This window comes from Lonchura striata, chromosome 6, assembly GCF_046129695.1.
Source record: "Lonchura striata isolate bLonStr1 chromosome 6, bLonStr1.mat, whole genome shotgun sequence".
NCBI classification, from domain to species: Eukaryota; Metazoa; Chordata; class Aves; order Passeriformes; family Estrildidae; genus Lonchura; species Lonchura striata.
In genome coordinates, this window is record NC_134608.1 from 49,001,035 (window position 1) to 49,289,392 (window position 288,358).

The 288,358-nt window shown below is 39.1% G+C and overlaps 5 protein-coding genes and 2 long non-coding RNA genes across 23 annotated transcripts in view; 5 read left to right on the forward strand and 2 right to left on the reverse strand.

Moving 5' to 3' along the window:
• Nucleotides 1–205: 205 nt before the first annotated feature.
• On the forward strand, nucleotides 206–49,230 carry PIK3C2A (phosphatidylinositol-4-phosphate 3-kinase catalytic subunit type 2 alpha). Of its 4 annotated transcripts, none has more exons than XM_021525613.2 (33): nucleotides 206–318; nucleotides 11,146–12,320; nucleotides 17,810–17,916; nucleotides 19,529–19,686; nucleotides 22,568–22,688; nucleotides 23,323–23,434; nucleotides 23,993–24,072; nucleotides 24,182–24,245; nucleotides 26,505–26,648; nucleotides 28,644–28,686; nucleotides 28,774–28,987; nucleotides 29,082–29,204; nucleotides 30,610–30,777; nucleotides 32,972–33,080; nucleotides 33,834–33,976; nucleotides 34,618–34,806; nucleotides 35,271–35,364; nucleotides 35,621–35,715; nucleotides 36,030–36,210; nucleotides 36,738–36,842; nucleotides 37,855–37,947; nucleotides 38,194–38,323; nucleotides 39,780–39,916; nucleotides 40,607–40,776; nucleotides 41,044–41,200; nucleotides 41,617–41,726; nucleotides 42,154–42,361; nucleotides 44,001–44,125; nucleotides 44,513–44,630; nucleotides 44,723–44,804; nucleotides 45,226–45,335; nucleotides 45,569–45,694; nucleotides 46,249–49,230. In XM_021525613.2, the coding sequence occupies exons 2-33, from the start codon at nucleotides 11,211–11,213 to the stop codon at nucleotides 46,429–46,431; spliced, it is 5,109 nt and encodes a 1,702-aa protein (XP_021381288.2). In that variant the 5' UTR covers nucleotides 206–318; nucleotides 11,146–11,210; the 3' UTR covers nucleotides 46,432–49,230. The 4 variants fall into 4 exon arrangements, with proteins under 4 accessions (XP_021381288.2, XP_021381291.2, XP_021381290.2 ...); XM_021525616.2 differs by having other exon boundaries at nucleotides 17,816–17,916; XM_021525615.2 differs by lacking the exon at nucleotides 206–318 and adding an exon at nucleotides 865–984.
• Nucleotides 49,231–49,356: 126 nt separating this feature from the next.
• RPS13 (ribosomal protein S13) lies at nucleotides 49,357–53,622 on the forward strand. Its single transcript, XM_021525611.3, has 6 exons — nucleotides 49,357–49,442; nucleotides 49,668–49,716; nucleotides 51,338–51,416; nucleotides 52,291–52,460; nucleotides 52,805–52,905; nucleotides 53,545–53,622. Exons 1-6 carry the CDS (start codon nucleotides 49,420–49,422, stop codon nucleotides 53,576–53,578), a joined length of 456 nt encoding a protein of 151 aa, XP_021381286.1. The 5' UTR covers nucleotides 49,357–49,419; the 3' UTR covers nucleotides 53,579–53,622.
• Nucleotides 53,623–96,584: 42,962 nt separating this feature from the next.
• Nucleotides 96,585–241,711, forward strand: PLEKHA7 (pleckstrin homology domain containing A7). 10 transcript variants are annotated; one of them, XM_021525582.2, is made up of 30 exons: nucleotides 96,585–96,698; nucleotides 96,791–96,867; nucleotides 96,978–97,035; nucleotides 180,622–180,705; nucleotides 187,258–187,369; nucleotides 193,027–193,131; nucleotides 194,912–194,984; nucleotides 196,204–196,304; nucleotides 202,539–202,717; nucleotides 204,564–205,049; nucleotides 210,297–210,813; nucleotides 212,820–212,906; nucleotides 213,268–213,387; nucleotides 215,179–215,232; nucleotides 217,414–217,494; nucleotides 219,401–219,469; nucleotides 219,636–219,716; nucleotides 220,545–220,694; nucleotides 221,574–221,675; nucleotides 225,120–225,228; nucleotides 226,077–226,315; nucleotides 226,718–226,906; nucleotides 227,213–227,330; nucleotides 228,173–228,252; nucleotides 228,647–228,847; nucleotides 231,986–232,138; nucleotides 234,619–234,752; nucleotides 235,579–235,721; nucleotides 238,860–238,968; nucleotides 240,179–241,711. In XM_021525582.2, the coding sequence occupies exons 1-29, from the start codon at nucleotides 96,616–96,618 to the stop codon at nucleotides 238,955–238,957; spliced, it is 4,083 nt and encodes a 1,360-aa protein (XP_021381257.2). In that variant the 5' UTR covers nucleotides 96,585–96,615; the 3' UTR covers nucleotides 238,958–238,968; nucleotides 240,179–241,711. The 10 variants fall into 10 exon arrangements, with proteins under 10 accessions (XP_021381257.2, XP_021381258.2, XP_021381259.2 ...); XM_021525583.2 differs by having other exon boundaries at nucleotides 226,077–226,312; XM_021525584.2 differs by having other exon boundaries at nucleotides 202,599–202,717.
• A 5,014-nt stretch (nucleotides 241,712–246,725) lies between these two features.
• C6H11orf58 (chromosome 6 C11orf58 homolog) lies at nucleotides 246,726–252,870 on the reverse strand. 2 transcript variants are annotated; one of them, XM_021525610.3, is made up of 5 exons: nucleotides 252,739–252,870; nucleotides 252,465–252,545; nucleotides 251,246–251,306; nucleotides 249,616–249,725; nucleotides 246,726–246,958 (listed from the first exon to the last, which is right to left on the reverse strand). In XM_021525610.3, exons 1-5 carry the CDS (start codon nucleotides 252,796–252,798, stop codon nucleotides 246,845–246,847), a joined length of 426 nt encoding a protein of 141 aa, XP_021381285.2. In that variant the 5' UTR covers nucleotides 252,799–252,870; the 3' UTR covers nucleotides 246,726–246,844. The 2 variants fall into 2 exon arrangements, with proteins under 2 accessions (XP_021381285.2, XP_021381284.1); XM_021525609.3 differs by lacking the exon at nucleotides 246,726–246,958 and adding an exon at nucleotides 247,362–248,870.
• A 1,920-nt stretch (nucleotides 252,871–254,790) lies between these two features.
• LOC144246494 (uncharacterized) lies at nucleotides 254,791–270,058 on the forward strand. The gene is made up of 3 exons (XR_013340192.1): nucleotides 254,791–254,806; nucleotides 254,901–255,017; nucleotides 270,007–270,058. It is a non-coding gene; the product is annotated as an uncharacterized LOC144246494 (long non-coding RNA).
• An 8,309-nt stretch (nucleotides 270,059–278,367) lies between these two features.
• Nucleotides 278,368–283,070, reverse strand: LOC116183758 (uncharacterized). The gene is made up of 2 exons (XR_004148451.2): nucleotides 282,964–283,070; nucleotides 278,368–280,274 (listed from the first exon to the last, which is right to left on the reverse strand). It is a non-coding gene; the product is annotated as an uncharacterized LOC116183758 (long non-coding RNA).
• Nucleotides 283,071–283,148: 78 nt separating this feature from the next.
• SOX6 (SRY-box transcription factor 6) overlaps nucleotides 283,149–288,358 on the forward strand; it is a 371,444-nt gene continuing 366,234 nt past the window's right edge. For 2 of the 4 annotated variants that reach the window (XM_021525597.3, XM_077784278.1), the window contains exon 1: nucleotides 287,723–288,358. This exon is cut by the window's right edge and continues 139 nt beyond it. The gene's annotated coding sequence lies outside the window, so the exon portion shown is untranslated. Of the gene's footprint in view, nucleotides 283,278–283,763; nucleotides 283,944–287,722 lie in introns of those variants that run through there. The other 2 variants (XM_077784277.1, XM_021525593.3) reach the window with 2 other exon arrangements.

A 288,358-nucleotide genomic window follows, 5' to 3' on the forward strand; every position in this document is an offset into this window, starting at 1 on the left:
CCGGGCAAGCTCCCAGTCATGCCGAGCATTCTTGGGAAGATCGGGCGATAAGGGGAGGAAATGACGGCGAGTCGCCCCAGCCCCGCGGCCCCCCCACGGCCGCCCCGGCGGGACGGGCTCCGTGCGCGGCCGGGGGCGGCGGCCCGGGCGGGCTCAGGTGAGGCGGCGCCGGGGCCGGGCCCGGCGCAGCGCCCGCCCCGCCCCGCCCCGCCCCGCGCGGCCGGGCGGAAGTGAGCGCAGCGCGGCGGAGCGGGGGGAGCTGCCCGCAGCCTGGAGCGCTCCCGCCGGGAGCAGCAGGGACGAGGGGAAATGGCCGAGGTAGGCACGGGGAGCTGCGGGGGTCGGGGCGAGCTGCGGGCCCCGCGCCGGCCCGGCCCTGCCCTGCCGGGGGGGCCGCTCGCTCCGCTCCCCTCCGTGCCCCGCTTCGCCCGCCCGCCCCGCGGGTCGCCGCGACCCTCGGCCTCGGGGCGCTGCCCGCCGCCGGCGCGGCCTCGGCGCGGCCCCGCGGCTGCCCCGGTGCTGCGGGCGGCGGGCCCGGGCAGCGCCGTCCGCACGGCCCGTCCGCTCCCCGAGCCGGGCGGCGGCGGCGCTGCCAGCCGGGAGCTGCGTGTCCGGAGCCGCTGCCGCGCTCCGCAGGTGCCGGAGGTGCTTTTTGCACCGGGGATGAAGTCTCCGCGGCGGCGGGGAGCTGTCACCCGCTCGGGAGGTGCCCGGCGTAGGGGGCACCTTGGCGGTCGCTGCAGAGACCCACCAGGTTTACGTTTCCTTTTTGTTCATCACCTTGTTGGCTTTGGACGGGGTTCCTTCGCCCCGCGTTGCTGTGGATCCAGAAAAGTAGGATGTTTACAAAGCTGATCCCTAAACAGCTCTGCTGTTTCCTCCGGGAGCTTTGCCGGTATTTCTAGTGATGCATGGAAGTTTGTGACCGCCCTGCTGTTCTTGACTCGATCTAGTTTATCATTCTGTATCAACGCAATAAAAAAGGTATTCCTGCACCTTTGTTAGCACAAGTAACCTGCCACTTCAGCTATGCTGTTGTCGGGGGAAGGATGTGGTAGCAAGATGTAGTCAAAAGAAAAACATTTGTAAGAAAAGGAGATTCTGGTAGTCTTTTTGCTTATTGTATTACTTATTACATGCCTGATACTTGTAGTACTGCAGAGCATAGCACAGTTAAACTGATTTGGGGTAGAGGAGAGATGCAGAGGTTTTAACTGATAACATTGCATGCTTAATGCAGATCTCTTCCCAAAGGGAACTGAAAATGTAAGAAAGAATGTCTAATGTTTGTACAAGGTGTTGTGCAATACTTGCTTTGAATATAAGCTGTATTCTGGAGTAGTAGTGATGGATGATTTATGAAGAATCCAAAGGGGAAGCAGAAATGGGGCAGGGGAAATGAAATCAGACAGACAAAAGTATTTTTTTATATGGCTTTGTTTGCTTTGAAGGCAGTTGTGTGCTTCGTTCTCCCAACACTGAGAGTGGGCCTGTAAAAAACTTTATGTATCTGGGATAGAAGTGCTTAAATTGGCCTCACTTAGCACATTTATGGGAGGGGGAGAAAGGGATTATAATTCCCACCAAGTTCTGTTTGTTTTTTGGGATTGTGTTCTTTTGTAAAAGCAAGTTGGAGCAAAATTAGTAAGAGTAAGGGGACAACGAAAGAAAGCTGCATAGAAGATAAAGGCAGAGGGAGAGAACACAGGCAGAAATGGCAAATACTGGAAGTTAAATGATCTTTTGGGGAGAGGATCTCAAATCGGAAAAGTAATAGGTTATTTAGAGTCTCATCTTCTTAAATGGTCTGCTGTATTTGAATATTATTTTATGTTTCTTAGAGATGCTTATTTATGAAAAATAGAAAGGAGATCTCAGGAAATATTTAATATTTTGATTGATTTAATAAAATAGATTTGTTTTTATTTCAGTGCATTAGTAACCCTGATTTATGTACTTGAGGTTTCTCTTTCCTGTGGGTTGTTGCTGTCATCCCTTAGAACTCAAAGGTTCATCAGGACATATAATCATTGTATTGAAATTGATGAATTAGTGATTTTTATCCAATTTGAGTAGCTCTCTGTGTACTAACAAAGAAAATTGAATGCCTTAAATGGAAAGTGATGCATTTCAAAATGTCAAGTAAAAAAAAAATTACTTTCTGATTCTGTGTTCCTTTGTTTCTTGCTTTTCAAACTAAATTGAAACTGGTGATATTTCTTACTCAGTGTTGCTGTTGTATTTGCTGCCTAGCTGGAGACACTTGGATTAGAATGTTGTTTAAGGAATAAAAATGCTGAGGTGATGTTTTGGAGGGCTTTTTATTTTGTTGTCTTAGGCTTTGATGTGGGACCAAAACCCGACGGCATGGTGTTATTTAGAAAAATGAATGCTAGATTTGAATTTTATTAGAGCAGGATTGCATGTTGTTTGTCTTCTAAACTCTTGAACAGCTCTTAAGGCTGCCTTATGAGAGCTTCAAAAATTGCAGTGAAGTAGCACCGGTGGGTAGGCCAGTTTAAGTCCAAAACTGACATGACTAAAATTCATAAAATAGAACATCAAGCCTTAAAGACATTCAGGTAAAGATCTTCCCTTATTTCCTTTTTTTTTTTTTTTTTTTGGTTTGTTTTCTTTTTTTTTTTTTTGTTTTTTTTTTTTTTGTTTAGAAGTATTGCCTTTTAGTGACTGCAATCAGTACAGAAATTATTTGGTGTTTATTTGTTTTTAGGAGAATACAACAAGCTTAAAAATGAGGGAGTGCTACACAAATGTAAGTTGTTTGCTTTCTGGATGTGTGACTGTGTAAACATATCATTCTATTTTAAGTAGAAGATGTGGATGTATAATTACCAGAACCAGGGTTCAGTCTTTATCATCAATAAAATTAGTCATCTAATACAGCCCCTTAGTAGGTGAGGAGGTTGGTGTGATGTAAGTTTGTGAGAAGAATGGTGAAGTTATTTCCAGATTGGACAGGGAAGGGAAGAAGGAAATGTTCCGAAGCATGCCAGTAATGATAAACCTCACTTAAGCTATAAAAGTTTTAGAATGAAATGCTTTCGTCAATGCTCACATAAAAAGAAGTTATGAGAAGTATTACTTCAATCTGTAACTTTGTAGAAATGCAGCCTGAAAGTATTTCCTTAGATTAAGCTGTCCAAGTGATGGTCACTTCAGAGGGAAGAAATGGAAGTGAGAAGGAGAAGGTATGTGTGCATGTTTCATGTAACTTGTAATTTGGAGTTACAAACAAAACATCAGTTACCAAAACCCAACCGGAACTTACAGTGTGTAGTGTGTGAGGACCTTGTGGTGTTTGTGCTAAGGGAATGTCAGTGGTTCAGATCTGGAGGTTGTTTAGTGCATCATGACCCAGAGGAAATAAGCATCAGTGTTGTAGTTGATGTTTGTAAGGGACTGATCAAGAACAGGTCATCAGTAACTGATCTCATCTTCTGATCTGATCTTAGGTTGTAGTCACAGCAGAGGAGCAGAGCGTGGTGACAGTGTTGTTACAAGGCAAGAGCTGGAAGTTTACCTGAGTTTAGCATCCACCTGAACAAATTCCTGATAAAAAAGTTCATCAAGAGTCTTAATCTTAGAGAAGTTACCTCAGGATTCAGGAAGTACTTGAGTGCCAAATTAGTGGAGACTAGAAGTGTATTTTGAGGAAGTATTTGTGTTGGTTTAGCTTTTTCCTATTTGCATTTCCAAAGCCACCTTTAGAGACAAGATAAGGGTGAGATGAACCTTTGGTCTGAGGGTAGCCACCGTGTTCAGTTCTCTACCTGTGTACTGTAAGAAAACCAAACCCAAACAAACTCCACAATTGTTGAATCAATATGTATGATAAGCATTAATATTTTCTAATGGATAAAGCACAGAGGTACATGTGAACGGTGCATTTCTTCTGTCAATTAGTAATAAGCAATTCTGCTCGATCTCCTATGAATATGAAGTGTGTGACTAAGAGGCATCTGCTGGTTATATCTGAAACTGTGCAAGTTTCCTGCCTGAGGGGAAACTCAGCTGCTGAAGCAAGTGGTGGAAATAATTTGGCTACTGCAGCAGAATTGCATTAGGTTAGACTGGTAGGGTGATACTAATACAGTGATAGAGAGTTAAGTGTGGGCCAGAGCTGAGGTGTCAGTGTTTCCTCCTCATGCATGTTTTTGATGATGCTTTGTAGAAGGTGTATGTTGTGCACTACTGCACAGGGAGTAAAATAGGATCTCTGTGGGGGAGGGTTGTTTTCATCTCCCTGTGCTAACAGCCTCTGTACCTTACATCATGAGCCTCCTGCATTTTGCTGTGTTTTCAATGTTTTGTGACATCTTCAGGGCTTACTTCAGGCACATAATTTAGGAAAAGCTGGGATTTTAATATGGTTCTCTATCTATGCTGCAGAATATTATAGAACTATATGGAAGGTGTTTGGGCATCTCTGTTGTGGTAATTAAAGCAGACAGCACAGATGTTTCTTTCCTCTTTGTTCTACCTACACTAAACACTTTATATGGTTTAGATAAAATTGGATATGTAGTTTAAAATGTTGTCTGTCTTCTGTTTAGTACTACTGGGATTGGGATTAATGCAAGTACTAGTTTAGCTACATGCTTCAGGTAATTTGTCATGCTCTGCTGGGGTCAGGCCCCACACTGCATGAATAACTAAGGTCCCTTCCAGCCTTAATTGTTCCATGAAAGTGGTATTCCAGAATAAAATTACTTTGCAAGTCAGGAATTACTGCACCAATTATTCAGCTGGGAAATCAAAATATTTGGGACAATGACGTCACTTAAAGAATAGGAAAAAGGCTCCCCTTAAGCCAGCAGCTAATGGTGATTCTGTGTGAAAGTTTGTGTTGCCTGAGTGTTTTCAAGTAGCCATTGAAAAGTGGGATTGGTGGAGGGACTGTGCACGTCAGGCTGACCTGGAGAAAAGCACCACTTAACTAAGAGGTGTCTGTAGAGCAAAGGAGGTTTTAAAAGCAAACTTTAGAAACAGGAGGATAGGAATTGAAAGGATTATTCTGTAAGGAGAAACATTGCAACAGAACTAGAATTCCTAGCCTTTGTCAAACAATGAGGGTCATAAGTTTGGCTGTAAAGCATGAAAAAAAACTATCTTGGCCAAGTGCATCGGAGGGAAACAGCCTGGGATGCCATCAGTTTCATTCTTGCTCTTTTCTGGTACCTGCATCCAGAAAATACTGGGCAGGGACAGAATGCTGTTAGAGAGCTGAGAACAGGCTGGGAGAAACACAGGGGTGCAAAGTGTGGTGAGTAGTTCTGCAGCTGATGAAACGGATGCCAAGCTTCCTGTTGATTTGTGTCTTCCACTGATGGGGCTTTAAGGACTTCTTGCCATGATTCAATAATTTGTAAAGTTTATCCTGATGGTAAATCTGCTGTGTCCAGTTGTAGGAGCTCATGCTACAGTTTTCTTCTAGCCGTGACACCCAGTTTTCTTGGCAGGGTCAGGGTTTTTGTTTTTATGAAACTTAAATGGAATTCAATTATCTTCATGACCCCCAACTCTTTACAGACCTAAATGGAGTGGTGGCTAGGTTCAAAATTCGAGGGGGAGGAGTATAATAGCAGAAATGTGCTGAGTAAGCTTGCAAACCTGCTGTACCCAATCTGCATGTACCCACATCTACTGATGGATGGGCTTGCAGTGGCCAGTGGTGCAGACCATTGCAGGGAAGATCATGGGAAACACATGATCTGTAGGTATCTGTAGCTGCCCTCACTGAGATCTGAGTGGAACATCTTGACAGATGCATCCTTGCTTTGTCTCTCTTGAAACATTGATCAAAACCTGAAAATTCAAATTTAACAACAGCTACAAAGTGTGCCATGTCTACTAATGATCTTCTGCACAGTGTCCTGGGTGAAAATTGATTTCAGTAGTTCATAAATTTTTATAAGCACCGAAACAGCTGAGTTTGGATTTTTCAAGGGATTTGTTGCTGATGTTGAAAGATGTTAAAGGCTGAGACTTCCTGTTCTAGTGCTAGAAATGTCCTATTCTTGTCTAGCCCTTGAGATCAAAGGTTTTGTGATGAAATTGTACTTTTTAGGCATAAATGAAATTTCAAAATCAGAGTGAAGAGATGCAGTTCCTGCTTAGGTATTTATGATCTGAATTATTTGAGCAAAACAGATGAAGTTCTGGTTCAGGTTCTGGTTCACCAGCAGATGAGTGTTGGTTCAGGGTTTGTGCCCAGTTAAAAATTGCAGCTGTATTTGAGCTAGAGAAATTGTCTTTGAAGGTTCTGTAGATACAAGCTGAAACAAAATGGATTCACTTTTCTGGCTAACTGTCTTTATCTCATTTGTAAGGAGGCACTTGCTAATTTTAATAAAATTACTGGATTAGAGAAGCTACTAAGTTTTTAGTGGAAAGATAGTGTGATAGAACTGTATAGCTTTAACACTGACTTTTCAGAACTATTTGTTTTTGAGAAAACCTCCACTTTAAACCTAACATTATTTAAAAAGAATAACATGTCATGAGTATGTACTCAGTTTTTTTTTCTCAGTTTGTAGCAATCTGAATGCATCTGGCAGAGAGGGCTTCTGAACATCAAAGTTCTTGTGACTTTTTTCTTTCTTTTTTTGCTAAGGAGTTTTCCTGCTGTGGCAAATGTCTGGCTATGAATTCCTTTGCAGATGATTAGTATTTTCCACAGTATATTACTGCTATATTTTGCTAAGTTTTCCCTGGTTTCCCATAAAACTGCAACTGTCTCTGGTATGCAGGCAAGATTTGTTAATTCATAAGTTAGCTATGATCCAATGTGAGGCAAATACTTAGAGTATTTTCATTTTTGTTTTCTTTAATGGCAAAATAACCTCAAAGTTGCTTTGAAAATTGCACTTGTTTTGAGGAAGCACTGGCTACTGTATGCCAGGGCCTTGCTTTATAAGGAATGCAGGAAATGGCCTGACTTGTTATCATTGCTTCTGTATTTAGTGCTTGGACTCCAGGGAGTTCATGTGCACTGATTTCTGATAGCTATTAAGTACTTCTTGTAAAGAAATTACCAAATAATATGTTCTGTGCTTACGTAGAACAAATTATAAATAGGGTATTACAATCCTTGGGTGTTTTTGAAAAGAAAGCTGTGCAACTCATCTGAAATAGAGAAGAACGTTAACATGGACGTGAGCAGATGGTGAGAGTACCTCTGTTTAAGGTAAAACAATCTACGTCTGATGCAGTCATCCCTTGCTCATTAAGATAGGAAACTAATTTGGATTTTGGGAGTCTTTGTCCTGGTGGAGATGTTATTATGTCCTTTATTGGTTCCTTAAAGCTTCTTACCAGAAAACTATAAATTCCTTATTGGAAAGAAATTTTTTTCCTGGTTCCATTTTATGTATTTGCTAGGCTAGTTATAATTTTTTTTAATTAAGGCTGTCTAAGTGAAAAGCTGATTTAAAATTAATTTCCATTCCATGTAGAGGCTTTGATCTGAAGGAGATGGTCAGGCATCTTGAAGTGTCTTGGTTCTTGATTATTAAGACGTTTTCTTGCTGGTTTTTTTTTTTTTTTTTTAAGAGTATTTTACCAATCTGAAAGAATGAATGATGTGCAAGACTCAAAATTATATAACAATGCACAGGTACTTGAGTGGTCATATTAACTTTAGACTCTAAACACATTTATGTATGATTGTTACCAAGGCTAGACCAGAGCCAAAGAGGTCTGCATACTCCTGTCTGATCACAGCTGGTTGAGAAGGAAAATACTGCAAAATCTGACTGCAAGAGACACATTTCCCTTGGTGAGGGATGTAGATAAATGTTGTGCTTAAGACCCACTTTTAAAGGAAGCAGGTGAGGTTCTGCTGGAGCAGTGGAAATATGGTGACTTCACCCAAATATGAATGTGTCTGTTTAATTTCAGAATTAGGGGACAAGTAAGTGGTGTAGGGGATTGTTTTATCACTTCTGAATTTCTGTTACGATCTCTTCAATTGCTTCTGGCTTTCCTTTAAAAATAAAATAAAATGTTTTTTGAGTGCTTGGCAAGAGGAGCACTCTTGAAGGTGAACAGATTGACAGCTGAAAACTGATTATTACTGTTACTTAAAATAGTGTGCAGCAGTTCAGATGAGAGCAGTCCTAGCTCTGTAAAGATCACTTCTGGGTCTTCAATGACCTCCAGTTGTTACAAACTTCTGGTGAGTTCCTATAGCTTGGTCACTAATGGTTCAGGATTCTAGGATTTGAATTGAAACTTGTTTTTCTGAGTGTTTGAGGAGTTTTCTACTAATAAATGATCCTTATGGAATTTGCTCTTCTCTTTGTAAACGTTGGAGAAGTTTAAATTCTGCTCACTCTCTGCCTTTGAACTTAAATGGCTGCAAAGTGAGAGATTCAAAGAGAAGCAAAACTTAAGTGAAAAAGTTAACTGATGCTGTATGGTTAACATTTAAAAGAAGGTCTATCAGTATTTTAATCATGCTTGTGCCTAGGGAGCTTTTCTTCTGATGTGTTATATGAATGTACTGCTTAGAACTGGCATGCAGTATAAAGTTTCATCAAAACTATTGCAATTTCAAAATATATTTTGTATCACTTTTTTTTACATCAAACTGTTTAAAAAACCAGCAGTCTGCTTTTGAAATTTGATAGAAGTTTGTACACTGACTTTAGAAGTTTCCCAAGGACAGGACTTTAATACAGCAATCATATTACATGTATGGATGCTGTTGAGGCTGTCTTACAAAGAATAAGGCTGAAATTCAATTTTTCAGATAATCACTAACCTTCTATCTTGAATGCTGGAAGTCACTGGATTTGTCAGTGCAAGTGTGCTGTCATAAACTGACCAAAATGCAGTACTGTAATGTGAAATTGTGAAATAAGCAGTTACGGCGTGTCTGGGATTCTCTAGATGTTGTGAATGGAGGTGCTGTGGTAGCTGTGTACCGTGTTTCTGAGAGCTGAGCAATGTGTGTTTGTCTGCAGTTGTGACTTCGTGGAACAGTGGCTCTCCTTGTCAACAGGAGACTACTTGGTGATAGGGAGATCAAGGCCGTCGATTTCAGCAGACAAATAAGGCTTTTTTTTTTTTTTTTTAAGAGCTGGATGTTGTTATATATAAATACTTTGAAGACCATATAAATTTTTTTTTCATCTGCTAAAGAAAAAATAACTTGCAATTATCAAGCAGCACCTGAATGGATTCATAATCTTGTAAGTTGTAGCCCAAGCAGTTCTGAATAGTCTCAGAAAGCATGATTCTATTTTATTTTTTTTTTAATAAAGTTCAGAAAATGCCCAACTGCTCTTTAGAATTCTTAGGCAACAGCAAGACTCTGAAAACTGCACTTACCTCAGGCTGCTGCTTCTTGGAAAAGCTAAGTAAGAATTCTTGATAGGACTTTGTAAGTCAGGGTGTTCTTGCATCTAAAAATCTGACATAGCAGTTTAAACCAGCTGTAAATTAATGAAGAGATTAAAGCCAGCTTAGCTTTCTAGACAGTCTGAGAAGGTGGTGTCAAATATATGAGACTTCTCATTAGGATGTTATCTGTGGCTGGTAGGCTTAGGCTGTCTACAAAATACTCAGTACATCTTCAGCAGAAGTTTTAATATGGTTGTCCTGCTAACAGAGCACAGTAAATAATTGAAGGCATCCTCTTTTGTTTAAATCTTGTCTTGGTAACTGTAACATCATTTCTGATTTAATTTTGCTTTGTGAAGGGTTTCACTTGGATTTGTCTTCAGACTGAGCTGAAATGTATAGAACCACTTATAAAGATGTCTGTCCTTCACACTATAGGCCATTGAAATGAAGTAGATAAAACAAGAGCTTGGCCAGACTTAAAGAATTTAAAGAATCTGTTATAAATCTACTAAGAGTCTTGCTGTCTATGTGAGGAGTCCAGAGAAATACAATCACTTTGTTTGAAGCACATCTCGCTGGTTTGATTCAAGGAGGGGAAAAAAAAAAAGCCTGTCTAAAATCCAAACCCTTCCAATGGGTATGAATTGAAAGAGAGTATAAATAATTTTGAATTACCTGCCTTATTTGCTGCAGAGAATTCTTACTTTGTAGATATTTGCATTACTTAAACTCAGAATGATTTCCATTTATAAGGCTCATCTAGTTCAGTGAAACTGGGTTTTAATGAGGATTGCTGATTATGTAACCCTCCTAGCAGAAACTCATTATTCCTGATTTTTATCTTGCTGCTGGGGTGTGCATACTGGCTGTTGCTGGAAGACATCTTATCTCCTGGGCTCAGACCCAGCTGTGTGCAAAAAGCTGCAGAATAAAGTAGAAGTAATGCTGAAAAATAACACAGTTCTTGTAGTAATCTCTTGAAAGATTATTTTAATAAAGAGTCTGCATAGAGATTGTGGTGAATATGGGAAGTTGTATCATAGTCCTAAACACAAGACTGGAATTGGAGAAAGTGCAAAATACCATTTTCTTGGTGGTGGCCTTAAGCAGAAATGCCCTTTTGGAGTTTCTTTTCTTACCTAGTAGTGACTGACACATCCTGTAAAGGGCTGTTAAAGAGATTAGTCAATGAGCAGCTGTATTTAAATAGCTTATTTTGCTTGTCCAAGAAATATCATTTCATAAGCATTATTTATCTTGTTAAGAAGGTTAAGTACAATATTTTCCAAAGGAAGAGAGGTCCTTCAGTGTCATTATGGCCTTTACAATCATGGTACAGCAGTTTGAAAGGTCTGGTTTTGTAATCTAGTGAGGTAAGATGGAAGTCCTCTTGATAATGTGCTTTATCAATGCTATATTTGTATAGTCTTTAGAATGACTTCTACTCCCAAGATTGTACCTGTGTAGTTGCTCAAGTCTGAAAACCGATATGAACCTGAAGGTGTCTTTTGTGTGTCTTGGGTCTAGTGGTGCAAAAAGAAACCAAGTGCTTACTAGCACCAGTGGGCAGAGTAATTCAAAAGCCGTGAATTTGTGTGGCTTCTTTTTAAGTTTGACACTCCCTCCCCCCAAATAAACAAAAATTGGCCTCTTCAGAATTTAACATCCTGGGTTTCTGAAGGACACGTGCAACTTTGTCAGCCGGTGGTGTGGGACTTAGTAGTTGTCCACATGTGATTTGTTGTGTGTGTTTCTAATGTTTCGTTTCCTTTTCAGGTCTGCTAAATCCACTCTGAAGCCAAGGGGAGATAACCAGTCCAAGGGAAGTGTTGCTGCTTTACATGGACATCTGCTCTTGCGGCATGGCCCAGATATCCAGCAGCAATGGATTCAAACAGCGCTCCTCACCTTCTCTGTCAGCCCCAAGGTCAAAAGATGTGGACAAAGAGGAGGCACTGCAGATGGAAGCTGCGGCATTAGCCAAGATGCAGAAAGAAAGAGGTGTAGCTGGTAATAAACAAACCTTTCATTCTTTAAGCAGCCCCAGACAAAAAGCACAGGTTCATAACAAGCAGGACCATGATCTCATGGTGTTTCCAGAGTCTGATGCCAAGAGCATGGAAGATAAACTAAGTACCATTGACATCGAGAAGCTTACTCATGCTGAACTAGAGAAACTGCTGCTGGATGACAATTTTGAATCTAGTAAAGTACCTGTGTTACCAGCAAGTCCTATTTTGAGCCCATCTGTGTCTTCACAATTTTATCTTGGGCCCGCGGGTCAGAGGAGACAGTGGACACCTGGAATACCAGCACCTGTGACATGCACTTTACCTCCTATTTACACCTCAGCTTCTTACACAAAACAGACTGGTGTATTTCAGATTGGATTCCATCCAAGTATGTCATCCTATCCCCCTAGAGAGCCTATTTATCTTGGTCTTCCTAGACAGTCACAATACATTTCCTACCCTGTGGCAGCTACCACACCTTTCCATCCACATGGTGCCCTACCTTTATACCCTCCAATACTCACACCTGAAATGGCAAAAGTATTTGACAAAATTGCAAGCACTTCAGAATTCCTGAGAAACGGGAAGTCGAGCACGGACCTAGAAATGACTTCCATAAAGTCTGCAGTGTCCAACCTGCCGGCCTCAGGGAGCTGTGGGGATGTCAGTAAATTCGACTGGCTGGATTTGGATCCTCTGAGTAAACCAAAAGTGGACACTGTGGAGACTCTAAACAAGGCAGAGGATGATGGAGAGAGGGCTTCAAGTATGACTGCTGAAGATCCGTGGGATGCTGTTCTGTTAGAAGAAAAGCTGTTACTAACTTGTCATCTAGAAAGAAAGGTTAATGGGAAATCTTCTGGAGCCACAGTCACAAGGAGTCAGTCCTTAAACATGAGAACAACTCAGATTGCAAAGTTACAGGGCCAAACATCACAGGTATGTAAATCAGTATCTTGAAATTGCAGTATAACAGAAAAGATTAATGACAGTATTTAAAGACACTTTAAGGTCTGTTATTTATTTTGTATTACTTGGCTCGAGCAGTGTCCAGATAATGTGATGTTATGGCATATGTATTAGTGCTATTCAGAAAATTGAACATTACTACTGAATTATCTCCCAAAATACCTCTGCCTCTGTGTAATCCTTCCACATTTACTGAGGAAATTGCTGGTTTTCCACTCAACACTCCAGTAAGAAATCGCAGTAATACTCAGCTTATTTGTCTAAATCATATTGATAAATATTTCAATTTTATGAGCAATTCACATGATACTGTGAAATAAAAAAGTGTCAAGCTAAGCACTGAAAGTTTTATCTTGCCTTTTACAAGACCACAGTAATTCTCTTTTGTGGGTAGAAAGCTTTTCTTCTGTGTAGGAATGCAAGACAGAACTTTTGGTTTTGTGCTGGGTGGTGTAGTGGTTGTTGGGTCAGAAACACTGTACTTCTGCTCTAGAAGAAGGCAGAACATCTTTGTGTGGTGTTACTTTTATCAGACAGGGCAAAAACATGTTTGAGAGGTTCTTCTCTAGGATCACTTTAACAAAACATTCAAGACCAAACTCTCAACAGGGGCTTTATTTATGGCACTCCTATCTTTGAACATGGAGCACATGCAGTTTGTGTCAAAAGCAAACTGTGCAGCAGGTGATCAATAGTGTCATAGTCTCACCTGCTTAATTATGCCCCATTAGGGCATCCTACTTTCTCCCAAGCCCAGTAAAAGAACTGTAGGTTATTTAACTTTTTCTATATTTTTAGTTCTTTCTGTGATAATTCCACCACAAGAAAACCCACATTGTGTTTTAAAATATTAGTCAGCTCACTAGAAAGTGGATATGAATACTTCTGGGTTTTGGGGTTTTTTGGAGGAGTACAAAGACTAAAAGAGAAGTGGAGAAGTTTTCAGTGGAAAAGCCACTATCACCCTGGCAAGGGTGATAATAGCCAAAAAAAAATTGTATTTGTAGGAACCGGTTGGAGAATGGAAAGTAAACTATTTGTTTGCTTTGGAGGCTTTGGTTTACAGATGTTTTAAATCTTAGGTGTTGTCTTTCTAGGTGTTTTTAATAGGCTAGGACATGCCATAAAAACCCAACTGTTATCACTCAAGGATATTTTCTAAATAATTCCTTATATCTTCCCTCTCCACCCCCAAACTGGAGGATGGCTTTTTCCTCATAAATAGGAATATTTACTAGACTGTGGCCTAAAAGGCTGTCTAAATTTCCACTGAAGTGAATTTTTTGGCCCCTCATTTGAAGGATTTCCTGTTTTTTCTGGGTTAGGTGTCAGTATTCTGGCAAAAGTTCAATAGAAGGCAAAAACCACCCTGAAACCCAAAAAATCCATTTATCTCTGGTTTTGTGCCGTGTGCAGATCTTGGGTCTGATTTAACATTTTTTTCCCTACTTGCTGTTGAGCTGTGATACATTAGCTCTGTTATTTCCTAGTATTTGGAGAGACATGTAAATTTGGGCTCTACAGCAATTTGCTGCTCGGTTTGCTATGTCACCTGGTGATGTGTTTGTCGGTTTTTGAATGGTGCTTGGTTGGCTGTAATTAACTTCTGACTAATTACTGGGCTACACAGGATCAGTGCTTCTCAGGTGGTGTCTGTAGGAAGTAATGTTTGACTGTTACTGAATCGAATCTGGCTTTATACATTCCAGGTTTTTCAAGAATGTAGGATTTCAAAGGGTCTTTCCTGTTGATAAGGTCCAGTCTCCTGCTGTTTGCATGTCATGTACTGACTACTGATTCATAAATTAAGTTCAAGCTCTGCCTTCACATGTGGTCTCTTCTTCCTGCCACTTTTGATTTCAAGGCTGCTCTAGCTCCTCCTCATCAGTGATCTGATTTTCAGCAGAACACATTTGTAACTAGTTCTTAGGAAATGTTCTTCTTTCAGGATGGAACAGCAGGTGCTTAAGATGAAAGAATAATTTTGATATTTACTTCAACATGTTACAAGAGATGGTGACTTTCTGTCAGCTTTCATTGCAAGCTCTGTGTGAGAGCTTCTCTTTCCTTTTTTATTTTTTTTTTGAAGATGACTTACGAGAATTTTAGCTCTCTGTGTGAGAGCACAGTGCACCACATACCTTGTACATCAGCATGAATAAACCCTCATTACAGGCAGGACCATCCTGCTTAGTACTCTTTTATTGCATTTGCTCTATGTGTGATAGCATCACAACATCAATTCTGTAGGCAATTAATTTTTATTAAGTCACCATCTTTTTCAAACAAGTTCTTAATTTGTAGCCAACTTCTGCAGTGAATGCCCAATTGCAGGTTTGAGATTTACTTTCCACTTGTGCTCCTGCAGAGTTGTTTTGGCAGAACACTCCAGTTCTAGCCTGTGTTACGAAGGTAGGTGATGATTGAGTTAGCAGGGTTGTTTCTGCTGAGTTATTAAAGGAGAAAATAAATAGATTTAAAGACGAATCTCTCAATTGGATGTCCTTTAAATATAACCTGGATAGTCTCTCTTTTGCCTGTCCCGTGCCTCTACTTTATTTTCTACTTTAAATAATTTTCCACTCAGTATGATAGGAAGCTGAGTTACGTAGCCTCTATTTTTGGCAGTTCTCTTGCATTTTACCCAATTTACCCAGGTTTATATGTTCTTCAAAGTATACTTTTAAGTCTTGCATCTTAACAAGTCAGGATCATTCCCCCCAAACCCTTCTTGAAAAACTCGGTCTTGCTGCCCTTTAGAAAAAATACTAATATTTTGATTCTGTCAAAAGTTATGACTATCTGTTTAATCCCTGAATCAATAGATTGCTTTGTTTTGGTGAAGTATCTATTTGTATCTATTCTTATGATTGCCTATTTTGTGTATATATTAATATTTGAAGTAATACTAAGTTTAGTATTCTCCTTTAAATAATTGTGTTTGTCACTCATTTCTTAAAGCAGAAGCATAAGGCATAATTTTGTCCTCTTTTATGTGTTGTTTTCTCTTGCTTTCCAGAGCTTCTGAGTATTTGTATACTCATGGAAATTGATTTAACTTTACTTTTGTTAATTTATTGGGGTTTGGTTTTGTGTTTCATTGTTCAGATTAATTGTATTTACAGATCACTTCTATTTTTGCAGCCTGTGATGACATGAACTATTTATCTCATTTGGCCTGAAGTCCTTTCTTTTGAGTTATTTCCTGTTTGACTGATAGCTTTTGCACCTCCTAGATTGACCCAAGTGGAAGTTAAAGGAAAATTCTACTTGTTGCACAAAACCCATCTGAATCCAGTGGGTTTAAATAGAATTCTTAATAGAATTCTTAGTTTTTCAGAGCTTATTGTCCTGACATTATTTTCCCAAAAGTGATCAAAAATTAATATTGAAGTTCAGCTAAAAATAAAGAGGTGATTGTTCTTAATTTTCCACCAGGAGGTCTTTTCAATTATTACGTATTTGTAATAACATGAGGTTTCTTTCCTTAGCCTAGTGTGACCCCGAGGTGAACCATGGATAACCAAATCTTTTTTCTTTGCTCATTAGATTAGAATTTGTTATTTACCCTGGCTAAGCTTGCATGTGTTGACATGCCTTGTTAGTTTCCCAAACTTTGAATTTAACAGTAGAACAACCTGCAAATTTTTCTGTAAAGAATTCAAAAGTGTCACATAGTGGCATAAAGTGGTGTTTCATCATTGGTGTGACTTTACTTGAAGGAGGCCCCTTGTTTAGTGCTTTTATCCTATGGTTGCATAGTGCTTTGTGTACTTATTTGTAGCATTCCTTAAAGAGTTTTTAAATTGAATTTAGCATTTGTAGAGGAGCTTCTTGATTTGCAGTGGCTGAGTCTTGTGTTGAGTGCCAACCAGCAGGTGATGAACCTTCATCAGAGGTGCTTGCCTTCCCTGGGTGTGTTCCCTGCCTTCTTCCTTGGGATTTTTGGTGGTGGTGTTCTGCAATTGCTTAGAGAGTGTGTTTACTAGACACAGTTGCACAGGTTGGCAGGTCTTGTGAGGTTGCCCAGTATTTTTATGTAATAAAACTTGTCTGAGATGTTATAATAGAAGAACCTATTTAAATTTAAGATATTATGCATGCTCCTGCAGCTCATTTTCTAGGTTTGTGGCTTTTTTGTCTCCTGTAGTATGGCTAATCCCCAATTACACAGAATTTGTCCTTTTGACTGATCAGTGTTCATGCAACCAATATTTCAGCTGAAATAATTAGGTTTAAGTACAAATCAAGCGGCAATTATAGGTTGTATCTCTTCCAAGTTTATGCTGTACTACTTAAAGAAGTTAATTTGAAGGGAAAAAAGTGCTTAAAAGAAATGATAGTATGTGGCTCTGAGATTTGACCCCTTTTCTGAGAGTCTAATTGAACTATATTGTTTGATACACTCTAATGAAATTAGGTGACTGCTTTGGCTAATAATAAATAACCCACATACTTGTTAAGTGGTTACTCACTACTTCAAATATTAATAAATTGTGGTGATTTTCAGAAAAACTGTAGTGCAGTCTGCTTTGTTCCTGGCCTTGTGGTTGGATTAAAGATTTCTATAAGCATTGGAAAAGCTTTGGATGAAAACTGGTCATGTAACTTATTCCAGGGAGGATCTGGTAGGAGCTTCATGAATCCTTCAGGCTAGTGGTGGCTATTATACTATGGTCAACTGAGTTCCACTGGTTATTCCAACTTTTCTCTGCTTTTTGCTCACTCCAGCATTTGCATGGATGTATTGTGAATTGGATCAGAAAACAGATATGAATTTAAAATCTGCTGCAGTTCTGTGTTTATTATTTTGATTTTGCTGTTTTTTAAAGTTTATTAGATTTTGCTGTTTGAAACTACAGGTCTCTTTTAGCAGTTGTTCTTTGATTTGGATTGTGGTTTACAGTTTTGGGACATGATGGGAACATTTGGCATAAGGAATTAAAATTAAGTTGATTCCATGGGGTTAGTTGTAAGTTTCATGTTCTGAATGCTATTTCCTTCCAGTGTTCAACTTGTATTTTCGTGCTTTGTAGGAAGAGATAATTGTGGGCACCAGTGATATGTAGTGGATGTTTCTGGAACTACACTGAATTTGAATTGCAGAACTGGAGAAAAAGTACATTTTTCTTCCATCTGTGGTTCAGCTGAATTTAGTCAAATCCGAATACAACAGGTCACTGCTGAGAGCTCAGGAACTGCTTGCAACTTAATATTAACTGATAATATTGATAATAACTGATAGTATTGATAATAACTGATACTGGCAAATGAATGACCTGCTCTCAAGTAGTCACTGCTCCAGTGAATCTATACTTTTCAAGTTAGTACTGATACATGGTTATCTCCATGTAGCAGTAGATGTAAAACTTGAACTCATGAAAATCTGTCAGCTGCATGTGGCTTTGCTGGCATTAGGAATATGTTTGCAGCTATTTAAATCCTGTGTTATCTTTGAGTTGCAGAAAGACAATGGGACCACTGGCACGCTGACAGAAAACGTGCTTCTCCAAGCAATTGAAGGGCAGAATCAAGAGCTCTCAGCTTTTTCTGAAGCAGTTACAAAGTAAGGAATGACTAAATATTAATTAACTTTCAGAAGAGAAAAAAAAAAGCTAAATGATTCATTTTCAGTTAGCTTGACAGGAACAGTCCTATATTTTTTTTGCTTGATGGGACAAATTTCAGTATGTATCCTTTTTCCTTTTCTTATCTCAGATTTTCCTGGTTTTGTCCTGGTTTGTTTATTTTTTTTCAAGAATGCAACAGAATTGTTAAGATCTTCAGTACTAAGATTATTGTTATCTTATGTCCTCCTTCTTATTTTGGTTCTGTGGCTTTCACTTTTCCTTGTTTTTGTGATAACCTTTTTATCCTCAAAGTATTTTTCTTTGTCTCAATTTTTTATTGCAATTTCTGTAGAAAGAGTTGTAAGTCTTTTTTTTTCTTGTTAGCTGAGACACCTCACGAAGTCCTACACTCTGTGGATTTCCAGCCTTTAAATGCTTTTTATTTTGTTGCTTCCACAACTGGAATTCTGTAGCATAAAGTCTTTAAACTTGTCTCTCTCCTTTGATGCCTAAAGATCAAGTAAAGTTTCTTAAAGATCATGTGGGATTTTTTTCTTACTGCCACAATTTAATGAGAGATTATTTTTTTGTGCTCTTAGAGGAAACAAACTACTGTTGCCTTTTTTCCATTTGAGATCAAAATTCAAGAAATAATGGAGTAAATACAGATCTTTGAATCTCAATGATAGCATCTGTTTTTTTAAAGCAGGAATGTTTGTGAAAGGAAAAGGAAACTCCACAAAAATAGTGAAAATTCATATATATGGGAAACTTACTGATGATGATTAGTACAAAGCTCATATAGGATAGGCTTGTTGAAACACTTTCTGGTTAAATCTAATTGTTACCCTTTCTTTCAAGACCCAGTGTTTAAAATACTGATATGCTTTCAACTGGATAACTCTTGCTGGAGGATCTTGCTATTGTCCAGAATCAAGATGATGAAATAAATGATCTTTACAGAGTAGTTATGTTCTTAATCTCCTATAATATTACTTTAATATTAGCAGAATTTTAAGGTTAAATTATTTTATACATGTTAAATAGCAGGAGATTAAAAGCAGCTTTCCAAGTATGGTTTATTCACTTGTAGGTAAACAGTTCTATACTGCTTATGTCCTAAATAAAAGCCTTTACCTCAATTAAGGCCTCTTCCTCAACTTCCATAGCTTGGAATAGCTTACCTTCTGAATGGTATCTAAATTCAGATTAGAGATTAGACTTCTAAAAGTTGAAACATGTGAAGAGGCTTGTTGGTTTCTGGTTTCTTTGGTTTTTGTTTTTTTTTTTTTTTTTCTTTTTAGAGCTTTACTTCTGCAGAAGTTGTATATGTCCTGTAAGAATTGACCTATTAAATATTTTAAGCTATGTGGAAAACCTGCCTAATTATACACTTAAGATTTTTCTCCTGTCTAACTACTGGTTGGGTAATTATTGTGGGCAATGTTCTGTTGAGAGTAGAAAAATTAAATGGTGCTTTGCACATGCAATTTAGGTAGAGAGCCAAAGGTAGTCTTTACTGTTCTGCCTTGTGGTTATTACCATGTTATTTTGCTTTCATCTTGTTCTTCTCCATTGCAATGTTTCATAAACCTTCTCTTCTTCCAGATTGAGGACCAAGTTTCCTTATACTGATCAGCAAACAAACCCAGGTTTTGTGCTGAGTCCAATCATGCTGCAGAGAAATATAAGTGGGGAGAGTGCCAGTATCAAAGTTTCAATAGAAATCGAAGAATTCCAGCAACCAGTAACTTTCACATGTGATGGTATGTTCCTGCTTCTTGAGTTGGAGTTTGCTTTTGAAAGACTGTACACTCAGCCCTGGAAAATTTCAGTTTTTGTAATTCCTGGGTCTCTGGGGCATGAGTTGTTTATGGGAAATGTGGAAGAGGTAACTGAGGAAAGGACTAGTTCTGGGTCAGTGCCTCCATCAGAAAATATTTAGAAGTTGACAAATTGAAATATTGTCTGTAAAAAAAGAAAAGTCCAGCAAACCAGAAGCACTATTCTGTCCATAGCTGGATAGAATAAAACAGTTTTCCAAGACTTTTTACTTCATAGTTATTGAGGGGATAATGACACCAGGACTGAGATTTTTAGTGTTTAATTTTTAATTTCAACAGTCTAACATATTTTAAAATAAATTTTTGTAGGCTATCTAAAAATTCAGGCAAACTGCTGCTGGAGAATAGGAATAAACACTAAAACTATGTATTACTTGCCTTAATACATGCTTATGAACACAAACACTAAAATAATACTGTCGGATGTGCCACAACTGGCTGTCCCAGTTTTGTGGGTAACCAAGGATATTGGTTTGGGGTGGACCTTTGAGGTTTGCCTGGCTGTACTACATACATTCATATTCTCTGTGCAGTCTTGACTGCACAGTGGTTGTATTTGTAACTGCATGCTGTCAACTTCTGGCAGTTCTGGCTGATGAAGTCACTGGTAATAAATTTTTTTGCCTCTATACTTCTGTAGTCTCTTGTCACTTGTGAGGGTTATTATTTGGATCTTAACTTCTAACAGCATAGATGCTTCAGAGCTGGTTCTCCAAAGATCTGGAGTTATTCTGTTGCTCACATGAACTTGCTGCTCTCTTGGAAAAACAAGCTCTCAGTGCATCAGTGTTTTCATTCTATATTAAGTAGCTGGGCCTTACATTTTATTCTGTGGTAACTGAATCTTTTTGTTAAGAAATGAGGTGGATTGTAAATATAGCCTAGGAAGGGTTTCTGCACTTAATCCTTAAGACTATACTTTGCTAGTATTACAGGCTTAATCCTTTCCTACAGAAGGCTTTGGCAGGGTAACTAAAATGCTAGGGCTTCAGCCCTTTATTTCTGGTATTTTTTGTGACTCGTTTGGAATGCATTTTGCATTCTAACCCGACATACTTTCTCCTTTGCACTTTCTACTCCCTTCCTTTTTTATGAGGCTGAAACTGATCTTAGTTAAAACTACTTGTCTTCCATAGCTGGTGAAAGGTGGGTATGTGACTTGTAATGGAGGTATTGAAAGTTATTCTCTACCTTTAATTCCTTCTCTTCTTGGTCAGATTGTTACATTCCTTGGCATCCTGATGTTAGAGCTGCTGTGGCTTTCAGTCTTGCTCGGAAGGAGCTGCAGGCTTTCAGTGCTCTGACAACTGTTTGTAGAAAGGGCCCAGGAGGGAAATGGATGAACTTTAGGGCTTATTTGGATTAATTCTGCATTCATTTATTAGACTTTGCATCGAAGTTTGCTCTATCTGAGCAAACATTGTTTGTCAGCAAGAAATTAATGTCTTTGAATAAGATGTAGGGCAGGGAAAAGGTGGTAACATCTTTGCAGGGCTGGCAGACCTTTGGCAAGGCAGCCTGTGGCTACAGCACAGAAACTATCCCTGTGTGAAATATCACTACATCTTTTCTCTTCATCAACTGCCACATATATTCTCTGCTGAAGGTAGTACAGTCTTTCCACCCAATAATAAGTTAAACAGTCTTAATGACTTAAAGTGTTTCTGAATTAATACTTCCCATCATTCCCTGTTCTTGAATTTCACACAGTCATTCTTCACATGTGCTTGTATACATCTCTGCTTGTAATAATTAATCATTTGTTAAGGTGAAGCACATGTGTTATCTTTTGGAAAATATTGTGGCATTACCTCTGTATCTGCCATAGAGGTAATATTTCTTTCTTAAAAAAAAAAGGATAAAATCAGGAAGGTCCCTGGAGTGGGGAAAAACCCCACTCTGAAGGTAATGACAAAATATAAAATTGCTTTTATATAGTAGCTTTTTTACAAATTTTTGAGGCACTTGGATATTATTTGCAAATGATTTGAAGGAGATCACCTGAAACTAGGTAGGGAGGGCTAAGAGAGCATTTTGTATTTAAACATTTGTGTCATTCAAACTTATCTGTATTTTTAGACAGTGACAGCTGGTGGCTCTGGGGGAATGGATTTTGGGTTTGACTGGGATTATATTTTTGGTCTGTAGATACAGGATGGAAGAGAGACTATTTTCCAAAAAGCATTGAGAGCCTGATGCAGAAGTACTGCTAGCTAAGAGTTGCATTTTGCAAAGGCTTGGTGATGCTTACTGAGATCACTGAGATCTGCTCTGTACTAAGTACAAACTTCCCTAAGTGGAAAAAAAAAGGGGAAAAGGGCTTTCAGCAGGATTTATCTCAGCAACAGCTGATACTCAGTTCCTCAAAAGCCAAACAAATAGAGTAGTTCAATCTCCAACTCTTCAGATGGTGTTTTTTAAACTGAAAGTGCTTCTGGGATCACTTACCTGTTTGAAGTCCTTGTTAAATAGGGCAAATTTGTAATAAAATAAAAAAAAAAAGAAAAATGCTATTTTCAGTCCTGCAGACAGTGTTTGTACTTCTGGTTCAGTGACTCCACTGTATCCTAATTTTTAATTTTTTGGAGCTTTTTATAATGGCAGTCAGGTTTCATGAGATACCTTTCTTCATGAGAGAAGTGAAGATCTCAAACAATAAAATTTAGGTGATAATAGAAGTGTAAAAGTCTCTACAAGTACAAAAATCAATTTCATTAAATACCTACAATTTGTAAGTGAGCAGTAGTTAATATCACTCGCTATAGATTTGTATTTAACTTTGAGATATAATTTCTTTAAACAGTGAGTTCCCCTGTTGAGCTTATAATAATGCAGGCGCTTTGCTGGGTGCATGATGACTTGAATGAAGTGGACAGTGGCAGCTATATACTCAAAGTCTGTGGCCAAGAAGAAGTTTTACAGAAGTAAGCAAACTCTTTTTCATTAATACTTAATTTCATGTTTTTTTGTGACACAGTTACTGGAAAGTGCATCTCTAGTGATTAAATGTGTGAAAGAAACCTTTAAAATGTAAGGGAGTCACTCTTTGCACAAAGATCAGAAGTATTTGGAATTGGCTCTGGGACATAGCAAAGTATGTTGTCATCACCTCTGTTCTAATATAGATGCATATTTTCTAGAGCATTTCCATATTGTAGCTTTTGAGCACTCTTCAAATCTCAGAAACTGAAAAAAAATAAAGATCAACTGTTTTCTAATAAACTGAGGGAGTTGTGGTTTGGTAGGGTTTTGTTTGTTTCTTGGTTTGATTTTTGATCTGGTTTTTTTTGTTGTAATTTTTTTCCTAAACCAGAGGTTAAAAAAGTCCCATTCTGGGTTAGAATATTTGGTTGCAGTGTTAACCACTGTGGTTAAGAGCTTTAGCACAAGTACAGGTGTCTGCAGCAGTGTATAAAAACTTGTGCAGAAGTAAAAAATCAGATCAAGGTTGGCGTGGAGGTTGATTCACCATTTCCTTACTTCATGGCAACAGGTTGCCTGGAATATTTGGTGTGAGTTTTTGGGCAAGTTGTGACCGTGCTTGCTTTTGTTTCTCAGCAAGCACTGCATAGGAAGTCACGAGTACATCCAGAGCTGCCGGAAGTGGGACACGGACATCAGCCTGCAGCTGCTGACCCACAGCGGGATGTGCAGCGACCTGGCTCGGACAGTGAGTACTGCTGGGCTGCAGGAGAGGGCTGGGCCCAGGCTGTGACCTCCTTGTGTGACTGACACATGAGCATGCCTGCCTGCTGTTGGGAGTGCTATCCTCTTATCCTGCGAGGAAGTGAAATACCTAACTGATCTTTTCAAAGCAAATTACATAAATGTGGATAATGCCTCTTACTAGAACCAAGCATTTTATACCTAGAAAAGGTATGCTAGCAGTTGGACTAAACTTGAGGCTTGAAAAAGAAGGAACAAATTTCAGAGTTAAACAGAAGTTGGGAACAGTTTTTGAGTTTAATTAAATATGTATCAGACCATCAAGGAAGAAGGAAGGAGTATCTGGTATCTGCATAGTTGGGCACTTGATGGCTGTTTCTTCTCTCTGTCCCCATGTGTACACATTTCACAGGCTATTAAATAGTAGTTTCTTTTCCCCTCTGAAGAGATCACATTATATGTTTCCCCTTCAACACCCCAGGTGTTAGTAATTAATTTTCTAAACGTTATGCATATTACATAAAAATGAGAACTGGATTTAGTACCTAATATTTTATTGCAGGAAGATGATGACAGGACACCTGTACATCTAACCAAACACCTCTACAAAGTAGAAAAGCCTTTCAGAGAACCTATCATAAGGTAATATTTTGTGCTTATTTTAATAATCAAGTGCTGATCACTGCTGAATTCCTGACCAAGGTTCTGTTCTGTTCTTGTTCTTGTGTTCAAGAGCTTTTATTTCTTGCAGGTCTTCCATTGAAGAGCTTCTTGAGGTGTATCACAAGCAAGTTAACATAGCCCTTAAGAATGAGGTAAGGTTTATTGCTGAACCAAAAGTAGCATGACCAAAGTCACTGGTAAGGTAGCTGGCAAAAAGACTTGCAGGTTTTCTCAGGGAAACTGAGAATCTGAGCAAGCTGTCAAATGGGAAATTATAATCATGGGTATTTAGATTGATGTTCTTCTTCCTGGATTTTCTTGCAAACCAGTTATTACCTGATTATCACAACTAGAAATGTATCTTCCAAGTCCTGGGGTGCAAAATAGCCTCTACCTCATACATTCAGGAGAACAGGGAAGAAGTCTGAATTCTGACTATGGCTGTTGTTGACAGCCATGACCAATGGCTAGCAGAAAAATACTAGCAGAAATAAATCTGCATAATAAAAAGCAGGAAAAGTTGTGTACAATGGAAATTGGAACTGAAGCGTGTTTGGAACATGCAAGTAAGTTCTACAAAAGCATAATAATGTTTTATTCTGCATTATTTAATTAATTTAAAATACCCTGTCAAAAAAATTGTCTCTTTCAGTGTATGATAGGTAGCTTAAAGCAGCTTGAATGTTGAATAGTTATGAGTAATATTCCATCTGCAAAAGCTTAAGGATATAATCTGCATTGCTCATTTCTCAAAGGAGAAGCTGCATTTAACTGCTGATAGTAATGTAACTTGGAGTCTTAAATGTATCAACATTAGATAACTGTTTTTCTTAACCAGTCTCAAAATTAATTACTTAATTGCAATACTTTGCATTTCCACTATGTTTGTTTGCCTCTTCAGGAATGCAGGTCTGAACAAGCTGCTGTCTACTATTTCCATACTCCCTTAATATTATTTAATTCCCTTGGTGGTGATTCACCATGTTCTCAAGGGTAGTTTTGAACACAACCTTTTTGTAGAAGATTGAGCTGTTACTGCTCCCTGCCATGGTGGTGGAGTTGTTGATTTCCTCTTGCAGCTGCTTCAACTTCTTTGTTGAGCAGTGATTTCACAGACTGAGATGAGGAATGCAAAACATCTCGATTCAGATTTGTGTTCTAGTCTTTGTTGAGCTTGTAGGAAATTAAGCTTTTTGAGATTGGGAGATGTAGTTCTTAGATGGTGATTATTAGGTCCAAATAGCAGCAGTTCTGCATCTGAATTTTTTTACTTCATGAAGTGAATTTCTTTACATATTCAGTAGTTGAAGATTGCTAATCCAAGTGAAGAACGATAATCCATAAATCATTTGTACTTAGGCTTTGATTTCACATTGTTCACACTTTGGAAGTTATCAATTGTCTTTTTATTGGGATTTGAGAGCCTGTGAGGAAAATAGCAGTGGAAATGTCTGTTTCCATGTCAGAAAGAAGCTGTTACTTTCAATTTGTTAGCTTTGGAAGAATGGCTTAAATATTTACAGTGTCTTCTGATTTCTGTGGTTATTTTGTTACCAGAATAGTTAATTGTTGCCAGGTAAATCTCAATTTAAAAACCTGATTTAAATGGCTTCTTTGCTACCATTTGTAGGAAGACCATGAGTATAAGTCTGGGAGAGTGGTGGTTGGGAATCAATTTACATCTTAGTGAGAGAATATTGCAGTAATTATTCCTCTTATTTAGTTGTAAGTACTCAGAAGTTATTGTGAAAGAAACCTATACATTAGACATTTAAAAAGTAAACTTATTTTTAAGAAGATATTTTAATTTTCTACATATGCTCTTTAAAATTGGGTGAAGACTTTCCTTATATTAAAAAACAAACCCCAGGAAACCTAGGATAATTCAGATTTCACTTGAGTGGCTTTTCTTCTGTTGGAAGAGTAGAGAGAAAAGAATATTAGGAGCAGCTCAAGTTTGTCTTAAGTAGCCTACGAAAGTAAATTAAAGTGAAATAAAAAAGATTAGTTCCATCATGGAAGCAGTACTGTAGTGTAAGTAATAGAAGTGTCAGTGTAATTCACAGTTCTTCTTTGAACTGCATTTACTTTTTAGGCCATGAGGGAAACTGAGCTTAGTATCTCATCAGAAAATAATTATTTGTCAACAGTTTAATAGAAAAATGGTTGGGAACATCCTAATGTTTCCTGGCACCCCATTCTAGGATCTGTACTACTGTTTTTGGCATTCATAAGGAAGTTTTCAATATTGAGGTTTTTCTTTATTCCTGTCATTAGACCACAGTTTCATGTAAAGGAGATGTGCATCTAATAGTGACAATTTCTTGGCAATTCATTAAAAAACATTAAAGCAATACTGGTTTTCACAATTGTGATTGGATCAATCTGTTCTCTCATACATTCCTTATTAGAACCAGCATAAAGCAGTAGATCATGTAATTAAGACTGTCAGAAAAATCTGTTCCACATTGGATTGTGTAGAGACTCCTGCGGTAACGGAATCAGTGAAGAGGCTCAGGAGGGCTGTTAATCTCCCAAGGATTAAACATGCTGAGGTAAACTTTCACTCTATAAATTGCATGTTTTAACTGATAAATCTTCTTTCATTCTTTAGTAGCTGGAAATACCAGCAACAGTTTCGTCAGGGTTCTGTTGGGATTTTTTTGGTTGCGTTTTACTTATTTATTTTACTTGACACCTTCCATTTATTTTGACATCTCTCTGCTGTTAATGCATTAATCGCTTGCTTTGGGAATATTTTCCTTTTCTAAATAGTCACTGTTTAAAAACTGGTTTTAAAGTACTGTTTTCTGGTTCTGTAACTAGAAAGTTGTGTCACAGCAGATGCCACTAAATCTGACTGAGGGGAACTGACAGGAGCTCATGCTGTCTAAAATTAATGCAGTTATGTTTTAAAGGAGGAATTGACATCATGTATTTTCCCAGTAGTGTTTGTGACTAGCAATAGCATCTTAAAACTCTTAACTGTTCATGCTCCTGCATTCCTGAGCATAAGGACAAACCCAAAATCTCTCAAACAGCACAGAATTTCATGATGCAACTGCCTTATAATAAATGGTTCACTTGAGCAGGACAGTCTCAAGTCATGTTGTCGAAAACAGTCATTAAGTGGAGAAGTGTGCAAATAAAAAAGCTAAATAACATGCTATTTTCGTTGTCCTTATTACAGTGGCAACTCACGTGATGGTCTCTTTGCTTTTAGCTTCATCAGTTCAGTGATATATTTGTAATACTGAGCAGAAGACAGATAAATGTAGTTGTCACAAGTACTAAAATTCTACAGGGAAGTGCAGAAGACATTAAGACAACATCATGAAATACAGCATATAAATATTTTTTTCAGTGTTTGTTTTTGATAGGAGAAAGCTGTAGAAATAACTAGATTACAGTCTACAAATAGCTCCCAAAAATAACATTGCTCCAGCAGAATTTGAAAAAGGTGGGATTTTATGAATAAAACCCTCTGATTATTTTATGATGGACATTGGCTTACACAGTATTGTGTATGAAGACATGTAGGACTGCTTTCAGAAACAAAAATGCTGTAAATATTGGAGACTGTTGCATTGTAATCTTTGGTAAGACATTATTTGATTTTATTTTTTTCCAAAGTAATTCTTTGTGGTTGGACAAAGTGGGCGTGTTTTTGTAAGAATGTGAAATTTCTTAATATTCAAACTTTTAAGTTGAAGATGCTCAATTAGTACACTAAAAGTGTAAGGAGAGCTTTCATTCTTCTGCAGCACTTGTGGCAAATTTCTTAAGAAGTTACAAATTCACTGGGGTTTGATTTTAAGCCACAAGCTTACTTTTCTTTAAAAATTTTAGTTTTATCAGGACTTGAATTTGGCATGAAACCCTTCCTGATTAGAAGGGAGTAAATTTCCATGATTTGTTTGTCACCTCTTGGTTTCAACATTGTCTTTGTTGAGACTAGACATTGCTGTGATGTTGCAACATGTTGAGACTTCCATTTTAGCAGACCAAGAAGCAAACAAAGATAGTACAAAGTAACAGTCCTTACTGTTCATTTTCTCAGTTGTTTAATGTTTTTTTATTCAGTAAATTTATAACTGCCAGCAAAAGGTATCTTACCAAATGCCACAAACAAAAGAAAAAAAAAAAAAAAAAAAAAAAAAAAGCAGCTGTTTAGATTTAGATTACTGGCCAAAAAGCTAATGACCTCTGCTTTCATCTATAACAGCCCTGAGCAAGTTTTGTCTCTACCTAGAGAAGTTAGATTATTCTGAGCAATATTCCAACGTACTGTGTCTTTCTGGACTTCATATAAAGAACGTCAAAGCAGTTGACTTGACAAAAAATGAGCTTTTGAACATGGTGAATAGTTGCTGCATTATATGGAAATTGTGATACTGTTAACTCTTGAGGAACTTTGAGAGAAAATGTGTTTACATAAACTTAAATATAAGCCTCATTCAGATAGATGATAATTTCTGTAGAAGATACTTAATAGCCATGAAAAATTAATACGGATTTTCAGTATTGAAATTTCCTCTTTCTTTCTGTAGGTATCCTTAAAATGTGGTGATGATAATAGCAAGAGCCCCTCTGGTGAGTAAAGTTCTTAAATTTTTATTCAAAAACTGTTTTGAGGTGGCTAATTTAGAAAGAAATGCATTAAAATAAATTATCATTTAGGTTCACTGAAGCCTTTAAACCCTCTGAAAGTGAGTATAGACCAGTTAACAAGAGCAGTTGAGGCCCTTCTGCAGCTCCACACGAATTCCTGTAGCAGTTCAGCAGCAATTTCTCCAGAAGACAGTAAGAGTACCAAGGAAGCTTGGACTGCCACAGAACATCTCCAATTCACAATATTTGCTGCTCATGGAATTTCTTCTGGTTGGGTGTCAAAGTAAGTGACTTATTGTAAAATTCCCCCTTTTATATATTTTTTAAAATATTTTAATGGTTTTTTTTATGTTTTTTTGTTTAACTTCCTTGTCCAGTTATGAAAAATACTACTTGATTTGTTCTCTGACTCATAATGGAAAAGATCTCTTCAAACCTGTTCAGTCCAAGAAGGTTGGCACATACAAGAACTTCTTCTACTTGATCAAATGGGATGAACTGTAAGTGACTTTAGTCTGTTAAAACTCAATAAAATGCTGTGTTTCATCTAGCTGCTGAATGCAGTCATTCAAGCAACTTGTGGTTCTAATTCCATTTCAAGCATCCAAAAAACAATTTACTGATCAAAATCAGAAATATTTTTCCAAATGGAATTTCAGTACTCATTGTAAAAAGGGGAATGAAAATGCTGGACAAGTGCCCTGTGCTAATGTGTTTGTAGCATACAATTACTGGGACTTGGGAAGGTCATAACATTGCTTGCAATGGGAATGGCTTGTGCTGCTGTAAGAGGGATTAAAGAATAAAGCTTGCTTGTATGTACTGCTAAATTGATGTAAATGGAGAGGAAAAGCAGTGTCTCACTTTTACTAACATGAGTGTTTAATCAGTTTTTATCCCAAATATAGAGGATAGAAAGGAAGAGCATACAGAGAAAAGACAGGGAGATAATGGCAGGTGGTATCTGCTAGCTGAAAGGGGAACATTTTTCAGTATCCCTGCACAGCTTAAGCTCTGCCACTTGAGTTATCAGGCAGCCTGTCATAGCTAAAGCATCATCTGAGCTCCATGGTGCCCTATATCTATTCTCCTGACTGTTTTTAAAGGTCAGAGATAGACCCGAAAGAATTCCCTGAAAGTTTCCGGTGAACAAATTATTTCAGATCAGCATTGAGAGTTTTTAGAACACCTGCCTTCAGAGAGTACTCCAGCTACCTTTTTTTTTCTGGTGATGCATGGGATTAATTGTTAGATCTTTTGCTGGCAAGTACTAGTGTATTACAGTGAAAAGTCTGCTAAAAGCTGCTGTCAACAGTGTGGTCCTTTATAGTGCAATTGTTTTAAAGATAAATCAAACTAAAAGAACATTTTTAAGCAGTAAAAACAGTGTAAACAAAAGTGGAAGCTTGAATAGCTCAGTGAAGTGTATACTCCTCAGCTGCTTCCTTTATAGATTTTGTACCATTTAGAATTCAACTTGCAGTATTACTTAATAGATTCTTTCATTTGGATGGGGAACTATTGTCTGCTGACCCTTTCAATCTGAAAAATTAGGAGGTGGCTAACATGGAACATTCTGTGTGCCCTTCCTAGTGAGTGGAGTGGGAAAACTGGTTATGCTGGACAGTCAATTCTGTGCAAGGAATGTGATTTATAGACAGAGATTAAAAGGGTTGTTCCACATCTGACTGTAGTACAGAAGTGTAATTAGCAGGTTTTACAAACCATTGGTGTGGGAGATGAAGTAGAGTGAAATATGATTGCATGGATATTTAACACTTGTTCTTCAATGTTAATTGACTTTTTGAAAGCAAAAGGCATAAATGGATTACATGGATAAGCCTGTAACTTACTAACTGCTGCCTTTTTTCTAACTGACTTATTTTTAATACTTTTATTTTATAGAATAATTTTCCCCATCCAGATTTCACAGTTGCCTTTGGAATCAGTCTTACGTCTGACTTTGTTTGGAATCCTAAATCAAAGTAGTGGGAGTTCTCCTGACTCAAATAAGCAGAGAAAGGGCCCAGAAAATTTGGGTCAGGTTTCTCTACCTCTATTTGATTTTAGGAGGTAAGTGTCCAAAACATGGGTAAGATTATCAATATGATTTGCTCTGTCTAGAGCTTCCTCCACACCCATAACTATAGAAATTGCCTCTCTGATACTGAATACAGTAGGCCATGATAAAGGTAGGAACTGTAAACTCTTCTGATACAGAAAAAAATACATTTCATTAAATAGAGGATAAAATGTGATCTTGTGTTGTAAGATTTCTATCTAACTGGCTAAAAAAACTTCACTGCTGGAGGAAGTTGAATATTGTTTGAATTATTATACCCTAGAATATTCTAAAATTATTCCTTTTGATTCAGAGATGGGTTTATTTAAAACAATTACAATAAAGAGATAATTAGCCAGTGTGTTAAACTTGAGGCATGTTTCTAGTGTGAACTGGCTTTCCTTCAAATACAGCTTCTGGATGCTATTATATGTTTTTCACAAAGAATGAAAAGCCTGCTGTAAGTTCCCTAAGCTGAGTGTTTCTGGATTGGTTCAAGTTGCTTTGTTCTTCCAAGTTTGATTACGAAGCTCATTCCAAAACACTTATCACTGGGGCAGCTACTCAGTGAGACATTAACCAGTAGGCTTGACCCACAGTGCTCAAATTAGACATCATGCTGCAGAAGTGATCACACCACTGTGAAACAGTTTTTGTATTCATGCTTAAGGTTTCCTCTTTATGTGTGCTGCTGATTTCTAGGTCTTACTGGGAGTTTAAATTGTCAAGCAAGGCTGCAAAAAGGCAGCCAGATCTTTCCTGGCCAGTTACTGCTGTGTGTTGCTTGTGGCTGTTTCTTATGCTTTGTGTCCTCTGGTTCTGGATTTGACTTTTAATTGTTCTTGTTTCTCTGTTGTCTGGTGATGATTCCAACAGCTTGAGGATGTCACAGAGTTTAGGATTTCCTGCATTGCAAAGGTGGCCTGCAGCTGCTTTCAGTCTCTACCAAAGCCTGGATTTCTTTTCATAAACGATGATTATTTTAGCCTTCTATTTAAATGCTGCATTTCAGTCTCCTATCTAAATACCACATTTCACAGTATTTGAAAATACAGCTTCTGATTTGAATTGCAAATTTATCTTGTTTTCATGGTGTTCTCACAGGAGTTTGGGGTGAAAACTGTGTTTTCTGTTCATGCAGAGCACTACAATGGTATGTGCTGTGCCAGAGCTTACTGAGTGGCCTGTATGTAGAAGCTCTAGAGATGCTTAGTGGTCTAACCCACTTGCAGTCCACACAAATTAAATCCAGACCTAGGTAATTAAAGCTGCTAGTCAAATACTCCAGTTACGATTGAAAATAGCATCAATGGCAGGCAGGAGCTACAACCTGAAACGAACTGAAATATAGGGAGAACAAAACTGGTCATGAATGTGTTTTGGAAGAGAGTCCATGACAAAGTTAGAACTCCTTTTGTTGAAGTGCATGTGGAGTGGCTTAAATCATCATTACATGTGGATGGGACAGAAGGCTGTGGCAACTGTATTAAATGGAGAATTATTAAAAAGAATGAGCTTTTCAGGTGTGCTTTAGTGATACGATATGGTAATCTTTATTGGCATGACAAGCTCCTAGTTAATCAATATTTACATATAACAACCTGTTCTTTATTTGAAATACTTATAAACCCTAAAATGTCTTTCAAAATATACTTAAGGCTTGGACTTCAAGCAGCCTTTTGAGCAACATTTTGATTCCAAAAGACTGATGGAAGTTTTCTGTACCTAACATTCAACACTTTATTGATTTATGAAGTGTCTTCAGTTGTGCCTTACTACAGCTGGAAATGGTATTAATATTGGGAATACACCGGCAAATGGAAATGTCATTTGATATGCCCTTGCAGAATCTGGTAATGGGAGAAGTCCAAGCAAATGGTGATGCCTGTAAGATTCATATGCCTGGGCCTTTTTTCTAGAAGCTAAGAAGAATGTGCATGTGTGTTTGTGTTCAGTTTTTTTCTCAGAGGCAAAAGTACTCCTTTTCTGACTTAAAGAACAGGGAGCACCTAATTAATCTGTATCAACTAAATGAACACTGAACTTTTTCTTTTGCCTTTTCCACCTAAAAGTTGTGTGCATCACTTTAAAGCACTTAAAGAACAGACAACAGCCAGTGAAAATCAGCAAATTAATTTGACAACTAATATCTTGGTGAAGTAATCAGACTGTGATATTAATAACCTGTACGTGTTCTTTTCTCAGATTGTTAACTTGTGGGACGAAACTTTTGCAACTGTGGACATCATCACATCCACATCATGTGTCAGGGGTGGCCAGTAAGAAAGGAAATATGGAAAGAATAGTATTGCAGGTTATACATAGTTCTGTTTTACTCTGTGCTTTGTTTGAATGTTGTGATTTGTAAGTCATATTAGGTGAATGTTTTGGAGAGGGGAAAAGTACAGCTAAGTAATATTTGAAAGTCATTATAGAATAGTGATTACTAAACTGTAAGGGCAAAGAATGGGAAGCTCCTGGAAATGTCTACAAATCTGTTATTAAATAACTGTCTGGAAGTAAGAGAAATCAGAAGTGCTTTGCATGACATGTGGTCAGTACTGGGAGAGAATGTTTTTGAAAGCAATCCTTAGAAATGTGCTGAGATGGGAGTTGTCTGGACACAAGCAGTAGCAACTCCAGCTCCTTTACAGAACATAAGTACCTCTCTTTCTCAATTCAGTTTTCTCTCCAATGAGAGGATGCCTTACTAGGCATGGCTCAGCAGTCCCAAAACATAGCCTGAGTGGGTGGCTGGGTGGAAACCACTGGTGTGGGTTTGAACAGCTCTGTGATTATCTTTGCTCCAAGCATTCTCACTTCTCTGCTGAGGAGTGCTCCAGCCACTGCATTGTGCAATAACACAGCTGTACATTTAGGAGCTGTCGTCATGTAGAAGAATTGAGATGGAAAAAAATACTCAGCAAGCAGTATCTGGGGACTGTTGCACTTATAGAACTGAAGAGTTCAGATTCCTAAACATCTGAGATTGCTGGAAGGGTGAGAGCTGTCTCTACTTAAGGACTTACATCATCTTTTATCTTTTTTCTTTTTTTTTTTTTTTCAGATTGACTTCCCATCCCATGCTTTTGATATTGAATATAAAATTCCTCAAGCTGCAAAGACTACTGTGCATCATTCTGTAGAAACATTAGAAAAACCAGTGAGAGAACGTCTCCTTGCCATTCTCTCCAAGGATAGCACCATTGGGTACGTCCATCTTTCCAGCTGGGCTCTTTTTGCATGTGACAATTTTGTAACTAGGGCATGGAATGCTTACATACTCTTAAGTTTCTGTAATTCTTTTAAAAATGTATCTTGAAGACCTATAGGGACTTAAACAAGAGATTGAATTAAGCATGTGAAATCATTATACTTAATGAGTTTCCTTCTGTTTTATTTGGCTGGTGCTATTAGTTTCTTGCTACAAGATTGCTGTCCCTTTGCCTGCCTGTTATATTCACCTGTTCCTGCTTGGCAGTTTTTCAGTTCTAGGGAGTTCCAGCAGTGGAGGTTCATGTGCCATGGGAGCTTTTCTGGCAGCCTCTCGTACTCATCTGCACCAAACAAACATTGATGATTTTGGTTTATTTCAGATTATACTTAAACTTAATTTTGTCCTGCCCAAATTATAAATTTGAACAAATGTTTCCTTAATGTTTGAGGCTTTATTTGGCTTTTCGTTTTGACTTTCCTGGAGGAAAGAGTAATTTCAATGTCATTCTATTCTATGTGTTAAATTATATGTCTGAATACAACAATCAGTGCACTGGAGTTATTCAGGTGATGGTTTGTCATGTATAAACTGAATGTATAAACAGCATTATAAACTGAAATGCTTTTGTCTGCAGGCTGTCAAAAGAAGATAAAGAATTTTTGTGGGAGAAGAGACATTATTGTCATAGCCATCCTAATAGCCTACCAAAAATACTGGTTAGTGCCCCTCACTGGGACTGGGCAAGTCTTCCAGAAATATATTCATTACTTCAGAGCTGGCCTCCTTTATCACCCTTAGCTGCCCTGGAACTACTTGATTCAAAGTAAGAAAACTGCAAATAGACTCTCTTGTGTTTTGTTCAACATTAAATTGTTCTTCTTTGGTAGAAGATTCTGGAATGGTGTTCTGTGGGAAAGTACTGCTGAATTTCTGCAGAAAAAATTAAATGTTTTAAAAATTTTAAAGAACCCCATGCTTACTTTATTGATGTAGGCTTAACCAAGTCATGTAGCAAAAGCACAGCAACTGTGGTTAGGGTTCTGAAGTTTAACATGCAGCAGGACAGGAATTAATACAGCCAGAGTTTTGAGAGGTTTTGAATGTGCTTGTCCTAAACATGCACATGTGGTTGCATCTTATGTGATGAAGGGACTTGTTAGGTCCCTTATTGAGCTTTTAAAGACTTTGTATGGTTGCTTTTCTATCTAGCTGATCTCAAAAAAAGAATAAGAAAAAAATCCTACATGAACAGAGAAAACTTAATGTGGATTTGTGGTGATTTTCTAGGTTTGCTGATCAGGAAGTACGAAATACAGCTGTGAACTGGATAGAGACATTGAGTGATGATGAGTTAACAGATTTCCTCCCTCAGTTTGTACAGGTAAGACTTTCAGCCTACACAGAAGTTGGAATTTTTCTGGCTCTTGAAAACCCAGAGGAATTGCTTCTGACTAGTAGCAAAAATGCAGTTGTGTGCCTCTAACTGTAAGGCACAGTAGGGGAAACAATTTGAATAAATAACCACTTTGTGACCATCAGAAGTATTCATGGTAACTCTGTGTGTGCATTAGTCACAAAATATATCTTCATCAAGAATTAAATGCAGACCTGATTTATGTAATTTCCATTTTATTTAGGCATTGAAGTATGAAACCTACCTTGACAGTGCTCTTGTGAAATTTCTTTTGGCTCGGGCACTGGGAAGCATTCGGATTGCACACTACCTGTACTGGTGAGGGTTTCTTTGTTCCATTTCTTATATACTGTGTGCGCCACCAGATTAATATTTCAGATAAAAAAAATCCTCCTTAACATCACCATTCAATAACATAACAATGACTGGGATGAATGGTGATTATACAGAGTGTAGATCCTGGTTGTTGGTTAGGTTATTTTAATGAAAGATAGTGCCTCTACAAAGCACAAATTTCTTGTCTTTTCTATTCTGTCTATCAGTAACTTCAGACATATGTATTTTAACATCTTAATATTGCATTGTTTGCTGTATTTTCCATAGGAAAATTTAACTTATATCTTTTATTTCAGGCTTCTTAAGGATACACTGTATGATACAAAGTTTGGTGTAAGGTATGAGCAAATTCTTGGAGCTTTTCTTTCAGTCTGTGGAAAAAGGCTCAGGGAAGAACTGGAGAAGCAGACCCGGCTAGTGCAGCTCTTTGGAATGGTAGCAGAAAGAGTAAAGCAAACAAGTGGATCTGCTCGGCAGGTGTGTATATTACTTTAATTTAAAACTAATCCACTTAATTGTCTTTTTAGTCTAAATTCAAAAGGTTATGTAAATGTATAGGAAGTTTTATGAACCCATTGCTTTGCAAAGTTTAATGAAGCTGATGCTTTTGTCAAGTTTGTCACCTGAAACATGTGGTGGTGAGGTGATAGGGCAAGAAGGTATAGGATGGTTTCTGTATATGATCAACTGGAAATTAATTTAAACCTATTACTGCTGAAGAATTATCTCATCATGCAAAAGAATGGGATATCTGTTTTTGTGCTGATGATAGAACTTGATGGAGTGGGATGCTGTCATCAGGTTCAGTCAAAAAAAACCCCACAAACATGTGTGATGAGTGTTACATTGCTAGGCTTAGGTATTTTTCATAGCTTAGCCAGCAGCTCTAGTTTCTAGCATTCCTTTGACATTGAGGAGTTAAAATAGTGCCTTAAGGGTAACTTTGTCCAGAAGCTTTCTGTAGATGCTTCAAAATGTCAGCTGAATTTTCTTTTTGTCTGCAGGTTGCCTTGACAAATGGCATGGAGCGTGTGCAGTTATTCTTCTTGAAGAACAAATGCCGTTTGCCTCTCAATCCCAGTCTTGTGGCAAAGGAGCTAAATATTAAGGTACTACACATGAAGGGTTTCAAAACCTTTTTGTAAAACTTACGTCTAGGTAAAGCTTTTACAAATGGAAAAAAAAACCACTTCAAGTGCTTGAAAGCTCTTCATACTGTGGAGATGGGGATTAATCAAAAATGCTAATGGAATAAGGCAGCAAAATTCAGTGAGCAAAGATAAAATGTGTACAAATACAGTGTAAAACCAAGGGCGCTTGTGTTAAAAAATAGATATATATCTGTAATAACTTACTACATCATCAGACCCTGTCTCCCGAGACCAGCAATCCTGAAAGTGCATGAAAAAGTCCTGTGTGCTTTAGTAATCAAAAGAGGAAATTGACCAAGAATATAAAGTTCAAGCAGTGAGTAAATACTGTCAAACACTTGAAACTACCTGATACTGATTGTGTCCAGATACGCTGGGGAGGTAGGCAGTAGCTTTATTTTACTGTGAAGTTCCGGCAAGTAATAATGTAGGAGAAGCAGGTTCATTATTTTTCCAGAACTTTGCAAGGTTTGACAATATCTGCTCAACCACGGTCTTGATTATATAATCATGCATGACTGAAAACCTAAAGGTTTGTTAATGCTTGAACTAATCCTGTGTTTGAGAGCTCATCTCACTTTCCTTCACTATTGTAACTGTTATATCATGAGCAGGGACTTGAAAGCAGATAAATGAGAAGATACTGTGAAACACACAAATACACATTTTTAATACATCTTCTAGGTTTCAAGAAAAAGCTGCTGATAAAATATTTATTAATGTTTTATTCACTCTTCCCTTCAGAATGTTTGAAACATCACTGTGCAGCACTGTTGGCTTTTGTACAAGAATTCAACAAATAACAGCCAAAGGGCTTGTTATTCAAAGGAAGCACGTATTCACCACAATTGAAATGTTTAAAGTCTGAATAGACACATTGTGTGTCAAACCTGCTTGCTGTCAGAATGTCTTGTTTTCTGGGCTAGCAGGAATAGTCCTTTCTGCCCATTGACACTAAATCTACTTGCAGGCCTGTTCTTTCTTCAGCTCCAATGCAGTACCACTGAAAGTTGCACTGATAAATGCAGACCCCCTGGGAGAAGAAATTAATGTGATGTTTAAGGTAGGCCTTACATGTGTTTTGGAGAAAAGAAGTTGAATGATAATCACTGTTTCATTGGTATAAATTAATTTTAGCATAGACCAATAAGCTTAGTTATTCCGTGAGTTTGCTCCTTTGTATCTGGAAAGCAACATGTAAAACATAAAAATAAAATATAAAAATCCACCACATGTGAAAATTGAATTGTAGTCTGTTTCTCTTTGAAGTTTACTGTGTCACTGGTTAACTTTTATTTTTCTATTTAAGGTTGGAGAAGATCTGAGGCAAGATATGTTGGCTTTACAAATGATTAAGATCATGGACAAGATCTGGCTGCAGGAGGGACTGGATCTAAGGATGGTTATCTTCAAGTGTCTCTCAACAGGAAAAGACCGAGGTGCTAAACCAGATGCTGCCTTTAATCTTTGCTTCCCCTCTTCAATTTCTTGTCACACTGATGTTGAAAAACCTCTGGGCAGATGGTGCCAAGGAACAGTTCCACTGCAAGGCACTTCAGTACTTGACAGTATAATAAGTTAGATTGTTCTGAATTTCCTGATGGCTGAGTGGCATCCAAATGTGTTTGTTCTCTTGAGTGTTCTGTTGTCAGTGAACAATGGGACAAATACAGTGATAAAAATCAAGGTTGATTTTCATGCTCGTAGTGCAACACAGGAAAATAATGTTGCTACAGCAATTCTTATTCTGAAAGTTTAATTATGGTGAAAGTATTCCAATGCAAACCGAAATGGTGAAGTATTTGGAATCTGCTGCAGTTGAGTCAGGGAGTATCATAATGGTACTGAAACATGTGAAAATAAGAAAAATTTGAACCAGCCCTTGACATACACACACACTGTCCCCCAGAATTTGTGTCATATTCTGGTGAAAGTTCCTTGGCAATATGAAGCTGTCTCTGGGGTTTGAAAGTAGGTCACAGAGCGCTGAGTGCAAATACTGTGCCCTGCACCTTGAGCATGCTTTTTGCTAGTTTTAGCTAATTCTGTAGAGGTTGCCAATGGAACCCAAATATATTTAAGAGGATAAACAATAACTGAAATATATCTTTAGTCAGATGAACAGCATGACCAAAACTCTTAAATACATGGAAAAGATGGACATTTAGTTTGGCAAAACTAGGCAAAAAGCTTCTATTTATGTAAGACTGGCTTTTTAGAGAAACAGATGGCTTTTCCTCCTACTCTGAATGATGACTTGATTTATGTAGCTTTTTTTTTCTTGCTGCTAATATTAGTGTCCTTAAAGATTGAAGGGGAAAAGTCAAATGGATGTAAATTACAGATGCACCTTTATTAGCTCTTGCCAAAATAGAAGTAAAACTCAGTTAATCAACTAAATGTTTTCCTTCTATGATTTAGCTGTACAAATATTTTTAGTAAATTATATCTCCAAAGTAAGGCCACATATAAAGCCCACTGTCTGGTCTGTCTCAACACTGACAGCAGATAAAGTTACTAGATTAATTCACTGTTAGTGTGTGGGAATTGTCAGCATCAAAGTATTTTGCCAAATTTAGAGTAAAAGAAGTTTATGAGGTAGAAACTAACTATTCAAAGTTTAACTTAAGTGTGCATTCTAGCAACTGTAACAAGTTGTAGTAAAGTAAGCTAAGTTGCATTGGTACTTGTTTTATGATTTACTTTGTAATACAGAAATGGAAAGTGGAAATGGAAGAGGAAATGCTTAGAGGACTAAAAGAATTATTTTTACACCTGACCAGGTTTTCAAGGAGGTTGATCTAATACTGTAAGATTCACCATTGATAGGAATGAATAAGAAAAATGCAGCATAACTTAAAGGAGGTGGCTAAATACACTTTATTCTATATCCAGGCATGGTAGAGCTTGTTCCTGCTTCAGACACACTTAGGAAAATTCAAGTGGAATATGGAGTGACAGGTTCTTTTAAAGACAAGCCTCTGGCTGAATGGTTGCGGAAGTATAATCCTACAGAGGAAGAGTATGAAAAGGTAACTTTTCAGCACTGTTTTTTTGGGGGGTTTTTTTTGGTTTTTTTTTTTTTTTTTAGATCTTTTAAAAGGGCTAAGTACAATCTGATGAAAGAATGAAATCATATTCCAGGTCTTCCACTGAAATTTTTGGTTTGTGTATTTAAGAAACTTAATTTTTTTTCTATACTTGAAAAAGAGCAAATTAAAATCTCCCTATAAAAAGGAGCCAGATGGATTCTCAAGATTCTCATTAAGAGTTTTTATTGGATATAGAAAAAATGTACTTTAAGACAGGGGAATAGTGGTTGCTCTTAATTGTAGTTTAGGAGCAGTGGCCTTTTCTTGTACGCATGCAATTCAAAAATTAAAATGTTTCTTTGGGCTTTAATGCCATTACAATACATTGCAAATACAAGTCTTGTATTTTTCTTCGCTAACATTGTTTTGTGATATGTTTTCAACTCCTCTTTTCTCTTTGATTTATGTAAAAAACAAAATAACCATTTTTGCTGGAAAGTGGGATGCCAAGAGATTTTGGCAAAGCCTAACTGTTTGAAGAACACTATTTGAGAAAAAAAAAAGCAAATTTAGGGTCTGCTTTTTTGCCTGGGTTGGATTTTGCACTCATAGAAACCTACTGTTGAATACATGAATTATGTTTTTCCTCTGATATTTGATCTCAATTCACTTCTTTTCTCTCCCTCCCAGGCTTCAGAAAACTTCATCTACTCTTGTGCAGGATGCTGTGTAGCCACTTATGTCCTGGGAATCTGTGACCGCCACAATGATAACATAATGCTCCGGAACACCGGGCATATGTTCCACATTGACTTTGGAAAGTTTTTGGGACATGCACAAATGTTTGGTAGCTTTAAAAGGTATTTTCTGTACCTAAGCAGTGTAGAGAATTAAGTGATTTTCTTTCCAAGTGTTGCTCTGGGAGATCTGCTGTAGGTCCGGTACCATGTGAATGTGCTGTGTAACCTGGGCCAGCACCTGGGAGAGGAACCCATCCCAAACATGTGAAATGACATTAATGGAATATTTAATATCATGACCTTAGGGTGGGGATGGAGGGCAGCAGGAAGCACATGACAACGAAGAGACCTTGTAATGAACTCGTGAATTCTGTGCTTTTTGAACAGGGATCGAGCCCCTTTTGTGCTGACATCAGATATGGCTTATGTCATTAATGGTGGAGAAAAGCCCACAATTCGCTTTCAGCTGTTTGTGGATCTCTGTTGCCAAGCTTACAACTTGATAAGGAAACATGCCAGCCTCTTCCTTAACCTGCTTTCATTGGTAATCATTTTTCACATTCAGTTGAAACTTGATAGATCTGTCATGCTGGGTTGTATTAAAAACTATGCTTTTTATGCTGCAGAAATTCATAATGCAGGCTTTTTTTAAAAGCCAGAAACATATTGTCTACTTTTTGGGAAAGCTTCATTTGGAAACTTTTACGCTTTTTTACCGCCTACCTCTTCCTTGAAAATTTAAAACTAATATACTACCACAAATGGCACTGCAAAGAGTTTTTAGCCGCTTTTAATTCAGCAGAAATAGTGAATAACAGCTGCTTATATTGGTGTCTATTGCTGTTAGTATTAAGCAAATTAGTGCAGCTACAAATTAATTTGAAGGTCAAAGTCTTAATCATTTCAGTATAAAATCATATTTGGTTTATTGAATTAAAATTCAATTTCAATTTCTTGTAGATGCTTTCTTCTGGGCTACCAGAACTAAGTGGAGTTCAGGACTTGAAGTATGTCCAGGATGCTCTCCAGCCCCAAACAACAGATGCAGAAGCCACCATTTTCTTTACGAGGTACTGGATTAGGGAAAACTAAAATATCTGCCAGTATCATCCTCTTAATGGGAGATTTCTGTTAGGAAAAAACATACTAGGGATGGTCACAAACGTGTCTGTACAAGTTGAACAGTTGCACCTCACAGGAGAGGTGTTCATCCTTCTGATAATTTCTGTGGCCCTCCTCTGGACCTGCTCCAACAGGTCCATGTCTTTCTAGGGCTCCAGAGTTGGATGCATGCCTTCATGACTTCACTAAAAACCTATTCCACATTTGGATGCTGAGTCTTCTATTAAATGTTGGTATGATACTATTTATATACCCCAGTGATCACTCTTAGAAATCTTTTCTTTGTCAGTAAGAAATAGGGTTTAATTTTCTTCAGCTTGAGTCTGATGCATTGACAGAACCACTTTTGTGTGTTTTGATGTTTTCTTTTCCTAGGCTGATCGAATCCAGTCTGGGGAGTGTTGCCACAAAGTTCAATTTCTTCATTCACAACTTGGCTCAGCTGCGTTTCTCAGGTCTGCCTTCTAATGATGAGCCCATCCTGTCGTTTTCTGCTAAAACGTATTCTCTCAAACAAGACGGCCGAATCAAACAAGTGTCTGTGTTTACGTATCAGAAAAGATACAACCCAGATAAACACTACGTAAGTACGTGGGAGCTGCTTCCACTCAGGGAGGATAATGGTGTATTTTTCTTCCAACAAGACACAGGGAAGGGACAGGGCCAGCTGATCAAAACCAGCCACGGGGGTATTCCACAGTGTGTAATATCACTGTCAGCAATAAAAAGCGGGCGTAGAGGAAGAAAGCAGGAGATGGAAGAGCCTTGTCTTCCAAGGTGGCTGTTTGGGAGCTGGCTGAGCATGGATCTGATCTGCCTGTGGGCTGTGGTGATTGCCTTGCATCACCTTCTCTCCCCAGAAGTGTCTTTGTCTCAGCCCACAGATCTTCTCACTCCTGCTCTTGTTCTCCCCACCGTCCCACTGGCGAGGGGGTGGGACTGAGCAAGCAGCTGTGTGGGTGCTGAGCTGCTGGCCAGGGTAAACCAGCAACAGCACTGCTAGAGTACAGACTGGCATTTCTAGCATCCCATAATATCCTTCAAAATGAAAACACATCTTGAAAAGCATCTAGAAGGAAGTAGAAAGGGCAGAAGTAGTGTTGGTGGAGATTATTTTAAAATACAGAAATTTGAGTCATGTTGATGGGCTTTTATATAGCTGCCTTCTGTAAAATGGCTCCTTCCTGAGTAGGAGTTGTAAAATCAGACACTCTGGTGTTAGTCTGACCTTCTACTGAAGTTTGATTTGTTCCTCCTAAGTAAAGGCATTGTTTCCTGTACTAATGCAGTTACACTCTTAGCCTTACTAGATACACCAACCATTGCAATTTTGCCCTCAGGATTTTAGTAGACCTAGTTTACACTTTGAGATGTAAATGTACATATCTTTCCATGCTGTGTTTGCTGTAAATGTCTTAATCTGGAAAGACACCAGCAAGGGAAGACAGAACAATTCTGACTAATGCTGGAGGTGATGAGCTTTGTACTGAATCACTGTATAATTAAATGTATTTGAGTATTCTAGTCTAAGTCAAAACAGCCTCGCTTCTTCCAGGAAACTGTTAGGATGGTCTAGATTCTGTCTAGATTAAGTTAAATTATATGTTAAAAGTTTAACTTCTCTACCCATAAAATGAGGACACTGAACTGAATTTTTTGTGAAGCTCTCAAACTTCATTTCCCTTGAATAATGTGAATGTATCCTGTGACTGTACTCGCAATACTTTGAAAAATTATTTTTGTATAATCCAGTGCACTTGCATCCTCCCACCAAATTATCACTTTAAAAGTGGAATCCTTTAGAATCAGGAGGAATTAATTTGTAAAAAATACACCTGAAAGGTTCTGTGGTAGTTCTGGCCCCACAAATCCATGTCTCAATGTAATCCTGCACCAGTGTTAACATTTTATATACCTGGTATGAGCTGCCAATGAGGCTTCAAAGGGAGAGTGTGCACAGCTCAGCCTTCATCATCATCCTTCATCTGTCAGCTTTGGATCTACCTTATGGGAAGAGCATGTGATGTTCCTTTGCATTAAGGGCTACTTATAATTCTAACTACAATGAAATGCCAGTGTTGGAATAAGGGATATAATAATGGGATATGTATTCAGGAGAAGGATTACTATAGGAGAAAGAGTTGATTGTAAAGAAAATTATATTGTAAAGTCATTTTATAATGTTTTTATATCAACTACTTTTATTTTTGTGTTTTGGGCAGATCTATGTAGTGAGAGTTTTGAGAGAAGGGCAAGTTGAGCCAACATTTGTCTTCCGAACATTTGATGAGTTCCAGGAGCTCCACAACAAACTTGGCATTCTCTTTCCTCTTTGGAAGTTACCAGGGTATGTTCCTCACTCATCCCTATTACCAAAGCAACAAAACTGCTCCCAGCTGGGTGGAGACGAAACTGCTGAGGGGCAAACTAGACCTCAAATTTGGCAATTAAGGGAGAAAACAGTTGTCTCTCAGTTTTAAGGAGGAGATCCAGAGGAGCATCTCAGTGTTGTGATCTGTGTGTCATATCACATATAATAATATACCTATAAATATTTCCTTGCCTTTCTGGAGTGTCATAGCTATTGGCATGCTGTGTTTGTACTCTGGATTGATAATAATAAAACAAAAAAACCAACAGATGTCAGCACTTCAGGATGGAAATTACAATGGAATCCTACTGTACGTGCTTCTGATAAAGTAACTGAAAACTCTGTGTTGTTCTTCTCATGTAGCTTTCCTAATAAGATGGTTCTGGGAAGAACACATATCAAAGATGTAGCAGCCAAAAGAAAAGTGGAGCTCAACAGCTACATACAGAGCCTGATGAACAGTTCTCCAGAGGTGGCAGAAGTGAGTACACATAATTTAAATCAAATGCAAGTTTCCAAGTTTTGGCACTTTTTAATGCTTAAACTAACATGTAACATTTCTTCCAAATTTAGTGTGATCTTGTTTATACTTTTTTCCATCCATTACTTCGTGATGACAAAGTGGAAGGAATAGATGGAATAGCCAGACCTGCAGGTAAGGGATGTTTGTGAATTGGATGATATAGTATGACACATTTACAGTGTGAATTTTTGAAATGTTTTTTACTCACCTGGAGTTTTCTCTCATTGAAAACTGCATCACTGTCTTTCCAACTGTGCCTACATACAATTTCAAGGACATATATACCAAAAATTGCAAAAATGTGTGTGATGACTTGGGCTTGTTTATGTCTTGACTGAATTATTCATGTTTTCACTCCAAACCTCCAAGCTGGTTCTTGCAAGAGAATGCAAAAACCTTTAAAGCCTGTAGCCTTTCCCCTGTTAGAGAACTTGAAATAAAATCAGGAAGTGAACTTGGTCTAAGGCTTGTATTTTTTCCCATATGATAAGTCAGTGTAGTAGTGATAAAAACGTACCAGTATCACAGAAGCAATAATTGTCTGTTATTTCAGATACAAGTCCATCAAGTCCTACCTCAGGCAAAGTGGGAGGAGAAGTGAAGCTCTCCATATCCTATCGAAATAGCACTCTGTTTGTCATGGTGATGCACATCAAAGACCTGGTAAGTGGAGATACTGCACTTACTGCCAAAAACTTGCCATTTTCTCAATTACCATCTTGTCTTAGATTGATGCAGAAATGGTGAAACTCTCTCTTTTCTTCTAAATTTTCCAACTGCCTGCTTAATTAACTGCTGCTTTTGATTAGCTTGATTGCAGAGTCTGCACACTTGAAAATAAATATGCAGTTATGCACTAATTAGTTTTCTGACTTGTCTTGTTTCTTTGGCTGTAGGTTACAGAAGATGGTGCAGATCCAAATCCCTATGTGAAAACCTATTTACTTCCAGACACGCACAAAACATCCAAACGCAAAACCAAAATCTCCCGGAAGACAAGAAACCCCACTTTCAATGAAATGGCAAGTTAAAATTTATGTGATAACTTCCTATAGCTTACTATAATCTCTTATTCTAAGCAGTAATTAAAATGTTGTCTAAAAAAAATATGTGAGTATGTATAAATGTATGTATAAAGTATGTATGTAAAAGTATGTATAAAAACTGTTTCCAAAAACCTTGTGCCCTGTTTAAATATAAAGCAACTTAGTGGTTCAGTGTACTATTACAAGGAAGCAGAAATGTCTCACAGACTGAGTGTGAGGAGGGATGGGGAGAAGGTAAGGAATCTTAAACTAAAACTGCCCTTGCCCTGGATTTACTGACTGATGTTGTGGAGAAAAATGAATTCAGAAGTCCTGGTGTGTAAATAGGACTTCACTAGTTTTAAACAGTTAACATTTGGAGCCCAAAATAAAACAGGGATGTCCTTCAGCCCATTCTGTGAGAAAGGGATGTGCTGAATGGTCACAGTGTGTAGTTCAGACATCTGTCAGTGGCTGGGCAGGCAGAAGAAAGGGCAGTCTGGGTAATTTCTTCTGGCTAACCAGAAAATTCTTGACTTCTCGCTTCCTAGCTGGTGTACAGCGGATACAGCATGGAGACTCTGAAACAGAGGGAGCTCCAGTTAAGCGTGCTGAGCGCAGAATCGTTACGTGAGAACTTCTTCCTAGGTGGAATTACACTCCCACTAAAGGACTTCAACTTGAGCAAGGAGACTGTTAACTGGTATCGACTGACTGCTGTACCCTATCTGTGAACTCAGTAGACCAGAACAGTTGTATTCACTTGTGCTTTGTGCATCTTCCTACTTGAAGATAACCTGTACATCCTAAAACAAGAGACTCCATTTCAACAGATATGTTGGACCAATGTTCAGGTAGCCTAATTTGGAGGATTGCAAAAAAAACTGGTTTATACCCATGTGATGTTATCAAAGGCTTGTTTGTAAACCTTTAAGTGTTGTGGGTAAAGGAAGGGGTTTTTAAACCATCAGTGAAAGTGAGATGAGCAGTTTGACCATACTGGTTGGTTGAACCATAACTCAATCATTAGGCCTGTGGATGCAGTGCATTTTTGCTTTTAATTTGTTGCCTATGTTGTGTCATCCATGACACAGTGCTGGAGAACATCAAAGAAATTGCATATTTTAAGATTACATTCCCACTGCTAACGAGACATCACAGAAACAGTGACAGGTAAAATATTGGTGTCTGCAAACACACCTGTAGAAATGAAGGTTGAAGGGCTGGAAAAATTCCTTAAACACATTTAATTCCAGATTCATACTTCTCTGAGACTTATTGGAGTGAGTGCCAATAGTGAAGTTGTAAATAATGGTGCCTTATAATTCAAATGCTTCTCTTTTACCTCATTTCTGGTATTTAAATATGTATACATATTAACTTTCAGCTCCTTATAAGGGGGGAACATTCTCATATTTGATACCTTGCAGGTCCTACTGGAAGCCTTTCCCCAGAATGTGTTATTTACAAATAGCATGACTTTAACTGATCTTCACAATTTGTTCAACTGAAATAATTTTTCCTATTCTCATCTTCTACCCATGGTCTCCAAAAATTGAACGAAGACTGGCTGTATGTGGTACTGTAGGAAATGTACCCAGCTTCTCAGTGGGGATTTTTGTTGTACTTTCTAGAACTTTTCAATACTGCAGTGATTAAGTGTGGAACAGATTTAAACACTAATCCTAAGTGGCATTTGCATCTGTGCTTCCAGGGAAAGGGTGGCCTCTAGTTGAAAAGCACCACTGCTGGCTGATTGCAGGCTGGAAATTAGTTCATATCAATAGCTTTGAGAGAGGAGCATGGCTGGTTTTTATTTTTCCTTCAGCAGTTCACAGCAGTACTGTTTCTCACTCCCAATAAGAGCTATTCCCACTAAAATTCTTCATTCCAAGGAACATTAGATTTGAATATATTGTGACAGTGGAGTGCAAATGTCACTATCTCCCGTTAATACCACTGGTAACTTAAATTAGACCTTTCTGCACTACAGGTGTCACCTTTTTATTCACCTTATTTGGGATTTAGGATGCTCATGTTCTGTGTAAACAAAGCTCTAAAGTTGCACACTTCTTTAGTACAAAATCGTGAAGCAAACTTTTAAAGTGAAATATGCAACTATGAATGAGGACACAATACAGGGAAAGCCTTCTATCTACCCAACACTAAAACCCATTTTATAATCCAATTGTCCTTCCCCTGCTACTGACCAATCTCCCTTCAATACAGAAGAGAGAAGTAAACTTGAATCTCCTGGTGCCTAAACGATTCACGGTCCAATTTCATAGGAATTACTGCAATTAAAAAGCTAATGATACCTTGAATGTTAGAAACTGGGCCAATACTAATGGGCGCTAATAAATCACAGTTGTAGTAGGCATCCTCTGCATATTTTTCATTTAGTATATAGCCTGTAAATAATAAACAATATAACTAACTAGATATATTTCCTGCTCACTTGTTGCTTTTGAGACTTACTCCATTCCATCATTAGAATCACAAGTCACTTAAACACAGGAAAGTAGACTACTGTTTTTGTGAAACGTTCCATTGTGAAATAAAATGAAAGCAATATGGACTGCCTTTTTTGCAGTTTGCTATTAAAGCACAGTGTCTTACAGCACAAAATACAATTAAACTAAGATCATTTAAAAATTATTTGCAGTTTTAGCAGTTGTCTGGACTGAAGAAAAAAAAAGTATAGTACTGTATTATTGTTAGCACATGTCCTGACTTCTGATTTAATCTTCTTCATAGCTTAACTCATTTTGTGCCTTTCCCTTCCTTTTCAAAATTGTCACTGGCTGGAGCTTTTTTTATGGTCATGGATTTTATGTTGTCTATGGGATCTATCCTTGGCCTCTCCTCACGTGTAGAGGACCAGCACCAAGTTTGCACCTCTTTGCACTATTCTCAGTTACAAAAAAGCTGATTGTTGCAATAAGAATTTTACTGTGCTACATAGAAAAACCAAGATGGATGTGAAAGAGGGAAATAAATTTGATTGGGACAGAATTTACCAGTATGCTAAGTAGCTTGAAAATGTAGTTTTAACAGCTTTTTATATCTTGTTTAATGAAAAAGAAAAAAAAATTCTTTTATGCACCGTTTGACCTGCAGCCAGAAGTGTAATTGTCCCTCCAGACCTTGTGTTGGTATCCGAGAGCAGCAGCTTGCGCTAGGACTTCTTCCTCTACTAACCTCCAACTTTGCACTGAACTTTTTATTACTGCCTTTCTACGACAGCTGCCTGGACGCATGTGCGATCTTTGGTAAACGCTCTTTTCTCTATTTTTACAACTGTCGGGTTGTGTAGAACCGCCGGCACCCGCCTTAAGGCCGGGGCTCCCCCGGGGCCCGCCGGGCGCTCGCTGGGGCGGCCGGCGGGCAGCGAGAGCGGGGCGCCTCCCTGAGAACCAAATACTTTCATTAAACCACAATAAAGATGTACAATGTGGCCCCGCGTCGGGCGCGTTCGCTGTGACTCCGTAACCCCTGTACGTGCATTAAACACTATTCTGGAATAAACCCCACGCCTGGCGGCTCTGTGAGGGAAAGGGCCGGGGGGGGGGGGGGGGTGGCTGAGGGGAGCGCGCGCGCGCGGCGCGGGCGCCGTTGATTGGCTGCCGCGGGCAGGGGGCGGGGCCGGGGCGGGGCCGGCGCTTCCTGCGGAAGCGCGCGGGCGGGGCCGCTCCTTCTGGGCGCTCCGCCGTGCCGCCATCATGGGCCGCATGCACGCTCCGGGGTGAGCGCCGGGGCCGCGCCGGGGGGCGGCCCGGGGCTGCCGAGCGGGGGCCGGGAGGCACCGCCAGCCGGGCCGGGCCGGGAGCCATGCTGCGGGAGCGCCGCTGCGGGAGCGCTCCGGCGCGCGGGGGGTGGCGGGGGAGGCGGCCGGCCGTGTGGACATGGCGGCGGGGCGGGGAAGGCGCGGCCGAGGGGCGCTGAGTGTCTGATGTGCTTCTCCCCGCAGAAAGGGCCTGTCCCAGTCGGCCTTGCCCTACAGGCGCAGCGTGCCCACGGTGAGTACCTTCCCCAGAGCCTTCCTCAGAATCCTCCCCAAAACTTTCCCCAGAACCTTCCCCAGAACCCTCCGCAGAGCCTTCCCTTGCCCGGGACCCGCAGCGCAGCTCGCAGTGCCCACGGAGGCGAACAAAACGAGATCTGGAGTGTTTCGCGTCATCGCTTTCAAATTGTGGCCTGTGAAAATGGTTCCTTGGCATGTGATGGAGCAGGCTTCCTGCAGAGGTCGTGGCGTCTGCCTCTGTGGAAGCATTCGAAACCCACCTGGCTGCGCTCCTCTATAATTTGCTCTAGATAACCCTGCCCTGGGGAGGGGTTGGATTCTCCAGAAGTCCCTCGACCCTAAAAATTCCGTAATTCTGATATGATCCTTAGGATACTAAGGAAGCAAGCGTCTTTTCCTAGCCAGATGGTTCATTTGGCAAAGAAGTCCCTTTTCATCTTCTATTTAAGTATTTCTTCCGATACTTTGAGTCTGTAGGCTGGGTAATTCCTGGAGATTAAATTATTGTTTTCAGACTTGAGTTTGCAGTTACGGAATAAATAGATTGCCTTCAAAAATACAACCAGTTTGTAGGTCAGGGGACTAAAAGGTAGTTCCGGTGGGCTCTTAGTTCTTTCAAGGGTACTTCCACTTTAAAAGGCTGTCTCTGTCCTCCTTTGCAAGATTATTTCTTGGAAGATCTCTTTGTTGGCAGAAAGAACAATTTGTGGTGCATGTGGAAAACCATGGAGTAAAAAATAGTGATATGAGAACGTAAACACAAAATCTGTAATTAAATAGATGCAATTAAAAATAAAGTAATATGAACTTGCTTTCAGTCCTACTAATGGTTAAACGTACCTGTTAGGATGATAAAATACTATATTGGTTTTAAAAAAATCCTGTGGGGATTTTTTTGCTTAGTTTTATTTATATTTTGTCTTAAATGGTAATCTTTTGAGCACTTTCATGTTATTTTTGCTGTGCTTTTCTATTTCATACTCTGACAGTAGTAAAATAAAAAAAACCAGGAGCTTCTGTAGCTCATGGCAAGTCAGGATAACATAGCTTGTTGGTGTTGTTTTCTCATTAATAATCATGGTAGCAGTGGTTTTGTCTGTACTCTTTAACATGAAATTAATAGAAAAGGCACAGTCCTATCTTGGAAGGTTAATTTAATTTTTTAATTAATTAGTGTACTTTAAGTCTGATTTTTTTACTTATCTCTGTAGGTCCTTTACAGAGAGGTGGCTAGATTGGTCTCAATTTTGTATTTATGAAAGGACCTAGGTGAAGAATTCCTTCCTAAGGACAGTTATATATTTTTTGTCTGTAACATTGGATTTGTGCTTCTGGTGTGGCAGTTGAAGTGAAATGATGACAAAGCAGTTAATTGGAGGCTTTATGGAGATTTTTAAATGGAGACTCCTCTTTACCTCTGCCTTCCCCAGAGACATTTCACTAGCACTATGGGTTTATTACATGCTGAAAACTGTCAGTGCAATTTCAGTTCTTGATTGTTTTTTCAAGCATTACAAAGCATCTATTTCTACCATCTATTATAAGTTTTCCTGTAGCTTGCCTCTGTATTAAGCAGCTGTTAAATAGTTTGGCTTTTTTTTTCTAATTTTCTTTAGTGGCTGAAACTTACTTCTGATGATGTAAAGGAACAGATCTACAAGTTGGCTAAAAAAGGCCTGACTCCCTCTCAAATTGGTAAGGATTATAAACCACTCCTGAATGGGGACAAACCCACATTTTTTCTGACTGTAATACTGTAATTGTTCCTTCAACCTATATTAAATAAGGTGGTAAGAGAACACAGCATTTCTGGTGTACCTGTTCACTGTGGATACCACAGAGAGTCCTAGGATAATAGCCTGCCACAAGGATCAGCAAGTCCAACATTGAGATGTTTTGTGTGTTGTTCTTGCAGGGAGCATATATACTGAGGCAGTGGGGTTTTTTGTTTTATTTTGGTTTGTTTCTTTTCCAAGTGGAAAACTGTTTCATCTTATAGCCTGTCCTTAGGAATGGCCACTAATAGGTGTTATAGGAAAGTAGGGTGTGCCCAGATTCCTGGAGGAAATTTTCCAATACACTCAGCTCTATGGGGTTTGCTAAGACAGGCATTGCAGCTGCACCATGGACTGGTTCTGGGGTTTGAACCCTTCCAGAGCTGAAGTGTTTGCAAGACACTGGACATGAGCTATGTATGCAGTGTAAGTAGGCGCTGTGTAAATGAGGTTTTTTTAGTTATTGTAATCCTGAAAGCAGTATTAGATCCTTCTAGAGGGATCCATAGAATGATTGAATACGTTGCTTTAATGAGTCCTGTTGAAAATTTTCCAGTAGTATTGGAAAAAGTGAGCACCTCATGTGTTACTTTAAGTTTCCCAAAGTGATTCAGTTCTATAATCTGTGTTTTGCTCACTCATTGTCTGCTATTTCTTCAGTTGCCACTAGAAAGGCTTTTAACTTGGAGAAGATTTTTTTTTTTTTTTGATAGCTTGTAACTGTAGGGTCAGTTTCACAGGGTTGTTGGTGTATGTTTCTTCTTTTTATTGAAAGATGTACATATTTGTTTCAGGTGTGATCCTGAGGGATTCCCATGGTGTTGCCCAGGTGCGCTTTGTTACTGGCAACAAGATTCTGAGAATCCTGAAATCGAAGGGACTGGCTCCAGACCTCCCAGAGGATCTTTATCACTTGATCAAGAAAGCAGTTGCTGTTCGCAAGCATCTTGAGAGAAACAGAAAGGTGAATTCGATAACTCAGTGTCTGTGATTTTCAATTACAGAGTGGTTTGTGTACAGCTTAACAAAGCAAAGACTCTGTGATGTTAGCCCCGCTTTGAGTAAACTCCTGAGGTTGGGGAGTCATTTTGATCAAGGACAATGGTCTTTGAAAAGGATTTTAACAGCAGTGTTTAAACCATGTGTTTCTGGTCCTGCTTTGACTTACACTGAAGGTTTGGTAATGGAAATGTGAAGTTTTTAGCAGTAGCTGTGGATTATTTGCTTTGCTAAAACTCATCTGAATTCTGTATTGAGAAGTGCCAAGTAGTTGTAATGTTGGGGCTGTAATGTAACTTTGTTTTCCAGGACAAAGATGCCAAGTTCCGCCTGATTCTGATTGAGAGCAGGATCCACAGGTTGGCTCGCTACTACAAAACCAAGAGAGTGCTGCCACCCAACTGGAAGTAGTAAGTCTTCTGCATTCCTCTTGGCACTGAATACTGCAAGGTCTTGTAAACTGTGCTGGGGCTGTTACTCAGAGGGTGAGGAGTGCCTTGTGATAGGTATGTACACACAATGGGCAGCAGAGAACAAGTATTTTCATAAATAATCAACAGAAAAATCCATGAAAATCCATTGCACTTGGGTTAAATGACTGTTGTAAATGACTCTTGGATAAAAATCATGTGTTATATGAAATCACTACCAGGTGATTGTGTTCTGGGTTCTCAGGTACCTTTATAGTTCATGTCACTTTCAAAGTTAGTGAGCTTTGTAGCTGTGACAAAAAGGAAAGTAATTTGTAGCTTTTCTCTAGGAGAGGTAGCCACCATAGAATTCCCACAGACGTTAGGATTAGCCTTTTTTATCTAAGGAGACCAAGTGCAGCTGGCCTGGTTTTTAAATACATGGGTTTATGCTGTCATCCTAGGATTTTTATTGTAAAAGGAAGAGTGAAGTCTTAGGCCATGAACATTTTTTAATAGTGATTTAGCTGCTGGTAGTAGTTGACTGATAGTTAAAACTTTTAAGTGAAGCTTTGTTTTTGATAACTAGTTTGAAAAACTGCCTCTGCAATTATTTTTTTTTCTCTCCTCTCTTTTTAGTGAATCATCGACAGCTTCTGCCCTGGTCGCATAAGAGCTGGCTGTGACTAACTGAAAGAATAAATTTTCGTTACCTGAGTTTGTGTGGTCTCTTAAATGGTGCGTTAGAAGCCTCTGCTTGTTTTAGGAGCAGGACCTTTTCCAGGTGGAGCAGGCATGTGGCTGTGGTTTCTGTATTGCTGTCCTGCACTATCAAATCTGGGTCATGCTTGTTGCAGTTGTACACCAGCTGGATGTTGGTGTCTGTGCTTGAACTGGTTTGGTTTTCTATTACCCGAGAGCCTCAAGTTGGTGAAGTGCCCTACTCATTCACTGCAAATGCATTTTATTCACACGGGGCTGTGCCTCTGGTGTCCTGCAGAACTGGTGGAGAAAGCAGTGACAGCAGAAAGACGAAGAAATACAAAAATTGCAGAAGGGGTTATGCAGGAGGTGAGGGGTTTAAACAGAATTGGAGAGGTTAATTAATTCATCACAGGTCATGTGGAGTTCTTGCTTATGCAGAGAGCTTAAGCAAGAGCCAGGAGCTGGCTGAGGTCCTGGCATTAACTTGCTGTCATTTCTGTGTAATTTTAAGAGTAATCTGAGATTTGAGAGTAAATGTGGACAGCAGTTTTAGCTGCTTTCAGATGTTGTGTCTTCACTGAAAGAGTTTTTCCTAACCCAAAGAGCAGGAGCTATTATATCATCATTGTTGCCAATGTTGTGCCTCCAGATTTCTAATAGCTTTAACCTGAAGTCATTTTTCTGTTGAAGAAACACTTAAAACAGACTAACAGCTTCTTTCTTTTCTAGGAAAAATTATAAATGGAGTTACTGTGAGTTGTTTTGACTTGTTTCTAAGTGGGGGTGCATTACTTGAGAAGTTTACTAAATTGATCCAAGCCATGTCATTTTTGTACAATGTCGTGGCTACTTCCTAGATCATAATTACTGTGACCTGGATTTCACAGAAGAACGGGATTCCTCCGGCCGGTTGCGAGGCTGAATACGGAGGTGCGGTGAGGAGGGGCCGGCGCAGCGCTCGGGGTGCAGCTGCGTGGTGAAGTGACCGTGCGCCCCGAGCAGCCGCTGTGCGCCGAGCGGAGCGGCCGGCAGGCGGCGCCCGCGGCCGGCCCCGGGCGGGCGGGAAGGAATTGGGAGCTGCTCCTGCGGCTCTGGGAGCCTGTGGAACTCACTGGAGCTGAAGGTGTTTCCTGAGGATGGGCATGTACGCCAGTTCTCTTGTTGAGGAATGGTGATGGTGTTGCAGTTTTGCCGTAATGCTCAGAGTTCTAGTGCTTATGGTGCTAAAGATTCTCTACTTCCTATAAATTATACAGGCTATTTTAGGTAAATTGTCCTCAGTCGGATTAATCATAAAATCAGGATGGCCTGTGTTGAGAGGGACATTAAAGATTACCCAGTTCTAACCCCCTGCCTTGGGCAGGGACACCTCAGAGCCCCATCCAATCTGGTCTTGAACACTTCCAGTTATGGGGCAGCCAAAACCTCCCTGGGGAGCCTGTTCCAGTGCCTCACCACTCTCACAGCAAAGAAGTTGTTTCTAATACCTAACCTAAACTCACCATCTCTGTTTGCACCCATTCTTGTCCTATCACTACAGCTCCTGGCAAAGTGTCCCTCTCCAGCTTCCCTGGAGGCCCCCTTCAGTACTGGAAGGCTGCTGTGAGGTTTGCATGCAGCCTCTTCTCCAGACTGAAAAACCCCAACTCTCCCGTCCTGTCCATAGGGGAGCTGCTCCAGTCCTCTTCACCTGCTTCATGACCGTCCTCTGGATCTGGTCCAGCAGTTCCACATTCATTTTATGTTGGGCACCCCCAGGGCTGCAGTGCTGCAGGTGGGATCTCACTGGAGCAGAGGAGAGGGGCAGAATCCCCTGCCTTGACCTGCTGGTGCTGTTGCTGCAGCCCAGGGATTGCCCATCCCTCACCCTTTGGATTGCCATAGCCACAGCGGGAGTTGGACTCCCTTGCCCCAGGGCAACCCCAGGACCATGTGCTCACTGCTCCCACTGCTGTGGGAACAGTGGGGCCAAGCACTGGCAGGGTAAATCCCCCCTGGAACCTGTGAAACTGAGCGAGGTGTCAGAGGGATGTGCTCCAGGAGGAAAAGGGTCACTTGGAAGCATCAGGTGAGTTCATTTGTGGTACAGGGCTGTGAAGCTCTCTCAGGAAGTCTGCTAACTTTTTTACCATGTTCTGAGCCCCAGGACTGTCCCAGACAGCTCAGGACTGGTGATCCAGCTGCCCAGGAGACTTAAGTGGAGTCTTTCTTCCACTCTCTCTAAAGGTACAGTAGCTTCTCTTGTCTGGAGAGATGTGAGAATGGGGATGAACCCAGACATGCATATAGTTGCTCAAAATTGACTTTTTTTTTTTTAAGGACAAGCAGAAGCTGTCTGGCTTTCCCTTAGCACTATGGGTGTTCTCAGACTTCGGGTCCCACTGCCCTTTTGCTTTCTCCTGTCACTGTCATGTGTCTTTATGGCTTCCCTTGCCTTGATTTAACCCTCAGAATATACTGCTTTTGCCTTATTTCCAGCAGCAATGTACAAATTTCCAGTATTGTCATTTCCTCCAGCAGCACTTTTTGCTCTCCCAGCAGGTACAAATCTGAATGATGATTATTTTATTTTTTACCTGTCCCAGTGTGAGCTTTTTCCTGCTTTTTGCTGGGGCACACATCAGAAAGGAGCTCTCAGCTTCTGTCACTTCCATCTCTCTTGGCCCTTCCTTCTCCAGAGAGGAGCAGCCCCCTTTTTTGCAAATCAGTCAAGCCAATTTTCTTCTTTTCCTTTAGGTAACATGAGTTTAGCCGACCCTGATTTGGGTCAGCTAGGGCAGTGCTCAAATGTATGAACACACCTTCATGTTTTCTTCACTCCAGCCTGGAGTGATAAAGTCCACCAAGGTCTTTGGTTGAATCAATACTTGGCATGTGCAGTTTCTACCTCTATTTCTAGGAGAGCATTTGAAAGGTGACTGTTAAGTAGGAAAAGGATTAACCTTGACAGGGATTTAAGGGAAAGCTTTGATTCAGTCATGGCCAGAGGACTCTCTTAGTACTCTGTATCTCTTTATTCTGAAGGCCTTGGTGGTGTGCGACTGGTTCTGTTGTGGAGACAAATAAACCATCTTTTACCCCTGAATTTTTCTGATTGACATTTCCTGTTTACAGGTACCTCTGTGGGGAAAAAAAAAAAAACAAAAAACAAAAAAAAACCAAAAAAAAAACACCTTAGTAATTTATTTCAAGTCAGGAAGCTTGAACACCAGCTATTCTGCTGTTAAGTCATTGCCACTGCTGGAAACCATTTCTTTAAAAAGTAAACCAAGCTGCAGCAGTGGCAATCAGAAAAGGCAAGAAATTATGTGGATTTATAAAGGTAGAGCTGCAAATGTTGCTTTGTTTTTTCTTAAAACCAGTTTGTTTCCAGTTGCATTTTCAACTACTGTGGATTTTAATGTTCAGCTCAAAAAATCATTGCTTGCAAGTAATACCAAACAACAAAAAGTGACTGAAAAGTGCACTGTGGTTTTTCCGGAGTGATGCCGTGTGTGTCACTTTCTTGCACCGTTTTCAGTGTCACTTACAGACCATGAAGCACATCGTAGTTAAAAAGCACCTCACGTGTTCCTCGGGGCTCACAGGCCGGTTTCTTTCCCCGTTCCCATTTCAATAAAGAGCAGTAGAGCCTGTGGAATTCACCAAAGGCAGGTTCGGTGCACGCCGGGCTCTGGGCTAGCTGGCGATTCTGGCTTAAGCTAATGCTGCTTCACGTTCGTGCAGTTGTTTTGTTCTCCTTTCAATGCTGGGATCAAACTGGTGAAAAAACGCGGCTGTTGCTGGGAAGTGCCTTCAACAACTCGGCACATTTGCATGACAATAGGTGGCTGTGCCCCGGTAGCCTCCCTCCTTGGCCAGCGCGTATGTTGGCAGCAGGAAACGCTTCCAGTGGTTGCTGCGCTAATGGTGCGGCCGTCAATGTCCTTTCCTTGCTCCCAAGGATAGTTGCATAGTTGCAGTTGGATAAATGAAGGCTTCCCTCTTTCTCTCCCCCCTCTCCTGCCCGCTTTCAGGATAGATTTTACCTCTGGTTAGAAGTCTGTAATTCGTAATGAGCAGTGGTGCTGATTAGCCGGGATGCTTTCCCCTTGCCACGGGATTTATTAGCGATGCTACCCAGCACAGATGCAGCCGTAACTGGAGCTGAATCGATAGGAAAGGATAATGTTGATGGCACGGCAATGTGTATGGAGGGTGAGGCTGAAGTGTGCGTTGTGCTACAGGGCCTGGAGACTACAGAAGGACTGGCAGTCCCTTTCTGGAGGCTCCCTCCGTGTTTGGGGCAAAGGAGTGAAGCACAGCCCGGTACCTCAAGGCCTGAGCTGAAATCCAGGTAATTATTTCGGCTGTGCCTGAGGCTAGAGGTGTACCTACATTAAAAGATCACCTGAGTTTTCTAGTGGCTGCTGGCTTTACAGGCTGATATTTTATTCCCTTTGAGGCTGCTCACTCAAGACCCCTTTTCAGGTCAGAATTCTTCTTCAGAGCCAGCAAGGGGCTTTCAAGTTTAGTGCAGCTGTCAGGGATCAATCTCTTTTACTGCTCCTTCAAGTTCTTTCTGATGCAGATGAATAATTTCCGTAGATCCCGAGTCCTGTGTTATGCTGAGTGGGAAGAGGGTGACTGGTGTTTTGAACTGTAGAAGCTGTTGACTGACTGGGTGAAGAAACCAGTGACGGCCATTAAACATTAATCAGGTTAAATGAACTTGGGAAGGATGCGAATCTAAGGGGAGCCGTTCTGATGGTGAAGGCATTTGAGATTTGCAAGGAAGGGGATGGAAATCTCTTTCAGTACAGTATATTTTAGTGGACACATTTTAGTGCACTGCACACTGAAAGCTGCTGTGAAATACAGGCTATAAAAGAAATTGTTTCCTAATAATGTCTCTTTTCCTTTGTTGCTTTGTTATTACAGAAAAAAAAAAACCAGCATCTGACTTATTTTTTTTCCTTTTCTTGGAAGTCCATCCCGTCCTGCTCAGCTCTGCTGGCCTTGGCAAAACTAGGACTATAAATTGATAAATTCTCAGAAACTGCTGATGGAGCAATATCTATCTATTATATTGGGTATTCCATTTACACCTCAAACTTATGCTACAGATTTCTCCTTACACATCACTTAGGTCATTGTTCCTGATAACTTTCTTCAGAAGTAGATTCAGGTCTGGATTCTCTTTTGGTTTAGCATTCTGTTATTTTCAATACTGTATCTGACAAGCAATACGAGAATAATATTTTAAAATAGTATTTAGGTAGTCTCAATCAAGCTAGGATCTCAAAACCATATATGATTAATAAATGAAGCCCTTACTAACAAATAACATTTCTGGAATGTGCAAGAATGATGCACTGGAAATGCATGGATTCAGTGGTCCCAAATTCTTTGTACGTTGAGTAATGATCTGGGAATAGTCAGTTTCTGGAGAGTGTTTAGTTTTCTGGAATTCACCCAATGTGAGTGTTGCAGAAACACCATTTCACTGATATCCAGCTCTTATGTAGTAGCTTTGACCCATAAATTCAGTGTTTTGTGTGAAAATAGAGTAGCTATCCCCTGGCTTTGCAGGGTGACAGAGGCATGAAGCAGTGAAAGGGTTTGCCTGGGGCAGCAGGAGAGCTCAGCACCAGCAGAGCTCCTGGATCCCAGCCTGTGTCCTGTGTCCTGCCTGTGAGAGCTGCACTTTAACCAGAGCTGGGTGTTTATATGGAAATGGCTTGTGTGGGGATGGTGCAGAGCAGAGCATGGAGGCAGCTCCCAGAGGCTTTTGGGGACACAGACCATGGCACTGACTCCTGGCACAGGATCCCAGTGTGGCTCTTGGTGGACAGCAGTGGGCACTTACAATAATCCCTCTTTGCACCAATGGAGGCTCAAGGCTTAGAGTGGGGGGAACCCCAACCTCTTCCTGCCCAGGACCTTCCTTCCTTAAAGGAGCACCAGGGAAATGGAGCCAGCTTTGTTTCTGAGGCTTGTCTACCTGATTGTGCTCCTGGGCACAATAACTCAATTCTTCTGTCAGCACAAAGCAGATCGTGATCTGGTCTCCTGCTGTCAGCTTGTCTATCTGTGTATGTATTGGATGTAGGGAAGGAGGACATAAAAAGCAGGAAAATTAAGGAGCTTGGCCCTGTTGTACAGTTGAGACACTGTCACTGCTCAGATGTGAAACTACTTCGCTTACAAGTTCTGTGGTAAATTCCTACACAATAATCACCTCAATTAGGCTGCCAGATATAGAGGGTTTTCCTTAAAGTATGGGTAAATTCCATGTTTGTGATCTCTGGAAATTGTGTCTCCTCTTCTTCACAAAGATCAGTCCCTTCTGCAGCTGTTTAATAAAACTGAGAGCTGCAATTCAGCCAAGTAAAAAAATTCTGTTTCATGGAATGATTCCTGTCAGCTTTGTTTCTGATTCAGAAATCCAACTAATAGGGTTAAATCTGGGCAGTTTAATGGAACAATGTTATTAAAGCAAAGCAATCATGTCCTGCCGCAGCGTTGTGTGGTATTAAACAGCAATTAGATTTGTCTGCCCAACAAAATTGCAAAGCTCCTCTGAAAGCAGCTGTAATCGGAAATGTCACACTGCAGATACCAATGATAGATATGGTCTAACAAAACACAGGCTTTGGCTGCAGTTCCTCACATTGATGGGTAATCCCATGGCATGTAGCAGTTTAGGACTGTTTATGTAGCTTGCAGTTTAGGTTGGGATAATTCCTTCCACTGTCCTGTCCAAGCTTGTGGTTTTTGCTCCAGCATGGCACTGACAGCCAGGTTAAACTGGAGGGTTCTGCCCCCTCACTTACTCTGCAGTGAAGGTCAAGTGAAATGGCACTTTGGATGGTGAACCTGAGGCTCACCCAGCAGTGCTGGATATAACAGTGCATGCATTGGACTCCACTCTGATGTCTTGGCTCACTCTGGAAGCACAAGGAACTGAGCAGCAGTTTTGGGAAGCTGCAGAGGTGGGTCATGCAAGAGTCAGCACCAACAGTAAAGCAGATGTCCTGAAGTGCTGATTTAGAGGGGTGTTTCCACAGACACTTCACTGGATTTGCTTCAGCAGCCTGCATGGGAACTTCCACAAGGGACACTTTGTTGATTGCACAAATCTCTACCTCCCAGACTCATTCAAGTTTTTGAATGAGAATTTTTGCTCAAATACACCCCTAGAACATGTTGAATGTGTGTCAGCCAGTGTTAAAAAGCAGAACTTTTATTAGTCACAATACCCTAATAAGCCTTCCTCTAAGCATCCTGACTTGTAATCCTTTAACATTTGTGTTAGAAATGTGTTAGAAGTGAAAGAAAGCTGTATTAGCATAAGGGTAGGTTAGAAGCACATTATGTGTGTAAAACAGCTGGTCATGGGTATATTTTTAGTCTTAACATTTCCCCTCCTGTGAGCTGGGAGATAGTAGGAAATTGCCTCTTGCTCTGTGTTTTTCATGGGAAAATGCAGGTGCTGTGAAGAACTGTTAAGGTGTAGTTGTCCTGGAGGTCTGCAGCAGTGGCACTGCTATGTGTTTTTATGGCCACAAAAACCAGCAACAGACCATGGATTAGATTGTGCTGGGCATTTCAAGCAGTGAGTTTTTTTTTTTTTTCTGCTTCCTAGTCCCTGTGTACTGCTGCACTTATCAAAGCACTGAAACTCATCAGGGAGTGTGTTCAAATGCCTGGAGTCCTGATGTGTGTTATTTGTAACTTCCTCTGATCTCTGCCAGCTAGATATACCTGGGGTAGTCTGAGTGCTGTCTCTTCCATCACTTTTCCTCCAAGATGGTGTATCCTGGTGATCTGCTAAAGATTCCCCACTTCCATGTCTGGAAAAAGTGCCAAGCCTCATTTGTGTTCATTTAGGCTTCAATTTGCTTTAGGGATGAGGATTTTAGGAAGAACAATGACTCTGTGCACTGTGGATATAGTCCCTGTTCATCAGGTGTGTGTTGTTATCTGACTCTTTCCCTCTCCTGCCACGGCCACTTTTGGCATCACTGTTTGCCACCACGCAGCCAAGGGGACCCAGAAGTTCTCTCAGTGGCAGGGTGCAGTTTACCCTTGGAGCAATGCTGGTGTAGCAGCCTGCTGCTGCTGCAATTGCAACCCAGTCTGGAGCTGCAGGTGCAGCTCGGCGTGCAGGCAGCAGATGTGACACAGGGATGGAGGTGGAGCAGAAAGGGGAGGCAGAAGAGAATCCCAGCAGCACATGTGTCTGCTAAATGCTCTTTGCTGCCATGCTGACTGCAGCTTCAGCTCTGCTGGCAGCTGCCTCAGGGCAGCACAGAAGTGAGTGGGTGTGTGGGTCACGCAGTGCTTGGCCCTTCAGCAGCTTTCCCTCCATGCCTGGCTGGTGCCACCAACCCAGCAAATCTGGGAAACTGTGTGTGAGATGGGTTGGTGTGGCCCCAGTAGCAGGAGGCTGCTGCCACCAATGCCTTTTCTGGGAGACTCTCTTCCCCTCCCTGCTATGTGACCCACATAGGTCTGGAGAAAAAGGGGGACAGCCAAGAGAAAGAAAGAGGCTTTGGCACAGAGACATTGCCCAGCATGGATACAGGCCACAGCCCAGGCAGCCTAGTGAGGGGCAAGTCAAACAGAAAATGAGGATAATTAGTTTTATATGTGGCAGTGTAGTAGTTTCTCTCAGAGGGACCCCAAACTTCTTAGTAGAGTAGTTTTTTTCCCTTTAAATTATTGTTTAAATGTTTCTTCCCTCAGTCTTGAATTACTCTGAGTGCTTTTCATAGGTTAATCTGCCTCTTTACCCTTGAGGGTAATTGAGCAGTCACTGGGTTTGCATAATTTTTTTCTCTTTATCTTTCAAATGTCTGTAAGCCATTGTCTTTTTAAAAAAATTAATTAAACCCCCCCCCCCCCCAATAGTTCTTTTACTGTTCAAATTTGCTACAAAGGAAAGATTCAAATTGCACCGTTCTCCATGGAGAATGATGAGTGTGTTATGTAGGGGTGCAGGTCCTGTTCTTGATGCAATAACTCCCGTAACAAAGACACCTTTCTTCAGGGTACCTTCCTTCAATTACCCTTTTCTTTTTCTTTCTTTACTGATGTTAATAATTCAGTATGTGGAAGCCAAGTCTTAAAGGTAGATCAATGCTTTTCGTCCCGACATTCTGAATTTCAGTTCCTTTGGTAAATGCAGTCCCTGGTGTGTGTTTGGGCTCAGTAACCCTGGAGCATTAAGCCAGGAGAGGACAGTGCTGTGAGTCAAGGCGTTGGAACAGTTTACCTTCACCTTTTAGAATCATTTATGCAATCTCCTGGGAAAGCCTTTTAGTACTGCACTGTATTTGATAGTGCCTGCTTTTCCTGTTAAGTAAGGACTACTTAGGGTAAGGCAAGGGGAGCACTGGGTTTTGCACAACAGTAATTACTTCAGGCTTCAATAGCAGGGACCTTTTGACCTAATGCCACTCAGGCTGATTCTGTCATGTTTAATCCCTCATGCCCCATCGTCCCTGTGAGCCTGCAGAGATGTCCTGTTCTTACATGTAAACAACGCCTTAAAGGTAAAATTCATGTGCTATTTCACTTCAGATTATGCACTGAAGCCTTCAGGAATTGCTCTCAAGCTTTGAGGAGAAGCTATGCTTTTGTTGGGAGGCTGAGATGGCTGGTGGCTGTTAAAGCCTGAGAAAGGCTGAGATTATGGATTGTTTCTGTTCTGTTCCTCCCCTGCAGATTTGCCCGGAGCTGGTTGCTAATTGCTGAGCCTTTGGAATCAGTTTAACATTTTGCTTGCATGTTTTTGTTTTCTCAGGGCTGGCTCTGTCCAGATAGCACCATTTAGTCATTTAGTCTTCAAACTGAATGCTCCATGCAGGTGTGGGTAGCCAATGGCTTCTTTTCTGGTTGTTAAAATCAGGCAGTTTTGTTAGCCACTGTTTTTAGTTTCTTCATAAATTCTGGGTGTAGAAGTACAGGCACAAACAAGCGGAGTGTTAATTAAGAGCCTTTTGGCCTTATTACTTAGTTTGTCCTTGGATTGGCCCACTCTTAATTACTACCCAGTTATTATTGCTATTATTCTTGTTTAATGAGATAATCCAAATAATCTCATTCCAGTTTCACAGATCATTAGATCCAACACACTTATTAATAAGGCATTTGTGAGCTCTTTATGCCCACTCAGCTGTTTTCAGTCCTTCTCTTATCCTCTACGATGGAGGGAAGGGATGTGCTGAACATTTTGTAGTAGGATATGTTTCCTCAAAGCATTAGTGCGTTGTTTGAACAGCTGCTTCTTTTTGTCAACTGCAGTAATAAAAACGATGTACATCTTGGACAGAGGTGTTGACTGTGCCAGTGAGGAGCAGCTCTGGCCAAGAGGGAGCTGCTGCCTCTTCTTTCCTGCCAGGAAGGGTCACCTTTCCCAGGCAGGCAGGAGCGTGCAGCAGGTGTGAGGCTCCTCTGCTCTGCTGGCAGCAGGGTGACAGCGAGCAGGGGCGTTCCATGCCAGCTTCCCACTGACAGCCAAAGGCCAGGAAGCACTAGGGGGACCCTCTGGTCCATTGCTTCTCGATTTTTTCAGCAGCACGCTCACCATGCGGCCAATTACCTGTTCTTCGGGTGTCCCCAAGGCAGAGTGGCAGCCACAGAGGCGTGTCCCATGCCTCACTGGCTGTCTTAAGATCCTCTCTGGTGAGATGTGCCTCTGGAGCAGGGCATGCGGGTCAGGGGTGCCTGCAGGGGTGCAGGGGTGCCTGCAGGGATGGCAGGGGTGCAGCTGTGCCCGTGGCTGAAGCATGGTGGTGTCCTGTCACCCGTGCATCTCCCGCTGACACCGATACCTACAGCTGCCCTCTAACGCTGTGACTCAAATGGAGCCTTTGATTAGGGCTCCTAGAGGGGTGCTTGGATATCTGTTTGCTTGCTGGGATCATGATACTTAAAATTCTTTAAAATTTAGAGAATTCTTTAAAATTCTCTGAAGAATTGAAATGAACAGGTGTGTGTGGCTGTGCTTTTGTGCCAACAGTAGAAAAACCCCAGTTTTTGCACGCTCACACGTGAATAAAATGCAAAGAGTTACACTTCACTGCTTTGGGTAGAGGGAAGCTCTGGCTCTGGAGGATGTGTGCTCTCCTGGTCAAGTCAGTGGGCTTCTCAGGGGTTCAGAACCAGGCACACATTGCTGACTCTGAACAGTGATCCAACAGTGAAATAGCAACAGGAAAAGGGTTGAAATAATCAATTTTGTTTCGTTGTTGGACAAGCTGGCACGGGCTGTCTGAGCAGTTGCAGTTCCAGCTATGCTGTGAGACTCTTCTCCCTGCTGTGTCACCCACGTGTGGCCTGGCAGAGATGGAAGGAGAGCTGCTAGAAAGGACTGGCCCATGGTGACAAGTTCCACAAGCCTGGAATTCGCTGTAAAGGCAAGACCCAAAGGCCACTGCTCTGAGCAGCTGGTGATTTCTCAGTGCCCAGTGAAGCTGTTCTTTGCAGGAGGGAGAATTCCTGTCTGCTCCACTCCTGGTCACTGTGGGCCTGTCTTCACCCCTGCAGCCAGGCCACTGATTTAGCTGCACTCACATGCAAAAGTCTTTAGCCTGATTAAGCCTTAACTCTTTGTAAGGAAATGTGCCTTAAGGCTACAGGGGGATAACCCAGGCTGTGGATTTCTCATGTGATACCAGCCCTGCTTAAGCAGGATTTAGCAGTCTCCTCCTCAAGCCCCTCTTCCTACCCCTCTGCCCTTCTCTGGGTGTCAGCAAGGCTGAGCAGGGTGCAGCAGGGTGCTGAGCTGGACTGAGAGACAATAGAGTTTGAGAAGGCAAAAACCAAATCATAAAGCAAGTAGAGGGCTTGTTTGGTTGATTTTTTTAAAAAGAGAGATTCCAAGTCTTTTCTCTGATCTGTTTTCCCGTGTTGCTGCACAAACAGCTCTGTCAGGAAGTGGAGAAAAGGCTGGAGCAGCTCTCTGCCTCCAAAGCGACAGGGATTGCATAAGGTTTGTTTTGTGTCTGATGGCAGGGCCAGCAGCAGCGCTGAGCTAATGCCATCTGCAGTGCTGTCACCAGGGCCGTGCCAAGGCAGCTGGCTGTGCCCTGTGCCAGCCGCCTGTGCCCGCTGCAGCCTGAGCACACCTTCTGCCTCTCCTTACGTACCCTTGGAGAGCAGGGAATGAGCTTAAGCACGGATAATCCAGGCTAACTCCACAGTGAAAACAAGTCCCTTGCCTCAAATATCACCCAAGTCTCTCCTGCCTTCCCAAACCTCCGCCTTGCCCGTCCTTCAGCAGCAGCCGATGTTCTCCTGGCACAGACTAGAGCAGGGAAAATTAATTGTGCTGTAATGACAACTCCCCTCTCAGAACCTGGCCTTCTGCTCGGTGTAAATGAAGGGCAATCTATGGCCTATCAACAGACTGTTTCCTTTGGGGAAACAGCCTCACACTTCTCAGACTTGCCTTTACACTACTGACTGTTGGCATATTTTCCTACCTCAAGATCTGCTACACTGCTGCAAAGGGTTTTTTTTTCTCTTTAATTAATTTCTTTCAGCTCTGTCAGGATAGAGGGTAATTAAATGCTTCAGTATCTTGTCATAAAAATGCCACTTTTCAGAGGAATTGTCTTAATGAGCCTGTTTTTCAGTATAGCAGAGGCTCATCTATTAGTCCGGTGTATATTTTTAGAGCATGGCATTAGCCAGAAAAGCCCATTAGATCGTTATACAAGTGGCTGAATCAGCAAACTGTATCTGCTGCTATTCTGTCACAGCAATAACGTTAACATTATCAAAGTGATTAAAAGCCATTCATTCATTTCGCATCTGGGTTGACAAGTTCATTCCTGCAGAGGCATACAGTGCGGAGCTGGGAGAAAGGAAAACTAAAAGCTCATCATCTCCCTCAACCTGAAGCTCTACCAGTGTGTGACAGATGCAATCAAAACATGACAATTGAGTGGAACACCGGACGCCTGTGCTCTGTCACACGGTGGGTTGTCACTGACAAAGCAAAATCAGCCTTAGCCTGGGACTCTTTTTAAGGATTTGCATCTTTCTGCGGCAAAAAAAGCTGTGTGTGCTGGAACAGGGCAGGGTTTCCACCACAAACCCTTGTCCTTCAGCTCTGGGTGATCCTCCTGGAATTTCAGAGCAGCACTGCTGCTGCTGGCCTTTCCTCTGGGCTTGTTGCAGGTGTGTTGGGCCAGTGGCTTCCCTGCATCTCCCCCCCAAGAGCCATGAGGGCTGGCTACTCCAGCTGCAGTTCTTGGCCTTGGCAGGGCTGTTTGTCCAGTGTTTATACAGACAGCAGAAGCAATGGGAGGGATGAACAAGCATTGGCATCACTGTCATGACCTTTCTGGAAAAGCTGAATAGACAGAAGGCTTTGATTCCTGGGGGCTGCCTGGGGAAGCTGCTCAATTAACTTGCTTGCAAAAGGTGCAGCATATCCAAATCCTTCCCATGGATAGGGCACGATCCAGTGGTAAAGGGCGTGGGAGTTGTGAGAGCAGTCCCTGAGGCTGAATTGAGCTCTTGGCCAGGGTGAGAGATTTGCATTTGGAGGCCTCTGGTTTCTGCTAACAAATATAAAACAGCTTTGAGTTCTGCAGGTCAAATGGTGCATCCAGAAAGGAAAAAGCAGAGGAGAAGAAGGGCAAGCTGTCACTTGGGAAAAATCCAGCACCTGCTTCCATCAGTGATCCCACCTACTCAGCTCTGGTCAGTGCCTGAATGTGTTGCATTGCATTAAAAAACAAACCAATGAGTTATCACACTGGGGTACAGAAATGTAGCTGATTTTTTTTTTTTTCCCATGTTGTGGATTGTCTAAATTCTGCTTGTGTCAGTGTGACCCTTTATTAGGAATTCATTGTAATGCCATGAGCCTGTTGTGGCAAAGTGTCACTAACACTTTGAGTCTGTTTTAGATGAGTGTCTTGTGATAGCAGCTGTATCACTGCGAGTGTCAGACTTGTGTGCTCTGTGTGCTGTTGCATGCCTGTCCAGGGGGCATTTGCCTTTTTGATGGTTGATATCCATGCTACACACAAATTAATATTTCCTACCATTGTGAAAAAAACAACGGTTTTTTTTTCATTTTTAATCTGCAAATAATAAAAAAGTAGCAAATCTGATGGCTGATGCTTAGCCAGGGATTAATTGATCCAATAGGGTATCGGTGATATTCTCAGAGCCATGAAGATGAAAAAAATCCATTAAAACTCTGGATGATTTAGGCACTTTAGTTTTCTAATTGAACTACAGTTTTGGTTTCCCATTTCTAGGCAACCTTGTAGACACTTGGTCTCCTTCTCATTGAATTTGTGCCTTCATCGCACTCTTCAAATCAAGAAAATGAATGCATTTAGCAGTTTGTCTTACATAGCCTGCTAATATGAATCATGCCTGGGAAACAGTAATTTTAAAATAGATGGTGAATTCAAATTGTCAGGTAATGGTGAGAGTTGATAGAAACAATGGTGTTTCATATTGAGGAGTAGATTTGAATTTCTGAAAGACATTTAAAACTGCACAGAATGGTTGTTAGGTTCAGTCTGACAGAAAAGTTCAGAAAAGAGAATTGCAAAAGCAGTGCAAAGTCCTGGCAGTGACAGAGACATGAGGATGAACACCTGAGTATTTTATATCCAGTAAGACAAACTTAATGATCTGCTGTTGCTTTTTGTCTGTTTTATCTATCGAAATGGGCATCGGTTTTTACGGGTGGGTGCTTTGTAAATACCCTTATCCCTCTGGATTGTATTGGCTGAGTGTAGAGCATTCCCTTTAAGCATCTGCCACAAGAGAGCAGTGTTGGTGTAATAAGCTGGCAGAGTATGCCTCGGGTAGTGGAACTCTTCCATCAAAATACTGCACGCTGAAATGCTGCAAGAAAAATTCAAATGCAGCACAACAAATCTTCTGGGAGCTCAGCAGGATTAAGGGATAAAAATAATGAATGGGGCCTAATTTCTGGTATTGAGATCTGAGTTTCTTAAAGGCATCATTGATATGACTGTGGGCTCTGGAAAATTTCAAGGAGCTGAGAATTTCATCATACAGCTGATAATCTAAATATGTTTTTTTCCTTTTTTTCTTTTCCTCCTGTGCGACTCCATTGAAAACAGTGATGTTTAGTTGGTCTCTCTGAGAGAGTAATCTGGTCATGTGTGTTTATTTGGGCAGGGTGGCCTACAGGGCAGATGGAGAGGAATTATTTACAAGGGCATCTAGTGACAGGACAGGGAATAATGGCTTTAAACTGAAAGAGAGTAGGTTTAGATTAGATATTAAGAAAAAATTCTTTACTGTGAGGGTGGTGAGGCGCTGGCACAGGCTGCCCAGAGAAGTTGTGCATGCCCCATCCCTGGCAGTGTTCAAGGCCAGGTTGGATGGAGCTCTGATCATCCTGGGATAGTGGGAGGTGTCCCTGCCCATGGCAGGGGATTGGATTGGGATCATCTTTAAGGTTTCCCTTCCAACCCAGGTCATTCCATGATTTTCAGAGCTGACTCCAAGCTCTGTAGAGCCACAGACTGGGAATTCTCTGTGGATATTGAATGCTGGGTAAGGCTTGTTAGCACCCAGCTTCATTTTTAAACACATAACACAGACTGCTGAGCTCTGGGCTTTTGGAGAAGCACAAATCTACTGCTCTGCTGCAGATGCCAAAATCCCAGTTATATGAAACGATTAATAGATTCACTGCACCTATACTTTCCTGGTTGGAGACCAGAGCTGCAGCAGTACTTGAAACAGATGACTGTAAATTTCTCCTCAAAAGAAGAAAAAAAATTAAACTTTTTTGTTGAGAAGTTGGTATGGATTAGTCTGGAAATAATTAACCTTAATTTGTGTCCAGCTTGTTGATGAAAATCTGTCTCAATATTACAAATTATAACAGCTTTCAGTCTTGATCAAATTACTGAATTTCACTGAAATGTATTAAAAACATTTTTCTGCCAGTAAAAGCCAATACTAAATTTTTGAAAGCATGTGCCTGATAGCTTCTGACTTGAAAGCCTGGACTCTGATCTTAAAACTGCCACTTTGCTGTGTAGCTGTCAGTGATCTGTTTCCATGTGATGGAGAACTTGCTATCTAAAAATGACACGGCAAGTATGTGTCAAATCGAGATCCTACAGAAGCCAGGCTCGGGCTTAAGAAAGCAGGATTGGATTACTCTGAAGACAAGATGTGCTTAAAGGAGAAAAGGATATAAATGGGGAGAAGTTGCTGGGGGGTTAAAAAAAAAGAGGTGAAAAATGATCTAGTCATAGGGCAATATTTTAAGCTTGAAGTAAGTGGAAGAGTGATAGTAGACTGCACTCTCTGTTGGTGGAATAAAATCTTGAACTTAACAGAAATGGATGAGCAGATAATTTGCTCCATTTGGAGGAGACCAACAAAAGCAGTTGGGTGAGAGGAGAGCATGGCTGTACTACATCAGAGTATAGTGGTCTAGACAGGTCGCTGGCCCTTCTCCAAGTATCTGCCACTGGATGCTTGGGAAGGGGTAGCAGAAATGCATGTGACAAGTTTATGATTACTATTCTCCTCCTTTACCCATCATTTTTTAAAAGACAAACAAGGAGAAGGAGTCACAGTGTGCAGTACCTTGTAGGTGAGAATGGGAGCTGGGATAAAGTCTATCTGAACTGATTAGCCAAATTAGTGCACTTGCTAAAGTAGCCAAAACTGAGCTTCATTTTGACTAAAAATAGTTCTCTTATCTAAATATGTCGTGTACCCACTATGCCTTCCACTTCCGAAATGCTATCACAGCTGCAGTGTCCTGCAACCTAAATTTAGAACCATTCATGCCACTGAATTTTCCAGTACAGTAGATGGATGCAGCAGCTTTTTTAGAAATTGAGAAATAGAAAAGGTTAAGAATAACATAATGCAGAGCCACCATACTGAAATATCTGCGCTTCATCTTTGGTAGCCATAAGTGTCTTCAGTGCTTTAAGTACTGATGATACCAAGTGCGTGGGGATTTTAGTGTCTGAAACTGCAGAGATGGTTCTGGTTTTTTTTTTCTAGAATGCTGACGAGTGTCCTTGACATCCCTTTTGTGAAACAGTGTATTTGACTACAATCTGTGAGTCACACAGGGCATGAACTGTACTGGCTGTTTACTGCTCTAAGTCAAATGTGAATGTGAAATATATCTCTAATATGCAGCAAGTTGAGACAAAGGACTGTCAGAGCTTTATAGATCTATAGCTTTTCATGAGCCCTCACAAATAAAGGTTATTTGGGATTTATTTGTTTTTTTTTTTTTTTTTTTTTCACAGGTACATGCAGAAAAAAGGTCACAAAATCTTTTTTTTATCCTGCTCATATACAGTTGTCAGCACAACAGCCCACATTATATCTGATAGCCAGGTATTTTCATACTTCAGGACTTTCCAGAATACCTTTCACTAAATCACTAAATCTGAATGAAAAGTGTATGCTATTTAATAGTTTCTGTTGTTAAATGGTTTGAAACTCTTTCTTTATGTGCTGTCTAATCAAAATTTGAGAGATACAAAACCCCACTCTCTTGACAGCAGGTGAGCAAGCTTTTATGTTTAGATTAAGCCTTTCTATTTAGATTAATTGTAAGGCTGCTCATCAGCTGATAAACTGAACAGAGTTCTTGAAACAGCCTGAATCGCTGTTAGATCTAGTAAAATGCATACGAAATGTTGTGTTGTTTGTTTGCTTGTGTTCTGCCAGTTCCTGCCAGGTTATCACCTTAAAAATTTGTCAGTGTTATGCTTGAGTGTAAATTATGACTTCACAAAAGAAAGTTGCTTTTTTTGTGTCTGGCCAAAGATGCAGAACTCTTGGAGGACCAGTAGATTAACAGTAAATATTCTGATTTTCTATAATCTTTACAGCTTTTTCCCTTTTGGAAACTATAAATTCTAGATATTGAGAATGAAGTTCTTAAGCTGGATTCCTAAAATGACTTAGAACATAAAAATCCAACGAATGGTAGAGGAGGAGGGGAGAAAAAAGGTATTTTCTGACAGTGTGAACATCAAAATGCAGCTCCTCATGGTGGCCAGGCCAAAGCAGTCTTTAGACTCAACTCTGTGAGCAGTGCTCAAAGTGGATTTCATGCTCACACGTCCTCCTTTGTGTTGGTGAAAAGAGAGGCTCCTGCCCAATGCGGGGCTCGGATGCCATTCCCAAAATGGGCTGGCTGCAAGTCTGCTGCTCTCCCTGCACTGCCTGCTCTCCGAGAGGCACAATTTTGTTGTCATCTGCAATTTCAGTGCTTTTCAGAGAGCTGCAATTCCCTCAAAGGGAAGTTGTTGTCATAAAGGTAATCCTTACAGGGAGCAGCAGTAAGAGCTTGCAGGTGGGTTGCTGTTTCAATCACCTAGGATTGCATGGGGCTCTTGCAACAGCTGGTTAGTTTGTAAGCTTTTTTAAAAAAGCAGACTTTTATACATACATACATATATATATATATATATATATATATATATATATAAAAAATATTTCTTCCACTTCTTCATTTAAGAAGGGAGAGCTAGGGTGAGCATCTTCCTTAGGAAGTAATGAATTTTGCATCTTAAGCCAAGCTGTTCTTTTCAGAACTGGACTTCATGACAATTTGCTTTCTGAGGGACCAGATGGGTTTGATGCCTGTCTGAACTCTGTCATTATCTTCTAAATCTCCAGGTGTAACCTCTGACCCTTCTCTGAGGCATCTCTTTGCTGACAAACCTGAAATCCCAGTTGTTAGCTACCTCACCCGGCTTGTTTTCAATTCCAATTCCTCAGCTTTCGGGTGAGCCAGTAAAACCTAGGTGCCTTTGGCTGTTTTCAGTTGAGGAGGGCACACTGCCATTTTCCAGCAAGTTGGCATTCCCAGCAAGTTCTGTTTTGTAATCACCCAGGCTCACACTCTGGAAAACAGATTTGACCATTTCTTTCTTAACAAATAACTCCATTTCTCACCACAATTACCTCAAACAGTTCTGTGGCAGTTTCACAGCTATGGCAATCATTAGGAATGTTCATTATTGCCTTCTTTATCGTGCTTGCCTTTAGTCACACATTAAATACACGTTGCTCTCTGAAACTCTGCAGCTCTCTTTGTGCATTGTGTGACCCCATACCTGGACCTTTAATCAGGCTGTGGGAGTGCTCCTGTATCACACTTCCTGAGGTGAAAAACAGGGCTCTGTAAGAGAAAGTGACTCAGGATCAAAGATTAATAATCACCCTTTCATTGTTGCTTTTGCCATTTTTCCATTTCAGAATAAAAGGCCTAAAATTTGAGGGGCGGGAAAGCAGAATTTTAGGCAGCGTGATTTATTTCGCACTGTATTTTTAGATTCTTAAAGTATTTTAGTCAAAAAGCTAAAGGCTAGAATAAGAACTAAGAATATGAAGAAGAACTGCAGGATGTCTGCTCACAACTGGCTCAGAGGCTGTTTACAGCAGAATGTTCCTGCTCCTAAAGGCAGATCCAGAGCTGAACTTTTTGCAAAGGTTTGAGGTGGGATTTGGTTCAGATTTGCTGTTACAGCAGCTACAGGCCCCTGCTAAAATCAGAGCTTCCTTTTGCTAAGTAGCAATTAAGAGGCAGATTCACAATATGAAGAAAAAGGACAAGAGTGCAAGAAAGGAAATATTCTTTTCCTTTGTGTATTTGTAATATGACAACTGAGTCTGAAACTTTATGAAATATTTGGGAACTGAACTCAGATGTTCCAGGCCAGTGTTCAATCATAAGATGTCCTTCCTCTGGTTTGTTGCATGGCTGGGATGAGAGTAGAGTGACATAAATTCTGGAGCTACTCTGCTTGTGTTTGGCAGCCCTTCCACGAGCTTCTGTCTGTATGTGCTTCCCTTTGCCCTTGCTTCCCATTCTCATACACTGAAATTTCACTCCTGCAAAATTTCAGTCCTTCAGTAACAAAGATGTTCCAAAAAAGGTGAAGTAAAGGTCTCTGCCTGGCCTTTCACCCTGCCAGAGTGTCTGCAAGTAAAATGCAAGCCTAAGGAATTTTATTAAACTTTGCTTTCTACTGTGTTTGAATAGTTCTTAGAAATACAGTAATTTTGGCTGCTACCTTTGTAGAATACAATTCTGAATTGGATATTGGTATCTTTCATGCTTTATTATGTATTTAATACTCTTCTCCATACTCCCTTCATCCCCTTTTTCTTTTAGCAGCCTTGAGTCATGGGATTAGGCCAGGCTGCCAGATTTGGTCTGAAAATGAAATGCTTACAGTTCTCCTGAGAGTGATTAGGGTCTCAGGAGTGTGAACCTAAGGCTGGAAAACACCAAGGATCAGAAAACAAACTTTGTAAAAATCAAAATATTTCTAAGCTGCTACTGTTAGTTTTAGGGACTGACCCAGGTCTGAAGATGCAGGTTGGTAATACTGTGCTGCATACCTCATCTCAAAACAATGCCCAAAAGGCAGGGATGTGTGCTGGGCTGTCACTCCTTTATTTCATAACACCAGAGGCTTGAAGCAAGCATTGGGCTTTGCTGGCAAATGCCTCCAACACGGAGTTCTCCGTGCTGAGCCTGCCCTGGCTGTTTGTCCTTTGTGCAGCAGCTCCAGGCAGGGTGGGAGAAGGAGCAGGAGAGGTGCAAGGAGCAGCCTGGGTGTGGTGTCTTCACTTTCCCACGCAGAACTGATAAAGCCAAACTGCAAATTGTGCCAGCCACAGGGGGGGAGGTTTGGCTAGACCAGCCCCTGGTGTTTGTAGAAAAATGAGCGTGTTTAGGGAGCAAATGCAGGCTGTGCCTTGTGCCAAAGCAGTGGAAATATCTTTTTCCTAGATATCTTCTTCCTGGATATCTTTTTAGTTGAGTAATAAAGGCAACCTCAGGTGAATGGTTTCTGTGTCCATTCATCTAACATACATATTTTAAGATTTACTCTTGTGGGAAGTTTTACCTGCCTTAATAATGTCCCTTTTATTGTTGTCTTCTGTCATTTGTCACTGAGAGCGTGTGCAAGGATAATGGGAATTGGGGCTTGAATTGTATTGTAGATATCAGTGGGAATTATGAGTATGCATCAGAGGGAAAACTTCAAAATGCTGGAAACAAAGGTATTCTTGATCTCCAGTGCATAAAAATTGCATTGTGTTTAATTTAGGCAGTCATCTCACACTGTCCTCACATCCTCACGGTATCAGTGAGGGACAAGCTTTTCTTTCAAATTTCCTAGCCTAAATCCACAGTAGCTGTGCTGGAAGTGTGTGAAACTTGACCTAGAATCTGTGCTAGTGTTGCATCTCCATTAGCACAGTGTGTGCTGTGTATGACAGGAGCCATAGGGTAACAACCTTGCTACAGGAGAGCTTTGCTTAGAAAGGTTTTAGAAGGTATTAGTCTTATCTCCTGCTGCTGTTTTTCCCAGAGACTAATATAATGGATTGTTGAGGAATACCCTGAATGCATTTCACAGAGGTCAGCAGGTAAACTAACTTAATTTCAATAAATTAGCTTAAACAAGCAAGAACAGCAGGCAGTATTCTTTGTTAACCTTCGAGCTGATTAGTATGGAAACTATGTATTCATTGTAACCCCAAATGAATTATCACCATCACCACTAAGGAAAAGTAAGATGTTGGAAAGACATTTTGGGGTAGTCAGAGGTAGGCATAATGATAGACATGGTTGCCCTTGTCAGTGTCCCTATAGATTTATATACACGCCCCAAAAGCAGGCTTTGTTTTACGTGTCCCCTTAAGTTGGTGACAGTCTCTTCAGTTTGAGGACATGACAAGTACATCTTCTCCCCAGGAGCCCTCAGCAAGGCCTGCTCCTTTTGCCAGGGGTTTCAAGGAGATGCAAGGAGTGCATGTGCTGGTAGGACACTCAGCCCTGCATGGGTTTCCACTTCAGCAGAGGGGGAGCTGGGGATTTTGCAGCATTAGCATAGCTACACCAGGGCAGTGTCCTCCCAAACCCAGGTGCCAGGACTCTTCACTTCCAAGGGAAGCAGACAAATCAGAAGTATGCAAGGAGACTTGACGGTGTGTCACAATCTGTGGTATTGATGATTCTGAGGTTGTAGAAAGCCTCTGTCTTTCAGCCCCGCTGCCAAAGAAGAAGCCATAATTTGTCTGTGCTGTTTTCAAGGTTGTTTATTCTGCTTATCTCTAACATGTTCTGCTGCCCTGCCGCAGCTCTGTCCTGCAGGGCAGCGTGTGGGGCTCTGCCCTCAGTGGGATGTTACAGACATTAAATACCAGAAACTCCCTGTGCTGGATTTACAATAATGTGCCAATATCTGTCATCTACATTGAACAGTGTGTCCCCAACCTAAACCAACAGAAAAATGCAACACCACAGTGAAACATGGAAGGCATGAAGAAGAAGAAAAAGGACAAGACACACCCAATTTCCTCCATCTTGTTCCCTTTGGACCCCTTATCTAGAATCCTAAAATTTTACTTTTGCACCCGTGCCACACTTAATTATTACTTCTATCAAACACTCAGAGCTTGTAATTCATCCTGTAAGATTGAAAGCTGTTTTCCATGGCCAGAGATCAGAGACAGTGTCTCTGGGGGCTCTGTACAGGGGGGTTCCTGACCCCCTGCCAGGGTCCCAGGACTTCCAGGGCAGCCAGAGGGAAGCCCTGGATTCCCACAATGGTGTGTTCATGTTCTGCTGAGAAGAGGGGTGAACTCCAGGTTCTTAAAGTCTTGGTAGAGATCCACATGTGGAACAGGTACCATGGCAACTTGTGAAACAGGTACCATGGCTGTTACCTTGTCTCACCAAGAGGGAGGGTGTTTTTCTGATGGCTACATGAGCCCTGTTTTGCCAGTCTGCATATCCACTAGAAGTGTTTTGCTGTGGCAGTTTCCTGGAAGAGTGAAGTGCTTCTGCTGCACAGAAATCCTTGAACCTCTTTGTCTCACAGCATGCAGTACTTTATTTTTCCAGGAACTTCTTTATGAGTGTGTCTGCTCTGTAGCTATCAATCAGCTGCTTGGCTCTGATCTCGCCTCCCCCTTCCTTACTCAAAGGGGGTGCGTGGAGTTTAAAATTTGCTTCACAAAGGCAAAATCACTGCTGCCCGTGGCAAGGAGTTTGCAGACTGAAAACTTTATTGAGATTTTCACTGGGCCCACTCCTGCATAGCTGCTCAGAGCCCATGGCAAAGAGCTTTGGCCAGTGCTGGTCCATGTTAGTGACACTGGACCATGAGCTGTAGCTCCATGGAATACTGCTACTTTATTCTCTCTCCATAAAGGCCAGTGGTGTTATCAAACCACATTCCTTAGTCATCAGATTTGCATGCCAAATTTTTCCACGTTAAGGCTGTTTTCTGTTGGCTCATTAGAAGCTGCGCTTCAGAATCTACTTGTTTTAGGAAAAGAGGATATAAAAATTAAAAGTAGTAGCAAATCAGATTTTCTGGGCTCTTCTCTATAAGGGTCAGTGTGTTCCTTTGGAAACAGACATTGTGAACTTTGGGCATAGGAAACTGGGAAAGATGCCAGTGCAGGATAGAATGAAGATTAATGCAGGCAGCTCCGAGGCAAGTTTCCATATTTCCTTTCCAGGATGTCAATATGCTAAGATTATTTATGAATTTATATAGGATATTGTTATAAAGGCTGCCAATAAAGACTCTCCCTCTTAACCTAAACTGTAGCAGTTCTAATGTTCCATTGTGAGGCTTCTCCTGCACAGAGCTGCTACTGTGCTGAGCAGTGCTCCTGCGAAGAGAATACATTTCTGAAAGGATTACGCTGAAATCACCCAACTTGTTTCCCTTTAGGCTTAAGTGAGATTTAAATTTTGGCTTGTGGATGTGAAAAACAAACACATTGATTTGCTGAATTGCTTCCTGTTCCCAGGAAGCACTTTCAAATAAAGATAAAATTCTTTTAACGTTCTTTTGCTCACACACCTGAGTGCATGGGGGTGAACTCCTGTGAACTGAGACAAAGCTGCCAAATTAGGATAAATATTAGCACCTCACACGTACCATGGCCCAGTTTTCTACGGATGCTCCAGTTTTTCCATTGTAGCCAATTATGTTTGAAACTAGCAGTTTGTCCCAGTTTCACTAAAATAACACCTGACGTTTATGAAGTGCCTATTATCACGAGTTTCCCCAGCATTTTACAAATGACAAAAATATCCCTTAGTACCTGTGCAAGCCGGTGGGAGATGGAGGTGGCAATTGGAAATGAAATTACAAAGACAATAATAGCGATAAGAAAAGATAAAGTGCAGCACTTTGAATTGTTAGAATTAATGAATTAGTTTGAATCTACTTGCATTTTACTCTGCCTGAGATCAAATATTGAGTCAAAATCTGTAAGACCAGAAAACTTAAAGATTCATTCTTTTTTCTGTCAGAAATACCTTTGATTTCAGGAGAAAAAAACCCAGTGAGCATTGCCAGGATTCCCTGTGGATTTCTATTACATCTCCTAGTAAAAACACATTGTTCTAATGCCTTTGACTATGGGATTTCTTCACTTTTGGTTGATTTTATCAGCTTAATAAGAAAGCTACTGTTCTGTCTTTATTTGGCAGACTGTGTCTGCCAAATGAAAGTTCCTCACAAATTAATTAAAGATTATTTCCTGCTTTGTCTGGCATTCCTCAGTAATAATGCCATTTTTTTCAGGATTCATGCATGACCTTCTCACTGAAGCTCTGTCGTGCACAAAACCCACCAAAAACTTGTCATAAGTGTATCTTAGTGCTATTCAACACTACATAGTTCCATTTCTTATTTTCTTTATTCATTGGTGAGACAGGATAATGCTTAATCCTATCAACAGCCTCAAATTTGTGATGTGCTGGCATCTTTTCTAGGTATTGTGCCCTGTCAATTATTACAGAGGCTATTAGAGAGATGTGTATAGGACATTTCAAACTGTTGAGCTGGCAAATGTTTACTCCAAGTGGCTTTTGATTCCAAAGAAAATCCCAGGGGAATTTGAATTGGTCTTTGGCTGTTTGTCTTGTATGTTAATTTTCTGTTGTGTTTTTTTTGGCAGGGGTATACTAAACACTTATGCCAATAATATTCTTGAAAAATGCCACCAAATGTAAATCAGGCTGTTTTGCAAAGCAATTTTAGTAAAGCACAAACAAACTTCACAAATAATCCACAGTGTGCCCATTCTTTTACAGCTAAATTTTTCTTCTACACACAGAGGAATAGTGTTACCCCTCTTCAGAGATACTGGCAATTGTAGGTGGCCTTAATTCAGCTATAAAAGTTGCATGTAATTCTTTTCAGCCTGAGATTTGAAATCTCATTCAGTGGAAGTAATAAGGCAGGTTGCAGAAGGCTGTCAAGCAGGTGGGTTCCCTTTCCAGGTAAACAGCAGATATTGCAAGCAAGAAGCTCTTCCCCACTTCACAGAATTTCCCAAATCTGAAGCACATTTTTTGGATGTGGAAGACTGCTACTTCTTAGAATGAATCCATTATTCTCTTCCCTTTCCCACCTGCAGGCCTCTGAAATACATTGCTGTGCAATTCTTTGCTGGGGATCTGTGAGCCTCCCCTGCCTAGAAAGGCTGGTTGATGTTGCACCCTGTGCAGAATGAGCTGAGTATTGATCTGAGCTCCTTGGCTCAGAGGCTCTGCGCTGTTCTGCATCTACCCCTGGGTCCTGAGACTACCAAAACCTGACTGGACAGTTTTTGTTGGAAGAGTTGGAGGTGGAAGGCAGTGAAGGCAGACAGAAAGGTTCCCCAGGCAGGAAGGTCAGGGCATTGACATTATGCACACACAGGAGGCTGCTTGTGCTCTGAATGTTGACTCACCCTTTGGACAAGTTACTTTTTCCCTTCTCACTCTTTTTCAAAGATTGCTGGGTATCTGGGAAACAGAGAGTGGATGGAGAAAGGCTGCTTTTTAAAACCTTTTTTGCCTTTTCCTTTCTTGCTTGGTAATGTATTTTTATTCTGTGTGGCAAAGGAGCTCTCACGGCAGTGGCTGCTGTGGCCCTGCTGCCTCATGCTCTTTCGGGCAGCTCCAGCAATCCAGCCACGGAAGCCACACAGGAGCACGTGTGCTGGCTAATGTGTAACTATCTTTGTTCTGCTGTTGTTCTTTCTGAGGCTTGGCTCTTTTTATTTCCCAGGACTTCATTTGGTTGTTTCTTTTTTTATTTTTTTTCCTTTGAAATGTAGGTCCTGTTGGATCATTGCATCCAGCCTTCTGCTGTCACAGGTGCAACGGCGCTCGGTCTCTTTCCCAAACTTGACAAGTTCTGTCCTAAAACTGCTTACAATGACTCCCACTGGAATGCTGTTATGAAAGCTGCACATCTCACACTTGTAAGTATTATTAGTTTGCCTGTGCTGGTGCAGCCAGGATAGCAGAGGGCCATATGGAAGATGCAGCCTGTCACACGGGGAAGTTTTTCCACTGGGCTTATTTCCCCGCTTCCCTGAAAGCCACCAAGTAAGCCAACAAAATATTCTGTCATTTTGCCAATGTGGCCACGTAAGATAGGGGTTTCTTTTCACATTCTTATCTGGCAAACTATGTTATCAAAGCTTGGTAGAACAGACTGCATATAGCAATTGTACATTTTGCAACTGCAGTGGTCAAGTCTGGAGGCAGGATTTACTTCAGGTCAGGTTAGGAGAGGAAGGAAGGGGATAACAGGTGGGAAGAGAGAAATGTTTGAGGGCTTCATGTCACCTGCAAGGATTGAGAAAAGCCAAACTAGAGGCTTGGGGAAAGAACAGCAGCTTTTTTTTTTTTTTTTTTTGGTTGCAGATAACGAAGAGATGCTGTTTAGCTCCTCGGATCTTTTCACTGCTGCTGTGCTGCTGGCAAGGGCACTTTGGCCATGTGGGACTGGTAACAAGCTGGAGCTGTGCCCTCAGCTTGCCTCAGCTGCACGTTGCACAGATCCTCCTCTGTCGTGTGCCCTTGCTCTTGGTCAAAACAACACATCTGGGTTTTGAGGCTGTCTGAATAAACTGACATGCCCTCACAGCAGGAGTGTAGCCCTTCACCAAGCAAGTTGCTAAATTAATTTAGTTACATAGAGATTTCTTTATGTGAACAAAACCTTAGTAGATGCTCAAAATTAAAATTTTCTAGAAAACACTGCCTGTGACTGTTGGTATGCAACAATTTTCCTTGTTCCTTGAAGAAGTCTTTCAGAACTAATTTCCTAAGGGAACAGGAGTGCAGGAAGTTGATCAACAAGTTTTCTGACACTGATCTGCTGCCTCTTTAGCTGACAGCTACTTTTACTGAGAGACTTTCCTGCAGGAACTCAAAAGCAGGTGCTAGGAATGATGTTCTTCCTTAGGCAAATGTCAAAACAAGAGAATTTTTAAATTGTAGAACAAATTCAGGACATGTAAAACTAGCAAAATCCAAAGAATGCTGGAGATCTGTCCTGATCCTTATTGTGTTAGGGAGGAGCTGCATTTCTCCTGTTCCCCCTTACCTGTCTGAAAGCCCTTTCCTCAGTTTTCATGGTGTATACCTGCTCTTTGCTCATCAGGCACCCCAGGTGAGACCTGATTATTTGCACTTCTTGTGCCAATATATTACATTAATCACCAGGGACTGCTAAGCTTGTGTCTGAGCATGAGGAGGCTGCATCTTTAAAACCACCCACAAGAATGAACCCTGAACACAGAACCACAGCATGTGTGAGTTCCAAAAGATGTTTTCCATCACTATATTCAATCATAAACGCTCACATTGCCCAAAAGTCAGAGAAATTGAACTGAGCAATCTTTAGGATGTGCAAAATAAGTGTGAAGTTCCAAAATTCCTCCCCCATTTTCCACAGCACTGACCACTCATGTTTAATTGGTTAACTGCCTTCAGTTCAATCCATCTGTGAACTCAGGTCAGTAATGTGATGAATTAATATTACTTAGAAGGGTTTGAACTTATATTAATATTACTTAGAAGGGTGAAATGTGCTGTGTGTCATGTGCTAGTGCTTGTAGTGATGTTAGACACTGGTGTATTCTGGACAGATTCAGGACAAACCACTGCCTTTTATTGAAACAAATAAATTGGTCACATTTCTTTGTGCCTCTGCCTGTCCATCTAACCACTCTGATGTTCTCTCCAGAACTTCTGCATGCTTACAAAATGCTTTAAAATATATGGTTTCAACATACTCTTTGCCAGTGGTCAAGATGTTCCCAAGTGAAGGTAGGGGTTATTTTTTAATTCATCAGGAGAACTTTGCATACATGATTTTCTGTAAAATGTCATGAATACTTAAATATGCATTTACAGTGTAATTCAATGTTAATTATTCACAAGGAATTGTGTATTTGTGCCAGCTGTAAAGCACAATTGCAATTGTGCATTGAATGCAGTGATATTGCAATTGTGCATTGAATGCAGTGATAATGCAATTGAGAACAGTATTGGCCTGTTACAGTAATTTATCCTGAGTATTTGGGATGCTGGAGTATCCTGGTTATCTGAACACATGGCTTTTATTATGGACTGAGGCAAAACTAATTAGAATTCCTAATGTTGTATGTGCAGCTGTTTTCCCTCAAGAAGAAGAAAATCCCACTGGGGCAAAAACTTTAAAAGAACACCAAAAGATCAGAGAATTGGCACTTGTGTTTGCAAGAATCTGAGTAATTTCACAAGTAGAACAAAAATCCAAATCTTTAATGGTCTGATTGCTAAAACCAGTAACTCCAAGAGGAAATCATTAGACATGACCTTCTTCCAAACAGGAATTAATAAAATGTAATCTTAAGCTACAACACATTTTAATTAACATGATGCCTATTTCTGAGAGATGCTGGTTTCTATAAATATTATCTGCATATACAGTACTGCTGAGGAAATTGGTATAATCTGGGATTTCAGTCATGTTTCTTCTGGGCAATTTTTTTTGCTTTCAAATTTTTTCCTTCAGTCCCCACACCAAGCCCTTATTAGAATATATTTCAGCCAAACTAGTTACTATGCCTGGCTAATAAGGAAAACTGACATTAAACTTCCAAGCTGGCTAATTAATAAAAAGAAGGTAACAACAATGTGTGTTCTTTTCTGCCCAGGAGGCTGCCATGAACCACTGACAGCTTGATTTTTTTTTTTTACATTGGCATTGATGTATATAAACATAAACTACACCTCTCCTGTGTCCCAAAATGCAGTAGAGGGTGTGTATGAGGAAAATAAGAAATTAGAAATAACCACCATTGACAGGTGTAGGAAATATGAACTAATGGGCAGAAAGGTATGAGATATTAAAAGCCAAGTTTTTGCCTTTTCTGACTTCTCATTTATTGTGCACAGCATGATGTAGAATTAAAGTGTCTGGGCAACAATTAGTTAATGTGAAAAGAAGGATTACTTCATTCCAGAATCTTTATTTTGCCTGATCTTTCTCTTTTCCTACTAAAATCTGGTCTTATCAAGTCTTGGATTTTGTTTAGAATTACTGGGACTACTCTTTACCATGAGTGTTACATGAGATTTTATTAACAGCGATAAAGCAACTATCACAGTGTACAAAGAAGATAAATAAATATAGTTTAAGAAAATTAACATTTGAAAATTTTTGTTTTTTTTCTATAGTCATTTATCTAGTTTAAAGAGCATACAGCATCTGTAACAGCTGCAACGGCACTGCAGTGATGGGCAGGAGAATCCCATAAGCAGATAGCACATGAAAGTATGAGGTTATCCTGTTTTTCAGCTGTCTGGTCTAGTGGGAGGTGTCCCTGCTTATGGTGGGAGGCTGTGGGAATCCAGAGCTTCCCTCTGGCTGTCCTGGAAGTCCTGGGACCCTGGCAGGGGGTCAGGAACCCCCCTGTACAGAGCCCCCAGAGACACTGTCTCTGATCTCTGGCCATGGAAGACAGTTTTCAATCTTACAGGATGAATTACAAGCTCTGAGTGTTTGATAGAAGTAATAATTAAGTGTGGCACGGGTGCAAAAGTAAAATTTTAGGATTCTAGATAAGGGGTCCAAAGGGAACAAGATGGAAGAAATTGGGTGTGTCTTGTCCTTTTTCTCCTTCTTCATGCCCTCCATGTTTCACTGTGGTGTTGGCATTTTTCTGTTGGTTTAGGCTGGGGACACACTGTTCAACGTAGGTGACAGATATTGGCACATTATTGTAAATCCAGCCCAGGGAGTTTCTGGTATTTAATGTTTGTAACATCCCACTGAGGGCAGAGCCCCACATGCTGCCCTGCAGGATAGAGCTGCGGCAGGGCAGCAGAACATGTTAGAGATAAACAGAATAAACAACCTTGAAAACAGCACAGACAAATTATGATTTCTTCTTTGGCAGTGGGGCAGAAAGACAGAGACTTTCTATAATCTCAGAATCATCAACACCACAGATTCCGACAGGAGGCTTGGAAGGAGATGGTCTTTAAGGTCCCTTCCAACCCAGACCATTCTATTGCTATTTAATATTGTTTATTCTCCAAGTAGTTCTTTGAGATGTGATGTGCGACTGCCTCATATGGGGAAAATATGGGTGACATGGGGTGAAACAAGAGAAGAGAGGAAGTTCCTCAACTGTTACTTTGTCCCTGGACATCAGGGTAGATTCAGTGGGAAGGAAGCACACTTAGCCTTTCAGCTGCACAGGAGTGTGAACAGGGGCCTGGTGAAGTAAAACACTCTTCAAATGCACATGTTGATGAGCTGCAGTGGCTATTCTGAACCAGTAATCTACACTGCTTCATTCATTGTAAATGGTCTAATGTTTTGCATTTTGAGAGTGCATTTCAGTCACAGCTTTACAAATACTCATTTAGCCCTGAAACACTGCTCTGGAATAGATGAATGAATTATATGGGGAAAGTAATCATTAGAAACCTTGTTGTTTTGTTGAATGGTGTACAGTTTTCATGTAACCCAGGACTTAAGTGCAGCAAGTCCTTGACACCTATTTTCACTTTCCTATATGAATATTCATTTGGTTTAAGTTAGGATTTCATCCCCACATTTTATCAGAATTAAAATTCATCCTCTTCTAATGAAAACTGTGCTGTTTCCCTACCACAGACAGTGGTTGGCATCAAATAAAATTGTTCTTTGTTCCCAAACTATGCTTAGAATTCAGTGGTTAATCAGATGCTGATAGCAAACACTCCCGGTTTCCTTTACATCCATGTGACAATACAAAAGACAATTGATCTGTGGCTAGTGTAAGATTCACTCTGGGCATTCCAGGCACACAGGATTTTGTTAATACTCCAATTTACAGCTTGACAATATGTTACTTTGAGTCGTATTTCTTTCCTAGTGTAAAAATTGTTCTATTCTTGAATTGTATCATAGATTTATTTTAAATACATTTATCTATGGATTTTACATTTTGTTAGTGCTACATTTTGTTCTTAAAATCCCTTTAGAGTGTTAAAATGAAAAGAAAGGATGCTCTCAGGGACATATGGTGGGTTATTAAATGGTTCCTTCTAAAAATCCAGCCTGAATCTGGTCGACTTCATTAATCTCCAGATGTTTCTCATTGCATTAGTATCAACTTAAATGAAACAAGTTTAGTCTGGGTGCTCATAATAGGAAAAAAAATAAACATAAGGTATCATTTTTGCCACTTTTCTCAGTGAAGCTTATATTTGAAAGGCTGGAATTGTAGGTGCACTTGATCCTGCTATCAGGTCTTATTACATCAGAACTTAGATGTTCACAGAGCCAAGGGTAAAACCTGCAATATCCTAACTCATCTTGTAACTGCTTTATGAACTGTCTGTACAATAGTTATTCTTCTTGGTTCACAAGCCATAAAATAATCTTAGAGAAGTAAATATTCTCAAAACAGTTAAAACTGAAAATTGCAAAGCTGGTTTCCCATGTAGCAAAATAACTATGTACCAGAGTTTATAGGACAAAATCATCAATACCACCAGCTGTTTTTTTGCAGCACTCCAGACAGAATTCTGATAAAATGTGGAATTTTAGCGTGATTTTATCTGATTTACCTTAGCAGCAACAACCTCAAAGGCAGGGTTAAGTGGAATAATGCCTTTTGGTTGAGGTATTCCTTGTGGAATTCACCGAGGGTGGAGAGAATGGCCAGGAGTGCAAAAGCTGGAAATGCCTCGGGCCACTTCTGCCACTACTGCAGCAAAGCTGCCACTCGGGAATTAGCACATTCCCTCCAGATTTGCATATAATAGAAGTAGTTGTGATAGTTCCTCAAAAAAGTCTTTGTTTTCACCGTGCCTTCGCCAAACCTGAATGAAGCCAGAAATGTGTCATCATTTATGTATTTAAAAACGAGCGCTGTTTTCACAGTGTTGCCATGGGACAGCTATGGCAGGAAATGAGCAGAACACATAATTATTGTTGACAGAATACAGTTTCAATTTTATCAAGTGTAGCCCCTATGTGATATGCTGTTAAGGCAGCCTTCAACATCTCAGTGAGTGAAACGCTGATTTGAGGAGTATGCAGTGCCCAAAAGAAACGTGCAATTGTTATGCTTGGAAACCAGAACATGTTAAAGATGTCTGCCTCACTGATATGATATGGGAGTAATTATTGCTAAGTCTCCGAGGAGCAATTAGAGTTGTTTTTTATTAAATGTTCATGTCTTGATTGACATTGAAACTGAATGAATCAATATGTAAATCCAGATTACAGTGAACTAATAAGATATTGAGAAGGATGATACTTTACAAAACATTCTGTGGCAAAACTCTATGGCACTGAGAGAAAAACCCCATAAATTTATCATTTTGCAAACTGCCTTGCTGTTATTCTTGCTTTTGAATTTAATCTGCTTAGCTACTATTTAAATTAGATTTCAGAGGATGCTGTAATTAAGAAGGGGGATATAATTCATCATTTGTAGAGATCACATCCATTATGTATCTAAATAATATAAGTTATTTATAACAGTGTTGTATAACAACCTTAGAGAGCTTTAACCATTAATCAATAACAATAGAGAGATGTCAATGTGTAAAATTGAATCAGGTATAATAATATTCCAGTTTGACAAGTATCAGGCTATTCCTTGCTGAAATGCATAATTCTCTCTCCTGATTTGCATGGCTGCTTACTTCACTGATTAAAAGGAAATGTATTTCAGGTGGGCTTTATTGAGAAGAGCAACACATTTGTATGTATTTAAAAGATATATAGAATAGTCCTACTCCCTCAAGAAAGGGTCAAATAAGAAAGAATAGTTTTTGGGAAGGTAATACTGCAGTAAATGAAGATAGTTTAGTTTCTTTAAATCTACATAAAATAATGAAGTTTTTAAATGAATTAACTCTGTCCTTTTCATTCTAAGGAATGAAAAATATATGACTGTTAGAAAAAAAGCATTTTCTCTATTACCTTGACTCAGCCCAGTTAGACTCAAGAACCTGCAGGAGGTTCTTTTTCTTGTACCTGTGTTTTTAAAGTTACTTGTGCTGCTCTCACTGTCAGAAATGGCTCTTCAACTCCGTGTGACAGTGAGGTGGGTGACAGGTATTAACACGTGGCTTACTGCTGGGATAGTGACAATTCTACCTTGGATTTGCAACTTACAGATATATTTTTCTTTTTTTTTTTTTGTGGGGGGGAGTGGGAAGAGACAACCTTTTCCTAGTTTTGTTGTGTGTGATTATTTCTTTATTTTTCCTCCTTAAGCCAAGCAAAATAAAGTTTTGTTTTCATCTCATTATGTTTTGGGCTAGGTGGAGACACAATCAGGCAAAGGAACACAGGAGGACATTTATGGAACTGTGCAAAATTTGGGGATGGAGGAACAGTTGAGTGATATCCCTCAGATTATTTATTTTTCCAGTTTTGTTTAAAGCCTTCCTGTTACTATAGCTACGGGTTTTGTCATGGTCACATATAGATGGTTTATCACATTGCCTTTGGAAACTGATTGCTGTTGCAAATCCTTGAAGCAAAAAGTGGAAGGGGTACAGGTGTGTAGCAGGAGACTATGGAATAAAAAACCATGGAAGGACCTGGGCCCAAGCATAGGAAGAGACAAAAATAGATGTGCAGGATTGTGAAGAAGGCACACGTGCTAGGATTGTAACAAAAAGCAGGAAGAAACTGGAAAGAAGTGGGATATTGGAAAGCTGTGATGAGGTATGCACACTCCATGTTGCCAGAAAAATGAGGGAGAATGATTAACCCTCAGCTACCTCCTTCTGGAGCCAAGCAGAAAATCAATATCTTAGATTCCTTTGCAAAGAGGTCTTTGAAAAAGGTTTCGGGAGACCACAATGGGAAGAGATTGTTCTGCCTGGCAAAAGCTTATTTAGGAAGAGTACTGAGACCTTGGCAAGTTCCAAGCCTGCTGGGAAAGTACCATCTCTGGAAAGGTAGGGCAGAAGATGCTAAAATGGAATCTTGTCTGGCTCTTGTGAGGGGATTGCTCTTAGTATGCATGGTGGTAAGTGATCCACAGAGTAGCAGCAAACTCTTCATGGGTGTATTAAGAAAAATGAGGTGAAAATCTGTTTTATCTTTGACATACTCAATTTTGAAAAGATCCTGTTGAACAGGTTACTTTCTATTACTACTGTGGGGACTCCAGGGTGAAGTTTTGGGTCTTCCAAAGCAAATGGAGAGCAAACTTAGGGAGGAGCTTGGAAAGTGAATTTAGAGGTCCTAAATTTCTTTAGAAAAAATGTCCTACTGAATAGTCCTAGTGGGAATATATGACTCTCTGCTTGCCCTATGATATGTAGTTGCAATAAATGGCACTTGCCAAAAGAGCTGGAAAAAAAAAGGGTAATACCAGTCATGGAATGGTGGACTCAAAACTGAGGAAAAAAGCTTTGATGGGAATAAAATGAGGTATCTCATATTAGGGAAAGAAATCAAATGCATAATTCCTGAGGAAACATCATAAAATTGAACAGTTTGATTTAAAATTTTGAAGATTTTAGTCTTAAGGATCAGTGATGTTTCTCTTTGCATTTGTCCCGTTTCTTAAAAAAGGATCTCTTCATACTCAGATGTCATGGAATGACAGGGAGTCTGTTTCTGTTCATAAATATGGAATTGGCTTCAAGTGTCTGCTTTAAAACAAACCAAATGTTGATAGTCACAGGTACATCACTATTGAAGAACTGAGGGTTTCTCAGTGCTGCCAGGCTTACAGTGTCGTTTGCCAAGAAACAAAAAATTACTGTGAAGTGTTCATTATAAAATGTAAGTTAAATTTCTGGAAATGATCCCGTGATTTTGGCACATAATTGTTCTTTTGTATTTCTCCCTTCCACAAATAACTTGAGCACTGTGCAGACATTTAACTATTGCCACCTCTGTTTAGGATGATAAGACTTGTCATGACAAAATTATGAGTATTTGTTATTTAGTTTAAGTTTTGATTACCAAATCAAGGTCCTAGTGTGTGGATTCTAGGTGCTGGGTATGTAAATTATTGAGACTTTGTGAAATGCAAAAGAGAGAAAATGAAGAGATGGGACTATGTTAAATATAGTAATCATAAAGCTTGTGTGAGAGGAAATTGTAAATTGACAGTAATTAGGGAATGCATTTATTCATTTTTGCTTTTGTGTGCATTTTTGTGCATTTCAGGGGACATGCATAACTTGATTCTATGAATATAATTCTTTTGGGCAAATGGATATTCAGGTGAGAGAGAGGTAATTAGATACACTCAGATGTTTGCATCTAGAAGGTAAATCAGTAGGATGTCTTTAAACACGAACGGCATTTGTAAGGAAAACAGAATTATTTTGAAGACATCTTCTGGATGTCACAAAGGCTACTTTCAGTGAGAACATACTTTTGAAAACCGATGGTGGTTTGGAAAAGAAAACCTTTTAACTAAAGATAATGACCTTTTTTTCAGCTGTAGCAGAGTTGAGCATGTTTTGGATGAAGTTTGGATTTGTTATGCAGCACCAGTGCTGCCTTCTCAATGTCATTTTCCCATCTGTCTTGCTCAGCAGTGTCACGGTCTGGGCTGGTGCCTGTGTGCAGTCTCCAGTCAGATCCTGCTGCACAGGGAGACAGTGAGCCTCCAAACTATTCTTGTACAATGTCATGCTCCATATCTTCCTCAAAGGAACTGTGGATACAGTTTGAACTTGTTTATATTCTTTCCAGTGGCCAGGAAAATGAATAATTCCTTTTTCCGTATTTGGAATTCCTTCAACAATAGATTTACCATTATTTAATCTTTCTTATTTTATGAACTATATTTATCTTTTGGGTCTCTTAGAATTCTGTTGCCTGACACAAGTACCATGGAAATTTAGGGCAACTTCTCAGTCTACTGCAAGAAAAATAGGCTGCAAAAAATCTTACTTTGTCTAAAATTTGCCATCACTTTCCCCACAGCACAAACTGCCCAGTATATAAAGTGTTAAAAGATATTTCATTTAATGTCATCACTCATAAAAAGGTAAAACTCAATCTATTGGTGAAAATACTTTTTTTCTTCTGCTCAAGATTTATTTGGCATTGATTAATATTTATATTAATTCTGTCCTGGAAAGTGCTTAGGCTGGAAATGAGTGATGTCTTGCAGATGGTGTGCCAAATTTTTGTACATATCTTGTGCCTCTTGCAGCCCTTCCTTCTGTCTAGCTCTCCTGACTTCTGTAGGTTGTGTGGTTCAACAGAAAGCACTCCAGATCAGGAACAAGTATGTGCTCTATATTTAGTCATGTCACCAGTAGTACCATTGTGCAAGTTGATTATCTTTCTTAACTGTATCAGGGATTGTCCTTCTTCTCCTTGTAAATAACAGAAATCTTGACATTCAAGAGGTTGCCGTGAGTTCTTCCTGCCAACTAGATACCCACTAAATAAAAGTGCTCTTTAGTATCTATCAGCTGACGACAATTTTTGATGTCCATCTATTTCTAAAAATAAAAAATAGATAATTTCATAGCTCCTGACCTGAGACAAAATAAGCATACTTAGAATTTCCCTGACTGAGATTTTGTATGAGCCAGCCTTAAGAAATTGGTGATAAGGTAATACCATGATATTCCTACTTAGGCTGCTTTACTGCTCATTACATTTGGGAAAACTTCTATGTATCATCTATCTTCAAATTTATCTTGGCATAAAACAAGCTGTTTTCTACTCACTCTGACATGGATAAGCAAGGAACAAATTGGTATGTATTAAAGGAATTGGTATGTATTAAATCTAATCAACTATATTTTAGTTTCAAAATAATACAATACTAATCCTTTTATTATCTTGTTTGCTTTCCCTATCCACTAAGGTAATGTGTAGTCTTGGACTTGAATATTTTTAATTTGTCCTTTTCAGGTTTTAAACAGTCTTAAGACTTCAGACTGGAAAAAAAATCTTTCTGCATGTTCAATCTATTTCATTAACTGCTTCTTCAACCCACAGCCGGACACTGGCTCTAGCTGTGCGTGCCTATTTTTTTTTTCAAATTGAAGAGTTCTGTTGCTACTGCTCTCCTGAGACGGCTTTTCCCCATGCTGTCTGAGAATCCAATAGCTGAAGTTGTTTTCCCCAGTTTGAACAAATATACCACAGTGATTCCTTGGTGTAGTTCTTCCATAATCTGAAAAAGTGTTGCAGTTTTAAAATAACGGCATTGGAAATTTTCCAGAAATGTGGATTTGCCTAAAGTCTCCAAGATCTCTTCCCTATTTCCCCTATTGTCTGATTAATACATTCTTCTACCTCTAAGAATCAGTATATTAATTTCTGGTGTCTTAAGCACTTACCACTGCTAAAAGGGAATCACGCTGCACAATCCTGAAGAACAATGTGGTTGCACAGCCTATATTTCAGTATAATCAGACAATGAACTGCTCTGAAATTGTCTTGCAAATTAATCTGTCTCACCATGAAACCTTTCATAATTTTAATTCTCAGCTGTTCCAAGCAGAGCTGGAAAATCATGCTAAAAGGCATAATACATGTTTTGCAGCTAAAGGGCATAATACATTATTTGCATTATGGCTTATAAGCTTTCTTAACCAGGATTTAATAATTCAGATTCATTACTCTTCCAATGCTCTGCCTCTGTCTGGCCTCACACCTTTTATAAGTCGTGCTTATGCTTTATAAAATATACAGCTCATGATGAAAAAGTCATAACTAGCAGGCTTTCCTATGCATTGTACCTCATTTGAGCTTCCTGAAATAGCAGCAGCTTTTGCCCTCTAAGATGATCAGATTCAATTGTATTGAATTCTCTGAAAAATAGGAAATAGATCATTAGAGTACACACCATGCTGAAATCCAGCTGTGATTCTCTAACCTTCTAGTCACTGGATCTAATTGTGAGTGAAGGAAATGATACCTTTTTTTTTTGTGATTCCCATATAGTATCTCTAGCAATATTTGCAGGTTCCTACTCAATGTTTTGCTGAAAAGTTATAGCATATGGAGGGTTGAAAAAATGCAGGGAAACATGTAGACCTGATGGTGCAGGGGGTGGGGGTGTGTGTAATGGAAGTGGAATAAAAGAGGAAATGAGAGTACTCAGATGTTGCCACTGCCAGGGTGAAGCTGGGTTGTCAGGGGAAGGGTTGAAAAGAAAGGGATGAGGTAGAAAGGATGTCCATATTCATGGAGTTTATTCTGGAAATAGCAAGGGCATGTAGTGGTAGGAAAAGGGCAATGGTTTTATACTGAAAGAGAACAAGTTTAGAATATAAATTAGGACTAAATTCTTTATGGTGAGGGTGGTGAGGCCCTGGCACAGGTTGCCCAGAGAAGCTGTGGGTGCCCCATCCCTGGCAGTGTTCAAGGCCAGGCTGGATGGGCTCTGAGCAGCCTGGGATAGTGGGAGGTGTCCCTGTCCCCCAGAGGACTTGGAATGAGGTGATATTTAAGATCCCCTTCCAACCCAAACCATTCTGTGATTCTCTGTTTCAATGAAAGTGCAGATACAGATTTTGGTGTACTTTAAAATGTATCACTGCTCTCCCAATTTAATGAAGTCAGCAAAAAAGTGTTCCCAGAGGATGCAGACAGAGCAAGTAACATTAGTGACACATTCCTATAGAGCTGTCAAATGTGGGTTCAAACTTCCAGTATTCAGGGACCTCATGATGTCTCCTTGAATTACCCAGTTATCAACAAAAGGAGCCACAAATATCCTAGGTTTTATTAGACCCCTGTTGAAGAACATAATTCACTTTCTTTAGCTGAGTTCCTGATATTGTGGCCTTAAAGTCCTAATTTTACCCCAAATAGTTTCTTCCAGACAGTGCCTCTAGAGTGTAATGAATGATAGATAATAGAAAAATGTCTGATATCAGCCAGAGAAGACTGGAACTAGAGCCTGAAAACAAAACAAAACAAAAAAAATAACAGAAGAACCAGAAGAATCTGGTAATGATGCCTGGAGGCATTCTTCCTCCAAGGTTTTAAATCACAAACCTACATCCTGATGAGGCCAACACAAGTCAGCTTGTGAACTTTTATGAATCTAGACTAAGTTTTCATCTTGATCTTAATTTTGGAATAGAGCTCTGCAAATTACAGTAAGAAAATGTGCTTTTCCAGTAATGCATTTCTCTGCAATTTGCAAGAGTATGTGATAATGTGCTAATGCCTTAGGCACCATGATGCATCAACTCCAGATTTGGTCATATGACAATGGTGACAAATTGAAACAGGGAGTTTCTAGCTTGATATGGTGAAAGTATTTTCACCACGGGCACAAGGGAACTAGTTGCTAAGAGATTATGTTGAATTTCTGTCCTTGGAGAATTTTCACATCCTTACCTGGACAAAGGCCTGGGTCACCTGGTCTAAAATCAATGCTGACACTGCAGGAGGCTGCACTGGTAACCCCAGTCTCTTTCATTGCAAGAATGGAAGAAAATCAATGAAATGGGGTCTGGGTTCACAACAAAAAAAAAGAAGGTGATTTTTCACTCGGGTAAGCTCAGGTAAGGTGAGCATTAGGAACACTTTGCTGCTGCTGGGTGACAGAAGTTGTGTGGCCTCTAGTCTGGACAGGTTCACAGAAAAGATCCATTAAGAGTTACACATGGTAATAACACCTTGAGCAAGATCTTTCTGAGCTCACAGCTTCTGCAGGCAAGCACTGGATGTAGGTACTGGAGCTAAGGAAAGAAGCTGGGCAGTTGCCTATGACTGCCTGGCTCCTGCACTCTTTCCTGGCACCTGCTCCTGTTGGGACATGAGACAGAATACTAGGCTAAACAGACATTTAGCTTGACCCAGTACAGATACCTTTAGGAGCTGAAATCCAAACCACAATAATGTTTTGTCAATGAAGTTACTATTCATTTGAGGTAGACAAGCCTATTTTGTCAAGATGGAGTTACAAGCTAAATGCAATGAGTTGATGCAGCTGATGGAGCACAGACTTGCTTCAGAGCATCATGGCAATGAGGGACTCCAGAGCAAGAGCTGGTCTTAATCTCTTCTGCACAGACCTAAACATGCAGTGACACTAAGTAACTTGTATTTGACTTTGGAATTGCACAGGGACTGACTTTATTGCAAGGTATGTGATAACTCACACCTGACCAGAATGACTCAGAATTGTTAGGGCTTGTGTGGTGGGTTGACACTGACATCAGGTGCTCACCAAAGCCACTCTGTTATTCCCCCTGCTCAAATAGGGGAGAGAAATTATAATCACAGGCTTGTGGGAGATCCCTCACCAGTTACTGTCACACGCAAAAGAGACACAGCTGGGGGAAATTAATTTAGTTTATTACCCATCTAAGCAGAATAGTATATTGAGAAATAAAATCAAATCTTAAAAACATCTTCCTCTACCCCCCATTCTTCCAATTTTATTCCTCATTCTCAGTACCACTGATGGGGAATGGAGGCTGTGGTCAGTTCATCACATGTTGCCTCTGCCACTCCTCCTCCTCCTCCCCTGGAAGACAGTTCTCCATCAACTTCTCCAACTAAGTCCCTTCCCATGGGCTGCAGCTGTGCATGTGCTGCTCCTGTGTGGGTCCCTTCCACGGGGTGTGCTCCTTCCTTCAGGAACAGGCTGCTCCAGCGTGGGTCCCCCCAGGGGTCACGGCCCCTGCCAGCAATCGTCCTCCACCACAGGCTCCTCTGTCCCTGGGGCCGCAGGCTCCAGCACAGGCTTCCCAGGGGGTCACAGCCTCCCTCAGGCTTTGGAGTGGAGTCCTCCACGGGCTGCAGGTGGATCTGTGCATCCCCGTGGTCCTCCACGGGCTGCAGGGGCACAGCTGCCTCACCATGGGCTGCAGGGGAATCTCGGCTCCTGTGCATCCTTCTGCACTGACCCTGGTGCCTGCAGGGCTGTTCCTCTCACATCTTCTCACTCATTCTCTGGCCCTATTCCCCCTTCCTGCTAACTTTTCTCCCTTTTTAAATCCCTTATCCAATACACTGGCCAACACTGAGTCCATCCTGGAGCTGGATGGCATTGCCTCTGTTGGATGTAAGGGAAGCTTCTGGCAGCTTCTGACAGAAGCCACTCCTGCAGCCTGCCTCCCTCCTCCCCCCCAGACTTTGCCATGGAAACCCAATAAGGTTAAAAAAATAAAGGCAGCACGGGAGTTTTAGTATTAGAAGTTTTAATCAAAATTCTGACTTAGGATAAAGGGCTACAAGATACTCTCTCCTGCTTTATAACTGTGGATAAACTAAAATTCTGTGGATTGTTAATGACCATTCCTGGTTATTAGCTGTCACTGTACAGTTTGTATATTTACTGTATATATACAGAATAGTATCTTCTCCAACAGTGGTCAAAAAGGGAAGTCTACACAAAGCTATCCTGATGCACCAGACCTGCAATGTTGTCTGAAACTGGCGTGAAATAAAGCAAAATCCTCTCTCTCCTGTCTAATGCTGCTTTTCTCGCCTCCTACTTTCTTCTGATGATTTATTTTGGTTATTTAGAAGGAAAAGCAAACGTTATCATTTTCCCTGTACTGCAGCACTCTGCCCTCTTACACTCTCCTACTGCATGCTGGCGTTCTCCCTCTCCCCCACAGCCGTGTCCTCAGTTGTCTCCTCTGTTTTTCTTCACTAACCTGACCCTAGTCAGACTCACCTACCCTTTCCCACCCCTTTTCGCAACCTGTCTTTCCCGTTTAACACTCTCCTTTCACGCCAAGCCTGCAGATGTCCCATTTCCTGCCTTTTTGACCCTCTCTCTTCCCCAGTATCAGAACATCAAGAGCCCTACAGAGCCATGCTTGGCTCCACCACTGCTGCCCTGATTGAAAGAGGCATTTCTGCTCCCTGAACCCCTTGGCTCTGTCAATCCTGCTGCAACTAGCGCTACCGCCAAGCCAGGGCACTGGCCAGGACTCCGCACCTGGCACCCATCCTCGCTCTGCTGCCTGGCGCTAGGATGAGAGTAGGAAACCTACGGGCTCTGCTGTAGGGCACACCACTCACTCCTTGCTTGTCCCACCCACTTTGTCCCTAAGCCACATTCTGAGTGACTGGAGCACTTAACTCTAGCTGGAGCATCCCCGCTCACCACACCAGCACCAGGAAGGGTTCTGGTCTGACAGGGAGCCAGCCCAGCCCCACTGAAGTTACCCTCCTGCCTCCTCCAGCTCAGGGACGAACACAGGGGCTGGCACAGGTCCCTCCCGATGCCGGCGACCGCTCTGCTTTGCCGGCCGGCTGCTGCTGCTGCCTCCGTGCGATGTTTTAACCTCGGTGCCCCCGCGGTTCAAAGTCCCCGCGGCCCGTCTGTCCCTCCTCACCTGGCGCCGCTGGCGAGCGCGTCCCCGGGGCACGGCGGCAGCCAGGTGCGCTCACACCTGTACATCCGCAGGGCTGCGGGAGCGGGGCGCGGGACAGTCCCGGTGCCTCCGCCGGGCGGAGCGCGCTGCGGGGATGCGCGGCTCCCGCCCGCGGCGGTGCCCACGGGAAGCCGCTGCGCCCCGCCAGCCCGGGCGGGGCCGGGGGGCGGGCGCGGGGCAGCGGCGGACAAAGCCGGGCAGCGCCGCGGGCCCCCGAGGGGCGGGAGGTGCCGCCCCCCGCCCGCGCCGCGGTGGCGCTGCCGAGCAGAGCCGGGCGCTGGGCGCCGAGCGCCGGCCGCCCGCCCGCCCGCACCCCCGCCCGGCCGGCCGCGCGCGCGGCGAACATGGCGGCGGCGGTGGGGCGGGACACTCTACCTGAGCACTGGTCCTACGGCGTCTGCAGGGACGGGCGCGTCTTCTTCATCGAGTAAGGGGGAGCCGCGGGAGGGGCGCGGGGGGCGGCGCGGCCCCGCCGCCGCCCTCACTAACAGGTGCACGTTTCCCGCTTCTCCCTCGCAGCGACCTGGCCCGCCGCACCACTTGGCTGCATCCGCGCACCGGCGAGCCCGTCAACTCCGGCCACATGATCCGCTCAGGTGGGTGCCCGCGGCGCGGCGCCCCCGCCGCGGCCGGGAGCCTCCGCGGGCGAAGTTCTCACCCCTCCTTCCCGCTCTCTCTCTCTTTCCCCGTCCCCCGTGCCTTGCAGACCTGCCCCGCGGATGGGAGGAGGGCTTCTCGGAGGAGGGCGCCAGCTACTTCATCGAGTGAGTACCGGCTCCCGGCCCCGCGCCGCCCGCCCAGGGCCGGGGGGCGCTGGCGGCGCGGCCCCGGCTCAGCCCGGCCCCGGCTCAGCCCGGCCGCCCCCGCTCCGACCCCGCACGTCGCCGGCTCCATCGTGATCCACGCCGGCCACAGCGGCACCGGGCTGCGCCGTGCCAGCGGCGAAGTTGGCTCCGGGCGCGGCGGGATGCGGCTCCCCCCGGCCGCGCTCTGGCGGTGGTCAGCAACAGGTTTCCTTGGAGGCGGCACTTCAGTTTTGCCTGTTTGTTCGGGGTTTTTTTTTTTGCGTGTGTTTGTTTGCGGGCTGGCTGCTCCCCCCTCTCCCCGCTATTTACGGTGAGGTTTGCGGCAGGTGGAGCGTCGCCTTGCTGAGCGCCGGCCGAGGTGGAAGGTGAATGGTGGTTTCGTTGTTTTAAATGGCTCGTGGCTGCGGACGCAGCCCCGGGAAGTTTTGCAAGTGAAAGGCGTCCAGTGTCTCTTCCCGGAGACGGGGCTGAACGGATGAAGTTGCCTTGCCAGGGCTGGTGGTGGATGTCGGGATCTTTCATGTGGCGTTTCTTGTTCGGAGAGCAATTACGAGCAGGGATGTGCTGCTTATTGAGACGCTTTTATTCTGAGATGCAAGCGTGTTGCAGCAAAGAGAGCTAAGAGAGCTTCTTTCAAACATTGCAGATATAAGGCTTTTGCAAAAACAAACGCCGATGTAAAAGTAGAGATTCAATCAAATGAGTAAAACTTTGGTACGTTTTGCATGTGGAGTCACGTGTGATGCCTTGGCGTTTCCCTTTGCAAAGCCGAATGCCTGACAAATTTAACGGAACGGGACTGGGAAATGCTCAGACTATCTCATTGCTCCGGTGCAGAACTCCCAGGCTGTTAAGTATAGCCCCAATAACTGCTGACAGCAGTGTCTCAGTTGTCCAGTATCGAAATGCCTGCAGAGCAAGGCATTTGAGTAACTTGAGGTTTTAGTAAATATCAAACTTCCAAACCATACTGGGCTCGGTGAAGAAGCAATTGACTGAAGGTGTAACAAATGCCTCACATGTAGGATGTTTGTTAAATAAAATTCCACATGATTATAAAATGTCCTTTTTTCACCTGCAGAGGAGAAAAAAGGCATTCAATCTTCATTTGTCTGAGCCAGAGAATTCCTTGCAGTACTGGGCTGGGCACTTAGTTTAGCCCTTGACTCTTGAGGAGGTGGTAGCAAAGCACTGGAGAGCAGCTCAATAACACTTGGAGCTGCCACCCTTTATCTATGGCTAGAGCACTGAAAAGAAGGAATAAAGTTCTGCTGGTTGCACAGGCCAGAGATGGAATTCTAAAATGTCCAGTCTGTGAATGTACTGTAAACAGATCCTTTACATGGGTAAACTTCTAGGTGTAGGAATACATCTATTTGTTTTTCTCTCTTTTCCAGAAACTTACTAGTGCAATTTTAGAACGGCTTAAATTCCTCTTCCCAACTGCTGTGTTTGGAACACCATCTCTTGTTTGTCAGGCACTTATAAAACTTTTAATTCGTGATCCATTGAATTAAGAGTTCTGTGTAATGCATTTTCATAACTTGTGCTAATAGTGCACTTTACCTTGGGCTGGAACTGCTGCAGGAAATGAAATGAGGAATGGAGTGTGTATTTTACTGAGCAGTTTAATAAACTCAATCATCTTTAGCCAAGCAGTTTTGTGAGGAGACAAAACAATGTTTTAACATAAATCTGTTCAGTTGAACTGCTTGAGACCCAAGATCCTCCTGATATGGAATGCAATATTTAATTCTTCAGCAGTGATACTTCACCCAGCACTGCTCTGACCTCTCTGATTTCAGCTCAGAGGCTCCTGAGCCCAATGGAATTTTTCATTTTTTCTACCATGAGCATACTGAGCTCTTGTTGGGCTCATGTAAACATCAGTGTCCTTAGATGATGATTTCTATACCTCACTGCTCTGTTCATTCCTCCTGTGTTGCTTCCACGTGATGAGTTCTCAGCTTACAGAAAAGGTTACTGGTCCCTAAACGCATGATTTCACATGCTGCTCTATTAAATTCCATTTTCTGGCATTCCAGCTCTCAAAAACCATGAACTTTCCTGGATAACTACCCAGTCCTCTTTGTACTGGTGACAGTTCCAGTCTGGTGCTGTCTACAGAAATTTGACAAACACATTGTTACTCCTTGGATACTAATATACTGAAGGGTGTCAGGAGGAACATTCCAAGTAACCCCTCCCCTTTGTGGTAATTTCCACAATTAATATAGCCTATTGTAGTTTTACCACACTGGCCACTTGATGGATCTTGTAAGTCTTATTCTTTCACTAATGAAATGAAAAGTATTATTACTAAGTATTATTGCTGTTTTAAATAACTTCAATCAAACATTTAAATATATATAGGCTAACTCCACTTACGTAACTGATTTCTGGTATAAAGGTCATGAAAATATTAGGTAAAACTTTGGATGTGAGTTGTCTCTTATGTAAAAAAAAAACCAAACTTAACTAGTCTTATGTCCATTTACTTCTGTGTCTTTATTGCTTCTTTCAATACTATGGACAAACTTGAAACATCATAAAATAAAACAAAGATCTGAAACATCACAGAATGAAACAAAGGTTTATAATATGGTCAAGCTGCATATCAAAACCAGGTAAGTTTTTCTCCCCTTTCCATGTAACAGGAGTTTGAAAATTTCCAAAACTCCACTTCTATTGGATAGAAGCTTTCCAAATGAACGTGCTGTGGTTTAGAATGTTTTTTGCTGTTCTGTGGTTGGGCAGCTGTCCTGTAGTTGAAGGGGTGCTGTTTTCCCTTTGGTTATTTGCATGAGATGCTTGTCTGAAATCACATTCCCTCTTAGCCTTATTTTGCTCAGCTGAGTGAGCCAAGTTCTTTGTGCAGCCCTTTAAGAAGGGCTCTCTGTCTGTTTGGTTGTCCTCTAGTTCTTCTCTGCACCTCTTGCAATACGAAGTCATCTTTGTTGCATGTGAGTGAACAGAGTCCTCTGCTGGAGTGAGCTTTTGTGAGGCTCTCAAACAACAAAAGTCCTTTCTTGGCTTCAAAAATTTCTCAGTTTTCTGCATTTTATGTTGCTTGCCTATTTAGGGAAGACGCCCACACTGGCAGCACATGCGAATGCTGCCAATTGACTGAAACATGCAGGTCTTTCTTTTTCTTTACTGCTTTAAATTTTAAGAACCGTAATTTAGGAAGCTACATTTCAGTTCTTCCCATTTATGCTTATCCTTATCTTTGTAAATTATTTTCTCTGTTCCAAATATTCCTCAGGTTTTCTTGATAGTGGCAAACCCTGTTAGGGCAGTGCTGTCTCTTATCCTAAAATCACTAAATAAAACATTAAATAAGTGATGTATAAATCAATTCTTCTGGATCTCCATGTAGTAGTCTTTGAAAATATCATGGTTGCTACATTTTTGGAGTGCTGAATACAGCTTGCACCACACTTTTCCATCTCTTTTTTTGTTTGTTTAATGATGTTTTTGAAATACCTTGTGTTTGTGGGGCAAGTGCTTTATGGGAGAGTCCCTGCAGAAAGGTTGTTGCTGAGCACATGTGGAGCTGAATGAACACTGGCTCTGGTTTGTTTCTGGTGGTTGGGTTGCTGATGTGAAATGTTAATTGTGGTTGGCAAACTCCTTGTGGGGAAGGAGATGGGCCATGCAGGGAGGGCAATGATGGTGGTAAAGCAGTGCATGTATGCATTAATTACAGTGCAGGTTTTTCTTTACGTTTGCTTCTCTTTTTCTGATTGTCCAAAAGACTTGGGGAAGTTGGAAAGCTTGGAAAGTGTGGAATGCTTTTTTATTCCCTTCCTACAGCTTTCAAAGGTTGAGGTGGCTGTTGGTGTGGAAGGATCTGTTCTTGCAGTGTTAGATAGCTAGCTGGCTTGTATTTAAATATGTTACAAATGTGTACTGCTGCTACAGAGGTTCTTTTTGAAAGCTGCCATGATATTGCACAGATGAAATGCAATCATGCATTCAAACTGTGGCCTAGAATTAGGAGCAAAAAAAGTAGAAACCAGCACTTAAATATCTGAAGTTAACATTTTATTAGTTTCTGAAGTCAGTTTCCACTTCAACTTGGCCTCTTCTTTGGGAAACAAAGTGGATGTACAAGAAACAAGCCTGTGAAATTGGCATAGCAATAGTCAGTAACTGTTTACAACTCTCACTTAATTCTTGTATTTAGCCTGTACTGTGTGTAGGAAATATGCATGGTATGTGTTTCAAGTGTTTGGAAATAGCAAAAGAGCAAAGAACACTATACAGAAGTCTGCCTTTTTAACTTTGTTTCTGCTGTGCCAGGTGTGTAGGTTCAGGTGCAATGTCACTGAAAACCATACAGGAGCTCAGATTCACCCACAGTGGGCTGCAGATGATACCCACTTAATGATTATTTAATCACAGAAACCCAAAGGGGAAGAGACCAGCTGGATTATTGAGTTCAGTTTTTTTGATTATCTGAGAAGATTGTTTTATAATCTCATTAATAAATTTAATTAACAGGTTTCTTCTGCCCTGCTGAAATTCCTGTCTTATTCACTCCTAATAGGATGTTGAAAACTATATAATTTTTTTGTTTAGGTGTGCTAAAACACTGTTTACTGTAGGTGTTCTTTGACCTGCTGTAAGCAAATTATTATTTCTTGCTTTGTTTCCCATGATGGTTATTGCTGTAGAAGTAAAAGATACTGGAAGCACTTAGCTGCTGTAAGGAATAGTGATGACCCTCATAATGAGGTCTTCTGTCTAGATGATGTCCTTTGTGATTCTTGACCCTGTGCTTAAATAAAAGGTGTAAGTACATGAACTGATATGAAATCCACCTGTGAGGTTGGGTTCACTTCAGTGTGTGACTGCTGTGTGTGGCCAGTTCGAGCTAGGGAGTGGAATAAACCATTCCTGGAGTGGAATAAAAATTGGGTAGCTGGAACCACGTGAGAACGTCACCAAAAGTGATGCGTTCACAGCATCTCCAGAAAATGTGAGGGTAGTCTGGTGAAATGAATAGGTTTTGCGTGCCGTAGAGTGTTGTGGGGAAAGTTTTAGGGAAATAAACCTGGAGTGGTTCTCAGCAAGGGGCAGAAGACCTAGTTTGGATAAACTGGAGAGCACCATGTGCAGCACTGTGGATTCTGGCCACCAGTGATAGCCTCCTAGAGAGTCAGGAGTTGCCCTTGAGGTGGACTAGACTTCAGGGAGGTAATTTGTAGGGGTGGAAAAGCGGGTGTGGAATGGAGAAGTGGAAGAAGAATGCCAGAAGTTGTGCTGAGAGGCTGAGGTGAGGAAGCTGCTGTCCCATGCCGCAGTTCTGCCGGAGTGATCCATGGTCTTGGGCGGCCTCTGCTGGCTCCTGGCAGCCGGAGGAAAGCTGGGTGAAGCCCTCTTCGTTCTTCCTCTTCTCCTTTTAAATTTTCTTGGAAGAAAGTGTTCCATTTGGAAATGGGAAATTGCTGTGGGGAAGCAGAACTATACACAGTAAAAATAAATCTCCCTTCTTGTAGGCGTTTCTCTGCATCTCTCCCTCTTGTCCTTTGTTCTCCCTCTTTGGGTTTGCTCAGACAACCTGTTTAATGCATTTTGTTGTCCTGCACTGTGAGCAGAATTGAGCTGGGAATATTGGAGCTGCTGGTTGGATGCAGTAGCTGTGTTTCATTCCAGCTGGGGACACAATTCATTGTCCCTTTTGATGACAATTAAAATGGGAGATCACTCATTAAAGAGTGCAGTAAATGCTGATGGATTTGTGCTGGGTTAGGGATGGCTGACAGTTGCAGAGAGCAAAGTAGCTTTGTAGTTCAGCTCCCAGAAAGGGGGAAAAGGGCACATTGTTTGTGGTGCCCGAATTTCAGAGTGCCCTCTGGAAGCAAGCTTGAAGATGTGTGTAAGGAAAATGCCACGTGTGGTTTGGTTCAGCAGGGTATGTGGATGAAGAGGGATGTCGTGTGCATTCCTTAGGGGAGGGAGGAGCAGGGAAGGGAAGGTGCTGGAGTTTGTTTTTAAAGCAAGGCTGCACCACAAAGTACTTAGCTTGGCTCATTAATCTGTGTTTGCCTTTATTCCAAGATACACACATGTTAGAAAACTGAATTTTGACTACCTGAAGAGGCCAGCAAGGATAACACACACAGTGAGATGCTTTTATAGGTGTTGAACGCTTCTGGAAATCAAAGTTTTCTGGGAAACAAAGCAACATGCTTTTGTTCTGGTTGGGGTTATGTGGCTTCCTTGTGTTGTAGCTCAGGAAAACAGGCATTAACTGGTTATTCAAAGCTGCTAGCCTCCACATTTTGTTTACTATACATTCCAGCTTTCTGAACATTAATGTGTAAGAAAAACTTCATTCAGCCTCTTTCCTAAAACAGTGCCCACTTTTGCATTCCTTGGATCTGTGCAGGTGAATGTGTGTGCCTTTTTAAAGAAGGTATATATGGCAGTGAGAGTTTCAATATTCCTGAAAGTCTGTCTAAAGATTAAGCATAAATACAGTCATACAGCTGTGTTGGGCAGGTATTGCTGTAGTCTTAAAAGTAGTTTTCATAACCTTGAGTTATGTTTCAGACTGCTTTTACAACTGTGCAATATGCCTGTCACATCAGATGAGGAAACAATTTATTCAACACTTTTAATTAAATTTTATTAATTACCCATTATCTGCCAGAAAAGAGAGAACAGCAGAATCTTGATATTAATGCAATGTGTTTTGTTTGAAGAAGGTTGCTTCTTTATTCTATCAGTAGTAAACTCTAGCTACTGGATCTAGTTAAAAGGATTGCCTATCTGCAGGCAAATACATTGTGCAAGATGTTCTTGTATTTTATAATGGAGGAAACAAAAAGGTACCTTTTCCCAGGCAGGTCTCGCAGTCCTGAACAATCTTAGCAAGTGCTTCAGAGAAAAAAAGAAGTTTATGTAGCTGTGAAATGCATGTGTTCTTGTATACCCTGCATTTCCCATCATTCCACTTGCTGCAGATGGATTATTTTAAAATGAGTTTTAACCTCACTACTGATCCAAGTTTGCTATCATCTCAAATATTTACATTTCTTTGGTACAGATTAAGTGTGCTGCTTCAGTATTGCAGTGCTGGATCTCTGAAAAAACTGGCTTGAATAAGTGTGGTATCACATTTATTTAATATCACATCAAATTCTAGCCAGTATGACTGTAGACTCTAATTTGCTGTTAAATCTAATTTGTTTTGTCTTTGCCTTCTAGATGTGCTTTTTAAACTTTTTTTTTTTAAATTATGACCTCAGTTTGGGTAATGGTGATAGATGGGGCATTTTATTTATAGCTTAATTGTCTTTTCTTACAGCATTATTAGAGTTTTACAAGGTCTGCTCTATGTCCTTAGAAGCAGAAATTTTACTTTAAAAGCAGATTTGTAATTAAAGATGTTAAAATCCAAGAAGAATCTGGTTAAGCACCCAACACTTCTCTTTTTGATTGTCTGCCATGGAGTATTTGGCAAGAATGTCACTGACTTGTCTAGACAGGTACAAAATCTTGCTACCAATACACAGTAGGTGTGTGTTTTTCTGCCTGAAGTTTTGTGTTTAAACCCTTGTTTTCCTTATTGCTTATCTGTACCTTTAAAGATTTTATCTTTATCTTAATAAAAAATACAACTGAAACCACCAACACTTTTGAAATGAGATTGGGATGCACTGCTGAAATGAAGCATTTGAGTAATACTGGATTTTATTTACAGTTCTTTGACAAGTGAGGACTTCTATTTTTATTTACTTACCAGAGACTAAATATCCTGAATTAAGAGCTGACTGAAGCATTTGAAAATACAAATTAATTGTGCAACATGCAGGGATTTTTTTTTGAGGAGTTCTGTATAGACTCTGTAAAATATGAGTAAGCAGGAAAGCTGCTGTTAATTTTCTGTTTTATTTAATCTGAAAAAAAGTAGTTATTGCCTTTTGCAAGTTGCAGATTTGTTTCAAAATGTCATAGTTTCACATTCATCTTCAAAGTGGCAAAATGCTTGAGCAGCAACTTTCACTTAACTTTCACATTTATTGTTCTTTATCTTTTGCCGTTACTTTTTTGTTATTTTTCTAGGGAGAAGATTCGCTTTGATTAACTTAGGAAATTGATACCAATGTAAAGGAGGCAACGAGAAGATAAAAGCAGTGTTTGTCTCTCAAGCAGCATAAATCAGAGGCCAGAAGCTAAAGTAATTAATTTTTTAAATACGTGTCTTTTTAAGCCAATTTTTAGATGTTTTAAATGTGTGCTCTGTGTGTTAACCTCTGAGTGCTTGAGCTCAATGCCTGCTTTGAATCAAAGAAAATAACTGGGCCCAATACCTGGAATAATAGATCTGTTTGATCTTTTTCAGCGAAATCTTTAAACACATCTGGAGACAGAACTGTGCTAATGGGCAGGATTCATTTTATGTAATTTTCAGTGGTAAAGCAGTCATCTTTTCTGTACCTTTTGCTGAAGATCAGGAGTTACAGCATTAGCTGTTTGCAAGGTGAGAGAGCACTGACAAAATCTAGATGTAGACAGTTGTTCCAGAGGACATGGTGATTCAAGGCCACGTTGAATCTCCTGGACAAAATTAAAATTAAATTAATAAAAGTTAGCTGCAAGATAATGAAATCCATTTTGCTTAGATGACAGTTATCAAACATTTGACATTTATTGTGGCCATCTCAGAATATTAGCCCTATTTTAAAATTCTTTTGCTTAAAGCGTGGAATTCATGAACATGAAATTTTTAAAATGTAAAGTCTTTGCTTGCTTTCCAGTTAAGACAATTATATTGTCAAGTAGCTTTTGAGCAGATGTTTTTATTTCCTTCCTTGGAAATCACAGATCAATGCTGTTCTTTAAATGCTACTTTTGTACTTTACTTTTTTAGCACAGAAGTGCTTGACTGCCTAAAACTATTTCACTTACCGAAGAGATTTATTCCTTCAACACTGCATTTTATTATTCCCAGTGTTCAATTTTATATAGCCTAATCACTTTCCTTTTGCTCTTCCAGTTGGCTCTGTAGTGAGGTGCAGTTTGAATTCATTACAAAAAAATAAAAGTCAATGACTTATTTCTTATGTGAAATCATTACATGAAATTCTTCAGATGAAGAGATTACAGGTAAAAGTTGGGCTTTGATATACTCATTTCACAGGATGTTTAGCCCTTTCAGTTGAAATGTGAAATGATAAATCTTTACTTCAGTGGAGTGTATCAGTGTAACAGATATTTTCCACTGTCTGGTTTTTCTTCCCTTATTGCTAACTTGCCTAAGAAGGTGGCCAGGTAAATCTCTGGATCAAGAGTCTTTCTTGAGAGCTTCATTTCCCTGCCTTACCTGGAGAATATTGAATTGTCAATGCAATTGTCAATTTCAGTATTCCCTGGTGGAGAATATTGAATTGTCTACAGAAATACTGAAAGACCAGAATGGTGGAAGGGAAATTGAAATTACTGAGGTCTGTCTATGACAGTGTCCTCTGGGACAGAAGTAAAACAGCATTCACTTTTATGACTTTAGGTATGTTTCCTAATGATCCTAATGATCTCCTTCCAGAGATCCAGCACTGCAATACTGAAGCAGTACATTTAATCTGTACCAAAGAAATGTAAATATTTGAGATGATAGCAAACTTGGATCAGTAGTGAGGTTAAAACTCATTTTAAAATAATGGCATGTGATTGCTGGGCATTTAGATTCTTGGGCATGAAATTCAGGTTTTGCTTCTGCATTCTCCTTGAAGTTGAAAGATTAAAAACTATTTCAGGTAGAAGCAGAAGTCACAGTTAACATTAACCCAGAGCATCTGGCTTCAAGGTTAAACACAAATTATTAAAATACCTGGTGAAGGCATTTAAACATATACTCAATATTTGCTGAGCGGGACCTGCTGTACTGATGCAGAGTAATCCTCACTGAGAGATTTACAAATAATATAAATTTTTAAAGTCTGGTGGTTTCTCTCTCACTGAGCAATTTGAAGTGTTGTAACAATATTGCTGATTTTCCAGGGGATCCAGAGGATTTTAGGAGAAATGTCTTCAAATTTTGCATGAGGTTGAAATTTTAAATAATCCTTGTGCTGGGTGGGCTTCTGTACAGGAAAACATCTGAAAACTCTATTATCAGCAAAGGATCTTTTTTTGAAGTGTCCCGTTGAAATATGAGCCCATACAATTGCATATTTTCTCCTAACACTGCAAGAAAAAAGGGCAGTGACATTGCACAATGGTGTGCTTGTCTTTGCTGGAGAGCTTCAACAACATTTCTGCAATACAAGGGAACATCTTCTCCTTTTAGTGACTACAGCAAGGAGTCATTTAGATAGGAAAGAAAACTTCGGATCAAGTCCAACCATTAACCTGGCACTGCCAAGGCCATCATTAAACATGTCCCAAGTGCCAATGAATTTAAATATACCCAGGAATGATGACTCAACTGCTTCCCTGGGCAGCCTGTTCCAATGCTGGATGACCCTTTTGGGGAAGTAATTTTTTCTAATATCCCATCTAAATCCTGGCTCAGCTTGAAGCCATTGCCTGTTGCCTGTTTCTGGGAGAAGAGGCTGACCCTCACCTGGCTACAGCCTCCTTGCAGGTGGTTAAAGAGAGCAATAAAGTGTCCCCTGAGCTTCCTTTTTTCCAGGATAATCACCCCCAGCCTCCTCAGCTGCTTCTCATAAGACTTGTGCTCCAGACCCTCCATCAGCTCTGTTGCACTCCTTTAAATGGGGAAGGTGGGATCTCAGCTGTGACTTTCCTGTGGGGTGGCTGCAGAGTCAGAGGGCAGCTGAGCAGCAGTGGCAGCACCTAAACTGATGGCTCAGGTCTAATATTAATAATAATAATATTAGTTGAATGTCCCAAACATTGGATGTCTGTGTAAAACACTGTTTTAACTGAGTTTGTGTAAAGAAGGGAACCTGAGTTAGCAAAAGAGGAAGAGGGAGGTGAAATACTTCTGAAATGTAGGTAAGTAGTGAACTGAAAGCCTTTCATTGTGGACTTCTGGATGTGTTGCGTGTTTAGAAATTAAAAAAGAGATTAAGCATTTAGGACAGCAAACAGTGTGAGCTTGAAAAGGCCAGAAACAGAATTTATGTTGGATAATGTGGATGGTTTCAGATGCAGTTTCTGGCCCCCCCCAGCCGTGTTCTCTTTCTGAACTATTTGCTGCATCAACATTGCCTTTAAGGAGGGTCCCAGGGTTTTATTTTTTCCATTGATCAGATGCAGCAGTCAGCAAATAAACTGTTAAATGGTATTGATAAATAACACAGGGTAAAGACAGAAATCCAGGAGGAAAATCGAAGTTCCTGTGTATGGATGATGTGACTTCTCCCTCACCAGAAAAGCAGGAGTTGGAGAGAGGGGAAGCTACAGGTTTTTATCCAGCTCATCTTTCTCAATAGGCGCAATAGAGGAATTGGAGTCCGCAATTTGGGGAGTGCCTCTGATTGCCAGTGTGCTGTTCTGGTGTCACTGTGCTGGGCAGACAGCAGGGACTCGAGGAAACTATGGTTTGTGGAAATCAGATTAAGTGTTGCCTGAAATCTTAAAGGGAAGTAGTTGTAAACGGTGTTTTTGAGTAATGTGAGTAGTCTTTGAATTACTGATGAGCAGAAGAGCCTTGTTTGTGTGTGGAAATGAAAACACTTGTAGATTTGTGTTTAGAATGCTACACAGCTGTTTCCTGAGTAGTTTCTGTCACTTAGGAGGGGGTACACTGTAAGCAGGCAAGTTGCTTTTTCTTGTAGACAGGGGGAGTATAGAAAAAACCCTTAATTTTTATATGCACTGGGATGCTAGTGAATAATCTATTTTCTTTAGAAAGAAAAATCCAAATTGTTTTTTTCTTGTGGATTTTTAAGGTTTCTGTGATTAATAGCAGGATAAGAAATTCTGTTAATGCACTGGATAAACAGTGATAATTCCAAATAAACTAATGCAAATGGCATCAGTTTAAAAGTAACATTCGGCATTAACAACTTTGAACTTTGTTTTTCCCATAATGTTAATGATATATTAACTGCTTGTTCCTTTCAGCTAATTTTTCAGGAATTCCATGAATGATAATGAACATGGCTTACTTGTTATTGGGTCTGTGTAACAGTTTTGAGTGAAACTGAGTGAGAGGAATGTACTGTAAGTGCTGTTCTCGGTGAATTTTGGTGTCTGTAAATGCTGTAGGTGAAAATACAAATTAAGCATGATTATATATTTGATTGATTTAATAGAGTTCCTAAGCATTCTGTCACAGGGTTTCTTGGTTCTGCAGTAATACAGAAATTGAGATATTGTTGACCTCTGCAAATATATTAAAAATTCTAGTGCATTATTTATTTTTGTGCTTAACAGGCAGCTCTTTAATGCCAGTTAAGTTGACATTCCATTTATTTTGGCTACTGGCATTTGCAGTGAAAATGTTAAATTGCCAATGTAAGAATTCTCTGCCAGGGAGTTGAGTAGGAATATGGATAAGGTATGAATTGAGAGTGCTATGGTTTGGGAGGGTTGCCCATGTGAAGAATTAGAGTCCTGTTGATTTAAAGGGAGTGTGCTTCTCTCTCAGCTGACTGTGGTTTTCTTTAGGTTGAGCTTTAGTTAAGAAGTTTAGGGTACAGCTGAACTTGCCACTTAGGAACGGATTATTTTAAGAAAACTCGGCCTTCTGGAATCTTTTAACTGTTTGTGAGGTAGACAAAATTTCTTTGTGACAATCAGAGAAATTACCCTCAGTTGTCAGCAGTTGAACTGCTGTATTCATGAACAAAAATTACTTCTGATTATGAACTCTACCCTGCTTAACCATTTAGGTACTTTTGCTTACTTGTAGGTTTTTTTTGTAGTGTTTTGGACTGTTGTGAATTTGATGTATGAAATCTTCTGGTGGGTATTTCGTGCTGCACCATGTGTTTCCAGAAATGAATGTTTGGTGATCTGGAGTAGAAGTCACAAAAAAAATTTAATTATGATAGCTAATACATGGGTCCCGCTGGAATTTCACTTCTGAAGCGAGCTAAAATAAAATGTCTCTTAATTGTCTTGATAAATGTCTGTGATACAAATGGATTTTTAAAATCTTACAGTACTTTTTCCTTGAGTACTTCAGATAATTTTGAATAGTAAGTCGTGATTTCCTTTTCTGTTTTTCAAATTGATTTTAATTTACAGCCATGTAAATTTATTCTCCCATTCCTAGTGGGTCATAAATTGTCAAAAGTGGTTTAAGTGTATTCCTGGTAGTTTTTCTTTACTTCTGACACCTTTGTTAACTGAATTCACTGAATGAGAGAAGAAAATATTTTCTCTGTACTTGCCCAGAAGCTAAAGCACTAAACAAAATTTTGAAAGTAGTTAAGAAGTACATTAATTACCACCTTATGTTGTGGACAAATTAAATTAACAAGGATGATGTTAAAGTGCAGAGTTTCCAAAAATATGGTGGGAAAGAAAACCTTTTTTTTAGTATTGTGTTGAAATAATTATGTGTGCATGCATTTTAAAAAGCTCCTGAGATGATTTGGCATCAAGGTCTTAAAAACAAACCTTTGCAATTCATCTCTGGGAAAAACCAAACACAAAAAAAAAGAAGAAAAAAGAGGCTTTTTTTTTTTTTTCTGTGTGTCATTCCATCTGAGGTAACAATTGCTTTTGTAGTGGCTTCCATTCTTTAAGGAAGTTGCAGATCTCTAATCTTGAAAAATTTTGACAGTGAAGTTCTTCCCTCTTCCTAATCAGTTTGTGTCAAAACTCATTTATGTTGAAATACATGTATAATGACATAGCCAGCAGCTTCTCCCCTCCCCCTGCAGTGAGTATTCCTGAAGCTCAAGCAGGTCAAAGACTGTCTAGTGGAAGCATTTTTGATATCTGATGCTGGATAAATAAATCTTGTGAGAGGTGAGCACTTGCCATCTTCATAAAAACATGATAAATACTATACTTACTGATACAAATTGTTTTGAGGAAGTATTTCTGTATTGGGTGTGTTTTTATGGTAGTGAAAAATAGTTACACCTCTTTCAAAAGCTTTATAAAATGGTTGGAGCTATTCAGTCCTAAGTCTTTCCTGGACTTCATGCTGTTTCAGTTGGGTCAGTCAAAAATTTGCAGTAAACTTTCAGTTTATAGATGTTTTTGTGTTCATTTCCCTTCAGTTTCAATGGCTCTTTACCATTGTTTGGCATAAAGACTCCTTTCACTAACTCAGTTTTCAAGTAGACCATGGTAACTCTAACTGTGAAGTTTTTAATGTTTTTTTGTTATTATTTTTAAAAGGGGTTAATCATGAGGAGAACTAGTTGCTTGTCAACAGGTCTGACAAGTAGAGGAAGGAGTTTGCACTTAATCTGAAATGCAGCAGGAGAGGAATGCCCTTCAAAGCTTTCCAGCTCTTAGGTTGATATCCCCCTCCCCCATCAGCATTGAAAACAGTTTCTGCAGGGCATGAAAAACAGGTTTTTATTCATGCAACGTTTCTCTGGAAATAAACTTTAAAAATGCTAAAAGAACGACCGTTTTTAGAGATTATGAACTTTGAAAAGCAGTAATTTCAATACTTGGAAGAAAGGCACACCAGCCCAACTCAAATGGGCTGCTACTTAGTATGTTCTTAATAATAATTTGGGTTTTTTTTAATATGGGCTTCTTAGATTGTCTGCTGAAGAAGCTTATCTTCAATGTCACAGCTGCCTTTTGAAAGTTGCCTGGTATAAGGATATCCTGTATCATTTGTTACTTAACTACTCAGAGTAGCTATAAACTGGGGGACCTACAATTGTCACATGAATTCTTGCCTTTTAGCCGATGGGAAAGTGCTCCTTGTTTCAAGAAAAGTAAAATACCTGTGACCGGTGCCATCGATACCATTTGTTGAAACATGCATCACTAAGTGATGTTGTAAATTACAGACCTTCCTAGCGAGCTCAGGGATTAAGAGGAGGGATTTCCTGTAGGGATTGGGAAATTGTGCTCTCTGCCCAAGTGCTCTGGAGAGGGGACTGATGTCAAGATGGGTGGGTACAGAGATGGAGAATTTCCTTCCAGGATCAGAAAACAGAGGGACTGAGAGAGCTGCAGACATCCTGGGACAGCACTCAGGTTAGTGATCTGGGATGAGTTATGGAGAGAGGACTTTTTTCTTGTGATATGGTTGAGGAGGAAGCCTACTACTGGTTGGAAACTTAAATCTCTTCTCATTTTAGGTGTGGTTTAACAACTGTTCTGAGGTAATAAGGACACTTGTAATTTCTTTTTCTCTCCTTCCCCAGCCCATCCTTTTCTGTGGGTGTGCACACACATATTCTCTTAAGCACTGCAGGAGAACTACATACAGCTGTCTGAAAAATGGCAGCTTTTAATAGGTGGGATCTTGACCAGATAAGTGGTTTGAAGATCTTCCTATGGCTTGGTTTTATTCACTTGCTGATAGTAAACTTTAGCAAGACCAGGATATAGAAAATAGACACAAGTGAGGATAACTCTGGAAGGAAATATTGATTTATTGGTTTCAAAAGCGATGAAAAGCTCAGTTGTATTTAAGAAGAAAAGGGCTGTTGAACTGTTCCGCCTGGAAGAATGCAGCCTAATGACTTTTGATTTGAGAATCTTTACTGCAAGTGCTGGGTGAGCAAAATGTTGAAAAATATCTCAATCCTACTGGTTCTCCCTGTTGTCATGTTGGTTGCTAAACTCTGTCAGGGTAATCCTGGTGGTTTCCGAACTGCCTGAGTCACTTTGCAGCAGGGCTGGCAGGGCTTTGTGCAGAGGAATCTGCTCTGGTGTTCATTGCCAGCCATGTGTGTGTTTCCATGACCATTTTATAGGTGTTCTTTTGTCTGGGGGGCGCAGACCACTACAAATACACTGTGTGCATCCTGCTCGTCATGGGGAGACTTCCATCTCAAATACACACAAACCAAGTTTTGAGAAAAAGCTCACTGACTCTTATCAAAAAAGATTAATTTCTTTTGAATTTACATCTGTGCTCTTGGAGATGAAATTACCTAGTGATTTCACTGAGTATTAAACAGTAACTTCATTTTAAAATTATTTGGTTTTATAACAAGTATTTTAAAAAAAGTTCTTGCAACTTCAGCTGAAAACTTCAAAAATTCCCTTGTAAAAGCCAAACATGGATGGCTTTTGTCTGAAAAGATAAAGTGTCAGATACTCAAATAGTTAAAATATCTTGTGTTCTAAAGTTGTCTTAATATTTTAACTAAAATTTTATGCTTGATTGAGGGTTTGTAGGTGGAGTTTTTTCCTTGTTTTTTAATTATTGCACTGAGGCAAAAGATGAAAATGCATTTTTTTTTTTCCTGTCTCAGACATACCACTTCCAAATGTGCCCCTTGTCTCTGCTGTGCAGGGCTGTGGGTGCTGCTGCCAGCTCCATCCGAGCACTTGGCAGGAGCTCACCTTGCCGAGTGTGACCTTGCTGTGGGCTGCTGCAGGTGAGCTGGCAGCAGCAGTAAGATATTCCTGTGCCTCTGCTTCCTGCTTGAGCTGTGCTTTGGGAAAACAGAGCAGCACCTCTCTTCAGGGAGGAGCAGCATGAGGGACCCAAGCTGTTGGGGACTGTCCTCAGGAATGAAAGGAATAATTTGGGAGGCTGCCAAAACTGCCTTTGGTTGAGCAGACGCAACCAAGAGTGATGTGTTAAAGGAAGTGCTCTTTGCTGTGTTGTAGGCTCAGGATGGGAGAGGCCCCTCCTCATCTCTGGGCATCAGGATTTTAGTGCTTGTGGAGGGTTGACTTCAATTTAAAGGGCTTCTTAATGGCTTTTTTTCTTTTTTCTTTTTTTTTTTTTTGTTTGCTTGCAAATGAAACACTACTTTTACTATCATTTTGGCAAGGCTGAGAGCTAGAGAAGCATAAAAAAATAATACCTGTGTGAAAGATGCTTCTTCCAAGTAAGGGAGTTGAAGCTGTTGCAGCCACATTTCTATTGACAGAAAAATGTGTACTGTGCTAGCTTTGCTGCAGGAGAGAAAAAACTGTTGATTGTAGTGGTCTATCAGTTGTTCCTCTCACAGTCAGTGGTACATCTGAGAATTAATGGTCTGAGGTGGGGGAGAGTGAGGTGGTCTTGGAAATTGTTGCCTATTGTTGAAGGTGTTGAAATTGTTTTTACACATATTCCTTAATAAAGAGTTTCAAGCAGCACAAAAACTCCCCTTTCAGGAACCTGCTAAAGTGACAGTGCAGTGAGCAGCTTTCCCCAGGAATTGGATTATGCTCAGATTTATAGGAGGACCAGATGTACTCACTACTTAGATTAACACTCAGAAAAAAAAATAAAGAGCCACATAGAGAAACTGGGTTCAAGCATTCATTCAAGCTCTGAATGATACCTGCAGTTTTAGTTTACTTTATTACCTGCTTTTCTTATCTCATTTGAGTTTCAAAACAAGCCCTGAGTCATACATTCTTGTTCTCAAAGCTAAGTTGGAAGACCCGAGGGCAGGCTCTGCAGGGTTGTGCTGTGCCACAAGAGGGCATTTTTTTTTGCCAACTTTTTGCAACTGTTAAGGAATAAATCTACTTTTTAAATGTCTCACTTTGGATTAATTAGTCTTGAAAAGCAGTTGAAATGATGCATCTTTTCTCTAAGCTCCTTAGCTTCATAACTAAGAATAACTTTAGATCTTTGTTTTCCTAGATAACAAAGGGATTTTTGTGCAATTTCTGTAAAAAACGAAGAATGAGAATTCAGAGTGGAATTGTGGTACATTTGGAGTTTTGTGCCTGGTGAAGTTTATTTAAATGATCTGCCTAGTATTGATTACAAGGAATTAAGTTGGACATTGAAGAAAATAATGATGCTAGAACTGTTTTTCCTTTTAGGACCAGTAACTTAAAATAATGTGGTTTGGTGAGGGAGCTTGTGATAATAAGAACAGTGTATCCTTCTCTTCTGCTTATTAGGAATATTAGGCCAGTAAAAACAGAGGCACTATAAACACAGCAACATACAGTACTTTGAATATTGCAAGATATCATTATGCAAACATTTCACAGAGTTTGCATTTAATCCCCAAAGATCAGCACTATTGTAAGTGGCAGCAAAACCCTGCAGTTGCCAGTTAACCCTTTGCAGTGGGTCGAGCCACTGCTTTTTTCAGTGAGCCCTGGAAGAGCCAGGGCTGTTGCTGCCTCTTGTGCATGTTGGAATACAAGTTTTTGTATATCAAAAATACCACTTGAAATACATCTGTTTTTGAGCATTCCTCAGGAAGTATGGCTCCAAGGAAGGGTATCTAAGCCAGATGAATTGTTCTGGCAGGCTTGGGTTGTTCTGCCAGATCAGCTAATCTTCAGGGGCTTTCCAACCTCTCTGAAATCAAAACATGATTGTGGTAGGAGTTTGTTTGTTTATTTGGTTTTTAAAATATGGGGATTTAAGCTTTGGAAAACATTGATTGTGCTCTTGGGTTGGTGGGCCAAACTTGGAATGGACACATTAGCAAATACTGGAAGAACAGCATTGAGGGCTTGGAAAGTTGACACAAAATTTGTCTGCAGCAAAAATTGCCTGGATAGCTTTTATGTGATTTTTTTTTTTTTTTTGTTCCAAATTCACATTTAGAATTAAAAAAGTTTTTTTTTAAATAACCAACCTGTGCATTATTAAATTTAAAGAAAATATCTGATTTCTGTCCATAAAAGCTGAAGTTAGGGAAAGATGTTTAAAAGACCTTTAACTTTATTTACTTCAGTCACTTGGTATTTTTTTTCTCCAGTTCATAAATCAAATTTGTACTGAAATTGTGCCTTTAAAAGTTAGCGAGTGGTGTGCTCTGTCTCAGGAAAACAGATAGCTGTGCTTTTGTCATTTGGTTCTGCAGCATCTCTGCATGATGATTTAGAGGAGTCTGAAGCCTTCTGAGTACTTCATGTGGAGGGGTAGGTTGGCACCAGTAATTTTTAAACATCACTTAACTTACTTGTAATAATGCTATCCACTTAAGATTTGACATGGTTGATTGTGAAAAAGAGGAATTATTCTGCGATGTAGTTTTCTTTGGGGGATTTGTGAAAATCTTGTAATGCATGTGCTTTGGAAGAGGAGGTGGCAAACTAAATATGTGCTGATAGAAAGGATAACCTTAATATTGCATTTAAAAAAAAAAACAACCAACTGGGCTCTGTAGTGTTCCTGTGTCTTCTAGAAACTTCATTTTGAGGCTGTTAGAGAATTTGAGTATTTTTGCAATGAGAAGGTGCACGTGTTGGTAATTCCTATTGTTTACTCTTAAGGAAGTGTTTCAGTCATTAAAAAGAGTTTATATAAGACTAGAATGGCAATTAAAAACCTCTAACGTATGTCTGTTTTAAAGTCTTTTTTAGTGTGTTTCTGTATAGAAATGCAAAAATAACTATTTCCAAACTAAAGGCCTATTATTTTCACAATACTGAGGGGTTACAATAAAAAATGTGAGACAGCTGCTGAAGATTTGGGTTTATAGTTGCTTTTAGAGAGATTCTGTTGAATGAATAAAGGCTAATAAAGTGTTTGCAGTCTTTGGCTAGCCCTGCTTGGATTCTTAAAGCGTGCTCATATAAGAAGTGCTGGCATAATTGACACCAAGTAATTACTGTTTTGAAAGTCTTAATTGGGGCTTGGCATGGATTGCTCATGGAATCTTTGTTGTTTTCCTCTAGAAATTCTGCTATAAATTGGTGTTGAACTGCAGGGGAAACTGGGGGAAGTCCAAAGGTAGAACCCTGTGCAACAAATGTGCTTGCCTGCAGATATATATATGACTTGAAACCCATACATGCTGCTAATAAAAAGCCTTTCAAAAGCCTTTTTCTCATCATCTAGAGTCTGGGAGGTATGACAAGTTATACTAGCTGTCTTTAAAAACAATCATACCCTCCCTCTTCCCACACACACACATGTGGAAACAACAGGACTTAACATTTGCATCAGCACAGAACTGCAGAACTTGTGTTCATACACTAATGAGGTAAAAATCGTACTGGATTTGTGGAAAACAAGCATTAAATGTCTTGTCAGAGGGCATCCTTTGGATGGGAAGGTTTTACAAAGATGCTGCTTGTAGAGTAAATATTCTACTTGAGAGCTATCCAGCAAATCCAGGAATAGATTCCAGGCAAGGTCAGGTAAAACATTATTGTTACTTTAAGTTGTTAAAGTTCTTGGGTCCTACAATATCCACTGTTGTAGTGTAAAGTGTTTTTGTAGTCTGCCTTATTCAAACACAACAACAATTACTTTTGTTCATACATGTGATGCAAATGGCAGTTTTCAACTTTTTTATGACTTCTGGTGCCTTCAGAAGTTTTGGTAAATAGTTTCTTCAGTTAAGATGATTGGTTATTGAATAGGCTGTTTTTTTTTTCATAATAGTTTTCTATTTATACACTAGAATAAAAAATACTTGTTTGAAATATTTTAAACCACAAATGCTTTGTTTGTTGTTGAACCATTAGAACAGTCAAGGTTGTGTTTATGTGCTGCCCAAGAAACTTTTTGCTTTTTGCAGTTCATAACAGCAGAGGCAAAGAGTTAGTGGAGGGATGTATACAGAATGTGAGCAGCTGTATATATATAATGTTTGGGCATGAGCGTTTTCAAGGATGGTTAGGAGATTACTCAGTTGTATACTGGTCAGTAAATGAGGAAATTAAGTCCCCACTGCTGTGATTGCTGAATTACTTGGTGTGGAAAAAAATACAGTAGTTATCAAAACAGTGTATCATTACAGGATATAGCTAGAGCATGTCTGCTTGGTGGCTTAAAGCCAGGGCCAAATCCTGGGAATGTTAATTTGGCCAGGATGCACATGTAGTGCTTTTCAATATGTCACGTGCTGCCATTCTATTGCAGACAAAATTGTTTGGTGTAGAGAATACAGTACCTCAGCATCGGCATCGTACTTTTGTAGAATCCTCAGTGTGTGACATTCCAGGAATTTAAAAAGGACAAAGAAAGGAGGAGAACACTTTCAGTGAAGCTGGAAAGAATATCTGGTTGACTGGAACAGAGTATCTGTGTGTGTATTCCTTAAATATAGGAATGGTTTGCAGTTTCTATGCACAGAGTACTAGAATAAAGCCAGAGCAATAGCACCATACATATCAAAGCTTTCCTTATTTATAAAATCTCTCCTACATCTATTTAATAACTAGGAGAGTAATGAAGTTATTAAAACAAATAGGAGTTGTTTCTCCTATCACTCAGCACATGCACTTATTATAATTGGTATGAAATCAGGTGTCTCTACTGTCTCTGCTGTTATAGGTCTGGGCAGATGCATTTAATGCTTGTTTCACTCATGGTTTTTATGAGAGGGGGAATCCTGAAATATAACAGATGATGTCTGATTTGGTTAATGAATTTAAAGGTTATTTCGTGATGATTCAGCTGGTGACCTTGAAGACTGCCTTTTTAGAAAATGAAATTTCTTCAGCAGTTAGTGTTCAAACTTGTCATCCATTTTGAGGCATTTGTTGAGGACTTTTGTTTTTAAGCTACATGATGAAATTAGATGATAGATTATGTGTTCACAATTTCAAATCTTACCAGAGCTGGTCTTCTGTCAGTACTTACAAGAATCAAATTTATGTGGCTAAAGTACCCAAAATAAGAAAATAGTTGCTGCTGTTACTGCTATATCTAATAACCATATGTGTTTCTTAGGTGGTTAAATTCTAGCCTAAAACTCTGTAGATATACGTGCATTTAATTTTGTGAGGAAGATTTAGGTAAGCCATCCTGCTATGGTTTGGGTTAGTACACCTGGGCATGTTGGTCCTGTCTTACCTCTTCTGAAGTCAGTTCAGTGCGCTCGTTGCCTTGAGCATGAGGATTCGCTAGGTCTGTGCAATTGTCAGAGTAGATGAGGTTTTGTGTGACCACAAATTCAGTTGCATCATGTGAACATAATTAACTCTCATTATGTGTGCCTCATAAGTTCCATTCAGTTATCTGAGTTGCAATCAGCTGAAGAAGTGGTGGAGGTCCTGTGTTCACCAGCCACGCAGAAGAAATGTAGGAATGTATAAACAGTGCTGTGGTTTGTGCTGGGGAGGGCTGGGACTCGGGGGCCAGCTTGGAGTAGCACTTCAGGACAAGGGAGCTGAGAACCCAGCTTATTTAAAGGTCTTTTCCTAAGGACAGAGCAAGTATCAGTAAGTCAGAACAGCGTTGGCTGAAACTACACACAGGATGAAATTCAGAGGAAATGCCATGGGGTAAAGGAGTAGGATGGTGTGTGGCACTTTTCCTTTTAATTCTGCAGCTGTGGATGTGCCCATTGCTCTCCTAAAATGTTTGATGTGCTCCTGTTTAACTAGAAGTTCAAGCTGGCAGTTTGAGAGCCTCACATCTTGCTTGTAGCTGAGCTCCTGAATTTGGAACTGCACTTCTGAGATGCCATGAGTCTCACCTCCAGCGAGCCCTCCTTGTGTGTGGTGTTTTGCCAGAATGTGCATCATCCTTATTGATGGGTTTTCTACAAAAGTACCCATAAACAGTGAGTATGAACAAATATATTAAAAGATAGGAGGCAAAAATTTTGTGTGAAATAGGAGATAACATTAAAGGATAAGTGGTACTTGCACACCATTAAGTTAGCCTACTTAGAATATTGGCTGGTTGATAAATAATAAAAGGCTTGAATCTGTCAGCTTTAAATCTCATACCTTGACTTTTCTCATAAACTTTCTGTTCTCTGAGTTAAATTCATGCTATCTGTATTGTTTCCTTTTATATGAGCTTTTAACAATAGCCTTTCAAGTAATCTGAATGTGCTGGCAGGTCTGAGAAGTATTCATAAGTGAAATTTTAATGGATGGAAAATGAGGAATGTTAAATAATGGGTCACTCAAATAAGTTTTAAGAAAAATCAAAATGTCTTGAAAATTAATGCAGTTACAATCTCATAAACCCTAGGCTTGTCACAGATTCATTTTTGCACGCTGTTACATTCCTGACATGCATTTCTCCTGTCCTGCAGTTTAACTTTTTCTGAGGCATGCTAGAGAATATATTAAAAGTGGGAAAGCTGGGCTGACAGAGTTCTGCATTTTAAAACAGGGTACATTGATTAAAGAAACATGATTTCTGTCTGTATAGAACTTGTACTTTGACATAGCCAGGCATTTGGATGGAGAGTTAAGCTTTCAGGCTGTGTAGGAATTGTAGCAAAGGCTGTGGTTACCAGAATAATTCTGGAAGTGGAAAAAAGTACAGAAAGGTCAAAAAGGGGAACTGTCTTAAAAACAGTATGTTGCTATTTTTAACCAAGCTTTGGGAAGTTTTCATTTTTTCATTCATATGTTTGTATGCATCTCTTTGTTCAAAAAAATAAAGTGGAAGTGGGAGATGTACAGGATTAGATTTATTTATCAGGTAGATCATTTGTTACTCTCTAATTTGTTTCTTGGTTTCTTTTTTTCCCCCTGTTGTTCTGTTTCTGGTTGGCTTATTCCCTTTCTCACTACCTTCAGATTCCTTGTCTGCTTCTCACCCAAATTTTTTGATTAATAGTGCTTTAAACAATGTCATTCCAAACTGGTTACATTTAGTCATCTTTTCCTTCAGTGTGATGACTAAATGTTGTGAGTTGAGGTTTTTTTTTTGGGGGGGGTTTTTTGTTTGTTTGTTTTTTGGTTTTTTTTTCCCCAAACTTTAAAGTTTGAATTAACTTCTCTAAGTAGTCTGGGGGACTTTGTCATTGTCAGAATCAAATGCCCAAATTATAATTCAGTGTACTCTCCCCATGTGTATTTGGAAGTTACACAGTGTGCAATGCCTTCCTTTTAAAAATCATTTCCAAATTGGAGTCCTGCTGCACATGATTCCTGTGCTCCCTGCTGATCTAGGACAAGCTGCAGTCCTGCCTTAGAAAATGGATAAAGGCTCCTTGGCTAGACTTTCTTGTGATACTAATTCAGCCATTTAAATGTACTTTCAGTTCTGGCATAGATTGCTTCTAAAGCTGTTCACCTCCTTTATATTCTTGGATATTCTTAATGTAATCTGATCCTGAAGGCTCCAATCTAAAAGTTACTCTTTTCAATATCTCTGTGTTCCTATTTCTACAAACTTTTTTCCTGGCACAATTGTGTTTGCAAAAAATGCTGTGATAGCGCTTACTGAGCAGCATTTAAAATTAATATATATATTTAATTTTAATGTTTTGTATTATATATGCAGGTTTTATTAGAGAGAAACTTCCAGGTATTCAGTAAAAGTTGCACAATTCTATGTGTATCTCAATAAAAACTGTGACTTGAGGGTATTCAGCAGTATGCTGTTCTTGGCTGAAGAACAATACCTATTAATTTAATAAATTACCTTGGTAGTTAATATTTTAGCTTATAAATCTTTCCAGTAGTCTTAGAATGAACAGAAGTATTGGCAGAATACTTTATATAAAAATATATAATCTGTATATAAATACAAGTGTATGTGTGGACTTGTATATAAAGCTAACTTTATTTAATAATGTAAGTCTGTACAATTAGTTCAAAATTTTTCAGTCATGTCCATTAAAAAGTTTCATGTTTAGAAACATTTTTACAGTAGTGTTCATAAATACAGGTGTAAATAATTTCAGTGTTTTTTAATTTCCCTGTTGTTTATTTAATGTCAAGAAGCAAAGTATTCATAAAGAATTAAGTGGGATTAGTTTTACGTGTGCTTTTACATTGTTGACTGTTACTTCAGTAGAAGTGGTTTTTTGGTTCTGCCTTTTAGCAGCTGTTATTCCTTGTGTTATTTTTTTCACTAATACTATGTTAAAAGACATTTATAAGTGGGTTATTTTCTAGAATCGTCTAAGAATCTAAGACTGCTGAAATCCTGTTTTTAGTAGAATTACAGGTTTTCCTTACCCCAGTGGAGGGGAAAGAGGGATGGCACTGAGGTTATCTGGGAGCCTGCTGTCCTGATATGACCAGCTACCAAAGGATAAGTGTGCAAAATGAAGTGTTCTAAAATCTGTGCCATTTTCAAACCTTAGTCTCGTGGGGACTTGGTTATTTTGTAGTTGCCCAGCACTCAAGTGTGATGCTCACCCATGACTCTTCTGTGAAGCCATCAGCTAGAAATCATACACAGATTTACTTCTTGTCTAGCTGTAGGTAACATGGAGATGACAGCTGAAAAAGTCACTTTTGTGTTCATGTATAGGGAACAGAATGTCATTTCCAGGACTACTTCATGGATCTTGACATTTAATATAGATCAGGGGACTTGTTCCCCCAAATTTCCTTCATTTCCACTGTGAAATGCAGGGGACTGCAATGCAGTGACTGGCTCAGCAATTGATGCTTGGAGATACAAGAATGTGTCTTCTGTGCACGCTTAATGTGCAGCTGCTTTCTACCAATTCACTCTGCAGCTGGGACCTGGTTGGTGCTGGGTCTTTTGGAACAGGGCTACAAAAGTCACTTACTTGGGTAAGGAACTTCCCTTAAATGCTTTCAATAAAGATCCTGAAATGAATACTTATATGTTAACTACTGTCCTTGTTGATTGGGGTCCAGAGAGGAGAGCTCTCTCCTTGCTATGCAGTTATTTTCAGCTTTCTACTAGTCTGGGACTGATGGAATAACAAGTATTTATAAAAGAAAATGGTGATGCTGTCTTCCTTAAAACTCATACTATTATTTCAAAATGGAATCTGTGGTGTAACATTTCATGGGTTTTTCTTATTTAGTCTAGATAATCTGTAATTAAAAAAAGTTTTAATTTTAAATGGAGTCTGAGCACAAACTCGGATATCTTGTTATTTTTCTGTGTTCAATTTGGCCCTCAAATGTTTTCTGCCTGCATATAATTAAGCTGTTCAACAAAGACATAGTTTTGCTTCTCATTTGTTACAATAGCTGTTGTGAACTCTCAGATTTCTAACAGCTAACAAAATACTGTCAGCAGGAGTATCTAAGTAAAAGACAAAGAACTGGAGTCGTCTTAATCAGAAAATCGATGAATAAATAATTAAGAGTACTGCAGTACCTATTTTGAAGGTTATATTATTTTAAAAGGTTTTCTTTTTTCCCCTTCATTTCATTAGCTGCTCGCCCTTTTTAGGTTATGAAGTGTATGGGGAGAAGAACCAAGACTTTTTCTAAAAACAGGTGACCTTGGATAGTTTTGTATTTTGTCTTCAGTATGGTGCAGTTTCTCAAGTCCCCTCACTCCATCATAGCCATATGCTTTGGGTATTCTGAGAGACTTTAAATGGTGCCCTGGAAGGTTTGTTGTTGCTTCCTAGGACGTGGAATTCCTTTCCTGGGTTACTGTTTCTGGTTAGGGGGCTGTTATGTGCTTGGCTGAAGTGGCTTTTGCCACCAGACAGAGGGCTACTTACAGCTGTTGTGTGGGAGAGGCAAAGGAATTAACATGTGCCTGTTTGTGAGCATTTCTGGGAAACAAAGGACAAGGAAAGTCAACTGTGTCCTTTCGCCACTCTAAGTCATTAAAGGTCTAATCTGAAATTTGCTGGTTTCAGTGAGCTTTGGATTACTGCATGGCTGAGTTAGAGGCAAATTAATTCAACAAATTCCTTTCCATTAGAAGGGAAAGGTGTAAAGTCCTTTCCTGATGGCTGTGGATGAGCACACCACAAATTGGCTGGCTAATAAATTTCAGTGGGGCTGAAATTAATCCAAGAGTGAGCTGTCAGTGAAGGGGATGCTGACATCTCCACGGTATCTTCCCTTTGCAGGCCTCTCCTGACCACTCCTGGAACACTTGTTTGGCAGCCTGATGCTCCAGCTCACTTCTTTGCTCTAGCTGGAAGCACATCCTATGGGAAACTGCTTTCAGCTGCATCCCTTGCCCTTTGCTGGGCTGCACAGGCACCAGTACCAGTGCAGAGGAGGCACTGGCAAGGCAGGAGGTGGGACTGCTCCTCTCAGCAGTAGTGGGATCTTTGTTAGGCTTTTTAGCTTTTTGGAAAATGATATGTTCAGTGGAGCTGCATGGCAGATGAGAATGAAGTAGAGCACAACTTGGAGATGTTCACCTCTCAAGAGAGCAGACATTTCTTGAGATTTGACAGTTATCCTTGAAATTTGGTTTATATGCTTCCTATCTGCAGTAATTTTATTTTACTTTTTATTACATTAATCTTCTTAGATCCCTCTTGCCTTGCCTTTGCTTTTTATGCCTGTCACTTCCCTGAGCAGAACTAAAATAGCTCCAGTTAAATAAAAACAATGGATAATTAAAATTAAGTCATTTTACCTGTGAAAGCTTACCTTGGATTTCATGTGAGCTTTAAAATGAAGTTATTATGCCAAAAATCCTTTGACAGAGATAGGAAAAAGTAGCAATTTGCTAAACAATGCCTTTGTTAAAGTTTTATTGGAAGAGCATTAAACTTACGTTTTAAAAAAATGGCCACTTTACCAATGCTTATAGACAATAAATGTCTTGTGAAGTTTAGAATACAGGTATGAATAGTTTAATGTAGCTTAGGCTTTAATGTACTATTTATGGAAACTGAATATAAGGATATTCAGACACCCAGGTTAGATCACTGATAGGTTCTGATATGTACTTTAGGTTTGTCGAATTTCCTGGGGATGGGGCACTTTGTTTTGCTGAGATGGGGAGACATTTGCTTTTCAAGAACTTTGGAAAACACCAAGCTATTGTTTTGGTACATGGAGAGTTACTACTGTAAAAAACTTGATATTTCTATCCTTCTTTTTTTAAACAAAGAATACAAAGAATCATTCAAACCTCCAGCTGTGGTGGGAGGATGTGCTTTCTGCGGGGACACGGTGGTACATTCCATCTGGTGGAATGCACTTGGTGTGACATTTAGCAAAATGTGTGTTGCTTAACAGCTTCCAGAGGGCCAGCTAAGTTGTAAAGATGAATGCAATGGGAGCCTTTCCTGCAAGATGGCATGCCTTCCTTCCACTCCTGCAGAAGGCATTTATTGCCAGTGTAGGGAATGGGACTCTGCTGCTGGACAGCGTTCCTGAAGCACTTGTGGATTAAACCAAATTAAAGTAGGCACACTTCTTTGTGTCCCAGAAAGTGGAAGGATTACCTGTCCATATATAGTTCCTGGTGAGCAAATTGAAGTGATTCATTTGAGTAAATAGGATAAATTGTTTATTGTTCTTCAGATGTTTATGTAGTCATGTTGAAAACTGCAGCTAATCTGCAATCTTCTGCTGTCTGCTTTTTATGCTAATATGGAGTTATTTTGCAAGGGTTTGGGAAGGAAATCCATTATAGGGTTTATTGATCTTTGTGGTATTGACTGCCTGCAAAATAGTTTCCACAGATGGCAAAACAAACTCATATTTTTAACTTGAGGTGGTGAAATTGAATGTTGTCCTACGTCTATTTCATAATGAAATCCAACGAAGAGCATAGGAATTGTGAGTTGGGTTTTGGTGTTTTGTTTTGTTTGCTTTGTTTTGTAACAAAGCTTACTAGAATGTCTTAAGCCCTAAGAGTTTTATTAAAGAAAGCGTGGCTATTTCTGTCCTTTTGGGTGGGGAAGAGTTGGGAACGGTAACTTTTTATCTACAAAAAAAAATTATATTGGTAGAATATAGTGGTGATTAAGGCAAATAATCAGCGATAAATAATTCCAAAATTAAGCTCCAGTGTATCGGTTGTGAGGATTTCTAAATAACAGAATTCTGTTTAATGCAAAAAGAAAAAAGAATTGTAGGAATGAGGCATTTTCTTTAAAATGGGCTTGTCACACATTTGATTTCTTTCTTCACTGGAAATACCAGATTGCAGTTAATGTAAGATGGCAATTATTTTAGGTGTCTCTATTTTGATGAGGGGCTACAATTTTCAGAATTATAAAAATAATTCTGAGAATTCAGTGAGATTGCAGAAGGAAACAAGTTGGTCAGATTTAGACAAAATCTTTCTTCTGAATTGGCAGGCAGGAAGAGTATAAAATTTTATGTTGCAATGTACACTTTAAAGAAGACAGGTTTAAGCCAAGAAAATTGATTTAAAGAAGACAGGTTTAAGCCAAGAATACAATGGTGTATGGTTATATCTACATATCTGAGTATTCCCGAGACAGTGGGAAAATAGAAATACTGGAATAAAATGTAATTTCAAAACATTCTTATCAAAGCCCACTTTACAGGAATGTCATGTATTTTTAAAATAGAAATAAGTTGTACTTCTTATTTCAAAAATCTCAGTGTTTGTATCTCTCCGAGATAGACAGTGAGCATCAGTGGTGTAATTTTCCATTTCTATCTTTGTTAAAGCTTCATCTTTATTCAGAGTGGGAACATTGAGCTTCATGAAAATAATGGGAGTGTTCTAGACTTCTGGAGAGTGCACCCAGAGGACCAAAGGAGCTCTGTGTGTGAGGAGGGTCTTTTTGAATTTTGTTGAAACTGATTTTTGTCAGATCTGCTTCTAGGTGATGGGGACAAGGAGCTTGCAGTTGGCAAAGTATGCTGAGGTTTTCATAATTCTTTTTGTCAGCCTGTACTTTTCTGCAGGAGCCCGTCAGTCCTTATTAGTGAACCAGCTTATTGTGATTTTGCTAGTTCTTGATTTTGAGACAAGGACTGTCTGTTCCTGACCCTGCCTTCCTGGTACTGCTTGTTCTGGGACACCTGAAGGTGTGTAACACTCTCTTGGTATAGATTATTTTGTTGTTTGTTTTCTGCATTTCTCTGCTCTAACCTAGTGAAGAGGTCAAGATGTAGAAGGAAAATAGTGTAATAAATAAATAAATTGTGTTCAGCTTCTTCACAAAGACCCACAGGACCCCTTGGTAAAAAGCTGTTCTGTAGCAAATTGGTCTCCAGCCTTTGCTGCATGGGCTTATTCCATCCCACGAGCCTGCATTTGTCTTTCTTGGATGTCATGAAGTTTTTGTCAGCTTTTCTTCACCCTCCAAATGGAGCTCTACATAGCCTCTAGTCCAGTGTTGTTTCAAAATGTCTTAGTAAATTTAGAAGGTTTATTAAGCTTGGCTTTTGGTCAACTTTTGCATTGGTTTCCTTTTTAGCTCTATGCTGTGAAGAGTGGCTGTATATGGCAAAGCACCCTTAAAGGCAAGCCTGACTTTTAGCATCTTGTTTTAGCATCTTATGAGCACACAAAGTGCTTATCTATTCTGGCTCAGTTTGCTTAAATAACATAATACAGCTATGAAACTTCATAAATTTGGCAAACTCAGAAGAAGAGTGCTTGTTGTATTGGATTTTTTTTCAAAGAATGGTAGAGAGCTCTGTAAGAGAGATGTTTGTTCAAATCTTCATTGTTTATTGTGATTTTCAGTGTATGAGCTAAAATATTTACGAGTAAATATTTGTTTTTAAAAACCTTTTTTTTTGTTTTCAGTCAAATCACTGCTACTGAAGATCTCCGTTACTGTCAGTGATGCTATAGCAAAACTTCAAGTCAACAGTCAAGTTACAGCTTCAAGTTACAGTCAAAAATGTCTGTGCAGGCATCTGAGATTGTCTTGCCATAATTCTTCTTTAAGACTTTGCTGTGCTTAGTTACTTTTCCATGTGTGTTACTTTGATCTTCATTGTGAGGGACTACAACAGCTTTATGAGAAAATTACCAAATTGCCTTTGCTTCTTTGTGGAATTTACTGGAATGGGTCTTTTTTTTTTGTGCCATTTATGACAATAGCTTATATGGCTTGTTTAGCTTTAAAAGGATGTATAGAAATGAGAGATAGATGGGACAGCTGAGAAATAGTAAAGCCAGATAATTTGACTTGGTTTTGCTTATTTAAATTCACTTTGAGCTACTGTCTCTATGAGGTCAAATTCTGATTTCTTTTTTTGTTGTTGTTGTAGGGGAAAGGGAAAAGAACATACAAGGGAAATTGTTAGAATTTAGGAGTTAGGAGCAACTTCTGAGTAAAAAAACAGCATAATTGTGCACCTGATTATAATTTATCTGTGGAGTGCAGCAGAATATCTGGAATCTATGCTTCTTTATAATTGCTTAACATTTTCTAGATTTACTGGCCTCTTACTCCTTATTTATTCACCTTTTTTTTTTTCCCCTGAGCATCTTCAGAGCCTATTTTTTTCCTCTTAAAATGTGAATATTAGGACCGTCCTTGTAAGATGAAAGCATGCATTCTCAAGTCATTACATGATTCCAGGAGCTGGGGTCTGAGTAAAGATTCCAAATACCACCTCTGTTTGCAAATGGCAGCTCTTAGCTGCCTGCCAGGAGCTTTTTGTTGGATTGAAGGCAAGGCTGGCTCAGTATTGGAAAAGTGTATTTCCCTGACTAATGCCACCCTGCGTGACTCTTCTTGCTGAAGCACTAATGAGCAAGTGCCTCTTAGCCAAATATATTCCAGTGTGCTTTTTCTTGTCAGCTGTTCTATGGCCAAGTCTAGTACTTATGGTGTATTGATTACAAATACATGAATGTTTAGTTTAACATAACATTTATTTCTAGCATAAGTAAGAGCTTAGCAAATCCATCCTCTTTCCCTCCCTCCCCCCCCCTCAACACTTTTGGAAAAAGCACACCTAAGGAAAGCTGTGTGACAAGGATTGTGCTTGCATTCTTTGGGGCTTGAAGGGGCTGTAAAAGCATTCCACTCTTGCATCCAAGTATAGCATTCCAAGCCTTCACTGTCGTCCCTGACTGTCATCAGTCAGGAAAGATGATTCTTCATTTTGGGTACAGTTAAATATTGGAGTAGGTTGATTAGAGGAGAGGTGGGATTTCCCTTGCTGGAAGTATTCAAGATTCAGTTTGGATGACTCTGGATCATCTAAAGTCTCATTTTTAGCAAAAGATTGGACTGGATGATTGCCTGAAACCTCTTCTTGTCTAGGCTTTTCTGTTTGCCTGCAGTTCTTCACTAGGAAATGGTGAGGCTTACACTCTAAAGTCTTGCTTCCTTCCTTAATTTGGGGCAAGATTTTGGGTATTGCTGTTTATCCTTTTATGGATGAAGCAGGAGTATCTTCTCTCTAGATTTAGTTAGATCATTTGATGATTTTAAACATCCATGCCTCAGTAGGCTGGACATCCTGGCTGCACAGGTTCAACAGCAACAAAGTGGGTTTATAATTCTGGGACAATCTAAGGAATCCAGAGCAGGCTGGGATTCCTGAGGTTATGTACTTAGGGTCATATCAGAAGAAGGTGTGTTCTTAATGAAATGTATGGTAATTCAGCTCCTACTTTCCCAGCAAGGAGAAAATGCCCTTGTCATTCATTTGGCTAATGGGGGCATAAAGAGGAGATTCCAGTACTGTTGCTGGAACCAAGGCATCCAACAAGAAAAGAAGAGTTAAATCTATTTTGCACAGTAACTTAGCAGGGCAATCATAACAATCTGTTATGACTGAAGACATTCATAACAGATTGTCTTCTAATATGTTACAGACGAAAGACTTCTATTGAGAATTCTTTATTCAGAAGATTTGAAGTTCCAAACAAATAGGTGTTTGCACAATTGGAGAAGCATCGTGGTTTTAGAGATGTAGCAGAATCCAAAATATTTACTGATATTTACAAACAGCAACAAGTTCTTTGCATGAGCAGTGTTATGAAATACTGGTGAGTTGGCTTTTGTTTCTAATGCCTGCAAGCAGGTATTGACTCAGTTGTGTCTTCTGATTTTCACCACATTGTTACCTCATAGACTGATTAATTGCATCTGGGGTTTTTTGTTTGAGGGCTTTTTTTCTTTCTTTTTCATGTATGTACCAGATTGTGTTAGAAATACCTTTAGGGAACTCGAGGTTCTGACTTGCATTAACTAGTGGCAGTCTGGTATCTGTTGGTCTCCTGCCATTCCTGTTTTTTAGTGAAGATATTTGTATTGCTGGTTGGTTGGTTTGTTTTTAAGCAGAGCTGTCCTGCACCCCACAGAACAGAGGACTATCAGATGTCAGTGTCCCATCTTCAGTTGCTCTGCCTCAGACACCAGCTTGGCTTTGCTTCAGCTCCTGTGTTCCGGGCTCGTGGTGTGTTTTACCAAATCCATGGGCCCTGGCTTGTTCAAATGACAGAGTGCTTGATGTATCCTGATCTCCTCCCCAGGTACACAAAGCCCTTTTTACACTCACCTATTTGATGGTTTCGAAATGTGGATCATCTAGAATGTAGCCTGATATTCTTGATAAAGACTTGCTGAAACGCAGTTGAAGGCTGCTTAGAATATTTCCTTGTCTCTTCTGGAAATGCCTGGCATGATGGATCCTGGTATTGAGTTTTGTCTTTTTCACTGCCGTGCTACAGAGGTGACTTATGCCAGGTACCTCCTGCTTACTGATCAGTTTACTGTTGGGCATTCATTATGCATTATCTCTGCATTTCTCTACTTTCAGTTGTTAGGTCATGCTTTGGATCTAATTTTGAGTGTTCTATTTCTCTTGCTTTTTAAACCTTCAGGCTTTTTCTTCCTTGAATTTGTATTCAACTAATTATTTCCTACATATGAAAACATTCATCTGATAATTAAAAAAAATTGTTCATGCAGTATTTATCCCATGTTACATCTGTGTAAAAATTAGTGTTTTCTGATAGTTTCTAACAATGAGAGACAAGACTAGAGTAAAACAGAATTGTGAGGGAAAATTTGTCTTGCCAAATAAATACAGCTTTTCATTATTTTTTTCCTTTCTTAATTGACAGGTTGTTGTGCAATTCCTCTTGCTTCTTTTATGCTGGTTGTAGGCTCTTATGTCACAATATGGCCATGAGTATTTCATTATATTTTTGAAGTGCCTTGCTGAAACTGGTAGAAGTGGTGGTTTCTAATTGCATCTAGGTAGCTCTTTCATATAACTCAATTGCCATCACATTTCTCAAATTAAACTAATGTTACACAAAGGAACAAAAAGCTGTAAATTCATATAGGACTATTATGATGTTGGTTTTATATAGCAATGCACACAAATGTACATACCAGCAGCAGTCTTGATTTTAGGCTGTGATTAGGGACAGTAACTGTCCCTTCAGATGGAGAACTTGGCTTTTTGCTCTGCTTCATCTATTCTGCTTCTTGCTACTGATAATGAGGCAATCCTCCTCTGAAGCTCCAGCTGCTCCCAGGCTTTGCTGCTCATTTGAAAAATCCTGTTAAGCAGAGGAAATGTAATAAAGCCCTGCTGCTGTCTTGGCCAAAATAGCTGTATTGTAAAGGTGTATGAAGAAGAAAATGGAAGGTTTCTGGAGGATTCATAATTCTCTTTGAAACCATAAATGTTTGGGAGATGGGATGGATGTAATGACAGCTACTTTTTCTCTGATGTGGTACTTGTTTGCTGCTCAATGTGTAGTGCTTAAAAACAAAGATGCTGCTGGTTTGTTTTAATCTTCTTATTGTAAACCCTCAAATTAAGATATGGCTAGTCTTTTGAATCAGTGTAATCTGAGTCAGATTTGAGAAAATTAGTGTTAACCACCCTTCTTACTGTAGTGCAGATAAAACTGCCGAGACATGAAAAGAGATGGGAAAAGCTTAACTACAGCCAAAAAGCCTTCGCTGCTGTTTTGGGTGTTACAGCAATGTTTGCTCTGTCCAGGAATGCCAAGCAAGAACATCTATCTTGTATTTCATGGGTTAGAAACATGTTTTATTTGTGTTTTTCCTAGCTTCTGTTCTATCTAAACCAGATAGAATTTTTGCATTTTTCCTTTCCTTACGGATGTTTATTCTTTCAGTGTTTGTTAACGTTTCAAATTAGGGTGAGTGGCAGGTTATCTTCATTTTGATGGAGTCTCGAGATTGCTTCCTTTAAGCAGCTGGAAATTAATCAGAGAGAGTGCAAACCTGCAAATTGGTAAGGTTTTTAGGTATATTTAAGCAGAAATAGTCAGTAACTTGAAGATGAAGTAAATCAAGATAAACTTCCGGTCTTTAAACTCTGTGTAGGCATTCTAAGAAATGAGTGAGGGCTTAGTGCACTTCTAAAGGCTGTAGACAGATAAGAAACTTGTAACTGAGCAAGAGATTGGGGACATCACTCATTCTTACTGGTCAGTCTTTTCCAGGAGCTTACTGTCCCCTTGGATCAGCTAAACATAACTTTTTATTGTCTCTCCATCAGCAGCTGTCTCAGTGATATGGGTTCCTTTATACTCTACTGTGTGGCTTGAAAAAGTCAGATTATTTTGGTAGAACTCAGTTGAGGAACACCTTGTGGTGACTGATCTGAGGGGGGCATTGGCTGACCTTTTCAAGTGGGAAGCAATGAGATTTTGGAAGTAGGAGGCTCAGCAAAGCCAGGCTTGCAGCACAGTCTGGAAAGAGTGATTTACACTAGTAATAGCTTTTAAACAAAGTCTTTCCAAGCATGGTGATGATCTTTTTAATCTCAAACCTATTCTTAATCAACACAGACTTAATTGCTGTCATTTGTTCATAAGCTGAAATCTATGCAGATTTTTAACTCAGTGAATTTCATGCCTTGTAAAAGTATACAGCTGCCAGTAAATCTTAATGATTTGTAGTGCGGAGGGTCAGTAAGGCAAAGTGCCAGATTTTCACAATCCTTCTGGCAATGGGATCTTGCAAGTCATGGTATTGTCCTTTTTGTAGTGCAGAAACACTAAAGGCAAACAGAAGTGGGTGGAAGGTCATTCTTCAGAAGAGCTTCATAGATCTTGATTGAAGCATTAACTTAGTGATTCACACAGATGTGTAGGCTGTACAGTTGTCATAGACTTTCCAAAGTAGAATATACAAATGATACAAAATCCAGAGGAATGTATGGGAAAGCTGCATAAAACTATCCCTTTTCAAAAATATTCTGTAGGGTAGTACCTTATCTTTCTTCATAAATTACATGTGTGAAGTAGAATGATTCTCCTGTGGAATTCTGGGGACTAAATCTGAAGACCGTTAAGTAGTGAAAAAATGGCATTGTGAAGAGGGGAAAAAAGGTAATGAACACAATTTCTAGAGCAGCTGAGGTCTCACTTTTGTATGAGTAGGAATATGCATTGTTGCTTAGCACTTCATCAGGATGGTTTATGCTGCCATCATGAGGAGATTTTGTTACAAGTAGCTGTTCCTGCAGTGTGGTACTTGTTCATTATTTAAACAATTCCCAGTTAAGATTATTGAAGCACCTTTGAAATGTTTTTCAGCATGCTTACAGAATTAATAGCATACTTCATATAATTAAATTGGTTTAAAAATATTTAGAAATCTTTTGAGCTCAAGCATTTGGAAATAAGATGAGGAGTAAAATGGAATCTGGGGAGATCTGGTGTTTCTATGCTTTTGATAATTAATTTTTAAAAAGAAATCTGGTGAAGCCTGCAGAGTACTTCTGGCATTTCAAATTAAAACTCACAGAACATATTTTATAGTCTTCTATGTCATTATTAGGTTTTAAACCTGCAATGCAGAAGGAAGAGTCTTCTATAATAACACATCACTTGTGACTCGAGGTTTATGGTGTGTCTTTAGGCTGAACAAACACTTGGAAGCTTCTGTAGTGGAATTGCAGTGCTTTTCTCTGTCTTAAATGGCAAAACTAATCTGTTGGAACACAAGTAACCTGGGAATGGCTTTGACATTTTGGGATGGTAAATAGGAATAAATCAGAATTTGAAGTATCTGAAGTCTAGTCTTAGAGGGTAGGAGTTTCACAGTCTCTGATTTCTTTATAGTACCAAACATGTCATGCTTGAGGGGATATGTTTTCTTGGTTTAGAGAAATCCATTGAAGACATTTTTTTTGTAGAGCTATTATGATTTTAATTGGAGCTTTTTACAGAATTATGTTTTCTCTGCCAAAAGCTTAGACCTAATAAAAACTGTTCAGTCAGATTCACAGGGCTTCAGAGTGTTTCTCAGTCCAGAGGAGCTGTTTAGCATATTGATACATCCCATGTCTATTCTGTTTTAGATGATGTCCCAGAGCTGGAAGACAGGTCCACAAATCTTCAGGCATTTATGTGCAATCCTGTTCTCTTCTCTTCAAAGTCCATCAGTAACACAAATCCCTTAGTTTAATGTTCCCATCTGTTAACTTAATATAGCGATCCTTTGGAAGTTTGAAAATTATGTCTCATTTTATACTTAATACTTTCTTTTTCATCATTCAAGACTAATCTTTTTCCCCTTCAACCCCTGGTTTTTAAGTGAGAAACCTGTTCAGGTGTGCTTAAGAAACCATAAATTAAGGTTGTTATCTGCTTTTTTTTTTTTTTTTTTTTTTTAATCTAAATGCTGTGGGAAAAGAGGTGGTCTTGTTTCATGGGGTTTCATTTTTTTTTTTCTTTTTAGTATATTCGTCAACTATTCCTTGTTAGAATTTAAAATTAGTGTGTAAAACGTTGTGTACTTCTTGGTAATGAGACAGTTCTGATTTTCGAGGGGTGGTGCAACAGTATTTTCCCCAAAGCCAAAATAAAACTCAAAACAAGTTGAGAAGTAGTAGTTTTACTAAAAATGGCCAGAATATCCTAGTCTTCTATGAAAAAAAGAAAAAAATCTGGTTTGCAGATGCCTGGATAAGACCACAGATTTTCATACTACAGACAGTTCCTAAATTCACAAGGTGTTAGGGACAGGGGATGCAATTGGAGTCTTGGAAAATGGAGGAGAAAAAGAGTGAATCACCAATACTGTGAAGTGGTGTTAGGGAAAGCTGGGAGAATCTGAGAAGTGGTTGGCTAAATATCCAAAATAATTGGATAGAACAGGCTAATCAACTGAACTGCTAAGTAATGCTTTTTGAACATCCCTACAGGCAAGCCCCCTTTTCAGCCAGGGATTTGAAGCATTGCTTTTACTGGTGGCCCAGTGTGGAAAAGGAATTTTTGGCTGGTCCTGAGAAGCTATTGGAAGGATGGGAGGGACACTGGGATTTCAGCAATTACGTGTAGCACTGCAGGAAGACATTCATCCCCTTCTGCCCCGTGTAGTCTGTGGGAATGAACAATGTGGGAACTGGTGTCAGGCTAAGTGAGTAATTACTGCTACATTTGGATAAAGTTGAAGAGTGAAAGTTTGTCAGCTCAGCTGAGAGGCAACAGCTTCTTCCTGATGTTGCTTTTTTCTGGTCTAATATAGCCCTAGGAAGAGCTGTCTGGGACTTGTTTGCTGGTGCACCATTATGTAAATATTATTTCAAAGCAAAAGTAACTTACTGTCTAAGTGACTGTCTAATACTATGATTCCAGATTCAAATGTTCTGCAGTGAGAAGAGATCAATGCTATCTTTTTTTAAACTTTGTGAGCACCTGCAATTAAATGTAAATTAATAGAAAACAAATGTTGAGTTAGGATAGATTGTCACTTACTTGCTAGATCTCACCTCTTGGTATATTCTAATGGAGCTACATTTACTCCTAGAACCACTTCTTTGCATGTATTTTCATATCTCATTTATAAGGTAAGCAAGGAGTAATTGGATTATTTCCAAACTTTTGAAGTTTTTGATCCTCTGGTGATGAGGAAAATATAAGCTTAGGTACAGGTTTAATTTCTCACATGTATATTTGATGAACAGGAAAGGAAACAAGGCTTGCAGTTTCAGAGATTTTTATTTTATTTTATCTTGTTTTCAGAATTATATCCCTTAGTAAAATGAGTGTGGTAATTTTGCCTTTTATTGTTTGTGTTGTGTTCAGCAATGAGAGTAAAGTCACAGCAATTTGGTGGTAAATGACACCCCTCTCAGCCCCCTTCTGCTCCCAAATGCAGGAAGAATTTCAGTCATGCATTTGTAACTGATGGTATTTTGACAAAGGCTTCTCTGTGTATTTGCAGCAAAACAAAACTCTTACAAAATACATATGCTTTGATGTAAGTGGCATTGGGTTGCCTAATATTTAATTTCACATTAACAACTTTTTAGAGAAATTAAGACAGGCACATTTTTTTCAACTAGATTTATTAGGAAGAGCTTTAAGGCAAATCTAATTGAAACAATGTGACCTACTTATATTAGCATAACACATTAGGTAATTGTTTTAGCACAGTGTATTGTTGAGACAAAATTTAGTTACCAAGAGCACTAACAGTGAGTTTTCTGATTGGTTTGTATGGAAGTTGGTAACAGGAAAGTTTTAAACCTACTGAAGCACTTAAGCCAGAAGTAGTTTTGTATTTTGAAGGCAGTTTTAAAATAAAACATATTAATTCCTGATAATTTAGTTGCTTTAAAGTAGAAGTCATAGAACGTGTCAATGCTCTTCTAATAAATTTCATATCTCACCAAAATGCAGAGATTTTAAGTTCATACATCTGAGGAGAAATTTACAGGTTTAATCGCCCCATCCATAAAGTGCTCCAATTTTACAAGAATTCTCATTACAATCATGCATGCCTAACTGCTTGCACTTTGCTTCAAGTAATTAATCAGAATAGGGATATTTTCCTGAAAGAATGTATTTTATTTTGGAACAAGCTGATTAACTTGTTCTAGATCGGAGGAAACCCAGAACGTGCTTATCTGTAAACTTATCTCTGCAAAGCTGCTGTGATCTCCACCACAGAAGTTGTGTGGCCAGGGACAAATGCTGAGAGCTAATTAAAATGATGCATCACTTAAACACCTGTGTTCTGGTTTTAGGAATTACCTGAGATATAATATCATAATTGTAGCTTCTTGATATATTTAAATTTAAATTTATTGCCTTTATCTCAAAACTCGTAAGAGAATGATGGCACTGAGTGGATGTGGTCATGGTGGGGCCACGCGTAACTCATATCAGTTAGATAAATCAAGTTAAGCCTGGTTCGTTTCTCTTAAGCCAGTCTGAAGCACTGAAGCCAATATGCAGACCAATTTTGGTCCTTTTCCTCTGTGTGGCTGACCTGTTGGGAGGAAATAACTGCAGTGTGGGCGGTGTTCTGCTCTAATCTCCCCTCCCATGGGCAGAAAGAGAAGAGTGAAGGCATTAATGAATTTTTTCCCAGCTAATAGGAGAGTGCAAATCATGGTCCTTTTCAATGGCTGTGCTTCACTTTTGAATGCTTATGAATGCTTCAGGCTTAATTATGAGAACTCTTGAAGGCTGACTGGAGCTGAGGGGTCTGCAAGCAGTGTTATGTAAAGGTACTGTCTTAGGTATGTATCAGTGCTCAGTCCTTGACAAAATAAAAAAAGCTTGTAATGTTTCATTTGAAACTGCATTTTTTCCTCCGTGTGCTAAATGCCTGAACTAATATGGGGATTTTGTACTGATGTCTTGCTAACCCTTTTGAGTTTTCCATCCTGGAACTCTGAGTGTGCACTGTTTACTTAATGACATGTTTTGCAGAGTTTGCTTTGTGATTAGAGTATCTGTCTGAAAGTTAAGTGCTGTTTTATCTTCAATCATTAGGGCAGTGAATGTCAGACATTGCTACCTTTCTCTCAGTAGTTGCATTCCAAATTTTTGAAAAATCCTGGTTGTTTCTTGGTCTTCCTAGACTTAGCCTTCAAACTGATGATTAATTATTACCACATAAAATAAGTATTTGAATGATTTCCAAAGCATTTAAACAGATTTTATTATGAAGGAGAAAGAATGGAAGTATTTCTAATATCTTCTGAAGTAATGAAGTTGCTGTAGCAACCCAGAGCTTACTTGCAAATCAAATCATGCTTTACCTTGGCTTTTTCTTACAGTGCTGACTCATAGGTTTCATTGTCCAAGTTTAAGTTTGTATCCTTCACCATTATCCTTGTTATTCTTAGGAGGAGGAAAAAAAAAACTTCTCTTTTGACAAAGCACCTGAGGTTAGGTGATCAGATGTTGTAAACATGAATCATTTCATAGGCTTCAGAAGATTAATTGAAATGTAATTAGTGAGTTTTCTTTTTTGTGTGTGTGAGTCAGTGTACATTGTAAGGGATGTCCTGTTTGTCTGCTCTGTTTTGCATAGAGATTCATCTTCTGCCCTTCAAAGCACATGGCCCCTGCTACCTTGTGTATTGCCATTCATGATGCTTTTAGATTTTTTTTTTTTTTTTTTTTTTGCAAATATCATTGTTCTTTTGGAATTCTGTGTAGTCTGTTCAGTTCTTAACGGTGTGATTGTGGATCAGATGTGAATTGCATAATGTCATGGTTAAGTTTCATTTCTTCCACTTTAAGATTGGGTATAATATGGCAATAATAACCATGTAACAGATTCCTGTGTAAGGGATGTAAAGGATTCTTTAGCTTTTTTTTTTTTTTTCCCTGAGATCAATGTATTGAACAAAATGCCTGAAGTAAAGTTTGTACACCAGCACAGAATGAAGAGTTTCAATGGTTCACGGCTTCAAAATACTTATATAATATATTTAAATTTCAGATAATAGATTTAATAATTCTTTCATTTGTAGTCCTGAACTGTCATTTAGTGGCACATAAATTGACCTAGAAAATAGAAATTTTGCTATGCAAATTAAATTTCTTAAGTGCAAATAGAAGTATAATAAAAAGTGCCATCTGTCTAATTAAGCCAATTAAATATTTCTTCAGGGAGGCAGGGAAGACATAAAATTGATTAAAACTATGTATGCAATGTTTCTGTCTTTTAACAAAAGAAAACTCACCCTTTTTAGTAGTCCAGGTGTGCAGGTGGGGACGAAGAAGTAAAATCCCATAGAGGTAATCCATGAATGGATGGATATATTGTTTAATTTTTAATGCACACATTAAGTTGATAACTATAAAAAAGTCTTGATCTGATTCAAGTAGGGAGTTTTCACAACACTTCTCTGTAGTTTTAGGCATGAATTTGATATTTTTCTGGGTGTGAAACTTATTTGTTTCATCCTTATGACCTTCAACTGATTTTAATACGCTGGTGTTGATGCTAAAAATATTTTATCAAGAATATTTCAGATAACTTGTAACAGTGGTAATAACTGAATGTAAGCCAGCTCTGGTTTAGAAGCCTTAATTAGGAAAGCTTATTTGGGAAGTGGTTTCATTTATCGCCCTGACCTCAGGAGTTTGTACATCCAACAGTTTCTTTTTACTTTTGTTCTTTGGAGGTACATTGAAGTACACAGAAGGGCAGCTTAGAAGTGAGGTGACAGTGCTACACTTGCCCCTACTTGTAACACTTTTCTGTCACCTGATAGGTGATTTGCACCACTTGCAAGGCGTTCTAGTTACAGTTTATTTAGTAGTTTGAATTTTGAATAGGTTGTTATTACAGATAAGAATTTATCAGGGCTGGTAATCTAAAATATGTCTTGATTAAAAAGCACACTGTGTGATGGCCTTCCTGTGCAGAAGACTTTGAGTTATCCTGAACCTCAGCAATAGACTCCTGTCTGTATGTGCAGTACTACAAGAAGTATTTTATTCACTTTGGAGCTTCATCAAGGACCAGCAGGCTGAATGCCATTAAACAGGCATCTGTTTAGTTTGTGTTAATAACTGTGTCTGTGGAAAGAGAAATTTGCTACATTCTGATAGCTCACACAAGTTCATATTTGTGTCATAATAGAAAATAACCTTGCTTTCTAAATTCAAAGTAATTTTAAAAATTGCTTGTAATACTAGCATTCTGACTTCATTTGTTTGAGATGACTGTTCCAATTAAGTCACTTTGGTCCAATTTACTTGAATGCACGCTCAGTAATTATGCAATGCTAGATTTCCTGTTTGTTTTTTAGCAAAAGTTAGTTCCTTTAAAGTTTATTTGGGTGACTCAAGGTTTTGGTGTGTAGTATTTTTTCCCCTTTTTTTTTTTTTTTTTTTTTTTTTTTTTTTTTTTTTTTTCCAAATTCAATCTTTTTGGTTAGTTTTCTGTTCAATATTTTCATGTTACTTGACAGGAAATATTTGTCTCCATCCAGTATAATTCATATTTAAGTAGGATAAAGTAGCTTAATCCCATTTCTGGCTCTGCATATTTTTTTCTCTCTATATATAATAATGTAATGTCTACATGAATGCTATTTTTCTGGTTTTTATAGAAGTCATTTCAGATTTAAGAATATATAATTATTTCATACAGTAAGAGACTGTAATTTGATTCTCATTTCATTATCTTTGAGCTATGTAATACCTGCTGATTCTACAGGGCACAAGATTTATACCTCTTGTATTTACAAGTGCTGTGAGCAGGAAATAGAACTGTCACTCTGAAATGGTCTCTGTAAAAGGCAAAAAACCTTTGCCCTGTAGAGTGAACCTCTTGTTTTCCTGGAAGAGCAGTTTCCCCCTTGCTGGTAATGCTGGTGTGGCCAGGTGCTGTTTGCTCTGTTTCCTGGGTAAAGGTCACAGGGATGATAAAGGGTGGATGTGGTGGTAGCATTTCCTTCTAATGTTAAAAGTGAGCTCATCCCCCAAAGTTTACCTAGGTTAGAATTCAAGGATGTGCAGTACAGGCTGTTTTACGTGCACAGGGACAGAATTACTGGCATCTGTGTTCCACTGTCACCTGTGATCAGGCGAATCCTGCAAGTTAGTTTCCAGTTGCAGGTTACTTGAGGCTAATTGTTTCAGCTGAAATTGCAGGTGGAGAGGAGGGCAAGGCTGTGAGCAGGGTCCTTTACCCTTCTTGTCTCGGTCATGGTCAATGGCTTTATGTCTGTGTTGTTTCATGACTTGCAGGAGGTTAATTTACAGCTCAGGTGTTCTTCCCTGCCCCAGAAGACATTCTGATGTTTTACTGCTGACAAGAATGTTTCTCGTTCCTTCTGCAGATTGTTAAAGGCTGGTTCAGACAGCTGCAGGGCAGAGGGGCCTGGTTGAGAGTACACAGCAACCTCCTTGTGGTTTTGGGTGTGCAGGCAGGAGGGTTCGCTGCTCTGGTGCAACAGGACAGGGTTATCTCTCTGCCAGGCAGGGTGCCAGCCGTGCTCAGTTACTCATGAATCCACTGAGAACCTTTGGCCACAATGAAGAGTTGTTTAGCTTTTGCCTGAGCACTTGCTAAACAGTAAAGAAACATGCACTGGCTATCTGACATCTAAATCCAGATTGCAGTTTATTAATCTCAGTTCTAGTGCATGATTTTTACCCGTGTTTGAGATCACACAGTATGTGTGAGAGCCATTTAGAATTTTGAGAATTCATGGCTGAGTGCTGAAACATCTTGTAAAAGTTACCTAAACTGTAGAGGAACTGAAATCAGTGATGATGGCTGTATTAATGTGCAAAGCCTGAAGAAGGGTGCTGTCGCTGTCTCTTGAGCACCCAGAGGAGAGTAAAAGGAATGGAGCCTTCTGCTGTGTATAAGTGTGGAGTGCCAAATTGCAGGAAGATTGAAAAAGGAAAGAGAGGGAGGCATGTCACCTCTGATGTGGGCACAAAGGCTGTGGTGGTGTGCTTTGGGCATTAATGACAATCTGTGAACAGTCCTTGAATGGTGACTTTTGACTTTTTGATGTGTTGCTGGAATGTGTCAGGTCGGTGGAAGCTGTGCAGGCTGTCCCATAACTCCTGGTAGCTGAATGGCTTTTAGGTAATGCTGGTTAGGTGTCCTTGCAAGTCAGGGTGATGGTGTTGGACTCTGAACATCTTTACAGCCTTTCTAGTAAAGTAGCTAAGAGGAGTTTTATGTTTTAGCTAAAAATAAATCTTGTTTAGATAAGACATCAATAACTCCTTCCCTCTTGTTCCATATTGGGAAAAAAAAAATCCCATTAAAAATATGGTTTCTTAATCCAATAAGAATGTCTGGAAGGACTAAGGTAGCAAGTAGACATGCAAGTCTAGTAACTCCACTATGAGTTCTCAGATATTTAGATTAAATTCTAGACTTTTATTTCAGCTATAGGAATTATTGGTCTCTACAGCTTCCTCAAAGGAGGTTGTAGCCAGGTGGGAATTGGTCTCTTCTCCCAGGAAGCCAGTGACAGAACACAAGAGGAAATGGTCTCAGGCTGCACTGGAGGAGGTTCAGGTGGGACTTCAGGGAGAATTTTTTCACTGAAAGAGTTGTTAGGCATTGAAACAGAGTGCCCAGGGGAGTGGTAGAGTCACCGTCCCTGGGGGTGTTTAAGAAACAACTGGATGTGGCACCGAGTGTCGTGGTTTAGTTGACAAGGTCGTGTTTGATCACAGATTGGGCTTGCTGATCTTGGAGGCCTTCTCCAACCTTAATGGTTCTGTGACCTTAAGATAAAGCTTCTGGATACAGAAATGTCTGTACCTAAAATATAACCTACTGCTATGTCTTCCCATTGCTTTTACTTCACTATTCCCTGAAGGACAAATCCTTAATGGAAATAAATTCCTTAAATTTCAGATACTTTATACTTCAAGGCTCTTACTATTTCTACTTTATGGAGTAAGATAGAAATAGTATCCATCAGTCTTGTCAGCATGTGTGATTGCAGGGAGGAGTGAGCTGGCATTTTACCTTGCAGAGGATGTCTTCATCTTTTCCTTTCCTCTCTTCACTGCGGGGGCAGTGAGACTGGCACAGGTTGCCCAAAGCAGCTGTGAGTGCCTCATCCCTGGAAGCGTCCAGGACCAGGCTGGATGGGGCTGTGGGAAACATGATCTAGTGGAAGGTGTTCCTGTCCATGGCAGGAGGTTGATCTTTAAGGTCCCTTCCAATCCAAGGCATTCTATGTGAAATCTCCTTTTGGAGGAGTTTTAAATTTGCAGTTGGGCCCTGTGTTAGCCAGTGAAAAGCTGGGTAGGTAGGATGAAAAAGTACTGAGGAAATTTTTTAATTTCCTCAGAAAAGGAAAGAAAGAGATCAACTTTTTCCTTGGAATCTACATGTGAGATTTGAACTTTACTGGTTATTAACACTTATTAGCAAAAGTTCATAAATAACAATATTTAGTGAACCCATTAGTCTGTCTCAGGCAAGAGTAAGAGAGACATCCATTGGCAATGAGGTTAGATGGCTTTCTCACTTATTTCCGTTTTCTCCAAAGTACTGATGTTGTTTATAAGACCTCTTTCCTTCCAACCACCACTTCTGAGTTGTTTGGGTTTTGGGAATTTCATTTGTTTGTTTTTCTCCTTTATAAATTTTCTTTAACTCTGGGTGAGTTTTGAATTTCCAGTGAAAGTGTCCTTCATTTGCAAATTTGCCATTATTCTTTAGTATTGTTGAATATTTATTTATTTTTGTGTTTTGCAGAGAAAGGAGGGAAAGACTTCCCATAATGTCATCTAAGTACTGCTCATTATACTGAATGTCTGTAATATTTTGTTTGTGAATACTGTTATTTTCCAACTGCATGTAATTATATTTTACATGTCTTGTTTTTGTTCTAATTCACTGTCTAATTTATTAGAGACTAGTACAGCAGGCAGTGAAAATACCAAATATAATACTTTAATGAGAGTATATTACTGATTTATGGTATTGAAGTTACAATAACTTTTGTGTGACACTTCATTCTATTTTTATGAATCGTGAACATTTTTTATGCATTTTGATATACAATCACATAATTGTCTACAGAATGCTCTCAGTTCCAGACTTGATGAAATTGATTGTTAGGTATGAGGTTAGTTTCTATTTCTTCTTCAGCCTGACTTGGCTTTAAACAAATTTTCCATTAGTTTACCAAGGATGCTACTTGTTTGAAATAGCTGAAAATGGTCATGAATTTGTTCTTCTCCAGTCTTTCAGCCTGTTCTTGCTTTTTGAACTGCAGTTAGATCTCAGATATTTCATATTTGTTCAAGTAGCAGCATTAAATGCTCAAACAGGTCACTTCCTTCAGTACTAAGGTCACTGTAAATTCTGGAGCACACAATATTTCTGTTTCAAACTTTTTTTTTGGTTTAATTTTGTTCCAGCAGAATAATAAGTGTTACATGGCATGCTGTGCCAAACAATACTAAGGTGGTTATTTTTAAGTGAGCTTGTTGGCTCGGGAACACAGAAATAAATTTCCAAAAGATGTGACTGCAGTTGGAGTGAAACCCACTTGTCTCTTTCAGTGGAGGGGGCGTTTGGCAAGTTAGCTCTGCATCCCAAAAGCAGTTGTGTTCTGCAATCCAGCCTGCTTGTGGAACTAATTAAAGGGGCACTTGTTAAATGCTGGGCTTCATTGTGGGGAGGCTTTCTCTTTGGTACTAACAAGATTTTCTCTTTCCCTTTTCTCTGTCTTAAGCCACACTTTCCCTTTCTGTTTCCAAATGACTGAAGTGGTATGATGCCTACCAGTGTAGGGTTCTGCTTCTGTAAAGATCATCCTAAATACAGTTTTTGTCTGCCTATTGTCATCTCACTTATCCCAATCTTTAAATGCTGTGGAATGCTGTCCACCCATTCAAGAACTGCACTTTCCACCATATTTTAAAATTTGAATGGCTTTTGTATTTAAATTGACATTTCAGAGCAATAATGCTTCTGTTGTGTTAGAGCTAGGAGCAGGAGCCAAAAAAATGCTCTATTCTGAATATTCCCACACATCTTTTCCCTAAAATGCTACAGCTGTTTTATCCCTTCATAAATCTTTAATCAGAGGATTTCAATACTTAATTACAACAAAAAAATTAACCTCACATCATTCCTTTGCTGTCAGGCAGTATTTTCCTTATTATGTGGATAAGTGAGGCATTAAGGGACTATGTGATTTTTGCAAAATGTCAGGGCAAGGCACTGGCAACCTCTAAGGCTCCTAATTTATAAGCCTATAATCTACTGATTTGACACTAACATTCTTTTTCAGCTGGCAAATCCAATGGAAACATCCTAAATCCGGTTGGGACTAGGGGGAGTCATTCTGAGATGAGAATTACTGCATAAATGTGCTAACGCTGCCATTATCAGTGTTGAGAAGACATCCAAATAGAAGATGAGTAAATACACAGAATAAAAGTGCAAGTGTTTCAGGGGTGTGCACACAAGGGGACTCCTCAGGGCCAACCCCAGCAGGGCAGAGGAATCACTGGCACCTCCCTCAGCAGCTGTGGCTATGGGGATGGAAGTTCCTATTATTTATTCCAACATCCCTGATTAGGCAAAGGGGACTCAAGTTTAGTAGTTTTCTCTTCCTCTCACGTGCACACAACTTTTTTTCATGTTCTTCAAGTAGTTTTTGAGAGTCGTGATTTTTTGGAGTGAGTGTTCCATACTAAACGTGAGAGAGATGATGCTTTTTCAAGTCTGTCTGTAAAATTTCAGCTGATACCACAACATTATTTGTGCTTGAATTGCCTTTTCAAGCTCACTCTTTACAGCCAAGAGATAGATAAAAATTTATGCAAAATTACATACTCAGACACTTTTTTGTTTTTCCAGCCATGTCAGTTGGGCAAATAAAAATTCAAAACTTTTTTTGGGCAGACTGTGCTCTCTTTGTTTTCCTGGCACTGTTATAGGATTTAAGGAATTGGAGCCCTTTGCAGTGACTTATGTCTTTTAAGTCAGACTTTACCTAGGATAGTGACAAAGTTTTGTACCATTTTTCTTATGCTGGAAATGTTGATTATAAAAAAACCTGATTATTCTTCTTCCAAAACTGAGGCAAAATAATATGAAAGTAAATAGTATGTTATGGGGTAGAGGTATTAAGATTTTAATGTTTTCCAGTGCAGCTAGCATAGGTAATGAAATAATTTAAAAAATCTCTTTTATTTAAAATTTTGCCTAAATTAAGGAAATGCATGTGTGAGGGCACTGTACACCTTCCTTAAGAGCAGTGTAGGTAGATAATCATTTAAGTCTATTTGACATTAATCATGCCACTGGGCAACACTGTGACTATTCACATGTCTTCCTGCTTTCCAGTAGTCTTTTTCTCTCTTGAGGAAGGCATGCCCAAATAACTTTAATGTAACTTACCATTGTACTGTATATCAAAAGAAACGTTGCTTTTGATAGTTCTTTGATTTAAGCAGTAGTAAAATTTAAGCAGCAGCAGTGCAGGGAGGCATGCACATTATTTTATATCTGCATTCAGCAGCTTAAATAATGTCGTTTAAGATTCCATCTTCCTGCTTTTCCCGTAGTTGGGGGTGCAGGATTAGAGGATTCTTCTTCAGCAGGGGAAGCCCGGTAGGATTTTTGTGCAGCGCAGTCTGCTCTTGCCCGTACAACAATAGCGTGCGGCGAACCGAAGCGTTCCGCTGACGTTTTTGTCACCAAGCGCAAGGTCACGGCTCTCGTGCCTTGGGAAGGAGATCCTCGCCCAGGGCCGCAGGGATGTTCCACCTGCAGCGATGCTCCCCGTTTGCGGCATTGGCAATAAGTTGTGCTGGCTGCCTGCCAGGGCAGGGCTGCTGTTCCAGGCAGCAGGTCTCTGCCTCACAGGCACCGTGCTCGCAAGGGGGAATGCGGCGTGGGGCTCCCCGAGCCCACGGGCTGGCCTCGCCTCGCCGACACGATCGCGTGTTTATGATTTGGTAGTATGTGATGTCATGAGGGTGTTGGCTTGGAGGAATTTCACTACTGAGGAAGCAGTTTGAAATGCAGGCAGAATCCTCGAGACCTTCGGATGTGCGCTTGGTTTCTTTTTAGTTAGCTCTGAACGGAGGTACAGATGGATACCTACGTGTGGATTTTTTTAGTAAGGAATTAACGTATGGAATATAGAAGAGATTTAAGTGGATACAATACCTGAAGGCAATGTCGAGCCAGTCTGGATTTTCAAACTCTCTTCCTCTACCAGGATATCCATTCTACCAGGTGTCATGCAGGTATATCGTGTTTTAAGTTTTACCTTTTAATGCAGTTGCATATAGAGCTGTAGCATGATGACTGTGTTAACTGATTTTTTCACCCCCCCATTTCATTGTTCTCAGAAAAAAATTATGGAATTGGAGAGTTAAGCTGAAAACCATAAATACTATTTTAGATTGCTGTGTGGCTGACCTTATAGTTAAGTTCACTTTTATTTAAAGCAAATATTTTTATTTCTAAGTTTTTCTAAGAGTTTATTTCTAAGAGTTTTTCTAATTGAAAAAATGAAGTTGTAACCTTGGAGATTTTTAAAGGGAGTTATGTATTCAGATATTTCTGTCATTTATTGGGAGTCAGATATCTACGGTGTTGAGAAAAGGAAATGATATAGATTTCTAAAACATGAATGTATAATTACATTCTTTTCATGTATAATTACATAAGGTAAATAAACAGAAGTACTTTCTGACATTTTTCTTCTAAGACAATTCACACAAAATGTGCACATGTGAAAAGGTTATAAATACCAGTGTTGTACTAAAGCTAAATTGTAAAAGCTTCTTATTTTATCTTTTTGACTCCACAATCCTGTTTTATTAATAATCCTTCCTTCTGAAAGTGCTATATAACAGTTTTGTAGTGAATGGGCTGGATCCTAACCATGAAATTACTTTTCCTGCTGTAATATTGCATAATAATTAGAGGGAATGTGTTACAGTACTTGTGTGGCTGAAAGAGCTCAGGTTTCTGGCACACCTTAATACAGAAATGTAATCTCTGTTTATTGTGTCTAAATCTGAAGTCCCTGTAACAATAACAGAGGGAGGGGAAAATGGGAATTAGGAGTTTTATGTTATTACTCATCTTTCAGTAAAACATATGAAAAGAAGGATAAGAGAAAAAGTAAATTATTAACATACTCTGATTTAGAGAATGAATCTGACCATCTCCATAAACTGCTGCATAGACAGTGGCTGGTTTGGGTTAGTTTGGTAAGGCTTTAGTGATGGTCACTTGTGAGCAGAACCAAGAGTTATTCTGCTAGAGTTGATTTAAACACTTTTTTATGTTTCTTGAAATAAATTCACATATTTGTACCTCTGTTGCACTACTGGGGCTGTCTGTTCAAGGGTACCACCAGAGTTAGCTAGCCCTTGAGAAGGTCAATTAACAGTGACTCCTTGTGGTTGTCCTTTGGCCTGACTTCAGTGGATACTGAGGTCTAGTAACCTTTCTCTTTTTTTGTCTGGACATTTTTTGTGATAAAAAGCATGAATAAGCTGGAAATTAGACAAGAGAAATTCAGTAAATGGCAGCTGATGTGAAAACCTTTTCTTCCCACCTGTGTGTTAGGTGCTTAATCAAAGTCATAGCTTTTCATTCCTGCTTCTTAAGATCAGAATGTCCAGAGCCACTACCCAATTCCCAAGTTGCCACAGTGACCTTCTGGACAAGAATGAAGGTTTCATGAGTGAGTTCCAAGTCCTCTGTTGTGGAAAGAGAGAGGTTAAACTTCCTGAACTTTTGGATCCCTGTTGCTTATCTGCATTTTAGTTTCAATTCTCTCCTTGTGTGTCTTACATGGTTTTTAATAGTTATTCAGCATTTCAATGAAGTCTGTGTTTAATACTTTTCAGATAAGATAATTAGTTTCTGTTATATGCAACTGAGCTTATTAAGATCCTGGTTTATGCATGTAAAATTGGGTGGACTTACTTCCTTTAATGACTAAGTCATTCTGACTTTGCAACTCTGTTTTAGTACTGAAGGAGAGAAATTCCTTACATTGTCTACAACCACTGATAACTGTAGAATGTAAAATTAGTGCTCCTGCAGTCCTCAGTGCAGAATTTTTCTTTCAGAATAGTAACATACATCCATTTTTGCTTGTAGTTCTGGGGAGTAATGTACCTTGTAGAGAATGGGCTGAATCAGTCTCCACTCTAGTTGTCATATTCTGGTGAGTGAACTTTTCCCAGTAAAATAAGTAGGCAGTGGGACTACTGTTTATCATAATTGGTTTGTGATCATAATTGGTTTTTGATCTCTAGTGGAAAGGTTAGTGTACATTATGCTAGACTTTGACTATGCTATATTGACATTATGCTAGACTTGACTATGCTATATTGACAGAGACTTTCAATCTACTGTTGCTTGCTGCTGAGATGGCATAAAAGTCCTGAACAGAGTTCCAGAAAAGCTCTCTCTTTGGGAAGCTTTTTGTCATTTTTTTGTAGATAAAACTAATTTTCCACAGGTCAGAGTTGTCATTGGGATTGCTTAGTGTTGAGAATGGATTGTGCTTTCTGTTACCCATAAAGAATAATAGTTTTGGAATAATATTTTTGTAGAAATGTCAATGAAGTATTGCTGGTAGCCTGTTCTGGAGGAATGCACAGTCAGTGTTTTGTTCGTTTGTGGTTTTCTAAGATTGCTCAGGGCATTGTTTATCTTGGAGATGACCAAGATGCTGTCTCCAAAACTGGGTCAGGGTAGCATGGTGTCCTGGTTGGCTGTGGATTATGGCATTGCATAAGACAGGAGTTCAGCTTGGGGACTGTGTTTTTTGTGTTTTTTATTGTAGTTCAGTTTTGGGATCTGTGTAATGCAGAATTGGTGGTTTTTTTGCTTTTCTATATTTGAACAAAATTTAGAGATTAATATAATTTAGTTTGAGTGTGTTTAAAACATACCTCCTTTTTTCTTCTATGGGGCACAATAAAAGAGATGTGATCTAGGTATGAGTTGTAGAAAAGACCCTGTGTGATTGAAAAACACTTGAAATAATTTATCCTCTTTGTTCTATTACAGATTTGGTATTTGATATAGAAATTCAGAGAAAATATGGCCATCTATAATTCATCTGTTTCAAGACAGGTAGCAGCAAATGTAGAATTTGTTGTTAAAATCCAAATGGTAGCCAAAGTAAGCCTGCAAGTAAACCTGTCATTACTCTGACTAGTATGGCATCAGCCACAGAGCTTGCATTTTTTCACCTGCTTCATCATGTAATGTTGGGTTTTCTTTGTATATCATATGGTGTAGAAGGAAGTCTGTTCAAAAGTCTTTCAAAATTGTCTTACCATGTTTGATTTTCATAAACCTAATCAGTAGAGATTAAGAACAAAGGCTGCACTCCTGTCTTTCTCCCAGTTGCCCTGGTATGGCAAGAGCTGTTTATTGTAAGAACATTTGCTATCTCTCTTTGCTTTAGGCTGCTAGACGAGAAGAGTGTAGTCTTGTGAGACCAGACAAGACATCTGGTATCCTGACATGTTTCATGGGGGAAGCCAGAGCTTTCAGCTCCACTGGAGCATCAGCAGATTGTAGCCATTTTAGAAAACAGTCATTGTTTTTATTTGCCTCACAGATACACGTTCAGATGCAGTTTTGAATAGGAGTTACATCTTCTTCCTCACGTGGAGATGTTTGCTAACACAAAACCCAGCTATGGAGCAATTACTGGTGGTGTTGTGATGTGGTTGGGGTTTTGCTGGTGGACTGTGATACCCTTTGGTTCTTTGTCCTTGGTTAGGACAAAGATGATTCCCCTTTGTCCTAACCAAACTTAGAACCTTCTGCATGCCTGTGTAACAATGGAATTCCTGCTTCCAGCAAGGCCAGTGGAAGCCATGCTCACAGTAGAAGTCTCGGAATTGCATGTGTCTGCTAATAAAGAAAAGGGGGGAAACACAGCTATCTAGTTGTTGATAGTGAAAACTTGTAATGTTGTGAACACAAGATGAATCAGTTGCACCCATGCAGTTGATTCTGAATGCAGTTAATGCAAATTCCATCCAGTCATAGCAATACCCTAAATTACTGTAACTGAAACTAAGCAACAAATGGGCAGGGCTTATCTGTGGAAAGGGGAGAGATGTTGCAGCATTAAGCCATTGCTCTTCTTTTAAGAGGGAGCAACTGCCCATTTCAAATGTTGCCTTTTATTAGAATCCATCTCTTAAATTTAAAAAAAAAAACAAAAAACCCACAAACAAAAAACCTGCTGTATTTTAGACAGAGGAATAAATCTTGATTGCTTGCATGTTGTGCAGTGTTAGAAGACAGTAAAGAAACAAATTTACTAACATTTACTCACCTTTCTTTGTAGAATGATTTGATAAGTTTACCTAAATTAAATCTCTTGAGAACTAATGTGCCCAGGCAAACAGCAATCAAGAATAACAAAAATTATATTACAACATGTGTTTGTTAATGTTAAGGAAAGTTCTGGGTAGCTATTTAATATTGTTCTGAATATTCAGCAGAAGGCATGTGTATGACAGGGATTTACAGGTGCATTTTTCTTGGAATAACTAAATCAGTTGAGCAAAACTTCCTGTGTTTTATGTTCTTTGCTGGTTCAGAGCTGCTGCCTTTACTCTGTAGGGAGGAGGAGAAAGGGGAGGGCAGAGTTTTTGACTAAATGGACAAAATATATGCAAGAACATGGTGTTCTAAATTCACGCTGGCCTTAGAAAGTGCTTCCCCATAGAATTTGATTTTTATATATGGCTACAACAAAATGTAGCTTTCATGTTAGGAGAGGGAGATTGGTCTCTGGTTTTTAGAAAGATAATTCCTTCTTCAGGGCTTGGGAAGAACTACTAAAGAAAGCTGGTGCTGTAGGAATATATTAAGTTCTGATTTAAGTAAGAGAGGGAATGATTAAAATCTGAAGAGGACAGTTTTATGTATTTTATCCTCTGCAATATTTAAAATGTGGGTAGGCTATTTTTATATTAAAATTATTTAAACATTATATATATAATGGCTTTATAGGCAAATGAATAGATTGCTTTTAAGCAAAAGATCTTTTTATTTTTTTCTAAGGTGCCTCATGATTAGAATGTCAGCAGTTATTTGGGCTTGACAGAACAAACAATGCATAAAAAAAAGCTTCCCATCATAAAACGTAACTCATTAAGCAAGATTGGACTTGAAAAAAGCATTCAGCTTGCAGGGAATAAATCTTAAGCAAAAGATGCTCTGTGAGAAGACAAAATGATAGCAAAACTGTTAAAGATGAGGCAGGTTGCAAGGTCATCATCTCAAACTTTTGTCCAGAAGACAGAAGCAGGAATCAGTGAGAGATGTTGATTAAGGTGTGGGCTGCTGTTGTGGATCTTCATGGCACTGCAGGACTTCCCTCAGTTTCTTCCTTGGAAAGGTGGAGCTGGTAGGAATGCATCTCATACAAAATGCCTCTGATATGGCAAATCTCTTTGCTCCTCCTGATCTCTCACCTCTCACTTTCCTGATGGTCCCCTGTTTTTCCTCGCTCTGTTTAGTCTCCTTTTATCCATATTTTTTTTCTCTTCCCTGTCTTTTCCCATCTTAATTGGAAAAGTGAGCGGGAGTGACCAGGAGATGGACACAATCCTTCCCTGGTGACCTGCAGGACCAGCTGTGGTGATGTGCTGATGCTGTCCCAGGTTAACCTGAGCTCTTGTGAAACTGCTGGCAGGGATGCAGTGCTTGTTTCACCTCTGTCGAGCTCCACTGGGTATTGCCTTCTTCAGGTATCTGTATCACCTGGGGCTCCTCAGGTCTCTCTGTGCACATTCCCAGGGGTGGCTCGGGTTACACTTGCTGGGAAGGGTGTAATCACATGAATGGGTGGCTGATTGCAACAATTCGTTTTAAATCATTCTGTCAGGAAAGAGGAAACTCTGAGGAAAAATGTGAGCATTATGATAATGTTATCTATTAAGTGTCCTTAAAAGGAGGCAAAAAGAATAAACTGCATGTGGTGCAAAGCAGTAGCTCTGATGTGGACTGCTTACTCTTCTAATTAACTCTGACTGAAACTTTGAATATTTCTTCTAGTTTACTTTGTGCTTTCAGGTATTTCAGGCTCTTATTCACAGAAATGTAATTGCAGTTCTTCTAATGACATTGATATTGGGGTGGCAGAACCAGTTACAGCAAGTTCTGCATGGCTTTTTTCCTTACTGCTGTTCTCTAACACATCATTCATTATGAAGAAAGGAAAAAGTCTACTGTAACTAGAGATTGAGATGTAAAATGTTTTGTATTTCCATTATTCTGAGGACTTCAGCATGAAGTGGCAGTTTGTTCCTTTATTTTTGCAACATTATGTACTATATTTCTGTTGATTTAGGATAATTTGTGTGTTCTGAAACAAAATTTTGCCTTTGCTGGTATAAATGTATGCTGACTTGGGTTTGTGAATGATGATGGTTCTGAATTCTTTGGTTCTGTCTATTACCTTTCTGCCTCAACAGACTAATCTACTTGCATCATTAAGTTAATGAATTATGGCTCTTCATTTAGAAGTGTGCTTCCCAAGATTTCCACTCTGATTCTCCTGGAGCTGAAGGTGCCTGGATACCTCTTGATTGCTTTCTAAAAATCCTTACAGGGATGTGTCTGGAGGTTTTCTGAGATTTACTTGGAGTGTTGAGAGAGTCCAGTTTAAGCAGTAAAACGTAGGTTACAAAATCACCCTGTAACACTGTGAGTTTATGCACTTAATTCAGTGGTTTTGAAATGAAATATGGAAACTAAGTCTGAGTCTTAGAAATTGAGCCTGTAGAGAAATACTGTTCTTTCCAGTATACATGAAGGAAATTTTGGCTTGTATTAAATCCTGTAGTTTAAATGATGGTCCTAGAAGTGGTCCTGGTTTGTGACCACATTTTGTTTGTAAAGCATTGTGTTGATAATTTGAGAAATGTAAACTAGGAATTTGTTACATTTTGGATTGGAGGTAAAAAATTGGAGTACTGGCAGAAAATTTATGAGGCATAAATTTGCAAGTTTCTTCGTTATGCAAATTCAAAACTTATTAAATCATAAATGAGGGCACTGCAAAAGCTTAAAAGTTGTTTTTAAAACAATTAACTATAGGAAAATTAAAACTAATGCTGTGATTTATGTTGATATTTGAATAAGTGTCTGCTAATATTTGAGTTATAACAAATTGTTAAATATAGATTGTATCTATTCAAATCGGATGTAGGTTATATTTAGTCTCACTTTTTATGCTGTTATTTTGGCAGGTGTGTGATTTATGACATTGCTAATCCAGTTTCATGAGTCCTGCAATTCATTTGAAGGACATCTTCCTGCAGAAAAGCAGAATAAATTTGAGTGCTTAGTAAATAGATGCTTATATATTCCATTTTTAGACCTTTTGCAGAAAACCAGACTACTTTTTTCTCACATGCTGGGGAGAGCCATCTTATTTAAGACTCTTACTTAAGCAGACGGTTGGTCCTGTTGACGTGGAAATGCCTCTGTGCTGCTGAGATGACTGCAATGCAGATAATGCTGGTGGTGCTTGCCTTTTCAAAATTTACATCAGGTTTTCAGCTCCTGCAAGAGGTTTCATTCACTCATGGCTTTGGGTGAGGAATAATCATCTGCCGAAACACACAATTACAGCGGAGAGGGCTGTAATGGCTGAGATGATGAGCTCATGTGGGGAGGGTGCCAGGGCACTGCATGAAGCACACCGTGTCTGTCTGGGCTATGACCTGCCCCAAGTGAAAAATCTGATCCCATTGAGCACTTCCTCAGAAACTAAAATCTGTCTCGTTTTCAGACGCTGTTGCTCGTTATTCTCTTTCCTTGGAAACTCTTGGGTGTTGTGCCCTTAAACGTTGCTTGCTGTGACATTGCTGGCTTAGTTCTCTGCTCCCTGTGGCTCCTGCCTTCTCCTGCACTGGGACAACATCTCTGCTCTGTTCTTTCACTTTTCACGTTTCAACTCTGCCCGCACTTTGCTGCCCCTATCCCTAAAGCGTTGCAGACCTGCCCATTTTCCCTTTGGCTTTGTAGAGCCTCCTGTTAGAGGTCTTGTCTCTGCAGGGCTGCTGCAATATTCTTGGAGCTCTGTAGCACTTTCCCTCCTCTTCCCTGTTCCTATCTAAATAATCCACATTTTACCTGCTGCTTTAGCTCCATCATCCATTTGAAAAATCCGTTTCTTGGCTCTCCTGTTAAACTGCATCAAGTTCAAGCTTGTCTTTCTTGCTTTAAGACATGTCATTAGCTCTGTCCCCACTCTGGTTTTTTGCAGGTTACTCCCTCTGCTTAAGCCTATTCAGAAGTGGATGTAATAAAAATTACTTGCTTTATGCTTGTGTGCTGTTTACCAGGTAAGATTTCTGGATTTGAAATACATCCTGGTTTATAGAATTCATAACTGTCGGTTATTCATTTATTACTGTTCTGAAAAATGTAATTGTCTGGTCTTTCCCAGCTTCTTTTGGCTTTTACTATTTTCCATTCCCTCTTCCTGTCCTCTTTCAGGTAAAAGCTAGAGTGTTTCCCTTCATCTTCCTATAGCTGTTAGATCTTTTCCATTGCTCTTAAAAAACAAAAAAAGATTGCCTGAAGGGAAGAAGGGAACTAAAAGAAAAACATAGAACATTACCCATAAGTGTGGAGTCTTTTAATTGTGCTTTTGTCTTCTATTGGAGAGGGTGAGGTTGGAGGTGATTTCACAGACCCAGAAATACTGTTCACAAGAGTTTCTCTGCTGTGACCTGTTCCCAGTAATGAAAAGTCAGCATGTGGGTATCGATTAGAAATATGTATTTGTATTGCAAATCAACTGGATTTTACCTAGCATGATTTTCATGTGTGTGCATCAAGTATTTCTGGTGTTTTAGCTCCAGCTTTTCTGAGCTGTTCTGTATCCCTGAAGAACAGTAGGAAGTGTTGGTATAGCTTTTGGATGGGGAAAGATACAATAAATTTTTCATTCTGATTTTGGCTTTTCATGTGGAAACCTTCAAGGCAGGTTTGTTTTCTCCCTGCACTGTACTACCCTAGGTGGATAAAATGCAGAATATTTAGTATGTGGCCTGTGTCAACTTGTTATACTAAAATCTCAGTTCACAATTCAGAGTTGTTAAAGAAAAGCAGCATGGATCTATTAATGCCTACTAAGAGTCTTTCATGTTCCCTGGCAGAAGTGTTTTTCTTTTATGGATTTATTGCTGCTGTCTGCTGGGACTACTTTATTTCCATGTGCTGAAAACATCAGGCAAATGTGCAGTGGATTTGGTAATGTAAACTTTTCTATTGCTTTGCACCATGGGTCTTGATTTCACTCCATTGTACTTGCTCTCTGTATTCTTTTCTGCCCACTCTCACCCTGCTGGCTCATGATGTGCTGTATTTCAGATGCTAAAAGCTCCTGAAGATAAGCCCCTTATTTTTTAGTACAAGTTGTTCTGTAAACCTCAATTGCTTAAATGTCATAATTTTGCATGTTTTAAAACCTAAATTTTCCTAACAATCAAGGCCTTGAATGTTTGTAATTTCTAAGTCTGTATTGTCTACTTACTGCAGTGATTTGAAATAAACTTCCTGTATACTTTATCAGTATTAATGTATATTAAAATAGTATTCTAAAATACTCTGTACTCATTGTGGTTTCAGTTTAAACTTGAGTCAAGTGTGGTTTGTAAAAGTCCACCAACATACTCCCATAATATCTGTTTTTTTTGTATTATGACTGAATTTTTAGAAGTTGAAAGCAGTACAGATAGAGAGTCACTGGCAGCATTTGTTCTTTTCTACTTGAGTACAGATGCATCAGGACCTGCAACAGGAGTTTGGGCTGAAGCTCTTTGAAGCAATGCTGGTGCCTGATTAGCTCTGTTAAGTAGTTGTGTCCCGATACATCAATCTATTCTCTGCTGTTATTTTTAAACTCTTGCCTAGTCCTTGGTTGCTTTTCCAGTTGTGAGCGTCCTCATGCTGCACATTTGTCTTCAGAGTTTATTCAGCTTCTCCTTGCATCACATATAACATAGTAAGCCCTGCTTGAGTGCTAGCCAGAACTTTTTTTGGTAGGGTGATCATTGTTAATCTGCTGATCACGGTGAAGTGCACTGATTTGGAAGTGGAGATCTGTAAGTGTTGGGACGTGTCTTGGAATAAAGTTCTGCATGTGTATTTACTTCACAGAGCTCTGATGAAATACTGGCAGCCTTGACTGGAGCCCAGGAGGCACCTTGTGTTGTGCAAGCAATTGTGGTTCAAGTTTAGAAGTGTAGTTCAGATGGCTGAATCAATTCTTTCAAAGAAATAAACCTTTTATGGACAGTGGAAAGAAAAACTGCTGTAGACCAGATTGATAAACTCAAATGGCATGAATTGTCCTGCAGGAACTGGTTGGAATGTAAGAGTTGCTTTGACTAGGCTGCTATGCTACTCTTAGCTTCTTTACCTGTGACAATATTTACCTTTAAAGCCTCAAAGTCAGAGCCATCCTAACCACCATGCTACTCACTAAGGCCATCTTTTTGAGCTCAAAACGTCATTGGTTTCCAAATGACATCTCTGGCTTTTTTTCAGCTGCTGATTTATTCTGTATTCAAAGTTGTCATGGTAGGGCTTGGGTCATGATGTGCTCAGTTACACATGTTGCTGTGTTCTGTGGAGAGTTCTCACACAGAAACTGAGGAAGATTTCTTTGGTGATAGTGAGGACAGAAAGCAGAAGTAGGACATACCCATAGTACAGAAGTAGGAGGTACCCATGGGACATTGGAATATCGAATATTCTCAATATGCATATCAGACAACAGCAAAGCTGTTGCATGCACATCAATTAACATTTTCACAAAATCCCCTATAGTTCTACTACCTTGGTCAGATGTGGTTGGTAATTTGGTGGTTGCCTAAGCAGATATCTTGCAGTCTTCTGGAAAAATGCTGCCAAAGTAATTAGATCAGGAGCAGTCACACAAATGGTGCTTGAAGAAATAAAGATGGTTTCCCTGTGTCCTGACTATATCTACCATCATGCTTCCCATCCAGCTTGGTCTTCTGCTGCCCTCCTTTGATTTATTCTGTTTGCATGGATGGGTGCTTGTTTGTTTTTGTTTTTAAATGAAAATGGTAATAATTTAGCCTTACTTTTGTAACATACAACACACTTGTGTTTTGCAAAGTACCAGTGTCCTGCAGTGTGTTTCAAAAAATCTGTTGAGTGTTTGCTGCCTATTTGGGTCACTGTGTTTTGGTGCTTGCATTAAATTGCACAGGAATCTAATCTGATGCATGTATGGGCACTGAGTAATCACGAGGAATGCCCTTGTAAGAGTACCTCTGGATTAATTCCTTGAGGATTTCTTTTGTTGTTTGATTAGTGAAGAGCAAAAGATTTTTAACTTTGATTGTAGTACCAAAGGACACTTATTTACATGAGCACGACAGCTGGTATGTCTGGGTACAGTTTTGAGGCAAATAATTTTGTAGTCTAAACAAGGGAGAACTTCTTCTCTAAATACTAAAATTTCTAAATGTACAGCAGAGTATAAAATGTGCATTTTTTTCTATTTCCTGCTTTGGAAGAGGTGGTTATAGTTTTAACTTGAAACTTGTTTTCCCTAAAGTTAAACCACATGCTGAAATGTTGTATCCTTAAAAATCTAATATTCATAATTGCTCCTAAAATGTTACTTGCATTTTATAACATGCACCTTGATGTTTGTGATTTTGGAAGTTCTTTAAGATCCTTCAGGAAAATAAGCTAATGGTTGAAGTAATTCTAGTAGCTTGATTAATATGATTAATATTATTAATAATATTGGTGTCAGGAAGCTGTTGCTCCTGAATCGCTTCTTCCTACTAGTAAAACTGTGCTTTTCATTCTGATCAACAGAAGTGAAATGCTTCTGTGCATAGAACAAACTGAAACTTTCACAGTATTTGAGAAATTGCCAAATATGAGGGCTTCGTAATTCAACAAATAAAATTGGAATTGGCTTATTGGCTCCTCTTGTTGTAGTTTAATATTATGAGTTCATGTTAGTAGTTGATGCTGGCTTCCATCACTTCATAATTTTATCAATACATTTTAAAATATAAGGAAACCAACATAAAAGTGTTGTAGAGCACAAATGTAATTAGTTATTGCTAATAGATGAAGTCTCTTTCCCAGAACAGAGGAAAGCCAAAGACTGCAGTAAGAAAATTGTTCTTCTTATCCCTTTTATGTATTATGTAAATGGGATATGATGGAGGTACAAGTCAAAGTGCTAAAGATAGCCAGGAAAATGTTTGGAGTGATTTAAGGTAATAATTGGGTAGTTGGCAGGATGCAAGTTTATTCCTTTATTTTAGATTTGACTTTCAGAGATGCTTCATCTTAGTATATTCTGAGATAAATTCACTCTTTTCTCACTCCACTTGTGATGATGGTTAAGCTTTAACATAGGATCAAATTTTACTGTGTAAAGAAAAGTACAAAATGAGTGTATGTGTATAAAATTTGTTATTTTTATTGTTGTTTTAGGGATTATTTGTAATAGTATTGCTCTAAAACCACTGTCACAGTGTGGATTGTTCATCTTGAATTCTGATCTTTGTTTTCCTTTGCTGCACTAGAAAATCTTACTGTTTTTGAAATGAAATCCACTGCATCCATCTTAGCAGATGAGATATATTGTAGCACATATAACTTGCACATCTCTGTTTCTTCCTAATAAGCACAGCTATGAGTGATCAGCTGTAAGACAAATAGCTGGGTCTGACACTTCTTAAAAAGGCTTGGTTTTTTGGAATTTATACTGGCAATTGGTGTCAGCTGAGGCTTTTGTGAAACGGACTGAATACCTTAATATTTCATATAAACCTCTATTCAGGCACTATATGTTAATGGTTTACTGTTTTTATCCCACCTAGTTTGGATTCAAGGTATTGATGTAAATAATTCCAGGAGTCCCCCTGAGTTGTTTGTTTCCTGTGGGAAATTTGACTGAAATCAGTGTTGGTTATAAAGCCTCTACTGGCTTTAATGATTAACCTCTATAGTATGACAGCTTAAACAAAGTAAATACATGTTATTAATGATATGGATTTTTATTTAGCTGATTTTTCTAATCGGCACACATGCCAGAATTTTATTTTGGTGCTGATTTAGAACATTGTGCCTGTAGAACTTGCTGGATTGTGTGAATAAGCCTGCTGCTGTTAAATGGTGCATTTTAGGAAGGCAGTCATCACTCTTGCTTGATCATGGTTTGGACCAATATGCAGAAATAAAGGGCTTTGACTCCCTACCTCTTATTGCCCTTGGAATAATAAGCAATTCAGCACTAACTCTTCACAGAAGACCATTTCTTTTTGGTAGAAATATATGTATGTATTTTCTAAGAATAGCCTACTTTTTGTGCTTTTCTGTTTCATTGAGTGCATTGGGGAGTTCTGGATGACAATAGAAATGATGACCTTGACTTGGAAAAAGGTAATGAACCAAATCATTGAGCTATATAGGAAGTTAAATAGTAAGATGAGTATTTTTTAATGTACTATATCTAACAGCCATGTACTTTTTAACATGTACTGTTCCTTTTTTGCCATCTGTGTTCTTTTTAATGACTTCATGGTTTAAATCACTTCCTGTGAAAAAAGTTATTTCTAGACATTTGGAGGCTTCTGCAATGTTTGTGAAGTACTTGGCTTCAGCGCAGTGCTGTCGGTACTATTTGTGGTATTCGTGAAGCTGTTTGGTTCAGACATGAATTCCTTAAATACTCAATTTTATGCATCCTCCCAAAATTTCAAGTCTTTTGCAGTGTCATTTACTTTCAAGAGGTCAGTAGTGAAATCATGATTCTCCATGTAACACTGCCTTCTCAGATGTGTCAGGATCTTGCTGATCAATAAAAAATTACTGTTTCTCACGTTGTGGAACACATTTTTGTTCTCCCCATTGAACCTGAAACTTGTAGGAATTCATGCTTTCCAAGTGTCTTTCTTGAATTTTTGCTTTGGAAATCTTTCACTAGAAGATCTTTCGTAGGTTGAACCCATAGTTTGTATGGGCATGCTGTAGTATCAGCATATTTGCTTTGTTCCTGTGTACTTTTCTACTGTTGATTTGTTTTATTGTTCATGTTGCAGTTGGGGGTGTTTAGCCTGGAGAAAAGGAGGCTCGGGGGGACCTTATCACTCACTACAGCTGCCTGAAAGGAGGCTGCAGCCAGGTCCCTCCTCCCAGGCAACCAGCAATAAGATGAGAGGACACAGTCTTAAGGTGGGTTAGGGGAGGTTTAAGCTGGACATCAGGAGGAATTTCTTCACGGAGAAAGTGACTGAGCATTGGAATGGGCTGCCCAGGGCGGTGGTGGAGTCTCTGTCCCAGGTGGTGTTTAAGGAAAGACTCAATGTGGCTCTCAGTGCCGTGGTATGGTTGACATGGTGGGGCTCATGGGACGGACTCAATGATCTCAGAAGTCCTTTCCAACTTCTCCTTGGTTCTGTGATTCTGAATCTGTATGAATTTGTTTGCATAATCAAAACTGAATGCTTAGTGGTCCAGTTTGGGGTTTTTTTCCCCTTTTGATGTCAACAAATGTCCTTAACATCAAAAGAAAACGGGATTTTTTTTTTTTTTTCTGTGCTATCTATGTTCCAAAATTGATTGATTCCCTCTGAAACATGCATAAATAGATTTCCCATCATTTTTCATCTTTATCTTAATTAGTATATTCTTATCTCATAGGATTTTTTTTTTTTTTTTGTGTTTGCTGAGAGGACATGTCATGGTAGATATAGGTCAAGAAGTCAAGTTTTTTCTTTGTTGCATGATATAACCGGATCCTCAGTAATCCAACACTAATTCTTCACACAAAGGTGCTCTTTTGATAGAAGAATATGTATCTCCTGAGAATAGTCAACTCCACTTCTTGTCCTTTGCTACTTGATGTTCAGAATTTGCTTTAAATGTTATTGTCTGATGATAGGCTAGACGACAGCTACAAATAACAGCAAATTATAAGATTACCAAGGTGTAACCATTTGTGAGCTTGTTGGAGAAAAACATGGCTATGTGGTTGTATAAATAACTGCTTGAGTTTGTACCTTGTAGTAGCTTGGAGAAGAATTAACACCAAGTGTTCTGCTTTTTATCCCCTTGTGTATTTTTAGCAGGGAACTGAAAATATTTTCTAATCCCCAGAATTGTTTGTGCATGCTGTGAGCAATGAATAGCCCTGTCAAGGTAGAGAATTGTGTTTAAGAATATGCAGGATTCAAAACATGATAGCTTTTAATTCATTTTTTTAAACAGTATCTAACCCATTATATTTTAAAAAGCCCACAGCGGCATTTATAATTGTCTTTTATTTCCCCAAGACTAGAAAAGATGAGATATCTTGCCCTCAACTTTACCTCCACTCCTCATTTTTTGCAGGTAACCAACAAATATGCGGGGATATTGGCCTGGGCAATCAGTCTCTGATAAACATTTGAGATTTCCTGCTGAGATGAATTATAAAACTTAGTATGCATTGACATGAAAAATATTCTGCCAGCCATCCTAAAAATCATATTTACCAAAGTACTTGATAAATAGCAAGTGTGAAATCTGAACGTGAAGAAAAAAATATAACGAGCAGAATGTTCAAGGCGAAAAAAACCCCCGTATAATTCTTGCCATTTTAAATTGGTAGTTTAATTTTTTATTTTAGAAAGTAGAATTTAGTTTCACTCAAACTGTCAACAGAATGAATTTCTGTAATTAAAATTCCTATTGTCTTCTCCAGGTGTGAAAAGGTTTTTGTTGTTGTCATGGTGACAGTTGAGTGACAAGTTAAGTGTGTAATTGCTACTGAGAGCTCCATTATGAACATTTGCAGTATTTCAGAAAGAATTTCAGGATGAAACAGGGTTTCTTTACCAGGTTTCAAAACACATATGGTGGACATAGACTCAGCAAGGGAAATTCTGCATTCTTGATTTTACAGTCTCCACAGTACTTTTACCCCTGTAAATTCCATGATTTTAAAGGTGACAAGGGAAGTGAGGTTTGCAAGGTACAGTTGTGTTTGTAAGTTGTGATTACATCAGGTAGTGCAGCACTGAAGTTTGTATTTGTCTCAAAACACTGTATTCAACAATAATCCAGTAACACACATCCTCCTTGCCACATACCTGGTTTTCTTCAAATACAAGACACCTTCTTTAAGTTCTGAGAATTGTTTTAGGGGAAATATTTTAATTCCCAAAGGTGATTGTTGTGCATTCATGTGGCTGCCTGAGTTCATAGTCTTCTTGCTGCTGGTAAATAAGAATTAATTTATAGTAGTTTACTGATCTATCAGCTTTGTGATAATTAGCTGCATTGGAGGTTTCTCTTGGATTTTAACTGATGCAGGTTTTCACCTTTAATACCTTGATTACATGGAGGACATTTGATAAAAACCTACATACAGCAGTATGTACACTAGATGTGTAAAAGATCAACTTTGTGCATTTTTAGAACTTTAATCTTTAGGACACCTGTGTGACTTAAGTAACATTTCGGGCCTCAAGGTGAAAACCTCGAGTATGCACGTGTGTTCAGACATGTGCAGATCTTGCATGTATGTTTCTTTTTGCATGTGTATCTACAAAAGTACAAGAAAATGTGCCTGTAAACATATTTGGGCAGGGGGACAATTTAAATTTTTGGGTTAGGCCTCATAGTGGTTCAGGAAGACTTGTTTTGTGCAGACTGTCACTGAAATAGTGGATGAGCTGAAGGACTGCTGTGTTTGTGGAGGAAACTCCATTGAAACTCTGCAATGAAATCTTCTCCATAATTGTGCATTTGACCAAACTGGTCAAATTTTTCTCAGAGGTAATGAAATATCTTAGATCTGACCTGTGCTTGGTATACTCTGACAGGATTTAGTTTCATTTGCTAAGGAATAAGTGAACTGAGAATGTTCAAAGCCTTTTTTTCTGTTTGCTTCTGATTCATGACTTTATGAGCTCAGTGATTCAGAACATGTTCTTTCATGAAAAGCACTGTTGAAACATGAGGTTAAATACATTACATTAAGAGCACTCAAGTGTATTTTTTACTGCAAACAAGCTTTAGGTATCATTGTTTTCTATATATTCTCTCAGAAGACTTGCATATTCCAAGATTGCCACTCTCTGTTTTAACTCTACCTATGGGTAATGTTTTTTTTGCAAAAATGATGTTTTGCAAAAAAGATCTTTTTGCAAAAATGGCACATGAGAATTGTTTACAGATTGGCAGAAAGTGTCCTGTTTAGTGTCCATTGCTCTTAATTCTGCAAACATTTAGAAATGTGAGTTGTCCCATTTGAAGTGTTTGAACTAAGCATGTCTTTACATTGTTGTAAGTAAATCACAGATTACAACTGTAATCAGTTTTTCCATTGTAGGAGGTAAACGCCATCTCAGTTTTTTTCAGGTTTCATTTGTATGGATATATTTTGGTCTATGAAGTAATTTAAATATTACCAAGGCTGTAACTTAGATTTTAAGTGATACCATTAGTATCTCAACTATGCAAAGGGTATTACTATTGTTGCAGTATTGTAAAAGTTCTTGCTGTTCTTTGGAAGTTGTAGCTTCTGACCCTGCAGAAATTTTTCCCTTCTTAATGAAGATAATAAGTTTTCTGGTTAATATCTAAACAGTATTTAGTTTGTTTGTTTTAAACTGCTTTCTTTTTAAAACCGTAGTGCACTTTATTTTCTTACTAGCAAAAATACCTCTGATGTTACAGTCATATTGACGATTGTAATTGCTTTCCATTAAGGGAGTTTTTAGTGTGATGAGTCATTTCTAGGCATTTTCATTCAAATAACATACAGAGTAGTGGTTCAGAAAATACAATAGCTGATTCTGTTTTTGTACACGAGGCAAGAATGGACACGGAAGTTTGTAATTTAAAGAAAAATAAATGGAAGAATTTCAAAATAGTTGTTTTTTTTTTTTTAATGTGATGAATGAATATAGGTAATGTGATGCAAAACTGTTTTGTGATGCAGTAAGCAAAAAATATGATCTCTGCCTTTTGTGTAAAATAACTGTATTACACACTGGAAAATAATAATAAGGGGCTATAACTCATGCTTCATTCCTTAGTCCTCTGCAGGAACTCTGCTTCTTGCCAGTTAAAATAATGTGATTAGACTTCTAACTACAAAAATATTTGATGGACAAAAGCATGTGCAAGCCACAGAAAAATTGGCATTTTACAAGTTCTGCCTTAGTCTGTACTTTGCTACCTGCTTTGTAGTAATTCTTAATTTTTGATTAGGAAGTGTTACCTGCTGTAGTTCAGGGTTTTTAAAGTAAATTATATGGTTTAGTTGCAGTAAGTGTTATTCATACTTTTTAGAAGTATTAGCTGTTAAAATTTTGTTTTTAGGAACTCCACAATGCACATACAGAGATGCTGTCGTGCAGTTTTCTCTCTTTGGCCATTCTGACTTTTCAGTAACAAGAGGGTGATTGTGAATGGAAACATCTCAATAAGTAAAATGGTATTCTTGAACGAGGTGAAGAAAATACAGTAAGGAGGAGAAAGTGTGCCAGAGCAATGTTATTTTGTAACTCAAGGGCATAGAATCTAATGTTCTCTTTATGTTTTGGAGCCAGCTTATTGCTGGCACAATGAATGAATGTGTAAAAAGAGTGAAGAATGTAAAAAGTGAGTGGGAAATATTCTTGAGAAAGGTTGAGATGGGTGTGTCTGGAACTTAGCTGGTTTTGGAGGATAAAATGCGTGCCTGCTGTCTGTGCTCCTAGTTCAGGATTTCTATAGTGACCACGCTGTTATGACAGGCTGTTTGGATTAAAAGTAGTGCATAGGGGAAATCCTGCTGGAGGGTGAATAGTTTAGAGAGACTGGGGGTGGAAGAGCCTGAAGCAATACATGCACAGTGTTGCTACGATATTTGGAGGTAGGAATGTCTGAAACATGTTTACAAAATAATATTGTAAATACAGACCCTGAGAAGATTTAAAATGAAAAGTTTTCCAAGACTATTGTATTATGGAGGTTGCAGTTAAAGTGGGGTTGTGGAGATTGAATTGAGAGCTCCATTTTAATTATTTCCTGAGAAATCTGCTAATTGATACCATTGAGATTTAGTTTGTAGATACAACTGCTGCTGCTAATGTCCCATATTCTGCATTCTGAATTTTCTGCATTTTAAAAAGTCTGCTTAATTTGGAATCTCATAGGTCAGTTAACACTTTGGTTTTGATTCATGAATTTATGAATATATAGTGATCTTGATTGTAAATGTTGTATAATTATACATTAATATAACCTATATGTTTATAATTTGATTATAATATTGTTATACATTAATTGTGTGAGGAAGAGGGCTGGATAATTTTGTGAAGAGCTGGAACTACCTGTACTTCGAGCCCCAGGGAACAGCTGGAAGTTTAAGGAACAGAAGAGAACATCTCGGTTGTGGAGGATTAGGAAGCAAGGAAAATCCCTGCAGTGTTTCTGTGACTTTCTTTGGTTGCTGGATTTTTGTTTGCCTAAAGGAAAGAAAGTCCTGTGACCTGAGTGGTGTGTGCTGCAAGACCATGTGCCTAATGAAGGACATATAATTTTGTTGCTAGTCCAGTCACTCATGGTGGTTTTAGGGGGTAGTAGTTGGTTTCTGAGGTTTAATGGTAGTTTTCCAGCTCAGGTGGGTCCAGAAGGAGGCTGTGAGGATGAGGGCTGGAGCACCTCCTGCATTAGGAGAGGCTGAGGGAGTTTGGGTTCTTCAGCCTGGAGAAGGCTCCACGGAGACTGTACTGTGACTTTTGAGTATTAGAGGGAGCTTATAGGCGGGGATATGTGGGAATCCAGGGCTTCCCTCTGGCTGCCTTGGGACCCTGGCAGCGGGGCAGGAACCCCCCTGTACAGAGCCCCCAGAGACACTGGCTGTGATCTCTGGCCATGGAAAAGAGTTTTCAATCTTACAGGATGAATTACAAGCTCTGAGTGTTTGATATGAGTAATAACTAGTGTGGCACGGGTGCAAAAGTAAAATTTTAGGATTCTAGATAAGGGGTCCAAAGGGGACAAGATGGAGGAAATTGGGTGTGTCTTGTCCTTTTTCTCCTTCTTCATGCCTTCCATGTTTCACTGTGGTGTTGGCATTTTTCTATTGGTTTAGGCTGGGGACACACTGTTCAATGTAGATGACAGATATTGGCACATTATTGTAAATCCAGCACAGGGAGTTTCTGGTATTTAATGTCTGTAACATCCCACTGAGGGCAGAGCCCCACACGCTGCCCTGCAGGACAGAGCTGGGCAGGGCAGCAGAACATGTTAGAGATAAGCAGAATAAACAACCCTGAAACCAGCACCGACAAATTATGACTTCTTTGGCAACGGGGCAGAAAGACAGAGGCTTTCTACAATCTCGGAATCATCAATACCACAGATTCTGACAGGGATAGTTTCATTATTGGAGTGAGGTGATAGGATGTGGGGCAATGGCTTTCAACTGAAAGGAGGCAGGTTTAGATTAACCACTAGGAATAAATTCTTTACTGTAAGGGCAGTGAGACACTGCCACAGGTTGCCTAGAGCAGTGTTGGATGCCTCATCCCTGGAAGTGTTCAAGAACAGCTTGGATGGGGCTCTGACCCACCTGTTCTAGTGGGAGGTGCTCTGCCCACAGCAGGGGGCTGGAGCTAAATGATCCATAGGGTCTCTTGCAGTGCAAACCCTTCTGATTCTCTGATAATTGCACTGGAGTGACATTGCTTCCTAGAAAAGCATCCCTTTACTTGAACTGAATGCAGTTTTAATAGGATCCAGCTGAAAGGTACCCTGACTTTTTAACAGTTTTGTAAGGTAACAATAGAGCTAATACCTACTTCTAGGATCTTAAGTGACCTCTTTACCTATTCTACCACACACATAGACATATCAATTCTACAAGCACGTAATGGAGGTCAGGTTATACAAGCTATCAGTGCAACTCACAGGACAGTCCTTGAAAAAGTTTAACTATTCCCTTATATTTGTTGCTTAGCTTAGTAATGATTTTTTTTATCCTGTTGGTAAGCAGTCAGAAATTTGGCATGTTGCATGTGTCTTTGATATGTGCCACTTGGCATTAGATGAAGATTCCTTGCTTGCAAAAATAGTTGGTGTTGCATGTCATGGATATGGGTTATTTCTGTTCTCTTAAGAATTTACTCTTGGCTATAGCGGAAAATACCTTCAAAATTGAACCACCATCCTTGCATTTGGGATTTTATGGGTAGGGGAAGATCACTTAATAAAAACAGTACATGTGTCCTTTTTCTTCCTTCAGGTAAACTTCTAGGGAACACTATTAGGAAACAACACGGTTCTTGGTCCTGCTGTCAAGGCTCTTTTTTTCTTCCAGCAGGTTTTAGCACAAGATGCAGAGAGATGGGCTCACACACAATTGTGTGTACTCATAGCAAAGTACCTGGTTGATTTCTTTCTTTTGTTGTTCTTCCCTACAGGGCGTGCTGACTAATCACAAACTTTTCTGTTGGAGCTTCAATCTGTTACATTGTTTATTTTCTTTAGATCCTCTTACTTAAAACAAAACTATTTCCAAAATACTGTATATTTCCAGATAGAACTTTAGTGGGGTTTTTTTCCTTCTCACTGTAAATCTCACTTGTAATTTTCTGAGGCATCAATACAATAGCTTTTGTATTTATTTTGTAGTTCTCATGCTTACATTTACGTCAATAGAAGTATTTGAGAATGAAAAAAAGTATGTAATGAATCTAGAACCAAACATTTTGAAGTGCCAAAAAGTTCAAGCTGCTCTTTCTTTTTGTCTTTATAATGCAATGTCTTATTCTGCAAACCTTTTCACATCCAAGGAATGTAGAATATACATGTGGTCTTTGCAGGATTTTTGAGCTCTCTGATGGTAGTTAAATTCAGGAGCTTTAAAGCTTGAAATCATGGCATATAACATGAGGATTCCAGAATATTGTATAGAAAACAAAGTCTGTGTTATGAAATTAAGAATAGTGAGTTTATTTTAAATTTTTCCTAGAGAGTGTCTTTGTATTCTGAAATGGGACCTTTTCTCTCTTCTCACTTTGATTTGACAGTAGTTTGCATCACAGTGTTGCTGTGTCTTTCTAGTGTTGTACTTTGAGATGAATAAATATTGCCACTCATAATTTCTGGAGTTAATCTGTTTTATTAGTATCTCTGGCTTAGATTTGGATTCTTAGATGGTTTCCAAAGAACAGTAATAAAATGACGACATATGATTTTACTGAAGCAAACATTTTCTGTGTCATGTTGGGCTGAACTTGATGTTTCAGTGCAGTTGTTTATAAGCTGTACCTGGGTGAGTTAAGTTTAGAGGGACTAGAAAGTAACTGAGCAGGAAGATTTTAAGTAGTATAGGAAAGTTCATCTCAGAGCGAGCTTAATTTTGGAGACTCATATTTGGAGATCCAAGTTTTCAGGTGGCATTAATTGGCTCAGTTTTATAGAAGTGCACTGACAATTTAATCTTGCCAAATAATTCTGCTGAACTTGCTTTGTGGGTGTTGCAATGCGTTAGGATTCATTATGCTTGTGCAGTCGTATCCTGTTTTACAGTGTGTTACCTCACAGCTCTGAAACAGTATAGGAGGAAGAAAGGCAGTCACCTTCTTCTCACATCCATACAATTAGCTCTGGAAGTGAAAAGAACACTGATGCTGCCAAAATGTTATTTTCAGAATAAAGACGATTTTATGTTGGATAAAAATATTTTAAAGAACAAAACTTCTAGTCACTGGGAGAGATTTTCTGTAAATCCATAAAACATTTAATCTGGAATGCTGCAGTGTGTCTTGTTCGTCTAGATTCAGGAATTTCAACCTGTTCTCACTTCCCAGCTTTGCTGGAATTCTTTGGAAAGGTCGAAGGTTTCTGCTATTGAAAAGCAATGAATGTTTTTGCTTGTATGTACTGCAGTAGCATTCTGAAAGCTGCAAATGAAATTGAGTCTAAAATGCTAGGCACCTTTTCTCTCTTTTGAAGGTCTTAAATGTTAACAAAATGATGATTTTATGAAAAAAGGGGGACTGTACTAGAAATCTGCTTCAGAGCTAGAATCTGTATCCTGATCTTCATAATCCCAATGTAGGAGTGCCAAAACCATTAGTTTGTTCAATCTGTTAATGATGCAGAAGAACTTCAGTTATTGCAAATCTAGACACTTTTTTCACATTTCTTGTGGGAGAGCTTAATTTCTCTGCAAAGACATATTTGAGTCTCAGCCCAGTTTCCAAAATAATTGAAATTCATCACTCCATGAACTCCATTTTTTCAAATTTATAATGCAAAGCTGATGAATATAACTTCAAAGCAGGATGACTTTGTAAGTGAAGACTTATTCAGCAGAAATCAATCATCTGATTTCTTTATTCAGTGCTACTTTCAAATTTCTTACTTATTTTAAAGCACTCTGCAATTGCAATCTACTAAGTTTTATTTCAGGGACAACACATATTCAGGGAAATTATTTGTGACATTTCTATAGTTTGTAAATTAAAATACAGTGGATTTGCTGAAAGCATGGAAAGGTATTGTGTTGCTTGTAATCATCTTGATTAAATATTAATGGATATGATACTTGTCACAGAGCACTTGGAGTGTTTGAATTTTTAAAATTATCATTGAGTAAAACCCTTTTTACTTTATGTTGTTCTGAGTTTACCAAGAATGTCTAGCTCTTAGTCTGGCTGTATTGTCATAGGCTTTGAAGCACTTTCTTTCTGCTCTTGCTGTATCTGAAAGGGGAGAAAAAATGAACTCCCTGAATGCTGAAGGATATTTAGTATCTGTATTTTCAAGACATTACAAAGTTTTCTGTAAGCTAAAAGATCCACATTTTTCAAAGGCATTCTATCATCGTATGTTCTGTTAAATAATTACCTAAAGAACAAATATTATTTCATGTGAAGTTACTTCACCCCCTTAGCTGCCAAGTTTCAGTCACATGCTTGATAGAGGCTTTCTTGGCGTTGAAAAGGCTTAATGCAGGATCTGAAGAAGCTGTTTGGAATTTCTTTGAGTCTCTAATCCTGTTCTCACCCCAGGCCTTGTCAGCAGTGTGGGAGCTCTCCTGCTGGCAGCTTCTCTTGCCCGGGCTGCCCGGGGGAACCAGCCCAGCAGAGACGTGCAGTGCCTGTGCTCTGCCCTTTGACAGCAGCAGACAGGGGCATGCCCTGGGCTCAGGGTGAGCCCCCCTGGGACTGTGCTCACAGCCTGGGGACATGGCAGGGAGCTCCTCCTTGTCCTGCCAAGGTGACAGCAGGTGGCTGTTGCTGCAGTGCCCTGCTGAGCTCTGCTTTAAGGGCATGTCTCTGATGCTCAGCTGTGCAGAGGAGCCGTGCAGGCTGTGCATCCCCTGGGATAAAGCAGCGTTGTACCCTTGGAGGTGTTTTCTGCGCCCGCTTCGCTCCAGTGACAAGGGAGGGCTCTGCTGGTGCCACGGTGCCGTGGAGCTACGGGACAAGAACCAGGCCAAGAGGCCACAGCACCCTGCACAAGTGGCCCAGGAGGAATGCAGCTGATAGCTCCCCTATCTATAGTGATGTGCTTTTGGCTGGGTTGTGCTGCAGTTTTGCTCCCTGGAGCTAAGGAGCCTGATTTTGTATGTGTTGGCTGTTGGCATTTTGGCCGTCCTGTGTGGTTGTTCACTTCCAGTCACATTGTGAAAGGTTGTAGTTGCTTAATCTTTCCAGTTACTGTAAAAAATAATAGCAGGCTCCATGCTTAAGGAAGGGATTTTCATCTTCTCCAATGGAATAATGTGGTTTCATGCAGTTTCATTCAGAACTGATTTTGAAGTCTCATGCTGTCCCCAGAAGACTGCATCCTATCTAATAATGCATACTGATGTTTGCTAATCTAAATGAAACCTCTGAACCACTTCACAGAAAACCAACAACATCATTTTACAACTGTGTTTGCTAGCTTCAGCACAGCAAGAGTGAAAATGTTCTTCTTGATACATTGCTTGTGCTATTTTCCTTAGCCACTAGATCTGCATATTATCTGTTGTGTGTACTCTGGACTTTTTCTAAACTGGTTGTTTGGGCACTGTTAATGTGTCTTCATAGTGGCATTAACAAAATGCAAATGTTTCTTCTGTGGCTGGGTTGTTTTCAGTACTACTCTTGTTACTATATTTTATTATACTATTTTATTCTCAAATTTTCATGTTCTGACAGTGCAATGTGTTGACCCAAGGATTGTAGCACAGAATGTTATGAGAGTTTTCTTCAGTTTCATTTATGTTTGGTTCACATACTTAGACATTCAGTACATTAAACTCAGCATAACTTATGCCAGTAATGTAAATTGTTATTAACCAACTGCTATAGGTTATATTGTGACCTGACAAGCTTTGATTACATAGTGGGGAGTTGTGGTGATGACACTGGATGACTAAAAATAGTATTTCTGGAGAATTGGTTAATTGGTTTGTGTTTAGCAAAGAAAACCCTGGAGTTACACACACCAAAGTAGTTAATTTTCGAGAGTTTGTTTGGCTTTCTGTATTGAGTGAAATAATGAGAATTAAACCAGAGATGTTTTAGAGGTTGGAATTATTTAGTACAGTGTTGAAATAGTGAATGTATTAATGACTGTATTTTTTCTTCTTTGTATAAATGTTGTCTAGTAGTGTTGTGTATATTTTAGCATATTTTCCATTCTGTAGATGCCAAAGAAAATACTTTAAAACTACAGCAATATTTCTGCAAGTGTTTGGAAATGTCTGAGGAGTTTCTGTGCTTGTCTGACTTGGGGCCACTGAGTATTTCTACATCTCTGTAAGGACAAGTTTGCTCTAGGTTATTTCTTTGGGCAAGTTGTACTGCAGTAGTCAACTTTGGGTAGCTTTATATTTTTATAGTTGCATAGCTATAAATCCTCCCTTTTTTTCTTTAATGCTGAGCTTTTTGTTGACTTACAAAGGTATTTCTGCATACTTTATAAGCTGTGCCTAATCTAAAAAGATACTCTTCCATATCTGTTTGACACTTCCAATCCTAAACCATTAATCTTGGCTCTGTGTGTGATTTGCAGAAGCTTTCTGTGAGCAGATGCTGATGCCATGGCTTTAGAGCATGTCACTATTTCAGTTCTGTAGGTGCTGGGCTTCTTTGGAAAGGGAAGTAACAACGAGGTGTATAATTCACAGCCATGAAGAGTCAGCCAGAAAAGCTCCATTAATTCATACCTGCTGCTCTAAGCAAGATGATCTTGCATTGCTAATCTTCTCTCAAGCAAAAACTTGGTATTATGTGCCTCTCAGGAGTACTGTAGTCCATTTAATATTTAAGGTTTGATAAGAAAAAACATTTTACAAGTGCACTTAATTTTAGAGGAGATGCATTGCATTGCATTTTATCTAACACAGTGAATTGAGTGAAATAGGGGAAGGAGGAACTCCTTTAAAACAGTCAAGAGTCACACAAACCAAAAGAAATAAGCTGCAGATGAATAGAGTTTGAAGTATTTCAGAATTAACCACAAGCCTTCCATAGGCTGGAACAGTTTGTTACAAATGAAGGAACTTTCATTAACATGTATGCCAGTAAACATTATCAGCCAACCCACAAGAATAGGTGTGCTCAGTGGGAATTGTGGTTTCTTCATACTCAGCATTAATTCAGTTAATGCAATGCTGATTTCCTTGTTTATTCTTTAGCCTGCTGTCTGAAGGGCATGAGGTTTGTAGGATTATGGTCAGTACCTCAGTAGCACTGTGAAGCTGTGGAGGACATGGGTAGGGCTACAGAAGGACTGAGACAGACCCATGGGTGTTTTGAATGACCTTTACTAGGAAAGACTTTGGTTGGAAATTCTGTCCTAGCAGATAAAAAGCACAAGAATCCAGCCCACATAAATTCTCTGCTTAAATAGAATATTTATTAGTAGAATTTAAATGGATTTCAGAATTATTTAGTTGCTGAAGGAGTTAATTAACAGTGTTATTAAAGACTGAAGAAACAAACCATGTTTTAATGCTCTTTTGAGTTTTTCTTCCTAAATGATGTGATGTTCTTACATTTTTCCCTTAGCAGAATCTGTTATGTGAAACTTGTTTGTTTTGGGTTTTGTTTGCCTTCTGTGATGGAAATAGGAGTTGTACTTAGCTTTGTGATAGTTGGGCAACTTGGATTGGGTGAGGCCTCAAGTCTTCTGTGCATCCCTGTGCACAGAGCGTGGTCATGGTGAGCTCAGACCGGGTCTCTCAGTTCTTCCTCCACTCTAGTGTTGAAAACCTTCAAGGATGGGGACTGCCCAACCTCTCTGGGCAGCTTGTTGTAATGCTTTGCCCTCCCTGCTGTACACTGTTGTGTTCTGGAGGAGAAAAATCTCCTTCAAGCAGTCTGATGGACTCTTGTTTCATTTTATGCTGCTCCCATGAGGTACCACAGAGAAGAACCTCCTTGGTTAGTCCTGGCAGGGCACTCTGAACTGAGCAAGGCTTCAGCCCTGACTCTCTCCTCACTGTGGTGCTCAGGACCCTTTTAGTGCCCCTCTGCTTCACTCACTTCTCTTTGTTGCTGCCTTTCCTGTATGAGGAAGTCCAAAATTGGAATCAGTATTCTAGAGTGTAGCCCTGGGACAGCGTGATGGATGCCAGCTATAATTCCTTCATTCCCTCCTGGACTCTTGTGATTTTGTATTTGATTAGAACGCCATTCCTGTGGTGCAGGTGGTAAATAAAGTATTTCCATTTTATGGGGAGGTGAAAAGGGCAGTGTGTTTTCACACTGTCTGAAGGCACACACAGCAAGGTCTCAGTCCTGCAGTATTGTCCTCTGATATTCACTGATTTCATATTATGGATTAAATTCAAGAAATAATAAATCAGAAGTGCATTTATCTTAAGTTAAAATCTATCTTTGGCATTAAAAAGTCAATGAAGATAAAATGTTTTGAGGTTATATAACTTATGTGGCAGCAGAGCAAGTTTTCAAAATTTGTTTTATTCAGTTCTTATAGCTGTTGTGTTAAATGGTTTCAACTTTCTACACTGTATGGTTTTCTACTTAAATGAAAACGGGATGCTGGAAAACTTGTCTTTGCTTTGATATTTAGAACAAAGTGGATTTTGTTGTCTGTTATCATATGGACGATGTTTTTGCATCAAAGTTTAATAGATTCAAATTGCAATAGTGAGGGTTTTCAGTTTTCTTTAGTAAATTTAGATGAATGTGAACACCTGTTTTGTTCTAACCAATTTCGTTATGGTTTAAAAACAGAGATCTATATTTTTCTGTAAAGTTTCCCTTAAATACTTTTTACAAAACAGTATCTTTATTTGGCACTGCTTCTTGGGCAGCTTCCCTACTAAACTCTTTACATTGTGGTTGATATTGGCATTCCAGAGTAGGCTGCTTTTACCCAGGGTTTTTTAATCATATTACTTAGATATAACCTCTTTCTTTTTTTATTAGAGAATGAATTGTTTAGTTTGTGTATCTCTGTTATCAGATTTTTAATTTAATTTTTGATTTTGAAGGCAGGGACTACAATTTTTCTAAAATTCCACAAGTAATGAAATAGAATGAAATTCTTATTTTCTAAAGATTTCTTTTGTCAAGATTTCCTTGACTGCAAGGCTAACATGCTTTTCCCCTTTAATTTCAAGTTCCCTGAATGCATTTTGTTTTTGTGAGTTAATAAAACCCTGATGGTTTCTCATGATATGCATCAAAAGGATTTGTGAATCAGCAGATGACTTCAGCCTGTATTACTCATGGAAGTCTGTGTTGATCCTGTGATGATAGTGTATTCATCCTCTTATCTGTGCTGTTAATGACTGAAAATGCTTGTAGTGATTCTGTGGCATTTTCCATATTAGCTTACTGTTGTTTTATTAGCCCTGTTTTTAAAAGCGTGTCCATTAACAAAATCTTTCCTGCTGATACTACTACTGGATAGTATAAATTATCTTTGGTAGCTCATTAAGACAGGAAAAGAATTTTTTCATTGCCAAGGAAACGTGGAGTTCCCATTTAACCTCCTCATCACTGAGCTGGGTGGAAGGATGACACTACATGAGAGCATGATTGTCAGTTTACTGTTCATTTCAAACTCTTCTTATCTGCAAGCTTGTACCAGAAGTGAAAATAAAATAAAATCTGATACCAGGCCATCTTTTCCCCTTTCATCTGTCTTTATAAGCCCTGTCTCTTGTGTTGACTACTGCTAGTCACAGACACAGCAGCTCAAGATAGTTACAGAACTGTATTTGGACTGAACAACTACACTTACACTTACGAATTCTCTGAGTGGGATGTAGATTTGAGAGAATAAATTTTAATCTGTGATTCTTATGCAGTAGTTTTTCTAGGTTAAGATGCTAATTAAAATCAGTGAGGGAGTGAAATTTTGACCTTATAAAGTCTCCTGGACACTGATTACAGTGGGGCAAGGATTTTACTGCTACTCTAATGAGACACTACTGTTTTAGAGTAGTGGATCACATTCAGTGTCTTGAAAAGATGGAGTTTTGTGTACATGCAGCTTGTAGTAGGTGCTTTTGCTTGAGTAGTACAGTTGGTTGGCATTGTTCCTAATCCTTCCAAATTATGTCTGTATTGCACTGCATTTTTCTTCCAGCTTGCAGAACTTTGAGGGCACTGTTTTTCTTGGACTATTTGTTGGTACATGTTCTAACCAATTCTTAAAGCTACGATTAAAAAAATACTCAGAAGGCTGAAACTATTTTGAAGCTATTGATGTATTTCAGAAATATGTTGTGAAATGAAGCAAACTATTCCTGGCTGTTTGCCTGATTAGGTACAAGCACTTTCTCCTGTTTGGAGTAACAACTCACTGGCTGAACAGCTCTTCACTGCACAAGTTCTTCTGACAGCTGCACCCACACCAAAATCACCCATGGAAGTGTGGGTGAGTGCCTACATGTAACTGTCATCACCATTTGGGATATTCAAGATAAAAGGTGTTTAGGCTTATCTAGTCTTATAGGTAAGTGTAAAGGAGTCAGCCTGCCTGGAAAATAAGTTCTGTAGAGATGGCTTGTAATAATTTATAGGATATCTGTCCAATGACAACGTGAATTTTTCTCACAACTTATAAATTTGCTGTTAATGTGATGTGGACTCCATCAATAGTTGATTCACACATTTCAAGTTTCAGCTGCCTGTGCATTTAAATTACTCCAGAGACAATCTATACACTTGCTTGACTTCAAATGAAAGGTCATCAGCATCAGTCATGTCCAAAAATTAATATTTAGGACTTGGCTTCGGCTCAAATACAAAATTAATTGACATGATATTAATTATAAGTTCTGCAAAAAGATCCATACAAGCAAGAATGCCTTCCTGTCTCCATTATACTACAGGGTTAGAGCCTGGTTTGCATCTGTCTTAAGACAGTGGGTGACTCAGTTCTTGTGTTAGTAAAAGTTGCCTGCTGTGAAATCATGGAATTTGTGGTGAGGTATCTAATTACAAAGAATTGGGTTTTGAAGAAACCTTTTATGAAGAATCTGAGTCTTAAGTATTACTAGCTTTGGAAAGTGGTGTTCTGTAATGTTGAAATTCAGAATAATTTATATCAGTCTGTAGTGTAATTTAATAAAGCTGGTAGTGGTAGATAGTAATCAATGTAATTTTTTGTTGATTTTTTCATGTTTTTATACTTGCTTTGCTTTTATGACTCTGATTACCATTATCTGTACAAAATCAGAATAATATAAAACTATTAAAATTTAAAAATGCTTACTAGGAAAAAATGCCATGATTGATCACACAGAAAATTTGTAGTGTTGCTAGAAAACTTAGCTTGGCATTTTGAATGTGTGGTGTTATGTTAATGCAAGCTCCAAGGCATTCAAAATTCACACAGTGAAGCATTGTAAGCTTTTCCCAGTTTTGTTGAAGCTATTCTCTTTCTTTAATGGAAAAAAAAAAAAAGAATAAAAGGGGCATGGAGAGTAGAACACCTTATCATGTCCTTATATATATTAAGGCACATTTATTGTGCCTGTTGTAGGTGGTAGATTTCTGGAAAATAGGAACACATTCAGTAGTTGCCATTTGGAAGAAATACGGGTGATTAACTAATTCTTGGGTGGCTAATGTGTCCAGAGAGCAACTGTGCCAGGTCTTTTTTTAGTCTGTCCTTGGGAAGGAAGGAAAACTTGCACTGCAGCAAGTTTAGAGCTGGTGATGTTATTGTTGTCAGTGTTGTGTAAACAGGTATCACTGTTAAACAAATGTTTAAAAGATGTGACAACAGCAAAAAATCATAATGTAAATAGCTGTTCAGTTTCTCTCATCCTGATAAAAACAAGGTACTGCTAGTAGTCTTGGAATAAATTCATTTAAATACTGGGAAAGCTTCAAAGAAGCTTTATTATAAGAATTAAATTGTATTTTCAGAGAAAGGATAGAGGGAGCAGCAGAGAATGACAGAACAGAATAATTTATGTTGGAAGGAAGCTCTGTACCCCATCACATCCAGCCAGGCCAGCTCCAAAGTTGGAACCAACTTAAAAGTTTGTGGTAGTTTGGAGCCTTATCTGTCCACATTTTGGATGTTTCCAAGAAAGGAGATTCCACAGCCTTGCTAGGCAACCTCTTCCAATGTTTGACTGCTCTCATTGTGAAGGAAAATCTCCCTGCTATCTAATTCCTTGTTGCAAGGCATTAGCCATCTGTTGTATAGGTTGTTTTGAATAGTATCGCTTAGTCCTAATGAGTCCTGTGAGGCAAAACACTTAAACTCTCACTTTTCAAATTCAAATAAACCACTGTGTTCTGCAAAACTAATTGTTAGTGGCAGGGGTTTCATTTCTTTCTTCCCAGTGAAGTCCTACTATTGAAGCTGCAGATTTTCAGGAGGTTTTGGGTTTATGTGCCCTCTCCTCGTCTGTGAAATTACCATCTGCATTTCAGGCAGCAACAGAGCCATCCTTCTGTTTCTGTGCTCATAGAGATTGATTGACATGCAAAACTTGTCCTGAAATGCATTGATATTTTTAAAAGTGTGTACTTTCCAGCTGAAATCTTTAATATTAGTAAGTAATATTTAGTCTTATTAGTAACGTACTTCCTCTTTTTTTGCAACTAAGAGGACATCTTCTGCTGACTTTATTTCCTGAGATACAATAAAGCATTTGTGTACGTACTCATATGGTATAATGGGAAACTTCCCTTCCTGAATAACCCTAGAGCACTTCTGGAATACAGTTCTTTTTCTTAGCCTTAATTGAAGAGTGAGTTATTAATGATTGACAGCCTGCAGATGAGAGCTTGTTGGCAGTTCCTCTGCCCCTGGAGAATATAGCTGGCAAGGTCCTTTCATTTTTTTAAGCTAACAAGGTATCTGCACTTGTTTTGACAGCAGTCCTAACCTAAGCATCTAAGGTTAAACAGACTAGCATCAAGCCTGCTTTGAAAGGAAAACCTTTCAGCTTAAAACTGGACTGTGTGACAAACATGGAGTTCAATTGTTAGAGTTATTATTTATTTATTTAGGATTTCCTTTGAAAACATCTCAAGTTCCTCTCCCAGTCTTTGGATGTAGACACAAAATTAAATCTCACATAGAAATGTATTTTTTTTAGGAAACAATACTCCTCAGTGGTTTTGTGAGGAAATAGATCTGGGTTGCTTTGTAGATGTTAGCATTGTGTGCTTACTGAAGATACTTTCTCTGGATCTCTGATTTCATGGAAAAACCAAAGAGTTAGAAATTTTATTAACCCACAGCTGTAGGACAAGTCAGATCTCAGCAGTCCAGGGAGCGAGGGGCATCCCTGGTGCAGTGGAGTGATAGCCCAAATCTTGCTCACAGTTTCCAATGACTCTAGGGTGAGGATTTTTATAATAGGTGAGGCTGGAAAAAGACCTTCTGGTGATGCATAAGTTGTTACAGCTTATCATTCAAAATGTTCATGATATGAGTGCTTATATCTGACTTGCTGTAGCAAGGTGTATTGGAAAAGGAAAAGTTATAACACACCGAATATCCTCTGTGTTTGTGACCCAAGTGGGACTTAACATGAGCAGTTGGTGGGGTTTTTGTTGTTGTTAGAGGTTGGTTGGTTTTGATTTGCTTAGTTTTGGTTTGTTTTTTAAATCAAGACATGTCCTGAGCTATTTACATTGGAATGTTGTGGCTGTGTGAGCTGTTTGATTGTTGGCTGTCCTTTAGTCAGCAGAGTGTTATCTCTTAGGAACTCATTGCTCTGAAACCTCAAAATACTTCTTTATGCCTTATTCTGTGCTGGGGGACATCCTGATATGCTGGACAATGGGGTCAAATCTCTAATGCTTGAAACCAAATAGGCTTTACAAGAGGAAAAACTCAGTATCTTTAAACAAGAAAACACATCAAGTTTTCATTTTTGCCTATTTGAGGTACAATTCTTTGAATGGCCTTGTTGTTCTTACTTTCTGAATGTACTCAGTGTGTTACTATTTTGCTACATTTGATGTGAGTTCTGGTTTTGGATGTTGTTTACCTAAGAATTGTTAACAAAACCCAGAAAAATCTAGAGTCTTGAATGAGCACTTGGTTCACAAATAGGTAAGATACTTATCTACAATGAAAAGAAATGTTTCACAGAGGATAGAAAAATGTCTAGTGCTATGAGGGGAAAGTTTATAGAAACCCTTGATTTTAATTCAGTTCTGATGAAATACTAAATAATGTTGTTTTATATAGATCATGCAGCCACACAGCTAAGGTTGTATGTTACACCTCTGCATGAAGGTGTAAAGAGAAATCATTGGAGAAGTACCACATTGAAGGAAAAAGAAACATACAAGAAATGGCTTCCACAGAATTTCTCTCTGTGACCTCATTAAATAACAAAAATCATGTAAAATGTTACATTTCAAATTACTGGTTCTGTTCGGTGAAATTTATGGAAACACAAATCAGAAATGTATATTGTGTAATTTCTGTGCTGTATCTAAATAATCTGGTAACAGCATGGTGTAAATAATCATAAATTCAAGTGTGCCTCACTAACTAAGGATTGCAACTAGTTTACTTTTAAAACATTACCCTGCTTAATAATTAAATGGCATAGTGTGCCATTGGCAAAGCCAACAAGAACATAGGAAGGAGCTGAAATATTTCAGACTTGAAAAGTATCTCAGAAATATATTTAATTTCTGGAATAGAGCAGCAAAACATAAAAAGTTCTGCTTTTTAGAGATCATATTTTACTGAGTATAGCAATATTAATTTTCTTTTTCCTTTTTTCTTTTTTTTTTTTTTTTTTTTTTCATTTCAGCCATAATCAGCAGACCACGTCATTTAGACATCCTGTGACAGGAAAGGTTTCTCCAGAAAATATTGAATTTATTTTGCGAGAAGAGTAAGTAGTTTTATACCCATGTCAAAAGATCTAAAACAGTAAAACATTTACCTACATCAGATTAGTACCTTAATTTATTAACAGTTCTTCCAATATTGTAGAAAAATTTAATTGAGTTTTGTGCTTAAAATTTTGTTTCTCGTTGTGATAGTGGCTCCTTCTAAGTCCTAGCTTGGAATCAAAAACTATAATTGTGATAGTTTTTGATTCTAAGCTAGGAGTTGAGGGAAAATCTTTATCATATCTTCAAAAAAACCCAGGCAAACCTAAAAATAAACAAAAACAATTTTCAAAATATACTTAATAATGCTTTAGTCTCATATAAATATCAGGTAAACAGAACATAAATGTAAGGTTTGTACTGAAATTTAAATACACATAATACTACTATTTTCAATTGTATTTCCTTGGTTTTCTTATGTTTAAGATGTTCATTAATCAGCTGTTTTTCTTTGTTCTGAAGAAATGGTGTCGAATGTATTTGTGTCCAGCATATTTTATCTTGATTGATCAAAAAAAAACCCAAACAGAAGTAAGAAATGTATGTGTTCAGTCTTGTGAATTTGGTCACCTTTGGTCTGGTGTTGGATTGGACCATGCACCATTTCTCTGTAGGCTTCAACTCCTCCTTGTCATCCTGGCTGCCTGTTAGATTGCTGCTGCTCTCCTTCTCTAATGGAATGGCTGGGTATCCTCCCTAGACAGAAAACAGTCCTGGACAAAACTCTACATTGTTCCCAAAACCAAAGGGCAAGAAGAATAGAACAGTACCAGAGAGTTTTTCTTTTTCCAGCACTGTTCAAGCAGCCTTTATCACAGAGTCTGGGCATCCTGCTGTGATAGCCTGGATGTGGGGTTTGTGTGCCTGCCTGCACAATTCTGGGCTCTTTTTAAATTTCAAATTCTGTGGCACTGAATTTGCTTTACATTTTGATAGGACTGCTATCAAAAGCAGTTACAGCATTAAGAAAAATGAGGCCTAGAGGAAGGCTGTTCAACCCTCCTAGGAGACTGAGTCTTTTCCATGTCTTCTCCTGTGACTTGGAGAAGTAGAACATGGCTGTGGAGCTCAGAGGTTCTGCTATCCCTGAGAAGAGCTTCTCAAATAGTTTAAAAGCCAAACCAACCAACCAAAACCGACAGCAGCAGCAAAACCACTGGCTACACAGTTGCTCTCCCTGAAGGCAAAGCAAAGCCAAGGCCAAATTCTATGTAGAGATCCCTTGAGAACATGAAATATAACATTGTAGGAGAGGACTGTGATTGGGTGTGAAGGCTGTGGGATGGCTGCTGAGCTGCAGGTCACCCCAGCTGTCCCATGGCATGCAGGTGCTTTTCTGCACAGCTGGGTTTAGCTCATTTACAGGTATGAAACAAGCTGCTCCACCTCACTGTCCTAGTGAGGAGAGCAGGTATGTGGCAAATCAGCAAGTCTCAGAAGAAAGTGTGGACAGCAGCCACTGAGCATGGGCTCCAGCTTCCATCCGTTAATTGATTTTTAATATATCTGTTGTAAAGGTTCAGTCAAATTTGATATGAATTTAAACGTATGTACTGGAAAATAGGTGTTTGGATAACCTCCTGGAGTGCCTGCCTGGATTAATCACACTTGCCTAGGCTGTTTTTTGTTTTGTAGTCATGGCAGCTGATAAATTATTAAAAATGGAATTGAAAAAAGTACTTGGTGGTGGTACCTGGATTTAGTGATCTTTGATGTATGTTAGGAACTTTTTTGGAAGAGATATGGAAGTGCTTATTTGGAGGGGAATCTGATGAGCGTGTAGACTAATTTTATTACACTGAGATGGTATTGAAAGCAGGAAAAATCTCACACTGTAGTAGAATTAGTAGAGAGAGGTGGTTTTAATTCTAAAAGAGGGAATGGCTGGAGAGATAGAAGAGTAAATGTTTGTAGTCACTGCTCAGAAAACAGTCTTTGCAAGCATGTTTCTCTAAGCTTTATTATTGACCTGAAGAGCATACAATATTTTTAAAATCAGATGTCTTTTAATCTGTCAGTTAAAATTGCTTTAAAAATGTCTTACTTTCAAATGTGTGGGATGCTCTGGGTTGTTTAGTTTTGTACCACTTGTGTGCAGCAGTGGGGGTTTACACAGATGCTCTTCTCCATGGTGCTGTGTGAGCTGGTGATGTTGGCACCTGGGGATGTGTCTGGTGAAATCGGAGGAGCTGTTGGCACCTCCCTGTCCTTGGCCTAGGAGCTGTGATGGAGCCCTGCTGTGTTTCCAGTCCTTTTCCCTCAGGCCTCAGGGATTTCTTACAATCAGTGGTGTTGGTCGTGTGTCAGTTTGGGAGCAGTGTTGTCGATTCCCGTGCTGTGATGAAATGATTTCACCAGGAGGACTCGGGTCAGAGAGGCAGTCTGCATTGGCATGGTCTGTGGGAGCTTTCCATCGTGGGATTCTTTGACCAAGACTACTTTTTCCTATAGCTGGAGAGCCCTATCTGAAGCAGTAGCACCCTTAAGGGTTTCATAAAAGATGATTTGTTCTTTAGTGCTGTTGTGACATGATTTATTACTGACTGGTTGATTTTAATTTAAGATTAGAGCCAAGGAGTTGTCAACAGATGTTGACTGGGAGCTAGTGGGGAGAAGTGAACACAAACTTGTTCAGGCTGCAACACGCATATCTATTTAAAAGGACACATTTTACAGCAGAAAAGTAATTTACAGCCGTGTAGAAATGATGAATGTGGGGACTACTCTGGCTATTTCTTATCCTGGAAGCAGTGTTCTGGCAGGAAGATTTGGAAACAAATTTTGGAAAATGACACCAATGAGTGATGTAATCCTACTTATGACTCAGTTGTGAACCAAATGCCCTTGATTCACTTGATCAAATGAGAACTGGACACTTTCAGTAGAAGGCTGGGACTGTATTTCATAGTCTTTTCCCAAGGCCTTTAAACAATATCACATCAATTTTGCTTTTCAAGCTGAAATCTGATTGTCTCAACTCCATTGTAGCTGGAACCTATGACTTTTCAATTAAATTATCTTTTCATCCTTACACTATTCCTTCTTCCTAAAGGTGTTCTAATTTAGATTTCTTTTTTTCTTTTAAATAGTGATTAGTAATTCCTTACTTCCTACAACATTCTTAGCTGGGATCACTGTCAAATCCCTACCTTGTACTCTTTTTCCAAGCTTAGCAGCTTTGGTCACTTGGTGTGTGGGGTGTGTGTTCTGTATCTTTCACTAGCTCTGCTTGAGAGCCAGCTTTTCTGCATGTCACTTTTAGGTTTCTTTTTTTTTTGATGGAGTGGTTGATCATAGGTGATTGCAAGATTCAGCCTATGAGCTCACTGTTTGTTACAATAATTTAATTGTACTTCTACTTCTCTATTCCTTTACTAATAATTCTTAACGTTCTTTGGCTGCTGTTACTCATTGAGTTGATATTTAAAAATAACCTTTTCTTGGCAATGTTGTTTTGAGTGATAAAAGCTGCAGAGGTGTTTTTTATTTCTTCCTCCTTTGAATTACTTTTCTGTTGCTGGCATTGAATTCAGTTTGGCGTCATGGTTGCTTTTATCTGAAGTCTGTTTTTCTATCTGTTTCTGCTAGCATTTAAGTTTTTGTCTAGAATAATTTTTATTTTCTTTTGACTTGTTCACCTCACAGTTTTTAGAATCACATTGAAGTAATCTGAGTATCTTGCTGTATGGGAAGCCCTTCCATTTCACAACTGCCTCTTGATTTCTGTGCTTTGTTTTCATGTTTTTAATGAACTATTAATCCAGAAAGGGACCTTCCTTAAACAACTGATGGAAAAGTCAGAATTAAGGATAAGTCTGTTTGACAGGTGTTTGGTTTTCAGTTAACTACATTGTTACACGTGCATTTCTTGGGAAACAATCTATGATAGAATTACTTAGGATAGCTGTATATTGTGTTTATATTTCTCCTCTCAAATCTTTGTTTAAATAACAGTTCTTTAAGTAATTGTGGACAGAAAGGAAGAATCAAGCACATGCAGCCTTGTAACTAATGTTAAACACTACTAGTTGTGTATTAGGAGCTATATATTTGTCATAGCAGTGTGTTTGCAAATGAGAAGATAGTACTTGCAAAAATACAAAACTTGAACATAAATGTAGACATAAGGGGGAAAAATATAGTGTGCTTAATCCAAAGAGTGTTATCCTCTTTCTTGCCTGTTTTTGTGTGCCTGATAAAACCTGTGTATCACCTCTGGGGAGAGAACCATCTTATTTTATCTATTGCATTTGGTTACTATAGCAGCAAAGTATCAGGTGGAGAGGAAAGAGGAGACCCAAACAACCCCAAAATAAATATCTACCTTGTTTACATGTATAGAAACACTAGGAGAGTTTTTTTTTTTTTTTTTTTTTAATCGAGCTGATTAGGAAATTTACTAGAAATAAAACTACATTGACACAATGTTATTGCATCATGTCTGTTTCCAACAAATAAACTTTTTAAGTTGCCAGTATGGATGTGGATCTTCCCAGTCTTCTGATCTTTATGATCTCGTGTGAGTATTGCATTTTCAATATGGGCTACTGGTGTCGTCATTGTTTTTTATTGTTCTTGTTCAGTGTCGGGGTTTTTTAATAACCCAAATGTTGGGTTTGTAATTTTTTCAGCTGTTAAATATGGTTTCTGGAGACATACTAGCAATGTTTAAGTAGAGAAGGGAGTTGCTTGACAGGAGATATTATATAGAGTGTTAATTTCAAGTACTTAAAAATATTTACACAGTACCAGAGCTCCAAATGGACGCACTGCAGTTCTGTGTGTGTATTCACACACTTGGGGGAGGCTGTAAGAAAATTAGCCTGAAAACAGTAAAACACCATCACTACAAAGACAGAATAGGATATCATGGATAACAGATATTATCAAAAATCTTTGGTAATAGTAACTATGAACTAATGTTTGTGAATGCACAGTCAATGCTGTAGTCATTTATTTTTAAAGTCAAATATTATTAGCACAGTGTTAATTCCCTTAATTTGCAGTATTGTTTTGTGTTTTCTGTAAAATGTTTGGTACAGCAAGTTTGCATCACCAGGTTTGCTGCCGAACACTTTGTATTGGAGAATAATAATTTATTTTCTCTTTCAATGGACTTAATGTGCCTTTTGCTTGCTATTTGAATTCTTCCATGGCAACAACCTCACATTTTTTAAAGAGCATTTTTCTGCTTGTGAATTTGAAGTTTGTCATTAATTTGATACTTTTTTTTTTTGCCTGGTTTCTTTGCAGTTACTGCTTTTAGTAGCAAATGGAAGAGAAATCACTCTATGATCACATAATAAATGCTTAGAAATTACATTTTTGTCATTCTGTATTGTGATTTTTCTCATAATGGAAAAACCAGCTATTCAGGCTTTTGGACAGATAATTGTTCAGGTTGTAACTGAGGAAGAGCAATGGTGGCAAAGACTTTGTCCTCTGTTAAACCTTGTGTTGAACTACTAAAATCAGAATCTTCTCTGTTCTCATGATAACTGTGATAACTCTTCAGAATTATTCTGTTCTCCATTGTGTTCAGATTTGGATTTCAATGGTAGCAGCAACCATGTTTGGTGTAGCTTTTTGTATTATACCATATTTGTAGTATACCATTTTTGGTTTTTCTAATAAATGGCTTTGGTGACTGGGAAAAGGAAAATCAGGTGTTGTTAATTGTTTGTTTTGTTGTGTTTTCTGATGTGACTGTATTGCTACTTGCTAAATTATGTTGATAATAATTTTTGAAAATGCCACCTGTGGTTTTAATTTCATTTGATGCTGGTGTTGGTGCTGCTGAAACTTCTCAAAGATTTTATTTTACCCTTCCATTTATCCTCTCAATTCTTCATCTGGGTGGCTGTACTGAATTCTTACTTGTTGAACAGGTTCTTCTGGTAGGATTGACCTCACTTATGCTTTAAATGGATATCTGAGCTAGTTATCAGGATTTCTGGAATCTTAGGATGACTCAGAAATTACACATTTCTAACAACTATCTGCCTTGAATTGCACCATTTTGCTTAAAAGGTATTTTAATAATTCATATTGTGCTATGAATCATATTTTGGGCAGATTCAAAGATACAGCATTAAGTTAGTGAAAGATCTAACAGCAGTCTAGACGCAGATTTTAAATGAAAAGCCTGTTATTGCCAAGTGCTGATTGCTGTCCTTTTCTCCCCAGTACTGGCTCTTTCACGGGTTTGTGGCCAAGTCTCTAAATTGGGCACAGCTTGGTTTCACTGCATAGGCCTTGCCTTCTCTATTCCTGCACTCCTTGTTAGATCTTGATTCCCTCCTGGGTTTGCAGACAATTTGGGAGGTTTCTCCCTCCTGATGCATAGACAAATACCTATCATCAGATGTCGCTGCTTGAGAAAGACTTGAAATCAAAAATAACAGGAGTGGTGCAAAGGAGCTTGTAGATGCATGGGAAATATTTGACTAACTTGTCATTCATTTGCACGCTGTGAATTTTACATATAAAAAAGCCAGACTGAATGTTTGAAACAATGTGCTTTAGATTATCTGGTTTTGTTTGCTTTCTAGACAGAATTCATCTATGTCCAACCAACAAATAAACCAAAGGCCTTCAAGCATGGTCAGTGAAACATCCACTGCAGTAACTACGTCTGCTGTTGATACAAAACCTGGCTCTAAGGTAAAGGAAAAAACTATTATTTTTTTCAGCTTGTTGATCAGAACTTCACTGATTTTAAATCTTATATTCTCATGCTTATTTCAGTAGGGCTGTGGATTTAGCTAGAAGTCTAGTAAGACCTCAGAGAATAGGCAATATCTTCTACCCAGACACAAATCTTTTGACAGCACTTTATACTGCAGTTTTGCCCACATGATAGCACTGAGTGGTAACTTCTTACATAGTGATTATTGGCACATAGAACGTTTGAGCCTTACAAATAGAAGTAAATGTATTTAATATTAGTATTTCAGCAAGTGTTTTGGTAGTGTATGTGGCAAGAAGAGATGCGTGATATCAGGAATTTGCAGTTCTTACTTTTGCATGAAATTTTACTGCCTTTCCTCTCCTAGTAACAATTCAATCCTTTTTTGCCCTCACTGCATTGCACAAGCAGTGCAGGCACCAAGTTCACACACCTAATGTTTAATTATAGAAAAGTCCATTCCTTGTCATTGACAAAGGACCTGTGTCCATTATTGAACAAAATAAAATAAAGTGCTGTACTTGAAGTGTCACCATCTATTTTAATACTTCTTTGACCTTACAGTAAATTACAGAACAGTGAGAATGGTAGTGGGTGGATAAAAATGGATAGAGCAATATTGAAAGAATTAGCAGAGATAATTTTCTTGACTTTGACTGCAGTTCTTAAACTTCGCAGTTGGTTTTCTTTTAAATGCAAAATTGGGCAGCCTCTTACATAACTCAGTTTAAGAAAGGATTTCACAAAATTGATTGCAAAGATATTTTGTTTAGTTGGAATACTTAAAATCTTTTACTAATGTTTTGATGTGCTTGAGTACAGGAGGTGATACAATTTCATAAGAAGCTAACAATTAATTTTTTTAAAATTCTTTTTTAAAACTTCAAGGGTATCAGTTATTGGACCAACACAAAGATTCCAATGGATCAAATCTCAAGAATGCATTTACCATTAAAGTGCTAGATGAAGTAATCACTGCAAACAGTGATCTTGGAGGTTACTTGAATTAGTTGAAACACTTCTTTTTGATATTTGAAGAGTTGAATTTACCAGGGTATGTCAGCTTTTGTTTTTATTGTATTTATATCCTCCTTACTCTGATTTTTTTAAAACCTGGTTAGAGGCAGAAAGCTCATTGTTTCCCTCTTTAAACGAGCAAAAATTTAACAGGGACCTGATATTGTGCTTTGAGCTGGGGAGTTCTCAGTGACACAGTTGGCTTTTACTTAGCCAGGCTCACACTTCTGCCAGAGTGTGCATCCTCTGACCCCTGCTCCTGCTGCTTCCCCTTGTCTCCTGCATGCACTGATCGAGTCAGAGACCAAAAATGGGGACTGGATTCCACTTCCAGGCCACCCACGTGCTGGAGGCTGATTCACAGGGCATGTCAGAACCACACAGCTGAATGGGAGGGTAATGCTTTTTTCATCACTGCTTAGAGAATATCCAGAATCACCTTCCAAGACTTTGGTTGGTCTGGTTTTAGTCTCTCTTTCTATTCTGCTTGCAGTCCTCTGTAAGGGTGACTATGCATGCTTCTGGCAGGCTCCCAGGTGTGGGTTTTTTTAACACATGGTAGCTTTAGACTTAGAATAAAGCTCTCACAGAGGCTTTGCCAGTACTTTGCTTCTCCACCAAATTGTTTTTATAAGATCCATTCTACTTTGTGTCCTTAATTAAGATGCACCAACATATTTCCTACATATGCTACGTTTCAGCATTGCACATGTGAACAGGCTTGACATCACTTCTCTTGTTTTGTTGAGTTGGAAGATCTGTTGAATTCCTTCACAGTCTAACACAAAAATTATTTCAAATGAACTAGCAATGAGAAAAAAGGCAGTAAAATAATCTGTGTCCTCCACTTTGAGATTGACTTTTGGCAGGTTTAGAAGAGATTTTAAGGTTCTTCCATCAATTTCTGAATGTTTTCTTCCCTGAAGTCCATAATAATTCTTTCGAAGAGCGAGTTCTCAGATGCAGACATGAGGCACAATCATGAAACCAAAGACAAGCTCATGTTCTCTACTTAGCCATGGCTAATTATTATTTTCTTATTAAATGCTTCTATGATTTGATCTTGCAAGTGCCATCAGAGTATGGTGTGTGCATAGCGTTGGAATCTGGCCAAATTCAGACTGGTTTTTTTTTTTCCTACAGAGCTGTGCACATTTGGGGCCAGTATTTCGATGCAAGAACTGTCTGAATAAATCATCTAAAGACTTTAGACCAATGCAGTCTGTCCTACTCTTTGGCATTTGAGGGGTATGGGGTTAGGGAATGAAAAGCAAAAGGGCATTTTGATAAACTGCAATTATTCTCTGTCCCAAAGATCTGCTTGTTCATAGCCAATTCAATTACATGATTAAACATTTAAAAAGCCATTTATATTGATTAATAATTAAGGTTATGGAGGTATAAAGGTCTGTTTCAGTTCAACAGTAAGGTGCATTTGGAATTTAGTCTGTTAAAACATCTGGTGGTGTGAATGGAGGTTTGCGAATGTTACGGTGCCACACAGGACATTGGCCAAGTCAAAAATGAAAGGAAAGTAAGGAATATATTTACTGTCTACATTTTGAGAACATGTTTTGGATGGGTTCTGCATAGCAGACGTAATTGAATTGTTGATGACACTGATAGTTGCTGGTATTTCTCTGAGTTAATACAAGTAAAGAATGGCTTTAGCAGCTGGAACAAGCAGTGGTGACAAGAATGTAATGTACCAGCTCTGGGACTGTCTGGAGCTGGAGTGCAACACAGGGTCTAGTTCGCTGTATGTGAATGCTCAAAATTTGGAGATTTTTTTGAGAGTTCAGTTTTTTTCTATTGGAAAAATAAGGATTTTGTATTATTTTCTTAGAAACACTGAAAGGATTCATAAGTCCACTGAGATTTTTTGACTTAGAGTTTATGACTTAAAAGGTGGCTTTTTATAAGTTAATTTAAAAAAAATTCCTTATAGGTTGAAAGTTCCATGTTTTATTATGGATAAGTATTTGCATATTTTGACCAAAATACAGTCTTCCTGTTTACTAGTTAAAAAATCTGTTCCAAAAAAAGTCTGTCTATAATTTTTTGTTAGTCCTGTTTAAAAGAAAGAAAAAAAAAAACATAATAAGTTAGCAACTTTCTCCTCAGTTACAAGCTACTGTAAGAAAGAAGATGAGGCAATGATGGAAAGGGATTTGAAAATTTTGACTTTTGAAATTTTTAAGTTTTGTTGCAAAAACTTAGCAGTCATTCACAAGCAAGTCAGCATAACAAATGTACTGAAGTCAAAAGCGACTTTTGTGTCTTCAGTGATACAGACAGCTGTGCTGACCTGCATTTTTAAACTCCTGACAATGATATCAGAAGAATTCAAGTTAGGGAAAGACAAGTACAGTGCAGAGAGATGGTTTAAAAATCTACCTTTCCTTTTAAACCAATTTCTTAGTCTAGCCAGTGGAAACAAGGCATGACTAAGTATCTGTTATGCTTTGCAATATCTGTTGTGCTTTGTTTTATTCCAGAGCAGAATGAGATCATCAATACTAAAGATTATATGAGAATTTTAATTACATAAAGTACCATAAAAGGATAATTTTGTTTCCATTATGGTATTGGATTGACATATAATACGCAGTCTTTGGAAAAACTACCCTACTCCTATGCCATAGAAATAGTTTGGTCTTTTGACCAAGTCCAAGGATGATTTTTCTACATTATGGTCTGAATTTTTAAATTAAGAGAAAATGCTTGATTAAAAGAGCTATTTAAAAAAATCAAAATTGAATTTCAGTGCTGCTGTAAGGCTAGATCAGCTGCACTTCAGCTGCTCCTCAGTTTCTTCACCCTTCCAAAGATTTACATGAGCGAAAGATTAGGAAACTAAATTCTGTACATTTTGTGAATGGATTTTTGTTCAGCTGCAAAGCATAAGTAAAGTAAAAACAACAAAAAAAATAGATTCTTGACTCTCAGTGCTTTACAAGTTTGGATGTCATTATTTTTCATTACCCTTTTAATTAGCTGTTTCATCTTAACATTAGGTAGCAATTTTTAAAAACTCAACTGTATTGATAACTTCTCATTTTTCTTTAAAGAAAGCCTGTCTGTGGCTGTGTTTGCCCAAAGCCAGTGCTCTGCAGCCTGGTGGCTGAATGCCTTAGCACAGGTCTAGCAGAGACACGGCCTGGGAGATCTCAGTGGTAGCATCCCCATCTGACTTCTGTTATGAACTGGCTTTTTCCAGCTGGATGGCAGGGGCACCTCCTCAGAAACAGATTTTACAACCTGCTGTGCTGGGTTTGTGCCAACAACCCTGGACAGGTGGACAAAAATGGGCTTTTTCCTCAGGTGAGACCACCTGTGGTACCCTGGGTGCTGCTGGGTCTTGTGCAGGCTCTCACTGAGCTGCCTGGGGAGGTGGCACTGCTGGGGAAATCCTGCTCCTCACAACTGTTAAATCTACCTTGCTCCTTCATATTGCTGTAGCACCAAAAGAGAAGTGCATTTTTTTCAAACTGGTTGTAGCTATTATCTTAACCCTTCATTAAGACATTTCACGTAGATTGGTAAAGTCTTCCTCAATCAATCAACAACAGCAAAGTCTTCACCAATCAATCAACATTAATCCATTCAACAGAATCCATTTAAAGTTATAATATTCTGCTGGAACTATTTATATTATATGCCTTTTAGTCCAGATGTTGTCTGGCTGGCAGGAGCAGTACACTGAGATATTTTTCTGATGTTATCCCTTGTGTGTGATGAATATATTTGTTTGCAGAGCTGCTGTTTGCCTGCAGCCCACTGAGCGTCTGTGCCTGACAAGCTCAGAGATTAGAAAGAGACACTGTAGGAAAGAATTTGGACAGCTCTTTTCTTGGAGAAGTTGGCAGCAACTGTAAGGGTGGTCTGTCCTGAAGCAACTGGAGGAGCAAACTGGGCTGAGGCTGGAAAAGAACAGGCAAATTACTCATTGAGTGATTCTGCTTTTTCACACGTGGATGGGCCTTGTTTGTTTGTTTTTGAAATAGTTTTGTCCATGTGGGTCAAAACTGAGGTTTCAGTAAGACACAGATCATTACCTAGTCCATGTGATTTCCACTGGCTGCTGTGTAGGTCTCTTCCCTGGTAGCGTCATTGTCTTCTCCTTTTGTTTGCAGGGCCAGAGTCCAACATTTTATTAAGCTATCAATGTTGTTTGAATTTAAACAGGAAATAAAAATTTAAATCCACCAAAAAGAACCACCAAAAGCCCCCCCGAAAGCCAAACAAAGAAGAATAAGTGTAAGATTCATCTGCTCAAAGTTCTGTGTAAGAGACTTGTACAATATTTTCCTCAGAGACTTGCATGCAGCTCTCAAAAATACTTCCCAGGCACACTAAAATTTGCACAGTTCCGCCTTCTGGCTTGACACACCAGTGCTGCTGCTCTTCAGCAGGAGCTGGCACACTGGCCTGATGAAGGTGGAAGATTGACTTTGCTCTGTTGTGAATATCATTGCCTGTTTACTTGCCCTTGAAAATGCCATGAATACTTTGTTGCTGTGTAGTGAGGTATAAGTTATTGCAGTGAGAGTATTTGTAATATGAAATGAGTCTCAGTATGGTTTAGAAACCACTACTGCATTATACTTTACAGGTTGTGAAGACTGGAAACAAAGTTCACAGCTTTGGAAAGAGGGAACAAGCAATCAGGAGGAACCCCAATGTTCCTGTGATAGTAAGGGGCTGGCTGCACAAGCAGGTATGCATGTGATCACCTGTTTATGTTCATATCCTTGAGTGCAATCATCAGAGAACAGCCAGTGCCTTCCAAGGAACTGAGAAAGCAGAAGCTCCAGTGCTGGTGGCACAGGGCAGTGCTGGGTGCTTCTACAGACTTCCATAATGAGGAATTCAGGCCTGGCAAGTGTGAAAACCAAGGGTTGCCAATGGGTTTGATTCAGAAGAGGAAACTGATACATGGACATCACTATCACAGCTCAGTGCTGAGGCTATAACTTTTATCTAATTCCGGTTATTTTCCCTGGTTTATCCTGCTGGCTGGCTGTCAGGCTGATCTTTGACTTCCTCAGAACACAACCTGAGGTTGGCTATTATTCTGTTGGTTGGCCTTATTCTGTCTGCTTGGTTATTCCCTTCTACCCTGAATTCCATAGGCTTAATTCCAGTCCCTATGCCTTTTTGTTCTCCAGAAGTAGGAGGGAGAAAATGATGGGAAATGGGGACACATCCACTACACATTGCTGTCACCAAGACCAGTAGCCAACAAACACTGGATTGTACATTTTCATCCAATGAACAGAATTCTAGAGCTGCTATATCTTGAACTCTTAAGCTGACAGAAACACATCTTTGAGTGTAATAAGTCAATAAAGCTGTTTGTTATATGAGAATAACTCCCCTGCTTCTCATTTGGCAGCCTGTGTCTACCAGATTATCGCCAGCGGTCCAGCAGCTAGAGCTAGATTGAGGGGTGGGCAGGAGAAGGCTGAACAATTATGGTTTTACATGCACAGGAAAGTGAAATAGCTGGCAGCTGTCTGCTTCCTCCTGGGAGGAGAGATGAAGTTCTGCTGTGTTCTGCTCTCAGCTCTGTTGACATCCACTACCCAAGTCCATTAGTTCTCAGGATGGAATCAGAACTCGGACACAGTATGTGTTACCAGCCTTGTAGCATGAAAATGGGAAGGGAAGAAATTCCTTCCACACTTAATTTGATTGCAGAAAGGAGGAGGGAAATAGCTATAGCAATGTTGTATATCCTGTTTCCTTCTGTCCCCTGACCTTTGCTTGTAAGCCCTTAAAACCTGAAGGTGCTTTTTATGCTGCTGGTCTCATCAATGCCTACCCAAGATGAAGAAGTTGTACTTGCCTAGGTTATAGGCTGGCAGTTTTAAAAGCTTCAGAAATTAATTTCAATGCAAATAATACTCATCTTGACAAGGTTATATATATCTATATCTATATCTATATATATCTCCACAGGCATATTATATTAAACTTCATTAAAATTTGCACATTATGCATCCTGTTTTATTTCCTAAGGAATATTTTATTAAATTACATTTTAGGCATGGGTAACATATGGTGATTGAATTATAGGATATCATTGCCTGAAATGTGAGGTCATACTTCACAGCTGTGTAGGGATTTTCATTTTGGTCTGCAGGCAATCTTTGTTGGAGTTTGTGCCATCAGAAAAACACTTTGTTTCCTTATTGCAGATAAATCTGAGCAAATAAAATAAGCATTGGTTGTGTACAAGGTTAATCTGAATGCTGTTTGGAATGAGGGTTTAATTACTCAATGAAAATTAGCAGTTTGACTATTCTGCCCTCATTATTTTATAGCTGGATGTTTTGCCTCTTATCTTAGTGCACTATATTTTGCTAAGATACATACCATTTGTTTTGCACATACAGTCATATTTAGGTAAACTTCTGGTAAACTACTCACTGCATCAGCACTGTATATGTTCACTTTCCTTAAATGAAAAGTGTACCACATTTCTTGCATTTCAGGATAGCTCTGGAATGAGGTTATGGAAGAGACGATGGTTTGTGCTTGCTGATTTTTGTTTGTTTTACTACAAAGGTGAGTAGATATCAGCTGTTTTGAGTTGGTCTGAACAGTTCACCTGTACAAATCATGGTGAATGCATGAATTAACTGAATTCTTCAGATAAAGTTAGTTGTTCTGAGATGAACAGTGAAACAATTGCTTGGCCAGACACCTTAAATGCAAGACAGCAATTTCTAGGCCAGAGCAGGGGAAGCAAAGGATGCTGCATGATATTTTTTTACATAATTTATGTTTGGTGTATGCCATGGTTTACAATGCAGAACATCTGACTGGAATAAATAAGATTTATCCCATCTCTGGTCTGTGTTCTGGTACCTATTTGCTTGCATTTGGATGTCTGAGCTTTTTGAGAATGCACTATGGCCAGATCAGGGCAATGGTTCAGTTTTAATCCAAGGGACAAAGTAGGAGTGAGAACTTCTGAATCCAGTAATTCTACCAAAAAAGAAAGATTAGATGTGATCTTAGACCAAACTAGGTATTACATAAGTTTATTTTCAAGTTTTGAATACTTCACGTGCTACAATTTTTGAAAAGCAATACAGAATATCAGACTTGGAATTTGTATTTCCTGATGCTGCATTTCTGCTGTCTGTCACTTGGAGCCAGCAGTAAGAGAGGTTTCCTAATTATAGCAATTAGCCTAGATGTACTGTGCTAAATGGAAGGTCCATCATGTTTTACAGCCTGTCACTGTTCATTTGGCACAATAAGCTTTATTCTTGAAGTGTGTTCTTTTTAGCTGAAGCTAAAAAGCAATATCCAACCCCCACTACCCCCCCCCCCCCAAAAAAAAAACCCAAACCTCAATAAAACCCTAATCTGATTAAGAAAGAAAACTCCAATCTTTGTTTTTTAAAACTAAAACATTTTTCTGCATGGATTACTGGATTACTGGTGTTGAGTCATAAGTGAATTCATGTCAAAAGGGACTTCAGGAAGTGTCCCATCCCAGTGCCTGCTGAAAGCAGGGTCAGGAAAGGAGTCAGACCAGGTTGCTCAGGGTTTATTTTAATCAGGCATTGAAAAGCTCCAAGGATGGATATAGCACAGCTTCTTCCTTGGTCTGTGCCCCTGCTGCTCTGTCCTTGGGAAAATGCTTTTCCTTGTGTTCAGTCTGAACCACTGTTGTTTCTACTTAATGCCTGTTTTCTCTGTGTCCATAAAGGAGAATATATTGCTAGCCCACTGAACAGTGCAAGGAATTAAATTATATTTTTTTATTCCACAGACAGCAGAGAAGAGTCTGTTCTGGGGAGCATCCCTTTGCCTAGTTATGTAATATCTCCAGTTGGACCTGAAGATCGTATAAATCGCAAATTTTCTTTTAAGGTACATTTGCAAAGCTTATCAGCTAATCATAGTTTGTTTGCATTAGAAAAGCTGCTGTTGTAAATAGGAACTCTGTTTTCCTATTTTACTTGTTACCAGTTTTTAAAAGCAGGCAGGTTTATTGACTGCCTATTCAAATGTGACATAACACTTTTTTTTTTGTTGCTTATGAATTGACATTCATGTCTGTTACCTTGTAAGTGTCCTTAGAGCTTAATGAAGTGTCTCTGAGTAAAGAGTCTGTTTCTAAAATCAGAAATTAGTATTGACAGGTTGTTCCATTACTGTGTACAAATTGGAAGAAAAGTTGTGTTATTTACTTTGTAATAGAGTACTTGATTGCATAATGGACTGATGTCTGTTTGGTTTTGTTGTGGTTTTTTTTAAAAACAAAAATATCTACTTAGATCTCGCAGGTAGAAAATGACAGCACTTAGTCATCCTAAGTGGTATGGACTTTTTAAAGGTAAAAGTACTTTTGTTTGATATAGTTTGAGTGGTTTTGTGTTTTTTTCTTTTTCTAAAAATAAATATAATTGTATATTTTACAGTTCTAGTCTTCATTATAAAAGCCCACAGATACGAAGTAAAACATAGACTTCTTGATAGTGCAAAAACGTGACTCCAAATGATTGTCAGAACTGCAGGACGTAGGCAAAGTTCAGAAACTTCCATGCCTGTGGCAGACTTAAAGTCAGAGCAGAACTTGTTTTTCCATCAAGCAAATCAGCTACGTACTTTAAAGTATTTTACAAATCAGGTTTTGATCAGGCATACTTCAGGAGATCTAGAAGGAATCTCTGTTGAAATATTTTCTGTTCTGAAATTATGAAGAACATGTGACTTCTTGCAATTTGATTTTTTGAGGTGTTTTAAAATTGAGACTGCCTTTTTTGCTTTCAGTTCTATGTTCAAGTGGATAATGGTTTGAAATTTATTAAGCAAATATTAACTTGGGAAATGTGTTTAAAAAAAGACCTGATGCACTTTGTGGAAATGTTTATTGTACTTTTTAAAATGCATTGAGCACGAGTTATCAAGATAAAGCTACAAAGAAATCTTTGTTTGAGAAAAACATTCCACCTCCACTATTTACTGAGTGTGATTCATAAAGCCCTCCTTTTCTAGAGCCTTTTCCTAGGAGGATGCACATACTGAAAGAGGGGAACTCTGTGTGCTCTTTTAGGGTTCCCTGCTTTTTTATTTTATTCAAATGGTGTTTACACATGCTCTTAAGTCACCACTGGCCAATGGTTTGGTCATGGTTAAACTTTTCCATAAGCAAATGCAGACTTCCCCTGTTCCTTTAAGGATATCATACCTGTATGAGCTCTACCAGTTATTTCATCTGAGTCTTTTTCTGGAAGTATCTTGAGACTTTCTACACAGGGTCTATCTGTATCTATTGATATAGATAGAAATAGGGTTTTGATAGCAAAAGAAAGTTTATGCTAGAAAACTGTAAAAAAGTCAACATTTCATGTGTCAGTTTGTCAGGCTGGTTTTAACTCTGCTTTAGGTGTTTGGTGATTGACTGCAGGCTGGATGCTGCAGTTTGATCTTATTCAGGCCCAACTCCAAGGGCAGCAGGAGGATTTTGTTGGATTCCTGTGGCACAGACCCTATTCACTGCTGTTCAGTGGTCACAGATTTGGCTGTGGGCACCCCACAGCAGGAGCAGCCCCGTGCTGGCATCCATCACTCAGCAGCTATTACCTTTATCTGCTCTCTTCAGAACACCTCCAGACCCAGAGCCTAGATGGACATTCTGTCTCGCAGCGTAACACAGCCAGAAATAGAGCACACAAGCAGATTAAGCCCAAAATAAAGATAAGATTTGTTTTATTTTTGCACTGAAGACCTGAATGAGAAGGAGAATGTGCTGTGGCATTCTTTACATTTGGCTTACTCTTTATTGAGGTTGTTGTAAATCTTTTGTTACAATAGAAGGATTGCCTCCCATTTGAAGTGGCAATGAATTTAGAAGCTAGGGAAACAGCAAAATTGGAAAAAAATTCAACTCTTTTGTTTGCAAAGCTAGAAGAAGGAAATTTGCTAAGCAAATACATGGATACTTTTTGCATATGAATTTGGTTAGAAGGAGGCTTGTAAAATACATGCTCACTGGGGTCTGTGTTAAACATTGCAAAGTGTTGAAGTGTGTGCTGTAGTTCTCAAAATACTTTTCATCACCTCCTGAGGTCCAGCTTAAGTTTTTTTGTCTCTTTGGGTGTTTAACAATTACAGGCCTGAGAACAGCCCACAGGCTTTTGAAATGCAACCAAACCCCTACTTTATGCGCAAGTATTGCAAAAACCTTTTTTATTTTTTGTTTAGAAACCGTGTTTTTAGGTTCTCTATCTTGATACAATTTTTGAGTCTCGACAATTTTTTTCACTTCCTCTATTTGTGCCAAGCAAAGTGCTGTGACTAGCTGGAAGCCACTGTCACTAAGCTGTGTGTGAGACTAGAACTTGGAGTCCTTACTGCATATTTGGTTCAGCAGCTCACATCCTAAAGATATTTAGTTAGTCTAATAGCTGCATTTTAAAATAATGGGGTTTTTTGTTGGTACCAATATGAGTGAGCACAAATTCAGTGTTTAGATTTTAATGTGAAAAGGCTTGCACAACATTCATATATAGCTGGAAATACTTCCTGTGAAGAGAAATGCCTGTATTTTGTAGTAATACAATAGTTTTGGACATGAACAGTATCAGTTTATGGAGGTTCATGTCATCACAGTTTCTTTAGAAGCCTTGTTGTCTTAAAATAATGAAAATTATTTAACTGGTCTTACTAATGGAAGTATTTGTTAATTGCTTAAACCACTGTGACCAGGACAAACTTCCTATCTGTTTCTTTGATCTCACTGGTTTTCCTAAAAAAAAAAAAAAAAAAAAAAATTACATAGTTTGTTCCTTTATGTTTTTTGAGTCAGTGTTGCTTCCTTAGGCTCCCATATTGCTCTGGGTCTGGGGAGTCAGGTGAAGAAATGACAAGGATTGTAAATTTGAGAGGTTCTGTTTTCAAATTTGGAAGAGGGGAGGGTGCAAGGTTCTAGAAATTGTCATAAAGCTCAGTATTATTTAAGGGTGAAAGATGAGTTAGGTTGTAGTGGGCTGTTACTGAGTTTGTAGTAACAGCTCAGTGTTATTTCAGTTTTTGCTCAGAAAGGGTTCATGACTATCAAAATTCAAGAGAAGGAAGAATTTTCTGTATATTATTCATCATTGACAGAAAAAAATTGGAAAGATTACTGTTATTAGAAAACTGTTCCTTTAGTTATCCTTTTGTTCTGTGAATGGTGGCTTTTTGGTCTTAAGTATTTTGAACAAGTGGAGGTGAACACAACAGCTGTAGCCAGTTGTTACTTTTAGTGCAGTCTTGTTAAGTGTTTTTTGGTTTTTTGGTTTTTTTTTTTATTTTAAACATGAATCTTTTAATGATTTTGACTTGTTTAATTTTTTTGTCCTTGTCTTGTCCTGTTGATATACTCTTGGGGTTTACTGTCCATTTCTCCTACTGTGCACTATGGGAGAGAGACTGCTTTTCTTCTCAATCTATCCACATTAAGGCATCTGAATGCATGAATAGGTACCAATATTATTTTTTCCCTTGTGTGTGTGGTGTTCATGTGAGCATGTGCTGTGTTTTAGGCTTTTTAGTATGCTGTAGCCATCCTAATAGCTTTGGCTTTTTAAAAAAATCCAAACCCAAAAAGCCTGCTAGCTACTGTCTGCCAGCAGGGACAGCTACAGGATGTTGGCACAAAGTGACTTTCTTGCATATAAAACACACTACTAATAAATAACTGAAATAAATTAGAATTTTCCCTTAACCAGTGTTATATAGCATGAACTTCAGGATATTGTTCTTGTTGGAAATCACACACCATCTCCACTATCCTTTCTGAATCTGGGAATGTTTATGGCTGTGAGAGCTTTAGTCTCTCAAGAGAGAGTGGTGCAGCACAGTTTGCATTTTGATGCTGTTCTCACCTGGAGCCTCTTAGGCAGTGCTTGCAGCTCTGTCCAAAGAGAAACCTAAAACAAAAGTAGCTTATGTTGATCAGGGCATATAGATCAATTAAGACAGCTGTTAAATCCATTTCTTGGTGTGGCATACAGTCTCTGCAGATAGTTCTCCAAAAGTCTGGGTTTTTTAAGCAAGTATAGAACCAGTGAATGGTTAAGTCCTGCTGCATCATCTGCAGTGGGACATGCATAGTCTGTTTTACTGCAGGAATTTATTCACTTCTGAAGTTTAACACCTTCTGTGGGATCACACTGCTCTGTGAAGGAACTCTGTAATCATAAGGTCTCACATCAAAGTTACCGTTTTCTTTTTTATCTGAAGCTGACAGTTTTTGGTCTCTACATACACTGGATAGTAACTGTAAATTATAATGAATTAATGCCTCTAAAACATATTTGCTTTGAGCATTCTCATGCTCTGAAAAAGGAGGAAAAAAGACAACCCCCCAATTGCAAGAAAGAAAAACCAAAGAACTCAACTGGGCAAATATGAATAAAGTCCTTTGATTTCTAAATATGTGATTGATCAGAGCTATTATTTAATATATACATGTAAGTCCTGTTTTCCTGTGTTCAGGTGGGCAGCTACTGCTGGGAATTGAGAAGAAACCACCTTTTTGGCCCATGTTGTTGGGAAGTGGAGACTCTTGAGCAGGAGAGAGTCTTGACTTCTTTATGTAACTTTTTCTTGCTCTTCCTTCTCCTCCTCCTCCTGTTTCTAGCTGGCTGTTCTACTTCAGTCTCCAGTTTTCAAAACAAGCTCAGGCTTCCTTGCTTGAGGCGCAGAAGGGAAAGGCCACGTTTCACACATTCAGGGAACAGCCTGCCAGAGGAAGGGAGGAAATTCTGCACAGAACTTGCTTAAAAGCACTGTAATAGCAAGCACATGCTTTGCTCTTTGGAGTTGTTGATACAAGTCTCTAAGGTCATGGTAATTTGGGAAATTCTAGGTAAACAACTGAAGTTATAATATTTAGGAGGTGTTGCGCTAGATTAAATAGCCTGGGTTTTGTCAAAACTTTTCTTTCTGATGCCATCTATGATTGTCTCTACAATAATTTTTAAAAAAATTTGATTTAGAATAACAAGGGGGAGAGGATTTCATCAATATAAAAAGACCAATTATTTAGGCAGGATTCACAAAATAACGTTTACCCTTTAGAAACAGATGGAGCCAAATTAAAACTTTGGTATAATTATTTTTCTTTTTAAAAATCCCTGTGTCAGCAGTATTTAATGCTATTAGTTTTTGTGTGTGATAGCAGGCTTAGTTTTATAAAAAATAAGTTTAAATTACTAATTTCAATTTAATATCATTACAAGAGCTTTCAAGCAGAGTATACTGTCTTCGGTTTTTTTGGAAAGTAAGGAGATCAATCTCTCCCTGCTAATCTGAAGTCTTGCAGGACTTAAATGATTTGGTAATACTTATACTATTACTAATACAAATATGGATGAGATTTGATTAAATTCAGCTAGCCTAGAGTTACAAAGATATTCCATATTGAATCAATTTGAATATTGAATATATTTGTAGAGAAATTGCCCAGAACCTCTAGTTTGCAGTGGAATTTCATGGAGTATTTTAGTGTGCAGAGATAATTGTCAGCATTTTATGTGCTGTGATAATTCCATCAATATTACTAACTTTTATCTGTAAGTCTCATGACTTTGCAGCTAATACGTGTTCAAGTGCACACTTTAACCAAAAGATCCTAACATGCATTATAATCAATTCTTAAATTAGCAATTTAATTGCTTAAAAGGTAAGATTCTTGTGTATGTTTTGTCTGAATAAATTTCTTTATTAAATGAGTTGGGAAAATTGACTTGCTGATGCACATCTCATTGAGAATTCCTTAAATTTGTTCAGAATAGGGATTTCTTCAATTTGTTTAGTATAGTATTTAATGGCAAATTAAATGTATCAATTAGAAGAAAAAGAAAAGCTGAAATTTCCCACAGTGAAAATCAGAAGCACTGGACTTTCAGCTTAATAGTTCTAGAAAGAGGCAGAAGAATTTCAGTAAAACCTGGAGTATGTTATGAGTTTACTGCCCTTACAACCCATTGTGGCAGTGTGAAAATTCACCCCAAATTCAAGAAGCAGTCAAGGAAAAGTTGTTTTTAAGTTAATTTTTTTGGGGGGAAAAGGTAAAAGAGCTGTCTGACTTTGATTTCTTCTTTTTTCTTCCAGGCTGTTCACACAGGTATGAGGGCATATATTTATAACAAGAATTCTGTCATTGGCTCTCAGGCAGAGCACACAGGGATGAGGACGTACTACTTCAGTGCTGACACCCAGGAGGATATGAATGCCTGGATCCGGGCTATGAACCAGGCTGCTCTCATGCAGACACGCTCCTCACTGAAGAGGCAAGTTCCACTCAGAAGCTTTAAAAAAAAAAATATATATATCTTGCATAAAAAAAACTTAAAATCTTATAAAAACGTAATCTCTTACATAAATCGCACCTGTGGTGGTATCTTACGCTGCTGTTTGTAGATTTGTATATAAAACTCATTCATATTTTAAAGAAAGAATTATTTTTAATTCTCTTTATTTTCAATTTAATTTCTCTTAATTATTTTAATTTATTCTGTTGCAAAATAGTTAACTGTTATTAAGAAAACCTGGTGTTCAGAATCTGTGTATGCATGCGAGTTGTGTGCCCACAATTAGTGACCTGGATCAATTTCTCTCTATATATAATATTTTGGGGAATTTCAGGTAAAAAGTTCCAGTTTCTGTGGGCAGATTCATACACCTGCCAGAGCCTTTGGGAGAGAGAAGTAGAGGAGAAAGAACAGAAGTTTTATGAGTTATTTCAAATGAGTGTGTAGAATTAGGATTGAAGGGGGAAAAGGATGCTAAAAATGGGTAAATCATAAGTATATAGAGTTAATGGATATCAACTAATTTATGCAGGTATGAACTGATAATGAACAAATGTGCTTCCAGATTTTTTTCATTTTCTGTAAATTGATGTAGTCTTCTTGCTGGTTTGGCTTTGAAATGTGATTCTTTCCCTGTTCCTCCATGTGAAGGAGCACTGTTCTGTGAGACAGCCCTGCTGTAGCCACTGTGGGCTGTGAGGATTGAAATGTCATAGTGCAATTTCTCTGAGTATCTCACACTGCTTTCATCTGGCCAGTCAAATATAAGCAAAGGATCAGTGTCTCTTCCAGAGCTTTACATTCGGTATGATATTGCGTTAAGACTTTCTAGATTTAATTTAAATTTCAAGAAACAACCTGTTACCTCTTTCCTTATCTTCTTTGTAAGGACAGGAATAATTGATAGAAAATTTGGGGAAGTCTGGCACATTAGAAGTATCGATCCAATGTCCTTGCTCCTGAGTAGACTATTCTTTTCTAATTAGACTAAAGTGAAAACAATTTTATCATGGCACTTATTCAGAATTTACTTTCCATAAAGCCTTAAAGAAGCTGAACTTTGTTTCAGAGATGAGGTGCTACGCTGACATCAGTGAGAACCCATTATGTTGTGAGAGAAAAAAGTTGTTGAGAAGCTTATTTTTATAAGGAGGTGAAGAAAATTGCAAATGAAGTATGTAATATGTTAAAAGCAACGTGAAGCTTTCAGAACCCTCAGACATTTTATAGTGAGTTCAAACTGAGTATCAAGATTTATGATATTATTTAGGCAATAAGGTAAATAAGTAAACTAGTGTGTACTGCAGCATGGAGCAATTTTTCTTCAGGAATAGCTCCTCAATAGAAATTCCCTGGGCAATGGTACTGACTTAAATGTGGATATTACTCTGTCCTCTTGGCCAGAAGAGACTGGTCCCTGAGGTGTCTACAAAAATATGAAAGATATTTTTTTATATTTTGCCATGAGCAGCTGGCAGCTTAGTTTTGGTTTTTTGGCTTTCAGTGTTTCCTAGGATAGGAAGATTTTTTTATTTGCAGCTTTTTTGTACATGATGTTTTGCTGAACACTTCTTTCGTACAATACTAGTATTTTCAGTCATTTTTACAGATAAGTAATTTCTGCTTTCTTGACAGCACAATAAAGGTAACTTTTGTCTAACTGGCATAGCAATTGAGTTTTGCTGAGCATATTTATTGTAAGTATCAAATTTATCACAGTCTGCAGACAGGGATTTTGTGGGTATCCTTTGTAAAAGAGCAACAAGACCACACCAACTTTTCACAATTAACCAGTATTCATTACTGACACGCATTTTCTTTTCAGGGAAACTGAAAAAGTGGATCAGCAAGCAGTTCCCCAAGTCAATCATGTGGATGCCTGCAAAGACTGTGTGAAGGCAGAGATTACAGACACAAAAGAAAGTTATCAGAAATCAGCTGAAATGCTTGGATACGATAAGCGCGAAGAGATAAGAAGAGAAAAGGAGGAGGAGGAGCGTTACATCCACAGAAAAGAAACTCTGGAAACCAAAAAGGGAAAGGCTAAGCATGCATTAACAGAAGCTGATTCATTATTTCCAGACTTAAGGAATTCATCCTGGTCCCAAGTAGCTCAGCCTCAGCCAGCTGAGAAGAATGGAACGCTTCCTAGTTCATTGAGTATGAGTGCTGGGCTAGTGGAGCAGAATGGTACTGGCTCATATAAAAGAGGGTTTGTTCCCAGAACAAATCCAGATAAGCAGTTTCAAAGGAAAAGTAACATGGCTCAAGTGGAGCACTGGGTGAAAGTCCAGAAAGGAGATACAAAAAGGTTAGTAACAAGCCCATCTCTAACTAGATGGGCAAGCGGCATTTTCTTAAAGTGTGTATGATACCTTCAGTGCAAATCAAAAAATATTTTATGGAGACAATATGTAAGAAGACTTACTTTTTCCTTCAGTGCAGAATGTATTTTTCTGGTATTTATCTCCTGGAAAAGCCAGTATGGGATTGGCTAATCAAATCTCTTTAATGTTGTCACAGTATTGCAAGCAGAATAAGTGAGATTAGCATGCTATTTTATTTTCCTTCTTTTAATCACTATGGATGCTTAAAACTTCTTAAAATTTACTTAAATTTTGAACAGACAGAAAGTGAAGTGCAACCTTCTGTTATCTCTTATTAGTAAACAATTACACAATATAACTTACAGCTAATTGTTTGTTTTCCACTTCAAAAAGTAAAGAATGCTTATTACTTTCCTTCTCTTTTCTGTTCCTGTTCCAAACATCCATTCACTCCTCTATATCAGATCACTGCACTCAGAGTCACAGTGGGTGTATTACATATTGAAAGGTCTCCATATATTCATTTAGTTAATGAAGACATCCTAGGATGGTCTTTTTTCCATTTTCAGTCTCTGAAAATTACATGAATAGTACCAATAGGTGAAATGCACTGGAATGCTTTTGTCGTTTGAAAATCTCATAAGTGTTTTGCTTTCATAGTCAGATTAAGTGCCAGTTGGACAAATGAAGTGATGAACATGTGTGTCTGTTCAGAATGTCACCTTGGGTCAAGTGGTAGGAAGAACATTTGGGTTTGATGCTACTTGTGAAGATTTTTCAAAGATGCTTGTTCTGCTGAATTAAGTGTTTTATAAATCTGCTCAAATCTAATTATAGCATAAACAAACAAGAGAGCTTGGCATGTGGTTTTTAGGAGAGAAAAAACATTTTGGGAATTAAAAAAATTCTTTTTTAAGCTAACATTTGTCAATTCAGAGCCAGTAAGAAGCTTCAGGCTTCCTAATTTTGTGTGGAAGTCCATTCTTCTATTCTTTTATTTTTGAAATTACCCTTGAAGAAATCTTCTTACTTTTTTACATTATGTCATATTCTTTTAGACTGCTAGAGTCACTTAACTTCCATCTTTTTTGCTTGGATATTAATCAGGACTTCTCAAAAGAATATGAGTTTAATGAAAAAAAGTAGTTGGCAAGTTAGTTCTTATTACACACATTGATTTGTCTGAAATAATACAGAAACTGATTGAACTAATGAGCTAATGCTTAAAAAGCTTCTATTGATGTTTTTTACATCACAAGTCCTGGAAGTGACAGGCTTGACTAATAGCTAAATAAGTGTGGTTTTCTTCCAAATTACTCTTTTCAGTAAATTAACTTTAGGGGTGTGTATCAGGTGCAGTGTTAAGATAGTGTTATTGCAGGTGCCAGGCTTTGTTCTAGAAGAAACCAGCTACCTCAGCTGGAGCTGCTGTGTATTTCACTGCTAAGTAAAAATAAAGATAGATATATGTATGTCTGTGTGTATCTATTTCTAGATATAGCTCTATATCTGCATATACATACCTCTAGAAATGTCTATTTTGGCTCAGTTGACCTTGTTTTCTTTGCCTTTTCCTGACAAATGCCATTATATTCTCTGCATTCAGAATAAATTGCATGTTACCTTCCCAAAGATTGAGTCATCTTTCAAATGGCACCTGCTGAGGGTGCTTCAGTGTTGTTAAATGATGGATAGAAGCGGAGTGTTAGTTGTCAAATATCTTCCTGATTGCATGGTGTAGAAATTTAAGCTAGAGATGATAATTTGATTGACATTACATTTTTATTTCAGTAAGTAGTAGTAGACCACTTAATTTTTTAAAGCTCCACATTGATTGTTATTCCAGCTGGAATCTTACAAACAGAAAACCTCTGAGGATTCAGAGGGCTGGGTAGTTCTTGAACACAGAATGAATACAGTTTTTATTTGTTTCCTGGCTCACGTGTGTACAGATGCAGTACTTGCCAGCAAGTTGCTTATGACAAGAAAGAACTCTTTCAGCTAAAGGGTTTACACAAATACTGAGATTGTCCATATGACTGCTTGTAGGCATGGCACCTTTTATATAGATCTTCCGACCTTTCAAATAGATGTTTTACTTCCCTTTTTAATGAAGCAGTCCATTTGCTAAGTGGTAAATGTTAGTTAGCTGTCACTTTGGAGACCCACCTCTCTCAGTGGTCTCTCAGCTGCACTCCAGTGGCATCCAGCGTAGGCATCTGATCCCACTCTATTCTCAGCAGATGGGAATACCTGCTTTGGTAAATTTTATGCCAGCCTTTCAGAGAGATGCCAAGAACTGGAAGAAAGTTTGAAAGGAGGCTTTCAGGAGGCTTTGGGTTTTAAGTAGTTAAAGGTCAATGTCAGAACTATCAAACGTCAGCTGTTCAGAAATTGTTAGGTTTTGATCTGGTTCTGGTGCCTACTAAGTATAAATTTAGTGCATAATTATGAAGAATTTGCTATTTCTAACAGTTTACTTGCGTTTTAGAAATACATAAATCCAGTTAAGCTTAATATTTCCCCCCTACATGCAGTGATGTTGAGATACTTCCTTCCTTGCAAAGAATGTTAAAGCCTTTCTTGTTATGCAGAACTTTCTGTTCCTTCCTGATTTGCTTAAGAAGAAACATTACTTGTCTTTGTTAGCTTCTGTGCATTCCCATGAATGGGCACAGTGTTTCTAATAATAGTACTTGTTGTCTTTTGGACATCTATCTTCTCTTTTTACAATATCTTCTGTGTGGTTGCTTCCCATTAAAGACCCTGAAGGTTTTCGTGGCCAGCAGACATGTAATATGACATCAGGCCATTTACGCACTCTTTAATGTCTGCTTTCCTTTTAAAATTCTCTACACCTCATCATTCAAATGAGGGAGATTCTCAAGAACAGCTGCTTTTGCTCACTTTTGCTCTTAACCTCCAAGAAAGCAATAGTCCATTGTGGACTAATGTGAGCCATTTGGGACATTATTCTTTACCTAGAAGTTGGTGTGTTGTCTCAGAGCCCATTTTTATATGATGTAAATTATCTCTAAGCATCTCAAAGCTTGTGTGGTAGAGATGCCATCAGCTCAGAGCCTGTCATCTCAGCTTGAGGTTTCTCCTAATTCAGATACTGAGAAAACACAATGTGCCTCTATGTAGGCAGTTGCCTCCAAAGTTCAGCTCTGAATATGACTTTCCCTGTGCAATGTTATCCACATTCAACTTTGTTTTCTTTTTATAGCAGGCTGAAATATTGCATGAAACTGGCTCATATCAGCTGTTCCACGTACTGCTTTCAAAATAACCGCTTTTAGTGCTTCCCAGAAAAATTCATCCTTTTCTAGGAGGAAGGCATGACTCCCCTTGCCCCCAACAAAACTCATGTTGTCTTTGTTTTCAGGTTGGTTTTGCTCCTAAAGCTGCAAGCCCCGCTGGCTTCGCTGATTGCCACCAATTCCATCTGATCTCAATATTCTGCCTTTTAATGTCCAGTCAGAAAGTAATCACACGCAGGTGGTTTGCAATATCTGATAGTTTGCTGACACCTTCAAGAGATCTCCACTAAATTGGGCTATAGGAGTGGTCAAGTCACCCTTCCCTGTTTTTCCAATGAGAAATCACCAAAGAAATCTGTCTTAGCTTCACACCTGCATCAGATGTCTTTTTGAAGCATTATCCCCTCCAAGCATTCCTGGTTCTTATTGCTATCTAGATGAAATACATTTCTACCCTGTTTTCTTGTGGAAAAAAATTGAAATTGCCAGCAAAGTACATTCAAAGTGCACATAATGCAATGAATTAGAGAATTAAAAGAGGTTCCATGACCACTGTATGCTGATCATTGAGTTGCCTGTATTCATATTACCTGCTTGCTTTAACCTTCACTCTGAAATTGGAGGTAACATCAAGATTTTGTGATATGAGGGGGCAGAGCCATTACAGATTTGTAATCCACCAGGCAGTGCAGGGCAGTTATTGTGCTTGCTGGCATGAGGAATTATGTATCCTCTTCAGAGTACCCATATTTCAAGGCAGTCCAACAGTGTCAAATTCTGCAAGTGAAAAGGGATGGTGGCAACTACTGAGCAGCAGTTGCTGGTAGCAAATCTTTCCTCCTTGCTTCAGTTATTCTTGGATGCTGAACAAAGATGTTTTTTTCCATCCTGGCCTTTCTTTCATGTGGAATTCCTGCATTTTCCAAACCATGAGGTCTCCCTCTTACGCAGAGTGAAACTTACTGAGTGAAGTGATGAAAACATCTCAGCTTCTTTGTTTGTGTGGTTTTGTGCTGGGTTGTTTTTTTAATTTTGGGGTTTTTTTTGTGTTGATGCTTTGTAGCAAGCCTAGCAGAATGCTTTTCACTTTGGAGGTTCTGAATAAATGGGTAAATGACTCCAAGTACAAAACCCCCAGATATTTGACTGAAGAATCAGAAATTAGACAGGCAGGCTCTTATACATGAGGCTATGGAAAGATTTTGTCTTCAAAGGAGAGAGGGAGCTAACTAGGCTTTGTCAAAACTTTTGCCAGTTCTATCTTAACACTACCTTCTAAAATATCTAGTTTGTACAGCTTAAGTGTTTTATGGGTCCAATACTAAAGCCAGGATGTAATGCTCTTTTATATTCTAATTTGTCAATGACCTTTGTTGTAAAAAGTCTCACATTGCTCAAATCAGTAGAACCAGTAGCATTAGGTAGAAATAAGTTGTACAGACCTGTGGACTTCAAGCAGTTTCTTTTAATTTTCTTTCGTTTTGCTTCATTCACATGAACAAAAACTATCTGAGATATTCTGGATTGATGAGATTTCTTCTTGCTTTTAAAGATACTTATATTGAACATGTGTTTCTTTTCGTGAACTGCACCACCTAGTGGTGAGCACACTTCCTGCGAAAGGAATATTTTAATTTATAGACTCTCTCGGTAAACATGACAATAATTCCTTTCTTTATGTTCTTGACTTTCTTTTTAGTTTAAGTACATCATGCTGCTGTTCCTTAAGTTTGTAGCTAGTGGTTCATACTAGGTTAAACACTAAATTAATATCCTGTATTCCTGCAGTGTAGTGTTTGTGTGCAGGATAGATGTCATAAATATTGCTTTGTTAATATTTCTATGAATTCTGTTAAAATGTCTGTAGTTCTTCTGCTTATGTCATTAGAGGTGTTTTTTTATCAGACTCCTACTCATCAGTGTGTGCTAAAATCTACCCTTTTCTTTCCTTTTTTTTTTTTTTTACAGCATCACTTCTGATCAGACACTTACACGTCAGGGTCCCAATCCTCCTTTTCCTGAAAACTATCACACTTTGCCAAAGAATACCAGGCAGCCTTCAGGGAGCTCACCACCACCAAACCGCAACTTGCCGAGTGACTACAAATATGCACAGGATCGTGTCAGCCACTTGAAGATGTCCCAGGAGGAGAGGAAAGCAAATAAGGATGGAACTGTTTGGCAGCTGTACGAGTGGCAGCAGAGACAGCAGTTCAAGCATGGCAGCCCCACGGCCCCACTTTATGTAGGTTCCTCAGACTTCATTGATCGTGCCAAGTCGAAAAGTTCATTAGATGTTCCGCGATCAATATCTGTTCCGCCCTCTCCGTCTGATATTCCTCCACCTGGACCTCCAAAAACCTTTCTCCCACGGAGACCACATACTCCTGCAGAAAGGCTCACGGTTAAACCATCTGATGAGAGACAGGCTGTGGATGTTCCTCTGACTGGATCCCCCAGGAAGATTCGGAATCGTGCTGTAAAGGTTGGTATCCCTTTAACTGATTACAAACTGTTCTACATGTGGTGTCACACATGAGGGATTTATTTAGTCATGGTTCATTGCATCCTTCCTCATGTATGAAAGATGATGTAAGTTGTAAAAGCTAATACAAGGAATAATTTTCTCCTCAAGCTCTTGCCATTCTGGTCATATTTATTAACTTTTATTTGGTTTGGAAGGGAAAATTGGTGGCACATCACATAGGTTTGGAATATTTTAATAAAAAGCTGGAAGGCATATGCTTACATGTATAAAGTGTACAGACGGTAGTATTTTTATATAGAGAGTATGAAGGCAAGAATATAAAACTCAGCAGGATGGAATCTTCCTTGGATATTTATTTTTGCTTGTAGCTTTGTGTTTGCTGTGCCTGCTTTCTCTACATGTTTTGCTATTGTAGTTAGTCATACAGCTGATTCTGGTTTTAGTTCTGGTAAAAGCCATATTATTATTATTATTACAGTAAAAGATATTATTTTTCATGCATTTAATAGTTAGGTCCAATAGGTCCATTGGGCTAGCCAAATTCAAATAGTGTTGGTCTGAACCTTCAACTGTCTGAATAATTTCAGTATGGGTTTTTCTTTGTTGGGACTTTTGTACCCTCTTATCCAGAGGTGATAGAGGTTTCCCTATTTAGTACTCTAAATGCTCTCCTTGCCTAAGGAATTTGAAGAAATTTGTGTTGAATCAATAAAGGACTGACTTGTCTTGGTAGATCTGGAATAATTGGTATTGAAAGCCTCTGTATTCACTTAATTCTTTGACCTCAGCCACAGCCTCTGATAAGGGAAAGTATCTGCAAAGAGAGATACTTATAAATCCAGATACCAGTGTGGGTTTAGGACCATGACTTTATGCTGCAGCTTCATACACAGTTTAGATTTTTTTTCTAATGTGTATGTTGTGTAGCTGTTGGGTGTCTTTCAGCATTTATAGATTTATAATATTCTGTCAGAAGGTGAAATAGCCTAGTGATTTGCAGAACTGGAAATTAATATTTTTAACTCCTGATTATATTCTACCACACATTGGTTTCTCCACATGTAAGTTGAAGGAGCATGACATCCTTACAAAGGCATGTACAGCAGTCTTTTCCTTTCTTGTGCAATATAACTGCACAAATTTTATGCTCTTTTCATGGCATCTTGGCTTTACCAATATTGGGAAACACAATTCCTCATCATGAAAACTTTTCTGTGGAACTTCTGGGAAAGTCTGTAGAGAAAAATGCTCATTTTTTTTATATAAACACACAGCATTATTCTACATTTAAATGTGTCTGCATTATTCTATGATACTCCATGCTCCCTGTACTGCTCTATTAAATTCCATCCAATTGCACTTAAAAAAAAAACAAGGCAGGTGAGGCAAATTCAGTGAGAGGCAGGAATAAAAATAACTGAGACATTTAGCCTGCCTTGAAGAACCCATAGAACTCTGGCTTTGAGAGAAAGATGAAAGAATGAGTGTGCAGTAGGCTTTCATATTGTAAGCAGAAAGGGGCAGATCAAGGATGATTATTAAAAAACCCCTTGGTATTGATGGAAGCCATTGCCACAAGGTGTCAGTCATGTCAGTAGCTTCACATTGCCTGGCTAAAAGAGAGCATTCACGGTTGTTGCTATGTGCAGTCCAAGCCTGCTGTCAGAGGGCATCATCCAGCCAGGCTTTTTTCTGGGAGACACTGGGTGTTGGGGGAGAACTTCATGAAGTCTTTTTTTATTCGCTGAAAGCGACATTGCACATTCTGCTGAAGCATCTCATGCTGCCACAATCCACTGCTCTGCCCAGCATCACAGGTGCTGAATTAGCATCTGTTCATTCATAAGTTTTTACTCATCAAAGGATTGGTCTGCCCAGTGAGTGTTACCCTGATCTAAGCACGCCACGAACTCGAGTAGAAAATCTGTGGCAGTGGTGCAGACTGAATTTGCCACAGCTGGCACTTGACACAGTCCTTACCCTGTGGCTGTGGCTTCTTGCAGAGCTCCACTCACCTGGATCGCCGCTCCATGCCTGCCATGGGCTACATGACGCACACGGTGAGCGCGCCCAGCTTGCACGGCAAGTCGGTAAGTGCAGAGCACGGCCCCTCTGCTCTCCTTCCTCTAGTGCAGCCAAGTTTAAAAATCCATAGTCTTTAATGTTAACTCTATTAGTTAAAGCATAAATAACTCGAATGAGAGCTTAATCGTAACCCAGAAAAGCCTGTAGGACTTTTGCCTTTATCTGCAACATGAGCAGGGGTGAGCTTTCTGTTATTACAGGATTCAAGTTTTATTATGTTTATTTGACCAAATGTAGAGTTAATTAAATAATTGCTTAATCGTGTCAAGTAACTGCTTTCTGGGCACTGAGGTGAAAAATGTAATTATAGTTCCTCTCCCTGAAGACTGCTAATTTCCTCTTTACAATGTGTCTAAATACCTGCAGCCTGAAGAGTTAACATTGCTTCTCATTCGATTAAGGAGACATCAGGCTAAGTTGGCTAGTATAAGAAATTACACAATCGCTCAGTTACTGCAGCACTTGCCAACTAATTCCACCTATCAGGTCAGCTGCTGCGTGGCTCATCTGTGACATTTTGTGACTCTGCAAATGCTTCATTAGTGGCATGCTTGAGTCTGTGCTTCCTTGCCCATTCTTTGGTATTCCACAGTGCCCAGGTCGTTTGCGGGTTTTCTTTGCTTACTGTATTTGCTATAAAAGAGGAGCGTTTTTAAGTTACAGGTCGCCAGTGCATCTGTTTCAAAGTGTCTACTTCCTTTTTATACTGTGTATTTTTACTATTTCTGAAAATGCTGCATCTTCAGAAATGTGGGTTAAAATACTGTGTAAGTTCATTCTAAAGCAAAACCATTTCTTTGTGCTGCTTTCATGGTGGGGCTGGCTCCCTGTGCCACGTGCTGCATCACCTGCAAATTGAAATGCATCAGCCAGTCTGTACATTCATATGAGCTTGTAACTGTGTCAGTTCTGCAGGTGAACATTGGTTCATAAAAGCTCAGGAGCCTCTTGGATCATCTGTGGTGCTCTTGATTGCACTGGTGTTACTAAACCTGTAAATGTGAAATCAAACAGAAATGTACTCACAGAGCTCTCTGGTTCTTATTATAGCCTCAAAAATGGAGCCACCTGGGAATAAAATCTGGTGACTCTTCTTGGAATTGATGAAGGTTTTGGCCCAAGACTAAAGTGATTTTTTTGAATTAAAGAAGTTTAATTTCCCAATTACCTCACCTACAGAACAATTGCACTAAGATGGGTGGTAATAACAGGGATTTCCCCAAAAATGGGCAGACTTTCTAGTCAAGTCCTCAGCCAATCTTACAAGCTGATCTGACCAGAATTGTAAGTGAAAACCTCTAAAGAAATGCAAGTGTGATCTACTGATTTTATGGCATAAAGGGTTTTTCTTTTCTTTTTCTAACTACACATTCTCATTGGCTCAAAACTTGAGAAAAGGTATAGTTGTGTTTTTCTTTTATTCTGAAGTTAATTGCACCCAGGATATGAAATGCTGACAAAATAGCAGTTAAATTCTAGGAAGTTTTGGGCATTTTGGCTAACTACAAGTAGCGCATTTCAACAGTTAAACTTTATTTTGTATTGCAAATATCCCCTTTCAAGAGAGGAGAAAGAACTTTCTTATGACTTCTCTGCATGTTTTTCTTGGAGGGACTGTAATAAAGATGTTGCTAGATGAATATAACTATAAAACTAAGCTTAATATAACTACAAAACTAGCAATTACAGGTGAGGCAATGAAAAATAAGGGTCAACTTGAATGCTATTACTTAAAGGACAGAATGGATTGTCTAATCATATATAAATGAGATATTTTTCAGAATTTTATTCACAAAACTGATTTTATACTTTCCCTGAATGAAGGAATTAATATCTTAAAATGCATATAAATTGTGATTAAAAGTATCATAATGATATATTATATGATGTCTTCTAGTTACATCTGACATCCAGTCACACCACTCTTACTTTTTCAGTGAAGGGCTAGTCAGTGGAAATTGATCTTGAAAAAATAATTTTTAAAAATGCATTGTTTCAGGTAGTTCTGGGTCATATTAGAGATTAAAACAAAAATCTAGATGCTTGGAGGGGGGGTAAGGAGGCAGTAATACTCTTGGGAGATACTCTTTCCCATTTTTTAACTTTAAATAGCAATATGCTGGTGGAGCAAATGTGCTTTTCTTTTATGTGCTCCTACTCTGTTTTTTTGTTCTCTCTTCCATCTGTTTTCTTGTATATAGCAAATCCAAATATTCTGAAATGGTTCCAAACATTCAAATATATTGCACTGTTTTTTTCCTATGTACTTACCTGAAGGCGGATGACACTTACATCCAGCTGAAAAAGGATCTGGAGTATTTGGATCTAAAGGTAAGATTTTAGATGAGTCTACTTCATTTTTTTACCTTTTTCAACCCAGTTGTCTTTTTTGTATTGCGTTTGTATCTGCAAATTTTAAAGTAACTTTCTAGTCTGAGATGGAAACTGCTTTTGTCTGTGCTTAGAATATTTAGTATCTTTTTAGTATCAACTATACAATTAAGGTGAAAATTCTGAAAATGAGGTTTCTTTAGTTTGTGAGAATGACTTGTGTTGTTGGTAGTGAGATGGATGATATGTGGGTTTAGGGAAGTCAGATAAAAGAACAGAATGAAAATGTTTCTCTGCTGTGGCATTTGTACCAATATGAAGTCAACACCTCTAAGTTAAAATGCACGTTCTTTTAATGCAGCTTTTCCCCTTTAAATCTTCTTAAACTGACTTTTCCATGATTTGTATAATGTGCCATATATTCTTGTGAAAATGTGATTAATTAGCACTGTCATTGTTTTCATGTTATTACAGCTAAAAGACTTCAAATGCACCCATTCATCCAACCATCCATACAGAGAATCTGGTCAAGTAATGTTAGGAGGTATTTCTTTTTAAAAAAGAATTAAATATAATACTGAGTGTCCTATCACTTGTCTAAATGACTTCTGTCTGGTACACTTGATGGTTGGCAATTTGAAAGCAAATCTAAAGTTCTTAATATCAGGTTTGGAAAGGAAAAAAAAAAAAAACAGCAAAAGGATTGTTTCACTTAGCAAAGTAGTTTGCTTCTTTCTGTGGGATGTAGGATGTCTTGCCATATATAAATCACGTGGTTCCTGAAAATCAAGGTGAAGGGAAGTTTGACACCGTGTTGCCTGTCTGGTTTGCATGTACAGAGCTCACTGTGCCATGGGATGTTGCCTGTGAGCTGATTGCACCTATGAGGATGTGCATTTCAATCTTATCTGATGTTTGAATTTCTGAATATATAACCAAATATATAAATGGAAAATATTACTATAGAACCATATATGTATTTAGCGTGTAATATAGGTGATGTGTATGTAGTCTAAATGATCAAATATGTAAACTGTTGGAATCATGAATATAAAAAATTTAAAATTGGTTGGACACATTTAGTTTTAAGCCTTGTCCTTGGTTTGTTCACGGCTTTTCCAAATGTAACTGCAGCCAACTATCAGATTAATTTTATGACAAATTACAATTTAAAAAGTCCTACAAGGTGAGAAATTATTAATAATCACAGTCTTTTTTCCATTATAAAACACAATAATTTTCACAGTTGAAGTGACCACAGGTGAAGCTTCTGAAAATGTGATATGCTTAGCAAAATTCTTAATGGGGGGTGTTCCTAACTTTTTGGTGGGTTCTGTCCAGATCAGTTTGTTGCAGTCTGGAACCCAAGGGGATATTTGGTCTCTTAGAGCTCCCCTTGTGCCTTCCTACTGCCTGTAGCACCTAACAAAAACAGCCAGAAATAAAAATGTACAGGGGCACCTGATACTTCTGTGCAAAGAAACTTAATGCCAGCTGGTTCCCTTTTGAAAATCTTGACACTCAAAACGTCAAATGTGTTTCCAAAGGAATATGTAAATTTTCAAAATGGGCATTTCTTAATAACCTTCTTTCAGTATTGGTCCAGAAATGTAGAGTTTCAGCTCAGGTTGCTGAGAGATTAAAGAGCCCATGTGAAACTCGAGAAGGTGTCCTTGTATTGGTTACGTTTGTGTTTTTCCACTAAATGTAGCAATGCTTTGATTTGTGATACAAGGAAAAAAGAAGAGTGCACTGCATGAAAGGAAGCAAATGACACAGATTTTAATAACAGCAAATTCCCAGGTCATGTATGTAATATCTTCCCCCATTTAAGATGCTGGAAACTTTGATAGAAAGCCAATTAGTTCAAGTATTTCTTTTGACTACATTGGGCTTTGAATTAGACCCACCCTGATTAAACAACTTAAATTAGGACATTTTGGAATTGGAGTTACACTTTTTTCTTTTCACTAAATCCATTATTTCTGGAGATCTTTCTTAGGGGTTTCAAAATGGACCTTTTCAATGTGGAATTGTGATTGAGCAATTAACTGCAGAGTTCTTAGGTGTGACCTGAGAGTGTGTGATCCCTGCTGCTCGTGGAGTTTTGAGTTGTGAGGTTTGGGGGTTTAAATCTTTAAAGTCTGTAACAAGCTATGACTGAACTTTTGTTTGAAACAGATAGAAAATAATGGACCTCTGATCAACATGATATACAAAGTGCTAAAGAACTCAGCACAAGGGTTACTATCCAGTATACATGTAAGACTGCTTGCATTGAAATGTGCTCATCCCATCGCTTTTTCAAGTAGCAGTCAGTGTTCTGGCTTTTACAGGTGTCTTTTGGTGCACAGTAGTGCTTTCTGTAAGATTTTATTTTACTTCCCTTTTTCTCCCTCTCTTTTGGAGTCTGTATGCAAAATTATGGCTGATCTCAGTGTTTGGTTTCATTTTATCATGTTTTGAAAATGAATGTGTAAAGTAGTGACTCCTGTGTGAAATTTGGAAAATGTGAAAGCATGCTTAATCCTCATTATGTTGTCATGTTCGCTGCTTGATAGTTAACAAATTCCTTACAGTTTTGATTATGTAATTTAAAGTATCCCCAAATTCTGTAGGCTTGTTTTTATGTTAATTCTGTTGCTTTGAAAAAGGCTTTTGCATTGTCTTAGCTTGCAGGTAATTACATATGCAAAATTACTACTTTTGATATGCTGGTATTTTATGTTTATATTTAATTAATTGTTATAATTACATATAAGAATTGCCATTTAAATAAGTTCATTAATACTTTTGAAAGGCAGTTTTTTCTTCTATATAATATGTAATTGGTGAAAAAGATTTCAAAAAATTGAAAGCTTCTGGAGGCAGTTAATACTCTTGATTTTGGTCGTGCAGAAGTAATATTGCGCCACTCAAAAGTACATGAGAAGTCTTTAAATGGAGTCTGCCACTGAAGGAGAGAAGACAATATTTACCTCACTTAGGGTAAAATTTAATTACTTTTAAAAAGCCAACGCGATCCTGTAGGTGACTCTTAGGTTATCACGTCAAATATGTAGCTTCAAGTCTGGAGATTCCTGGTTGGTAAATAAGCAAACTGCTTCTTTATACCCCTCTTACCTCACTAAAAAAGCCAATAACTTCAGCTTTTGTATCAAAGTCTCTCCTCTTATATTACTGAAGACAATATTGAAGTGAAATTTTCTTCATAAACTTTTGCCTGTATATAACTATGCTGTATATGAATACTGCTAATCACCAGGTTAGATAGATCACTGTGGTAAGAGAGTATTTGCTGTAATGAATCTTTAAAACTGTTCTAAAGAGGTGATATTAAATAATTAGATTTTAAGGCTTTCAAAAAATACATTATTTACCAGCTTTATTACATTGCTCTTTTCTTAGCCTTGTTTGTTCACAAAGAGGGTCCTGTGTAGGCAGTGGAAAGCACAAACATTTCTACAGGCACAGACATGCCTTAATTTTGAAGGTTGGAAATACAATTGAGTATTGTTTCAGTACTGATTTGACAACTGTGTTATGTGAGAAGATAATCTCACCAGAAATGGAACATGAAACCAGTGATTTATGGAATGAGAGATTTGGTACATGACAGCCACGTCAAAATAGATTAATTACATTTAATTCCACTATAGCATTTTTATAGCAGTCTCTCTTTAGTAAAATCCACCCTGTGCTGAGGAAGATACTGTCCTTTGTAGAATGAAAAACTTACCAAAAGTTGTATTTTTAGGCACTCAGGAATGCCTGCTACTGTTGCAACCATGCATTGAAATTCCTTTGGCTTCAAGAAAGCTGTTAGGGTAGAACTGTTAAAACTATTCTGTTAAAATAGAATAGTTAAAACTATTAGCTCTTGCAGGAAAAGGACTTTTGTAACCAGAGACAGGTGGGATTATGCTGTTTTGTACAGAATTCCAAGCTGTTGGAAGAGTTACTAAATAGCCTAATGTAACTTGTAGTCCCTTTTGTTAGCACTTCTCAAAAACTAAAGCCAGATTTGAAAATACTTGTATCCAAAATTTTATTATTTTTTCCTTAATAAAAGTGAGTATTTAACAAAAGTTTTCTTTTCACTGCTGAAGCATCATTAGGTTTTAGTTTGCAATGAATTTCTTATATTTTGAAAATCTGTTCCTCTTAGATGACAGGACGTGACACATTGAAAGAAAGAAGTGCAAAACCTGTCAAGGTGGCAGAAAGTGATATTGATGTAAGTATCAAACACCACTTCAGCGCCTCTTGCACTGATTTGTCTAGTTCTTTTGTACAGGTACGTGATCATTGTTATGCTCCTTGGGGTGAAATATTTCAAGGGGATACTTTTCTGCTTAGTTTTTAAAATCTAACCTTATGTATGTATGTGATTTCATTTCCAGGTGAAACTCAGTGTTTTCTGTGAGCAGGACAGAATTCTGCAGGACTTGGAGGACAAAATAAGAGCCCTTAAGGAAAATAAAGTAAGCAGGTTAAAAAGGGCTTACTAAAATAAAATAGAAATCTTTATCTAATACTGAAGTATAAAATAGGAAATTATAAACAAAAAATTGAATTAAGGGAGGCTGATTGCACTGTATTGTGTATATATGATAACAAGAATTGGCTTTTATTTTAGGATTGAGTACCCATTCTGAGAAAATATGTTTTTGAAAGTGAAAGTTTTAAACCCATCTGCTTCACTTCCTGTGAGCTATAGCTGTCAGTAAACTGATATGGTTACAAAAACAATAATAATAATAAAAAATATACATCCTAAAATGAAAGTACTGTTCAGGTACATCCTGTAGAAGAGCTACTGTGCAAAATTAATTCCATGTTATTACTCCTACTAAATGAATTGGGCTTGTTTCATGTTTTAGAGAATATTTTAAACCCTGACATGACTGTTTCACCCATAGCAGTGAAGGAGAACCTGCCCTTAAACAAACAGCTCATGCTGGGCTGTGGTAGGGCTGTCATAGTTCTATACTGCTTAAGGGAATTCTCCTGAAACTTTTGTACAGAGGGTAAACAGAAAAATTCCCCTCTCACTGCTTTGTGTTTTCAACGGTTTTGACTGCTTAATGGGAAGGATGAATAGAAAATATCAGATAATTCTGGATACAATAGGTAATTAAAGCTCCTGCAGTTTTTGTTTACGTGTGAGTCTCCAAAAGAGGAGGCCAATCCTAACCTCTGCTGGTTTATAGGGAAGAGCTGGGGCATGGAAAACACCTTTTGTATTGCTGCATGTAGATGCATAAATTTCCATGTAAATGTTGTAAACTTACTGCTGTCTTCTTTGTTAGGATCAGCTGGAGTCTGTTTTGGAGGTTCTACATAGGCAGATGGATCAGTACAAAGACCAGCCACAGCATGCAGAAAAAATATCTTACCAGCAGAGACTTTTGCAGGAGGACCTTATACGTATTCGGGCTGAAATATCCAAAGTTTCAACGGTACATGGTTTTGGTTGCTTCAAGAAAACCAGAATTAAAATCCCAGTTAATCTAAAACTGTATTGATCATTTGATAGGGGAGTTAAGACCTATTGTGAACAGTTTTGGTTAAGGTACAGGATACTAAACCAGACCAAAAAAATGAAACACTCTCTCCAGCTTTTTTTTTTTCAATGCCTGCCTCCCATGCCACCAAACCAAACAAAAACCCCTAACCTTTTCAATGTCTTTATATGTTAAGTGTGGGCTTAAATTACAAATCTTTCAACTAGTCTTGGAAAATATAAATGTGATTCCAGGTTAAAGGGAGTTGGGAAAATCTGTTGATATTTCAGTAAAAATTTACCATTCATATTATAACTTAATAAAATTCAAATGTAATTTAATGTCATTTTCACTCTATTATTACTACCTCTTCATGAATATGAGACTAGCTCTTTGTAAGACTATTTCTAAAATTGCATTAACACCTTCCCTATGGTAAAGTCTGATCACTAAAATGACAATGTTAATTACATGTAGCTAGTCAGTTTGTGTTTGTAGAAAATGTATGGCTTTCGCAGTCAGCATATGAAATGTACTTGTGAGTGTAAATAGCAAGTCACTGGGAGAAGTGCTGGACTGGTACAGGGATTCTGTTACCTGCCACTTTGGTTTTGTGTCAGGAAGCTGGCCAGAGGTTTTTAACTATAGGTTCTTGACTATGAAGGGTTTTCAGGTGTTATGATCAAGTCTAAGCAACAATGTAGACTAAAATGGCTTCTTTACTTCTTTTTATAATAGAAAATAGTAACTTCAAAACACTTTGGTGCTCAATCAGAGGACAGAGAAAGTGGTTTTGAAGTTAGCACTGTATTAGAGTATTCCTTCTGTTAACAGGAGATGGAAAATGCCTGGAATGAGTACCTGAAATTAGAGAAGGATGTGAGCCAGCTGAAAAAAGCCTTACAGGAGCAGATGAACAGTTCATTGGTATCTCAGGTGAGTCCATTTCCAAATGAGTCCATTTCCAGATACTGTGAACACTTACAGGATGATTTAGTTACCATTTCATAAGAGAAATTTTCTCTGCCATTTTTGCAGTGTGCTCAGCTGTCATGTAATTGCTTTGCAGAGTTCAGGCACTGTGGCAGCATGGCTGTGCAGTGAAAAAAAAACACTGCATTGTCTTGCAGCTCGTGCAGTAGTGCCATAGTTTCTCATAAGCTGTCTATACAAATTTGTCATTATTTTATTACGTTTTTATTACATGCTGACGTCTTGACAGTGATAACCTATTCAATTTCTAAGGCTGTGCAGGACTTCTCAGCCTTCATTTATTTGATCTGACATTGTTAGCTTCTTTTTCCATTTTTAAGAGCATCAGTCACTGGTTATTGTCATTACTTGTTCTTTGTCATGTTCTTCTATTTATGGAAGATTTATCTCTGCAGATTGTTTTGTGAAGTGGAATAAGTGTTTAACAGCCATCAGTAATTGAAAGGCATCTCAGTTTGAAATCAATTATTCAGTTTCAAATTTTAAAAAGAAGCTTTGTTTGAAGCTCAGTTATTTTATTTGCTGAAATGTATGTGGAATACCAGATTATTTCTACGTACCTGCTTTCAGCTGGTGACTTTATTGTCAGGGAATACTGGATAATTTTTCCTTTGTGTGAGCTAAACACAAGGAACACAGTTAATGTATACATTTTTTCTTAAATCTTAGTCTAATTTTCCAATATCCTGGAACAAAAGAGCTCACTAGTTACATTTTTTTAGCTTGTTTGCATTAAGTATCTGATCAGATATAATTTGAAGCCTGTTTATGTTCACTATTAATCAACAAATGTTAGTATCAAAGCAAGAGTTGTAAAACCTTTTCTCATTGCATCAATCTTCCAAGTACGTTTTAATTTACTTTTCATTTTGGGGTGTGGGGAAGTGATTCAGTTTCTGGAGTCAGAATATGTAATTGAGCTCAGCTGTAGAATATATTTTAAAGAAAAAATCCCAGAGGAATATTAGCATAAAATGGTCCTTGTATGAAACTACTTAGTTTAACAAAGGCAAATTACACCTTTAAACAAAATACATCTATTTAGACTACTTTGAGATAAAATTTCCAGGTAGGTGTTAAACATGCTGTAAATACTGGATGTGTGGCATGGGATTCACCAATACATATGGAAGGGAGTGTGGTTTGCACAGAAGAAAAATGTTAATTCAGTTTGATTATCATCTCCTATCACATGAGTGATTAATTATAAATACACAGCCATAAGCACATTATCATTTGTATGTGTGTACACTTTTATGTAGGTATACATATAAGTATGCACAGATATGTTTGGCTAAGTTTTAAAAAAATGTTTCTGAACACCTATTCTGGAGATTCTAAGGGGAATGGATTTTTTTCCAAAAGTACTGAATATTCTAAAAAACTATATTCCTTCAAAGAAGTCTCACTTGAAGTACCCATAATAGTTAGAATTTTTTTGATCTCTGCCCAAGGGCATGTAGACTCAAGATTGTTTATCTAGCATTTTCAATAGCACTAAATTAATACACACTGTATTTTTAAAAAATGCAGTCTTTGTGGAATATTATTAAAAATTCAGTAAATTTGCAGGCTGTAGGAGACCACTGATGTTGTTTCTATGTAACATTAATTAAGAGGTTAAAACCTAAATGTTTAAGCAGCTTGGTCAGAGTAAATCTTGCTTTTTAGAATGTAGCTTCAATTGTCTTTTGCTGAAGGGCTGGAGAGGATCTGGGTATGCTGAATTTAACTGAGATGGGTTATTTTATCAGTGATAAATTCTTAGTTGGTAAGTGCTTCTCCTCTGTTTTTATGTCAGTCTAAATTATGCTTCTGTTTGAAGGAAGTTGGAGTGAAACTTTTATTTCTCTAAGTTACCTTTTCCTGCTTGCCACTAAAGTATATTTATACCATTCTGTAAACAGCAGTCTTGGCTTTCATAATTTTAAAATTAATTCATCTGCTTATCGTTCGGCCCGGGTCCATTTTAGATCTAAAATATTCCCTTCACATCAATATTTAAGTAATGGGAAGAAATAATATTAAAAGATCTATTTTTTTCTACATTGCTAATCAAACATTTTCTGAGTGGTTTCAAAAGCAGGATTTTCAGTGCAATGCAGTGGTTTTTTTTCACCAGTTCTAAGGCTTGATTATTGTAAATCCATCATTTGGTTCCTTGTAGTATGATTAATCTCAGAAAAATGAAATTAAATGTGCAAATTTATAGTTTGTGTCCTGACAATCTTTCAAAATATGTCCTATCTATCGAGTGAGTTTACTACAGGCAAATAACATTCTCCATCATTTAAATGTTTGTGTTCTTGGCACTCTGTTTGCTGATCTGTAACCTGGCTGAACATATTTCCTAATTTAAGACAGAAAGTGGAAAGCAATTTATATGCCTTCCTTAGTTCTATGAGGTGTAACAGCTTTTAGTGAAGTTTTTTTCCACCCTCAGCCTTATAGGATTAATTAGTAGCTATTTTGCAGCTCATGGCAAGTGATGAATTTCTGGAGTTCTTGAGCAGTTTGTAAGCAATTCTTAAGTGTTTCAGTGCCTTTGCTTTCTTTAATGGTATTTGTTTTACTAAGTTTATTCTTGATGCAAATTTTTGAAATCCGTGTTACCAGGCTTTAATGAATTAGATGACAGCAGCTATTTAAGATGATTGGAATGACTGAAATGGTGGCTTCAGGAGCCAGGCTGTGATGCAGCTCAAGGAAAATCCAGTCTGTAGACAAAGCTCCCCTTTCTTTCTTTCTTTCTTTCTTTCCTCCTGGAAAGCCTTGGTAAAGCAAATAGGATGCAAGATGAGACCAAGTCCTGAAGCAGCAGCAATATATTGTTTTAACCTGTAATACATCATGGCTAGTAGGCCTAACAACTCAAATATAAGCAGAATTTAAAATTGTCTGCACTTATGAGTTTGGTTTTTTTTCCCCTTTTTAATACTGGATATTTCCCCTAAAAGTATTGAGATTTTTTTAAGGTTGTTTTAGCAGTCTGAAGTTTCATAGGTATAGGATTTAAGAAAAAAGCTCAAAATAAAAGGTTCTGGAAACTCATTTTATATAGACCATTAAACTATATTTCTGTAGTCTGAACAATATTGTAGAAAAATATAGGAAATTATAGAAAAATATATTGTCTTTTCCCCTGCCTACTATAGGAAATCTTCCAAGAGTCAGAAAATGCTCTAATGAATTTTATGGACAAGATATATTTCTTGGTGTTTTGTCTTTATTAATTTCTATTTTTAAATAATTAATTAATTTCTAAACTGCTAAGTTTTTATGCAAGTTCTGTAGTTGTAGTTTGGTGGTATCAAAAGAAGGAAAGGCCCATCATAAATTAAATCTGAGGTATAATTGATTTTTTTTTTCTTTTACTACAAACAACAGGAGAAAACACAAATACAAAAAGACTTGTGGAGAATTGAAGATGTTACAGCTGGCTTGAGTGCTAATAAAGCAAACTACAAAACCATAGTAGACTCTATAAAGAATCCAGGTAAGGAGAGCATGATGAAAAGATAAAAAATATACCAATGCAGCTGAGTCTTTGGGTCTGTGCAAATAATCTGGAAGTTTGTTCTGCTACAGAAAATCCAGTTAATTCTGTTACTGGATGTGTCATTAATCTCTGTTGATTGAGCACATTAACTTGGTATTTCTTTGCTTGAGGTCACAAAGATTTTTTTTCTTGTTTGTTTTCACATACCAATGATGCTAAAATGTAACAAGCCATAAAAAAAAGGGAACAACAATAACAATAATGGGCTAAATTTTTTCAAGTTGCAGAAGGGGTTTCTGTCACATGCCAGGCCCTTACCAATGTAGTATCTGTTCTGCATCCTGTCCAGGAGCTTTTCTCTGTTTTTTTCTCTGGGTTTATTGTTTTTTTTCCTCCTTGGATGCAGCCCAACTACCCTTGCTGCAGTTGCCTTTCCCTCCCTTCAGGCAAGTGTTTGGTGGGCAGAGCAGCCTCATCTCTGGAAGGGAGGAAGGGAAAGTGTGTGTGGTCTGCACTGCGGTGGCTTTATTACATTTCAAAGACAGGACCTGATGTGTTGGGATAGCAAGAGACTGTTAATGCCTACTGCAAAACTCACCTTGTACATACAGAGATAAAATAGTTCTGAGATGCTCTAGATCTGTAGGCATCTGTGGCATGGGGCCAGATGCAGCTTATGGACTGATTTCATCTAACTCCCAGGCTCTTCCTTCTTTTGCTCCCACTGCCCTCCACCACGAATTTTACGGGATGGTGCTGAACCATGTGGTTTTATTTTTGGCCTGAAAGACTCACTGGATCCTCATCAAGAAATGTTTTTGTCTATTTCTCTATTTCTCCTCTAGAGAGAAAAACAGTGCCTTCGTTTTCTCAGTCTTCAGTGCCTTCCTTACCAGCTTCCCTTGCTGCTGTGGAGAGCAAAGTTTCCGTCCTGCAGAGCCCTCCGCGCAGCCCGGTGAAATCCCCGCTGGAGGTCAGGCTCTATCCACAGCCCTATTTCCAGACCAGGACACAGCACCAAGCACAGCAGCTGAAAAAAATCGAGCCACCTCTTCAGTCACCGGTCAAGCTCAAGCCAAAGGTTGTAAGTACTGCTCTTGTGAGAGTCATTCAGCAGTTTCCATTTCCCTTCTCTCGGGAGCAGTGGAAAGGTTGGGAAGTGCACCCTGTGGAGGCACAACAGTGGGTGTTTGTGTTGGAGCTGAGCAGCAGCACTTGCAGCACAATACACATGGAGCCTATTGTATGTACAGAGGCCATAGGCTGCTTTAGAATGTGTTCATATTCAGAGCCTTCCTTGGAATGCTTTGTTGTTGATTTCTTGGGTCTTGCTTGGGCTTTAAATCCTCAAGCTTCTGCTGTGGACAGAGGAGAGCAGGCTGAAGCAGTCACGAATACTTCATATAGTGCACTGACCTTGATTTTGCACTTTATGCCAGACTGTTTTCACACTGTTTGCCAAATCCCTGTGTTTTCCTGCTCCCAGGAAGATGAAGCACCGCCCAGACCTCCTCTCCCTCAGCTGTACAGTCCTGAGGATCAGCCACCAGCTGTCCCACCCCTCCCGAGAGAAGCCACTGTCATCAGACACACCTCGGTGCGGGGCCTGAAGCGTCAGTCGGACGAAAGAAAGAGAGACAGAGAGCTCGGCCAGTACGTGAATGGAGATTACAGGGTGAGCACTCACACTCCTGTACCCCTGCACTTCAAAGATACGGGAGCCTTAAATAAAATATGTTCCTGTTGTCTGTGAAATATATGTTCCTTTAATAAAGTAAGCGGTATATAGAATGGCAGAGAGATAACAATAATAATAATAATAATAATAATAATAATAATAATAATAATGATTCATGCCGTATAATAATAATTGCAGAGACAGATGTAGCAATCCAGAAACAAAGCTTTAGGATTTGTTTTAGGATTGTTAAAACTTGCTGTCTGTGATTTCATTTGAGCTGATGGGAATTTTTCTGTATAGGTGGAACTGCGTTCATACGTGAGTGAACCAGAGCTGGCGATGATAGGGGGTGATCTCAGCCACCCTTCCAGTGCTTTAATAAGCCCTGACAGTGGATACCAGACATTACCTACCCGTGGTAAGCCAGGAATTTATGGAATTGATCCCTAACAGTACTGTCTGTATAGGAGCTTTTCTCTTGTAGGGTTTCCTGGAGATGATCTTTATCACCAGATCATGGTTTTAAAATTAACTATTCAGTGAAAGTTTAGAAATTATGCATTTTAATGGTGCTGTTACAGACAATCAGCCTTTGGCAAAACAACTTAATATAGAAGGCTTAAAAAAACCCCATAGCAAAATATGGAATTGGCTTTTAGAATGTCTCTTATATTCAAAGTTATTTTTCCTCATAATTTTTGTGCTATCTTTTGCAAAGTCCAAGTATTTTTAAAACACCTATATTGTCATTAAAATGTAACTGATAAATTATATTAATATAGTGCTCCAAACATTATGTCTGACTTGACACTCCATCCCCACTGTGCTGTTATTCTGTAACTCTTTTGGAGATGGGGATAGAGATTATATTTGGGCCAAAAGCAAATGATTTCTTAGCCATTTGCTTCTTATTGCTTCATTTCTGATTGTGAATGTTCAGGTTTTATTTTCTTAATAGATGTGATTATTTGTACAATCTATCTAGTCTTGTACAGCTGAGTTCAACCTATCCTTCATTTTAGATGAGCTTCTAAATAATTATAGATTTTCTGACTTTAGATCAGTAGTGACCTGAAGTGCATTGTGTTTGGCTGAAATGAAATTTCATGCCTCTTACGATCATCTGAATTGCAAAATGTGTGCTCAACTAGTGACCAGAATGCCACAGAAACAGTATAATTAAATTTAAAAAACTAGACTAATATTTGTCTTATTTAGTCTGCCATTTGATTTTAAGGCATTCTCTTTTTCCTTGTAAAGGTTTGTCTGGATCAACTTCCAGATTGCACCAGTCATCTACCATTTCATCGTTTGCAACACTTCGAAGGGATAGGTCCAAGGTAAGTTTTAAATAAACTTCTGAAGGCAAATGTCTCAACTGCTTGAAATAGTTAAGCCCAGAGTATATTTTGTGTAGCAGGAAGTGGGATTGCAGTAATCTGGGAGAGGAGCAAGAGCTATGATCTACCGAAGTCTGCAATTCTTCACTTTCTTAAATGAATTGGAAAACAGACAACTTCGTGCATTTCAAATAGATTTATAAAACAAGGTTTAGAACCAAAAATCAGCGCTGCTAATAGAAAATACAGAGTTGAGAGAGTATTTGCAAAGAAATGTGAAGTTAATAGAATAAAATTTAGTAATGAGATAGGAGAAGGAGTTCATTTTTTTTTGTATACTTCTTATAAAGTATTAATTAGAACATGTGTTTTGTGTGCCTTGTGACTTCTCCAGGAGAGACCAAAGAGTGCCTTGGAACGTTTATACTCTGGAGACCACCAAAGAGGCAAGATGAGTGCAGAGGAGCAGCTAGAAAGAATGAAGAGACATCAGAAGGCATTAGTGCGGGAACGCAAGAGGACTCTTAGCCAAGGAGAAAGGCAGCCTGTTTCATCTCGCTCTTTCATCAGGCCCGTGTCTGCAGACGTAGGCTCAGTATGTTAGATATGCCTTAAAAGGACTAAACTAAAAATATCTTTGGATTTTTTCCCCCCCTCCCCCCAGCAAGCACTTTCACTTGAGCGTGTGTGATGCTTCTAGTCCAATTAAATTAGTGTTCTGTGGTATCAAATGAGTTCAGAGTGTGAGGAACAGATGATGTTTTTTACTTGTAGTTAAGGTAAATGTAGCAGGTTCAGCAGGTAAGTTGGTCAGAGGTCAGTGATGAGTGGAGATGCCAGTATATTGGAGTGATTTCAGAGCCATGATTTTTTTTTCTTTCTCTTGGAATTGTATTTAGCAAGTGACAGAAGCTTGTACAGTTTTAAAACTGCTTCATAATGGAATGGGCCTTTTAGAATGTCGTTTCTCACCATGGGTGTTTTTCCTTTTAATTAATAAATTAGCCTGCAAGATAGTCGGTGGTAATATCAGACCAAGGTGATGTTTGCTTGTTCTTTTTAAAAAAGATGGTAAATGGATAATCAGTTTTAAAATCTAATCATGCTGATTAGGAATTTATGTGACAGCTAATGTATTCTAATTGATAGAAATTATTCTTTAAATCTCAAAATGTAGAATATTCTAATAAGGCTCCAATTTAGGCTGCTAAAGAAAAGTATTTTTGTTGCTTTCTGAGAGTAAATGCTGTGCAGAGGAGAAGTTTATGATGAAACATTTTGGATACTAACCAAAGCAATTCTGATTGATGAAGTTACCCAGTTGCTCACTTGGTGCTAAACCAGGATTGTACTGTAATTGCACTTATGCTGTGGTCTTTTAATTTATTTTTTTATTTGGTCCACTAGAGCTTTAGAATGATCACATTGTTTTACCTAATTCATTGCACAAGATCTCTTGCTTTTAAATTTGTCACTCATCATACCTAATGCCTCTTTTTTTTTTTTTTTTTTTTTTTTTTGTTTGCTTGTTTTTAATTTGCAGAATTTTGTAGCTACTTTAAAAATTCTAACTGGACTACTCAATTTTTACCAGGCTTAATTGCATTTAGTACATGTGTGTCAATTGCTGGCATTGAAAAAAACTTATAATCGGCTTTTCATTCCCACTGTTCTGAAGCACTAATTTGCAGCCAGTTATTTGTATTTACTTTCCCAGTAAATACAACTGCACTGCTTGGAGACATTCATCTGTTTTGTCTTTTGTTTTGCAATCCCAAATTTTTTTAAAGAGAGTGCATAATGTTTGGGAATTGTAGTACTATAGTACCACTGTTACTTTCATACTTTAATTGGAAGAAATAAATCTGAGCTTCTTATGTTTACTGACTCAGATAACATACACAAGTTGAATTGAAGCACTTTCATAACACTCGTTATTAACATTTGTGGCAAACACTTTATTTATAAATTTGGGTGCCATCTTGGTCTTTTTCTTGCTGTAAAGAATTAAAACAGAGTTTTTCAGCCCTAGTAGTGTTTTGTAGAGGTCATCTCTTGTACCTATGGGGCTTTGATATGCAAAAGCATGTTTGATAGCACAATTACAGCATTACAATTATTTAGCAGCCATAATGGCAAACAGTTAAATGTATAATTGAAGTGCTGCTCAGTGTGTAACATTTGCTTTAAGCATACATTGTATGTGTAGTTCTAATTTTTAATTGGTCAGCTCTCAAGTATAGGATGACATTTTAAGTATTGATCACAGTACATGAATTTATTTGTTAAATACAATGCCTTTTTAATGTAAAAGTTGCAACATCAAAGCCAATAAAAGTACTGCTTCGTAAGAATGGTTTGATGTTTTTCTTACCCATTTTACATAACAACAAAAATGAAAATGATACTGTGTATTTAAAATATACTATCTCAATCAGGCCTGGTTCGAATATGAGTAGAAGGATGAGTTTGGAGTATGAGAAAATCTTCTTTTCTCTTTTGAATTCTGTAATGTATTAATTTTTGAGATATAATTGCCTCTTACCTACTTAACTTTTTAATATACATGGAAGATACTTATCTTCTGAGTGAATACCAAGAGCTTGTGCATGAATAGGTTTCAATTAGATTTATTAATGCAAGTGACATAATAAAGTCTAAGGACTTCATGTGGAGTTCAAACTTCATCCAAAACAAGCCAAAGATTTCTACCAGAAATACTGGAGGTATTTTTCAGAAACATAAAAGTGGCACATCCTGCTGCCGCTTTTGATTCCATTGGCACATTGATTCCCTCAAAACCTTGAGGAGATAATTTTGTTGTTGTTGTTTTTGTCCCTTCTTTTTTCTACTGCTTTTAATCTCATGTATGGTAAAGTTGTTCAGATCTACTGGATGGAATGATGCTGCAACTGAACTTAATTTTTTGAACAAAAAGGTATTGGTGGTGTCCTTAAGTGTGGGTTTATATGTAACTGTATTGTGTGTAGTTGTGTAGGGATTACTGTGCAGCAATTTTGGGTATTCTATATTATGCAGCTTAGTTTAAACATGCTTAATTTAAATATTAATAAATATTTAATAGTTCTGATTAATATTGCTAAATATTTACATTTTAAAGTCTGTGGAAGACCTCTGCAGGTAGCTAGACTCTGCTTTTAGTAAAGTCTGAATAGCTTAAAAGTAATTTTTTTTAAATTCAAGTTAATGCTAATACACAATACATTTTCAACTTTAAACAGTAGATGTTATTCTAAAAAGATACATAAAATTTTCAAGTTGTGATTCTCAACTAGCAGTGTAAATAGCATTTCTGTGTAGTCATCCAGAGCCACACAGCCCTGCCTCTTTACAATGACAAGGACTACTCTGCCAGCCTGTTGGCTCACTGGTAGTGACACCTGTGATTCCAAGGGTGTTGTTCCTTGTGTATCTGGTTCCGTGTTAATCAGCAAATGTAAAATTGGGATTAATACATTTCTTAGACTCTAATACTGCTGAACATGTAAAATTAAAGAATATTCTGAATTCCTCACAGCACAGCTAGAGATCAAAACTCCCACTCTTATGTACCAATAAATGCAGTTTTCTTTTCTGTCTGTTGTCGCTTCAGGGGTTTGCCCCACTGATTCTTTCAGCAGTGTAGCTTTTGCTGCAGGAGTAATGTACATTGCTGTGTGCTGAGTTTGGCAGTATGGTTGAATGCTGTTAATTGTTTTGTATCTATTACCAGTGGAAACGAGAGCAAGAATTTGATTTGCAGTTACTCGAGAGGGCAATTCGTGGAGAAGACAAGGATGAAAATGAATGGTTAAAAGTTCAGCCAGTAGCAGTGACAGAGACAGACCTGGAGCCTCAAGACTATGATTTAGATATCAGCAGAGAGGTAACACAATCTTTTTCCTCCTGTTCTCTGTCCCAAAACACTAACCTAAGTTTTAGGCAGTGAATTCTCTTCTTTTCTTTTGAGAGTTAACTGGAACTAAAAGGAGTCTTGGGCACTGAAAATTTATTACCTGGCACCTTTGTAAGGTTTGTGTTCATATTGTGTTTTAGTAGAAAGAAGAAATTGAAAAGTTGTCTCTGCTCTTTTAAATATATATCTCAGGCTTTATAAAGAGCAGAGTGCTTAAGTTAGAGATAGTTCTGTAAATTGGTAAAAAAAAGATGAGAAAACAACATAATGAGTATTTAAAAATGAAAAGCAGGAATGAAGGACAATTTTGTTCCCTAAGCTACCTTACTGCTTTTCATGTTGACTGGTGAATGATGATAGAGAAGCTTTATTTGGGCTTGAACATAAAACATATTTCTGTCAGCTTTTGGGATGACTTGGTGTCCTGGGCCCACCACTGAGGTCCTTGCTCCGCTCCAGTGATAGAGGAAATGAAATGTCAGTTTGAAATGCGATTGAGCCATCTGGTGGGAAGGAGAGAACACAGCAAGTGGAAAGGCTTCAGGGGTACCTTGTGCTGTGTGAAATGCCATGGGAGATGGCAAACCGGTAAAACTATTCATGGTAATTAGACTAGTAAGCACCTGTACTCTTCTGAAAGCTGTTGGCAGAGTATAATTTTGCAGAGATATTTGTAAATGTATTTTACTCCATGAGCTGCTATCTGTTGAACTCTATGAATGAATTTATCTTTCAGTTAATCTTTGTATAATTTTTACAGAAAATACAGTGCTTCTGTAAACTTGACAAACAGAAAATAACTTCTGTTCTTCTGCCTTTCTTATTGCACTCTGCTATTAATTTTTCTTTTCCAGAAGGCCTACGGGGCTATGGGAATCATTTTGTACTTCCTTTAAGCCTTGAATAGGAAACATGTTTGCTCATAGGCATTTCTGTCCTGCTTCAGAGTAACTGAAGTAGGTCTGAAGCTTCTTTCTCAGTTTGTCCAGGTTAGAATCATAGATTTGTGTTGGAAGGGACCTTAAAAATGATCTAATTCCAGCCTCCTGCCATGGGCAGGGACACCTTCCACTGAACCAGAGATCCATCCCACCTGGCCTTGTTGTCCTTTTCCATTTCATGTGGCTATTCCCTTCATCTGGCAGGCACTTCAGTGTGCACTTCCCTCTGTGCCTCAGAAGGAAGCATACTCAGCTCTATCTTGGAGGAAATACATCTACTGTTGCAATGATGAATGGGTTTGTTTTTCTGAAAGTGACGGGATGAGATAATGTGGGTTAGATACAGTATGGAGATAGAGATACACATTAAAAAACAAAGTGTATATATGTCCATATCTAGACCTCCAGAGAGGAGTTGGATTCAAAAGTGGGAAAGTGTAGTGGAAAAATGAGGATTTTTCAAAAAGCATTGGCTTTGGGTTTCCTGAGAAGGAAGTCTAAAAACTTGAGGCTGTGATTTTAATATGTTTCAGTGTGCCAGCGTGTGCTCCTGGCATGAGATTTCCTGTGAATTACTCAGCCTCAGCACTGGGGGTTAGGTCAGGACACTTTATATAATCCATTGAATTAGCATGAACCAAGGTCAGTGGTGAAAAAATTTAGGATTATTTTCATTGAAAACTTTAAACTTTGAAAATTCATGGCCGCATGAGTGTATTAACAAAATTGCAATAGGAAGAAGAAAAGAATTAGTTCTCCTTTACTTGATTTCCATTTATTCACACATCCGCTATTTTTGTTTTCAAAAGCAGTCTGTTCTGTATGATAAGAATTGATTTTCAAAGTTTCTAAACTGTATTTTCATTGGGAGAAGTGAAAAGTTCCCACAAAGTAATTTATCCTAGTAAAAAATTGTTTCTAGCTTTCGTGCAGTCATTAAAATTTTCAGTCTACAGAATTAATTTATGCAATGTGTTTTTGCAATCACACAGTGTAGTATGTTTCTGTTTGCCTTTTTTCCCCTCTGCTGCTCACAGAAGATTATCCAGTCTCAAAAGAATGACACCCTGGGTTAAAACTTTCAGTGATATTTCCTTTCAGATGTAGGAAGTTCTGGCTGGCATGGCACAAGTATCATGACACTGGTATCTCAGGTTGTCCAATCAGTCTCTGGGTGGTTGCTTCTTTCTACTGTAAGAGCTTTAGGCAGTGTCCTATTTTGGGCTCTAAGCCTGAGCTGAAGAAAGGTTTTCTGTTGATTCTGATTTCTTCTGTAATACCTTTAAATATTTGCTCAGTCTATCTTCTGAAGTAAAAAGAATCAGAGGGAACACTGTTGAAAGGGCATCAGCTAGATATCAGGAAGGTGTTTAGTGTCAGGTACATGTACTGACTGTGAAAATCCATGCTTTATTCTTTTTTCACTGTGTTCTCCCATTGAGGAGGATTTATCTCAATTTCTTTTAAGTCTTTGTTATTGAAAACTCGATGCTTGCTTTCTTTCTACAGTTGTCAAAACCTGAGAAGGTTGTAATTCCAGAACGTTATGTTGAACTGGAGCCAGAGGAGCCTCTTTCTACAGAAGAACTGGCAGCAAGGCAGCGTAAAGCAGAAAAGATAAAGAATATTCTTACTAAATCAAGGTTAGGTTTTAGGGCTTTTTCCAAGTCTTACACAGGGCCTCATGGTGAACATTGAGAACTAACATCATACAACAGCCTTTATTTCTGTTACTTGAATGCAACTTTTATATTTGTGAAAATGCACTTGGAATTTATGTGTCATACTTAGAGCTGATTTTTAAAACAAGGCAGAAGACATACTGGTGAATTTTGTGTATGTCCATTTTCTTGTTTAGGGAATCTTCAAACAGTAGTAAGTCCTTATCAAACAGCTTGTAGATGAAAGTGAGGAGGAAGGAAAATCACAAAGCTGGCAAAAAAGCAGAAGAAAAGTCAGCATGAGAGCAAGTTTGTTGTGGCCAGAGAGCTGCAGTTGTGAAACAACACTTTTGGCTATTTACAGCTAACATAGTCAGCTGAAACATTCAATTTCCAGAATTCGATATGTCAGGTACCTGCTCTCTTTTTGGAAGGGATACAGCCTGAGGACCACCAGGTTTTTCCTTTTCCTCTGAGCACGAGTAAGGAATTTTACTAACAACTTCAAATAAATAGCACTTTTCTAGTGCTTTCTTTTCAGCACATTAAAAAAGGACTGAAAAAGGACTTTCAGATGTTCTTAAGTTATGCAGAAATTGTGACTAAACGTGTAGTGGCTGTGTCATTTTTCCTTGTGTGCCGTAGGCATTTGCATACAACATCAACCGTGTTCTAAAGAACTGCAATAAAATACAGAGCTTGATAGATGAGATCTGAAAACTGCTGTCTGAATCTAAGCTCATTCTTATCTGCATGGTGGATTCTTTATGTTTGCAAATGTTAATGTTGTTTTTCACTTTCCCCCCAGTATGCACAATCTGCAGCCTACTGTTGCCCAGGACAAACACAACTCGATTGATTTAGATTCACAGCTGCAGGAGCAGGAGCGCATCATTACCATTTCATATGCTCTGGCTTCTGAAGCCTCTCAGAGGAGCAAGGAGGTAGCAGGTAATGCTTAGTTATTTACAAAATAACAGCTATTCCTTACCAGCTTCTCAAGTTGTGTGGGGTTGTTGCTGAACTCTTGGCATAAGATAAAGTTTTAGTCATTCATATACAAAATAGTGAAAATTGTGTGTAGGTAACAAATGGAGAGGGGCTAATGATTTATGTTGACCATTTGAACTCCAGTAGACAGGATAAAGGGGCAAAACACTACAATAAATAAGTTCAGAACTTGGAAACTTGCTCTAATAGTGCTAAAAATAAGCACTTTAATTCTCTAGAGTTACATTAAATCAAATAATTCTATGTTCATTTTTTGAAAGTAAATTGATCTGTGACTTAAAAAAAAAAAGGGAAGGGGATTTAAAATAGGTTTTTAAGAGAAAAATTCCCATGTCCAGTGATGGAAATGAGGCTAGAATCATTTGCAGCTTGAGCTTTGTGGCAACAGGCTGAAAAAGACCTTATAAAATGGAGATGGGCATGACTGGTGACCAGGATGAGAGGTCAGAGCAAGACAGCTCTGCAGGAATTCTGCTTGATGCCTGGAAATTAATGGATCCTTTGCAATATATTGCTAAAAAGTGATAATTTCACTCTTGATTGCTTTATAGTTGAAATAAGTAAGAAATGTCAAGAGATTTGTATCACACAGTAATCCGTGCAGCAGCGATTTCCCCAAGTGTCTGACTGGCCATTTATAACTGGCACCATTCACTGTTCCACTGGAGAATGGAAATAATGGAAACTTTGGCTATGATGGAGAAAAAATATGCACATTTCTCATCCAAAGCTGTCAGTTTAAACTTATGGCTCTTGCCACAGCAGCCCTGGAGACCTTCCCGTTAAAGACAGATTATTGCAGTATGGGGATGCGTGATGTGCATCTGCAGCGGGAGCGCTGATTGAATGTGGCTGCACGTGCAGGGGGGCAGTGCCAGCTGAACCCGAGGGGAATGGCACTGGAGGGGATGGAATACATCTCCAAGATAGGAATCTTGAGGCTTCAGAGAGTTTCTGTGGGTAATTTAGCTGACTGGCAGGGGGAAAAGGATTCGCTGAGGAGGCCAGACGTTATAAAGCTAAACCGAACAAACTGAAAAACAGAATTGTAAAATCATGAGAGCCATTCGGGAGTAACCTTGTGGCCCCTCAGGCCATTGGTGTATCAACAGGGCTTTTCCACAGGCACTTTGGTCCCAGTTCTAGTGACCAGAACTTTGTGACAGGTTCCTTTGGTTATGGAATGGGAAGTTTTGTCATGAGGTATGGGCCAGGGGAGCATTTTGCCACTTGAATTCCAGCTTCTGCTGGGAAAAGGTCACACATTTGGGCTAAGATCAGCCCAAATGAACACGGCCAGTACCTGAAATTATTCTTCTGTGTCACTACAAGAACAGCAGAGTGCCTGCCCTACTCAGAGGTCTTCTTGGGGCCAGTTAATTTGCTTCTGGGTGTGCCGTAACATGTAGCAACTCTAAAGTACTGAAATAGGTTTGATTTTTTTGTTGTTGTTGTTGTGTAGTGAATTTAATATACATTTCATTGCTATAGGTTTTTCTATTTATATATATTTTTATATTATCTAAAAAGTGTGATTCATCAAATTTTTTTAGATATATGTAACCAAAAAAATCTTCTTTAGTTTTCCTCAAAGAAGGTATTAAAATGTGTATTGGCACTGAAATGTTTAAATGCTGCTTCAGAAAATTTGCAGTCAGTTGTGAGATATGTTTTAGTTTAATTTTCTTTGTGAAGCATAGCAGCTGCCAGAAACTTAAAGAAACCCTAACACAGTAGCCAAAGATTAAGGTTTTTAAGGACTTCCATACTTTTATGTTTGCGCACAGCTTTTGTTGCCACATTTGTGCCTCAAAAACTCACTTCTTGAAACATGTCTTGATTTCAATTATTTCATACTCCTTTAAAAGTAAACACTTTCATGGTATTCTTAAAAAAGAAAAAAAATACCAGAGTGGTTTGGTTTTAATAGAAAATCTACAAACCAGAAAAGAATTCAGGTTTTTTAGTTATGACCTATTTTCTGATGAACTAAGGTGATTAAAAAGAAAAACATTTGACACTTTGCACAACTGATTTTATGATCTCATTTAGTCTCATATTTCAGACTCCTTCACATTCTTATTTTTGTAGTTTGATTTTTGAAGTATGGGTTATCATTTGCTCCTTGGTGATGAAGCTGACCGCATCTGAAAATCCCAAACTAATTATGTAGATTGTTTTACAAAGACTTGTTTATGAAAAAGACTGTGAAGCTTAACTTCATCCATTTTTCAAGAGTGAGCAGTTATGTTAGGATTTTATGCTAATATAAATATTTTAAGTTGTACATTTATCTAATCTTAGCGTTTAGTTGCCTCTGTTCCTAATAAGAAATCAACCTTTTGAGTGGAAATCATGCCAAGAATCTGGAAGGTTAAAGTCAAATACAAGAGTGTTAAGAAGTCTTTTCCTATGTTGTGTGCTTTGGCCCTCTGAAACATAAAAACAGAATTTTAGATAGCTTTTCAGTTTCTTCAGTTTTATGATTATTGTCCTCCAATACTATACCATTACTTTGGTTTATAAACAAGGATAATCTTAATAGTTGTATTCTTTATCCTGTATTTTCAAGCTGAGATGTGAAAATGTATTTATGTATCATGCACTGTACTAAGCAGAATATTATACATCTGTGTAATTTTGTAAACATTATTTTTCTATATATTATTTTGGTTTCTGCTCACTGGCATATAAAAAAGGAAATGTTGAAAACCTGTACAGCCGCAGTGAAGTCTGGAAATCAAGTTAGCAAATGTAGATGCTGGTCCAGAGCTTCAAAAGCTTTAAAAGCAGGGCTGATGAGAGTATGTCAGTGTTGTGTGCCTTCATAACGTTCCAGTGAAATTTCATCTTAAGATTGGTTGTCCATATTCTCATTCCAATAGGAATCTTTATTTGTTTAATTTATCCAAGGAGTAGAAAAAAGCAGTAGGTGGAAATGTTGTTTACCTTGTGTTCCATGTGACTAAAACAGTGTAGCACCTCATTAATTGCTAATCAGGTGGTAGAGAATTAAGGTGACACCATTTATGATGTGAACAATTGCGCAGCCTAATTCCTGTGTGTGATCCCTTCTAGCTCAGCAGTTGACCTATCCACCCAAAGCACCCTCACCTTCTGTACCACAGCCACCTCACTCCCCCTTAAGCAATGGATTTCACTACACATTTGTTTAAACACCTTCCAAGTAAGAACTAACTGCTCTCGGCATGTCTGGTTTGCCATCGTGCCTGTGCTGTGGCTTGCTGAATTTTAACTTCTGTACTAAACCGAGATTCCATCCGGATGGAAGCATGCAGCTCCTTTTTCAGGAGCCTTTTGTCCTGGTAACTCTTGCTTCTAGCGAGCTAACACGTGGGCTGGTGAAGTGCTCAGCTAAGTGCTGTCGCTCTGCAGGTGAGGTGCTTCCTCAGTGGTGAAGGGAGACATCTGTGCTCTGGGGAACAGGGGGCCAGGTTTTCAGCAGCCTTCTGTACTCTGCTGGCTGCTCAGGGTGTACAAAGAGAGAATCCAAAGTGCACCTTTGTACAAGCAGGGGCTTCCTTTGTGGGCTGGTATCCTACACATGAGCTGCCATCGGAGTCTTAGCTGAGGTGAGCTGAAAATTTGGCCCCCTGTAACTAATTCTGCAATGTTGTGTTTGACTTTGATCGTGCCTTTCTTTGGATCGTTCTTTCTCTCTGGTTAGGTTATTTTGCCACTTCAGGTATTAAAATTGTGCTAATTTTGTTGTTGTTACGAAGAAACATCTCTACTTGTATCTGTTCTCAGTAGGATTTGCAGAGATTTCTCTGTTTGAAATTGGAAGTAGTAAAAGGTGTAAATATTGTATGCAAGTGCTGAGTGTGCCCCTAGTTAAGACACTTGCAATGCATCCATATTTTCCTTTTATATTATTCTTACCTTTCTGATTTTTCTTGGCTTAATTTTATTGCCTGAAATTGAACAAGAAGATAAAGCAAAGATGAAGTAAATAAAAAGTGTTGCTTGAGTAACTCAAATAATTGTGCAGTGCCAGAGACTCGAGCAGGGGCCTGGGGCTGACCTTCAGAGGTCCCTTCCTACCCCAGCCATTCTGTGGCTGCAAACTGATTTAAAAACATGTCTTGTACATATCTGTACAAATATATACACATAGATATACAGTTACAGATATATATTTATATAAAGCTACATTTTCTTCAGAAAAAGAAAGTAGTTGTGATGTGCTGGGGACACAGGAGCTTGAGCATCAGTGGCATTATGAGATAATTGTTGGCTTAATGTGTCTGTATGAATTGTTCCTTCTGTCAAACTGCAAAAGGCTTAAAAAAAAAAAGTTCCCAGCAATTTCTTACTGCTTGGCATTGGTTGGCTCTCTCCAATATTTAACCATGTTTTATTTTCCTTCACACCAGCCAAAGCAGTAAGTGAGCACTGACGTGAGACTGGAGGCAAATCCCACTTTGTGACACCACGTGGAAGACCGAGGAGATTCTTTTCCAGGTTTCTGTGGAGGTACTCGTTGGATGGTGGCACCTTCTTCTGGAAAGACATTCAGAGAATGATAGGGGGATTTTCTATGAAAATGAAGAGAACTGCAGATCATTTTTTATTTACTTCAGTTTAGTTCACACTTTTTATACAAATAAACGGCACTTTTAATAAACTCTGTAAAATACTGACAATGTATTTTTAGAACAATGTATTTTAGGGTTTTTTTTTAATCAAGGGCTGAATTCATTTTAAAATATACTTCTTGCATAGATACTAAAAGATGCTGTTACTTCCCCTTCAGGCTCAGATGCACATCGTAAAGTTTTGTGAAAAAAAAAACAAACAAATTTGAGCAAGCCTAGAAGCACATTCATCGGGTATGGATAGAGCTAACACACGTGACAGGTTTGGTGAAAGGATGTTTCAGATTGAATATTTTTGTAGAGTTAATCACCCACCTGTTTGCCCATTAAATAATCCATTGCAAGAACTGTTAGCTTGAATTTCTAAATATTAGTAACCACTGTATAGCTGAAATTTCCCAAGAAAGCCATAACAAAAGCCAGTTCTAACTTTCTCTCTTTTTTTTCCTTTGATCCCAGATTATTAACTTGCTGGTATCAATCCACAGTTTGTTAGGTTGCCCTTGAAAGTAATGCTGTCCCCTCTGTAACAAAATTTTTTTTTGAAGTTGAGATGTGAAAGATGATTATTTTTAATTAAAATATGTGAAGTAAGCAATAAACACAATGTGTCATTTGGCTAATAAATACATATTTTTCTTCAGATTTTTTTCAGTAGACTTTACAATATGATGTACTGACTAGTATTTATCCTAGAAACAGCAAAACTAAATGGAGTGTGGCACCTGCTAATTTCCTGTGTATGTTCACCTGGTGCTTATTTTTGCCAGACTTTGAAATTCTATGCTGTACTACTGTATAGGGCAAAGGGTGAGCTGGTTAAAATAAGGAGAAAATAAGATAAAATGTATTGCTGCAACTATACTTTAAAAATCCCAGTGTATGCATTGAATGCAAAACATGCAAAAACTTCCCAATGTTATGTAATTAGTAGCTGAGTTCAGCTCTGGATGAGAAATATTTCTGCAGTATTTTGTGAAACCACTAACTTGTTTATTCCCTGTATTCAAGTAGTAGCTAAAAACCCCTTGGAATTGACCTTTGTGTTTCAGACTGTAAGACAAATCATCGTATATTAACACTATACTCAGAAATACTCTTAAAAGTATATATTTAGCTAATGCAATCTATTTTACCTCAATACTGCCAGTATCAAGTTCAAAACCTTTTGCCAAAATAATGATTTATTTTTGCCTTTATAAAAAAGTTTTGAAAGCGCATAAATGAATATTTTGCAAGAAAACATTAATTTAAATAAAATGTAACCGTTTGGAAAATGGTATTATGTACAGATTAAAATATTAACATAAATGCTTCCTATTGCCTCTGTCTTGTCTGCTCTCTTATCAGTGTCCAGCAAGTTGGAAATCCAGAGTAATTTGTGCTTTTATCACATTTTGCTCTTCTTTGATTCAAATCCCATTGAAGTTCCCCAGTTTTGCACTTATCAGGATTTGAATCAGAATCTCTCTACATCAATTCTGCATTTTGATGATGATTATTATTAGTTGATTTTTTTTGTTTTGTTTTGTTTTTAGAAGTGTTTTCTAAGCAATTGATGAAACCTGTCTGTATTTTTGAATAGCAAGATGGGGTGTTGGCTGAGGGGAAGTTGTGGGCACTGGCAAAGCTGCAGCACACTGGCAGCATTTGACTTTCAGCAAGTCCCTCAAAAGACACCCAAGTTGCTGGAGAGCACTGGAGATGTTGACTTCTTCTAAAAAAACCCAAAAAAAAAACCAACTAGAAGTTTCTGTGGCTTAGTGTTGACTGCGCAAACTCGAGGGTGAATGTTTGGGGCTGTGAGTCCTTGGCTTTGGGATGTGAGTGGCAGAAATCGGGGGCTGAGCTGCTTAGGATGTGCTCATCCTGTTTTTGTGGGGCACAACAAGGCAATGAAGGGGAAGGAGCACAGGCAGTGCTGCTCTGGAGGATGGGACAGATGTTCATTCTCTTTATTTTGATCACACACACAAAATCTGCTCATTCAAGTTTGTGTGGAAGAGAAGGGTTTTGCCCTAAATAGTTACATCATTGATATTTTCAACAAAATCAGTCTTGATGGAAAGATTTTGGTCATGTCTGTAGTTAAACCCATATTTGGGAAAAAATTATAAGGTGATTTTTCTTCCAAAACATTTTTGAATTTGTGAAATGCTGTTCTTAGTGACCATTTTTTGTAAGGATGGGTGTAGTTTTTAAATAGTAATGACTAGTTTTCCTATGCATAGAGTGTTTGGTTTAGGTCAATTTCCATTTTCAGTTCTATTCCTTTTAATCTACATGCTCTTTTCAGGGTGTTACAAGCTACTTTCTAATATTAATTAGAAAAAAATTGTGATAACTTGGAGATCAATATAATTTTGGTCAGAAAGGGGACTTTTTTTTCCCCCTCTGCCTATTAGACAGTGAAGTGTTTGGGAGTGATTGAACTCACTCATTAGAAAACAGTGTCAGTTCTTTTGATTGTGCTGGTTTTTAATTAGTGTTTTGTAATGTTATACCAAGTAAAAAATTTGCAGGCTGAATTCTCTTCCCATATACAGCTGTTTCCAATTTATTCAGCAGAAGTTACTAAACTTTTACTGCCCAGCTGTATTTATAAAAGTACAGCCTGGTAGTTGTAAGTGGCGCACCTCTTTCACCTTTCTGGACTTGAACAACAGCCCTCACCCTTGGTTTTTACTGTTATTTTTAAGTTTGTGTGATTGCTGGGCTGCAAGGAATCCTGCTGAGCTATAGCACTATTTGTGTTTGTACATCTATATTATGCTGGTTGTTTTAAAGGACTGGGCAGGTAAGCAGTACTTAGAGACAACCAGGCTCTTTTGGAATATTTGGGGAGGAAAAAAAAACACACCACCAACAAAAAGCCTCCCACAAACAAAACTCACCAGAAGAAGATACAAAGGTTTTTCATGAAACTACTGAGAGATTCTCTTCTGGAAAGTACCTTAAGTGTGGAAAGAAAAGCTACTAAAGGATGCTGCTAAACTTGTGTGCTGCTATTTCAAAAAGCTCTTAAGGCACATCAGGGTGGTTTTGGGTATCCCACAGGCTTTGGAGGGAGCGTTGGTGTTTTGAGAAGGCAGAATACTCCCAACCCATTCTGGTACTTCACACCATTATTTTTTCCCCTGCACCATTTACTCCTCCAACTTCCAGATCTTCAAATATATGTGTATGTTTTTTATGTCAGCATCTGTTCCCCTTTAGGAAACCACCTATTTCCCAGGTGTCTTAGCAATTAACTTGTGGATGTTCTATGAAGGAAACACCAGATTTACCTGTTGTCAAAACTTAGAAGATGCAGAAGGCAGGATATGATGTTACCCCTCTGATTTATGTCTGTCTGTGGGTATTTTAAAGTGGTTTGCTTGTGCTGTGTGTGTGTTTGTGTGCCCATGTACTGTGTGGTTATAAAAAGAACAAAGCCATGCACAAGATAAACATGAAAAAATTGCTATATTTTCCACACCTAGTTAAGATTCCCATTGGTTATTTGGCTGTATTCAAAAGGCTAAGATTTTTATTGCTCTACTAGCAAAAGCAACCTTTCTTCATAGTGGAGCAGTACAAAGAAAGAGCACAAAAAATCCCCACATCACAGTGCCTGAAATTCTGTTTGAACAACTGTATTGATTGGGTCTGACCCCTTTACATTTTTTTTTTCCCATTATTTGAAAAGGTGCATCTAACTGCAGCTGAATTGAACCAGCCGCAATGAACTTTCCATGAAAACTTCTTGAGATATTTCTTTAGTTCAAAGCTCTGGAATTTTAAAGAGCATTTTTAATACAAGTCTGTTGAGGTATCCTGTGCAACAACCACACTTGGAATGTTAAACTACAGGTAAATGTAGGAGGGAGGTAAGATTATAAAAGCTGCTGTGAAATTGCTGGGAGATGGTGGAATAACTTCAAGCGCTAATTATAAAGTAAATAAAACCAGAAAGTATTGAATATGTGTAAAAAGTAGGTGCATATAGCAAGTATATGCACATTTGAGCACCGTTGACTTGTTATTTACAAGTCAGTGCTCCTGGTTGCCTTACATAGACTGGAAAACAGCCTCCAGAGTAAACAGAATTAGCATTTTTGGAGTGGCTGTTGGTGAAATTGTGTTACCAGATGTAAACTTGAAGGACAATGATGTTTTCTTGAATCCTCTTACCAGGAGCTGTAGCATAAGGAAGCACTAAAAGAAGGAAGAGATTAAGAAATAAAAGGTGAGTAGTGAGATTGTAGAAAATCATGGCAGAGATGTATCTGCAAGCAAAGTGTAAGTAAGAGGCTGAAGGTGAGGGTGGAGAGCAGCCTGGTGGTGGGAAACAAGAGGTAGTAAAAAGATGCAAAGAGTTCAGATGCATCAACTTGGAAAGCAGCAAAATGCTTCAATGAAAGGACTTGGCCTAAATTGTAGTGGAGAAGGTAAGAAGGAATTAGCTGGGAAATGAGAAAGTTTCATGTCCCAGTACAAAAAAAAATACCCTGTGAAAGAGTTAAACAAGGGATTGGGACGTTGGTGGTAGTAGTGGATGAAGGAGAATTAATGGTGACTTCAGGGTAGTGTTTTTGGTAGCAGGACAGTTGTCTTTCCTATTGCCAGTTGCTGTGCTTTGTTCCTAGACAGTATCTGAAGTTCTTTTCAGTCTTGCCTTTTAATTTTTCTCCAGTGGATCCTTGTATGGCCACCATAAATGGTACTGGGTTTGGATAGATAGCACAAACTGTAAGTGTGAGCTCCTTCTACACCTGCACATCAAAATTAACTCAACTTGGGTTAAATCACCAAGTATTGTGTTTCTTTAATGCTGTGCAAAAACTAAGGGAACTCGCTTCCCATCATGATGCTGTACACCTCTTGCACTAAGATATTTTTCTCAGGAAAAGTGCAGAGGTGACAAGCTTAAAAGCAAACAAAACCAACTTTTGCTCTGTCCCTTCAGTTGAGGGTATCTTGACACATGTCCCTTCTCTTAATCCCCTGACAGCTTCCAAGAGACTGATGCAAAGAGCTGTGCCAGGCTTTGATTATGAGATATTGCACTGCCACTTATTCTCTTTGTCTCCTGCAGTTTACAGAGGCAGCTTCAGTGCATAATTTAATCCCTGTACTGGGGACTGCAGCAAATCCATGGAGATTTCTACCAACCGTCCTCTCTGGCATCAGAACAACATGTGCGCATCGTCTTTGATGTGAATTCCCCAACCAGAGCCTTAGAGGGACCTATAGCTTTGAAGCTGGCCTATAAATTGTGCTTTCAGGAATCAAGTTGTCAGCCTCCTCTTCAGGAAGAAAGGGAGAGTAAACTGCAAAGCAGTTGCAAGAAACTACAGGGCAACTTACAGATCTGGTTTCCTTGGCCTCGGAGAATTCCTGTAGGATGTTGAGAATCCCTTTTTACCTGGCTTAGAAGCACCCTCTGTGGTGACTGCCAGACCTGTGGGCACTGGGGCTGTGATGGAGCTCACCTGGAGGGTTTCCTGGTTCCAGGGCAAAACGGAAGGGGAACAAGCACACCAGTGCATTTGACCTTGTTTTGGGTAATTTCAGTCTTCCAGAGCCAAGTGCTGAGAATGCACCTGTATTGCTCTTTGTGCAAGTGAATTTTCAGAGTGGTTTAGAAACACATGAAAACTTACCAGATGTGATGGTTGTTCTGTGATGACCCCCTGTGGCCTAACTTCAGTCCTTCCCTAAGGTGTAGGAGAACAGGCAGACTTCTGCCTTTCTATTGAGATTGAAATTAACTGGTCTTTGAGTTGAGGAATTTCAGTGGATAAGTCTTGTTTTAATAAACAAATACAGTTGCCCTTCTTATTAATCAGTGTCTGCTTATGTGTTCAGCTGTCATCTCTGGGAGCTCCTTCCATACCAACCTGAAAAAGCAAAGGGCTGGCTGGAGTCAACCAAGACACGGACTTTGGTTTTTCCTGTGTTGCCCATCTCCAATGAGCTGAAACCATCCTGCTCTATCCATGCCGCTACTGCTGATACTGTTGTAGCAAATGTTGCTATGACTCCTGAATTGAAACATTCACTGCACAAACAGCTAAATCAGTCTTTCATGGTACATAGGGAGAAGCTTATGCTGCTTCACAGATCAGTATCAGTATCAGATCTTAGTATGTTTATAAATGTTAGGCAAAAACAGACAAGACTGTGTAGAATAACTCTTCCTATTTTGAGTAGGTGAATCTTAGGTAAGCATCAAAGATGTTACCCCAATTCTCAACAGATGTTCATATTTGGTTTTCTGCTTTTGGGGGATGGAAGTTCTGCTGATTTTTTTTCTTTTTTTTTTCCCAGTCAGAGCTGTATCTAGAATAGTTTAATTTCAGTTTATTTTTTATCTTTGTGTGTTCTATTTATTTATAACTGAAACTGATGGCCTAATCAGGGAGGCAAGAGGCTGAGTGAAAGAGCCCCTCATTTTGTCTGTCAGTAGAGAGCTGTGCAGGGCTGGCCAGCTGGATCTGCTTTTCCTGGGTGTTTCCAGATCCCAGTGTGAATCTCTGTGGGCTGCATGCTGGTGGAAGAGCTCAGAGAGCAGCGCTGCTGGGACAGAGAAGGCAGAGAGGTGAGTGGCAACCACAGCTAAAGGATTTCAACAGTGAAATGCTGGTTCAAGTTCAGCTTCAGTGTCTAAGCAGGAAAACTTGGGTCTATTAGGAAAGTAATCAGCTGATTTCATAGGGAGGCATCTCACTCTCTTTCCTAGATAGAGCAGCTTTCCTAAGTCTAATGGTGAGGTTCTCTCTTCACAACACACAAGCTACTTAAATTTTTTCCCTATATATTAGAAGCTTGCATAATTGGGAAAACAAATCTACGCAAGTCAAGTACAAGTGATTGACCATTAGTGGCTGCTGGAACATTGTTCTTGAAATTGAATGAGTGGAAGAGCTTGTATTAAACGCAGATGTAGTAAAACACAGTAATCAAAATCTACACTCAGTTTCTATTTACAATATTACTTTTATTTTTTCCATACTTATTCCAAGTCCTCCCCCAATAGCTGATGCTGCAATGTTTACATTCAACTAGGCAATGATAGTACAAACTGCTGCTTTCCTTCAGCCGACTGGCTTGGAAATGTTGTCTGCACATCAGGAATTGGATACAGAAACAGTTTCCAGGAGCACGCAGAGTGTCCCCTGGAACACTGCTGTGGAGGTACCACAGGTACAGGGCCATGTCCTGTTCTCCCAGCCAGGAGAGGGAGGCAATCTGTCTGACATACTAAGAGGAAAAGAAGTCCAAAAAGTTCTGATATTTTATTCATTACATGAATGCAATGACTTTGCAGAGGAATGAATGTGTTTAATTCTTGCTGGGAGGAGTTGCTGAACTCCTGGCTTTCTAGGCATATCAGCTTGACTTGTGCTAATTGACTCAGACCTCCAAGTGATGCATGTACAGGGAGAAACAGAAGAAGGGCTTGCATACTTAACTTTTTATTCTATATTTTAAAAAAGCTAAAATGATTTTTATATCCTTTTCATTATCAAAGTATACTTTCTCTTTCAAAGTAAACTGGTTTCTCTGGGAAGTGTTATTTTTAATAACAGCTCAGTGCTCTAGCCAGGAACCAGTAATTCAAAAAATCACTCTTTGCTACTGAAAGGTAGAAACAACTACAGCTTCTCCCCTTCGTTAGAAAGCCAAAGAAGCAATTAGAGCCTTCTGTTGTATTATGCTTTTCTAAAACATATTCTCTATGCAACTGCTGTAGGACTTCAGATGGATACTGTGATCAATGCTGTCACAAAAGTGAGCAATTTCTCCTCAGCCCTGCCAACACTAGCATCTATAGACAAAATCATTGTTTAAAGCTCTAGTACATCACAGAATGCTGATATTGGTATTTTACAACTAATGCAACATCACGTAATTCACATGTAATCTTAACAGTCAAAAATTCAAGACTGGGATACTAACTGAATAAACCACTAACATGAAGCTTCCTTATCTGGCAGGAATAAGGGAAGGGATAGTTCAGATAACATTGTAAAGATTGGGCAGGAACAAAACAAATTTATTTCTCCATCCAGGATTTTATACACTTTACAAAAACCAGTAATATCACTGTGCCCATAAAAATGTTATCCATGGCAACAGAAAGCAAATACTACTTTTTGTCATCTAACAGGGTCTTTTTAAAATCAAAATACAAAGATCTGTGCTGTAGCAGTCCTCCACTTTGCACTGTAACAATAAGGCTTACTGTACTTTAAATACAAAGCTGTTACATCTGCAGTTATGAACCACTGGCTTTCACAAACATCATTTTATAGTTATTTTTTGCTTCTTTTTTGTTTTCTGGAACCTCAGCTTCATCATGCTTTTCAGTAGGTTGTAGCTCCTCTGCAGACTCCTCTTGCTCTGAATCAGAGCCACTTTCAGAATCCTCTGAACTCTCATCAGAGGAGTGTCCACCTGCCTCTTCTTGCTCATCTTCCTGAAACTGTAAATTCAGATTATGAGAGAAAGAAAATATTATTTCCTGGCAAATCCACTGCAGCCTTTAAAGTTTCCCAGGGAGATAGTTTCGCTTAATGGCTCCTTTCATTTTGGTACTAAAATGGGCCATGTTGCTAAACAGAGACCTGTAAGACACAAATTAATAGACAGAAAGCAACTCTGTGATATATCCATGCCAGCTGTGATATGCATGGATTCATCAGCCACTGGTTTATTTAGTTACAGCAGAAATCCTAAAGACACCATTCAGTGAGTCTGAAGTTCCAGATCACATCAGTTCAGTAATTCCAGTATTGACACTGGAATATTTGTTACAGAGTGTGACACAGTGGAACTAAAGGCTACTAACCATCAAGAATTCACATTTGTGACTGACCTCTGAAAGACTCTTAGCAAACTGCAGCATGAGGAGTGCTGAAGTAATCCAGTGATACTGCTAGCAACAATGCAGAGGGTTATCCTGCCTAATTATGTATTCCTCAGCAACACCCTGATTTAATAGATTTGTCACTTTGTGCCCTAATCAGTTTTGACTGCTCTGGAGCAGAAGTCTTCACTTCTCAGAACAACGAGAAGCATCACTCAAACATCATCACAAACAGCAGCCAAGTGGCTGCAATGAGTTTGTCCTTTAACCTAAACCTTGGAAGTCTGCTTGGATTTTTAAACCCAGTACCACCTTGTCTTAGTGAAGTGAAAGCCAAATCATTCAGAAGTGAACTGAGTACCTCACTGAAGCCAAGCCCGCAGTGGCGCCGGTTCCGCCCCGACATGGTGCTGTCCATGCTCTGCTGGTACTGAGACTCCAACTCCTCATTCATTTTCTTGTCTTCTTCCCCTGCATTGTCCAGGGTACTTTGGTTATGGTTATTCAAATTAACAAAGACACCGAATTACAGGAAGTCACATTTTCAAAAGCAAGAATTTTAAATGCAACCGTTCTAAACTAGGATCCGGTATCACTGCATACAAACCAGCAGACTTTAAAGCAACAGTACCAAGGGTGCAAGCAGGACGACTTTGATACAAAGAGGGCTGGGAAGTTCCTGAAACCTGGTGCATTCCAGAGTTGCACTATGCAGTGTTATGTTCTACAGAACAAGGTAAATGTAATCAGTGTGAGTTCTCTGTGCTTCCAGCCAATACTCAACATGCCCCAGCAAGGAGAAACTTTGTGACCTTCACTACATAACACGGGATTACTGTGATTAAATCATCCCTCAGATATAGCATCATGCCTTGGGACAATAGCACCAGTCCTGTTTATGGAGCTGTATCTGAAACTGTTTCATGCATCCCAAATTACAAGGAGCAGTTACTACAGTTCTGTGTTTTTCCATCCTTAGCAATTAGCAGAAAAAGTAATTTTCATGAGCTACTCCTATAGCCCCTTTATTTACTTGAGTAAGTGGTCTAAAATAGTTAAGGATCCTATGTACTTGGAAAAGGCAGGAATCTCTAATTCTCCCCAGGAGGCCTACAACACTAGCTTTTAATTTCTATCTCTGTGAAGCTGAAAGGTTGTATTGCAAGTCCACATTTCCTCATTTAGAAATTAGAGCTGTATGTTATTGTAAAAGGACAAGAACTGTATGTTGAACAAAGAAGTGTTAAAACCCCCAGCTTTTTAACTTTTTGCTATTAACAAACGAGTACTGATTCTTTATGGCTTCAAGGAGAAGCATCACTTCCTTTCTAGAAATTCAGGTATGCAGGAGTGATTCTCAGTCTCTGTAAGCTAACAGTAGCAGCACTTGGAACGTCAGCTGGCCATAGATAATTTTTCATCACATGAAAAATGATCAGTGGAGCACATCAGGGAAAGCTTCCTGGAATATAAGAGAAAGTTTTCTGGAATGGTGACAGCTGCTATTCCACAAGGCTTTATCAAGGCTTCTCTCAGGCAGTGCAGTCCAACCCAGCTTGGTGCCATGTACTTTGACTCTCCAAGAAAGCACAATAAAGAGTTACCATGGTCTTACAAGACATGCAATTAATGCTGATTGCCTTGATCTTGCAGATGACCTTGCAGACCTCATTGTTTTAGGGCAGAGATCTTTGTATTCAATAGGTAACCAGCGCAGGGAGAAATCAACCCCTGTTCTTTTCCGTGTACATAGTCTGGATATCCTGGCATATACTGGACTTTAAAAGGCAAGTGAGTGCAGTCAGAGAAACCATTTGTCAGTAATCTAACAGAAATAAGGAACTTCTACAGCTCCACAGCCTGACCCATCTTCAGCTGCAGCCACGAGTCCTGAAATCCCTCCCTGCCATATCTGCCAAGCTCAGAGCACTGGAATGTTCCTAAATAAGGGATAGATTTCCAACTTTGTATCAGCTGTTGGATAAACTGACCTGTCCTGAAGTGAGAGGTTGATCTGTGGTCTCCGATAACAAGGCGGCCAGTATGTTCTTTCTAAAAGAAAAGGCAGTTTGTTTTGGAGCTTTAGGGTGCACTAACAGCTCTGCCAACATCATGGACATCTTGAATGGAAAAGGTTTGCTGTGAAACTCTGCTACCCAACTGTAGGACTGGAAGTTTTCCTAGCTAATAGCTGCTGCCTCTAGGTGAGCTTGTTCCATCCTTCTTTTGCTGCATTTTCTGAAAAAGAAACCCCAAGAACTACACACTCTGCTCTTCCCAGACCCCAGAGATGGTTCTATTTCACTCTGTTTCTTGCCACTGATACAAAAATTATACAACATGATGATAGACAGATGTGTATTTAGGTTCTGATCATTTACCCTTTCTCTGACACTCTGCAACAGTTCAGGCTATGCATCTTAGGATGATCCCACCTTCAGACTGGTCACGCTGTCAGGTAAGACCTTCACAGTGATGTTTAATTTATTGGCTCAGTAGTTGCTCATTAGCAAATGTGTCCCAATAGGCAAGAACTGGCATTACACAGCAAGCAGCATTAAGTACCCAAGCAGACATTCAGATTAGTGGTAGTGGGATGCTTTAATGGGGCACTGTATCCCTATCCACTACAAAGTCCTAACGTTCACCTCTTTAATGCAGTTAGCTATTTTAGCTTACCAAATTACTGTATTCAAGCAAAATAAGTTGCTACAGATAAAAATGTTTTTTTCGTGCAATACTAAACCAACACTTTATACATGAAAAAAAATCATTACTGCATTTAACAAGTCTTGCAGCATTTTTTGCAGCAGGTGTAATAGAAATTTAGTTTTAGAGTATTTTCTCTTTAAAAATATTCCCTAGGTTTACTACTTTAGTGGTTTAGTCTATCAGCTACCACTCTTTTAAAAGCTCTTCCAGCGACAGGGAAATTTACATACTTAGTACGAAGGTTTGTTAATCTGCAACGAGGCCTGTCTCTCGGAAGCGTCAACAAGTAATTTTACGAAAGCATTTAAGGCGCGGGGTGGGGATGAAGCTGCGGCGCAGGACTCGACAACTTCCGAGCGCCGTTTTGTGTGAGACGGCTGCTGACACAACAGCACAACCCAAACCCTCCCGAAGGCCAGCCCCAGAGCCCGGCAGCGCCGGGCTGCCGTCGCTTGGCTCCGAGCGCCCCGCAGAACCCGGGCAGCGCGGCGGCCTCACCTTGGCGGCGCCCATCAGCCGCAGGAACTTCTGCTTCCGCTCCTCGTTGCCGAGGTCCGCCGCCTCCCAGCTGCTGGAGCCCTGCGGGAGCACACGCTCACTGCGCCCGCCCGCCCGCCCCGAGCGGCCCGAGCGGCCCGAGCGGCCCGAGCGGCCCGGCCGCGGCCCGCCCGCGTCCCGCCGGGGGCTCCGCCGCCCAGCCGCGGCCCCGCCGCCGCCCCCCGCGCCGCCAGCCCCCTCCCGCCGCGCCGCCTCCCCGCGCCCGCCCGGTTACATCGGGGGAGGCCGCTCGCTTGAGGCCGTGGTGGCTCTGGGACTCCCTGGCGGAGCTCATGGCCGCGGCTGGGTGACCGGGCCGCGCCGCCGCCTTCCTGCTGGAGCCGCTCCCTCCCTCAGCGGCGGGCGCGGGGCGCGCCGGGACCGGTAGTTCCGGGCGGGCGGCGGCGGCGCGGCGCGGGCGGGCGGGGAACTACGTGTCCCAGAGGCCTCCGCGGCCGTGACGGCGGGCCGGGCCGGGCCCCGCCTCGGGGCGGGCGCCGGCACTTCCCGGCGCTTTCCGGCGATTCCCGGCGCTTCCCGGCGCTTCCCGCTTCTCTCGGCGCTTCGGAGCGGGGATGGCGGAGCGGGGACTCGGCTCGCTTCAGTGCCCGCCGGTCCCGGTTGGTGTGCCCGCGTGGAGCTCGGTGTGCGGAGCTGCCGGAGTTCCCACTGAGCCCGCAGCGCCTCTGGCTGTTTGCCGCCTCTGGTGTTCCGTCACCCCCACACGCGTGCGGAACGCAGATCCCACAAATGTGTCGTGTCTCACGGGCGGGTGCCGAGAAGGTGATGCCAGAGTCTTCACAGATGTGCAGGACGAGGAGCAATGGCCATAAACAAGAAGTTCCCCTTCAACACGAGCAGAAATTTCCTTACACTGAGGCTGGCAGAGCACTGGAACAGGCTGCCCAGGGATTCAAAACAAATAATTGCTTTTTTTTTTTTTTTTTTTTTTTTCTTCTTCCTTTTTTTTTTCTGGTAAATAGCTAGTGTCTTAATTAGATATTTTTTTCCAATCACATTACATCCATTCCAACCCAAATTATGACTATGAGATAATATATCGTATGAAATATGATATGTAGAATGTAATTATTTTCAATGTCTGTTTATATGGAATAGCGCTAGGATATTGATGTTTTATTTCATGTTCGCATTACTGCTCTGCTTGAGTGCAAAACTAATCAGAAAAGCACAGTTGGTACATTTGCTTTCTACAGCTTCTGCAGTTCTTGTTTAAAAATGATAAAAGAGCAGAAACAATAATCTGAGAGATTAACCTCATTTCATGTATTTAAACGTACAGACTAATATAGAGACTATAGTAATGTCCATTATTTAAATTTTAGCATTTAAAAATTATTTCTGACAAGAGGAGTAAAAGTACAAAGAAACTCCTGAAAATGACATTACTTTGTAAATGAAAAACTCAATTTTTTAGTAGTATCTAGCAGCCTTTTTAGTATATTTAACTTAATAAGAATGTGGTAGTCTAATACCAGTGAAACTCTATATTTCTATTTTGTTAAAAGATTAGTTGTTATTAGTGTTTCTGTACTATTATGCTTAAAGACCTGTATCTCAATAAAAAAGAGTGTGAAAATTTCATTTAATGGCTATATTTCCCTTGTGGGACAAACAGAGAATGTTTGTCTTTGGGAAAAGAGGTGTAAAAAGATCAGACTGCTCAAATCAGTTATTATAACTGTGGCTTAGTTGTGGCTTATTGTTAAGGTCCAATCTTTTTTGGGACAACTGAAATGAACTAATGTTTATGTGTCCAGCTAATGGTTTATTAATTTTGGGGTTTTTTACATCATGAATAATGATGTTATTTTAGTGAGAGGCTTTTACAATTTTTTCCCCCTTAGTTTATTGCTCCCTTGTTTAAAATGCTCTGTTTTTGCAGGGAAGAGGTACATAACCAACAAAGACATACTAAACATTAAATGGCAGCCACCTGCCTACGGCATCACTTAAAAATGGAGTAATCTGAATGCTAACAAAAATGTGGGTTCTAGTAATAGAATAATTCTGTAAAGGTTTTGCTTATCTTCCTGCAGATATTACAGATATGTCTGAGTATGTGTGACTCATGAGCTTTATATAATTCCAGTAACACTAATAAGTGATAAGAAAGGAGTTCTGAAAATCCTGTCATGCTGGGATTCAGTGTTGTATTTGCTGTATTCTTTTGAGCAACAGAGAAATATCATTATTCTCAGAACAAGGGACACTGAGTTTCTAAGAAGAAACATGTTTTCTCCAATCTCCGTGGCTGTTCTGGAATACAAACAAAACAATAGGTAAGGATTCTGGGAAATATTTGTGAGAGTTTTCCACTGTTTTTGACATAGTCTCTCTGAAGACACTGTCCTGAAGTTAACATTCAATTCACAGGAGTTGAGGTTTTGTCATGAAGCACAAACTGGCTGTGATGCAGAAACAGAACCACAAGCAGATGTGTAGAGGGAGGAACAATGAAGTTTCTTTTTGGACATTAACAGAGACAATAAGGTAAGAGTGAGATGAGCCAAAATGACAAGTAAAGTGACAGAATTATTTGCTGTCAGGTACAATTATCCCCTTAGACTTTTCAATGTATTGCTGCTGCTGTGGTGAGCTGCAGTCTGTGGATGGGAACCATCCATCTGAGTGCAGGGTGGGTACACACTGGCTCTGTTACAGGACATGCCAGAAGAATCACTTGAATGAGGAGCTTCCAAGCTCTGAAGCCCAGCAATCTGCATTATAAAAACTTTCAGGCAGACAAAATCATGTCAAGGGAAAAAAAAAAAAAGGAAGATCTGGATTTAAGTGAAAACAATTAGATGGAATGGCATGAGGTGAAGTGCAGTGAAATGAACTGAAACTTGCAGAAATGATATTCACTAAAATAATGAGATCTCATTTCCTTTCATGGAAAGGGACAGGGGTGGGAAAGTTGAGGCCTAACTAGATCTTGTGGAAGCAGTTTCATGAGTGAAGATCCTGCTATAAATTCTTCACAATTATTCTTTATTTAATTGGTTTTTAGCTTTTTCTGTAGAGGTAGGGTAAATTAAAGTAGAACCAGATCTGACAGCCAAAATAATTTGTCGTGGTATAATGTGGTAAGGATGTCTTTGCCATGCAGAGATTGACTGAGCTGCAATAATAAAACTATCACATAGTGACCAAGATAGTGGTCAGCCCTGGCTTGGAAGCCACGAATAGAGGGTGGAATCTTCCCCTGGTTGGTCCTGACTCCACTCAAGACTAAGTGGCTTTTGGCAAATGGTCTCACTTTTCTGATTTATCTGTGAATTTAGGATAATATATCTGCATGCCAGCATTAAGAATTAATTATGAGTTGCAGAGTGTGTGTTCAAAGCAAAGTATAAGTGCTAAATATTAGCTGTAGAGTAATTGTAGCTGTAGAGTAATTGGGCTACTGTAATTTATAATATGCTCACTGACATTGGCTTATAAAACAGGATCAACCTGTACTCAAGTGCTGTAGAATGTTTAATTATTACTAATGAACTTCTGATACTCAAAGTAGCTATCACCGTGAGGCAGGGAATGCTGCCAGTACCTGTCTGTGAGAAAACTTAACAAGGAAATTAATGCCTTTTTTTTTTTTTTTTTTTTTTAGCTCGGAAAAATCCAACAATGTACACATGCACCTACTTTAAGTGCACAGTTTAAATTACATTTTTTTAGACAAAAAGCTTTATTTTATATCAAATAGAAACATGACATTACCCTATGTTTTTGTCTCTTTCAACCTATTTAAGCTGAAATGCTTCCTGTTTTCTAAGCAGCTTTTCTTACTGCAATATATGGAGGGTGCCACAGAGGGGAAAATATTCTGTATATGACTGAAAGTGAAGAAAGAAACTCTTTTACAGAAATCTGACTTGCCTAGCCAACTTATTCAATGTATTTTAGTGGCTCTATGTCTGCCAAAAGTTCAATTCCAGCCTCTTGTTTTCTTTTAAGGGGTTGGGAAGAGGGAGACACAAGCTGAGAGCAAACAAAGAGATGTCAACAGAAGGATTGCTGACAAGGGAGCATCAGTTGAGTGAAGGCAGTTGTAGCTGTTAACATTTAAAAAGCCCTTTTGAGAACTAACAAAATAAAGGATAGAGAGGTCCTCATCCCGAAATGGCTTTTATATTTCTGAACCTGTTGTAAAAGCTTTTTTAGAACATACCCCATCTAAAAGCAAAGTAGCTTCTATCATAAACAAGACAGACAGCACATCAATACAAAGACTGTCCTCACTCACTTTTATTTCTGGACTAGCAGAAAAGGCCATTATTCAATACCCCAATAAAAAAGTTTTGTTGCCCCAGTTTAACAAAGAAAGAAAACAAAGAATGGGAAGATAATGTCCTTGAACCTAGGTCTGTGCAGGCTTCTAGTAGCCTTGCATGTATTAGGCTTCTACAATTTTTTTTTAAATTCCCATTTTTTAACACCATAAAAGGTATGTTAAGAAGTTCTGTTTTGGTACAGTCCTAGTGCAGACAGTTCCCAGGTAGTTTTTATATCAGTGTAGCCAGGCAAAGCCAACAATGTATCTCCTATTTGGAGTTGATATGAACCAACTATCCCAAAATAAGGAAATAGAGTGGCATGCTGTCTTAGGATTTTACATTGTATTAAACTGACCAGGCCTCTGGCCTCTTCACTTACCACTGTAAAGTGGTAGACTACCATACCTGAGTAAAAATCAATTTTATTGCAATGAAGATACAGCTTTATATATCTCACTTCTTTCCTTCTTTTTCTTTTGTGCTTGCTAGCACATAAAAGCCCCAGTAAAGAAAGGATGTTTCACAGAAAGTATCTGCCAAGTTCAATTATTCTACTGCGAGTCTGAATGAGGGGAAGATCTTCAGTATTACTAAAATGAATTGTGTTTGTTTAGAGTGGAAACTCTGTAGATGCTTCCTTGGGTGTATTTTCTGTTTACTTTGGTACACTGTTTCATCCATCTGTAGTAAATAAGAATACTTTAAGGAAAATACAATCTTAACATTTTTATCTGTTTGTCTTGATGAATTTATCTTAGGAGTAATTTGAAGACGGTGTGAACAAACCACTACTTAACATACTCTAGTGAGTAGCACTCTGCTGGAAAAGGTTGAACAAAATTAACATTGTCCTTTTTTGAGTCTCACAGCACTATGTAAGCCAAAGTCTTTGAGGTCTGCTGAAAATAGTCTGTAAAGAGAATTTGTCTCTTCATATAACTGTTTCTATTCCTAACAGCTTTGAATCTTTTTTGGATGAACAAAGAGAAATTAGAAGGAAATGTAAGTGGTAAAATTGTGGCTCAGCATGTTCTCCTTCCTGACCGTGTATGATTGTAGTAGTTTCTTCTCCCTGGGGACTTAAGTAACATTTGTGGAAATGGTCAGTGGATAGGAGTAAGAAATAGCACCAGGTATCTTTATCCTCCCGGTTTCACTTGATCCTTAGAGAAATATTTTAAAGGTGTGAAAAAAACAGGTCTGCTAAAGCTGATGTATCTGCACAGCTCCCAAGTCGGGGTCCTTTTTGAAAAGAAATGTTTCTCCTCAACTTTCATCATCAGTAGAGCACACAGACTTTTCTTATGTACCCAGTGTCCAAATAACCTTTGAAGACTGCAGAAGATGATTTTTCCTGTCAATATCTACACCTCCCTGGTAGAGCTATATCACAATACTGTCTGCTGCCACTGCATCAGAAAGATTTTTCCTCCTGCAAAAATGGTTTCATTAATTTGTGTCCTGACAGTATCTGTTTAAAATGTGTATCACTCATTACCCCTGTTATTTAGCCAGTTTGGATGTGTTCTGTGACTTGTGTTCCTTAAAACACAGGCAGAGTGTCTCCTTGCCAATGCTGATTTTTGCTCCTCTTAGCTGCTGGAAGATCTCTACTCTACAAAGGACATACAAATACATATTTGCTTTATCCCTCTACTGGGCTCACGGGTTATTAATTGTGTTTCAGTCACAGCCTATTGGCTTTGAGCGACTGCAAGAAGCACAAAAATAAAAGAGAAATTCATTACTCTCTTTTACCTGTTTAATACCAACATCTAATTTCTTACATTAAGCCTTTAAAATTAATGTAGTGATCTGTTCAAGATTTACACTCTATTAATAAACTATAAACTATATGGCAGCATTGCCAAGAACCTACTGTATACTCTGCCTGTACTAAAGTAGACTTTACCATTTTGATATTCATACTCTTAATAATAAATGACAGTGAGTTGCAGGTGCAATACTGTAGCAATTTACGTACATTTTGACTTTGAGCATGGAAATTTGCAGCCCAAGCATCAGGATATTTTTATTAATCTGAAATAATAAATTTTAAATACATTAGCCTAGACATGAAAGAGTACGTCCACTTAATATGGTGGTATTTATGACAGGCCCGAGACTGTCATGGAATTTTGGACAGGGAAAAATCCTTTACCTGAGGGTAGTGGTTAGTGATGTACAGGCACAGTGTGCTAGGAAGAAAAATATGCTGTTCTACTGACTTTATGCCACCTTCCGTGTTTTGCTGTGGGCATAACAGGAGCCCGTTACTATGTTAAGTAAAGCATAATTTCTAAAGCATTTAGGATCCAAAGTGGAAAGGCATAGTGTAAATGCCACATCTAATACTGTTAATTTACTAGAAATAAGTTCTGCACAAAAGACTGAAGACTTTGTTTGAAGGAAAAGACGAAAAAAGTAAATGTAAGGCTGACTGCTGGCCCTGAATAGTTTAGTGATTGCCTGGAGTGTGATACTCTGAAATGTTCCTGTATTTTGTTAAAACTGGGATATGTATCATACAAAATCCTAGCAGATATTTCACAGAAATATGTAGATGTGAAAGCACCACCCGGGGGCCATCCAGTCCTACCTCTTGCTCGGTGCAGGTCCAATTAGAGCAGGTTACACAGGGCCATCTCCATTCAAGCTGGACTCTGTCCAAGGATGCTGATGCCACAGTGTTTCTTGGCAACCTAGCCCAGTGTTTGACTACCCTCAAGGTAATTTTTTTTTCCTTATATTGAATTGGAATAGTTCAGATTGTGTCCATTGCCTCTTGTCATGTCCCTGTGCATCTCTGCAAGGAGCCTTGTTCCATCTTCCCTTGTTAGGCTGTTGCAGGCAGCAATAAGCTCTCACCCTCAGCTGCTCTTCCCCAGGCTGTGCAAGCCCAGCTCTCTCAGCTTCTTGTCTATCTTGCATATCACACTGCAGCCTCCCAGTTGTCTTGCTTCACTGTTTCAGTATTTGCCTTGTCCTGGGAAGACCAGAGCTGGACCGTTGCTCCCGATTCAGTCTCTCAAATGCCAGGAAGAGGGAAATTACCAGGTCCCTCAACCTGCCGGCAGTGCTTCTCTTAAAACAGCCTGGGATGCTGTTGGCTGCCTTTGCTGCCAGGGCACACTGCTGGCTCATGCTCAGTTTGTCCACAGGGACCTCCAGTTTCTTCCCCTGCAAATAGGCTTTCTAGCCAGTTGGCCCCCAGCCTGTAATGTTGCATGGGGTTATTCCATCTCAGAGGCAGGACTTTGCATCTTAGTGTATTGAAGAATTGTAGAATTCAATATATTGAGTTATAATTTTGTGCTTGTAGGTATTAATAGCTCTGAGTTTGTAATTTGGGAAGTAGCAATGGTGTGCCTTCCGAATAGCCTAAATAATGCAGAATTATGCATAATATGACTCATTTTTGGATAGCCAGTTTAACAAAACCACCTAAAGCTGATGATATACCAGGTACATCCTGGGATAAATAAATTACAGAAATCATAGTAAGTTACCAAAGAAAGGATAGCGAATTGTTTCCTGAAAGCTGGTAATTTTTTTCAGACTAGCAATGCTTCATTTTTCTTTTGTACATTTATAAATGAATTAGGCTGTGCTAATTTGGAGGCAAAACCAACAGTGCTTTGTGGCTATTCTGTTTACTGATCAATGGAATATTTAATTCTTCTTGTTAGACTAATATAGTGGGGAATATTTTTATTAATGAAAGGGTTCAAACTGTACTTCATTCTGAAGGATATTGAAATACTGTTTAATGTTATCCAGTGTTGTCATTGCATTTTGAATGATTTTTGTGTAATGGCTGTTCATTACTTTCACATGTACATAAATTCTCAAACTAGAAATTAATGACTTTTTTATATTGTATGTCAATCTTTATAAAAATATTTTATAGACTTTAAGAATTTTAAAATTATATGAGCAATTTGTTTGAAAATAGTGTTAATTTTAGTTTGGCTTTTCTGGACCCTCAATGAAGGTGGTTTTCTTTGTGGTGATAGAAACCCCCTTAGAGGAAACACAAATCTTTATTTATGCTTTCCCCCCACTGTTAATTCATGTGCCTTTTTAAAGAATCTTGAAATTTGTCAGAAATTAGTCTGGGAGGATGAATTCAACAGATCTCTGTCCATGGTCTGCTGCATCTTGCTCCAAAGGGCTGTATGGCTGCAATGTTAGGAAAATTTGGCATGTTGTAAATTAAACCTCGGTGCTGCAGGCTCTCAGCTAGGAGATGTTATCCAGAAAGCCAGCATTTCTGGTTCTGCCTGTGATTTTCAGCTGATGACCCCCTTTGCTAATGAAGCATGCAATGCTAATTTGGCATGGGCCACAGGTAGGATGGTCCTCTTGCAGGTGAAATGTCATTTGCCACATTTTGCAGAGTATTAGTCCAAACCTATATTTGGTTGGCACCTGTGCTCCTGAACTGGCATCCCCACCTTGTGAGAAGGCAGCATGCCACTCTGACAGATGGGGAGGAATGTGAGCATGCCAGCAAACCAGGGTATGCATCAAGGGGTCACATTTCTCTCCAGGAATGTTGAAATACCGGTACACGCAGAGCTTCTGTATCTGAGGCACACGTGTTTCTTGGCAACGACCAAAGTTCCTGCTGAATATCTTGGCACGGGACGTAAGGAAGCTTAGTGAATTTTCATGGCTTTCATAGGGTTTCTACACCATGGGAGCCTACATATAATTTCTGCTAAGAATGGCTCTGTGAATGTAAACAGAAGAGGGAATATATTTTGCAAATTATTCTTTCTTATTAATAGATTAAGAACTGTTAAAATGCCATCATAGCTTTCATGGATAATGATTCTTTTGATTAGTTAATGGTTGGTTTATCCTGGTCTGAGAGCAATAGAACGTGTGGTTTGGCAATCAACCCAAAATGTGAATGTCACAGCTTAAACTTCTACCATTTCTTTCTTGTACTTTATTTTATTTTAACCTAGAAGTAAATTCTGGAATCCCATCACACTTTTGTGCTTCATCAAGAAATTAGCTTTTTTTCTGTGTTCCCCCTAATGGTATAATGTATTAAAATTAACTCTGGGATGGTCTTTTCTTTTCCTGAAGGTAATTCTGAATGGTTTATTTCAGTGTTTTTACTTTTTTCCTCCAGAATTACTGTAAAGCTTTTCTATTTCATCCATTACAGCACAGCGTTTTTCACATTTGAATAGCTGCATCAACATGAATCCTTTATAAGGACCTTAAAAACAAACTTTGCCAAGTCCCAGAATACAGAAGCTGATTCACATCCCAATACTCAGCTGCCTCATGAATAAAGGAGAGTCTGTGCCTGACACTTTGAAGCTGTAGCTGTTAAACCATACAGACTATTTACCTCAATAAATCATTATAAGAAACTAAGGTACAATTATACCCACAGAGAAATAGAATTCAAAACACTGATTTATGTGGTTCAGTGCCTGTTCCTTTTTCCATCATGTTTTGAATTTTATGCATGTTTGTCATCTTTGGCTGCTTCCATGTATCTTTAAACTAATAGGTCTTGCTTTTTTAACATTCCTCATTAGGTTTGTTATTTCAGTTTGACATACAGACATGATTTGCACGCTGTACAAAATTTTGCATTTAAAATTAACTATCTAATTTCTTATGCTATAGACCAAAAATGGAAAATGTAAGTAATTTGTTTAAACTAACATACACCCTTCTCTGGTTAATTTGTGACTATCTAAGCTGAAATCCCATATTAGCTGAGATTTTTTTTTGTTGCTTATTTGTTAGATCTGCAGAGAAATCATGATACAAAGGAATCCATCACTGTGCTTTTCAGAATGTGCCTGCTTATCACAAAGAGATGGAAGCATAGAAAATTACATTTGGAATAATTTCCTCAATTTCTTTACCCCTTGAAGAGGTGAAATGAATCTAAAAGATAAAAATTCAGTGAGATGGAAGTGCAGCCTCAGAGGAAGGAATGGCACTGAAACCAACAAATAATTCCATACGAAATGGTAGGAGTAAGGTAAATATATCTAGGAAGGGAAGTCCGAGAGTAGCCACAGACTGTTGGGCCACCCAAGCCTTCAAGAGAGTCCAGTGTTGTTCCATAGAGCAACTGAGTGGAGAGTGATTTAATAACCAACAAATGTTCCTCAATAAAACTTCAGAAAGTCACCAAATATTGAACATTTCAGATACAAACAATAGTAAATATGCTGCTTTTCCAAATCCTTTATGCCTTGCTAATAACTTTCAGTGCTGATGCTTGGGTGGATCCAAAGGGCCTGGAGTGAGGGTGTATCAGGCCACCTGCCTGATCCCAGGGGTTTGGATCAGAGTAGTGCTTGTCTGCACTATTGAGAGGGAGCTATAAATCCATCATTATTCCTGGAGTGATTTATAACATGAAAGTTTTTGGGCTGTGTGTATCTTTCCTCTATCCAGCTAAAAAAGCTGTGTCTGTTGTAGACAGGTTTGGCCATTTCAGACTATTTTTGCTTTACAGTAATAACAGTAATTTGACTGAGAAGCCTAAACATCTGTATTTTCATTATCTTACACTGAATTTCATAAGCTATTCAATTCATAAGGGAATATGCATCTAGAATCTTTATATAATACATGAGTAAAAGCACATAGTCTTTTTCATGCAGCCTGTAATTTGCATATATATGTATATGTATATAAAACTCTTACTTTTTGTTGTGTTTTTGTCTCTATGAATCTATAGGAATGGTGCGAAGAAAGAATATTATACCTAAAAGTTTCCACATGCAAATGATGTTATTTATTGAGCACTGAAAACTTTTATTAGGGTGTTCCATAACCTTGTCCCCAGTAATCCAAGAGTCTATAAGATACTGCTTTTACAGTCTGCTAGCATTTAGAATGTTTCTGTCATCATATCTGTGGAGTTAATAATGTTTTTATACTATTGAAGTAGAGGATTGCTTTGCACAGCAAGTCACATGGTAGCCACACTGTGAACGTTTCCACTGCTTACATAACAATCTGTTTATTAAAACATACCTGTTGAAAGTCCATTATTAAAGCTACATATTATGGGGCTTTGCAATTCTTAAATGTTATTTTTCCTCAGTTCCTAGTGCCCTGGAATAGTGATTCCTGCTCAATTATAAAAATAACAATGTCATCAATGATTAATTTTCTTATTAGTTATTTCCATTAATAAAATTTAAGATTACTGATGTTTCACATTGTTTTATAGTTCAGCACTACCATGTAACAAAGAACCATTTCATTTTGCAATCTACTGAAAAGAATCTCATCCTAAGTTAAAAAAAAAATCTGAAATATTTTCAACACTTTTTAAAATTTCAAATATTTACTAGGTTATGTCGGCTCAGGTGACTTTGCAACTTCATTTTTTCAGTCTACCAAGCAACAGATTGAAATACATCCAGAATGCTATTTAAAAGCATCCAAAATTAGGGATTGTTCACACTGAAAACTGCAACACCTTCTCAACTACTGGGATGCCACAGAAGCTCAGGAAGTTGGTACTGCCAAAACTCAGACGAGGTACTGACTGTTACATGTGAAACTTTACATCAGCTTTCAAATAATACACATCAAAAAATGAGAGTATTTTAATTCCTGGTAATTTAATTCCTGGTAAAATCTCTTACCAAGATTTCTAAGGGCCATGTACTCTCAGATGTGTCTCAGGTTTGAAACACAGGTTCTAGAGCAGTGTAAATGCTTTGGCAGTGCACATTATGTTTTATTAAAGTAGTTGTGTGAGTGTAGCCAGCACATGGATGCAACTTTAGTACTGTAGAAGGGTCGTGTCCATCTTCCCCAGTGAGGAACTTCACATGTAGAAAGCAACCTTATGATCTCATCACAGTGCAGGGATTGAGCTGATTAAATTAAATCAGCGTAATTAGGCATAACTTTTGTATGTAGACAAATCTTCAGCATTGCATGAACACAGACCAAGAATAAACTTGCTCAGTTTACAAAACAGACTGTTAGCTGCAGCCTATCACGCAAATAGGGAGATGGGTTTTTAAATAAACTTAATGAGTTAATGATGCAACACTGGATGTGTTAAGGAGGGCAAGATACGTCCCAGGAAAACACTGTGAATATTAACCTTAGGCACCTGAACCAATTTGTTGAGGCTAGATGCTGCTTTTGTGGCTAGTTTGCAAAACTGGTAGCAGTAAGGAAATACTGTTTTCTGCAGGCTTTTTTCCCAAGCTTGTCTTCTATTAGCAGATGCCTTTCACTCACCAAAACTTTAAGTTCAAACAAAGGCTCTTTAATTCTAGCAATGATTCTTCACAATATCCGGGGATTACATATAATAGATTGTGAGTATGGCGTGAGCAAACAAGGCATCAATAATAACCTTCTAGCATGGTTTTACCTGGATGTACTGAATTACAAGGAAAACAGTTTTGGATTTTTTCCTAAGTCTCATGGATCACAGATTGCATGTTTGAAAGTGGAAAGGGAGTAGCCAGACAAAGGAAAAGAAACAACATAAAAAGCCTTAAGTTTGCAGGAGTTTCATTATGCTGAAATCCTGACCTCAAATCAATAAGAAATCCTTTATCTGACACATATTGAGGGATTATAGACTCAACATTTTAGAGAACGTGTTTAAACAGCATTGACATCAAAACCTTCTGAAAACTGCAGGTGGATTATGAGCTGTGTACTGTTTATATCTGCAAGTACAAGCAGCTGAAGAATTATTTCAGTCTATCTATGCTACAGTTTTGCAACCATGCTGCATTTATTTCTTAGGAAATAATTACTAAGGAGAGTGTGTGTGGGTGTCTGTGTTGGACAAGTGGTTAAGGCATAGGGACTTGAGAGGTCAGAGTTCTTGCAGTTATGAAACAGATGGTTTTTGTGGTTGGGGTAAATCAAGTCCTTGTTTTGTATCTCTGTTTCTCTGTAGGTACAGCACATGTAGACACAGCAGTGGTTTATTGGCAGCACTCAGTGGGCTGTTACAATGTGTGTTTTAATATTTTTGAAAGGTGCATGTAGTTACCTCTAAAGGTACAACACAGCTCCACTAAGTGTTGGGATTTGAAGAACATTTCATAAATGGTAGTGCTGCTCTTCCAAAAAAGTGATGTCTTCCAGGAATCTCTGCTTAGTTAGTTTGGAAACCACAGTGAAGACATGCTGCTGTCTTCATGCTGTCATGTTCAGAAGCAGTCGTGTTTGAAATGGACCTATGTAGGCTGCTCTCTGCATTTTCAACTGTTGAAACAACCTTGGTTTGCTGGGGACAGTGTTAAAAGTGCTGAATACTTCAGTGCAATAACCATTTATTTGTGTGCTTTGTGAGCTGTGCAACTTATTCTGGGACATTTAAAATAGTGTTTATTGGATGCTCTCTTACCGTAAAATGTTTCTTGGACAACCTTTAACATATATTCTCTGCTAAAACAAAGAGAATAGTCACAAATGTGTACCAAAAAGAGAAGAGGAACTTGAAAACAGAAGAGAAGGAAAATTACTGTAATGAACAGATAATTGGATTATATCATACATATTATAAACTCAGGGAAATGCTCTAATATTTGATTTAGGAGACACCCATTCCAGAAAGCCTTTGGGAGTCTGCACAGTGTCTTGTCAATTATTTTAAGAATTTCAGCCCTTTCTTCCCTATTGGTGGCCAGCTGTCTTAAAACTGAAAAATGTGCGGGATCTATCCTTTTAAAGAGGAACTTAGATAATGAATGTCTGTTTTCTCCTTGGTATTCAGGAGAAAAAGTTTTTGCATATTGAAAAAAAACTGTGATATACTTCTAGAAGGATGTTTATGATATTCCTAAAATTAGTCTACAGTTAATTTTCATGTCAAATGCAAAGAGACTTACCAGTGGCAGCAGCCTTGTTAATGCAAATCAGGAGAACTGTGGACTAGTGAAAGTAAAAAAGGAATAGCCCTGGATCTGCTGTTATAATATTCCTTCTGTTTGACAAGTCAATGCATTGTAGTTCACGTATATATTTCATATATGCTTTCTGTTTTAAATGAGCATTCAGAGGGTTCTCCTTGACTGCCACTGTGAAATACATTTCATTCTGTATTTAGGTGATGTGTCTTACTGGATTTTTAAAATAAAGTTTTAAATCTATATTTCCTCATGTATCTGTTAGAATAAATGAAAACTTTCTGATTTAAGGACTAACAAAATTTGAACACAATTCATGTGTGATCAGACTTTAGCAGGTAAGTTTTTGGCATGTCCAAGACTGTGTAAGGGGAACTTATTTGGAGCTGTTTATTGTTCTGGCTGGTGTCCTTGGGCAACAATAAGAATGACAAAATCTCTTCTGGACAAAACAACAAAACATGTAATTTGGTGATAGTTAAAGTAAAATGGTGGGCAAGTGTGCCTGCAGAACTACAGCAGAAGAAAAAGGATTGGTTACACCTAAAATAAAATCTTACCTTTTGTTGGAAAGTTGTTCTGAATTTAAGCAGGTGCAGAAATCTTTCAAGGTTTTCATGTAGCTAGCGCATCTCTCTGGAACTCAGCAGAATACATCATTTATCTTGTTTAGCATCTCTGCTAAAGTGTATTGCCTTTATTTCAAACCATCACTTTGTGGCCTCAGCAGCAGCTTGGTGACTGTAATGGTGATACCTGTGTGTGTTTGAAGTGGGACAGAGATGTTGTTCAGAGATTACAACACCAAGGTGAGCAGGGGAGCTTTGAAGAGTGGTGCTGGATCTTGGAGTGGGCTTTGATTTCCCTATTTCCATGAGTGTTTTGACTTGTGTGAGCATACATCTTGGTACTACTGAGCAGTTTTGCTTTAACTGCCACAAAACTCATGTCTTCTGTCATGGAGGCAAGGATTAGGATTAGAGAAACAGCCAATGAAATACAGCAGTGCACAGTCTGGCATAGGAAGAGATGAGTCAGAAAGACCATGAAGAAACCAAATTTTTTTATTAATTTATTGTGCTGCCTCCTATTGGCTTCACTTATAATAGGCACTAATTTCACTTCTGTTAGAAAGCTATGAATAGTTTTTGCTTTCTGATTATAAATGTTAAGACACTTATACAAAAAGATATTATTCAGGTAGAACAAAGATATTTTGTTTGTATGGTTTTTCCTTAAGGTTTCCCTTAGGGAAAAAGGTCTACAGTAAAATTTATGACCATGTATTTTGCTAAGTCTTAATTAGCAGCTCATTAACAGGTAAAGAGTATGGTCAAGCAGTGTTTTCCTGTTTTTTCAACATGTTTGGATTTCTTCGGGAAGTAAAATAATTAATGTGTATCTTCTATGTATGTGTCTTCCCATGTCTTCATGCATATAAACATACATCTATATCTATAAATGTATATATCTCTAGGAATGCAAATGTATGTGTATGTAACATAATGGCTGTGACCATATAGCCATTTTCTTACCTTCTCTTTTCCCCACATTCCACACCTTTATTTAGGCATTACATTCTTTCCTCATGCCTTCTGTTTCTCTTGTCTGTTAAACTTTGGACTTTGCAGGATAGAATTGGCCTTTTACTGTGTATCTTCTGTCTATGAGTAGTGCCTGGTAGAATGGAATGCAGTTATGAGTTGGGTTTTTTATGGTCATTTTGTATCACAGCTAAAAGTGACTGAATTTATTTTGTTGGGCTGATAAAAAATGAATTCTGACTGTTGAGCAGTTGAGCAATTGAACAGAGATAACAATCTTACATATGTAATGAAATTAACATGCAGACAATGGCTATTTTTATCTTTGATTATGGCTTTGTTGTTTTTGGATAACAATATAATTAATGTTTTATCAATAGAATTAATATTTATCATATTAAAATAACAATTATTTTTAAAGTCATTATGGTGCTTAAAAAAATCAGAATTATAAATCTAAGGTTACTTATTTGGAAGTGTATGATAACATACTGAAGTAAATTAAAGCTGCAACATGAAAGACAAATATTGTTTCACCTTTTTTTTTTTTTTTTTGCAATCTACTTTAATGAAGTCTCTGTGTGCAACAGAGACTTGGAAACAAGGGAGAAAGTCATTGATAGGAAATTGGTTACTTGGCCTATAGAACCACCTTTCCAACTTTAGTTCATAAACTTCTGGTCAAAAAATTGCTTGAAAATGTTTTTATTGGTAGAGGCTAAAATAATAAATTACAGTCCCTACTGGAATTATGTATATCTGTTATTTTTGTATGTTATGAGTAGCAGATTGGAACCGTAACTGTTTCCATTTTAAAGTACAACTTTTTAATGTGTAAATAGGTAAGTACTGCATATTTAAAATTGTAACAAAGACACCAAAATATAGTATGTAGCTATTTATAATTTAATTAAGAATTCTTAATTTCAAATGTTCATATCTAATTCCTGAGAAACATGCAGAGTGTAAGTACACTTGCAGGTACTTTTAATCATTGTGCAGGAAAACAGATTCCAGTCCAGGACAGTGTGAATAAAAAAACCTCCCTTCAGTGTAGAGCAGTTTTAAATTTGCATACTGTCCTATAAGCAGCCCAGTTCATATTCTTGCATTGTAATTAGCTGATTTGTAATCCTGGTGATAATTTAGGATGGAGGAATTTCTTTGGATTTCTCATTGTTCTCTAAGGATTAAGCTTTTATCTGTCTTCCCACAGGAGAACTAAGACTTTGGGTGAGTTGAGATGGCTTCAGTCTGTTTATTAAAAAAAAAAAAAAAAAAAGACTGCCTTAGTTTCTAGGGTCCTGGTGTGTTGGTTAACTACTTTCAAGCTTTTATAATACCAAAATAAGGCAGTTAATAAAATAAGGCAATTTATATTTGCTGTACTGATTAGCATTTGCAGATCTGAAATTCACTATGGAGAGCATTTATTATTTTGGAGTGGTTTTATTATTTCCTTTTGATGATACCAAAACATCTAATCAGGCAAGGACATATTTCTTAAGATATTATGGGAGATGAATGACAATCAGAAGATTTTAAAAGATCACTGATCACCCATGAATTTTCCCAGTGACCAATATTTAATAAAGAGGACGTTTGATATCATGAACTTGTTACAAAAGGAGACCAGTGATAACATTTTAAGGTAACAAACATGTTACTGCTTTGGAATACTCTATGTACTCTAGTAAATTAAGATGGTTAGTTCATAATTGTATTATTGTAAACTTCCCTATGTTTATATCATAATTTGTTGTGATGGCAGGACTGTGAGGAGGCATGCTGGATTGAACAACCCTGTGGCACACAGCATGGGATAATTGCCAAACACTGCCTGCATCATCTGCTCTGACGACAGCAGTTCCTAAAGGTACACAGTTGTACATCAACACATACTGATTAAAGAGAATATTGGTCAAAATCTGGGCACTCCACTCTGTGGAGACTGGCTTAGACAGGAGTTGTAGTTTCTAGGTTAAATTAATGCAGATGGGAAAGATATTCTGATGTCTTTATATTCTTACTCATATGTCTACTGCTAAGAAGATACTTCTGTTTCATTATATTTTGGTTTGGGTTTTTTTTTGCATTTTATTTGTTTGTTTCGATTAAAAATTTTAAAAATGTCTTATTTCTGACAAATTCCCTGAGGAAATATGTTGAATCTAATGAATCAGAGGTTGGATCTGATTAAGTCCATCCACTAAGTTTGGTTGAATCCTTGAGCTGTGCTCCTACAGGCAGTTTGTGTTTGACTGACTTGATCTGCTTGACTAACAAAAAGCCAGTTTTGAGAACTGCTACCAAATGTATATAGACAAAGCTGAGCAGAAAGACATGGCATTTACAGGTGTTTTTGTAGCTGTATCATAAAAGCCCATGTTACATTTTCCCAGCCTCAGGGCTACCATCCTAATCTTCCCCATTCCATGCATTTCTCCCCAGGTTTCTTCCTGCTTGCTCAAGGACCCAGAAAGTACAACAGAGTAATGCTGCTAACAACAACAAATCAATACAAATCCCAATTGGATTAACCAAACTTTGCTTTTATTATCTCAGCCAGGGCAGGCCAGTAAACAAAACTTTGAAATCAAGTTCTTTACCTTCCTTCTCCCGTATATAAGTCCAGAGGACATCACACGTGAAACTTTTACTTCTGAGAAAATTTTATTTCTAGAAATCTGTCATCCATTAATTCTCCAAATCTGAAAATGTGTTGATTGCATGAGTATTACTTTTGCCTGCTTTTCTCTTCTTTGAACTCCTCTGATTTGCAGCATTTTCCCCTTGAAGTATCTTTTACACTCTTTCCATATTGCTCTCCACTGCTGTCCTCCAGTATGTGTTTGTGTTAACCTTTAACATACCTTGTCTCCACTACTTTACTTTTAGATATCTCTTTTTGTGTCTGCAAATAATTTATACTAATTACCTAAATTATCAGGAGAAGACAGGAAGTGGGAGCATGAAAGTATCTGTAAATTGACTTATCCTAGTTACATTCAAAGACCTGCTGGCTAATCAATGTATATCTGGGAACAGTCCATGTGTCCATGTGTCACCTTGTTGTCTGCTACAATTCTTCCTTCTGGGCCTTTTTGGCAAGTATATAGTCAATATAAACTTGCCTAATTTTTTTTAGGTGTTTTCCCCAAAGGAAGATTTTATCTTCCTTCCAACTAGTGTAATCTTCAATAGGAAAGCTAAACCTACTAACTAATATCTATTTATTTATATGCTTCCAAATAGCCTATTCTCTTTAAGGAATTAACACACCAATACTTTGTAGCTTCCCTGCAGTTTTTGTCTGCAATTTCCAAATCGATATTTTACAGAGACTTTTTTCTTGCTGCTGTTACTGTTGTCAACATATTAGAGTTTTTGCTTAATTTACAGTCTGAGTGTAGTATTAGAAATTCTTTATTTTGGATTTCTTGTCTCCTAAGTATTTTTCTCTGTTCTTATAGATTCAGTTTTCCAACTTCGTCATGTGTATGTAGTTGCCCTTACAAATGTTAGTCAGATAAATCTGTTCTAAAAACTGACATATTCTCAAGTAAGAAAATATTCATGTTTTAAGGGTGTGAGATGGCAAATTTAGATTTTGCACAGAGAAAAAATGTGCTGTCTTCCACACTAATAATTTTCCAAATGCCATCTCCTACTCATGTTGGTTTCAGTCTTTTTCAATCCTTCTCAAACAGTCTCTACCTTATCTTCTCATCTACACAATGAAGGCTTAGAAAGGAGAAATTTACTCACAAGTGTGATCTGTGTAGTTCAGGAAGGATTTTTCCTGGCCTGTTACACCCTACAGAAACTCTGCTACATATCTTTAAGACCATGACAGTTTTTTCTTGCTTCTTGACCCGCTCAGTAATGTTTAAGTAAGAATCTTGATTTTATTTCTCTGGTATCGTGGTAATTTAAACTCTTTATACTTACTCATTCTATCTCAGTGTTTTTAGAGAAAGTGCAGAGGTTTTAGGAAGCTTCTAAGCGGTCAGGCTGGCTCCAGCTCTGGGTCCATCACAGCTGGAGTTGATCTAAGTTTGGGCTGCCTTGTCCTCTCCTCTATTGGCTCTGGCTCTGTGTTTCCACCTTCTGCGCTGTGCTGGCACTGGCTCTTGTCTGATCCTTCTGTGAATTGCTCCTTGGAACAGATCTGGCTGAAAAGTTTTTTTGTTTCATTGTTCTTTTATTTTTTTTTTCTCTTCACTTTGGTGGGGTTAGCTTACAGACGAGCAGCCTCCCTGGGTTGGCTCCTGTGCACCTGCGTGGGTGTTAGTGCTGAGGCAAGGGAAAGAATGGGAAGCCTTGGTTGTAGATGAGGCACTGATGACCTGAATTCTTTGTGGGTTTGAGGTGCCATCAGATCCCAACTCCAGGCTGCAGTTCCACCTTTTCTCTGAGCTGATCTCCACACCCGCACCCATTCCCTGCCACTGTTCCCTCTGGGGCCAGCACTACTCTTTTGTGTAGTTGCACTTTTCCAAATCACAGCAGAGCCCCTCTCCTTGCCCCCCAAAACCACAGCAGTTGCTTCAGCTGACAGAGCATGGAGCCGTGTAATGTTACTGCTGGCAGTGTAGGTGGAGCAAGAAAAGTAAATATTTTTTTTTTAAAGCAAAAAAAGTACATGCCAGTCATTAAGCTGTGTAAAGTAACCGTGGAATTGCAGCTTGTGAAGTGCATGTATTTATATTTATTACATTTTACCAATGACCCAGCCTGTTTAGCCTTGACATGACTTTTAAGAAGACTGTTCTTGAATGGAAGATTGTTCTCCCTCTCCTCCTCCCACTCAAACCTCCCAGTTTAAGTCTCTTGGTAGCCACCTGTAAGTCCAATCCAATGGATTCCAGAAATCCATTAAGTGTTTTTACACATATATACATGTAATTTCATTTGTATTTACAGAGAAAATCAATAAAGCAATAGGGTTATGAAAAAAAAAATAACACATTTAACAGATTTTCATTGAAAAATAATTTAATATGGTTCCTTGAAGTGTGCAACTAAATTCATAGGGAAGGAATAGGCTGATGCTATTGGCCTAAATTGTGCCTGTTCCTTTAGCCTTTACACAGATGATGATCTGCTCCAAGATACCCATTCTGAAGTATCACAAAGCAGGGAATGACTAAAGGTAAATGGTAAGACTAGACAAGAGTTGCAATTACTGTGGAAATTGGAATTCATCTCACTTGGCTTAGTCTCTACAATACTGGTATCTAGCCTAAATGAATTGTTTCTAGGTCTTTTTCAAAGTGGGAGAAAGGGACAGACTTCTCCAGTGCTAGTTCCTCTTCTACTTCATGGGCAAACCAGGCAATATTGAAATGTGCTTTGGTGATACCTCTCTGTATGGATGGATGGATTTGATTATAAAGAAATTCTGCACAGTTAGCTTATACTAGACAGCTACTTTTAATTTCCTGAACTTTTATGAGCTATAAACTAAGATTGAAGCTCAATTATCATATGCACAAATTTTTAATCCCTTTAAGTGTGGAAAACCTTTATATGACTGTCAGCTTTTTTGTATTAGCTAACTGCAAATATTTCATCAACTTACTACTCTTTACACAGACAGAGCTACATCCATTTTAAAGTTCTGAATTTCTAAGAAATGTAGTGGTTTGAACGAGAAAGAAATTTTAAGCAAACATCAGAGAAAATATATAATCTTTGGGTTTTACATTAAAAAAGTATCTAAAGTAAAATAATGCTGGAAACTTTACTGTGTTTTGGCAATAGCTTGCTTATTGAACATAGAGTTATTTATTTAGTCCACTGAGTATGTTCATGAAACCTTAGTAAATTTTTGAAATAAAATTTGCAAGTAGCATAAAAATCTAGCTGGCTAATGACAGGATATTCTCTGCATAAGTGTGGTTAAAAATAAGAATTAAAAAAAAAAAAAAAAATCCAGATTTTAAGGAGTAGTATCTCTGCATCGAAAGGGCAAGAGTCTAAATCTAAATGTAAGTGTAAAGGCTGGAAAAGATTGAACATATGTTATTTCCCACCAGCACAATATTAAATGCAATTATTTTCTTTCTGCTAGAATCTTGAATATATCTTGCAACACAACCTCAAAGAGTCCCCTGCTGCTGTTGATTATAGTGAATCCCACTTCCTGCCACCCAGTAAGTCTTTGCAATTTTCTCTTTTTCGCCACCCTGTGGAGATAAATAATGTATATTAATGTGGAAATATCAACAGTAAAATCTCTTAATATTCTCCACAAAATAAAACTTCTCTCTAAATCAAAGGATTTGTATCATTCATTAATTTTTTGAGCAAAAAAAAAGCAAGTTCCTTATGTAAAGGCTTTGAAAAGTTTGAATCTCACTCTTGGAAAACAAGTATGCCAAATACTGTATAGGAGAGAAATAAGTTTTTTCAAACTGAAAAAAGGGTTTGGTATAGTGTACTACATTTAAACCACAGATTTTAGTGTTTTCATTTCTCAGACTCATTAAATAGACCTTGACAAATCCCTGTTTCTCTTCCTTTGACCCAGAACCTTAGGAAGTATGTCAGAGAATTTAGTGCTGTTTTTCAGGAATTGCTCCCTGTGCTGAACACGAGTGTGGAGGATGTTCTGTAAAAGGTTCATCATGTGTAGCTGTGATAAAAGTGTGCATTCAAAACCTAGACATTGCTAATTCCACACTCAGCTCTCCCCGCTTTTGTATATTAAAAAAACACGACATGACAAATGTCCTTTACAACTCTAGGCTGTAGAAAGGACAAGAAAAACAAAGGCAGAAGCTATGGTGCCCTGAACACTGCTTTACAATCGAGGCTGATGTTTCAGTGCTTAAGTGGAAAATTGCCATCCTAAAGAAATGATTGCTTGCTGACTATACAAGTTGGGGATCTGGGGTGTGTGTGACCATATTGATTCTAAAGTGCTCTTTATTTTCTTAACATGCTTTTCCTTTTAATTCCAACTTCCAGGAACATCGACTCCTTTGATGAACACCGTAAACATTTCCTAAGTTAAGAGAAACCCCAACCCTATAATGCTAACCTTTCTATTGCTTAAATGAGAAAGCTAATTGAAAGAAATGTTCAAGCCAGAAAATATGAAAAATTTTAAATAAAAAATAATTTTAAAAAATGAAAGAACCTTCTCAGAACAGAACCCTTAGTCACCAACATTTCAGATGGCAGTCTGAGGAGTCTAACCACTCTGTATTATTAAAATACCATCAAATTAAAATAATGGCAAAATACTGAGACAGAGGCAAATTGTGTCCCCTGCTATGTGGTTGTGGCAGGCCAGCAGTCAAGGACCCAGACAGGAGTGTAATTTCTGTGGGAAGGAGGGGAGGGAGAAGGGAGGATACCTTTTGTGTTTCAGGGCTGGGGAATGTGGTACTAGAAAATGTGGGCAGTTGTGAGCTGCATTTTATTAGCTGGTTTGGTACTTGGCAATAATGCAGCACCAGTGCAGGCTGTTACTGACTCAGAGAGAAGCTGTTTCCTTCTTTTGTCCCCTTCTGCCCTACTAATAACAGCTGCTGGGAAGGTATTTTCCCCGTACTGTTTTGTTGAAAGGTAGATAAATATTTTCAATTATCCCTTGCTGTTAGAGTTCAGTGTAAATAATTTGTGTTATGGTAAAAATCCACCTAAGGCAGGAAGACTGTTTGCTACTTTCAGCCCAAATTCTGTAAACATTTCTGTGCCTGTTTAGTTTTCACCATGTGAGCAGTATCCATTTGGGTGAAGTTAAGGATGGCTGTAGCTCCACATTGGAAACTTGACCTACTTTGCATATCATTATGCATGTAGCACAGTTTTAGTCCAAGAGAGTGTCCCGGAGATGGGAAGTCTGAGTTGCGGAAGAGTCCGTCGAGGAAATGAAATCTAGCCAACTAATATGAATTAAATATTTTTGTACTTTAGTGTAATATATTCATTCACAACTGGAGAAGTAGTAGGAATAACATAAGCATTAACAAAAAGTAGAATTTATTCAGTGGCTGAGGCAGAAACCAAAAGCAGCTTGGATGGTGGCGACACACAGGTGATTTATGAGTGTCTTTTACGATGAGAACTGCAGATTTTGGAATTAGTTTACACTTTGCAAAGAGAGTTTTGTTTATTTTGAAAATGGAGATATTCCAAGATTTCAAAAAATTTTAATGTCAAGTAAGGTATGCATTGTCTTACTTGTACCAGGATATTGTAATAGCAATACTTAAAAATCCTCCTATCGAATGTGATGGAGGATTTTAAGTGTGAATGCTGAAGCTCATTACTATCTATGAGTATTTGTATACATTATCTATTCCATTAACTTAGTTCCTGATGCTGCAGAAGTTTAGATGCCCAGAATTATACAGAGTGAATAAGTCTATTAGAGTAAATGGGACTCCTACAAATGTGTGAAGTGAAATGTGAGCGTGAAACAAGCAGGGCTGGGCCTTTTAATGGGGATCTAGTTTTGCATAAATATAATCAGTATGTGAGGAGTCTTTCATGAATTAAGTCCCCTACAGGCTCCCTCCAGGTATAGAAATAGGATAAGATGCAAAGTCCAAAAAGAGTAGGCCCCAGGTTTTTAGGGACTTACTTCCACATTTGCAGGCATTGAAGCAGATAGAGGCAGATATGGATCTGTCTAAATTGAGACAGGCATTCTTAGCATTTTTCTACTCAAGTGACTTGGTGTAAGTGACTTGTTCAGAAACACTCTGTAGGTTTGTAGCACAGCCAGGAATAGAACCCACATTTCCTGACTCACAGTTATAGACCAGACTTCTGCTCAAATTTGTGTGAAAACTTAATTGGCCATGTTTCTCTGTGAGGGGGAATTTATTAATATTGCTGCTACCTTTCAGTGTTTTGTCATTTTCCCAATATGATCTCATTCAATAAAGGTGTAGAGCTGAACGTGAGCTTTCTCTGAGTAGATGCAGAGCATCTGGTTTATACAAATGGTTTCCCACCAAAAAGGAAAACTTGGAACTGTAGATTTTTAATGCACAGATCTTGTGCTGTTGCAATGTTAAGAAGTCCTTGTTGTTATGAATGTGCATTATGAGTATATTGTACACAGTCCTGGTATGCAAATGTGTAGCATTCAGAGAAGTGAAATAATTCTGTGATATTATTATCTTTGTAAATTGCATCTTAAGAGTTTGTTGAGGACTTTACGATGGCAGTTTTCTATAGTCACAGCTATACAGCACAAAGTGTTTCTTTCATTATTAACAATAACTGAGCCAATGAAAATGCTTTTAAATATACACCAGACAAGCAGTTATCCAGCTCTTCCTTCTTACCATCCACAAACCATCTTTTAGCATCTTATAAACGAGCATGTAAAATAGCTTTGTAAACATCTGCTTTTCATTGTTAATTGTCAGGGAAAACTAGAGATTTAAATGCTTCTTTTGTAGCATTCCTTAATCCTATCAGAAAGGAGAGCTCTAGATGCTTCTCCTTTCTCACTGCAGATAGCTTCCTTAGGCTGGGGGCTTTCTTCTTTTTCCTTTTAATTTATTTTCTTTTTTGTAATATCGATAGTTTTCATTTACTTACAAACAGCTTGTTTCACATCTCAGTTTGAAAGGTCTTGCAGGTTCTAGTCTGTGTGGCAACTCAGTAAATTTAAATAAAATATACTGTGGAAGTATTGATTCCTGTATATAATGTGTTGAAAATCTAAATTTTTTTCTCATTACGATGTGCTCGGTATTTTCTTTCATATATAAACTATCAGGTCAGGTATTGTATCATATATATGCAATAAGAAAACAGAAGTATGTGTTCATATATAACATTAAAAATAATAAATAAAAACTCACACTGCTACAATACAATTATTATTTTTTTAGAAACACTGCCTTTATTTTGGTTAGCTTTTCTGTTCTAATAATCAAGTCATTAATGTCAGTTGAGTGTGTCTGGCAATGATTTACTTAAGGTAGCATTCATAACACACAGTAGCTGCATTATACAGGAAAAATAAATCTATTCATGTTACATTTCCTACCTTTAAAGCTTTTTAAAAATCTTGTATTATGGTCCTGGATTTGTAACATTTGACTTTTTGCTTCTTGCTTGCACAAAAGGAACATTGACGATTTAAAACTATTGCATGTTTTATATTTTGTGAACAGGAATAAATCTCTTTTTTTATGTTTTTTTTTCCCTGCTTTATTTGGAAAAAGATACTTTTTTCACTTAGAGTTTGAATGTTTCCGTAGCTTTTGTCATTTAATTTTGGTGTTGTGAAGTCAAAGTCTGCTTAACTAATTCCTCCAGCACAGTCATTATTTTAGAATAATTTAGATTTCTTCCCATTTTGTTAATTAAATAATAATTTAGGGGTACCATTACCTATTAATGTTTTTATTCCTTCTATTCAATATTTACTTCTAGAACTTCCTAAAAGAATTGTTACATGGACCTCAGCATCACTGCATGTAAAATTAATTGAAATGACATATTGTTGCAGTTTCTATGACAACCATATCATGATGCTGATGCTCTCAAAAATTTATAAACTACTATTTCAACTATGCTAATAGCACTGAGTAGAGCTAACATTTATTTACTTAATATTCTTATTAGAATCAAGCTTTAATACTTCATTAAAAAAAAAGAAAAAGGTGTATGTCGGTATTTTTCGTTTGTCTGATGGGTTTTTGTGAAGGAATTCTGGCTTTCTGTGAGAACCTTTTTAAAATCTAACTCTGCTACGTTATGTTGACAAAGGGCTTATTCACTCAAAACAAAGAGAATGTATATCATCACTCACAAACTTTTAAACACGACATTGCAAAAGAACTGTTACAGTGCCATCCACGGCAAAAAGCAGTCTTGTTTTGCTAGTGGAATATTTAAAGCCAGTTTATTCCTATGTCTATTGTCCTAGATGCTAAACCTCAGATACTTGTGACATGAGAGTACTGATTCACTGGCATGACTTACATAAATAAAATCACAAGCTGAAATGTCTTTATGAGCAGTCACAGAGTTATAAACCCCCTAAAAATATTTACTTATTACTGCCTTGGTTTATTGTAAGTGGGAAATGTGAAGAGGCTTTGCCTGGTTACTTGAATATTTTTTTTTCCATATTAAATACATACCTTTAGTATAATCACGTTATTCCATCAATCTGCAGGCTTTTGAAAGTTAGCTGATTTTAACAGTTTGACAGGGAACTCTATTACTCAGGCAACACTCACGTTGGAATCAATGTGTGTTTTACTTGAGTAAAAAATTTAGGACCAATGTAAGATGCCTTATTCAAGTTACTTCATAATTATATAGATTGCAATGACTTAAAAAATAGTGAGCTTTGCTCTCCAAACATAGTAATTTTATTCAGTCTAACTTGCACTTATTAAAAAAGTGTGTTTTCTATTCAAAATGTGTGATTCTCATATATAAGACTTATTGATCATTGATCCAAATAGGAAATAAAACACCTTGATCTTTCAGTCATTTGTCTTAGGAAGATTCCAAAACAGTCCAATCACATTTGCTACACTTCGGTCTTAAATCTGATATTACCCTGGAAAAACGTTTCATATAATTGAACATATAATTGAATGTTCAAATACGTTGAGATCATGTCGCATTTCAGCTTTACCAGTATGAGTGCTTTCAGCAGTTTCTGCCCAACATTCCTGGTTTACTAAGCTATATTTAAACATGTTTTGAAAGATTTATACAGTGATTTGCTTCTTAGTCAACTTTGTTGCAAGAAGTTACTACTGCGTATTTGGGTAAGAATATGTGAAGTGCCCAAAGGAGGAGAGGAGGGAGGACATGGTGTGGGATATGCCATGATATTTACAAGCTCTAAATAAAACTGGACATCTTGAAACAACTCCCTACCCCAAAATATCTTTGTAGACATTTTAACCTCTTGTCTTGGTATTTTCTAAACTGTTAATCCTTTCCAGCATCATCATTTTGAGTGTCTTCATATGAAGCATGCACTTCACAGGCACAGGACTTGAGCTTCTGGATGAAACAACTGGCAGTGACACGAGCCTGCAAGATTAGGCCATATTGTCACAAATCCAAAAGAACATCTTGAAACCAGTGCAATTTGTAAGTGCACCATGGTAGTAATATAAAATACCAAATCATTGTCCTATCTTGAGGATTCCTTTTATTTCTGTTCATGTGGCATGTATATGTGGCTAAGTGGTAATACATTTATTTGCAGTGTGGGCCAGTCTCTAGATCAAAGACAACTTTGTTTATTCTAACCTTCAGGGTTGTTTTTCAATATTTTTGTTTGGTTTTATTTGGGTCTTTTTGTTTGTTTGTTTGGATTTTTTTTTTTTTTTTTTTTACTCAGTATATGTTTGTAGCACAATAGTTTGGTCAGGGACATTGAAAATTGTGCTTTACTGGTGGGGTTATTTTTTATTTGAGGGGGTGGGTGTACGAAACAAAAATAAACTGATGGAATAATTGCCATGTTACAGTAGAAAGCCTATACACGTTGTTGAATTCCAGCAGGTGCTGTCAGAATGGGACACTGCCAGTGAGAAAATAAAAGCACCGTGGTGTGCTGATAAGGGTTTGCAGTCATCATGTTTCAGCAAAGGCTTTTCTGTCACTGAGATTCTGGGGGAAGATCCTCAGCAACTTTCATGTTTACGCCACTGACCTAGAGTTTACTCTGGGCTGGAATATAAAATAGAGTTGCTGTGGGCTGTAAAGGGGTCCTGTAGCACGAGTCCCCTCTCAGCCCCTCTAATGTGTGTGCAGGTACAGCTCTACCTGACACAGATCTTCCTGTCCCCCCTCCTACCCGAGACAAGCTCTGCTATTCCCAGCTGAAGCTGGGAAAATTGGTATAATATGTGAGGCTACACAGGTGCATGCCTTAGTATGAGTGTGATAATTGCTCTAAACATCTCTGGCGTAGCTTTGGGTTGCTTCTGGAAAAGCACATTTAAAATCACCGTTAATCTTTTGTGTGTTAGTGGTGATTTATGGTCATCCTGCTCTACAGAGATGGGAGTTGAAAAATGATTAAGATGACAAACAGGCAAATCCAGCTGTTAGGTGAAATTCCCAGATTAGAAGGAGCAGACGCATTTCAGTGGAAATACTTGCACCTTCCACAGTCACGCTACTATTTTTCTACTTTAACTCCGTGCATGAAAAGCATCCGGTATCCAATCTTAAGGTGATTCCTAATCACAGCCGAAGGTAATTGCCATTTTTTGGAAGTTGCTATTAGAGTTCTCATGATTCAAGTGTGGAGGTTACTCTGCCAGTGCAACTAGAAGGTAGGAATTAAGGGACTTCAACCTTGCCGGTGCAGTCAGTGCTTTTCTGGATGCTGGGATGCCTTGACATGATTGATGCTTTCCAGTAGCTGGGATGCTTTCCACCAGCTGCTAAAAGCCTCCTGAGAGGAACCCCCTTCTGGGTTAAAGCTTTCTGTGAGAGGTAAGTGATGTGTTGTGCCCCTGTATAAATGGATCTGTCTCCTGCACTAGATCCATTTCCATAGCTTTCATGTGCCTGGAGCATGCCTTAGAAACTCATCGTGCTGAGCCTTGTCCACAACTTTTAGCAGTGTCACCCCAGGTAATGTCCATGGGTGGTGACAGCCTAGTCTTTCTTCTTTTCTTTTTTCCCATTCCCCTTCCATTAATATAAATATAACCAAAACCCCAGCCTCAAGCTTTAGGAAATCACCTAAAAGACTAGAGAAGGAAAATCTTCCAGGAAAGTCCAGGCAGTGCAACTGGCTTGATTTTGGCCGGGGAAGGAGGCGGAAAGAGGATGAGCAGAGGAGTCAGCGGTGCTCCCTGGCACACGCTCCGAGGGGACGCTGCCTTCCAGCAGGGGGGTCGGAGAGGATTTACAGGGAGCGGTGCCGGCGGGAGGAGCGGGCCGGGATGCGCTCTGCCCTACTCGCCCTCCGAGGAGCGCCCGGCCACGGCGAGACAAGCGAAGGCGGGAGAAAGTCTCGGGGCAGGGGGCTAAGGAAAACACCGGTGCGGCGCTTTCGCTTTGTGTATTCCCATCTCCTCAATTCTCCTGAAATTCGCCCCGTCTTTCTCCGGCCCCTGCGAGCGGGCGGGAGGCAGCGGCGTGCGCTGTCCCGGAGCCCCGGGCGCTGCGGGCTGCCCGCGGCGGAGCCCCGAGTGCCCCGTCCGCCCTGCGCGGGGTCCCCGCGGCCGCGGCGCGCTCGGCTGCCCCGGGAGCGCGGCGGGCGCTCGGTGCGGGGCCCGCGCCCGCCTCACGGTGGCGCGGTAAGCACATGGACAGCGCCGGGAGCGCGCTCCGCTCTGCCTTCCCTGGAATAACAGTCCCGGTAATGTCTCGGATAAATCAAACCGCTGCTACGGCGGCGCAGGCACGGGGGGTGCGCGATGCTCCGCGCCGGCGGAAGGTGTTTCAGCCTCCCCGGTCGGCGTAGAGCCCGGCGGCATCGGAGCGAGGGTCTGCGGCATCTCAAGAGCGCAGTCTCACCTGGGGTTAGTTTCCCCCTCCCCCTCTCCGTCTCACTCCTCCCCCAGCCCCTCAGGAGAAGTTTGCAAAGAATGTGATGGAGAGCGTAAAGCGGCAGATGCCGACGTTAAGCTCCGGCTCGGTTCGGGCACCAGGAGCTGAGCCGCAGCCCCGAGCCGCCGCCCTCGTTAGCGCAGCAGCGCGCCCCTGGCACCCGGGGTACCCGTGGGGGGACAAACACAACGTAGAGTGATCTTACCTCCGAGCCGAGGGAGCAGCCTGCGAGGCAGCAGCGGGAGCAGCGCGGCTCCTGCCTCCCGCCCCGGCCGGTCCGTCCCCGCGCTCCGGCAGCGCCGCCGCGCCCGCCCCGCCGGGCTCCGCTCCCGCCGGGCTCCCCCCGCCCCCGGCGGGCAGTCCCCCGCCTCAGCCCCGCGCACATCCGCGAGCCAGGGGCACCGCTCCCAGGCAATCCTTGCCGGTGCAAATCCCCCGAGGCTTCTCTCCGCCAGAGCGTGGAACAAAATTGCCGGTTCCCCTGAGTTTTTGTCAGGCTGTGCTGGCGCTCGGGAGCAGGTAAGGCGGCTGCTGGCTGCCAGCGATCCCCGCTGCACTTGCAGCGAGCAGCAGGAGCCGGTGGGAGTGTGGTCTGCTCTTCATTAGGGAGGGGGGAACGGACCCTGGAGGTGATGCAGTGAAACACTTCTACTCCCTTGCATTGTGTTTGTCACAGACCACGGGCGCTCTCCTTTTACAACATTCACTTCAAGCATTCTCAAACCCAACCGGAATAAGTTCTGATCCTCCCCTTTAGTTTACATTGGGGTTGTCAAAGGATTAAATAAATGAAACTTTATTTGACCGTGGAGTTTACAGACCCTGGGATCCCTGGCGCTCTGGCCTTATTCTAATTCTATAGCGGTAATTACCCTTCGTTTCTTTAAGTGCAATAGATTTATTGCCTTAGAGACTATGCACAGTTTGATTGAATTATTCATTTTTTTTTTTCTTTGGTGTAGACTGCATCTGGGGACTGATGTGACGTGTAGATTTTTTTTTCAGGAACAAAGGGAATGTGGAAATGAAAGAGAGAGGGAGAGAGAGGCTGGCAGATGTGATGAGATGCGGTGAAGGTGTATCCAGCTTGGCACTCCCACTCCTCTCTTCTCCTCTCATTGCAGCCCTGGGTGACTCTCAGGCTAACACAAACAGCTTTTCTTCCGCAGCCTGCCCTCTGTCACTGTAAGTACAACAGCCTTCTCTTATCAGCATGCAAATTCCAGCCACTCACTACCTTAGCCTGGTGTTTGCACTTTAGATTTACAGAAGGGACCTTTAAAATGAACTTTCCGAGACAGGAAGGGGTTTTCATGTCGAACTTGCTTTTATTTTCTTTGTAAAAGTTTATGTGGTTTTTCCAGTTCTCTCTTCACCCCCCCCTTTCCTTTTTTTTTTTTTTTTTTTTTTTTTTTTTTTTTTTTTTTTGAACGACGGGGGCGTGGAGCGGGGAGATTGTTGCTGCGGCTTTTTCCTTCGCTATCAAGATGATGCACAGTTTAAAATGAAATTTAAATCTCCTTGATCCTTTTTCTGCCAAGACAATACATTTTGTTGGCAGATGACTCTGTAAAGAATTCAGAGTTTTTGTTTTCAGGCAGATCTTTAGCTTTGAGTGTTACAAAATGCAAACGTCCCCTAAATTTGGAGGAGTTCGCCAGAGGTTCTTGTTCTAGGGGAACTCGTATCAGCTGATGGGTTTGCTTTTGAAGAAACGTGCAGTAATTTACTTCTATCCAGCCTAACAAAACTTTTTCCCAATTGGATTATCAGGCTCTAACTTCTTTTCCTTTAGCTTTCTCTCAGATGCTGTTGATTATTTCGCAAAAGTTTCTCTGAACATCTTTAGCAAGCCTATAACAAGCCTTCATTGTCGGACAGTGTCCGCAGAGGGAATTTATAAACGTGCCTCTTAATTGTCCGGCATTAACTGGGGTGAGAGGGCAGTATAGTAGTGGGTGAATGACTTTTAAAGTGAAATTTCTTGCCCTTTGAATCCAAAACTTCTGAGACTGTTCCGCCAACTCTCCAGGAGTTGCAGGTTTGCTGCTCAGGTTAAAGATGCGGTACGTACAACTTGGCGCACAGACAGGTTGCCTCGCTTGTTGAATGTTGCTTTACTTTACCGCATTTGGTGGGACACACGGCGCAAAATGCCATGACAGCTGTGCACAGGTAAGTGCCCCGACCTGATGTGAGCGCCTGCGGTCCCTTCCCTGCGCAGGCACCCCCAGCAGGTCGGCATCCCTCCTTAACATCTGCCTGCCTTTAGCCCTCATGAAGCCAAAGCAAGGGCAGTAATTCCAAAGGCGCTGTCTAAACGTGGGGTAGGGCTCCAAGTGGAAGCGTTTTCTTGTTTCTCGGCACGTGTATACGGATCCGCACGGCGGGTGTTCACTTATGCAAACAAAGAGGGAATCACAATTATCCCCGTGCAGCGCGCACACACACACACACACACTCACTCACATTTGCATACAATGCCCAAGGAATCCTCTTTTCCTGCCGCCGAGAAGTTGCCGCTCTCGGGCGCTGTGAGTTGCATCTGTAACTTAATTGATCACACAGGGGAAGCAACAAGCTGGAGAGCGTTCCTGGCCGCATCCCTGCCGTGTCCTGCCCCAGCCCAGTGTCATTCCCTGCGCTGGAATTTCTGCGCTGGAGTGCAGCGGGATGCTCCCCCGATTTGGAGCTAGGTGGGCAGTTAGATGTATCTAATGCCTTAATTATCTCTTGTCCCATTCCCGCTTCTTGTTTAATAAGGAACTACGTTTGAGGTGTGCTTGGGTTGTTTTTTACATTTCTGTTTCTTGGAAGAAAAAAACTTCCAGCAACAAATTACTAGAGTTGCAGACTGAGGCAGTCTATTCGTCTTTGTATTCTGATTTACATCTCTTCTCTTACGTAGCTCATTTTAATTTTTAAAAAATCTTTTTGCGTGCCAAAGCTACGCTAGTTGTGCAAAAAGTCAAGGTATTTCCTTTACTTGCAGCAGGTTTAAATGTGTTACAAGGAAAGCGTTAGTGGCCAATCGCGGGAATTCTCATAATTAAAGATTAAAAATGACAGAATAATATCTCGAAAGGCAGCTATTTACTGTCGTTAATTCCATACACCGGGTAACTGCAGCAAGGTGCATACTTTGAATTAGCCGAATGCAGGTGAATACAAACTCAGTATTTGCAATCATACAATTTGCCCTCATCTCTGAATTCCACTTTTTAAGTGTCTGCTATTAAAATTGAAAGAATGCATGGAAATTAGCTACTATGCCCTCATCAGCGAATTTGATGATAAAGCTTTACTAGATAATTATAAAGTTCTATTTCAAGGTGCTTGCTTCTTGCCGAATAGGACTTGGTTACTCCTTTTATTGTAGTGGAATTGCCAAAAATGTTGTATAAAACAGGTCCACTGTTCCAAGAGGGTCTAACTTACAACTCCTTTTCCCTGAACTCGGCTCGAGAGGGGCGATAGCACCTCGGATAGCAAAGGCAGAGGATGCAACGTGCATGCCTCCAGCAGTGTGTCGAGTTTTACAGCTTGTTAACAAAATGAATCAGAGCCAGGTCATATCTGTCCTGTGCCACCGCGTTAATGTTCAATTTTCATCACGTCCTGCTGAAGCCAGCTTCATTCGCAGTGGGGCTGAGTGTGCTTCTGGGTCTAACCTAGTCTGCAAATTTCTACTTGAGAGAGAAGGAAAGTGAAATCAGGCTCTCTCCTCGTCTTTTTGGCCTCTATAAGTTATGAAGCTATTTTAAAATTAAAAAGTTTGTCTGTTACTAACTGTTCCAGGCGCCTTCTGGAAAATGGGGAGAAAGTGCCAAAAATACAGAGATGAATCAACAACTTCTCTCTCTCATTTTGTGGGCTTGAGGTTGCTTTCCGCACTCCCATCTTAACAACAGTTTAGCCTAGGTGTGAATAATATCAAAAGAGGGAGACGTTCTCTCTGCAGCGCTGTTTGCCCACCTGATCTGCGGGCCCCTGACAGTTTGAAAGACTCTTTTATGTTTACCTTTGGAATGCAAAAATACAGCAGGGAGACTTTCCTGGGTTTGCAGTACTCTGCCACTGGTTGATTTTCTCCTCAGCTCCTTATAGTTTTTCCCCTTCTTTCTCCCAGATCTTCCCCCCCCCCCCCCCCCCCCCCCCCCAATCCCCAATTAGCACTTCCAAGAGAGCGTGAGTTCCTAAATTGGTATTCAAGCTGATATTCCAGTCCTTATCTGTTGCCTTTTGGTAGGCAGAGAGAGGGATATTTATATATTGCCGCTGCTAAAATTTCTCGTCGTCGCCACGAGAATCCCAACTTCAGCTCAAGTCCGTCCTAAATCAGTTTTTCCTCTGCGGCCATACCTGTCTTTCCCTTTTCACTGCACTCACTTTTCACCTTTCTGCTGAATCCATCACTAAATAGTTTGTGGGCTCTGAGTGCCTTCTCTCCCCCAGGTCCCTGTAGCTGGACTCCCATCTCTGGTGTAATTTATACTTTCTATTTCATCTGCCCCCCGCGACCCCCCCACCACCCCCACCCGCCTGTTTAATTTTTTTTATTAATTTTTTAAATTTTTTCCCCCCTCCCGGCCGTGCTGCCGGATCGGGCTCTTCGGAGACCCATTTATCAGCTGTCACTAAGCGCTTGCTGAGTGCTTCCCTCTCGTCGTCCCCGCTCCCTCCCCACGCCGCCAGCCCTTCCCTCCTCCCGCACATCGTCTTCCTCCAGCTTTTTTATTTTATTTTTTTCCTCTCCTCCTTTTCCCGGGTGGTTTTATTTCCCTGCTGTATCCCGGGAGCCGGCGGGACTCTCCCGGCGTGTGCGTCCCCGGGCGGAGGGCGGGCGGAGGGCGGGCCGGCCCCGTGTGACTCGGCTCCCCCCGCGCCGCCCCGGCCCCGCGAACCGGCTCCCCCGGGACCCCCCCGCTCCCCCTCCTCCTTTTCCGGCCCCCGCCCCGCCCTCGCACCCCCTCCCCGGTAACTTTCTAGTACCTTTCCTCACCACTCCGGGCAATCAGTGGTCATTAGCGGGAGCGGAGCGGTGTAGGGTTTCATGTGTCTAATGGCCCTGTGAGTGGTGATAGCTGCGCGGGGATGCGGCTGGCAGCCCGCGCCGATTTCACTTTCTGTTTTGTGCTCACTTTCTCCGCAGTTGTTGCTCTCCCCGCTCGCTCCCAGCCTCTCTCTCTCTCTCTCTGTGTGTGTGTCTCTCCCTCCCTTCCCCTCTCCCTCCTCTCTCTCCCTGTGTTGTCTCATCTTGCCTGTGCTGTCTGGGCGGGGGAGCCCTGCCTCCTTTTGCCTTCCTCAGATCAATGCCCTGGCCACTCACTTTCTGATGTTGCACGACGGGAAATGCTTTGAATACTTACGACATGGCCGCTCACATTGATTGCCAAGATTGACAGCAGTAACCATCGCCTTCACTTGTTTCAGGAGGAAAAAAAAAAAAAAATGAACCTGATTGTAACCAAATCTCCAGGCAACCCATCCGCAAACTTCTAACGATCGGGATCCTGCACATCCATGGCCCGGAGAAACACCAGCAGACTCTAGTTCATTTATTTTATTTTATTTTACCGAATTACTACCCATTTATTCCT

Coding starts and splice junctions, on each gene's coding strand:
- C6H11orf58 (XM_021525609.3), bottom strand. CDS start 252,798: ATGAGCTCCGCCAGGGAGTCCCAGAGCCACCACGGCCTCAAGCGAGCG. Junction 251,307..252,464: donor GGCTGATGGGCGCCGCCAAG/GTGAGGCCGCCG, acceptor CTTTTCTTTTAG/AAAGAACATACTGGCCGCCT. Junction 248,871..249,615: donor GCGGGCTTGGCTTCAGTGAG/GTACTCAGTTCA, acceptor CTGAATTTACAG/TTTCAGGAAGATGAGCAAGA.
- RPS13 (XM_021525611.3), top strand. CDS start 49,420: ATGGGCCGCATGCACGCTCCGGG. Junction 49,443..49,667: donor GGCCGCATGCACGCTCCGGG/GTGAGCGCCGGG, acceptor TTCTCCCCGCAG/AAAGGGCCTGTCCCAGTCGG. Junction 52,461..52,804: donor ATCTTGAGAGAAACAGAAAG/GTGAATTCGATA, acceptor TTTGTTTTCCAG/GACAAAGATGCCAAGTTCCG.
- PIK3C2A (XM_021525613.2), top strand. CDS start 11,211: ATGGACATCTGCTCTTGCGGCATGGCCCAGATATCCAGCAGCAATGGA. Junction 22,689..23,322: donor CAAGAAGAAGTTTTACAGAA/GTAAGCAAACTC, acceptor TTTGTTTCTCAG/CAAGCACTGCATAGGAAGTC. Junction 35,716..36,029: donor ATTGCACACTACCTGTACTG/GTGAGGGTTTCT, acceptor CTTTTATTTCAG/GCTTCTTAAGGATACACTGT.
- PLEKHA7 (XM_021525582.2), top strand. CDS start 96,616: ATGGCGGCGGCGGTGGGGCGGGACACTCTACCTGAGCACTGGTCCTAC. Junction 220,695..221,573: donor AAATATCCAAAGTTTCAACG/GTACATGGTTTT, acceptor TTCTGTTAACAG/GAGATGGAAAATGCCTGGAA. Junction 234,753..235,578: donor AATATTCTTACTAAATCAAG/GTTAGGTTTTAG, acceptor CTTTCCCCCCAG/TATGCACAATCTGCAGCCTA.